The 243,793-nt window shown below is 40.6% G+C and overlaps 1 protein-coding gene and 1 long non-coding RNA gene across 3 annotated transcripts; one reads left to right on the forward strand and one right to left on the reverse strand.

The window, feature by feature from the left end:
• The first annotated feature begins 47,280 nt into the window (after positions 1 to 47,280).
• Positions 47,281 to 217,774, forward strand: LOC126334854 (klaroid protein-like). 2 transcript variants are annotated; one of them, XM_049997523.1, is made up of 15 exons: positions 47,281 to 47,823; positions 47,921 to 48,068; positions 48,259 to 48,482; positions 128,670 to 128,899; positions 147,691 to 147,945; positions 149,141 to 149,356; positions 188,789 to 188,904; positions 190,335 to 190,535; positions 190,745 to 190,936; positions 193,682 to 193,928; positions 207,260 to 207,499; positions 207,602 to 207,720; positions 207,810 to 207,977; positions 209,391 to 209,483; positions 213,947 to 217,774. In XM_049997523.1, the coding sequence occupies exons 1-15, from the start codon at positions 47,708 to 47,710 to the stop codon at positions 214,076 to 214,078; spliced, it is 2,697 nt and encodes an 898-aa protein (XP_049853480.1). In that variant the 5' UTR covers positions 47,281 to 47,707; the 3' UTR covers positions 214,079 to 217,774. The 2 variants fall into 2 exon arrangements, with proteins under 2 accessions (XP_049853480.1, XP_049853481.1); XM_049997524.1 differs by lacking the exons at positions 209,391 to 209,483; positions 213,947 to 217,774 and having other exon boundaries at positions 47,320 to 47,823; positions 207,847 to 207,957.
• On the reverse strand, positions 177,357 to 226,262 carry LOC126334855 (uncharacterized). The gene is made up of 3 exons (XR_007564780.1): positions 226,011 to 226,262; positions 178,942 to 179,060; positions 177,357 to 178,811 (listed from the first exon to the last, which is right to left on the reverse strand). It is a non-coding gene; the product is annotated as an uncharacterized LOC126334855 (long non-coding RNA).
• Positions 226,263 to 243,793: the final 17,531 nt, after the last annotated feature.

Genomic DNA, 243,793 nt, shown 5'->3' on the forward strand with positions numbered 1-243,793 from the left:
GTCCGTTGTCAGGAATATAGAAGGTGTATTATACTGTTAGCAGAGCCAGTTCTGTTGATGGTGTGAATGAAGCGGCTTACTGCTTGTTGAATCTCTGGAACAGTTATAAAGGGAATACCATGAAGTGGTTCCTTCATCTTTAGAATCAAATCAAAATCACAGGGACTTAAGTCTGGGGAGTATGGTGGATGGTACATGCCAGTCCCATCGACCGAACAGAGCAGCAACAGCTTGTGCTGTATGCGCATTCTCGTGCAGGTTGATGGGTGGGTTGTGCAGAAAGTGTTGTTGCTTCTTTCATAAAGCTGGTTGTAGGTGATGCTCCAAAAATGAAAAGTAATACTGTGTGTGGACGGTCTGCCATGGAGGAACATAATGCATTAGGGTAACACCATCACAGTTGTACATGAGAATCACCATAACTTTAGACCACTCCATTAGCACCATCAGCAGAACAGGGTCTGCTAACAGTATACTACAGCTTCCACATCACTGGCAATGGGTTCTACACAACACTGATGACTACTCTGAAGGACAGTGACAGGTGCAAACATGTAACTCTTTTGTATTGGTTGTGAATAAATAGTTGCCACTATTTAAGTTCCAGCCCTCAAATTTAAATATCTATGTGCATGAGACCTTTTATTCAGTGTACGTCATGTTCATAAACAATTTTGACTATGTGAGTAATTTATACTAAAATAACTCACAATTCCAATGGACTCCTATCCTTAATCAAACAATGTCTGAATAGTGGAAAGTTTTTGCCTTCGGATAAAAAGATTATGTAAAACAAATGTTACCACCAACATTTTGAAATTAAAAGGTTCTGCACTCTTTGGGTGGCCACACACTATACCATGTTTTGTTGAGAGTTTTTTGTTCACCAGAGGAGATATAATCTGCATGGTAGCAGTCTTTTGAGCACAGTGCATATTGATCTCTCTGCTGCCTGCCTTTTGTTCAGAATCAATTATCTGTTTTACTGTGTGCTATGATCAATCAAGAAGCAAGACACATATGGAATTAAGGAATTCAAACCGTTCCAAATTTTATAGCAACATTTGTGGTTTGAGATAGATGCTTACAAGTGTTTCTGTCATTAAAGGTTGAGATTCAAACCTCTACCTCAAGTACATATTCTCCTACGAGATGATTAATGTTTTTTCTTTGTAAGATTAAATTTTGTTGCGTAGTTCATATTGGCAATTAATTGTGCAGTGATATAGAGAGCCTGCAGTCCGTGATGAGTTTAATCTTACTATTCCTATTAAATATTTTGAAATTTTTATCCATGCCTACCATTACCTACACAATCAAGTGAGTATTGCACAACACTCTGCTATATACCAGCCACCCAAAGGAAAGTTCTTTTAAATGCACCTAAAAATAATATTCTTCACAGAACTGCAACCTGAAGATTCAAGAAACTGAATGACAGTAGATGGCACTAAACAGGGTGCATACTGGGTATGGCAAGTGCACAGATGCACTACATAACCAGCAAAGGATAACATCTCCAGACTGTGATTGTTGTGCATTGAGATAGGTCATCCAGTATCTTCACAATGACAGTCCTTTGCACTCTTACAAAGACTGGACTGACTTCCTGGAGGCATCTGCATCAGACTAGAATGGATTGAACATCTTGGTATTGATAAATAATTTCCTTTATGTCTATATTGCTTATGAAAAGTGCTAATTCCTTTGTGCTTTGTGGAGTTTCTGTCCATTATGTCTGTACCTCTATTTGCATGTAACATTATATATTAAATAAATATAATAAATCTGACACCATTATTCCTTGACTAGAACATGATATGAAATGTAATAGACTTATCATTGGTGCTTAGAACACTAGGTATGCTATTATATATGCTTCATCAAAATGCCAACAACTCAAAATTTTATAAATATTAGCTTATGGCAGCAGTTGACTCAGCATGAGTCGACCACCACCTCTGTGAGGACGAGCTTCTTTGATTTGTTTCGACAGTGTGTTCTGTTCAGCCACATTCTGTATGTCATCATTATTTTTCACTGCAAACATCGTGTAAAGATGCCATCAATGAAGTGTATTTAAGTGAAAAGTGTTTCTTAAGGACTTTCTACTATGACATAGTACTGGAGTACCCACAGTGGTGACCCCATTATTGTGCATTTTTGCATCACATTGACTGTCTTCAGTGATTATCGCTGTGTGTTGTGAACAATGTTTCCCACGAATGGCGTCATGTACCAGTCTCCATCCCATATTCAAGTGTACTACAGAATGTCACTGCAAGTATGTCAAACACCACTTTCCATGACGCTTTCACATCTACTAGTTGGGTTCCACAGCTAAGTTGGCTATTAACAAACTGTTGCAAGCAGGGATTTACGTCCTTCTGACACCCTTTGTGCTTCCTGTACTAAATTAGCGCCCAAAAAAGGTGTTATGGCCAGACTTTATAGTAGCTAACAGATAGTGAACTATAGGGCAGTACACAATAGTTATCCCATACCTAAAATCCGGGACTTCATGCATGCACATGCTAGGGTTTAGTGTTATTGACTGCAAATGAGCATACTTATGAATCCCAGCTCATCCAGATGATATACAAAAACAGCAATCACCACACAGTTTTGACTGCTTGAATATCTCTACATGCCTTATGGTCTCAAGAATTCCCTCAGACATGGCAGTGGTTTATTGATCTCTGGATGACATTCTCATTTTCACCAAAAATCTGATAGGGATCCCATCAAGAGCTGGAACTTTGTTCACTTTTAATGATTTCCATTGTTTCTCAACACCACTGTCACTAGCACTTATTGCACTCACTTATCTACTAGGTAAGAGGATTAAATAGGAACAATTCTCCTGGATTTTCCTTTGTATAGAAAAATTTGAAAACAGAGTTTAGCATTTAAGCTATTGCTTTTCTTCCCTCAGTTTCAGTTCCTGACTCATTGACAAGTGACTGGACACTAACTTTGGTGCCACTAACAGCCCTTACATATGACAAGAATTTCTTTGAGTTTTGTGAAAGATCATTTGAAATTATACTAATATGGTTGACACAGAAGGCTTCATGCATTGGTCTCTTGACAGCCAAATGCATTTCATTCAGCATCTCTGTCCATTGTCTTAAGCTTTGTTTTGACTTATTAACCAGACTTTGTTTCTTCATAGTGACTGTAAACCATGGAGGGTCCCTCCCATTATGGACTGTTCTATTACATATATAACTATCCAGTGCATGTCAAATATCCTTTTAAACTTGAATCATGGTTCCACTGCATGCTCCTGCCCTGCACTGAAAGTTTCATGTTTCTCCTTCAGACATGACACTACAGCTTTTTTATCTACTTTACTGAAGATATACACCTTTCTACATGTTCTAGTTGTGCTTTGTACTTTGGTAACCATTGTTGCCACAACCAGGTCATGGTCACTGATACCAGTTTTGATATAGACTTCCTCAAGGATGTCAGGTCTGTTTGTTGCCTTTAGATCCAAAATATTTCCACCATGAGTGAGGTACTGAACTATCTATTCTAGGTATTTTCCAGAGAATACAGGCTGTTTCACAGGATGTCTTGTCATGCCCACCTTTAACAACACTGTAATTTCCTCACTTCACTGTTAGACTTGCCCAAACATTTTTGCATGCAGCTTCAATTTATCTCAGTAGATCTGAGTTTCTCATCAACTGCAACAAACACACTGCCTCCATTTCCTATTAGCCTATCCTTTGGATATGCACTTAAATTTTCATCAAAAATCTTACAGTTATCAATTTCAGGTTTCAATCAGCTTTCTGCATCTGGTGTTATGTGAGCTTCACTGCTTTCAGGAGCACTTCAAGCTCTGGCATTTTGTTGCAAATGCTTTGGCAGTTATCTACTAGGATTTTAATACTCTCACATGCAGTGGGGCATCTTTTAGACCTTACATTTTTACTTCTGGGTCTTCTACAGCTATCTGTATCTCACCGGATGGAGAGTTGCCTAATGTAAAAAGACCTTATGTGCACACCACGCATGGTCAGCTATCTCACTGCATGAGAAACAGGACTCATGTTGTAACAATATTATGAGAAGGAAAGTTGCTACTCACAATGTTGCGGAGATGCTGAGTTGCAGATAGGCACAACAAAAAGACTCTTTCCCTCTCATAATATGGTTACATTTCATCCAGGATTCACGTTCTGATGGATCACAAGGATGTGGATTGAGTCAGGGTTATATCATTAAAGAGCTGCAATAAACAAAATGTACAGTTACAAAAATGTTGCAAATTGGTGAGTAAATTTAAAAGTTACAGAAAAATTAAGAAAGTGTATTTCAAGTAGAAATGACATAATATACTGAGAACATCTTAGGGCACAGAAAAAAAAGAATATTCATACACTGACCATCTTAAACAACTAAAATGAATTATAACATTATAAATGGCAAGCCTTAAAAAATAAATACAAATGGCTATACAAATTTACAAAAATGTTCATTGATTAATCTGCGTGTACTAATTTTGGTGGTCAAATCACCTACTCAAACTGTCCAGAATGTTCTTCAAATCAACTGCGGATAGCGGCGGCCCACTGACACAACAAATTCTCATCCATAAAAATTCCATCCATGAATGGCTGCAAATTATTTCCGAGTAGCCAAACATAACCATTTCCAGTCAGGGATAGTTTTACTTTGACCAGAGTACTCAGTCCATTCCATATACACACAGCCCACACCATTATGGAGCCACCACCAGTTTGCACAGTGTCTTGTTGATAACTTGGGCTCATGGCTATGTGCAGTCTGCACCACACTTGAACCCTACCATCAGCTCTTAGCAACTTGAATCAGGACTCACCTTACCAGGCCATGGTTTTCCAGTCATCTAGGGTCCAACAGATATGGTCATGAGTCCAGGAGAGGCACTGCAGGTGATATCATGTTGTTAGTAAAGACACTAACACCGGTCTGCTGCCATAGACCATTAATGCCAGATTTTGCTACACTGTCCTCATGTGTAAAACATTCTCGGTATTCTTGCCACGTCAGTTCTAGATAAAATCTCGAGTTTTCAACGATTAGCTCCATCATCATTGTCAGGAGCTGACTGTCTCCACTGCTGCTATGGTAGCCTCTATATAGCTCGAAGATGGCTTCTGATTGGTCAGCGATTACGTACTGCTGTCTCAGATGGTGTCACTGTGTGCGCCAGTGGCGCCACCAGTTCCGTTTGAACGTAAACCTTGGATGGAACGTCTCTGCTGCTTCTCTGCATCAAGTGCTTGTTTCCACGCGCAGCTCAGATGGTATCCGCTATCTCGGTTAAAGTTCTTTTAGCTCATTCTTATATCAACAGCCTCCTTAATAACAGAATCCCAGTACGTGGAGGCATGGGACAGAATTTTAGTTTCATCAAACAATATTTTATGTTTGTTCGTGAGGCTGTGCTCCGCAATTGCCAATTTCTCCAGTTCTCTATTTTTAATATGGCGTTGGTGTTCTGCACAGCAGTCAGAAACGATACGAATCGTCTGACCTATATAATTGCTTCCACACTCACAGGATATATTATAAACTCCAGGAACCCTTAGACTGAGATTGTCCTTAACAGGACGCATCATATCCTTAATTTTCTTATGAGGACGAAAAATCGGTCTTATACCACATCTATGCAGGACTTTTCCTATTTTGCTGGAAATCATGTCACAAAAATGAAGAACTGCAATCAGTGTTTCATCCTGTGAGGTTGCAGCATTTTCATGTTTCCTTCTTTTGGAGAATGCTGCCTTTATATTGTGTGCACCATAGCCATTCTTTCGGAACACGTTCTTCGGGTGGTTAATCTTGGACCTTAAGCAGTCCTCTATATAGCAACGTGTTCAAAATGGCTCTCTTCTGAGCAGGATGATGGAAACTCTGTGCATTCATGTATAAATCGGTATGCGTCAGCTTACGGTATACAGAGTGGCCAAGATGCCTGTCCACCTGTTGTTGTGCTAAAACGTCTAAGAAAGGCAGTCTCCCTTCCTTCTCCATCTTGACAGTGAACTGGATGTTCAAATGGATGCTGTTCATGTGTTCCATGAATTGTTCGGGAGCTTCTGTGCCAAATCATAGATGTATCGTCAATGTAATTTAATGCATGTTCTTCAAAATTCTCCATAAAAAAGTTAGCCAGTGATGGAGACAACGGAGAGCCATCGCCATACCGTCTGTCATTTCATAAAATTTATTACCATACAAAAAGTAGGTGGTCGTCATCACGTGCCAGAACAACTTTATAGTTTCAGGAGGAAAAAGATCCACCAGCATTTTCAAAGTGTCCACCACATCCAGGCTGACTGAAATGTCATTTGCACCAACTCTAATCTCTTTGATTTTCTCAATGAACATATGGGAGTTTTTCATGTGATGTTCACGCCAGCTGACTATAGGAGTCATCAACTTTGTTAGGTATTTGGCCAGCTTATAAGTAGGAGAACCAATTGCACTGACAATAGGTCTCATGGGAACATCATCCTAATGGAGCTTCGGTAGTCCGTTCAACCTGGGCGGTCTAGGAGCTCGGACTTTGAGATTTTTTGTAATATCGTCTGGCAGCCCGGAATTCAGCATGCAATCACCGACCAATCAAAAGCCGACCAATCAGAAGCTGTCTTCGAGCTATATAGAGGCTACCATAGCAGCAGTGGAGACAGTCAGCTCCTGACGATGACGATGGAGGTAATCATCGAAAGCTCGAGATTTTATCTAGAACTGACGCAGCAAGAATACCGAGAATGTTTTATACATATGTGCTGCCATGAAAAACTTTGTTCCTATATTACTGTCATAATGGATAAAATTTTTCATACATTCCACATTGATTTCTGTGGTTAGTTCACAATGCTACTTGTCTGTTATCACTGTCAAGTCTATGCAAATTCCACTGCTCTCGGTCATTAAGTGAAGGCTGTGGCCGACTGCGCTATGTGTGGAGAGAGGTAATGCCTGAAATTTGATATTCTTGGCACACTCCCAACACTGTGGATCTCAGAATATTGAATTTCCTAAAAAATTCCAAAATTGAATGACCCATGCATGTAGCTCCAACTACCATTCCATGTTCACAGTTTGCTAATTCCTGTCATGTAGATCTAATCGCATCCAAAACATTTTCACATGAATCCTCTAGGAATAAACGACACTTTGCCAATGAAGTGCCATTTTTGTATCTTGTGTACACACTAGTACCACCATCCATATATGAGCATATCACAATCCCATGAATTTTGTCAACTCAGTGTATAGTATAAACTACTAGATGTAAATAGAGAATGGTTACTAGAGACAAAAAGCATCAAAGAAAAGGTGTATTGAAATTTGGTGGTTAATATTTGGAGCTTATGGAACAGGTTTCCTGCAAGAATATCTTGGATCAATACAATGATTTTAACTACTCTCTTTTATGCAATAAGATTGTTTGTATAAGGGTTGATTACCCCAAAAATTATACTGTATGAGATGACAGAGTGAAAATAGCCTAATTAAGCAGCTTTTTTAGCATTCATATCACCAATAGTGGTAATTACATACAGCGCAAAAGTTGCCACAATGAATCTTTCTTAAACGTCTAGAATATAGCAAGACCAATTTAGCTTGTCATCAGGAACTTTGAAGCTTCACAGTGTAACATATTTTGGTACCACAGTTTAATGGATTACTTCATTTTCTTGTTGACATGCATGAAACTATGCTATACTGAGTTTTTGCAATACTGAATGTTAATCCATTAGACTTAAACTAGTGTCAGATATCTACAAGTACAGCATTACATTTATTTTCTAGTTCAGTGATTGTTCATCTTTCAAACAGAATGGTAGTGTCATTAGCAAAAGCAGTACATTTGCTCTCAATGTCTGTACGAAGCGGGAGATTGTTGATGAAGATAACACACAGAAAGGTACAGAACTGGGTCCTTGTGGCACTCCACACTTTAATGTGCCCCATTCAGATGAAACAGGACAGACATCAGTACCATTAAACTTACCCCACTGGTGCTACCATTCAAACAATGAAAATTGGCCTTTCTTACAAGAATGTTGTTGTTTACACAGTCAAACGCATTTCACAAGTAGTAGAAAATTCCAGTGGGTGTAACTTTGTTACAGTAGTTATTGACTCAATAATTTCATTCTTTTTTCTTCAATATTTTCGAGAAGCAAACTAGCAGAGATGTTAATCAGTGGCTGGACAAATTAGTTTTGACCTAATTCTTAAAAAGTGATTTCATAACAGCAAACTTCAGCCTCTCTGGGACTGCACCTTGCTGCAAATATTCATCGAAAATTGGACACAGGACTTTACATATATAATCATTACTGTGCTTTACAATTTTTGATGAAATGTTGTCAATACCTGTCATATTTTTGTTTTTAAGGGCTTGATTATATTTTTAAATTCACTTATTGGAAGTATACAAATTGGGTCATACATGTTGTGGTTAGCTCGCTGAAATAAATTTATGGCTGTATTTAACAAGCCCAACTGTCCTGCTGCAATTGAGACATGATTATTAAAAATGTTAGAAATTGTTACAGGATTGTATACCTTCTTGTCATGGTAACTTATCTCTATGGTAAGACATTTTCACTGCTCTTGCCACACTCTTTTTATGATATTCCAAACTGATTTTATTTTGCTCCTAAAGTTATAAATTTCACACTTAACGTGTAAGCTCCTGGATTTGTTTATCATCCTTTTCAAAACTTTATAATACAATTTACACTGAAGCGCCAAAGAAACTGATATAGGCATGCTTATTCAAATACAGAGATATGTAAACAATCAGAATATGGCACTGCGGTCGGCAATGCCCATATAAGACAACAGGTTTCTGCCACAGTTGTTAAATCAGTTACTGCTGCTACAGTGGCATACTATCAAGATTTAAGTGAGTTTGAATGTGGTGTTGTAGTTGAAGAACGAATAAAGGGCCACAGCATCTCCAAGGTACTGTAAAATGTGGTGAATAGCAACAATTTGAACTTTGGTTGAAAAATTTACTTATTGTCTGTCAAGTTTAAACAAAAAAAAAATACCACCCAAAGCTCAGGTCTGTTTTGCTTTTATCGGCTTATAAAATTATTATCAAATTATTTTCTTTCAACAAATTAAAAAAAATTAAAACATGGTGTTTCTAATCACCCCACAGATTAGTGTGAACAGAAACAGTGTTATAAAACTACATTGTTTCTTTTAAAGGCAAAGAGAGGTTGATAAAAGCTATGAAATATATTTTTTTTCTATTATAAAATAAACAAATAAACATTTATTTCAAAAGATAATGGTTTATTAACTTTAAAACTAATTAAAATATACAAAATGTTTGTGTCACATGTCTAATCTATTCAAATTTGTGGTGAACAAACAGAACACAGCTGTTTACCATGAGACTGGTACTATATTATTAATAAATTGTTAAATCAGACAGATCATCCTCAAAACAAAAATGAGCACTTGAACTGAGAACTGCCAATGACTATTTTAGGACAGCATCACTTCTTGAGACAAAAGATTCTTCTCCAGTCATTGAACTTTCTGGTTTGAGGAACTTTGACCACCATATAGTCCACCTTGGCGTATGGAGATAACAGTATTTTCATCTTGATCTGAAGAATCTGCAGAGGACAAAATCAAGTCTTCATCACTGTCCTGCACTGAGTGTGCATCTTCTTCCTCTGATGATGAATCAAGACCTTCCCCCCACACCCCTCCCGTTGCCTTGGCTTGTTTGGATGTACAAGGGCTTGGATCGCTGTAAAGTGAAGAATTGGTAGTTACATCCTCCCCATCCATGTCCTTGTGGCACTGATAAGGTCGACACCTGCATCAATATGCGTTCATCTGTGGACTCTGAGCATTGTCTTTGAACTCTGAGCATTGTCTTTGGGCTGTTCCGCCATGTCAGTTCTTTGTGAGCCTCGCATGTGTTTAGGTGAATAAATGAACTATTGCAAACTGGGTGTTGTTTGGTGTAACCATCCTGCACTTCTCCCTCACTGGTGACTCCGAGTTGTAACGTCTTCCATTTTCGCCGTTTTACTGTGTTATTTTTGCGTGCATTACATCAACACAGAATTCGAACAATGACTTCGACCCAATGCCTAACGCCAGATTTTATGATGGACATGCATCATGTTGCGGGCAATGTACACTGGCCAGGTCTGCAGCACGATGCCTCTCATTCGATGATTCGGCTGATTTCGCCAAACATTCTCGAGCCTGCAACAATAAGTGAGGTTAGGAGTGTGCATAACTCTGGCTATCAAACGCCTTTGTTCCCTGCCACATGTGTCCTCCCTCATCGACTGTGCAGTTAGCTCTTACAGATCTCCGTGCAGTGCAAGACCACTGTCGATTTCTGCAAATACTTTGTTGGTCAACCTACTACCACCAGGACAATGGTTTGCCACGCCGAAATCCTTGCAGTACCACACAGATACCTGCCACGTGGCCAGAACTACTTTGCTCACAGGTCAACCTCCGCAACATCCGACCACGCCCATGTCTGCCTCGGTTCAGCAGCAGCACACGCCTTCCTACTTCGATACTTCGGCCTGCAACAGGAACAATAACTTCTTATCTTTGCCCGACCTCAACCTCTGTTCCACTGCTATGCCTCAGTGTTTTGTGCCATGACATTCGCCTTATCTGCACACCGTTTTGAGTGGAGTGACTATGAACAGTGAACATTCACACATTCCATCCCACGTTCAACATCATTTCCCACACTGTGCTTCTGGACAGCCTGCACCTCCGCAGCCTCCCTGAAACACAGGTTCCCGGCTCTGATCATATGTTGAGCTTTCCGTGGACTAACACGCGTTCTCAAACTTCGAACGTTTTCTCATCTGTCACCCCAACACCGGCTCCAATCGAGCTTCCGCTACGATTCTCAGCACATCTCGGTGCCTCGGTGCGTCATCTGATGCGTCAATCTGAACACATCCGCAACATGTAAAGCTTCGCAACCCCAATCGACACATTACAGCGTCTCATCTGCATCGGCCTTCCGCGTCACGATGGATCGCGCTCACCTTCACACTGCCACCTGAACAGCCGTTGTTGCCACATCCCCTGGAGGCACAGTCTTCTGGAATACTACAGCAACAACAGCTCGAGTCAGGCAGTGTCCCGACGAACTCAACTCAACCTGTTCTTCCAAACATTCTACAACGCTTACCGACACTGCCGCTGTTTCATCCCGACAGAGCAACCACCTGGTTCGAAATTGTGGACGAAGTGTGCGAACATCACAAACTCGATGAGTCAACCAGGTTTCTGTGCCTCATCACCCACCTGCACGACCAGGAGGACTTGATTGCTGACCTGGTCGACGCCCCGGACTCAGCTACCCAGTACACTCTAGCCAAAAAGACAGTTCTACGTCTGCCTGCACACTCAACTGAGGCAGCAATACACCAGGTGCTCCATGATGAGCAACTAGGCAATGACAAACCTTTCCATCTATAGAGATGGCTATGTGCCTTGGTCAGCGCCGATCTACTCTATGACACAGCTCTCCTCGCCATCTGGTCAAATAAACTATCTCCTCACATCCGCTTTGCTCTGGCTCAAAGGTCTCCTGAACCTGTCGACCAAAGAATGACAATTGCTGACAAGCTACACGATGCACCACTGCTCTATTTCGCCAGCCACTGCCTACCTGACAAGTCTCAGGTTCAGGTTTATCGCCCTGCATCCGGACGCGGCCGGGGCCGTATTGAGCTGGCTGTTCCGTTCGCTCCAGGAAGAGTAAACAAGCATCTGGCACGTCACTGGCTCCACCCATGGTCACGCCCGCTCCTGCAACCGAACCTGCTGCGGCCTCCGAACCACGGCCACTGCCACTGGCAACGACCCTTCCGCAGGAAATGCAACCGCTCTACCTGTACTGTTACTTCTACACACGGTTTGGTGAGGCGGTACGGAACTGCAGACCACCCTGCTACTTCCCAAACGCCAATCACAGGTAGGTCTAGGTGCCGCCTCCTGCGCACAACATGACAGGCACTCCCAGTGCTCCATTCTGTCCAGAAACGACCGGATAATTGCGGACGACTTTACATTAAAGACGTTTTGTCGGGATACCATTTCCTAGTGGACACAGGCGCCGATGTTTCGCTGCTGCTTACGTCCTTAGCGTCGTCGAACATCCGCCCTCATTATACTTCACTGCAAGCTGTGAATTCAACTAAACTACAATGCTCGGGTTCAACTTCCCACGTCATCTCACTCTCTGCAAACTGCAAACTCGAATGGACTTTTTTTAGTGTACAAAATTGTCGGACCTATACTAGGCATTGACTTCTTGCGACACCATAAACTTTCACTGGACCTAGTGCAAAACACCGTGTTTCATCATCCGTCCAAGACTCACTTGCCCTGTGCTCCATTGAGCAAACCCTCTCGTGACACATCGGTCCGAGCTCATCTCATCCGTACATGCACATCTCTGTCAACGACATTACAAGAAACCATACACAAGTGCCCTGTCGAGCTTGAACACATCACTCGCATGCGCAAGGAAAACTTCGAGCTCTCCATCCAGATCCGCCAATCACAGCTCCAGCTCTCTGATGCAGCAAAGGAATTACAGACACTACAGCAAGGACAAAGCAAGAGCAGTAAGTGCGCCGAATCTGCTTGCAATCCCAGCAATCGAGCCTCCGTGTGTTTACCTCCTGCTACCCCTCACAACTGTGCTATCAAGACTGCCATAACGTGTACTGACAGTTCCGCTGGGCCACACCCCTCCTAACATGGCAGTGTTTGATACTCGGCCGGACACAAGTGCGCATGCACGACGAGCATCACGTGTTCCCGAACTGACAGCTCCTACCCCACACCTCGCAGACAGCACCTCAAACTATGCAACTTCGGCTCCTGCGCGCAGCCGTGCGACCGCCACTGACAACACAAACAGTGTATTTGCACCAAGCGTTTCACCCGCGACCATGCTGCCACAGGCCGCGCCCTAGGGCAATGGAGTCACTAACGACTCACGAGCTCTACCGAGCTCACCCAACCACGGTGCCACTGCTTCGGGCCAGCGGCCATCTTGTCGCGTTGATTCCTGGTACACTTCGCTGCCTCGGCTCCCGTCAGATCCGCCGTCAGATCTGAACACCACGAGCACGCCACGCTTGCCCTGCCCACCACAAATTGTAAAGAAACTGCCTCCTGTGCTGCCAGCAACATTTATGTCGTCACCAACAGCACAGTTCACAAGCTTCGCCTCACTCCAGTAAACCATGTCGACTTTGTCCCAAGCGCCTTTCCGACCTTAAAAAAAGCATTTTTCTGAACTTCTAAGCTCCGGTGTCATTGAACCCACTGCCAGTAGCCGGTCTACGCCCATACATATGACACCCAAGAAAGACGGGTCCTGCCACATGTAAAAAGACTACTGTCGACTAAACACAATAACAATTATGGACACCTACCCCATACCTAACATTGCCGACTTTATCAGTTCCCTCGCACGTGCGACCATATTCTTTGTCATTGATTGCAAACGGTAGCTATCACCAGATCCCCATGGCACCTGAAGACATCGAGAAGACAGCAATCACCACCCTGATCGGGTTATTTCAGCTTCAATTCATGCCCTTCAGTCTGAAAAACGCAACCCAGACCTGGCAACGCTTCATCATTCGACCTAAAATTCTGCTTTGCATATCTTGATGACATTCTTGTGTTAAGCTCCTCCATCGAGGACAACATTCGACATGTTCAAACTGTTATGAACACTCTCGTGGCAGCAGGCATCGAGACCAACCAGGACAAACTGCAGCTACATCAACCCGCTGTCACTTTTCTTTGTTTTCGGCTCTCTGCCGACGGCATTTCACTGCCCCCTGAGAAAGTACTAACAATACTAACCCTACATATACCTTCGTCATTCAAAGAGCTCCAACGCTTTATGGGGACGGTTAATTATTATCACCAACATCTACCTCAGGCTGCGGAGATTCAGGCTCCACTGACGGACACCTTGGCAGGCACCTACACTTCTGGATCTCGGCCCATCTATGGAACCCTGTTATGACTGACTCTTTCACTGTCCTCAAAAATCTTCTTGCCGAGGCCTGCACCATCGCGCATCCTCATCCCAATGTGCAGCTTTTCATCACCACAGACATGAGCAATACTGCCATCAGCGCTGTCCTTAGCCAGATAATTGATGGCCAAACTTCGCCTCTGCAGTTCTTCTCGTGCAAGCTCACCAATGCACAACGAAAATATTCCGCATTTGACAGGGAGCTGCTTGCAGTCTACGAAGCGATCAACCATTTTAAGACTGACGTTGAGGGATGCCCTTTCTATGTGTTAACGGACCACAAACTCCTGGCTATGGCCATTACAAACCCATCAGCTGACCCGCCTCCTCGTCGCTTCAGATACATGGACTTCATATCTCAGTTCAACACCAATGTCAGACACATAAAGGGTGCTGACAATATAGTTGCTGATTTCCTTTCATGAGTTTGCTGTTAGACCTCTCTGAACTGCCTAACCTCCAACCCGCCGACGAGGAAAGACAAAATCTGATTTCAGACTCTACTTCTTCACTACAATTTGTCCGCACCACCTTCCCTGGCATTTCTGGTGAGATCTGGTGCGACGACAGTACGGGCACGTTAAGCCCCCTCATCCCAACCACACTCCGTCAAGCTGTCTTCAACGCACTGCATAATTTAACCTACCCCGGTCTTCGTGCGTCCGCCCACTTTGTAGCGGAGCGCTTTGTGTGGAGAAATGTCAACAAGGACTGCCAGCAATTGGCATGCTCCTGCGTCACGTGCCAACGCTGCAAAGTACACAAGCACACTTCAGCCACCCACCCTCGGCGCCTTTTCGATCCCTCCTGGGCGTTTCCAGCATATGCATATTGACATTGTCAGCCCTCTCCCCCCCATCTAACGGCTTTCATTATTTTCTCTCGTCTATTGACCAAACAACTCACTGGGTCGAGGCTGTCCCCCTCACTAATATTACGGCAGAAACTGTTGCTCGAACTTCCGTCGAGTCATGGGTATCGCGTTTCGGATGTCCAGCTATCATCACAACTGACCAGGGCAGACAATTTGAGTCGAACCTGTTCAACGAAATTTGTAACATTTGCGGCAACCGGCGCATCCATACAACAGCATATCACCGGCAAAGTAACGGGCTAGTCGAGAGCTGGCACCACACTTTCAAGGCGGCTCTTTGATGCCACGACTCTCTATGGAGTGAGGCCCTTCCCTTTGTGCTACTTGGCATTTGTGCAATCTATAAGGAAGACCTTAAAGGCACAATAGCTGAGTTCGTATATAGCCAGAACATTGTTCTCCCTGGCTAACTTGTGAGCCCTTCCGCTTCTCTCCCTAAGTCTGACTTACCTTCCTTTGTGCAGCGTGTCAGATGCCACTTCATCAACCTCCATATCCTTCCACCCGCCAGCCACTCCCGCTCTAAGGTTCACATCCCAAAATCTCTGGACAATTGTGAGCACGTCATGCTTCGAGATGACACTGTCCGTGCTCCCCTCCAACCTCCATATACCAGCCCGTACCGAGTTCTCTGGCGCTCATCCAACACCTATGTCATCCAAATGAATGATTCAGCTGTTACAGTCTCTCTCAACAGACTTAAGGATGCTCATGTCGTGCCTTCTTCTACCCCCCTTTAGGCCACAGCCACGCCACACACTGTCATGGCTCACAACGCTATGACCACTCCCTCCACATTGGACTTACATACTCGATCAAGTGACTTCCAGCTCCAATCTTCGAGCTCTCCTCTGACCTTGCCCTCCACTCCAGTCTCACGCACTCTGTCGAGTGACCACATGCTCCCCACGTCGAGCTTACCTACGATCACGCCCTCACCACCGGACCCTTCCCCGGTCCCTTCGATCTCTCCACCGATGCCTGCCTTGCCCTGTGGAGGTTTCTCACGCCCCTCCCCCCATCTTGAACATGCCTTCACTCGAGGTATTTTTGCCTGTACCCCCAGATATAATCCACGACATCTCAATAATACTGTGCGATGATACACTGTTTGTTGTGTATTTCTCTTCATCCGGTGCTCATGACACAAGCTTCACCATTCCCTGCCACCTGGTGAAATGTGTTCCCCTCCAGCCCGACGTTAACCTGGACATGCTTCGTGTGTTTACCATGCCACCGGAGACATCGTTGCCGTCGCTCTGTTCCACCTGCAAGCTGCCAACCTATCTGTTGCCGCATGACCAACACTCCCAGTACAATGCCCAGCTTGCTTCAACGGCTTCCAGGTTCGGTGGCCGAACCTTCCTTAACGACATCTACCCACACAGCTCCCCGATGATGCTGTCGAGCTGACTGTGGTCTGACTCCCGCGGACCACTCCTGTCAACACCTTAGTCACCTCCCCCCTGGCCTCTCAAGAGTACTCCGTACTGCAGTGGGGGGGGGGGGGGGGGAGGGTCTATGTGGCGCCAATGACATCGACACCAGTATCGATATGCGTTCGTCTGTGGACTCTGAGCATCGTCTTTGGACTTGGTCTTTGGGCTGTTCTGCCATGTCAGTTCTTTGTGAGCCTTACATGTATTTAGATGATTAAATGAACTATTGCAAAATGGGTGTTCTTTGCTGTAACCAACCCAACTCCTCCCTCATCCTCAAAATCATCAGCACTAACGCTTCTGACAGGTTTGACATTAACTTTTGTCCTTTTTCTCCTTTTTTATGAATCAGGTTTTGTCTAAGACTATGGAGGAGTTCTTTAAAATTGTTATCAACAGCGTTAGTGGGTTCTTCAAGATTGTTCTTATGCTGGGTTTCATTTACTGGTATGCTAGTACTAGTACCTGGGAGCATTAACAATAGTTTATTGCTCTATGGAGGGACAATCCCAGAATTCCTAAAATATGCAATAACATTTTTTTTCTTCAAAGAGACACAACTTTTTCAAAAGCAGAGGAAATTTATCCTTAGGAACTGTTGCCTCATTCCTTCCTGTGTCTTTCTTCCACTCTCTAATATTTGGTGACAAGTAGTTTTAAGAGGCCGAAAGAATGCAACATCCACTGGTTGTGTCAGGTGTATTGAGTTTGCTGGTAGGAATATAAATCTTATGTCATTATCCTGACACAGCTTAACCGATTCTATAGACAAATGCAAAGATAATTTTTTTCCAATGAGAAATTTCTTACCTTCCAGCTTTTTCAGGTGTGGGATAGCAACTGTAAGGACCCAATCATCGAAGTAGAATGAATCGAACCAGCCTGATTTTGTCCAATTGTATCTTGCATATTTTGGCCCACATTCAGACTAGCTTCAAAATAAATGCAAATCCTTATACACGACATAAGGGGGTAGTATAGTGCCATCTGCAGCAGCTACAAACATTATGGAGATTGATGCCTTTGAAGAGTTCATGACGCTTTTGGGATATTTAGTTCCCCTCTGTGTGAATACCTTTCGTTTTCCTGGATCATCTGTAAGGTTTGTCTCACCATAATTGATTATATTAGCCAGCAGCACATTCTCCAATTTCTTCATAGAGGTAACTGTTGGTAGTTTCTGGTGTAACACGAGCTCTTGAGCGTTGTATGTTTTGGCACATTCGCACTGTTAATTGATCTTTGTGTTGCCTCATAAATGATTCCACAAAATCATGACCAGGGAGATTATACATAAACCTCACTTCCTTCCCCCTCCTGGCCAGAGAATTCTTTACTAGAAGTCTGAAGGTTGTAAAGTCAACAGGATAGCCCCATTTGCTGCATATTTTCGATCTGTCTACAAACAGCTTCTCTTCTTCAAAAAGCAAGACAGTTTGTCCATCCTGAGGTTTAATGTTGGCGCCTCGCTTTAGGTGTCTGTCTCATACACTAAAATGAATCCTATGTTTTTCAGCTGCGACATCTCATAAAGGCAGCTGTCGAAGCTTTAACTCAAGGCATGCTCGCTGTAGTGTGAGACCAATTTGAATACCGCATTGACATATGCCATGTACGTCAAGGTGGGCATACTGAACACCTATGAAAAGGTATAAAAAGCAATTGATTTCCTGTTTGTCAAAAAAAAAAAATTGTTGTAGATGTAGATGTTCCATATGGGAGGATAATTCCTATTGATTACATCCTGTACTACCTCCTACATATTTCTTCTATAAGAATCTTGAAGAAGATTAGATTAATTACAGCATCCATACGTGAATGGAACTGGGAGTAAGTCCAATAACTGGTACAACGCCATGCACTTCACATAGGTTTGCAGAGTATAGATGTAGCGGGGCAGTCTTTCTCGTGGGCCTCGTCATTATCGTTACACAGTGCCATGTTGCACGCTACAATTCAGAACCCACTCGCGGCAAACATGTAGACATGAAGAATGAAGTTGTACAATGTCAATAACGTTTGTTTCATTGAAAAAGTTTCGAGTGTGTTCACATAAGAAATCGTAGGCAATACTTTTCAGCAGGCCCTCGTATGTAGACGTAACTTTCACTTACGGTAATGAAAATATGTGGAATGTCTGGTCACATGTAAAAGAGGACCTAATGACCCTAATCTTGGCAGGTTAAATAAGTCAATATCCTGTACACTGACTCGTTCCATTTCATGTCGATTAAAAAAAAAGCAAAGGTTCAAATGATATACCGAACATGCTAACTATGAGCAGTATATACACATAATAACATGACGCATTCGCTACTCATTATTTGTGAGAGTATTCACAAGCGTATTGCACATGAACAACTTGGTAGAAATAAATCAAGATCAGGTCGATCTATAATCTTGTACCGGTAACGACTGATTTCGCGTATTCTGCGTCTGTAAAGTATCTAAATGTCAGCACTACTACGTATTTTGTTTATTTTATGCATTGTTGAATATGAACGTCCCAAACTTAGAAAAAAAACTGCCTAAAGATGTTTCATCGAAAAAGCAGTTTCTCAGAAATAGTTTTCAGTACATAATGGCTGCAACAAACTTAACTTCTTTACAATTATATATTGTATTTGGGATCATGGAATCACAGTGATGTCACTGCTATGCTTGACCTGGATTTACAAATAACCAGGACGCACCATTTATGAAGCCGACGAGAAAGATTAACAATTGCCCTTTATCTTTCATTTGTCGGAGCAAATGGTATTAACAAATAGAGTACATATTCAAGAGCGATCACACAAGCGTTTTTCATTTTCTGCAGAGAGTGCTGGACAGTACCATAAACGACATCCAGCGATCACTGATGCAATGGCAGTAATCCAGAGACTTTCTCGTAGTGTGTTATTGAGTTTTCATAGTTTTTACTCGCCTGTTGCTAATCTTACCTGACCTTGTATACTTTGTAGTGAACTCGAAACGTGGGTACGTAGGGGAGCAATGGGAGAGCTTGGTTTGAACTGATTCTGCTACAGTGCTACTGAGGTAGGTAAGGCTTATAACATCATGATATTTGAATTTCTGATGAGCTTTTGGAGCTTCAAATCCTTATAGGAAACAGTGCACGCAAAATGTTGCTTGAACACACAATGCCTTCATTGTGGAGAGTTCCCAACAACAAAATAACGACCATTGGAGCCAGTCATCAGTCTTTATCGCTAGGAAAAACGAAAATAGAAGTAAATATGTAGGTGCTGACGGTCAACTATGACGTCCTACAAGCGCACACATACATCTGGGCTCAATGAGGGCGCAGCTCTACCATCAGTGGCAGTTATACTTCTCTCCAATGCTGAATAGGGAAAAGTAGTCAGACATTCAAAATAAACGCGGCATTGCAAGCAATTCGGCAAAAACAAAATTATCAGTCCAAAATTAGACACACGTCAATAGCACGTTTTTGACAGTTCAGTACGAAAAGAGTGGAGGGAAGTACAGTTGCCAGCGCGTGCTGGGCACATCAACAGATGACCACAGTATGCCAGGCCTTCACTGAGTGAAGAGCAACGACTTTAAAGAAGCTATTCGGTAATAAACTCTCATTCTCGCTGATCATATAGTTTAATTCGTCAGCTTCATAATGCACCTCCTATCATTTCGTTAATAGTTATAGTTATTGTGATATTTCGATAGTAGACAAACTAGTGCAAAAAATTCTTAGTTTGCAGTGAAAAATAGGTATCGCTATGAATTTGTGTTTTGTGCGTGTTAGGTTACGTGTTGCTGCGTATTAAATGTGGATAATACATTGAAATTTTCTTTTACCTTGAAAAGACATCGCTGCCTGTTTAAAATCTCGAGAAAATGAAATGTATGTAAAGCGCTCCGTCATGAACTCGTGTGTGAAAACTATAATGAAATATTCATAAATTCGTCATATCTCATAAATAGTTTGAGATATCGAAAGACGATTTAGGCAAATGGCAGCGCACGAAGACGAGAGAGTTTGGCGAAATGATTAATATGCAAAACTTCCATATCTACGGCAATATGCAAGTGACTACAGTCCTTCATGAATCAATGTCTCCTTAACTATCTTCTTGGTATGGCTGACAACTCAAGACCAGTCCTGTCGTGTAACATTTACAATGACTTCTTCTGTTGGAGGAAGCCTAATTAAACTATTTCCTTTACCGTTAGCCAGTTTGTCGACCTGGTAGCGTGAAATTTTGGCTCGTACAGCACAACAGGTTGTAGTAACTTCGCCTTATACAGGCTCAACTTTATCTCATGGTACATTTATTTGTACCCAGAGCAATATATCCGCTTTTATCTACTGTATTATTGGGGCTTTATGCATCACAACAGAGTGGTATGGCGTTTTGTCCTTTACTATTGTCGAATTCCGAGGAATGTTTTGCAGCAGAACGTTATATTCCCAGCCGTTAACGTGTTCTTGGATGACATTTATTGCAAATCTCGTATTCAGGTGTACTGCACTGTTGTTATTAATGCGGCTCCGGCACAAAACACTTGTTCACAATACCTGACTACAGAACGCAAAAAAAAAAAAAAAAAAAAAACACTAGTTTACGAGAGATGACGAACGTTGATGCATCTAATGCGTGACACCATGTGTTTTACCTAGGCAATGGCGCCGCGTCTCACTCTGGACAGCCAAATGTCAAAAGTCGCAACTCATTGTAAACACAGTACAGTAGGCTTAATTATTTGGAGGCAAAATTTCACTGTTGGTTCCTATAGAGGCAATGTTAACAAAGACTTTGCAGCTTCTGCTGACAAACTAGCCACTTTCTTAATACAAGTCTAGCTCTACATCTGTGTTCTACAAGTAAAAGTGTGATGAGTGGTGAAGGAATCCCTTCGAGCTTGGGTATTTCAGTGTGGCTGTTGTGAGAGGAAATGGACCATTCACTAACTGCACAGCGTGTGTTAACATGGAACTGATACTGACAAATGTGATGACCAAACATTTTGTTAGATGCAATTGTCTAGACATGTAACTTGTCTGACATAACTTTAATTTCATACAGTGAAAGTGTGGGTATTTTTTATATATTACAAAAAGTTGCTTCTGAAAAAAATAAATCACTAAATGGGATATAAACAGCAAAAAGAACAGGAACTGTCGGCACATTCCCATTTCAAATCAGTATTTGCACTGGAGGATATAAGTGAAAATATCACAGACTTGTGATACATACAATACCTCTTACTGAATGTTGTATGCATTTCAAATTTTTTAGTAAGATCTATAAAACGTAATTTTGTCGTTAGAGCACATTGCTATGTTGGTAGAATGTCCTTTTTATTAGCAAGATCTGACAATTTTGGTATTTTAGTAACATTCTTCGTTGTCACTGTTTTAGTAAATTCTTCATTACTATTTTCAAGGTCTGATTGTGTTGTAACCATTCTGTTGGGAATAACTACGTTTTTTCGTTGCCGAACCCTTGAAGTGGTTAGTTGTTTTCATCTTTGATCTCCCTTGTATTTATCATGGAGTAAATAGTTTTGATAATCTGTGATTTTGACAATGTGGTGTAGGCTATGTGAATTTCTTTTATCACTGTCAACTCTATAATTTCTTAAAGTACTCATTGCAGACTATATCCAATAGGTTACAGAGTCTAGACGAGATTAGTGAAGTATCGCTATCTACAAAGTACCACCAGCTGAGAAACAGGTAATTCGAGATCGCTGGTATCCACATGAAATAAATTGTCGTCACTTTTATTTGTTAATTATTAATCGGCCTCAGTATTATTGCATCTGGGAGTGAGGGCGCTTCTGTTAACTTATTGTGAGCCAGTGCGTAATCCAGGTTGATAGTATATGCAAAACTGACCTGAAACAATTGACAATGCGATGCATTTTCCTTAGTCACTACTGTGCTTGTTTATGGAAATCTCACTGCCTTTTTCTGATAACAGCAAAGTGCAATAACATCGTGGCTGAGTAATTTCGTATTTCACATATGTTCAATGTGGTGTATCGGATTTTGCTAAGGAAAATTCAAGATTTATCTAAGATGGCTTTGAGTGGACAGTCACTGATTAATTTTGAAAAGTTGACTCATATGGCTAAAGGGTACCCATACAATGGTTTTTAGGGGGCAGAGGGTGGTTGTTGGTGTATGGAGTATTTTTAATTTTGGGGGGATGAATAGCGACCAGAGAGTACCCATGAAAGAGTTCCAGTTCTGACCCTGTTAGAAACATGCATAATGTCGACTTGTAAATCATTTTCTTGAAATAAAAACACCTGTCTGCACTATATATTTTTCTTTTTTCAGTGAAGAGGTCTTGTGTGGAAACAGCTTTATTACTTGTCATTTTACAGTAAGGATTATCGTCTCTGATGTGGCAGAAGGTATGCTCAATCGCACACTCAAATGCTACAAGTAATGTGAATGCAATGCTTCATTGGCTGCAGTTGTTTTGCAACTCAGGACCCAGCTGCAATGTTGTGCAGGTAGCTGGGCAAGAAGAGCATATTTGCAAGCCTTATGTGGCTTACCTGTACCTAGAGTGGCCCACTCCAACGCTCTTGAAGATGGACATGCACTTATATCGTTGTTAGCAATGTATCACCAACAGCGAGTTCTATGTAGGTGGAGGACCAGCGCCCAAATCAGCAACACAGCATACAGCCGGGGAGGTGGTACTCTGTGCAGCTAGGGAGATGCTGCTCAGGCATCTCCCCCAACAGAGCTTCTCTGCCAGGCTATAAAGTTTTCATGTTCATGTGTTAGCTATAAAAATACCGAATGCGTGCATGCTGTTGGAGAAAGAAGAGTGGAATTAATGTGTAATTCGTGTGGCTATGAATTTTCATTTTCCTCCTCCAAAAATCTGACACTGGTACCTATGAAAGCAAATTTAGGTCAGCATACGCTTTGGGATGCCTTGGACAGGGCAGAGAAGGAGGTAATTTATTGCGTGGTTTTCTGAACATGCCTCCACCTTGTGTAAGGTTTCAAAAAATAAATAAAGAAATGTCTGATGCTGTATGTGATACTGTCAAGAGTTTCTAAGAAGAAAGCAGTGGAGGAATTGGTGGAAATAAACCAAAAAGAAATAGATCCTGGGGTAGATATTCATGACAGTGAATCTCCTACAAATGCTACTGACTTTGTGTGAGTCTGTAGATGGGACCTGGGTGAATAGGGGTCACACATCTCTGCATGGAGTTGCATCTGTTATTGGTATTGACTCAGGTAAAATTTTAGTTGTGGAAATTTTGTCTAAATACTGCCACCAGTGTGCAACAAGGAAAATGTTCAGCTATGAAGAAAATGAAAAACTGTGGCAAGAAAAGCATGCAGTAGCATGCACTAAGAAATTATAGTGACTCAAGTGGGGGCATGGAGACTGCTGCAGTTGTGAGGATGTTCTCCAGATATGAGGACTAGTATGGTGTTATATATACTAAATATTATGGTGATGGGGAGTCATATTCGTTCAAAGCTGTAACAGATAAAAATCCGTACAATACAACAATAGAACAGTTGGACTGTGCTGGCCACATCCAAATGAGGCTTGATGATAGGCTTCATCGCTTGCTGAAAGAGAAGAAAGGTGAAGTACTTGAGGATAGAAAACCACTAGGAGAAAGAGGCAGGCTTCCTCCGAAAGAAATTGATTCTCTTTAGTTATTTTATAGGAGAGCTATCAGGGAAAACACACATGATTTAAAGGCAATGAGGCGTCCTGAATGGGCAATTTTTTTCAACAAACTATCCACTGACCAAACACAATGCACACTCTGTATCCGAAAGACGATTGGCGGAAGTTCAACAACAGAAATGAGATGTATTCACATAAATGCTCATTATCAGAAACTGTTATGAATGCAATTAAGAACACATTCAGGTTTCTTGGAAACCCTGATTAATTGAGGAAGTGTCTTCATGGAAAGATACAAAATGCAAATGACTCAGTAATGTAATTTTGTTTAGATGCTCAAAAAGAGCATTCTGTGGACTTGAAGTACTCAAAATAGACACCTATTTTGTGTACAGTCCACAGAATGCCGTTTTTGAGCAGTTTTATGTTACAATAACGAAAATAATGGCAGAATTGAAGTACTGAAGAGAGTTGGTATAGATCCCAATGTGTTTGCAACAAATGAATTTTACACCATTGACGAGAGCAGGGTCAAGAAAAGCTAACAAATCAGTGTCTTACCTGCAAATACAGGCCAGACAGATTCGAAGAGGAGAGAAGAGAAACCTGGAGGATGAGGAGTATTGGTATGGAGGATTTTAAAATTGAGGTAAGCTTATTATATGTAGAAGTTTGAGAAGAATATCTTAAACCTCATTTTATCTGTGTTAACTGTTCGCAACGTGTTCCTGTCTCCCTGGAACTAAACAATACGGCATCCTGCAATTACATTCTGATTTGTAGATGATGGTATGCAGAAAAAAAGTTAATGTTGGATGAGCAAAATTAAAGTCTCTGCTAATGATACAATTTGTCCCATAAATTAATAACTGTAGCTCAGTGGTCTTATGGCCTTCACAGGACATTACAATAAAATTTTCAGATTAATTGCATGATTAGAATTTGAGTTATGGATTTTTATAAAAAAAAAGACAAAAAAATAAAATTCAGATTTCTGGCAAAATATTAATCCCACATTTTTTAAATTTTTTCCCTTAAAACACAGCTCTTTTGCTTTACACATGCAAAATTTTATATTTGTACATTAATAAATATGACTGCAATGGTTTTTTAAATAAATGTTTACATTTTCCATTACATCCCCCCTTAAGTGTTTAGTTATTTGAAGTGTTGAAAATACAGAGACCACTAACACTAAATGGGGACTGGTTCATAACACTCTTCACTAATAACATTCGACGTGCAAGTCGCCGAAGTGGCGTCAAATCGAAAGACTTGCACCTGGCGAACAGTCTACCCGACAGGAGGCCCTAGTCACACAGCATTTACATTTTACTAATAACATGACTTGAGCTGATGTAAAATTACATTTTTCAATACTTAATGTAAGATTTGCTGCCTATAATCTATTGAATACTTTCCCCATCATGATCATTAGTACAGTCCAAAAAAAACTATAATATCCTTGAGATATACCACACATTTTCTAGGTTTTAAGCCGCACAAAACCTAGTCTAACAATCTGAAACATGGCTGGTGCATTTGTAAGCATCTTGTGCTATTGAAAATGCCCCCATGGTACTGTAAAATCTGTTTTCGTCTGTCCTCTGGCACTACCTCTGTCTGCTGGCAACCACTTCACAGATCCATTGTGGAGAATTATTTGCATTTTTGTAAGTTCTGAAGTGCCTTCATGATATTGAGTGTTGGATAGGCATCAGTGTTGGTTCGAGCTTTCCAGTGTGTATAGTCACAAAAAAAGCTATATTTTTTAGTGCCATCTGTCGATGTTTGCAGGATCAAGGCCCTGATTGCACCCTAGGAGCTACAGTTGGATTCTGTGATGACTTCTACCATCTGTTGGTTGATGAACTCTTCCGTGAGTGGTTGCAGTTGCTTTGGTATACGATGTTGTTTCTTGTGAACCAAAGCATTGTGTCCTGTTGCTATGTGGTGTCAGGTTACCAGAATCATATCCAATGGACTCTGTACATTAAACAATTTTGCTTCCAGTAGTGATTCTACAGCCAGTCACTGACCTGCGGATGACCCATTTTGTTATATGATGCAGAATCATTTATGATATACTGTACTTGTGGCTGTGGTAAGTACATAACCTATCTCTATCCTCTTCATCCAAATCATCCAATGTTGAATCGTCAAGTGCTTTTGTGGGCTCACTTAAGCCATACAGAAATTATCTAGGCTAACCAGAACCATACATTCACCATTCACGTTACTTAAGTATGGTAAACTTCTGCATATAAAACAATGCATTACACCGAAATAACCGTTATTTTCAAATGCCTCAACCACATATAACATCTTCTGTGGTAAGTCTGTACCCACAGAGACCCAAACTAATTTCCCTCTCTGCCTTACAGTACATTAACATAAGAACCATCTTTAGTGTACATGTATGCAGTACAGTTGGTAACATCTTCATAGTTTGTGTGCAATGCAACATTGCCTTGCTTGTTGCACTATCCATTCAAGCCAAACAGTGTGCTACAAAAGATCGATTTTAGCATCATTCATTCGAACATTATGAATTACCTCGAAGAAAACTTTCGCAGTCAATATGGGTTTAGAAAACATCGTTCCTGTGAAACACAACTAGCTCTTTATTCACATGAAGTTTTGGGTGCTATTGACAAGGGATTTCAGATCGATGCCGTATTTTTTTTATTTCCGGAAGGCTTTTGTCACTGTACCACACAAGCGGCTCGTATTGAAATTGCGTGCTTATGGAATATTGTCTCAGTTATGTGACTGGATTTGTGATTTCCTGTCAGAGAGGTCACAGTTCGTAGTAGCTGATGGAAAGTCATTGAGTAAAACAGAAGTGATTTCTGGCGTTCCCCAAGGTAGTGTTATAGGCCCTTTGCTGGTCCTTATCTATATAAACGATTTGGGAGACAATCTGAGCAGCCGTCTTCTGTTGTTTGCAGATGATGCTGTCATTTATCGACTAATAAAGGCATCAGAAGATCAAAACAAACTGCAAAACAGTTTTAAAAATAATATCTGAATGGTACGAAAAGTGGCAGTTGACCCTAAATAACGATGAGGTCATGCACATAAGTGCTAAAAGGAAGTCGTTAAACTTCGGTTAGAAGATAAATCCGTCTAATCTAAAAGCTGTAAATTCAACTAAATACCTAGGTATTACAAACATGACCAACTTAAATTGGAAGGAACACATAGAAAATGTTGTGGGGAAGGCTAACCAAGACTGCGTTTTATTGGCAGGACACTTAGAAAATCTAACAGACCTACTAAGAATACTTTTAGAATACTGCTGCGCAGTGTGGGATCCTTACAAGATAGGACTGACGGAGTACATTCGAAAAAGTTCAAAGGAAGGCAGAACGTTTTGTATTATCGCGAAATATGGGAGAGAGTGTCACAGAAACGATACAGGGTTTGGGCTGGAAATCGTTAAAAGTAATGCGTTTTTCGTTGCGACGGAATCTTCTCACAAAGTTCCAATCACCAACTTTCTCCTCCGAATGCGAAAATATATTGTTGACACCGACCTACATAGGGAGGAACGAACACCACGATAAAATAATGGAAATCAGAGCTCATTCTTTCTGCGCGCTATACGAGATTGGAATAATAGAGAATTGTGAAGGTGGTTCGACGAACCCTCTGCCAGGCACTTAAATGTGATTTGCAGAGTATCCATGTAGATGTAGATGTAGATCATGTTTAGTAAGGAAATCAATCCTGAGACTTCCAGAACACACTTCACCAACCTGTGGCAACACCTTCATATGCACAGGAAAAGTCTTAACCTCAGTGCTTAACTGGAGCAGTGCTGCCTCCAATGAATTTATATCATTTATACCAATTCAACTTCACTTGTTATGCAGGGACTTAAGTCTCTTTTTATCCAAGAGTTCTAATACGACAACCATTAAATGTGCCCCGAATCTGCTAAAAACCTATGTTACTTTCCACCAACGGAACTCCACAAGCAGCACTCCATCTGTGCATCAACTCAAAAAGTATTGCACTTTACTGGGAACCCTTTATGAATGCTGATACATTCACATTCACATTTAACAAGCGCTTTTGAAGATACCGATTTTCCCTTTTCTTACTCCTGCATCCCATGTTTTTTGACCCACTCGTCCCCCACTCATAACATTCCAGCTGATGACAATGTTACTGGAAATGCCTCTCACATTCACACATGTGACATTTTATTATGGAGACAAATACACCATGCTCACCACACCACCTAGACTCTAAATCTATCTCTTCCAGTTGCTTGGCGATCCTAATAGCTGCAGCCAAATCAGACACATTCTCCATCCTAACGCTATACAGTATTTCAGCGGGAATGCCGTGCAAAAATACGTCGGATGCACTATTCTCAGCTTCTTCGCAAAGCAATTATTAACTTCCTCATTCTGTGTTAGTTCACACATTTGGTCAATGATCTTTTGGGTCTATCTGAGAATGATTCGATGGACTTTGCTTACAATACCCCTGTGGTAAACCATCAGCTGATTGTTCGACAGTTTGTCCATGCCACAAGGTCTCATGATAAGTAACATATTCTGTAGCTCTCCTTTCTTTCCTTGTTTCTTTCTTCTTTTTTTTTTTTGAGTCATTAGTCTTCTGATTGGTTTGATGCAGCCCACCACGAATTCCTCTTCTGTGCCAACCTCTTCATCTCAGAGTAGCACTTGCAACCTACGTCCTCAATTATTTGCTGGATGTATTCCATTCTCTGTCTTCTTCGACAGATTTTGCCCTCTACAGCTCCCTCAAATACCAAATCATATGGTACAAATGGCTCTGAGCACTATGGGACATAACACCTGATGTCATTAATCCCCCAGAACTTAGAACTACTTAAACCTAACTAACCTAAGGACATCAAACACATCCACGCCCAAGGCAGGATCCGAACCTGCGACAGTAGCAGTCGCGCCGTTGTGGACTGAAGTGCCTAGAACGGCTCGGCCACAGCGGCCGGCCCTCAGATAACATGGAAGTTATTCTCTGATGCATTAGCAGATGTCCTATCACCCTGTCCCTTCTCCTTGCAAGCGTTTTCCACATATTTCTTTTCTAACTTATTCTGCGCAGAACCTCATTATCCCTTACTTTATCAGTCCACCTAATTTTCGACATTTGTCTGTAGCACCACATCTCAAATGCTTCGGTTCTCTTCTGTTTCGGTTTTCTCACAGTCCATGTTTCACTACCATGCAATGCTGTGCTCCAAACGTACAGTCTCAGAAATTTCTTCCTCAAATTGAGGCCTATGTTTGATACTAGTAGACTTCCCTTGGCCAGGAATGCCCATTTTGCCAGTGCTAGTCTGCTTTTGATGTCCTCCTTGCTCTGCCCTTCATTGGTTATTTTGCTGCCTAGGTAGTAGAATTCCTTAACTTCATCTACGTTGTGACCATCACTCCTGATGTTGAATTTCTCGCTGTTCTCATTTCTTTTATTTCTCATTACTTTCGTCTTTCTTTTATTTACTCTCAGTCCACATTCTGTACTCATTAGACTGTTCATTTCATTCGGCAGGTCATGGAAATCTTCTTCACTTCCACTCAGGATAGCAAGGTCACCAGCGAATTGTGTCATTGATATCCTTTCACCTTGAATTTTAATTCCACTCCGGAAGTTTTTTTTTATCTCCATCATTGCTTCTTTGATGTACAGATTAAAGAGACGAGGCGAAATACTACATCCTTATCTTACACCCTTTTTAATCTGTTCAGTTCGTTCTTGGTCGTCCACTCATCTTATACCCCTTTGGCTCTTGTACACATTGTATACTACGTGTCTCTCACTATAGGTTACCCCTATTTTCCTCAGAATTTCGAACATCTTGTATCATTTTACTTTGTTGAACGCTTTCTCCAGGTGACGAATCTATGAGTGTGTCTTTATTTTTCTTTAGTTTTACTTCCATTAACAGCCGCAACATCAGAATTACGGCTCTAGTGCCTTTGCCTTTCCTAAAGTCAAACTGATCGTCATTTATCACATCCTCAATTTTCTTTTCCATTCTTCTGTATATTATTCTTGCCAGCAACATGGATGTATGAGCTGTTGAGCTGACTGTCCGATAATTCTCGCACTTGTCAGCTCTTGCAGTCTTCAGAACTGTGTGGATGATGTTTTTCCATGTCAGATGGTATGTCGCCAGACTCGCACACTCTACACATCAACGTGAGTAGTCGTTTTGTTGCCACTTTTCCCGATGGTTTTAGAAATTCTGATGGAATGTTATCTATCCATTCTGCCTTATTTCATCTTAAGTCCTTCAAAGCTGTCTAAAGTTGTCGTAGGGTGTACCAACTTTCCAATATGTCTTAGCAGAAACAAGCCGGCTGTGCTTCCTGCCAATTCTCTACGCTGGTCTACAGCTCATTTTCTGTCCCAAAACTTTGTTTTCATAACTAACGTTTCATGTGAGCAGAGATGAAACTCAGGGAGAATCATTTGCGGGCTCTATTGTGAGGGATTAAACACTTCCGATCGAAAACGATGCAGGAACATCTTCCCTGTCCCTTCAGAGTGCAGCCAAGAAGTGTCAGGCAGAAGGAGATATATGACAGTTAAGTTATGTGGGCTGCATGACATCAGGCGAAATCTCACACCACGCCCTCGTACTTGGCGGGAGACACTATTTTTCTGAGCATCTCTGTGCTCTCAGAATTGGGTAGAGCGACGTGACCCGATCAAAGGGCGTCCTAGAAACACTACCCAACATACCTGTGCAAAGCTTCACCAGATTTTCAGTGTGGCTTCCATTTCGCACTCCATCGGACCTTACTTTCCTAATAGCCCTCGTATTTCTTCTGTTACATATGGTTTCTTTGCTGTTACCTTCTTTGTACCTACGTTTTTCATTCCAACGTTTGTGATTGCTCTTTTTAGAGATGTCCATTCCTCTTCAACCGCATTGCCTACTGAGCTATTCCTTATTGGTGTGTATATACCCTTAGAGAATTTCAACCATATCTCATCATTCTTTACTATTTCTGTATCCCACTTCTTCATGTATCGATTATTCTTCCTAACTAGTCGTTTAACGTTCAGACTACTCTTTATCACTACTACATTGTGATCTGAGTCTATATCTGTTCCTGGGTATACCTTACAAATCATTACCTTATTTTGGATTCTCTGTTTGACCATGATGTAATCTAACTGAAATCTTCCTGTATCACCCAGCCTTTCCCAAGTACACTTCTTTTTGTGATTCTTGAACAGAGTATTCACTATTACTAGCTGAAATTTATCACAGAACTCAATTAATCTTTCTCCTCTGTCATCCCTGTCGCAAGCCCACATTCTCCTGTAACCTTTTCTTCTACTCCTTCCTCTACAGCTACATTCCAGTCCCACATGACTGTTAGAGTTTCATCTCCCTTTACCTACTGTATTACCCTTTCAATATCCTCATATAGTTTTTCTATTGTTTCATTTTCAGCTTGCAAAGTCAGCATATATACCTGAACTATCGTTGTTGGTGTTGGTTTGCTGTCGCGTTTGATGAGAACAACCCTATCACTGAACTCTTCACAGTAACGCACTCTCTTCTCTACCTTCCTATTTATAACGAATCCTACTCTATTTATAACGAATCCTACTCCTGTTATACCATTTTCTGCTGCTGTTGGTATTGCCCTATACTCATCTGACCAGAAATCCATATCTTCTTTCCGTTTCAGTTCACTGACCTTTGCTATATCTAGATTGAGCTTTTTCATTTCCCTTTTCAGATTTTCTATCTTCCCTACCGTGTTCAAGGTTCTGACATCCCAAGTTTTCAAATAATAAGAGAGATTATACTAGTAATAATGGTTATACAAACATGTTAAACGTTTGCATTATCGTTTTTATATAAAGTATTCTGCCAACAACTGATATACTAGTGCTAAATGGTCAGTTCTTCTAGTAATGCTTAAAATGAAAGCTATTTCATGAAGTATTACACATTGTTAAAAAAATACTGTTAAGAATAGAAAGAGATATCCAAAAGATACAGTTTTAGCTTATTTTGAATTTAGTTATATCCTCAGTGACTGATCTGTCATGAGTTGGAAATTTATTGTATACTTTTATATTTGAATAATGTACTCCTCTCTGTAACAGACTGCTATGTGTTCATATGTTTATGAAGATCATGTTTACTTCTTATATAATTATCATGACATGCATTGCTGGTTTTATAAATTATATGATTGTTGTTCATTAAGCACATTAGTGACAAATGTAGCGACGTGGCATGGTATATCCACTGTTTGAATAAACGTTTGCAAGAGCACCTAGGTTACACTCATAGTTTCAGTGAGGGTCTTTGTGCAATAAAGACTTTATTTATTTGTGAGTGATTTCGCCAGACCATGTCATACTTCATAAATAAATGGATATATCCGAGATATGCAGAAGTGCTTGTTTTCAAGTCAATAGATGCTACTGACCAAATGCAAATGAAGCTGAATTCATGCTTTTACATAGATCGATGATGTGAACTGACCAGTTTATCTTGTCATTAATATGTATTCCTAGGATTTTGAAATGCTCTACCCTCAGTTTTTCTTTGCCACTATATTTAAGTTTAAAATTTTCCTGTTTTTGTTTTTATTTGAAACTGAATGGACTGAGTCTTTGTTAACTTTGAGGGACGCACCATTTAAGCTGGACGATCTAGAGCATGTTTCAACATAGTGGTCTCAATATTACTAGACTACAGTTTCTTACTATGTCAGCCATAACGATTGTGTCGTCTGCAAATAAGATAAAGTTCTATTTTGGGTCATTAATCAAGGCAGGTCACTGATAAAGACTGATAAAAGTAGGAGACAAAGACTCCATATTTCATTGTTCCCCACTCAAATCAGGCAGATACCACTGCAGAGTTATTCAGTACTACCTTCTGCTTTCTATCATCTACACATTAATCGAGCCACATCCCTACTATACCATTTAAGCCTCAGTGTTTAGTCTTCTTAATAAAATTTTGTAATCTGCACAATCGAATGCTTTAGACAGATCACAAAAGATTCTAACAGGTGACATATTATCATTTGTGGATTCAAGGGGTTGGATGACAAATGGGAATATGACCCGTTTGGTTTTAATAAAATCTGGAATTCAAAGTGATTTTCATTAATGATGTTATGTTTATGATTATGATCCATAATTTACTTGAACATAAATTTCTCTAGGATTTTAGGAAGACCAGTTAGTAATGAAATTGGCTGACTGCTGAAAATCTCAGCTGTGTCACCTCTTGTGAACAATGGTCTAACAATTGCACATTTGAGTCTATTAAGAACAGTATCTTGATTTGGAACCTCTTAAATATGCATTACAAAGAACTTTCAGAATAAATGTCCAGCAGTGCTTCATTACTTTGATATACGTGTAGCCCATACAACTGGAAATTTTATTTTCCACTGGCTTATTTATTACCTTTTCAATCTTATATGTTGTGATAATAGATCTTTGAGGGCTCATAGCCTCAACCAGTGTGCGATTTGCAGGGGGGATTGGGGGGATTCCCCCCCCCCCCCCCCCCCCGTCTTCATCAGACCATCCCCTCCACTGGTTTTAGTTTATGCATCGCAACCTGGGATGTTTATTTCGCACACACTGGAGTAAAACTTTACATATAATTTAAATTTGTGGAACCAAATACTGAAAGTTTTTAATAATCTTACTATTAATATGTTTACTTATTAATTTTGAAAAAGTATGTAGTAGTTAAGTATTTAGAACTAAATCATCATTATCATGTTGTCATTGTTGCTTTCATCTAAGGTGCGTCATCCGTTTACTTGGGGCCTTGTGAGGGAAGTAGTGTGGCAGTCACACCACAGCAGTCGTACCACAGAGTTGGGTGAGCTGGGGACTGAAATTCCCACCCCGGACCCTGACACAGGGTGGTGACCGGGCCGGTACCTATGTGAACATTTACTGTTAGGCCACCTTTTGGGAATGGTATGACGCGGACTAACGCGCATGGGACGAAAGCACAAAGTAGTGCAAACTAAGCAACGGTACTTGTCAGACAGGATCGGACAGTCCGACTTCACTAGCCGCGAACCACGTGTGTGGAGCTTAACACAGGCTCTCCAGCATCGCATACTCCAAATTAATTGGTGTCATTGGTTCGTTGCCTCGCGTCCGCCAAACACACTGCATTCTTCACACGTTCCCGCTTCAGTAACTTCACTAGTAAGTTGAGAGCGTCCGGGCCTGTAAGAACTACAGAATTTCAGGATGTCATTCAAACAAAGCAAAATTTCTGATTTCCTTAAGAGCGGTGCATTACCTGATACGTATACAAACTCTGACAGTCAGGATACTAACAGTGGTGCTAAAAGAGTTAAAATAGACAGTGGATGTAAAAAAGAAAACGGTTATGATGGTGCTAATACAGGGGAAGAGATTGAATCTCCGGTAACTGAAAACTGACACGTCTCAAGGAAGGCATGGGAGTAACAGTACTTTTGAGATTATAGTAGGAAATTGTGTTGCCTTATCATGTTTTCAAAACTGGCAAAAGACTAAGCCGTGGCTGTCTGTAAATAACAAAAACTTAGTAATATGCAAAGTGTGTTCACAAGTTCATGAACTTAAGGTGGAAAGCAGGGAACGTGTGCGTATCGAAAACGCGTTTTTAGTTGTTGTTTCTGCTAATAACGCCAAAAAACTAAATGATAAAATCAGGGATGATGCAAAGTGCAAATCACACATGAAGTGCGTAGAAATCATGAGTATAAAAGAAAAGAAAGGTTTAGAAAAATGCGTGAGTGAAAGTGAAAAGTTGTGGGGAAAGCAGCATCAAGAAAAAGTAATCGTGACTGCTTCATTGTTCAGATCTGCATATGTAATAGCTAAACAGAAATTATCATTCAAATCGTATTCTGCAGTAATCGAACTACAAAAGCTTAATGGTTTATCAGTCAGTAATATGATTCATTCTGACCATGCAGGCCAAAATATCATTATGTTTGTAGGAGAAGAAATGAAAAAGAATCTTGCTCACTGCCTTGTAGAATTCGGTACAAACTTTAGTATCAAGATGGGCGAAAGTACAACGGTTTCCAATAAAACTTGTTTAATAATATATTTACGTTTGTCCTCTGAGGGAGTTGCTTGCAATTATTTTTTTGACATTGTTGAATTAGAAAGTCAGGCAGGAGAATGCATTTTCAGCACACTGTTAGCAGCTCTGGAAAAGTATGGCATTACAAATGACGTACTAAAAAACCACCTTGTAGGTATCGCAACAGATGGTGCCTCAACAATGCTTGCACGTTACAAAGATGTAGTCACTCTACTGCATAGTCATTTACATAAGGATTTAACTGTCGTTCATTGTATGAACCACAAAATGGAATTAGCTGTCCATGATGTTATGAATGATGTAGCAGATGTATATCATATACAGGTTTTTTTAGATTCCTTATATTCTGTGTTTTCTCGAAGACCCAAACATCAGAGACTACTACAAAGTGTTTCACCAGAATTAGCCTCACAGCTATTAAAACTAGGCCGTATTTTTTGAGTACGTTGGGTTGCTTCCTCATTTAATGCTATTCGAGCTTTTCTTGAGAGTCACAGTTCTAGTGTCCATCTTTTTGAAAAACTGAGACATGATAGTTCCTGATCAACTGAGGAGATGTCTAAATTTGAACATCTCACAAAGTGGTTGCTTGTAATGGAATTCGTTATGCTTTATGAGGCCCTAGAAGCTCTGCAAATATTATCATTCTGTATTCAGAACAGAAATTCTTCAGTCCTTAAAGCAAAACAGGAAAATGACGTGGCTATAAGAACTCTTAAAACACTGAAAACAAATGACTCGCCACGAATTAGGATGATAGTACAAGGTTTGGAGGAAAAGCGCACATTCAAAGGGGTATTAATTAAAGAACCATCTTGTGATGAATATAACAGATTTCAGGCATTTCGGAAGAAATTTTTTCAGTCTTTGGTAGACAATATAAAAAATCGCTTTGAGGACCTGGATTTCGTTTTGGGTGTAGCCGTATTAAATTCAGATACAAGGCCTTCAGATCATTATGAACGTGTCTTGAGTTATGGTGGCATGTCAGTTTCTCGCTTGTGTAATAAGGTACATTTTAAATTATGTGAAAGCACGTGTGCGTCACTAGTTAAATATTTTTGAATCTATAGAGAAAATCCTCAACACATGCCCAATTCTGTGAAGGAACTTGTGAAAGCAGTCGAAGTTATACCTATATCTATAGCTGAATGTGAACGCACATTTAGTGCCATGAATTTAACACTAACTGATCAGAGAAATCACTTAGAAATTCCGACACTTTCAAATCTACTTTTCATTTCAATAAATGGACCTCCAATGAATTGCTTCGATGCAGAAAAATTTGCAGAAAGGTGGATCAAATCTCAGCACCATAGCGCCCTTGACAAACCAACAGGCGAACCCTCGAATCTTCAGGAGCAGTCTAATTCATCTCGTCTCTTCAACTAAACACTGTAAGTTAAAATGAAATTTATATACTGTAGTACTAGCTGAACCGGCCACACTTTGCTGTGGCTTTGTTATAATATGATGATTTAACAAATTAACATTCACTTATAATTTCAGTGTTAATATTAAGCACAAAACAAAACAAAAATTTTAATCTTACATTTTATTCATCTCATATTTTAGTATAGTTTAATTATCGGATATTACATGAACCATTTACAAAATTGTTAATTAACAACATATGAAGATTTATTAACTTTATAAATGAGGTAAATAAACTCGGCATTGCCCGGGTGACTCAACCTTCCCCTTATGTCCATCTCCTTCTTTTCCCACTCCCCATCTTCTGCCCTACTCTCTGTCCATATCCTTTTTCCTCTATCACCTCCTACTCCCTCCGTCACTCTCCCCTTCGCTAAGGTCAATTTCTTTCCCCCCTATGTCAATCGCCTCCTCCCCTGTCTTTCTGTCCCTGTGATATACAACACTTACATATTTAAAGCAGTAATTTGCGTCTACAATTGCCACAAGGACAATGCTGAATGTTTTTTTTTTGTAGTTGATGTATTCACTTTCAGTATCAGAGGACACATAATTTGCACATGTTTGCCATATGTGGCTCCTATGAAGTGAGGAAAATTCCACTTCACTTCGAAATTTCTTGCTCCTTTGGAATCTGAAAAGTAAAACATACTCATTACTTTCCCTATTTTTTCAGATGATGGCACAGAGGACACCGTATCAAAAGATGACAATGATGTAGCTCTTGAAGATCATGTACCTCCCACACATGTGAAGCACATATTCTCAAAAGTTCTTTTTAAAGCGGCCTTGGGGGAGTATGAACAGCAAACTCCGAGCATCAAAACATTGGTTGCAAAACCTAGCAGTGAAATTGTATATGTGGACAATAATAATTGTAATGAATCTGTTCAAACAAAAACAGAAGATTTCGAATTAATTCGATTTTAGAAATAAGTATTTTTAACAGTTCTTTAATATCCATTTTAATTTGTTTAAAAATGCCAATAAAACACTACTTAAATGGAATCAGTATTGAATGTTGGGTTCTTATGTAATTCTTCAACACCACTGAAAAAGCTTCACATACTTGTGGCACTATGAGGGAAATAGCAGAATATGATACTTTAAATAAGTACATTAGTGACTTGTATGAATCGCCAGTGGCTAAAAATCGTAAAGTGATGGCTCATAGAATTCTTGGTGAAATACTGTCTTGGCAGTTGTTATCTTTCTTTTCAATAAGAGGTCTAGTTAACTGCAGTAAGTAATTAAAGTCTTCAGTCGACATTCTCGTAAAATTACTAAATAACGCACCATCCTCTGCTTCTGGTTCCTAGGATACTATTTCGTGGACCTTCTTTAAATACTCCTCTCTTCCACCATCGTTTTCTTTTCCTTTGGTTTTCATTACCGTTGTTAGCTGCATGTGCGAGAAATCGTCCATTATACTGCAAGACCAACACACGTATGGCACAAATTTTGTTGCTTTGGTATAAATTAACCTACCACATGCAACATACGGCATAACATGTTGCCTGCTGTAGCATGCTACAAGACGATGCACGCCACATTTCTGTAGCATGCCACAATGTTGCAAGACCTCGACCTAGCGGAAATGAGGCTTTAAAGCCAGGTCTGTATTGTATGGTGGATGTGATGTGTTGCGTACGAAATTAAAACTTGCAATCAGATCCAAAGGTCGTGGAAAACTGTGAAGAGGTGTCATCCTGCAGCAAGATAACGCTCGCCCACATTCTGCCAAACGGACAGCCGACGCAATATAGGAGTTGAGATTCGAGGTGCTGAAACATCCACTATATAGTCCAGACCTGGCTCAAAGCAATTTTCACATGTTTGGACCCTTAATGGAAGCACTACAGGGAAGAAGATTTGAAAGTGATGAAGACGTCATTTGCTGCAGTGCAAAATTTGTTACAGATGCAACCGAAAAACGTATTTTCTGATGAAATAAAAATAAACTTGTAAAACGTCGGGAAAATTGCATTGAAGTCCAGGGCGGTTACATAGAAAAATAACGTGTGTTTCAGTTTTCTATCATCAGAATACGTACAGCATTTCACAAATGTGCCTTTACTTTTTGAATTCACCTCGTATACCTGTATGTAGATGATTTTGTAAATAAGCTTTGCCTATATTGTACTTTTAAAGATATAACAAGGGATGGCTTTTCTGATAGTGCATACGTGTGAATAGTGACTTTCAGCATCAACCTCTATTTATAAATAACTGTTTAACCATGGGTAACGCCATGGTCCAAGCTAGTAACATATATAATTATATTAACCCCCTAAGACATCCCTCCCACTGGTAAAAGCACAAATCGCACACTAGCCTCAACCACAGACTTTTAGCAACCAATTTGATCCACTACTGTCAAAATATGTTTCATGGGTATATTGGCAAATACTTCACTTCGATCTACCATGTTTCCATTACAACACACTTTGATACAGTCGATAACCTCTGAAATTTTTCCTGTCTCCACTTTTGCCATCTTCCACAATCAGAATCAGAATTTTATTACCTTGTTATATTCATACATAAATCATTGAGTAAAGGAGAGGAGACTTGTTAATATGAATAACGTCACTGAGATATGGACAGTGAGCCCAAAAATCAAAACTTAATCTTAATTTGCGAAAATCATTGGAAACTTATTTCATTACTGTACAGATAAATCTTTATCACCATTTTAATTTTCACAGTCATCTATTGAGATGCCTGGGGGTAAAGTATTAGTTTATAAGATGGTAACATACATATGCTGGAAATGGTATTTTATGAATAATATTCCAGGTTGGTACAGGTAAAGATAAACAATTTGTAAGTGTGAAATGTTTAGATTTAGGTTGGCATGAATCCTTAGACTTAATATAACAAACATTTGTAAATATTACACGTATTTGTAATAGTAGTTTTTTGAAGTAATAATATGCTACTTGCACTACTTGTATTCCACAAAATATTATTCCAAATCTTACAGTAGATAGAAAATAGCTGTTTAGCCTGTTTGTCAAGTGGCTTATTTGAGAGTAGGATAATTGTTTTTTTACAAATATCCCCAGGAATTTGTCAGCATGTGGTTCCCTAACTTTCTGATTCTTATTAGTTATTTAAAAGTTGCATGAGTTTCATTGTTTATTTTTAAACTGTGTTGCTTGGGTTATTTCGATGCTTAGTTTTAATCCATTTACATGAAACCAATGTTCCAAGGTATTTAGGATATCAATAACTCTTTGAGAAATTTGTTTTGACATCTCATTTTCAATTAGTACAGATGCGTCATCTGCAAATAAAACAGAGTGGGATGTTATATTTAGAAGGCAAATCAAAATAACATTTGGGCTAAGATTGAATCTTGTGTGATTGCTTGTGAAATAATTTTCGATGCCGAGAAACAGTTAACTGCCCCTGATGTTGCAACTACCCTTCGCTCGCTATGTGTTAAATATGATTGAAACTACTCATTATTCCATATTTTTCTAGTTTTGGGAGAAGAAGAGAGTGGTTTACGCAGTCAAAAGCTTTCATAAAGCTACGTTAACACACACAATTAATGTGATGCCACAGCCCGTGGCTTTCTGTTTTGATACCATGAGCTAATGTTCACACAAAACGTAACAAACTCCAAGTAGTGGTAAAGCTTTCAGCACAATGTCATGAAATCATATGGGCGGATATTAATGTTATAGTCCAGGATATGGTATTAAATCTGTGACAGGAGTTAAATAGAAGGAAGATGAGTCCCAAATGTTACATCCAAAAACAGATTTCGTGCGGGGATAAATCACAGGCCATAACCGCATTTTCGAAAGGAATTGTAGTCAAAGACAAAAATGCTGTCTGCTGACGCACATTATCCAGTAGGTTGTATGCATAAATATTCATTTGCAACCATGCCACTCCTCCAATATTTTAGAATCTTTTACATTTTTTAATCTATGCATTTCGAATAATGAATCTGTAGTTTAACAGCTACCACATCGCACTAAGGGGCTATTTCCCACATATAATTCACAGTTTATACTGTGCTTGTTCTCACAACTTACAAAGGCTATGTGACTCGCTGTTTCGGTTACATATTAAGTTTATTTCTTCAATCATCAAAAAATCTTTTGACATAGTTGGACAGGCCTACATCATTGGGTTGAAAATATGTTACACACACACACACACATACGCAAAAAAACACACACTGTTACAAAATATTAAACGTAGGTTGCTGTTTCTTGTAGTTCCAGAAGCTGCAAAAGAGTACCTGACGACCACTTTTTTTTCAGTACTAACATGAAAACACATTGAAAGAGAATGGAATATAGCAGATATTACTTCACAACTATGACAGAATGCTCGTGTTTTGAAATAAAGCCGCCAGGGATTAGTGGTGGGAGTAAAAGTAAGTACAACCAAGCTGAACTTTTTGTGGCATGAGAAAAGTTGCATAGCTTAAGTTGAACTTCTGAAAACTGGCAGTTCACACATGCAACTTCATTGCAGCTGTAATATGCCCCTCACTGTGGCGATACTGTTGTTTCGTGTGATACCCAGCTTACGCCACAGAAAATTCCTGTGACCTTTTGTGATTTGTTCAGAGATACAAGCCCTTCATCAACATTTTTTTGAATCAATGAACTATTATCTGATTTCGATGGATTTACAAAGATTCGTCACCTATCTTAATTTTGGAGATATGTGGACTGCCATCTATGACACCTAGTACAGATTTTATGACTGAACATACTAAATTTGACATATTTGTATGGTTTAGAATGATTTTTTTGTGTGCCAGTTCTTTTCTTGCTTTTACCAGCCTTATAAATACATTCTCTATAAAACCTTAATTTGTATTGTCTTTCATTAAATTATGTAACTTGGTTTTTCCTGTCACTTGACACTTTTATACCAGCAGTTACCCATTTCAGTTTGCTTGTCTTTATTTCATGACAGACTGAAGGGGGAAGATTTCATTCAAAATATGCAAAAAAACTTTCAAGAATTCTGTCATAATCTTAGAATTTGCAGTTCACTGATCTACTAATGCTCAACATAATTCAACATAACTGCATATAGTTAATACAAAGTTTAGAGGAAAAAAAGATATTGTACATATAGCAGCAGATTTCTTTGAGTGTTAATACAAAATTTCATGTTTTAATTTAGAGAAAAATTGCAAGCTCATTTCTTTGTTAACAAGATGGATAATTCTATCTAAATGCTATTTCCGTTTTTGCATCCTAAAACTCTTCTAATGTATAAACAGACATATTTAACAAATATTCCTTTACTTTTGATTTAAAAAGAGATTAATTTTCTCTTAAACATTTTATCTGGTGAGGGAGATGGTTAAAAATCTTTTGTTCCTGATCATTTGACACCTCTCTGAACAACTGTCAGGTTCTTAATTTCACAATGAGGATTTTCTTTCCCTCTTGTGTTATATTTGTGATAGTTCTTATTTGATGGAAACTGTGCAGGGTTCTTAATTACAAAACACATTAGCGAATATAGGTACTGGGATACAGTAGCCATTATTTGCAGCTTTCTGAAAAGGTTATGGCATGATGTCCTAGGGGATACTCTGCACATAATTCTAATAGCCCTTTTCTGGGCCACAAAAATTGTTTTTGCGAAAGCTAAATTTCACCAGAAGATAATTCCGTAACACATATCGGAGTGAAAATACCCATAGTATGCGGACTTCTTAGAATGAAGCATAAAGCCTTCTATTTTTTGCATGATGTTTTGATGCCGTGAGAGAGTCATTGTCTAGTGCAATTACTCAAGTTATTACATTTTGAAATTCTCTTAGGAAACACAGCTACAAAAAGGTTAACAGACTGAGTCAATTTGTCATTGACATTTTTAAGCTGATATACTGTGTCACATTTTAACTGGTGCAAGCACCTACTGAAGGATTCTGGATTCTTGCTGTTGATTCATTAAAATACCTGTTGATGAATCCAAAAATTGTTAGGAGAGCTAACATCATGCAGCTGCCCCTCAGGGTCAGAAACAGCATTTAAGATTTGTGTTGCACATATGTTATCAATTCTACTATTGTCTACAAAAGTAGATCGCTCAGACCTGTGCACTTCTTTGTCACTTTTTTGGGGGAGAGTCAACGACTGTCCTAAAGAACACATTACATTTTCAAAATCTGTTTATCATTATTACAGGTTAGAAAATTTACGTTAAAATCACCAAGCATGATTATTATGATATTCAGTGACAGAATAGGAAATCGGCAGTATTCTTTTCCAAGGAATCATCAAACATTTGGCTAGAATGATTCGCAAAATCATATTAAAAGTAGACTGCTGGATTAGGATTTGATGCTCACTATTTGCAAACAGAAGTCTTGTGCTTTATCTACTATGGCATTTCACTTGTTACATAACAGAACACTACATTCTAGAAAATCTACAAGATATACAGATTGTTTGAAAAGTTGGGTTGTGCATGCTGATAACTTAAACATGCTTGTATAAGGGAAGTGTTCGAGGTTGTACTGGACATAAATGGTGTTTTTTGTCATGTAACAAGAATAGATAAATTAGAGTCTAGTGTATTATTTAATTCCACACCTATCTGTTGGTCTTATTAACTATATGATATTGTCAAAGGTCTGTGTATTATCCACATAAATCAGGAGTACTTATGTAGCCAAGAAAGAGAAAAATTTTACAGCTGAACTTGAATGCACTTTCATATATCACAGATCTTCTTTAATTTTGACAGTTATTAATTATCTGATTATAATACCCTATTCCTGCCTACAAGGCAATAGTTTTTTCCTGTGTCCATTGGACATAAAAGAGGAGCCATATGTTGCTCGTTTGTTTATAGATGACAAAACTGGCCAGATTTGAAAGACATCACTGTAATCTGAGCATCTCTGTTGAAATTTTTGAGAGAACAGTATATTTTGTAAGTACTGGACTCTATATTTAAATACAGTTTTCATAATATGAAAACAAGAAACACTTTACTCCAACACACTTTTCGAAAGCCATAGCATAATTAGAAAAATAAGGAACAAATATTCATGGTGACTGTGGCACCCACAATAAAACACAAATATTTTATATACACTTGCACAAATGCTGCATAAATTTACAATAACAGATAATGATGAATATATTAATTAAATTGGTTAAACTTTGCTTTAAACAAGTCCAGTAATGATATACATATAATGAAAAAGTAATTAGTGTCATAATGGAAGAAAACAGTATATTTAATAACAATGAATGTATCTGTGAGGACAAAACTCTTATCAGTGTTACGTTTCGTGACCTCTGTCGTACCAATACCATACATAAACCGCCACAAATGATTTAATAAACAATAACCTGACCTAAGCAGAGAAAAAAACAGTTAATCATGTGTGGATTCATTATTGGATCAAGTTACTAAATGGAGTAACATAAACATTAATTTTACCTTTTTTTAATGACTTGCTTAGCTGGATGCTTTTACAAGAACATTTTACTTACGTAGCAGTGTCCTGACCTGGCAGAAAATTAAATAGGTCCACAATTGCAGCACAATGAGAGCCACACAGAGTAGTCGATAACTACATGAAATTCATTCAGATGCCTACACCAGAACAGTGGAGAAAGAGGACAAAATATCTATAAACCAAATTAAAACATTAGATGATCAAAACTGACATTGGAGATACTTTATGAGTGAAAATTATATTAATATTTCGTAAAAAAATATTGTTAGTAAGAGTTACTTACATTACGTGGTATGCTAAGGAATAACAGCTTCAAAACAAAAAACGTAATTACTATATACAGGCATTTACAAACACAAAGGCTATGACAGGTTGCTGATCATGGCCTTTTAATGGGAATCATCCTAACGAATCTGGCATTTCATTGACATGAACCTACATAAACTAGGTTATTTATGGGAAACTGCAAAGTACTAAATTAGGCTTTATGGTAATTTGAGCTGGACCCTCTTTGTTGTCAAACTCTCCCACATTATTACCAAAAATGAACTTAAAGTAATATCGAATGGTATTTGCATCAGTAATAAACTACCTCAGTTTCTGAACAACATCTTATTTTGTCCTTACACAACAAGCATATCGACATTTTGTACAAACATCTTTGTAAAGCACAACGTAAACAAACTTTGAAACAAAACGTCCAATGGACCACTGACATTTGCAAGAATCATATCTCTCTTTTTCTTAAATATGACGTCTACCCAAACGAATTCGAGACTGACAGTGACTTTCAGCTACTTGGGTATAATTTCCTTCACATGAAGTTTATTTGGATAACTGAAATAAATTGCCTCAATTAAATGTATTTAATTTAAAGAGAAAACTCGGTCTAACACTTCTCATGGCTAATATAAATAAGCATCCAAGGCAGTTTGGTACCTCCACTATACTCAAAATCGCGTAAGAAGTTCCCTGAGAGCTCCCAGCTTTTAACTGCAAAACGCTAACGTCTGTAGGCAAAAACAGTTGCTGAATATAGATCTGTGACAACATTGAGGCGTTGACATGGAGACAATTATAAGATCATATTATGTTTGAGGTTGAGGTAGGCCCACAAAGCTGCCAGGTCTATCCCACTGCACCTGTCTGGTATCAGCTTACTCTGACTTAGCTAAAGTACAATATCTGAAACAATTTCACAAATGAATATACATTCTGAAAATGTAGATTAATTAAGTGGATTTTTATCCTGTGAAATTAAAACAGAAAATAAATTTCTCTAAATTTTTGGTTGGTATTAAATATCTGCCAATGTTAATTTCAGGAAATTTCCATTTATTACCTCTTCCATATAAAAAATCTTCTATATATCGCTTCAAGCAAAGTTCCATCTGCAGTTATAACAGTATATTCTGACAAAAATTGTACAAATGTATTAAAGTTTCTTTTGACATCGGTAATGTGGCTTGTTGCCCCATTCACCATTTAATTTATTGGAGTCAGAAATCGTGAAAGTCGACGTAACAGCAAGCCACCTCCATATTTCATTTCTTACCTGACACATTATCAACTCCAAAACTATAGTTTATCATTATTTACGTTGGTGTTCGATTTGTTATTTACTTTCAAAATTGTTTGATCACATGTTCTGTTTTTTTTCAGAATTCTGTACATAATGTAAGTGCCTTTTGAAAAGTTAACATTTTTCGCTATTTTATAGAAGCTTTTTGTGAATACAGTTATGTCAGATTACCAATTGTTTGGCCACTTGTAGACAAGAGCATCCAGTTATATTAGAACGAAACATATTGTCCTTATACAGTTCACAGAATCTTACAAATTAAAAATAAATTAAATAATTCACAATAATTCATAGGATCTTTCTTCATTACTGGTTTCATACAATTCTACAAAGTCTTCAGTTTAGATATATGGGTAACAATATCATCATGTTTTTTTAAACAAATTTGATATAAGTGGTAATGAAAATTACCAAAAGACTTAAGTGTAAGCTCTCTCAAATTTTTTGAGTGGAAGCAAACCGGTTTGCCTTTTTTAAAGGTTCTTTCAGTCATATTTATCGTACAAATATGCAGTGCATTGCTGTAAAGTTTGACAAATAGTTCTAAAGCATTGTTATATGTCGAATTTCGCGCTACACTTGCATCTTCTGTAACTTGGTTTGGTTTCTCTAAGCAACCTTCAATACTCAATTCCATGTTAATAGTGGTTGAGCTTCGTGGGTGCGTAATGAATAGCTTGTAGAAGTATATCATCCAGCCACTTTTTGTAAAGCCTTGTTTTATGCTATGACGCATTGCAAGCATTTCGATATCTTCAACTGGACTAAATCATTATTATGTACGTCAGTGTAACTTTTTCTCACTAAATTTTGAATAATGTAGCTCCTTTTTTGTGTAATTAGGCCTCCTTTTTTTGCCATTACACGCATAGTTTGAACAAATTTTATGTTAAATGATGTTGCGCATCTTTCGCCAAACAGGTGTTTTGACTACCTAACAGGTTTGTTCATGTACAGTATTTTCACTTTACAAGTCAAGAATACTGATCAGAATCCATTATGGTTATGGACCCATATCCTGTTGAGATGTAAACACAGAGAACACAAGTTTTTGTGAATACATAACATTTTATTCAAACATACTTTTAGCAAGGGGCAGCAGAGCATGACATTAAAAATTAAGACAAGGAAAAATAGTCGTTGTTTTTTTATTGGATTTCATTAGGAGATTTGTTCAAAGCGACCACACAACAATTATTGCGAACAAAGGAAATTCAAGCGTTGGTGATTCAAATTTGAAACCGTTTTTTATTATTGCACTTCGATTTCATCACAGAGTGAACTTTAGTGCAAGACTCATGCACCATATACTACTTCACACATAGTTATATTAGTCCACTGGACTTCAGTCTTTCGTTGAAGGTGACTATTCTGTGACTGAAATCAGTTTACTATTACAAAAAACGGTTTCAACTTTATCCGACCTTTCTTTGCAATAATTGTTGCTTAACACTTAATATAAATTTTTAATAGCGTTATTAAGTAGCTTTGTTGAGTGGCCGTTATGGTTCCACAGTTATCGTATTCTGCTTCGATTATTCAATCGAGGCTGCTAAGTCGTTCAATCGATTCAGAGTTGTGACTACTTCTTTTAGTTATTTAATTCACCGCCTGTGGCGCTGCATCTCACGTTTTGTCTTTGCCTTGCAGTGTTGAGTGTATAACTCTGGTCAAGTGGCGTTGGGGTAATTACGACATCAGTTTGTAAATAGCTCTGTTAAAGGGTGGTTCGTTCGTTACCGTGGATGCGTCATACAGCGCTAAATCTAACATCAGATACAAGAATTGTAACGTTGTGCAACAACAGAGGAATCGTTATCATTGTTTGATGAGTGTTGCCAATTAACGTTATTGGAGAAAAAGTTTTGTTTATCAGTGATTGTGTGAAGGGGGCGTGCATTGGGACGCTTGCTGAGTGAGCCTTTTACTTAACAGTGCCGCACATTCGGCGTGCGTTAAGACGTTTACTCATGCCACTGTGGAAGTAAATTGGTGTTTAGTAGTAAATAAATGTTTATTAGACATTGACCAATTTTGTAGGACTCACAAAATGGATGTTGACAATGACATAAATGAACTGATAGAAAGCGGCCAGCTGCGGTCAGGCACGCCGCTGAGGAGATCTGTTGTTGATACTCCAACTCGCAGGAGGAGCTTGCGAACCAGGTGAGTAGTTTGTTTTTATGTTTCATACTTACATAAATTTTTATTTATGTTGTCCGATGAAACGTTCGCTACAGATTGTTATTTCCCTACGTTGTAGAACTCGAGCTTCAGCTGAAAAAAGTGAACAATCCAGCACTGTTACACGCGTCACTCAAACGCAAACTACAGAGATTCGTTATTCACAAGCTGGCAAAACTTCAAATGACAGCGACGCGTCTGCCGATTACTCTGATACTGATAGGAAGGTAAGTGCAATATTTGCCGTATTTGCGGCTTACATTAATTTTGAAGAACATCACACAGTAAACATTATTTGGATTTGCTGTTTTTGTTTACTTAAAACTGGAATCAGTAGCATAATAACATGTTGATAAAGCAGCAAATTAAGCTTACTGTTTTAATCTTAGTTCAGTAACATAATTGTTTTACATTTAGAAAGAAACATCTTCACGGAAGTCTTATAACCGAAGGACGGTTATGAATGGAGCCTCAGTCAGTGAAGAAGATACTGATGTAGTTACTGTGAAAGAGGTGGAGCCGCGAAATGTAGTGACTAGCACAGAAACTCCTGTTCAAGATGCTGGATATTCAAGTGATGAAGGCGGTAAATCACGTCTGACTGCTTACGACATATATAAATCAGTCGAAGATTACTGGGAGTGAGTATTATGTGAAATATCAGTTCTTCAGATATTTGTTATTGATAGTTTATGGTTCATCTTGGATGTGAATGTAGACACTAATTGTTAGCTGCCATTTGTCAATTGGTGGTATCGCCTTAGTGTGTAACTCTTAACAAACAGTGTAAATAGTAATTCTCATTTAGTGAAATGGTTTTTCACCTATTGTTGCTGTTATATAACAACGTCTATTGCTGTAAGTTGATTGGTGTCTGTGTCAGATTTTGGTGCTGACAGCTAAAGTCGATGTATCTTATCCCACTCATTTAAATTTCTAGCCGAATGAAATTTGAAGTTTTGCTTTGCTTGGGCATCTGTTTTGCGTCATATCATTGGTAGTCGTTGGCACTGTCGCAATTTTGCTCTAGTGAGAGTTGATATGAGCAGAGTATCGTTATTTTAATTAGGAGAGTGTGGTAGTTTCGTGTCAAATGTAATTCCAAATACGATTTGATTTTTCCATGCCCAATTGGGGCATTTGCTTCGTCTCACAATAATAGGGCATAATTTGCAGACGAAAACAAACATCACGATTATTTTTTAATATGCTGTTTTGTCTGAGTTAAGTGAATGATGAGGAACTTGTTAGTGTTGTTTTGTAAGATAACCCCCTTAACTTTTAAATGGCAAATTCTGTTTGTATTATACCTAATCTCTAGAAGAGAATTTATGTATAGCCCTATATTGAAATATGCATCCATGTAATTCTCTAGTTTGCTCCCAGTTCTTGGATAGAGTGCACTGTCAAGTTGATATCTTGGAGGTTTCGTGATAAAGCCATTCTTCTTTGGTCAGAGGTGGCATCATCGGCATTGTTTTTGGCGTTTTTTGTGTAGGTTGTTCTGGCAGACTTACCTACATCAGATCAAGTGGTGATTTTTGGTTGTCAAGGAACACACCCAGTAAATGCCTCATAAAAGCTATCTATTTGCATAAATGAATGTTTAGGCAACAGAATGATATGTAATATACCTTAAGTCCAAGTCGAGAGTTGTGAAAGCCAACCAAATTTTTGTGTTATGTATATAAAAATCATTGGTACAACTTGAACAGCAAGGGTTCTTGTTAAGTTCCTTTTGCTCCTTGTCATGACAATCCTTCTGAGGTAATACATTGTGGGCCACAAATCTAGATCAGGACCAGTGGTTGTCATGAAGGTGTTTCTCTGCTGCTCTTAAGTTGACAATGTGCCAGTTTGGGTAGATGATAGAATGGTACTCACATGTAACCAGTGAAAGGTGAGAAAAGAGGCAGTGAATGTCTAGCACAAAATTGAAACCACTCGCTTATTCGCTTGCTGGGTTGAGAACTAGTAGCGCAGCTTTAATTGCTGTGAATCGTAAATGTTTAACAGTTTTTCCTAAGTATATCATGAGTTAAGAGGTTTTGGTTAGGTTGTCAAAACACTTGCTCATATCTTCCAGGTGTGCTGAGATTTCAGATGTAGTGGAATATTGAGGCAAGAATGTGACTGTATTCCTTTGTCTCTTGTTTTACAAAACATCGTGGGTCCATTTGTCTCTCATTGGTTGTGTAGGACCATCAGCTGCCAAACCCCATTGCATTCCCATCATAACTTTGGGTGAGTACTGACAACATTGCTGCCCGAATCATGTTAAGTATGCTACTGGTCCTGATATAGACTTTTACCCGTGCTGTGTTGTCTTGGTCAAGTAATCATTAATTCTGTCACGTTTATTTGAACCCCTATGTGATCATATTATTTTTTAATAAATGTTGTTATGATAGTGAACCAAATGCTTTTTGGAAGTCAAAAACTGGCATTCAGGATGTTGTGTGAGAAAAGTGCAAGCTAGGCTTGACCAATGAATTGATGCTGGTTGTCTTGGAGGAGGTTCCTGGTAGCTCATTATGTTTGAGCTCCAACAACATTGTGCTTGAGATGCTGAATGTACATTACATTTCCTGTCATTTCATAACTGAACTAAACTTTAACGTATTCCTAATATTATTCGTTTCTACTCTGTTCCCTGTAGATTATGATTTAATGAAAATATCCCTGTGACTCCCCAGTTGCTGGCCTATATAACCAGTAGAAAGAGGACATAAATAAGTATCCATTCTTTATTGAACTTTTGAGCCTAACTCGGACAGGAAGTGTGTCCACAATGATTTTATCAATGGTGCATGGAACTAAAATGGTCTGTAATAGAGCTTCATGTGTGAAAATTATTTGTATGTTTTAAACAGTGAAAATTACAATACGTAAGGTATTCAGTATGGAAAGCCATAGTAAGTACTTGATTCTGCTTGCCTTGTTACATTGATTTTGTCAATTTCTCTGCTGCAGAAAGGAAAAGGTTAGTTGTTGAAGACAGAATTAATACCAAATCTCAATCTGTCATCTACCATACCTTCTGTTCCAAACATATGGTTCTGGCTTAGACCTTTTAAGGCATTCACTCATTCTGTTATCACTGTATACGGCTTCTGTTGTGAGAACATTTCTGTGTGTAACTCATCAGAAGTAAAACATAATTTTAATCTTACAATTTTAAATATGGTTGACAGCAGCTACTGTATATGTATTTTCAATAAATAAAATATTCCTTTAACCAGTTGCATAAGTTCATTGTAAAAACCTCGACCGGGCTTCTATACCATTAAGTGTATTTTCTTCAGAAGGGAAGTCCCATAAATTACATTAGGCCTACGTCAAAACTGTAAACGTACGGGATGAGCTAAGAAGCTGAAACAAGACAGCAGAAAATATGGAACATTAAGTGTTCCATTGGGAACAGTAAAAACTGTTACATGGGTGCAGCTTGTTAAATGTCTGTTCCTTGTAACAGTTTTATACTGTTTCCATGCAAGATTTTATTCCCAGTTGTGTGTGTGTGTTTGCCATGAACTTCTTAGCTCAACATGCATGTCTGCGATGTTAATGTCATGTAATTAATGTGGCTTTCCTTCTAAAGAAGATACTCTTAGCTGTATTGAAACCTGGCCAAGGGTTTAACAATAAACTTGTGCAAACTGTTTTTTGTATACTTTATTTATTGAAAACACAATTTTTGTATTTGATATTTTAGTCACATTTTTAGCTGCTTTGTGCATTCATAGAGTTACGGCAAGAATCTGTACTTAGACGGTGGTAATACTTTCTTCAAACACTCCACAGTGTCTTTGTTTCAAAGCCAAATAACTTAGTGATTATGTTGATAAGGTCAGTAAATGACATGCTGACTCTGCTCCCGTTGTTTGGATACTTCGTGGTATCATTTTTTCAACTTCATTTCTCTAGGATGCAATCGCAGTGATGCCAATTTTGAGTACCAGTTAAAAGGAGTTTTCGGATGCAGCACTTTGTGCTGAGCAGGGAGCGTTGCTGCAATCTGATTGGGTCGCTGGGCGGTCCCCAGCCAACCGCAACGTGTCGAATGCTGCCCGAGCCTGTGAAACCGTTAGATCACATCTTGCGTGACCTTGAGATGGTCGTGGGAATCTGCAACAAGATACCGCACAACAATCATGAGTGGAAATGTGACCCGTATTTTCAGCCGAGGCTATTGACTCACGATGATATGCGGGTTATCTGTACATAGTTCGGCGATATTCGAAGGAAAAAAATATTCTCAAGTATTGTTTTATTGCTGGAACGAATATTTTCGTTTATAATACACTAATACGTACTCATGTTTTGCCGCCGGAAGATGATGTTTACCGCAGTCCCCAGTCGGATGTCCATGAGATATTTTAGGTTTTTCCAGGTTCATCTTCAGGTAAGTGCCCTTGTAACATGTCCAAGACTGACTTCCTGTCTCTGTTCATCTAGCTCTTTGTTAAGGAGTTGTTGCTCGTTAATTTCAAACCCGCCGTTCCAGGGAAGTTATGCATAATTGATGCAGTGGGCTGCAGTATAGCAATGGTGGTTGTATGTCAAGACTCCAGAATTATGCCCAAGTTTTCGTGGAACAATTGTTGCCGTAGTACGTTCGATTTCAGTGAAAATCTCATTCTGGAAACATCCCCCTGGCTTTGGCTAAGCCATGTCTCCGCAATATCATCCTTCCAGGAGTGCTCGTTCTGCAAGGTTCGTGGGAGAGCTTCTGCGAAGTTTGGAAGGCAGGATATGAGTACTGGCAGAAGTAAAGCTGTGAGGATGGGGCGTAGGCCGTGCTTTGGGAGCTCAGATGGTAGAGCACTTGTCCGCGAAAGGTAAAGGTCCCGAGTTCGAGTCTCGGTCCGGCATCCAGTTTTAATCTGCCAGGAAGTTTGAGTTAGAGAGTTGTCTGTATGCACAGTAACTGTTCATTTGCACGTAGTTACAAGTATATGTTTCTTATATTGACATAATTGTTATATTTTGGGGAAATAATCATTTTGACCCCGCGATGATTTGAAAATGGGCCCCGACCCGAAACTAGTCATCAAATAAATAAAATGAAATTTGCAGCTTTGGCTGTTTTTCCGTTGTATTGATTACAAGTTGCTGCCCTGCAATTACTCAGGCATGTTGGAAGTTCGCAAAAAGCACATAATCAGCTTACGGAGAGAACTGGTAAAGATGAGCTGTATGCTAAATTGAAGTGTTTCATGCCGCACCGCTTGAACACATGCAAAGTTTGGCCATAAAAATGCTAAATTGGTGTCACTGCCTGTGTCCGTGTATTGTTAAACACACCACTGATGACGCCTCACTACTGCAGCGTAAGGGAAGTCCCAACTATGATGAGTCTCGTGCTGAGCGATTGATAGCCTGTGGTACTACAGATATCGCCGCCTTGCCGTTTTGACTATTTGCCTTGCTGCAAACAAGTTAATTTCGCGACTCGAGGCCTGTGATGAATTTACGGTTGTGTGCGGCCAAGTGAACATGTCTCATTTCGTTTCCATATGTAATGGATTAGGAATGTGGTGTGGGCACAAAAAGTCAAACAATTGGGTATCGCATAATGTTGATTTTTATTATTAACTGCCCCTTACACAAGTTGTTCAGTATGAACACCAGAGACGTCGACGAGATGCTGCACAGCTCCACATATGCGCCTGGTGGCCAAAATTGGAACAAATTTTTTCCAGTGTAAATCTGTTTCGCATTAGCGTATCCGCGAAGTTTCGCTGCCGTATGATAAATACAGACATTCAAGAGTAGCTGCACATTTAATTGTCTTTACATTATTTTCAGCTCTGGCGTCAATGTTGCTTTCAAGAGTTCTATTTTACAACTCCTACATACTCTCATAATTAAGTCAAATTTCCTTAACCCTCAACCACTTCATAGTGCTGCACTTTTAATGTTCAGTAGTGCAGGTGAGCAGCATCCGAGTCACAGTGCTGTAATACGCGGTTAGGTGGGGGGAGATCTATTTCACATTTGGGAGCAGTGTCGATGCGTCTTTTGTGAAACGAATACAACTAAAAAAACTTAAGTTTCGGAAATGGCCTCATTTGTATTTTATGTTAATCCTTGTTCAGTCGAAAGTGATGAGTGGTCTGGGGACTACAAAATATGTGTCGCTATCGGCAAGGGTATCAGAAGTGATAAGTGTGTGTGTGTGTGTGTGTGTGTGTGTGTGTGTGTGTGAGAGAGAGAGAGAGAGAGAGAGAGAGAGAGAGAGAGAGAGAGTATATACATACTTTTCTGCGAGTCGCAGAAGGGTATAGATAACAGAGACTTGATAAATTTGACGATTTTTGAGACTGGGGAGGTTTTTGATACAATTCTGCTCCATCATTCCGTAAATAAGATACGAGCGAGCGAAGTATCTGATCAGATATGAGGCTATATCGCGGGTTACTTGTTCGGTACTATGCTGTTATGAAATAGCCTAAGAGACTAGTATACTGTATGATTGCCTTACACAGATAATGGGCTTTCCTACTCACATAAATGTACATGTATAACCGACAAGCCAACTTACAATGCAGCAATGAAGTTACATAACATCGGATACTCCCCTGCGTAATGAAAGGTAGTGTTGCATGATTTCCTTATATGCGACTACATATTCTGTAATCTAGATTGCACGTATAACACGACATCGTCAACTGACACTAGACGGGTCGTTCGGGAGTAGCGGATCAGTTGGAAAGCGTTGGCGAGATGCGGAGTGAGGTTGCGGCCACACCCTCTGGCGACTGCATTCCAGTGTTCGGCCGCGTCCCGCCGCCTCTAGCTGCCGGGGACACGCTCAGTTCACGCCAACCAGTTATCCATGCAAATAGTGTCCATCCTTCAGGTTACGAGATTACGACGCGAACTGGAAGTAAAGAACTTGGCTCTCCGGCTGCGTTTGGGCGCGAGCCATGTGAGCGAGTGGGATTTTCCGCCGCCGCCCAAAGCGATGTTCCTGCGCACGCACGCGAGCGGGGCCCGCGCCGCGTGTATGTTTGAGTACAGTGTACACCCGTGACTGCTGCGACTGCGTGGGCGGCTACCGCGTCAGTCAGCGCGCCTTTTCAACGGCAGCGCTTACGTCACCCCTGCAGGGCGGCGTCATAGGGACGCAGTCGGTTGTGTGCGCTGCGCTGGCCCACTGTAGGCGGCGGTGATCCATCGCGATTGCTTTTGCAGTCAGGGACACGGATTCCTGCTAGGCGCGTACTGCCTTACCGATTCCTCTATAGATGATGAGCTGCAACGAAGGGGATGGCAACACAACGAAACACGCTGCAATCTTCGATAGTTTCAAATAGTTCGCAAGCGCTTGTTAGCGACAGGACAACGTTCAGCGGGACTGCGCATGCGCAGTTGCGAATCACAGCGCGGCGACAAGTTCAGAACGAACTGATTTACACAAGCAAGAAGACAAGAAAAATACCGACAGAAGGGTCTTCTGAGGAATATTCAGAAGGTTTTTCTCCTGAAAAAGCATATCTACTGTTTGAATCTTGATGGAGACATCATTAGCTCTTTGTTTATTTTGTTGGGGGCTTTGTTCTTTCAAGCAAATTTCATGGTCATGCAACCAAACTCTTTAAGTACAGCAATACCTATCACCGCAATGAATAAGCGGTCGTCAATAATGAAGGTTAGTTCAAAGTACCTAAAGTGCAGCTGTAAACCCGGCGATTTTCGGCGGACGGTTTTGTTTTTTTCTTAAAAGGATAATAATAATCATCGTGTTACTCGCGTACATGCGACTTCTTTGGTGACGTGTAGGTGTCTTCCTTGTGATATGATTTGGTTTAACACTGGCGACGAAGGTAATTCGTTAGCATGTGTACTTGCGTTGCTCTAAGGCATTGGTAGTCAACCTTTTGGTCCCTACAATCTTCTAATGGGCGTTGTAGCTTTTACGGTGGGCGCTGTAGAAACATTTGCATTAGGCTTACTCAAAATTATGACAAAATGTTTCGTAAGTAATTACTATTATATGCTTGAACTTGCTGTAACCATAATGTACCGCTGATAACCTCAGCGTTGAGCGCCCGTAAGTACGAACCAACGATAATTTACAAATTTAGTAAAGTAAAATTATCTCCCTACGTTATAAATTACCATTACTTTGGAACAGTGGGAGGTTGGAAAATTTTATTAGTAAAATAAATAAGAAATGGGCTATATGTTAAAAGGTTAGAGTACCCTACTCTAAAGTTACCAATGTAGAGGGAACTGCCGACTACTCCGCAGAAAGTCTTTCTCCTCCTGCGAGCCTCCCTCCCTGCCTCTCTCCCTCCCTCCCAGCATTGCATGCAGTAAGCATGCTTTAACGCTGTATTCGGCGCATCGTTTTCGTCATTCACGATGTGCCCTGTACCATGTACTGCAAGCGGCCGATGTCCTTGAGAGCCCGGGAACCGATTGATCTACAGCACAAGGCAGACACGCTAGGTCGAAAGCGTTCACCAGTCCCCATTGTTCTGCGGCCATCGGCGAGTTGTAGAGTAACGTCTTCTGCGTCTCACGTGACATGTGCAGGTGTGCACTCGGTATGGCCTCTCTCACACGCGCAGTCGCAAAATCGCTGTCAAAATACACGTGTTCGAGACAAATTTTTCGCCTTTAGCTGGTAGAAGAAAAGCGCGTTCGTGTTCTACCCGTATTTCGCATTTGTTTTCCTAGCGTCACTCGTTGTGACGTTTGCTTTTCAAGTCGTGCTCATTCTTAACTCCTAGCATAGTAGTCAACAGAAAGCATATTGGATGGTACAAGGAACGCCAACCGATGTACTTTATCGGAACTACTACCGGTTTCGAAGTCGCAAGGCGTTTATATCAGTATCTTAACCTAGTTTAGCGTCCGGTGCATCGCCCGTGCAGACTGTATGGTTTGCACAGTTTTTTTTGTTTTGTTTTTATTTAATGGAAATATTGTTCACAAATTTCAAAATCTTGTAAATTTGCACGTTAATTAAGGTCTTGGAAGCATGGTGTTTTTGAATCTAGTTCAGATCAGTAAGCGATTCTGGTTACCAAAGTCCGAAGTCTTCGTTAATCCTGCTTTCGAGTTCTTGTGATGATATTTCCATAGAAACTTTCATCCCCTAACATATTTCTTTAGAATTCAAATACCAGTTTTCATAGATTTAACTTTAGATATGTTTTAATGTAACGAAATAATTTCATAAAAATGTCCGACCCCTATTTCACCCCTTTAGGATTTTAATTTCCAAAAAACACAGAAACGTGTATTGTTTTCTTTATAACGGAGAAGCCCAATACGAATTTTCAGAGTTTTCGTTGCGATGACAGCTGTCTCTGAACCGTGGCACACTTATTAGCATATCGAATGATTTCTTCAGCTCTACCTTTTACTTATTTATCCTAGACTGTAGTGTTAAATATAAATTATTTTATTTACATGTTACTAGAATTTTTCCACTCCTATTGTGAAATTTTCTACATTCGAACCAATCGCTGGCCCAATAATTTAAACGATTGAATAATGAAAAAGACTCATGAGAAAAAAGCAACGTACGGCTCAGTCTCATATCTCTTATTTAACTGTCTTTGTAGTGTATTGTTCGATCGAAGGAAGGGGTAGTCACGCCGCCTCCTGTTGGACTATACATAGTGAAGCCCTTAGCTGTTGAGTACAGTATGGTATTTTTCGAATCTTCGTGTTAGTCCAGTTGCGGCTACAGCATTGGGGGCCGTGAAGCGCCCATGTGGTGCGACCTGCAGTATTGAATTTCGTGCGCACCTGCTAGCTAGTTCCGCTTACGTATTGCCAGCTGCTGTTTTCAGACAGTACCGTAAAACTCACCAGCCTTCCGGCCCCGTTTTGGAAGTATCTGCTTTGGCAATTTCCAGTGCGTTACTATACATTGTTGAAACTTTTATGATTCCGACTCGGATTAATAGTTCTCACGTCATTTATTAATACTGATTCCGTCTGGGAGGTTTAATAAAGTGGTAGCTCGCATTCTAAATTTGATTAGAATGTGTGTCTCATAAAATAGACGATAGAAGAATTTTCCATGTGCGGCTGGTTTTAAAATAGCAAGTGAAAAATAAATGGTGTAGCTCGTTTCAGAATTTGTTTCTTATGTAAAATGGAGCTTTGGAAGTGGAGATCCTTTAACTGTAGATGTCGACAGTTTTGGTTTCATGGTGTAAATGGATGGAATGGCAGCCATCCTGTTCACTGTGTCGTGCGTTAACGGTTGCCCACCGTAACGCGGGTGCGTGGACTGTGATGCCGTTGGTACCAGACCACGCCCTGTCACGTCCTGTCTCCCCCAGCACAGAAAAAATCGATAAAGGTGCGTGTAATCTACCTGATGCGCTTCCTGGGGTGCAAAGCCGTAGACAGAGCTCCTCACCAAAGATACTCTTGTGTTGTACGGGTTTCGCTCTTCATAACAAGACTACGGACGATCCGATACCGTTGATCAGTGGTTGTGAAATAATTGTTCTAAATTTATCACAATAGATGCGTGGCGCGAAAGACAAATGAGCGTTGGTAAAAATTGTGTCGTAATTGAAGTAACAATTCATTTGACCCCACTTTAAATTTTCGAGGAAAAATGTTAATTTCGCGTTGTTTTAGTAAATAGTGCGTCGTATTCTTTTTTATTATAAGAACGAACTGTCAACGCTTGCGTGAGTCTTCTCTCATATGCAGCCACAGTAACTGAATGCAAGTCACTGCTGCCAGGCACATGTACTCGCTTGATATGTATCATCTGGTAACAAAATACTGAGTTATAATAATGGGCTCTGACAGATCTACGAAGCCAGTGGATGACAAAGAGCAATGCTGCCAGTTAATTTGCGTTGGGACTTACATTGTGTATTGGGGAACTACTGCTGCTGGAGAGCAACACTGGCAGTTACTGAGTTAAAAACCATTTTCTGGACGTAAGCTCTTTTCACGAGACTAATTTATAATTTAGTGAAGGTATTTTCATTAAAAATATTGTTTTGTAGCAGTTTCTGTGCGTCCTGCAAAAGGACCACGGAAAAAAGTATTACGTCAATTGTAAGATATGGCGAATCTAGTCAGAACTTCCGGATAATAGAATGTTCAAGGTTTGCTAGTACCTGGCATACTGTACAATGGATATACGTCGGATTTTTACGAAGAGCCGATGCAGATATCAGCTTTGTTAGGAACACCCCGTACAGAATGTTACCTGACTTTTCGAAGCTAATTGGAAGGTCAGATGTCAGTCATTGGTAATGCAGAAAGTAAAGGTGGAAACACATGCTTTGAGACTTTGACATGGCAGACACACCAGGCGACAATTTACAGATTTCAGATTACCTTAGCAGTCAACACCAGACTTTAATCACCGGGAGATAACATCCAAAATTATTACATTGCGTTTTTGACGTGTCTGTACTACGTAAGGTTGTGAGGGATTAGAGAGCTCATTCCTCATCCAATAGCTGTGTCAGAAAATTTACACAAAAACTGAGAGAGCTTCATGACAGAAAAGATGGAATAACGAATTTCGTCTGTAGAGATTTGTTTATTTAGAAAGATACTTCTTTTCCACCTTCTTTACGAATTCCGTTGACTGATATTGCGATAAGCGATCACAAAAAGAATAACTAAAATCGTTCAGCGGAAGGAAGGCGACTGAACCAGATGAGATAAATAATGATTTCTTTAAAGACTATGCAAAGGTACTTGATTTCCTTCTGTCTATAGTCTATCGTAAACAGCTGGAGCAGTGAAGTGTTCAAAGCTGTTGTAAAAAGTGCATGCAATCCTCGTTTCCAAGGCGAGTCGTAGAGCTCACTCACCTAACTGTAGACCCATATCGCAAACGTCAATCTGTTGTAGAATTGTCATTTCATATCATTTTTGATGGTAGAAATCTCTGTAGGAATCAACGTGGATTCAGCAAAAGGTGACTTTCTATAATCCAGTTCATGGTCCTCGTCTGAGAAGGCAACAGGATTTAAGGCTCCCTTGCATATAGAATTCACATGATAGTTCTTAACGGGAGTTCGTTCCATGTCATACAGAGCTGTCCGAAATGAAGCATTTTTCAAAAATTTCTTTCTTCTCAAAGTGCACAAGTCCATAGTATTTGGACGTAGCAGGAACAGCTTTCAAGGTTCAAATGGTTGTACACTCAACGTGGACTAAGTGTTACACGACAAGCTCATATTTTTGTCACATACTAGCCAGCTAGTATCTAGTTATCGAATACGTAGCTTCGACAATGTGATGTGATAGATCATGAATAGTAGCAAGCGTAGGTGAGACAAAAATACGATCTTTTATTCACATCCACCGATAAAAATAGGGGAGGGCACCGACGATGAAATTGATTCTTCTGCTCATCATCTTTCAATCCAACATCCTGGAATGATGTCTGTCTAGTAACGTCAGGCGTGGTTGGAAAAGTGAGGCTGTGCGACTTCGTGCATGAAGATGAAATTACGTGAGTTACTTCGAAGTTAGGGAAACAGCCAGTTTTCTAGTAAACTTGATTCCTGTGACAGTGTTAGCAATAAGAATAACGCTCCATAAACTTTTACAGCAATGTCGCAGGAGGTTTTAACTCATGGCGAGTCTCTTCCGCGTTGAATAACGAGCATAGGATTTTCAGTTGCCCAAAATTTACATTATGGTGATAAAATTTACAAGAAATAAGAAAAAGCCTTAACCTGAAAAATTAGTTGTTAAGAGAAAATTTTCTCTTCCATGTCGTCTAAAATTGCTTATGATGCTGACGTTGTTTCAGAACTCGTCATAGCGTTGTTTGAGGGAATTTTTAAGTTCATTGCTTGCTCATTTTGGGCTCCATTTTCCTACAAACAACCAACGTCGCCATTACGGCTTTGAATTGAACTTTGAAATGCGACCATGCAAAACTTCCATCTTTTCTATGTGTAGAAGCGTTGGAGTTGTGTTTCTGTCTTTTGTGGTTTGAAATTTGCTCCATCATTTGGAATAACCGTGTGAATCATGATTGGAACTTTGATTCTGCGGGCGTTCTGTCATAGGTGGGTCTTGTTTAACCACCAGTTACGACGGGGATGCCACCACGTCATTCACGTGTGCGGAATTGTCACCTATTTGACATCAGTCGATTTTCAGACGAATGTATTGTGTGTATTGTCGAAAGCTCGGAATTTTTTACTGGTTCAACACCACCAATTTATCGAAGTATTATACAACCAATCCGCCCAAAGCTGGTGGTTGCATTTGGCAACCACGTCGTAATTAATGATCATTGTGTGAAGTGACCATTTTCTGCGGAGTATCTGTTAGGATGATCAAGAAAAATGTAGTAGTCTGCTAATGAGAAGCTGGATGCTATGCTCCTGTACACAAGAGGGCCTCAGACGGGACTGTAAAAGCGGCAGCACTCGTCATCGGTTGCGACAGTGCCGTTTGAAATGGCTTCGCAGTTTCCTACGCGGAGGTATCAGCCATTGTACCTGCGGAGCCACGATATCCTACTGGCAGGGGGCAACCATTGTACCTGCGGACCCACGATGTCCTACTGGCAGGGGGCAACCAGCCACAGTTGTCCTCTGGACAGAAAAATCATCCACTTTACGCCTTGTTTAAATCCGTGTCATTAAATCACAATGATTCCATAAAAAAGTTTTCCCACGAAAGCTAGTACATAATCTCTAACGACCTCAAAATCGATACGGTGTTACTTCTGATCATGAAAACGAGCACATCCACGTCTTTCTAGAATGTTATGGCCCAGCATCACGGATAATGGAACTGTGCTGCTATTTAAACTGCCAAATTCGTAATTTGCTTTCATTTGGTAACATGTTTCGATTATACATCCACGCTTTGACCAATTTAACGTCGTACGTCGAGTTTGTATTTTTCCTTACTGCAATACTACACTCTGGGAGGCAGGGGTGCCGGCCGGTTTTGATGTCAGTACGGGCGAAACATTTTCCTCATACACGTGAGTTAGAAATTTTGAGGATGCTGTTATCTGCCGATTATATAAACTTCCGAGATCTTTGCGACTGATGTCCAGGTCACGACGTGGGGAACCAATTTTGCTAGAGACAGTATGTTCGCTGACGCTTTCCAGTGATGCTCGACGTCCTTTATATTCGCCGGGTCCTGGGACGATGTGATTTCACATATATTTTTTATTTTACTTTTTATCAATATTTTCTATTTTCGGATCATTTTAATAATAATTTTCCAGTATTTTAGATCATAAAAATCCGGAGCTTGTGATTGTAGGTCCTTTTTTATATTCATAAATTGAATGAATTCTCACCAGGGCTAACTGCCCTCATAGCCTTTCGCACAACCCCCTTTGCGGGTGCCCCTGCTGGGAGGTGATACTTTGTCAGTGTTGTCGCTTCAGTGTGAATATTAAATAGTTGTGACAACGGCTGTGCAGCTGGAACAGGTTACCAAATGCAAATAAATCAGTTTTCATTGTAGCTGCTCCTTGGACATCGTGGCTGAATTTGTAGTAGAGCTACAGTTTGTTGCGGCAAGTTGTGCTGCCTCGTGCGTAACACACCCTTCCCCAATTTTAAAGAATTTGAGATCTCGCCGTGGTCAAGATTTTGGATTCGAATTACGGAGAGACTGGGTTCAAATTACAGGCCGGCCATCCTGGTAGTCGCTTGGGACGAAAAGGTTCCTTAAATACATGCGCGGCGGAATCTTCCACGTCCTCGCCGAGCCCGTGTTCCGTCTCTAATGACCTGGATGTTGGAAGTTACATTATAGCCTTCCTGCCTTAATTTATCATCAAACAATTATCACTGTACACGCTTCGTCAATTTCAAAAATTAAAATGGAAAACTTATTGTGATCATCGCGTAAGTTTTTGAATAAGTTGCTTCTTAGCTTTCTAGTCCAGCCGTTGGCAGATTGATCTCTGTTTGGTTTAGCAGATATCAGTTACTTTAAAGTCTAGCAAAATGATACTAGGACGTGGAACTTCGCAGATATCACACTAAATTGTAGATTTTTAAAAGGTTTTAATTACCTTAGGGACTGGTCACATGGAGGAGGAATAGGGCGACAAACGAACTTCAAAAGGGCTTTGTTCGTAGTTGAGCAGTGCTGTGTTGAAAGTTGTCTGTCGCCCGTAACTTCTTTAATTTCTTATTAGTTGTTTTTTGCAAGTCATAGACTCTTGATTGGCACGCGCGCGTGTGTGTGTGTGTGTTCTATGCAATAATTAATTTTGGTCTCTGCATACTTCATAAGGAACTTAAGCTAAATAGTAGAATAGTACAACTAATTATTCGCTGTCCGTTGGGTTACTTAGTTATATAAACTATACAGCGTATGTTATCCGACACCAACTTGTTCACTCGTCTGGTAAGTGTTCCTATTAAACCATACTGCGAAAGGAGGCTGCAACGTCCCACCGACCTCTTGATCCCGGAAAATGCAAGCTAGGGTAGTCAGAGTTCAATTCTGGTCTTTCCAAATAGACAACTGGTCATAGACATCAGTTGCCCCCGACAGGGGAGTGGTCAGCTCGACGGACTGTCAGTCCTAAGTGCCCGGGTTCGATTCCCGGCTGGGTCGGAGATTTTCTCCGCTCAGGGACTGGGTGTTGTGTTGTCGTAATCATCACCATTTCATCCCCACCGAGGCGCAAGTCGCCGAAGTGGCGTCAAATTGAAAGACTTGCACCAGGCAAGCAATCTACCCGACGGGAGGCCCTCATCACACGATATTATTATAATAAATTATTCGTAATTACTTTTGACAAATACCTTCTTACAGTCTGTAGAATTCCGGCCAGGAGCCTCACAGCTCTTTTCTGAGATTGGCGAACACAAGACCGGAGTCTTTCCAGTAATGATTCACTTTCTAGGCTTTACTTATTCCTCTTATGGAGCGTCAGCCATTGAAACCTCTTTGCAGGCCTGGAGATCTCGTGGTTCTCGCGCCATGTGGTGGTTATCACTGGCAGTCCTCTACTACGGTAAATGCCAGACACACATTAGCGACCAACGTAACGTACGGAGTGACGGTAGAACGTTAGGTGCCTCGGAGATTTGGGTTCTTGGCTTAATTGCCCAAATGTCAAGGATTGTACAAATATCTGTATAAAAATATAGTGAAAACACTACCTCAATGATTGCCACATGAAGTGGCAAAACGTCGCTAGCGGGCTATCTCAGGGGTCGCTCCTGCACCTCAGTTGTATGAGGCCTACACAGGCATGCGGAATTCTGCCTGGAAGGACGTACATTTCTCGAAAAAAAATGATTCTTACTGACAAAGTTCAAACTTCCGATGAAAAGTGTGAACTGTCAGGAGGTACTCATACTCGAGCAACAAAGAAATTTCGAGAGGAAATTCCTTCTGAGTGTGGTTAGCTGGTTGGTTAAACGTTCTAATAGACCATTTGAACGATCCATTTTATCGCAATAACGTGTAACGAGTGAGTTTACAGGATATGCATACATGTTTAGTGTAAATTTTTTAACAACACATTTGTGTAGTCCTATTCATGCAATTACACTTGAAAACGGGTGTTTTTTTCCTACACGTTACCAGCTTTTAAATAGAAATTCGTCCGTGTAATACGAGGAGTCGTCCAGAAGAAATGATTTAACGTTAGACTTAAATCTTGACGCGCGGGGTAGGCGAGCGGTCTCAGGCGCCTTGTCACGATCCGCGCGGTTTCCCCCCGTCAGAGGTTCGAGTCCTCCCTCGAGCATGGGTGTGTGTGTTGTCCTTAGTAAGTTCGTTTGTTAGTTTAAGTAGTGTGTAAGCTTAGGGACCGATAACCTCAGCAGTTTGGTCGCATAAGACCTTACCAGTAATTTTTAGTTAAATCTTGCTTTCCTACTCGTAAGACGTTTTATGTTCCAGGGCAAATGATCAAAAAATTTTGTTGCTGCATATTGAACGCTTTTCTGAGGCACTGAAAGCTTTAATAATGGATAATAAAGGTCATTCTTTGCTTTAGTGTTACAGGTGTGTACACCACTGATTTTCTCAAATTGTGATATATTGTTTATGACGAATTTAATTTTCGAATATACGGGAAGAGGCCAAAAACATTGCCATGCTTAATTGTTGTTGTTGTGGTCTTCAGTCCGGAGACTGGTTTGATGCAGCTCTCCATGCTACTCTATCCTGTGCAAGCTTCATCTCCCAGTACCTACTGCAACCTACATCCTTCCGAATCTGCTTCGCGTATTCATCTCTTGGTCTCCCTCTACGATTTTAACCCTCCACGCTGCCCTCCAATACTAAATTGATGATCCCTTGATGCCTCAGAACATGTCCTACCAACCGACCCCTTCTTCTGGTCAAGTTGTGCCACAAACTTCTCTTCTCCCCAATCCTATTCAATACTTCCTCATTAGTTATGTGATCTACCCATCTAATCTTCAGCATTCTTCTGTAGCACCACATTTCGAAAGCTTCTATTCTCTTCTTGTCTAAACTATTAATCGTCCATGTTTCACTTCGATACATGGCTACACCCCATACAAATACTTTCAGAAAAGACTTCCTGACATTTAAATTTATACTCGATGTTACCAAATTTCTCTTCTTCAGAAACGCTTTCCTTGCCACTGCCAGTCTACATTTTATATTCTCTCTACTTCGACCATCATCAGTTATTTTGCTCCCCAAATAGCAAAACTCCTTTACTACTTTAAGTGTCTCATTTCCTAATCTAATTCCCTCAGCATCACCAAACTTAATTCGACTACATTCCATTATCCTCGTTTTGCTTTTGTTGAAGTTCATCTTGTATCCTCGTTTCAAGACACTGTCCACTCCATTCAACTGCTCTTCCAAGTCCCTTGCTGTCTCTGACAGAATTACAATGTCATCGGCGAACCTCAAATTTGTTATTTCTTGACCATCGATTTTAATACCTACTCCGAATTTTTCTTTCGTTTCCTTTAATGCTTGCTCAATATACAGATTGAATAACATCGGGGAGAGGCTACAACCCTGTCTCACTCCCTTCCCAACCACTGATTCCCTTCCATGCCCCTCGACTCTTATAACTGCCATCTGGTTTCTGTACAAATTGTAAATAGCCTTTCGCTACCTGTATTTTACCCCTGCCACCTTTAGAATTTGAAAGAGAGTATTCCAGTCAACATTGTCAAAAGCTTTCTCTAAGTCTACAAATGCTAGAAACGTAGGTTTGGCTTTCCTTAATCTTTCTTCTAAGATAAATCGTAAAGTCGGTATTGTCTCACGTGTTCCAGTATTTCTACGGAATCCAAACTGATCTTTCCCGAGGTCGGCTTCTACTAGTTTTCCCATTCGTCTACGGTGTAAGAAATCCTTTGACATCAAAAACAACTTCCAGTCGTCTCAGAAATGAAAGCAAGCAGTCTGCGTCGTAGGCTTGGGACAGCGTACACCACATGTTAACTCAGCCGAAAGTTGGAAACAGTGTATACCAAGACTCATCCGACCGAGTGACTTTCTTCCATTGCTCCGTAATTCAGGTTTTACGGCTTCGGCTCCACATTTTCCTGTTATGGGCATTTGTATCACCTGTGAGTGATTTAGGAATTCCATGGCGCACTGCAGATCTGTTTATGGAATTCCCTTCGTATTGCTTTGCTGCTGACGAGTTTAGCGAATGCGACAGTCAGTTCTCCTTATTAATCGTCACGATCCTCGTCAACAACATCCGTTAGGATCAATCTACACACGCTTTCGTCGTCGTCGTGACTTGACGGATGATGTTTTTCCGCTTTCTCTGTATGCGGTTTGGATATTCGATATGGCGCTTCGTGGAACACCAAACACTTTGGCTAAATTCGTTAAGGAAGGACCAACCATACTAGCACCAATCATTTTCCCACATTCGAATTCACTGAGCTCCGACGTTATGCACACAACTACACGCAAGACACTTTTGACCACGACTGACAGTTGCAACGTATTGAGGGCATTCCACAGGTGTCGTTGGTGTCAAATAAGCAATGCAGCCTACAGGCTTGGCTAGCATCGGCATTTATGTTGAAGCATGCACTTCTCGTGGTGTTTCCATATTTTCGTCCAACCCATGTATGCATTGTAAAGTGCAGTTAAAATGCCTTAACTCCTTGAAGGGGTACGTACATGACGATTGCCGGGGAACACCGCGTATTATTCTTACTGCTCGCTTTTGTGCAAGCAGTACTTTCTTTACTCCAGATTATAGAGTGGAAACATGCAAAATATGTAAGGAGATAGCAACTATACGAGGAGGAAAAGTAGCTGATCTTAACTGTTTGACAAGCTCGGTCAGATGCTTCTTCCAGTTCAGGTTTCCATTGGTATGTGCACTCAAACATTTGGAGCAATGTACGTTATTTGTTAACTCCTCTTCATGTGCTACATCAGTTGCTGATGTGAGAACAAATCGAAAGGCTTAAGATAAACAGAGTAACAGGGCAGAAGTTTGCCATAATTCATTTGTGGATCGCAGTTAAGAGAGACGAGGAATCATTTGAAAAGTTCTCCTCTATCTGTATTTCCAGTTTCTTCGTCTTTCAGGGTCAAGTCAAACGAATTCCAAGTACACTTCGCTGGTCAAGAAAGCTACATCATAACAAATGGCTAAGCTTTCACGATTCAAGACACTTGGTGACTACTTTATAGTGCTTGAAATTCTTGTCTTCCTTAAGCGTAGTCACCTACCACAATGTAATGAAATTGAATACATAGAAAGATAGGTCCCTTATCATTTAGCTACAAAATAGCAGGTCAGCAACTGGAAACAGTTAATTCCATAAATTATCTGGGAGTATTCATTAGGAGTGATTTAAAATGGAATGATCATATAAAGTTGATCGTCGGTAAAGCAGATGCCAGACTGAGATTCATTGGAAGAATCCTAAGGAAATGCAATCCGACAACAAAGGAAGTAGGTTACAGTACGCTTGTTCGCCCAATGCTTGAATACTGCTCAGCAGTGTGGGATCCGCACCAGGTAGGGTTGATAGAAGAGATAGAGAAGATCCAACGGAGAGCAGCGCGCTTCGTTACAGGATCATTTAGTAATCGCGAAAGCGTTACGGAGATGATAGATAAACTCCAGTGGAAGACTCTGCAGGAGAGACGCTCAGTAGCTCGGTAGGGGCTTTTGTTAAAGTTTCGAGAACATACCTTCACCGAAGAGTCAAGCAGTATATTGCTCCCTCCTACGTATATCTCGCGAAGAGACCATGAGGATAAAATCAGAGAGATTAGAGCCCACACAGAAGCATACCGACAATCCTTCTTTCCACGTACAATACGAGACTGGAATAGAAGGGAGAACCGATAGAGGTACTCAGGGTACCCTCCGCCACACACCGTCAGGTGGCTTGCGGAGTACGGATGTAGATGTAGATGTAGATCCCAAAGAATTGGAGGAATACCGGTGAAATATGGGAGTCAGAGGTGAAATACAGGCCGTAGAAAGTAAGTCACTAGAAAAGGCTGTGTAATTCATTTTAAACATCTCCCTTATACTACAAGAATACGACAGCTGCGATTATCTGCCTTAAAGTTCGAACTTGTTTACCCAGTCCTATGCGATTTTTTAAATTGATAGTACTATAGGCATGTAGTTATTGCTAGTGCAGATGAAAATGTGGGGCAAACGCGGACCAAATCCATATGCAACAGTGACTTAACTAGTACACAGGCGTCCAAGGCGAACGTCGACGTTGTTACTTCGTGATAAGATTCAAGCTGGATCGTCAGGTGTAGTTCCATATGTGCTCTGGAGTTCCTAATATAATTCGCCGTACCACTTATAATACTATTTGCGATCCCAGCGTTTAAAAGATGCCGTTGCTCGCAATAAAATGGAAATGACGTACCACTCTGGTGTACAGAGCTGGCCCTGACGTTACTGTTGGGATTTGTATTTATAACTGATGACGATGCACAAGACAGTGTAAGTTTCGCGCACTGACTCTTTGAGACGTCAGCGTTTACTCAACAGGTTTCCTGTCGCGGTTTGAGGTGTGGCCGTTTAAAGTCTCGTGTGGTGTTATTACGCAACAGTCGTGCCACACAGCACTGACCGCCTCAGGCGCGTAGACCAGTCCTCCACAGCTCGTAGCCTTTACGTAAGCGCCATTTTACTGGCCACAGAAGTCATTGACTTTGAAATACGACGTTGCTGGTTCCATCAGAACACCTACAATTAAATTTTCTGCAAGAGGACCACTGAGCGGGGAGTGTACGGGAGTGAATTTACAAATTGGGCAAAAACTTGTGTCTGAGTTTTCAGCTAAGGCATCGATGAATAAAATTTAATCGTCATTCCGTCTTCGTCATGCTTGAGCTAAAACTCGAACTTTGTTGGCAACCACTATATTCACCGTGAGGATCTGCCTGCTGGGACCGATGTCTCTCTCTTTGCCACTTACACACGAGCAACTGGTGCCTGGCGTATTATACCTGTGGTGGGACTCGTCTGCCAAGCGGGGTCGTTATTGTTTACACGTCGGCGCCCAGATTGCGTGCGCACTGGGGGTGCTGAGTGGCACATGAACGATGAAAGTGATTATAAAGAATCACCTTTCTTACAAGAGATCGAAATGTAACAACACAATTAGGGAACTAGCAATTATAACAGTCTTTTAGCGCCCAAAAATAAATTCCAAAATGTTTAACTGAAATAATGTGAAAACTGACATCCCAACATTTCAGAACATCACTTTATATAGCTACAAACACAACAAACAATATTAATACAGCTGGGCATAGTAGCTTTTTTATTTTGTCCTTTGTTAGAGACATTTTCATTCAGTACAGTGTATGCTTTTCCTTTGTCCAGGTGTTATAAAACCTAAATAATTTGTTGCATTCAGATATCTGGTATCTCTTACGGGAAATCACTCTGAAGAAGTCTAGTCCTCGTGCAACTTTTGCAGTGTATTATGAAAACACACAATAAAATAAAGATTAAGAAGTCGCAAAAGCACAAAATTCCTGACAGTAGTCTAAGGTAGTGAGGCGAGACTAGATTAACTTCCGATGTTAGCAGACGACACCATCCAAACTTCTGGTGTGGTGACATTTGTGATAAAATCAGAGTGGCGATTGTTCTAAAGAACCTGGAATTCTCAGGGAATTACATTTTATCCAGAAAAGTTAGCTTAAATCAGGGAATGTCAGGAATTTAATAAAATCTCGGGGAAATTTTTGTTTAACTCAGCATTAGAATTTAATTTTATTGAGCTTTATAAATCTCAAAGTTTAATGTACTATATGTTATCGATGCTTGAAAACTGAGAGAAAGTTCTAGGTAAGAGTTCCCCCTCCTCCCACCCGTACTCCCTTCCACCGCTCACTCTTGATTTATTAGGGTATTTTTTCATGTTTTAGTAGTCACCCTGTAAGAATCTGTTCTGCTCTTGTTATACTTAGTTATCTCAGAGGATTAGATGTAATCTGCAATGATTGCAACTGAAATAGTTCTCTATAACATAAAGCTAGTAGATCATATCTGTTGTAGTCTTCAGTCCGAAGTCTGGTCTGCTAAAGCTGTCCATCACTGTGAGAATTCCGAAAACCCGCTGCCACTTTCCTTTCCCATTCCTATTCATCCTCCCTGTCTATCAGGTTTGACGAGAAGTTAAAACTATAATCGCTTTTACTCGTCTCCTTCACTGTTGCTCTACGAAAAAAAAAAAAAAAAAACCACTTAAAGCTCTTTGTGGTTCGTGCAAAGTTCTACTCTGAAGGAAGCAGATCTCTAGTCACATTAGTAACAAACATAGTGTCTGTAAATTACAGAATACGTGCAGAATAGTTATGTATCTCTTGAATAGGAGTTAATTTCCGGGAAGTTACAGTTCGCTTGTTTGAGAAACAGAAGGTTTAAAAATTGTATTTTTTCCGAGTTCTGCAGAATGAAATAGACACAATAGTTCATTGTGATTTTCCTAATTACTGAATTTGTAACCAACCGACTGATTTACTAACGACAACCGCCGAACGCCGGAATAGAATACGGATCATCAGTGGGGAGAGAACCTGAGTTTGTAGTGACACATATTGCCCCTATTTCGCTCAAGGCGTGGCAGCTAACGCCTACTGGACATCCCGTCCCGTCCCCACGAGACAGCACGGTCGCCACATGGGACGGACTAGTTAACGTGAGTTGCTCTCTTCAGTAGCAGCTGTCGTCTGTATTTGGCTCTCAGATCACACAGTTGGTTTAAGGAAATGGACGCGTAAAATTCCTCCTGCGTTAACCCCATTAACCCTGCGTCAGTGGGCGCGTGCGGCACTCAGTGCCGCCTAAATTTAAATATATAAAAAAGCAGTTTTTAATTTTTTGGTGGAATTAATTTTTATTGTTTATGACATAATTCTTAACAGCAGCTTTTAATATGATATGTATACGTATATCCAAGGTGCATGGGAAAATAAAAATTGTTACAGAATATCCGACTTACGTTTCCAGGAAATTTCCTAAGTGCTACTTTAATAACAAATTTTATATAAATTATAACCACAGATATGATTCGATCGTTTACCATTGTTAAAGCAGGTTTTACAAAAAAATTGTAATATTTATAAAAACTTTGTAGTAATAATAAAGAATAAGGCAGTCAGTAAATACATATCAAGAATCACACACTTTCTTCCTGCAGAGAAGCTCCGAAATAATTACAACATTGTGGCAATGTTGCTTGCAAACGAATCTTTTGCGGCTATTGCAAGTGAAAGTAGCTTTATTATTTTTTTGACCACCACAAAAATGGCACCTCTCACACCTTCTTACAGTCTCATCGTGATTGGCGGGAATTGATTGATGAGGTGACAGAAATCCTTGAATAACTCGTGGTAGAGTGGAGAGCTGAGCCCTTTCTTTCAAATGGCAGTCCATCAGGGCCACGGCCAGGTTTGTTAGGTAGGTTCTTCTTCTGAATCTTTTCTCTGGAATTTATACGAGCAATATCCAGATAACGAAAAAACAATGCTAAGGGCCATCTTCTTGTGGTTCTTTCTGTAGAGTAGGATGTACACACATAATCCACAGTATCGATTCCACCTTTTGTTGCATTGTAGTCCAAATATACAACAGACTTCCCTTAGCGGTGTCAGTTTCAGCAGTTTCGTGCAGTAACGACAGGAAAAGCACAGCCTTGTTCCTTTTTGTTTGGCACGAAACGAGACAGAAATCACCTTGAAATCCGAAAGACAATTTCCAATTTCTCGCGATGTGTTTGGCAAAACTTCCAGAGTAATTTCCTTCTTGTTCTTTTTCAATGTTCCAATGAACGTTAGTCCGTTTTCTAAAAGATGCTGGGCTACAGGGTAACTACTGTAGTAGTTGTCCATCGTTACATTCCTGTGAGTTCCCTTGATTGGCTCAATCAATCTCTTCACAATACCCATTGGCAGTTGAAATTCAACATATGGTCCAGGATTCTGTCTGGCGCAGTATACTTCAAAATTAAAAGTATAAAATGTTTTGCTATCGCACAATGCATATAACTTCAGTCTATACTTAGCGGGCTTATTGGGCATGTGCTGAACAAAACCACAACGTCCGCAAAATGGGACAAGCATTTCGTCTGTTTGTGAACTCCCCTGGACTGTAGTTATTTCTGCAGTTGTTCAGAAATGCTGAGTGGAGACTGCGGATGGCAGCAAGTTTATCAGTTGCTAGTCGTTTATTTCTTGTAGAAGCATTGTCAAACCTGAGTGACCGGAGCAAGAACAGAGAGCACTTGTAGGTAAATGCTGCCCTTCGAATAATCATTCCTGTTCCATTTGATGCCCACAGTTCTAATACACTTGTGCGTCATCCTTTTTGTACAGCAATGAGAAACAGTGCTCCTAAAAGAGCCGTTATTTCAGAAGCCGAAGTAGTTTTGCAATTTCTAGCCCTCGAGTAATTCACAGATGATCTCTTGTTATTTATCGACTTGTTTGTGTTTGCAACGACATAGTCAATTATATCAGGATCAAACAATTTGAGAAAGCTTTCAATTTCAGTTTTAGCTTCTCTACCATTGAGTTTCGGGCCAGGTAGGATTTTGATTATATTCTTACGTTTTGGTTTCCCTGATAGTGCAAACGGAATATTTATCGACAAAGTTTCTTGGTCCTTACCAATATAAAAATGATAGCCATCATGTGGCATTCCTTTCACTTCATTCCCGTCAACGCATGACTGTTCAGATTCGGGTGTTAGTCCTTTCCTTTGTGCGGACCTGGGAGAGAATAAATTAATGCTAATACCAAAGCAATGTTAATAACTAAATCATCATTCACCCACAGAGTTGTAAAACAAAGCGTATAATCACCAAAACATTCGACAGTGATACTGCTACATGTACTTACATTACCGGGCGCGTGCGGTACGCAGTGCCGTCTTGGTGCAGTCGTCCACTTCACAGGTTAGTCACAGCTGTTATGGTGGGTATAATGACGGCGCAGTACTGCAGTTTGGCACGTGACTAAACAATCGAAGCATATCTAGCGCCACTGTTGTGTGCTCGGCGCGCTGACGTAATTATTGAACGAAAACAAAATTGGCGGCACTGTTTGCCGCCACGCGCCCGCCGAAGGGTTGAAACGTGCATTTCCTCCTATGTCCATATGCTAGTCGTGTTGTTCCGTCTGTAGTATATAGGCCTATAAATAAAAACTTGAATTGTTATGAACATTTTATAAGACAAAGAGAAAAATTCCATGTCCAGCCTGATACGAAATGAGCTAATAAAACTTTACAAAATGGAACAAACTTACTCCTGAGAGACAGCGCACTTACATTTACGTAGCATCGAGTATTACAGAAATTATTTCTATTAATTTAATAGTAAAGTCCGACAACCTTTTTAGGAAAGGCGAAAGTGAAAAAAAGTCTGAATGTAACGGGACGCGAACCCACTTCGAATTGTTTTGTATCTCGGCGCTTCTACCAACTAAGCTATGCTGAAGTTCTGCAATGAACGACGTATTTTACGTTATGTCTTCCGAAGGTTTTAATAGCTGATATTTTATTAGTTGGCATTTAATTAAAACAAATGTTACCAAGAATCTCGCGTTTTCGACGATTCCTCAGTATGCCGTTACCTTAAAAAGGAGTACTTTCATAATACGCAAGTTGTAACACGAAATTAACTAAATACGAAAATTCCTTAACCACTAATATGACGTTTCCCGTCATTGTATCACAACAAATCGTACCATTAACCATGCATCTTCGAGAGATCGTGAGCTGGTGCTAGAAACAGCATATTGTTTATTGGGTGAAAAGTGTATCTAAACGCCCCCCTCCCAAAATTATGTGCTTTATCAGGAAAAGACAAATACAATATGGCGTCTCGCAAGTTCTGCTTGTTACGTGACTGTGGGCCATCTCGTACAGCTTCCCGCGTGATAGCAACGTCACCCGTTAACGCCGGTCATTGCTAGCACGCTACTTCGTTGACTGCAAATGTATATATTACCAGAGAGACAATGAGTCACCAACGCACTTTCACCCATCAGACACGCCAGAATAGAACACGTTTTACGTACGTGATCATTCATGAAACACAAAAATTGTGCGTTCACGGACGACCACGTGTTCGTATTGAAACCGTTGCCCACTAAACGTCCTTGGCGCTTGTAAGGTGAATACAGAGATACCCTATATACTATATTGAAGTGTTTGCGTCATTTTAACACGGCGAAGGATGCCGGAAGGAATGGATCGGCGCGTCGCTGTGTGGCTGCAGTGTTTATAAATACTGGAGGGGCAGTGTGGAATCGAAACTCCGTGGAACGGAAGTGCGCGCGTCGCGCCTGTAAGTGTGTCAGGGCGACGAGGGAAGGGGGTCAGGCGCTGCGCTCCGTGGCGAGACCTCGACCCAGTCCTCGGGTGTGCCGCGAGCTCCTGGAACATACACCTGACCGCAGTGTCGAAATCTGGACGCGGCCGCCCAGGAAGCAGGCCACAGCCACAGGTCGCCGAAAGACGGCTTCCCGATAGTGGATGGCGAATGTTGTTCCACAGAGACGAGATTAATAACGGTTGTGCCAAACTTTACAGAAGCTCTCCAGCGAACCTTGCAGAACTAGCACTCCTGAAAGAAAGGATATTGCGGAGAATGGCTGAGCCACAGCCTGGTGGATGTTTCCAGAATGATATTTTCACTCTGCAGCGGAGTGTGCGCTGATATGAAACTTTCCTGGCAGATTAAAAATGTGTGCCGGACCGAGACTTGAACTCGGGACCTTTGTCTTTCGCGGGCAAGTGCTCTATCCCCCAGTCTGTGGCTAATCCATGTCTCCGCAATTTCAGGAGTGCTAATTCTGCAGGGTTCGCACGAGAGCTTCTGTTAAGTTTGGAACGTAGGAGACGAGATACTGGCAGAAGTAAAGCTGTGAGGACGGGGCGTGAGTCGTGCTTGGGTAGCTCAGTTGGTAGAGCACTTGCCCGAGAAAGGCAAAGGTCTCGAGTTCGAGTCTCGGTCCAGCACACAGTTTTAATCTGCCAGGAAAGTTTCATATCATCGCACACTTCGCTGCAGAGTGAAAATCTCATTCTGGAATTTGACAGTATCTGTAGTATTATAAGATTGTTCGCCGACAATGCTAATGGCTGCAGGATCGTAAGAAAATGCAGACTGATTTGGCCAAAATTTACGCTCGGTCTAAGGAACTCAACTCCCTTTAAACTGATAACTATCAGATAATACTTAGGACAAAGAGAGATAATCGGAGAGTATCTGATTACAAGGTTATCCGTCAGCATCTTCAGTCGGTCATGTCGTGTAGGTGAAGGGCGTCCACGTGAAACCTCCGTGATGACCAAATGCATTAAAAAAGAACAAAAAACTGTTACCGTTAGCGGCACCATGTAAAAGCACTCAAACAGTTCCGTACAAAAAAATTATGTAATTCAACATGGTCCCCATTCGTAACACGTCAGATGTCTAGACGATACTCTATCTCAACCCGTGTGCTCACAAGCATGCATGGTGCTAGTTAGGCTGTTGCATTCGGTGTTCTTCTGCGTAGATTGTCAAAATAACCTATCTTTGTATATGTAACCATCTAATCCAAATAACGTAAGTGAGAAATAATCATATAAAATAGTGACTTACACGGTTATTGAGCCTTAGGCGACCACTTGGTGGCGTGTTGCATGTTGACGCTCGTCTCTGGGATCATCGGTCGACGATCGTTTTCGTAGTGGTCTTTCTCTGACGCCTTGACATTGCTAGCAACTCGTGCTGCCGAAACTTCAGAAAAAACAAACCAATGAACTTCTGTCGGCAGAAGATTTCGAGGAGAGCGTCAACAGGCTACACGCCTAACTAATAACAGTTGTTGCTTGCCTGTCACCACGATACGATAAATCCTGCGTGATTACGTCCTCGGTATTCCTACCGCGCAAAAGAAAACGAAAAGAAAAGGCAAAAGTTGTAGACCATCTCGACAATCGGCGATGTGAATCACTGGCTAAGACACTGCACTCGTATTTTTTGAAGAATGAGCATGAATTCCGGTCGGTCCATTCAGACCTGGATTTCTCGTAAAGTCAGGTAAACATTATTCGCCGAACGAGGCTACGCAGTAGGAAGATACTGAACTCTCATTCGAGAGGGCGTAATTTGCAGTCTTAGTCCGTCCATTAAGATTTACGTTTTCCTTAGCTCATTTAAGCTGGTCAAGGCAAATGCCGGAATGGTTCGTAAGGAAAGGTACGACCGAATTCTTTCCCAGCCTTCCACAATCCGAGCTTGCGCGGGGATGCTGCTCTCACCGTCTTCGCCGTCTGCTTGAGGTTACTGTTGCTGTGGTAATGTTTTATCGTGACGTAACAGAATCCGAAAAAAAATTATGTTTTACCGGAGATTAAATCCGGGAATTCTGTCCGTAGCCTCTCAGTATCGAGCAAGATCCACTGCAGGTGTAACCACTGTCCCAATTGAAGTTCTTGATACGCAGAATTTCAGAGAAGATATTGTACACCGGTGGTTGACAGTGGAAAAACATGGGTAACGCATATTGTCATTTGAAGTATCCTGTATCAAAACATGGCATTATGATTTAAAAGGATAATCTTTGTGTGTTGTAGCTTGCGTGACGTTCATCTGTTAGAGCAGTTTAACGTGCCATGCAAACAGAATACCTAAAAGAACTGTCGGGTGAGGAAAAAAGAGTAAAGATATTATCAGTTAAAGGCACTGATTGCGTCTCTAAAACTAATAACATAGGTTCTTCAGACTATTCGTATAAAAGGTTAGAGCATGTCACAGTTTTTCATGAGAATTCCACAAAAATGGAGGAGCACCGCAAGTCACGAACTTTAAACTCCGCAGCCAGCAACTCGGAAAATTTTCCTTTCTTCTATTACGTTTCAAACTTACCATTTGTATCCGTTGCAGTAGTGAAAGCCAGGAGATTATGACTGACGAGGTAGATGCTGTATAAAATTCTGTAGCAATTCCAGGGCTGTATTCAAACTTCACACATACCTTACATACGTGTGGCGTGATTTCTGCATTCCGATAGTTGTAGGATTAGAACACGAGCGTTCTGGAACGAGTGAGATATTGGCGACAAAGCAAAAATCAATTTATCGGTGGAGGTCACTCGCTGCAATGAGACAGCAAACGAGACTGAATCGCCCGATGCAACTTGAGCAGGATTTGCCAAAGTTATACCAGGCATTCGTTTACACTGAGATGACTAGGTGCAGTCATTGGTATCTATATTAGTTGCACTTTCTGTAATTTTTTTCCACGAATGAATGCTAGTTGGCCGGGCGGGGTGGCCGAGCGGTTGTAGGCGCTACAGTCTGGAACCGCGCGACCGCTGTGGTCGCAGGTTCGTATCTTGCCTCGGCATGGATGTGTGTGATGACTTCAGGTTAGTTCGGTTTAATTAGTTCTAAGTGCTAGGGGACTGATGATCTCAGAAGTTAAGCCCCCTAGTGCTCAGAGCCATTTGAACCATTTGTTGTTTCATGTTGTCTTAATTCTGAAGACTGGTTTGCTGTAACTCTTCACGCTATTCTATCCTATGCAAGGCTTATCATCTCCGTGTAACTACTGGACCCATATACATCTGAATCCGCTTACCGTAACCGGGCCTCTGTCTCTGTCTACTATTTTTACGCCCGCAGTTCTCACCAATACCAAATTAAGTATTTCTTTGCGTCGCTCATCGTGAGCTCTTTATGTCAAGCAGAGCCGTAAGTTTCTTTTTTCCCCGGTTCTGTTCGTTCAATACTTCCTCGTTAGCTACACGAGGTACGATCTTAACTTTGTCATTTATTAGGAGCACTACATTCTAAAAACTTATTATTGCCCAGTTTCAGTGGTTTCTTGTCATCTCCCTTGCATACACTACTACCCTCCAGACATATAGACCCAGAAAAGACTTCCTAACATTTTACCTTATATTCGATGGTGACAAATTTCTCTTCTCCAGAAATGTTTATATTGGAAACTGCCAGTCAGCATTTTGTTCCATCTCTGTTACAGCTGTCATCAGTTACTTAGCTATCCAGCTAGGAATCCCAACTATTTCTACTGTGTCATTTCATAAACAATTTCCGACAGCATCTGCTGATTTAAAAGGGGCGTTCAATATGTACGGCAACACATTTTTTTCTCGGCCTATTTTGGTTGAAAAAACGTGGTATTTGTTGTGGGACATCGTGGAATATTCCCGCTTGAGCCCCTATAGGTCCATGAAGTTCCGATAGGTGGCGACGCTATAAGAAGCCTTCAAATTGGCACCTATATCGGAGGAGCGTTCCAAGCAGAGAGCTGTCATTGAGGTTATTTTGCCGGAAAACCAAAGCATCGCATATATTCATAGGCGCTTGCGAATATCTCGACGGTGATCTGGCAGTGACAAAAGCACGGGGAGTCGTTGGGTCACACTTCCGTTGTCATTGCATCAAGGTCGCGCAAACCTGTTGGATATCCCGCGTGCCGACCGGCGCAAACTGCTGTGACTCCTGCAGTGTTGAAGCGTGCGGACACTCTCATTCGAGGTGACCGAAAGCTAGGTGCAGAACTGGACGTCCCTGTTGGTAGTGCTGACACACCCGTCCTTCAGTTAGGGTACTCAGAGGAGTGTGTGCTCGCTCGGTTCATCGCCGCCTAACAGAAGACCATAAAGAGCAACGACGGACCATCTGTGCGGAATTGCTTGCGCGTTACGAGGCCGGTGGTGAAAAATTTTTGTCCAACTTGTCACAGGCGACGAAACATGGGTTAATCACAAACAAAACGGCGATCCATGTAGCGGCGCCCAAACCATCTCTCCTCCGAAGAAAAAGCTCAGAGCCTCAGCCTGAGCCGGTAAAGTCATCGCGATGGTCTTCTGGGATTCTGATGGGGTTATTCTATTCATGTCCTCCCTCATGATGCAACTATCAACTCTGAAATGTATTGCGCTACCCGACTTCACTGTGTTCCTCGCCACAAAAATGCAAACTAACTTCTCTCTGACAACGTAAGGCCCCACACAAGCGTGCGTACACGAGAGGACTCACAAACCTTCATTGGAATGTTCTTCCTCATTCTCCCAAAAGCCCGGATCTCGTACCTTCCGTCTTAGCCCAATCAAGAGAAGCAGTACGGGTATAATGGGGAGGTTATTGATGTAGCAAGACGTTGGCTCCGACGCCGCTCAGTAGTCTAGTACCATGTGGGCTTATAGGCCCTCCCAGAAGCGAAAGGCCGTCGCAGTGAACGGAGATTATGTTGAAAAGTAGGAATCCTGAATAAAACCAATCTACTTTCACAAAGTTTTGCATTACTTATAGAACGCTCTCGTAATTAGATACAGTACCATCATCCTTATTTTGATTTTATTGATTTTCACTTTATAATGCCTTTTGAAGATGCTATCCGTTCTGTTAAACTGCTCTTCCAGTTTCTGTGTTATCTCAGAAAGAATTAAAATGCCATCGACAGACCTCAAAGTTTCTTTTTTTTTGTATCTTCTCCTTAACTTCAATTCCATTTCCAGTTTTCACATTGGTTCCCTTCATATCTTGCTCGATGTACAGATTGAATAACTTTGGTGTTAGGCTACAACACTGCCTCATTCTCTTCTAAATTCCTACTGTCCTTTGGCTCTCAGACTGTAGTCTGGTGTTTATACAAATCGCAGAAAACTTCACATTCTCTTTTATTTTATTCCTGCCAACTTCAGAGTTTGAAAGAATGTGTTTCACTAACGACTGTCAAACAATTTCTCTTAATGTGTAAGTGCTGTGAAATTAGGTTTGCCTTTTTAAAAAAATATATTTTCTAAGATAGTCAAAGTGTTAATATTGCCTCCCATGTTCCTAAATATCTCCGGAACCCAGACTAATCCTACTTATTTTTCCATTGTTCTGTTCATAAATCGTGTCAGAATTTTGCAGCCATGACTGATCGTTAGGTAACGTTCACACCTGTAACACCTGCGTTCTGGGCAATTAGAATTTTATTATTGAAATCTGAGCATTTCAGGTGTTTCATAAGTCAGGCATACCCAGTGGAATAGTATCTCCTGGGGAAACGCAAAACTGTATAGGCTTAATTTTGGACCGCTTATCGGCCTTCCAGGTTTAGATTCCCCATATTTTTCCCAAGTCACTTAAGGCAGGTGCTGGGATAGATTCATTGGTAAGGAAGCGACCGATTTTCATCCACATCTCTGTTTCAGTGTTTGTGACCTATTTCTAACGATCCTTTTATCGACGTGTTGATAAATTTTACTTCATTCGTGGACCGCTTGAACGTGTGTCGTGTGAAGAAGACTTACTAAATATATGTTATGGTAACTGATAACTTCTAGTGTACGTTTCTTTTTGTACATTAATATGAAGTATGTATGAAGTATTTCTGAACAGTAGCGGGTCAGTATGACTGCTTGTATCCTGTTCATAGAAATAATGTGGATTCTTGCAGGATTTTAATTCAAACAAAAATATTTATGAACTTGAAAAAGAAGTCTCCAGCAGATACCAAATGGTGTAGCAATGGGCAGTGTTTAGATGCCATGTTAGTGCAAAACTAGGGTGAATATCCGTACTACCACTGTCGGTGTGCGATCATTTGCCATTTCTTTCCGCCGTTGGAGTACATAGCAGTTACTGTTGGAGGGAAGAGAGTATCCAGCATATAAGGAAGGAGGGGACAGCTCATATTAGTTTAAGGGCAGGCGAAGAGGTGGTGAAATCAAGCACAATCTCTTAAAAGATAAATCTCGAAAAACTGTATTTCTTAATTTCCAAACATACTAGTGGACCATTCTCTAATTAGTACCTTCTACCAACAGTGTGCTCGGATGACTAATGTGTGTGAAATTTCTACGTATTTAGTTTGCAGTCAAGAAAGAAAAACATCGCGACTTCAAAGTTCAACGGTACTGGCGATGTATTTACAAAAGAATAGTGGCGAAGAGCGAAGTAGTTTTTGAGATTTCCCGACACGTGACTGTATATACTTTTGATACTGAGTTGGGGGCGGCAGCTGTACTTGCTGAGTCTGCCGTTGGTTGGAGATAGTGCAGTTGAATAGACCAAGTAACTAGGTTGCAATCTAAATGGGCGAGACAAGGAACAGGTTTAAAAGAACTGTTACACAGGAATGGAAGATACTACCTACTGAATACTCGGCCATACACTTTATATGCGTCCTCTAGAATTTGATGAGATGTCAAACTGATGAAGATTCGAACAACGCTGCGCATTTTGTTCTGTCAAGCTGATCGAGAAGATTCGAACAACACTTCGTTTTAGACTTAATATTAAAACTATTGTTGTCTTGGACAACTTAAAACTACAATAAATGCTCGCTGATAGGCACGAACATTTTCTACAATAAATGCTCTCTCATAGACACCGCTGTTATGTGCAGAGAGCGGTATCTTTGTAAGCTATTACGAAATGCAGAGGAGAGGCAGATAATCAATGCTGTACGTAAATAGTAGCCGCCGACTTAGCGTTATCGGTGAGAGGCAATGCACATACACAGGCAAAGAAATCAGCCTGTGTTTGGGTACAATCTTGGTAATAAATCACGTCTGTTGACGGCTGTACTTGTGATATTCAAACCAAGCAACGTACGGTGTACTGACCATCATTTGTAGAACACACACCGGGTTTATTGCAATGATTATGAAAAAATAAATGGATCACGTATAAGCTATGCCCTTGGCAGTTTTTATTATTATTGCTCCAAACGACACATGAATCTAGAGTGAGAAAATAGAGATTGGACGGGGAGTTAATCGGTAACTTTAGTATGCTCGAGCAGAATTTGCTTCGAGATGAACATTTTACATCAGGAAACGGCTTAATCTACAAATATCAGAACTTGCTTTCCAGTACGAATCAATGCAAATGTTACCTGCCCCCCCCCCCCCCCCCCCCCCCCAACTATGTGTCGATCTTTGTAGAAAGACCCCGAGTTATAACTGCGACGTTTGTCTCTGGCAAGAGGTATGGGTGCAAGCTACTGCGGCGTTTAGAATTTCCGGCGGTGCTAGCAAGCTTCAGCGAGCCGTCAGTTGAGAGTCTTAAACTGCAATTTGTAACAGAGTGAGGCTGGTTCAGCCAGGATATTGAGAAATAAACGGGTCTTGCAATAGCTTTGATTGGCTTGTGGCAGAATGCTTGCAACTAATTTAATTAAACGTGTAAAAAAAAAATTATACACTCATAACAGCCAAACCTGACCGTAAGGTGACCGAAAGCCTTACTGCGCCTCGAGTTTCTTGCTCCGATGTGAGATTGCTGCCTCCGACAGAAGTCATTTTTTGTCACTGTCATATAATTTGCCGTTATTAATGTTGTATTTTTGTACATGTCGTTAATAATTTTTAATGCACAGTTCTGATAATCATTTAGCCGCAAATTTTCCCAGTATCCACCATGGAGAAATGTTTCCTCCATGGGATGTTACCATCCGATGTGTTCCATAGTTTATCATGTGCGGCCATGCGTCAGTTTCGGTTCCGTTCCTGTTGGAAGTTTGCTTGATCGTCTGTAGGGCAGGATGTCTGTTAAAGTTACCCGAGGTTTGCTAGATTTTCATTTATGCAAGCTTGTGCAAATTTATATAAACAAAGTTCATTTGTGAAGAAATCTCCGTAGCGACACTGTCGAGCGATGTGAAGCAAATTTATGGCAATTTGCTTTAAAAGTGTTTTAGAGTACACGAAATTCAAACTTCAGAAGCATGAAATCGAGAGCGTACCACGATAAAGGTAAAGAAAGATGTTTCGTCCTGTATACTTTCACCAAAGTGTAAATCATAGTTTCATTATTAAAAAGGTAATTTCACCCAGAACCAATTAATTGGGGGGTGGGGGGACTGGGGGATGGAAGACCTGTAGTAATCTGGAACTGGAAGAGATGCGATGCAGAAGTAAGGCATTCGCGTATTACAAATATCTGTAGATGCTAAGACAAAAGACAATATTGCTGTATGTGTCTGGTGTGGCATTATAGCTTTATCTTGCTTTTTCAGTCAGTGATGTTAAGGAAGATAGAGAGGATCACATTTATTCCTTCATTGATTATGAAATCATCATATCCGGTGGATATTTCTTCAACTGAGAATAACTTAATGCTCGAGTAAGTTTCTCATTTCATTAATCCGTCCTTACACCTCACGCCACGTAGCCTTTTTAAGTTTCTTCCTCGTCATAGCGGCTGATGGGACCAAAAGGAGCAAATCGGCCTTGTCCTAGTTCAACATATTTGAAGCACAAACTAAAACGTGTTGCAGAAGCACACTTGTACTGTGTGTGTTAGAAAGGGATATTTGCATGTTTATCAAACTTTCAGTTACGTATTCACTCGCCATTGCACACAGCAGCAGGTGAGATAGCGCATGCTTACTCCTGTCTGCTGCTATAGCCGCACCTGTTACGACAGGTGCGCGCTTACCATCACTTTGTTCACGGTTGCATAGTTGAATCGGTTGTAGCTGTTGATCGCAATCTCAAACTTATTCGTGTGGCCGGAGAACACATACATGAATAAAATGAAAACACTGTTAACAGGTCCTGTCACAAACACATGTTCCATCCTTTCATATCACGTTTCCGAAGCGGTGATGGTGTTAAGCGTCCGATATCCACAAATGGCGGTTTATTTAACACTTTCGTTAATTTCAACAAGATCACAAACTTGTCGAAGTTAACTTTGCGAAAAGGTTGATATTTCAGTCCATGGGTAGTAGAGGTAACATTTTTGTATTTCTTAACATGAGCTGCAAATCAGGGTTTGCAGCTTACATCTCACTGTCGGCCAGACTTTGGCGCTTACTAGGAGAGTAGGTGTCCAACTGGTCAACGAATTGCACGATTCTAGTACATGTTTGTGTGTGACAAATTCTGCTTTTTGTTATGAGAAATGAAGACTGTAACACACAAGATCTAACCGAAGAGAACATAAGGCTGCACTTGAGGGTGGGACTTCTACCCGTCACTTGAAAGCCGATTGTGGAATGCGTCCTGTTGCTTCATCGCGAATAGTGATCTCTGTTACAGAAAGTACCACAAATCCTCCCCACCGGACATATGTGAAGAGATTTACGAACTGCAGCATTCCTTTGTGATGTTGCGAGGTTGTCTGGGAGACCGACGCCCGTGGACCGTCTGGGATATACGGCTAGCAGCGTTGCTATTTGATGTTTTGATTTCTTGAAGTTTATAACCCAACTTGAAGACCTTACCTGCCGTAAAACATCCATCTGCAAACTGAGTCGGATTTGCAATTTGAAATGAAAGTTCCGTCCTTTCCGAGTCTGAGCACGTTCCTCCTTGTATTTACCACTTTTAGAAGAAGTAATTTACGATTTTTGAATCATGCCGCTTACAGTAATGGAAATTACCGCCTCGCTTCCGCAAGCTTTGTCCCCACTTTAAGGGACGTTACTCTCGAGGCTAGCCGCGGCAGGCGGTGGACGCCTGGCGCGGGGTAATCAGGAGAAGGGCCGCAGAGCGTCGTCTCCCCCCTCCCACTCAACGACTCGGCGTCGCACACAAAGCAGCCTGTGTTTAGCGTGAAGGCACGAGCTGTGCGGGCCGGCCTACCAGCCGGGCGTGGGTGCAGCGACGAGCCCCCAACATAACTTCGCCGACAGTGCTGCCACGCTGGGTGCATGTTACGCCGCAACGTTCATTACTTTCCCTTTCTTTTTCCGTTCACTGGTGACTTACCGGAACATTGTCACTCTCTACTCTGAAGTGAAGTAGGTACTCACTACGTCACCAAGGCGTTGCTATACGGCACTCCACAAACCTTGCTGTGACAGCGTTCCTTTCCGTACTTTTTGTTCTCAGTGTTTAGCTGATCTGACAGTAGTATCAATAAAATGTTGGTCCAGATCGTCAGCCAGTGGAATATTTTTTATCGAAAAGTTATTTCTTGGCGTGTTAGGTTTTTTTATGCTACAAGAAACCGCACATTAACCGACGTAGACTGAGGTGACCACCTAATTTCGTGTCTGATCTCCTTTCGCCCATCGTAGTGCAGCATGGAAGTTCCCTGAAGAAGTGTTAAGCCATGCTGCCTCTATAGCCGTCCATAATTGCGAAAATGTTGCCGGTGCAGTATTTTCTCCACGAACTGACCTCTTGATTATATCCCATACATGTCCGATTGCATTCATGTCGGACGATCTGTCTGGCCAAATCATTCGCTCGAATTTTCCGGAATGGTTTCAGACCACTCCCAATGAAATGACGCATTGCCATCCATAAAAATACATCCTTGTTTGGAAACATGACGTCCGTGAATGGCTGCAAATGGTCTCAGAGTCACCGAATATAACAATTTCCACGCAGTGGTCGTTTCATTTGGATCAGAGGTCCCAGTTCAGTCCATGTAAATACAACCACACTATTCCGGAGCCGCCAACAGCTTGCACGATGCTTTGTTGACAACTTGGGTGCATGACTTCGTAGGGTCAGCGTCACAATCGAACCCTACCATCATCTCTTATCAACTGAAATAGGGACTCGTCGGACCAGGCCGCTGTTCAGTCGTCCAGGGTCCAACCGGTGTGGTCACGAGCTCAGGAGAGGCGCTGCAGGCGATGTCGCGCTGTTAGCAAAGGCACTCGCGTCGGTCGCCTACTGCCGTAGCCCATGGATACCAAATTGCCCCAACTGATATGTTCGTCGCAAGGCCCACATTGATTTCTGCGGTTATTTCACGCAGTGTTACTAGTCTGCTTGCACTATCAGCTATTAGCAAACGCCGCTGCTCTGGGTGGTTAAGTGAAGGTCCTCGGTCACTGCATTGTCCGTGGTGAGATATAATTCCTGAAATTTTGTATTCTAGGCACACCTTGCTCGGCGTTTTGTTTCTGAGAGCACCAGTAAAAAATGAGTTAGTCATGTCATCCTATATAGACTAATTATATGGCCAGCAGATAATAATAATGAACTGGAATGTTGCGTTTAGCCCTGGGCCCTTAACGATATGCTTCACGATGTGTCAATTGAACAGGCTGACTCATCCACTTAAGGAACAGCAGAAGAAACTTAACTTGGGATTGGAATCGCGATGCAGGTTGGATATTTTTCATTTGTACATTGCATTGGCAGAAGAGAAAGTCACTGTTAGTGCCAGAAAAGAAGCAAAAAAGCTAACATTGATTTCCGACCTTAGTTATCGAAACCAAGGAATAAATACACAATATCTCACAGATATTACCTAAGTAACGGAATTGATCAAAGACGCAACCAATGTAACTTTCCATAATTTGCATTTAGAATTTTGTTGTAAGCTCCGCGTTTTGACTGCCGTGTCATCCACTGCAAACGGCGTCATTGGATGCGATATGGAGGGGCCTGTAGTCAGGACGCTCAGCGGTTGTCTGCTTTCGTGACCTTGGGGTAGCTACTTATAATTCAAATAGCTTAGCAACTAACCTTTTTTTAAAGTAATTGCTTAAAAAGTCAACCGTCGCAGCATGCCACAATGTAAGACGACTTTTCCAGCATTTAATGTATAGCTAAACTAAGTAAAGTTATAAAATGTCAAGTCTCGTGAGCTAATGAAGTTTGCGCTGCAGCGGGTATTCCGTTTTCATGTGCAGCTCTAGCGAGAGAAGCCCGCACTACAAACTGTCGTCACCATGTGAAGATCAGTGAAGTCTAATTCGATATTTGTGGGCCAAAGAATGTCAGCCGATTGAAATTTACAGGGACATACGTGGTGTGTATGGGGACGACTGTGTGGACCGTAGCAGTGTCTCCATTCGGTGTGAACTCTTCCAAGAGGGCCATTCACCACGCCCCGGACGACCGGTAACAGCTGCATCCCCGCATAATATGGGAGCTATTGAGGCAGTAATTTTGAACTACCGGCGTCGGCAACTGCTAACCTCATCGCAGCAGTTCAACATTCCGTTTGGTGCACTGTACGATATTGCTCATGGCACTTTGAAATTTCGTAATGTTAGAGCTCGCTGGGTGCCTAAGAGCCTGACAACCACCAGCAAATGATTACAAGCTTGGACCACTTAACGCGTTAGCCGCAGAAGGCCATGGGTTTCTGACGTCAGTGGTGACGAGTCGTGGCCCTACCTCTACACGCCCAAAACCAAGCAGACCCGTATGTAAGGGAAACATGCTGGTTCCTCAGTAGGAAAGAAATTCAGTGTGGTTCAGTTCGCTAGGAAGTGCTCATGACAGTGTAATGTGACATGTATGGTGTGTTACTGGTGTACTTTGCTGAACATGGAACCACTGTGAATGCTGCAGCTTACATTAAAGCTTGGTTATGTTGCGCCGTGCTCTTTGTGACAAACGCCTTAACATTAATGCTGACGGCGTAAAACTTCATGACAGTGCTCGCCCCCATGTTGTTGCTTCTGTTCGTGAGAAAATCGCCGAATTTGGATGGGAGGTGCTCCGGCATCCACCATACAGTCCGGACATTGCACCGTCGGATTTTGACCTGTTTGGCCTCATGAAGAAATTCCTGGTCGGCCAACGCTTTGTGACAGGCATGGAAGTGAAACCAGCAGTCTGCACATGGCTGTACTCCAACGAGACGAACTTCTACGAGCAGAGCGTATTGAAACTGATACGGTGATAGGAGAAAAATGTTGAACATTGGTGACCATGTCGAAAAGTAGGTAAACTAAGTAAGTTTGTTACATAATAAACTTCTTGGTAGTAAAATTATTATGCCTTACTTTCCCATCTTCCCTCTAATATTAGAGGCCCGTAAACCCTATAAGTTTTCAGTAAAATTTATACAAACGTTTTATAAAATAGTTGACGATTTACTGGCGTACATGTGATACCTGTGGGAAAGTTGGAGTGTGATCCTGGCTTTTATAAACGATTTGTCAAGGATCTTGAACGGCGTAATACAGGCTCAAAGAGCATTTTGTATACAGCTGCAAGTAATCTGTCGACTTAAAAATCAGCGTGTAATATTATTTGCATTTTTGAACATCAGAAACGCTCTATAGGTTGGCTAGCTTTCATCGGCATCGAACCAGTGTTTGCGCTAAATAGAAGGGCTGCAGCAATAAGAAGATGCGTTTTACACAGCTTCTACACTGATCAGCCAGAACAGTATGACCACGTACCTAATAGCTAGTATGTCCACCTTGGCACAGATAACAGCGACGTTTCGTTGCATGGAAGCAATGAGACCTTGATACGTTGCTGGAGGGAATTGCCACCACATCTGTACATACAAGTTACCTGATTCCTGCAAAGTTCAGGAGGTAGCAATGAGCGCGGACGTCTCGTTCAGTTACACCCCAGATGTGTTCGATCGGTTTGAGCTCTGGTCAGTTGGGGGACCAGCACATCAATTGGAACTCTCCACTGTTTTCCTCAAACCACTCAATCACGCTCCTGGCCGTGTGACGTGGAGCATTACCTTTTTGAAAAATGTTACTGCTGTTAGGAAACGTGATCGTCATAAACGGGTGTTTGTGTTCTGCAACCAGGGTACAATACTCCTTGGTCGTTATGGTGCCTTGCATGAACTCCAGTGGACCCATGGATACCCACGTGAATGTTCCCCAGAGCATAATGGAGCCGCCGCCATCTAATCACCGTCTCACAGTACTGGTATAATGGTGATGTTCGCCTGGAAGACGACGGATTCGCGCCCTCCCATCGGCATGAGGAAGATGGTATCGGAATTGATCAGACCATGCAACAATCTGCCACTGTACACACGTCCAGTAGCGATGATCACATACTCATGTCGTGATGTTAACATTGGCACATGCATGGGTTGTCGACTGCGGAAGCCCATCGTTAGGAGTGTTTGGTGCAGTACGTGTTCAGACACACTTGTAGTCTGCCCAGCATTAAAGTCCTGCTGTTAGTTCCGCCAAAGTTCGCCGCCTGTCTTGTTTTACCGGTATTCCAGCCTACGACGTCGGACATCTGTAATGAAGTGTGGCCTCCGAACCCCATGCTGTCTAGACGCGGTTTCACATTCTTTTCGTCACATGGTGAAGACACTCGCCACAACTCTCCTCGAACACCCGACAAGTCGTTTAGTTTGCGAAACGCTCGTGCCGAGCCTCCGGACCATCACAACCTGCCCTCGGTCAAACTCAGATAGATCGCGCACCCTCCTCATTCAACACACACTGATATTACGTGCACCGTGCGCGCGTCTTGGAGTCGTATTTCGCCAGGTGACGCCGCTATCATCTGGACGGATATATGTCGATAGTAGGTCGGTTGTCATAATGATATATCATTATTTGTGTGACGTTTAGTTTGTTCCACAGTATTCGTTTCTTTTTTTTTTTTTTTGAGACCTATAATGGGAAAAAAAGAACTCTGTCCCAATGTAAGGGAGTGCTGAAGGTGCTAATGTGACCAGGTTAAATAAATAATCAACTGACGACACAAAGCCGACCGTTCTTTCACTTTGCAGCGGTAAATTCTCGGGGCGTTAAATTTTTTTGTTAGATTCCAGTGACTGGGACTGCAACACAGACGTTCACGTTATGTACACAGTGGTTGTATTCTGAAGTTGAAACAGGCAATGGCAGTATAAATCTTTTGGATCGAGTCATGAGGTACATTCAAACACTGGTATTGTGTGTGTGTGTGTGTGTGTGTGTGTGTGTGTGTGTGTGTGTAAAATTAATCTCGAATGCCTCAGAAGAGTGTGCAACTTCTCAGAGTCAAATTGTATTCCGCAGTCATAGACAACGAAATAATCTACCCACTAGCAAAGATTAATACGTCTACGTTGTTCAGGCTTTGTAGTTTTTGTAACGATTGATGCTTTTGACGAATGGTATCGTCATCTGAGTAGTTAGTCAGACGACGAAACTTTCCAGGGATTCAACCATTCATACCTAAAGGAAGAGGGTATTCAGAATTCAGACGTGCACGACGTCATCCATTTGTGAAACGGACATGCATGTTACCCAGACATCTCCACAAATTAAATTTTAAGCTGCTAACTGGAAGATCTAAATCACCTACTGCTCGGCTGTTCCCGTGACGGTGAGCCCTATAAGGCAATTATGAAACTGGGAATTCCGCTACCTACAAATGTCAAGAGCCTAACCCAACAACCAGAAATATGTGTGTACATCGTACTGTATTTTCAGCAAAGAGAAAATGGTCTCCAAATTGTAAGATGTGATACTGAGCCAGAGCAACAGCATTTCGTGATCGACTCTGCAGGTGCAAACAAGTCAGCTGCTGCTAGGAGGAGGAGCAAAAAAGTGTTCAAATGTTTGTGAAATCTTATAGGACTGCTAAGGTCGTCAGTCCCTAAGCTTACACACTACTTAACCTAAATTATCCTAAGGACAAACACACACACCCATGCCCGAGGAAGGACTCGAACCTCCGCCGGGACTAACCGCGCAGCCCATGACTGCAGCACCCTAGACCACTCGGCTAATCCCACGCTGCGAGGGGGAGCAATCTGCACTCAATCGATCACTGGTTATTTTTTGACAGTGTTAATACCTAGCATTATTAGTTACGTATATCCAAATATACTTCGAGTGAAATACGCTTGTAAGCTATTAGCATCCTCGACGCAAGACTTCCAGTAGTAGTGGAAAAGGAAAATACAAGCACTGGTTAGTAAGGAAGTTTATACATTGCTTTACTTGGAATGAGAATAGTAGTGCGATTATGGCAAACGCTGAGTTCTTTCCTTTGAAAGTATACGACCGATTTCCTTCGATATCCTTGAAAGACAGAGAGAGAGAGAGAGAGAGAGAGAGAGAGAGAGAGAGAGAGAGAGAGAGAGAGAGTGTGAGTGTTCAGGAGCGCCAAACAAAATTAGGGAAGCCTCACAAAGTTGCGACCGTTTAATGCAATCGCTGGCCCTTGTGACTTGGGTGGCGTCTCCGCGAAAACCTTCATTCACTACAAAGGCTTGTCCTGCTGCAGGCTGCTCCGTCCTTACTGGGGAAAGCTTCCGCGCCTGCCATGATCCGGCACAGCTTTCCGCTTCAGTGGCACTTTCCAATCGTTTGGTCACCTCAGCCTCTGATGCGATGGCTCCACCCACGCTACCGGGTTATATTAAGCATTTTGGGAGCTCCTGTACTGCTGTCTGTAATTCGTCTAACCGTGACATCCAACTTTTGCAGCATTCTTCGGAAATTTAATAATATTTATTTTCCATTCGCATCAGCGCTCTCACGAAACTACCATCGCTGGTGTTTTAGGATACACAATTTAATGTCTTAGCTTGCTCACTTTGTCTGCCTGTTGGATATAATTCGTAGATGTGCGAAGATAAAGTTAAATGTGGAAACTATCTACGAGGGCTTGCTGAAATGTAATGCCTCCGAAGTTTGTGTGGAAACTCGTTGAAGATGTTTAAATAAAACGAATGTTACACCATTCAACATCTTTATTCTTCATTTCTACATATTTATTTCTCAACGTAATCCCCCTGGTGAGGAACACATCTCTCCCAGTGAGAGATCAGTTGGTTCATATTTACAGAGCTCTGCCGCTAGAGGCCATCGAATTGTAGTGTGTGCCATGGCGGAGTATGACGTAACTATCTCGGCGCGTGAGAAACAGTGCTGTAATCGAGTTCCGAATTTGAAGCACATGGATAACTCACTGCTTCAGCATGACAATGCGAGACCACACACGAGCGCTGCGGTATCTTCAGCTATGCGACGCATAAGTTCCCTGTCATCGATCATCCGCCATACAGACACGGCTTGGCCCCATCAGATTTTAATCTGTTTCCAAAACTTAAAAGAAAACCTTCGAGGACTTCACTTCGAAGTGATTCCGTGGTGCAAGCAGAGCTGCGGTTGTTGCTCCGCCAACAAAGTCAAACATACTACTGTGATGGTAGCAACAAACTGGTGTCACATAGAGAGCAACGTGTTCGTCTCCAGGGTGACTTATGTTGAGAAAAATATATATGGACATGAAGAATAAAGATGATGATGTTGTCGTCGTCGTCCTTAATCCATAGACTGGTTTGCTGCAGCTCTCCATGCTACTCTATCCTGTACAAGCTTCATCATCTCCCAACTGCAACCTACATCTTTCTGAATCTGCTTATTGTATTTATCTCTTGGTCTCCCTCCACGATTTTTACCCTCCACGCTGCACTCCAGTACTGAATGGTGATCCCTTGATGCCTCAGAACATGTCCTACCAACCGGTCGCTTCTTCTTTTCAATTTGTGCCACAAATTCACCTTTTCTCTAATTCTATTCAGTACCTCCTCATTAGTTATGTGATCTACCCATCAAATCTTCAGCATTTTCTGTAGCACCACGTTTCGAAAGCTTCTATTCTCTTCTTGTCTAAACTATTATCGTCCATGTTTCATTTCCATATATGGCTACACTAAATACAAATACTTTCAGAAAAGACTTCCTGACACTTAAATCTATATTCGATGTTAAAAGATTTCTCTTCTTCAGAAACGCTTTCCTTGCCATTGCCAGTCTTCATTATATATCCTCTCTACTTCGACCATCAACAGTTATTTGCTCCCCAAATAGCAAAACTCATTTACTACTTTGTGTCTCATTTCCTAATCTGATCCCTCAGCATCACCTGATTTAATTCGACTACACTCCATTAACCTTGTTTTGCTTTTGTTGATGTTCATATTATACCCTCCTTTCATGACACTATCCATTCCGTTCAACTGCTCTTCCAGATCCTTTGCTGTCCCTGACAAAATTACAATGTCATCGGCGAACCTCAAAGTTTTTATTTTTTTCTCCTTGGATTTTAATACCTACTCAGAACTTTTCTTTTGTTTCCTTCACTGCTTGCTCAATATACAGATTGAATAACATCGGGGAGAGGCTACAACCCTGTCTCACTCCTTTCCCAACCACTGCTTCCCTTTCAAGTACATCGCCCTTGTATAGACCCTCTATATACTCCTTCCATCTTTCTGCTTTCCCTTCTTTGCTTAGAACTGGGTTTCCATCTGAGTTCTTGATATTCATACAAGTGGTTCTCTTTTCTCCAAAGGTCTTTTTTTTTCCTGTAGGCAGTATCTGTCTTACCCCTAGTGAGAAGTCTCTACATCCTTACATTTGTCCTCTAGCCATCCCTGCTTAGCCGTTTTGCACTTCCTGTCGATGTCATTTTTGAGACTTTTGTATTCCTTTTTGCCTACTTCATTTACTGCATTTTTATATTTCTCCTTTTATCAATTAAGTTCAATATTACTTCTGTTACCCAAGGATTTCTACTAGCCCTCGTCTTATTAGCTACTTGATCCTCTGCTGCCTTCACTACTTCATCCCTCAAAGCTATCCATTCTTCTTATGGCTGCTTAAACTTTTTGACAGGCATTTTAGTTTAATGCATGCTTAAATAATGTGCAAAGGAAGGTTTCATTGGAGCTCTTGCCAGAGTGATTTAAAGCAATGCATGAAAAAATTACTCAAAATTAGTCGAAAAATTTTTTACGCTCTGTGTACTTACAACTGTTTTACAATAATTGTTCGATCTTGGGTTTCTACTTCTTGCAAGACAAGATAGTTTGCTGATACTCGTAGTGTCTATTCGATTGTGTTAGAGACATCAGTTATTCTTCCGTTTATACATCTTTCATCATTTCATCAGCAGTTTGCGAGAATGACAGCCATGTTCCTAGCGAAGGGAACGCTATCACTTGGAACTGTCAGTGTGTTGACAACATTTAAAGTTCCATAAAGCGTTGTTTAAACATAGACAGTCTTTAGACTTGGCACATACTTCTGAAGTGCTGGCCTTGATTTACTCGACTTTGAACTTCTGCCCCACGCATGGTTTTGTACACAAGAGACGAAACTGTTATGAGTCGCCAGCGAATACAAATAGCGGTTCCATTTGGAAAGTTAATATTTGTCGTCGCCCGTCCATCAGCCCCTGTGTATTTAGCTCAGATGTTGCTGTTGCTCTGCTTTCTTCAGTATTTCTCTCTGCTGTTCCTTTCTAACCTGGAACGAATAAAAGAAAGGTTTTTGTTTTTATCGTTGAACAAGTTACAAGTAGGCTTTGGAAACGCCATTTCTATTGGAAATACATAAGCGCGCACTCAGTGCAGGTTATAGCTTCTCACCCGTTAAGGCAGTAGTTTTATTTCCGATTTTTTTTCTTTGACTGCGAAAACTATTTGCGTACAGTAGGAAATCTAATGTCGGGAGACACACGGAACTTTGAATTGCAGAGGACTATATACAAGAGGAAGTAGCCGACATTACGGCGTCTTATGGGATACTCGCTGTGTACCGATAGTACCATACCGTTCGAGAGTAGTAACACTGTCCCCTCTTACCACCACCGCCGCGCTCGAGGAACATTTATGATTGTTGATTCGAAGTCAGCGGTGGTTGTACCATTTGGTTGGCATTCCTTTTACAGTTGTAGTTAGGTAAAGCTAACAATTACTCCAGCGGTCCATGTTACACCACTGCTATGTTTGCCCAGGCGTGGAGTGATGGAGATGGTGTGCTGCTGTCTCAGCCTTGTCCGATTAATTATTGATGAACAACTATATACGTCTGTTGTAAAAAGTCACATAACTGAAAGCTATAAGGCAGAGATGTACGTGGGATGTGAAAAACAGACGCAAAAACAGGAGTGGAGGTTTTTTAACTTACAAACATCTGACTTTCTCCTTATGATGTTCCCCATGACGTCTTGATTGATATCACATAAATGTTGCCAACTTCAGGTGTTTCAGCTTACGGTTTTCTTATTTCACTATTTACTACTTTGGTTAGTACTGCTGCCATTGCATGTCACATCCCATTCTGCAGTGTTTTTGCTTCGTTCTTGACGGGATTAGCGATGTATTAATAGTCAGGATAGTTGCCGACAAGTCAGTAGATCTGAGTTCGAACCCATCGTAGCATCTCGGAATTTTTTAACAGAGCGAGATGTCGCGGTATTAAAAGATAGTAATAGCATTCCTAAAACAAACACTTGTATGGTTGCTTTGGAAACGACACGACCGATTTCCTTCTCGTGTCGAAGCTTCTCTAATGATATCGTTGTCAGCAGGGCTTCAGAACCTAATTTTTCATTCGTTCTTGAAAGCGTACTAAATAAGATAAGTAGAGTTAATAATATAAGAAGGGTGATAGAGAAGGTTGTATTTTGAAAACCTTTTGAGTCCAATTTTAGTGACTCTGATAACTTATTTCTCGTTCGCGGGTGATTTATCCGCTTCGAGACCTATTGTGTAAGAGGAAATCTTTAGAACAGCACACGTGTGGAACAGCCCTACGTAGCACGTGTGGAACAGCCAAACGTAGCAGGTGTGGATGCCGTTACTAATGGGCGTTACTTTTGGCCGGATGGAGCTCTGGTTACAGTCCTCGTGGACGGCCACATTTTCACCCCAAGGAACCAGTTCGAGTTAACGGAGGCTTACGTCGTTGTGTAGTCCACTGTTCAATTCGTCTTCCTCGGTAGCTGCGATCAGAGCGGCGGATTGGTAACCGAAGGGGCCCGGGTTCGATTCCCGGCCGTGTTAGAGATTATCTCCGCACGGGGACTAGGTGTTGGGTTGTCCTCACGTTCGTGTTGTCATAATTAACATTCCACTAGTGAAATGGCTACATGGGCCGTCCGAAAGCCAATAAATTGAAAAAAAAAAGTTCAATTATCAGCGTAACCACGGGCGGTTCGTTACGACTGGGCAGAATCTTGGCGTAATATCGCAACAGAATCTCTGTCGCTTCTTTGCACGTAATCTTTTAAACGTCACTGCATTATACTTTAGAGTTTAAAACTATACTTGCATGATTTCGTTGCGTAATGCGAAAACATTTCTTATTACTTCGCAACACCGACGACAGCAACTACTGAATTGTGTACACGTACTGCGCAGCAGTGTCCAGACATCTTTAGTCGCTATGGAGGTGAACGACACCTGGATAGGCTGCTGGTCCATGAATTCTTAAGTGCTTAACACGATTTGAAATTCGTTGAGATTGAATGACATGTAGGGTGATTAACGACCACACTGTGATTTCAGTACATTTCCTCATGCCTGAATTTTGTTGTTGTTGTTGTTGTTGTTGTTGTTGTTGTTGTTGCCCTTGTTGTTTACGCGTGTTCCGAGTGTCATTATTTCCCTGAGAATGATGAAAGAATTTTCTCGTCTGATTTGATTTCGTAAATGGCAGAGTATCTGGAAAATGTACCCAGAAATCAAGCTGACGAAAGGTCTTCCGTACGCGCATCACATGCTCGAACTGCAGGGGAAGGAAGTATCATTCCGCTGCTTACCGGGACACGTGGGATTCCATGGAAATGATGCTTGCTGTGAACAAACTGTTATGTGCTGGCCCTTTTGTGTGCTACTGAGAAGCAGGGCAGGGTTTCGGGCTGAGAATAATGGCTTGGGATACAAACTGTGGTAAATTCCGTGATCGACAACCACTCACTCGGGTGTCTAACACAATTAAGAACAGGTCCTTGCCCTGTCATACATTACAGCTTCATGTTGCGGGAGGTTTTCCACTATTGTGTTTTTGATAGCGTGTCATTTTCGTACGCCATCGTTTATTCATTGTGTTACCTTCTGCTAAGAGAGCAAGCTTAGCTTTAGACGATACCTGAGAGAGAGAGAGAGAGAGAGAGAGAGAGAGAGAGAGAGAGAGAGAGAGAGAGAGAGAGGGGGGGGGGTGAGGAGGGAAGACTTCTAGGCCACTTTCACACGTGAATGATGTAGGTTATAAGGATACAGAACGTTTAAAGCGAACTGTAGATTACAGAGGCGATGTAGCATAGCTGCCATGTGGGGCATGTTTATTATAGGACTGGTTTGCTACAGTCTTATTTTTCATAGAGGGAGGAGCCAGTGTTACCACATGCGTTGTAACTGTGCAGAAACTCTTGCGGAAAAGAGAATAAGTGCTACTCAGTACCTGTTTTCAGTTAAGTTCAGGAGCTTCACACTACCGTCATTTCGGGCAAATCCTGAGGTCTTTCTAAATTTCTGTTGCAACGGATTGGCGTCCTCTGGCGAACTTATTATAATATGAAACCGTTCTTTCAAGTGGCTGTCACTAGCGAAAAGAAACATGTAACTGCGAAAGTTCTGTCTCTTCAGGGTTTCCAGAAAAGAAATTTGTTGGTAAAAAATGAAAATTTTCCTTTCATTGTGGTTATTATTTATTATTTTTACAAGAATTTGCTCAACAGGTTATGTCAACCTTTCGAATTTTGTAAGAAACTAGTTGTATCTTGTTAAGCACGTAGAAAAATCATAATTTTTGCAAGGGCTTATGAGTTGAAGAATAATGTGGTCCATTGTTGATTTTTGGAATGGGACGAGATGATGTGGTGTTGCGTCCTGTGCCACTCGTGTTAATTCTTGACTTCAGATTTTTTTTATGTAATGCGTCTCTTAATACTACAGTACTGATACAACTACTACATAGTGAAACGACAAACGTTCTGTAGGCAATATCAGGCTAGCTTTACTACTTCCGATCATCCCTGTGCAAAGGATAGAGAAAATAGCTACTGACTACACAGTGTGTACAGAAAGTTCCCACGAAGGGCGATAACAGTGATGCGCACTTGGGGCGGCAAGCAGCTGCCTGAGTTCCTCTGAAGGCTCCCCCTTTGACTCGCTGTAAGAGGGTAGCTCTTACGGCGGCTGCAGTGATCCGATGAGGAACATTTTGGCCTCTCATATGGAAGTTCGTTTGAGTTTCAGTGTAAAGCGACATTACTTCAGCCCTGTATACAGGGTGTACATAAAGTCCGGGTACACTTTCAATTATTTATTTCACAAGAACTAAACATTGTACAGATATTATACATATTGCAATTTGAAGAGAAACTCTGAAAGATTTTTTTTTTTTTTTTTTTTCAACATTCGACATGCGTACCGTGAGTGACCCTGCAGACGTCAATAAGGTGTTCAGGTACCCACAAACTTCACGATGAAATTGCGGTGGATCCCCATCCTGCTGAAAGATGAACGGAGTGTCCGATTGCATTTGAGGCCTCAGTCGTTGCTGCAACATGCCCAAGCAGGAATGTCCAGTGAGTGCTGTCGGCGAAGAAGAATGGCCCGTACAGTTTTCGACGTGATCCAATTTGAATGATTTCATAGACAGCGTCTGTCGCAGGACTTTTCCTCACTGTCATAGAAGTCATTTCGAGTTCACGTGATGCACGACGCACCGATTTCTTTGGACTCCTTACGAATGTCTCTTACGCGCTCCACATTCACTTCACTCACACTAGGACGTCCGCTTCTCTTTGCCGGGCACAAGCAACCCGTCGTAACGAATTTGTTGTTAACAGTGGTAAATGGCCTTCCTTGTTGGTGGCTTCCTACCGTACTTGGTTCTAAACTTCCGCTGAACAGCTGTAGCACACTAGTTTTTGTCGAACTCCAACACACAGAAAGCTCTCTCCTCACCTGTACTCGCCTCCGTATCAAAAGCGGTGCTGCTGCTGTATGTCTTAATTCGAAGTCGAGTTTGGGTATTATAGCATTCTTTTGTAATATATTGTAGACCATTTATTTTATTATTTAACCACAAAACACGATTGACAATCTGCTTTATGCTTCGTTCCGATTTTGCAACAGATTTCCGGTCTCGATTGACTTGATGAAGTCAGTTTCAACATAATGCACAATGTGCGATGTTACGTACTCCAGGAAATAGAGACGAGGAAATGCGGTAGAAAACTACATTCGTGACTATCTGCCTCGTTTTTTGAATTTTCCTAAGCATGAAATCGACGCACAAAAGCTTTCCTAGCTCGTACATTTCTCTGTACTGTGGTTTGTAACTGATTATTGTATGACAGATCCCCCTTGGTTTGCTCGGTATGACCTCTCCTTGACCTGCCTGTCTTACTTGTAGATATTAAAGAACTGGCTTCAACGTCCCATAGACAGTCATTTGAGACAGAGTAGCAAGAAGGATAGTGAATGAAGTAGCCGTAGCAATTTCATCGAAACCTTTCCAGCATTTGCCTTAAGTTATTTCGGAAACATGATTATCAACAACAGTTGGAAATGAAGTTATAATTCAAGGCGAAGAAATAAACTTGTTTGCGGATTTAGATGATTGATCGCATTGGTTAATTAGTGAGAGGTATTTAATCAAATGTGGGAGAAAAGACTTATCCCACAACGTGACTAAAAGAAGCGATAAATTGAAAGGGCACGTTCTGAGACTTCTGGTAATGCTGGTAATGGAGGGAAGTGTGCGGGTAGAGGGAGATCAAGGCTTGACTATATATAGTAAGTATTTTAGTGGATACATTGTGCACATGAAGGGACTTCCGTACGTTAGACAAGCGCTAAGAGTTGCCTCAAACTAGTTTTTGTACTGAGGTTAACAACAAGAACAAAACAAAAGATAATGGCTCGTTATTCATAAATGCGAGTCCATTACGTTAACCACAGCGCCACATCGCTCGGTACATGTCGAAGTATTCACATTCGTATTTCAGTGATATTCGACAAGAAAGCCATTCCTCGTTAGTAAATGAGAAGCTCCACGAAATTTTCAGCATCCGATCGCAGCAGCCTAATATCAAAGCCGTCGACTCTTGTCCTCTGCTGAGTTATCAGTATTTGCGTTCGTGGGCAAACACTCCAAACAAATATTTGAGTTTAGTCCTACGGCACTGTTATCAGAAGTGACTAGTCTGTTAGTCATCGTCACAGAACACTCACCATATTGCAGAGTATTTCCGTGTGTTAACAGCTGATAGCGAAGCTGCCTTTTTCCTTGCGCTGCCCATTTAGAACAATATTGGCTCTGGCGCCTGCCCCCCTATCCCCCCGCCGCATGGCTCTAGGTTTTGCCATAGTCTACCATCTTGACTGTTTCTTTCTCTGACCATTCCCGCTGACTCTTCTCTACTTCGAGAAGAGCCATCCGTAAAATGACGTTCTCTGCTCTCCCACGAAATTTTTCTCACTTTATACAATAATTCATCGAGCATACTAAAAAAAAGGAAGGTGAAAGTGGTAATTTTACTCGACTTCTTTAATTTTTGTTTTTCTTTTACGCTAAATCGTACAACTGTTGCCATTTTTATCTAGACTCCATCCTCTTTCTACTCCATTTAAGCCCTTCAATATCGTTACGCTACCCAGCGATTGCACTGTTATGGCTATTCATTAATCTGCAGCTGGTCAGCATGCAGCCGCATTGAAATACGAATTGAATTAAATAACCTGTCCGCTGACTCGATTCACGTCATTACAGATGTACGATTCAGTAAATTACACAATCGGTAATCATGCGATTGTTTGCGTTTCCGCGCAATGCTCTTAATGACAATACATAGTGTGGAGAAGGTTAGATAAATGGAAGCTCTGGGAAGGAAAAAAGTTACAGCTCCTTCAAAGAGCGACCGAAAGGTGTACTCAGTGAACAAACGGACCTGAGTTATGAGTTTTTTTGGATTTTCAGGCATTTTCTCTAATGTGCTACAGTAAGTATACGCTGTTAGCTTTGTACACCCTCGTTGTGATGTACATGGTCCACTCAAGATTACACCACAGGGAGTGGAGTATCATGATCGATAATTTACTGCTGACTAGTTACTCTTACGTTGTTATCTACGTATCATATTACTCGTGCCACTGATAAAAGCCGTTGTCGATGTTAGCCTAAAGGATGACGCAAGGACGTTATATGTGAATACTACGGATTCTTGTAAGTGATGGGGTCAGTGTTAATGTTGTGCCTGAGCACGACTCGCACTGTTCGACCAGTTGACGTAACAGCTCGAGAAACCTCGATCTTTGCTTTAACTTTTGATCCCCTGACGATCTAGCTACTTGTGCTGGTATTACAACTATGAGGCTTCAAAGCGTTATAATATTTATGTGATGTGTAATCATAAAATAACTATAAAACACGGCCTGCAGTACCTTATAGAATGTAGGTGATACGTAAAGACAGCCACTAATAAATTAATAAATAAACCAGGTCACGATTCAGTGTAATTTTCTAGCTTTATCTCGTCCTGCGATCTTCTGAAGTTTTGGCGCTGCAATCCTGGACTGTGCGGCTGGTTCCGGCGGAGGTTCGAGTCGTCCTTCGGGCATGGATGTGTGTTTGTCCTTAGGATAATTTAGGTTAAGTAGTGTGTAAGCTTAGGGACTGATGACTTTAGCAGTTAAGTCCCATAATATTTCACACACACATCTGCTGAAGTTTGTTGGTACTGTCTCCACTACAGGTCTCTCCGCTTGTTTATTCTCGTGATCGCAATTTGTCAGTCAGTTTAATGTGGCTTATTTCATCTATTAGGCATTTATTCCCAATTTATTTTCTTTCTTGTTGCATCTGAACGTTACCGTCTTGTTTTAAAACTGGTTATAAACTAGTAACTTTTTACGTATTTTTCTGATACGTGTACAGGGTTCGAAACGCACTTCTGCAACTCACTTGGCAAATTACAATAGTTTCTAATAATCAAATAAAATATATTGTTTCAAACGAAGAATTGTTAGCCACTGTTGACAACTATTTTGCAGGCTTGGAGGAAGCTCATTTTCGAGATGTGTTCAGACTCGAGTATTACTTTGGTTGACCATACTTTCGACTTTGATTGTTACTTTTATATACAAAAAAATCACCATAAAGATTATATATAGTATTGATAAATACTGTGCTATAACTCTTACTGTAAATTAGTTAAAATACTACAGAAATTTCTAATGCGGTAGGATTTATTACCATTTCCACCTTTTTTCGGACCCTCCAGCCGCAATCGGGCACCGGAATAATTAGATGGTGAAAGTTGAAAATTTTTGCCGGACCGGGACTCTAACCCGACCTCTCGCTGAATGCGAGCGTTTGCCTTAACCACGTCAGCCATCCGACACGCTTCCAGTCTGACCCAAATTAGCAGCTTGTCAGACGCTGTAGTAGCGTCCACTGTCCAGTTACTTGCTCGCAGCGTGTCCTGTCTTCGCGTAAGAGGCACGAACCTTATTGTGCATTCGCATTGACGTTACCAAGACAGTAATGCCTCAGATATACTACAGAGTGACTCAAAAGAGTGGGAAATGTTGATACGTGTTGCGGCAACGTTGCTAAGTGGCGCCAAATGACACATACGAGGGTGGTTTGAAAAGTTCTCCGAACGGAAAAAGTACTTATTTTTGAATGTAGTCTCCTTGTAGATTGATGCACTTTGCCCAACGATGTTCCAGTGCCTTGATCCCATCTCGAAAATGAGTTTCCTCTAGGCCTGCAAAATAGTTGTCAACACTGGCTATCAATTCTTCGTTTGAAATGAATCTTCTTCCAGCAAGAAAAATTTTCAGATTTGGGAAGAGATGGACGTCTGATGGAGCCATATCAGGTGAATAAGGCGAGTGTTGCAACAATTCTTACCTTAGTTCGTGTAATTTTTCCATTGTCTTGATCCTAGCTAAACTGGCCTTTTTTCGCTTATCTTCTGTTGCAATTTGTCCAGGAGGTTAGCGTAGTATTTTCCACTAATTGTTTGCCCAGTGGGGAGATAATCTACAAATAGAATCCCATTCGCATCCAAGAACACTGACGCCATGACCTTTCCCGCCGAAGGAAGTGTCTTTGCTTTCTTTGTTGGCGGAGAATCAGCATGTTTCCACTGCTTTTACTGTTGTTTTGTCTTTGGGGTGTAGTAGTGCACCCAAGTTTCATCTTTGGTCACAAACTGGCGCAAAAATCTTGTACGTTTCTCCGATATGTCCATTCTCAAGTGTTTCTGATCCAGCGTCGACAGTCGCGGCACCTATCTTGCAGATAATAATTTCTTCATTTACAATTCTTCAGTTAAAATGTGGTATACCCTTCCAGATGACATCTGGCAAGCGTTAGCAATTTCACGCACTTTCAATCGGCGATCCTCCATGACCATTTTGTGCACTTTTGCAATGATTTCTGGAGCAGTGACACATCGTGGCCGACAACTGCGCGGATCTTCTGAGCTCACCCTAAAAAAATTAAATTCATTTGTCCACTTGGCAACAATTGAATATGAAGGAGCAGAGTCTCCAGTGTATTTTGGAAACAGGCATGAATGTCATTTGCTCTCATACCTTCCTTTATGAAGTACTTTATTACTGCCCGAATCTCGATTTTTTTTTTTCCATCTTCGCAAAGCCGGCCGGAGTGACCAAGCGGTTCTAGGCGCTGCAGTCTGGAGCCGCGCGGCCGCTACGGTCGCAGGTTTGAATCCTGCCTCGGGCATGTATGTGTGTGATGTCCTTAGTTCAGTTAGGTTTAAGTAGTTCTAAGTTCTAGGGGACTGATGACCTCAGAACTTAAGTCCCATAGTGCTCAGAGCCATTTGAACCATCTTCGCAAATCACCAAGCGGGAACAACAACAACAACAACAACAGAGACACGTCACCGCTGCAGCTCTCTTCCAAGAGCACTGACGTGGCACGTGTTTACAGGCAACAGTCCAATGAACATCACATGAACAACTCTTTGCGCTAGCGCTGATCTCTCGTGGTGATTCCGAGAACTTGTCAAACCACCCTCTTAGAATACTGCTCGCACTGTCTTGCCATTTAGTAAACAGTAAAAACGGAGTAATGAAACGGTGTGCAGCTGGCCTTTGCGGTAAAAGCCTGCTACTAGAATGGAAATGAGGGGTTGGGGGGGGGGGGGGGCGAGCTTCGAGAATTTCGGCATCGGACGGGCATGATCGTATTCTCTCAGCGCATGCGTTCAGCACCTGGATTTACTATTTTGAAGCAACAGGTTCTGTATTGAAGAAGCAGTCTGCAGGGAGACACCGAACGGCTCGGACGGGAGACGATATAGAGTGAGCGAACCGCTTTCGCAAGAAGCCCACAGCGCTCTGTTAGACGTCACGCAGAGTCCTTACAGTTGCAGCGGCCCAGACGCTGAACACATTTTAGCAAAAGCCAACGACGTCCACTGTTCCATTAACAATCTGTGGATGTCGTACGAAGTCCACTTCCATCTCAGTGGCTTTGTCAAGAGAGAATTTTCGCTACTGGTATGAGTGAAATACATGTCGGCTACACGAGCGACCATTGCACAGCAGTAAGGTTGCAGTATGGTGTGCCAACTTTTTTGAAGATGCTTATGGGTCCACAGTCACTGTAACGTCTGTTCGTTATGTTGCCATGATGAAAAAGTTATGTAGCAAATTAAGTGCCCCATTTTCTTGCCATCAGTTGGTCTCAACATGACTGAGCATCGGCACATACAGCACAGATACCGATGAGAACTGTGCGACGATTTTTTGGCAGACGTATCATTTCAAAGTACGGTGACATCGCATGCCTCCGTAACATCGCCTGACCGGACAGCGTGTGATATTTTTTCTTGTGGGGGGGGGGGGGGGGGGGACGTTAAGACCGTATTCGACCTGCCACTACTGACGAACTTAAAAGCAAGAATACGAGATGAAATCTTCACGATACCTACTGAAATGTTAGGTCGAGCCGTCCATCACGTCCGTATCAGGTGCAGGAATGTGTGCACGGAGGAAGAAATCATCTATCGGATTCGGGTGTGATGCTGAAGAAATAAAAAGGCTTGTGACATTCAGTAAAAACATTCTCTGTATTACACATCGACATATATGTGTAAAGTAATTGTGCTCATTCATTAATCTCCATTCTAAAATTTTCTTTTTTTCCGTGAAACAGTCAAATTTATTTCAAGTAGAACAATGGCTTGTTCCTGTGGCTGCTTTTTAGCTTTTCGTCATCGGTTGCTTTCGTGCCGCGTTAGTCAAATGTCACTTCGATCGAGTAGCACTCGAGCTCTGCGCTGTATCTGGAAACCCCAATCTCGTTCGAACGCAAATATCTTTTTCCCAGCCCTAGTAAGTAGTCTGAAAAATATATATGTAAATGGTCTGAGAAGGTCGCTTAGTAAACATCGTGACCAGTGTTGCGTGTTGTTTGTTGTTGTGCTCTTCAGTCCTGAGAGTGGTTTGATGCACCCATGCTATTCTATCCTGTGCAAGCTTCATCATCTCCCAGTACTTACTGCAACCTCTATCCTTATGAATCTGCTTAGTGTATTTATCTCTTGATCTCCCTCTGCGATTTTTACCCTCCACGCTGCCCTCCAATGCTAAATTTGTGATCCCTTGATGCCTCAGAACATGTTCTACCAACCGGTCCGTTCTTCTTGTCAAGTTGTGCCACAGATTCCTCTTCATTCCAATTCTGTTCAGTACCTCCTAATTAGTTACGTGATCTACCGATCTAAATTGTCAAAAACTTTCTCTAAGCCTACAAATGCTAGAAACGTAGGTTTGCCTTTCCTTAATCTATTTTCTAAGGTAGGGAAGATCAGTTTGGATTCCGCAGAAATATTGGAACACGTGAGGTAATACTGACCTAACGACTTATCTTAGAAGAAAGATTAAGGAAATGCAAACCTACGTTTCTAGCATTTGTAGACTTAGAGAAAGCTTTTGACAATGTTGACTGTAATGCTCTCTTTCAAATTCTAAAGGTGGCAGGGGTAAAATACAGGGAGCGAAAGGCTATTTACAATTTGTACAGAAACCAGATGGCAGTTAATAAGAGTCGAGGGACATGAAAGGGAAGCAGTGGTTGGGAAGAGAGTAAGACAGGGTTGTAGCCTCTCCCCTATGTTATTCAATCTGTATATTGAGCAAGGAGCAAAGGAAACAAAAGAAAAATTCGGAGTAGGCATTAAAATCCATGGAGAAGAAATAAAATATTTAAGGTTCGCTGATGACATTGTAATTCTGTCAGAGACAGCAAAGGACTGGGAAGAGCAGTTGAACAGAATGGCCAGTGTCTTGAAAGGAGGGTATAAGATGAACATCAACAAAAGCAAAATGGGGATAATGGAAGGTAGTTGAATTAAGTCAGGTGATGCTGAGGGAATTAGATTAGGGAATGAGACACTTAAAGTAGTAAAGGAGTTTTGCTATTTGGGGAGCAAAATAACTGATGATGGTCGAAGAAGAGACGATATAAAATGTAGAATGGCAGTGGCAAGGAAAGTGTTTCTGAAGAAGAAAAATTTGTTAACATCGAGTATATATTTAAGTGTCAGGAAGTCGTTTCTGAAAGTATTTTTATGGAGTGTAGCCATGTTATGAAGTGAAAGTTCATCAAGGTATCGCAAATTTAGCATTGGAGGGCAGTGTGGAGGGTAAAAATCATAGAGGGAGACCAAGAGATGAATACACTAAGCAGATTCAGAACGACGTAGGTTGCAGTAAGTACTGGGAGATGAAGCTTGTACAGGATAGAGTAGCATGGAGAGGTGCATCAAACCAGTCTCAGGACTGAAGACCACAACAACAAAAGGATAAGTCGTAGGGTCAGTATCGCCTCACGTGTTCCCACTTTCTACGGAATCCAAAATGATGTTCCCCAAGGTCAGCTTCTACCAGTTTTTTCATTCGTCTGTAAAGAATTCGCGTTAGTATTTTGCAGCTGTGACTTATTAAACTGATAGTTGGGCGTTGCGTGTGTGACGTTATTGGGCCTTTGTGGGAGGTGGGCAAGTTTGATTGTTGGCGCACGCAGACGGGCCGTTATCGGCGTGGGCCCGCACTTCCGGCGTTTAGTCACGAGGGCCAGGGATTGGCCTAAGTCTCACGCGTCGCGCAGCGTCGCCCCACAGCCGTTATATAAGGCGGCCTATTTATACTGGGCAGGGGACGCTGCCGCAGCGACGACTACGCGTGCCGCAGCCACAGCCGGCTGGGCGGCGCGGCGCGGTGCGTGTCTATTCGCGGTGGACGGCCGCCGGAGAGGGAAGGTCTCGTTCCAGGGGAGCCTCCCCTCTGCGACTCGCCTTTGGGAGTAGGAACAGTTTTACGCGACCCAGGAGGGACTGAAAGAGCGACACAGCTACAGCGTCGCCTTGTAACAACCGCGCGTCTCAGCTGCCAAATACTGGCCAGTATAGTTGGGATTCTCATTTTATGAGGGATAAGATGCAGACAGCTAATTAGGCTGTCTACGACTTGTACGCTAACCAGTCTGTATTTCTAAAGTTCTAAGAACATGGAAAAGAAAGCAGCAATTGAGAGGGCAATGAAGTGGGATTGTAGCCTATCACCAGTTTTTCAGACATTACATTTAGCAACCAAAGAAAACTTTGGAATTAGGTATAAAGTACAGGGAGAAAAATATTCGTCGATGGCATTGTAATTCTGTCAGAGATGGCAATGGACCTGGAAGGTCTACACCTACAGACACTGAGATGACAAAAGTCACGGGATCTACATCCACATCCATGCCCCGCTAACCACCTGACGGTGTGTGGCGGAGGGTACCTTGAGTACCTCTATCGGTTCTCCCTTCTATTCCAGTCTCGTATTGTTCGTGGAAAGAAGGATTGTCGGTATGCCTCTGTGTGGGCTCTAATCTCTCTAATTTTATCCTGATGGTCTCTTCGCGAGATATACGTAGGAGGGAGCAATATACTGCTTGACTCCTCGGTGAAGGTATGTTCTCGAAACTTCAACAAAAGCCCCTACCGAGCGCCTGAGCGTCTCTCCTGCAGAGTCTTCCACTGGAGTTTATCTATCATCTCCGTAACGCTTTCGCGATTACTAAATGATACTGTAACGAAGCGCGCTGCTCACCGTTGGAACTTCTCTCTCTCTTCTATCAACCCTATCTGGTACGGATCCCACACTGCTGAGCAGTATTCAAGCAGTGGGCGAAGAAGCGTACTGTAACCTACTTCCTTTGTTTTCGGATTGCATTTCCTTAGGATTCTTCCAATGAATCTGTCTGGCATCTGCTTTACCGACGATCAACTTTATATGATCATTCCATTTTAAATCTCTCCTAATGCGTACTCCCAGATAATTTATGGAATTAACTGTTTCCAGTTGCTGGCCTGCTATATTGTAGCTAAATGATAAAGGATCTTTCTTTCTTTCTTTGTATTCGCAGCACATTACACTTGTCTACATTGAGATTCAATTGCCATTCCCTGCACCATGCGTCATTTCGCTGCAGATCCTCCTGCATTTCAGTACAATTTTCGATTGTTACAACCAACCTCTCGATATACCCCAGCATCATCCGCAAAAAGCCTCACTGAACTTCCAATGTCATCCACACCTGAAATCACTCTTACGTCGGAAGACTTCTCTCCATTGAGAATGACATGCTGCATTCTGTTATGTAGGAACTCCTCAATCCAATCACACAATTGATCTGATAGTCCGTATGCTCTTACTTTGTTCATTAAACGATTGCTGGGAACTGTATCGAACGCCTTGCGGAAGTCAAGAAACACGGCATCTACCTGGGAACCCGTGTCGATGGCCCTCTTGAGTCTCGTGGACGAATAGCGCGAGCTGGGTTTCACACGATCGTCTTTTTCGAAACCCATGCTGATTCCTACAAAGTAGATTTCTAGTCTCCAGAAAAGTCATTATACTCGAACATAATACGTGTTCCCAAATTCTACAACTGATTGACGTTAGAGATATGGGTATATAGTTCTGCACATCTGTTCGACGTCCTTTCTTGAAAACGGGGATGCGTCTAAAATCATGCTGGACCTCATTTTACCCGACGTACTGCAGCAACGCGACGTAACATGGACTCAGCAAGACGTTGGAAGTCGCCTGGAGAAATATTTAGCCATGCTGCCTCCTTAGTCGTCTTATATGCGTAAGCGATGTTGGTTTAGGATGTGCACAAGCTGACCTCTCGGCTATATCCCACGAATATTCGATGCAATTTACGTAGGGGGATGTGGGGGGTAAAAGCATTCGCTCGAATTGTCCACAATGTTCTTCAAACCAGCGATGAACAGTTGTGGCCTGGCGACATGTTTGCGAACATGAAGTTCATAAATGGCTGCACATGGTCTCCAAGTAGCAGAACATAACAGTTTCCAGTCAGTGATCGGTTCAGTTGGATCAGAGGGCTTAGTCTATTCCATGGAAACACAGTTCACACCGTTATGGAGCCACCACCAGCTTGCACAGTACCTTGTTGACAATTTGGGTCATCTTCAGAGCGTAATAAGGCTACACTAATTAGAAAATATGCCTTTGTGCCTCCTAGGCACGTATGGTTTAGATTCCAAACAAATGAGATCCACATTTATTTTCATCAGTTGTCCGTAGTTGTGTGCCTATCTCGATAAATCCAGTGTGTGATTGAAATGCTGGTTAATTCCCGTAGCATTCAGAAAACACACGGAAGTACAGGCAGCATACTGGTTCAGGAAGAGAAGCGTTTCAGGAAGATAATGTACGCCAACCACTTGGTTAAAGTTTAACCATGGCTGCTTTGGAAAACACTTTTACGGACTTGGTGGTGTAAACACTGAGTTGACAGAAGTTATGGGATACCTCCAAATATTCTGTCGGACCTCCTGTCACTCGGCGTAATACAGCAACTCGTGGCATATATTCAACAAGTCGTTGTAAGTTCCTTGCAGAAATATTGAGCCTTGCTGCCTCCATAGTAGTGGAGGTATTCTCGCTGCAGGATTTTGTACACGAACTGATATCTCGATTATGTCCCATAGATGCTCGATGTGACTCATGTCAGGCGATCTGGGTGGCCAAATCATTCGCTCGAATTGTCTATAATGTTCTACAAACCAGTCACGAACAACTGTGCTCCTGTGACGTGATGCATTTTCAGCCACAAAATCTCCATCTTTGTTTGGGAACATAAAGTCCATGAATGGCTGCAGATGGTCTCCCAAGTTGCTGAACATAACCGTTTCCAGTCAATGACTGTTCATTTGGACCAGAGTACCCAGTCCCTTCCATGTAAGCACAGCCCACACCATTATGAAGCCACCACCAGCTCGTACAGTGCCTTGTTGACAGTCTATGACTTTGTAGGCTCTGGGCCACACGCTAACCCTTATCATCAGCTCTTACCAGGCCTCAGTTTTCCAGTCCTCCTAGACCCAACCTATACGGCCACTAGCCCAGGAGAGGCGCTACACGCGAAATTGTACTGTTAACAAAGGCACTCGCGTCAGTCGTCTACTGCTATTGCCCATTAATCCTAAATTTCGCCATACTGCCCTTACGGATACGTTCGTCGTATGTGCCACATTGATTTCTGCGGTTATTTCACTCAGTATTGCTAGCCTGTTAGCATTGACAACTCTACCCATATGCTGCTGCTCTCGGTCGTTAAGTGTAGGCCGTCGGTCACTGTTTTGTCCTTGGTCAGAGGTAATGTCTGAATTTGGTATTCTCGACACAACCTTTACACTGTGGATAGCGGAATATTGCATTCCGTAACGATTTTCGAAATTGATGTTCCATGCCTCTAGCTCCAACTACAAATCGGCGTCCAAAGTTTAATAATTCCCGTCGTACGGCTATAATCACGCCGGAAACCATCTTACCCGAATCATCTGAGTAAAATTGAGAGCTACGCTTATGTAATATCCTTTTATACCTTCTGTTCGCGGTACTACCTTCATCTGCGTGTATGCATATCGCTATCCCATGACTTTTCTCATCTCAGTGCAAACTGCCGATTGTGAAAGCGGAGTCATGGAGAACATTAATGACATTGTTGTTAGGCACTCGCGAAAGAAAACAAAGACAAAAAACTGAAACATCTGTACAACTTACGCGTCCATTTAACTGTGCTGTAACTCAACGATGTATCTCAGTGGGTGTCTAACAGGCCAGTTTCATGAGAGACCAGACTGGAGTTTTACTCAGAAGCCGTCAGCAGTTAGGCAAACGGACCTCTAAGTAGTCAGTGAACGAATTCCATGTTGACTTTTGGTAGGCTAGAACCCACAACTCCTGAATATGGAACGTGTACAACAAACTACTTGCGGATACTCTTGTCTGAATGAGTAGACAGTGGTACCGTGTAGAATATTTATATATCTTAAAATAAGTTTGTTCGTGATTTTGAGAGCTGGAGAGGGTGAAGGAATTCGTATTTGTTGATGGATATATGGTTAATAAACGAAGGGCTAAATAACTATTTTAAATAAATAGAGGAGGTTAATAGACAAATGTTAATAAGACTAGCGAACCGGGAATTGTATACCCAGATAAAGAGAATCTCTGACACCGTGTGGGGAGAGTAGTATGTTCTGTGGACACATTCTGCATTAGAATGGACGGGAGGAGTTTGACACGTCATGTAATGCAGTTTCTTTTGAACAAGAGAACGAAACTGTTCTGGAACCAAGAGGCACAAGGGCATCTGGAAGAAATGAGAATACGGGAAACAAGAGATTTATAGCAGTCTTCCTTTCAAAAAATTCAGGGTGCCGTAGGTTTTCAGGACAGAATAATACCCTGGACGAAACCATCAGGCATAGAAGAGTCTTAACAGGGAAGGAAGTAGCAAAAGCATGAGAAAGAAACGGTATTAGGCAAGAATAGAGATTAGAAGAAACTTAGTCGATCCGAAGGAACGTGATCCTCAGATGACCTAAACGAAAAGAAGCAGAAAATTTTAATATCATTTATTCCGTCATGTACGTAATTGAAAAATCAACTAACAAAACCGAGTGTGTTAGTGACATTGCTAGTATTAGTACGGAGATTATTACAACCAGCTGTCGAAAACGTGTGATTTTCTTAACACAACATGTTTCGGGACTACATTACTCCATTATCAAGTTTTATAAAACAAGGGAGCACAAATAATTGCTTCTCCTTACTACATAAACTAAAACAGTGAAAAAAGAATCTTAATTGACTCGCTGCAACCTGTTCTCTTTACATTTGAAAGCAACGGTCCAAAGGGTGTGCTGTCACAGTGGTTGCCAGTTAGGTGCATCATTCGTTATGGACGGCGAGTGAAGCACCGTGTCTCATAAGAATGCCACTGCAGAGTAACCAACATTCGTTTTGTCTCATATCTAGCAAGCGGTGCCATCACAGGGAAAGGTACTTACGGCGACTAATGAAGCGGTTACGCAGTTGCGCACCATTCCAGCAGGACAGGTTAGACTGATATAATTGTGTTACACAAACCAATAGTGAGGATAACCTAAAGGAGCTAATGTAAGTGCTTTTAAGTTACGCAGGATGATGATTGCGTCCCGTTCCTCGTGTTTTTCGCAAACGGCTTCGTAAAATGGATCAAGATGCCAAAGAATGTGTGTGTGTGTGTGTGTGTGTGTGTGTGTGTAGCTGTGCTGTACACTGCCACTACCTCAGAGCACATGCTCCATAACCTATGCCACTGGTTCTTGCTACCGGTTCGCAGCCGCATATGGTGACGTAGTGTGCGATATGCTTAGACGGTTGGTTAATATGGGTTGCTGTGTCGCGGCATTCCTGTTGCCCTCGAAACGGGTCAGTTATTTATAACGCTTTCTGCCTCCCCATGTGATGCAACGTGCGCTCCTCTGATCCGTAAAGAATGTTTTCACTGTTCTTCGGGCCTTCAGAACGCTACCGTCCGTACTTAAATGCGAAGTGTTATGAAACCAGCGAAGCGGCGCACATTTTTTTAACCAGCCCGGAATAGGCCTTGACCATCTGTACTTCTGATGAAGAACGTTACAACTAGAAGTTTTTTTACCTTTCTTTATGTGCACAGCGTTGTGATCAACTAAATAAATTCACAGTAATTTCTACGGTAGACTGCCAGTTGTGATAATAGTCATACCCCCAAAATGAATAACAATAATAGCATAAGTACGTAGCACAGAACGAGAAACACGAGAGAAGATCTGAGCTCATCCCTTACAGCACGATGGGATTTTTCCTTAAACACAGATGCGACAGAGGAGCACGCACGCAAACTAACTTAACAATACTTCGTAAAAACAATCTTCATTGCATACATGTAATTAATCTTTGATATTCTTTTCTGGCGTAAACAATTATTGATCGTCGATGGTATCAATCTGCGCATCATGATTTTAGATTGTCAGTTATATCAACCTGCGTATCATGATTTTCAAGGAAAAGTGGTAATATATATGCTTCCATGTCTTGGGAGCTATTTTTTTTCCTTCTCATTACTACATTACTGACTGAAAGATACAGTTCAACAATTGCACCATAACATTTTCTGGTAACTATGTTTTTATAGATGTCAGGTAACCAAAAGCAGTGAGATCTGTACTTCTTGCCATGGCGACTCAGGAAACACAGATCAGCCATGGCCAGGAAATACTACATTAAGAAGTTCGCGTTGTTCGTAGCGTAATAGAAAGGCGTCCTATCGTACTGAAATAACGATCGGTTTAAACGGATGCGTGTATTGCCAACTTCTGTCACAATATATTGAAATAAAAAATGACCCAAAATAACGCCTGCTCTGTTCACAACGACCTGTCATTACATGATTTGGGTTATTTTACAAATCTTCATAAAACATTAGTAGTTTCCTCTCACCCAGAAGAATGCGTTCCACGTTCCGTTGTTCTTAAAAAAACTTCCTTAAGCCACTATTGTGTCTGTAAATGAAGAGTGGAAATGACAAGACATTTCCAAGTACAATTTTTTTTACAAAATACGTTTTGACCGCTTTTGTGTTCTGTTGCATGTTCCTTGACTTGTTCCAAATGCCAAATCATGGAAAAATTGTTTCAAAAATTGCTGGTTGACGTATGACCTTTTGTGTCAACCAGTGCTTCCCTCCGAAGTAGGAAGTGCCTTGCGCTAAGTTCTCTTCCATTTAGTTGCTGAACAGTTTGTGTGTTAACTAGAGTGCAAATAAACTTCGGTTAGTATCAATGAGACACATTTGTAATGGAGTTACACAAGTGTATAGAGTCAGCTAAAGCTACAGGTATGAACTCATTCCATGTAATTCCAGTGCATGTTACTGGAGCATTGTTGACGGTGCAGGCGTCTTAAGATCTCCAAATGCAGTACCATCAAAGTGTCTCATACTCCTCCATCTCAAATACCTATTAAAAGGTCTTACTCAGAAACAAAAGAATGGAAAAGTGTAAGTGTATTCAAAAGAGGACATGTCATGGCCGATGTAAAACATTCTGTGCTTCGTATTAAAACTTGTCGACGATACCGTTCCTACAGGGTGACACAGAACAGCGCGAATGTTTGATATGAGCTATGTGCAGGTGACAGCGCTGCGGGTTCGTAACAGTGTGAGTAAACAGTCTGCCATTTCAGTAATCATGGATCAGTGGAACGAACAACAGCGTGCATTAGCCATAAAAATGTTTTATAAAACCAATGATAGTTTGCTAGCGGCGCTGAGAGAGTTTCGACACATTTTTATAATTTAGGGCGCCATGATGCCGTCGAAACAGGCGGTAAAATGTTGCATTAATAGTTTTGAAGAGACTGGATTTGCCCTCAGGAAGAAACCAACAGGACGACCAAGAAGTGTGCGTTCTCCAGTGAACATTGATGTACGCGAATCCGTCTTACGAAGCCCACGACGTTCAATTCGTAAGCAAGGAGAAGTGGTTGGAATGTCGAGAGAGAGTGTTCGCAGAATTCATCTTGATTTCATCCGATCAAAGTACAGATGGTGCAACAATTGAACGATTACCGGTTACGATTAGGATTCTGTCAGCAAGTGATAACAAAAATAAACAACGACGAAGAATGTTGTGGATGTTGACCATGAAAGTTGTGGATGTCAGATGAGGCACATTTTCATCTCACAGGGTATGTGAATAAACAGAACTACCGTTACTGGACAAACACAAATCTTAATGACGTTCGTGAGAGCCTTTTACGCGCTAGTAAAGTGACAGTATGATGTACTGTTTCATCACATGGGATTATAGGACCGTATTTTCTCGCAAATGAACAGGACAACACAATAACTGTCAGTGCAGATCGTTATGTGTATATGTTACGAGCTTTCTTTACACCTGCATTAAACAACTTAACAAACGTTCAAGAAGGCTGGTTTTAATAGGCCGGAGCGACATCACACACTGCACGGCAATCAGTTGTATGTGTGCGAGAATTGTTTGACAACCGTGTGATATGATTCGGTAACATTCCCTGTCCCCCTGATTGCCAGGTTTATCCGTTTGTGATTTTTTTCCTTAGGGTGATACCTCAAGAGCAAAGTCTACACGACTCGACCAAGAACCGTGAGTGAGCTAAAACAGAGAATTCGGGATGCAGTTCACAGTATCGCACCTGAGACGCTGCAGCCGTCAATGAGGGATCTCGACAGCAGATTTCACGAATTTATTCGTGCAGGAGGACGCCATCTAAAGGACGTATTGTTTAAAAAATGATGAATGCTTATCAGTATTTAGTAAATGGCAAAGTTGTAAGGTTTCAGTTACCATGAGTGCAATTTCTTTCCTTCTTTAGTTATAGTTTTATTGTATTGTGGAGATGTTCCCGTTTTCTGTGTCACCATGTACGTGAACACTACAGGGAGTTCAACAGTAAACTTAACGATATCTTATTCCAAGATTGGAGTTGCTTAAGAAATAGTCAGTGCTGCGAAATTTTTTCGTGAATTTAATTTTGTTGTTCTCTTGTTAAAGAGAGACGAGAAATGGTTTAGTGTTGACTACATTTAGAACGTTACTGCAGTATTTCTGAACTTGTATTATGATAAACAAACGCAGTTCATCAATATTAACGGCACTTGAAACAAAAACTTTCTTGTTGGCACTTTGAACCAATGAGTTTCCTGGTGTGGTACCTAGAACGTTCTTAATAAAATATTTATTTTCTATCCAAAATAAATTTTCACATTGCAGTAGTGTGTGTGACGATTTGAAACTTACCAGATTGGAGCCCCGGTCCGACATTCAGTTCCAGATCAGCGCACACTCCGCCACATGTTAAAAATTCATTCTGAAAACAGTTGACGAGGCTGTGGCTAAACCATATCTCCTCAGTGCTGTGGCTAAACTATATCTCCTCAGTCCCTTGGCTTGTAGAGTGTGCTAGTCGCGTAAGGTAGGCGGGAGAACTTCTGAGAGATTTGGAAGGTAGGAGATGATGTATTGATGGGAGGACAGCTGAGAGTCGTACTTGCATATTTCAGTCGGTAAAGTATTTATTTTATGATTTATCACTTTTGCAGTGATAAGTGTGCAGCGTAATTATGTACAAAAAGAGATTAATCCTTTTTGTATCATCCTGACATATGAAATTTTTCATGCAGAACGTTTGACAATCCACTCTTCAAATACTGTTTCATATTGTTCTGTATGGTGATCGGGGTTTGTAGCTCCGCTGTGGTGGGCACTGCCATGCCATGTATCGATCTTAACTGTATTCTGGGAGAGGAATCCTTTAAACAGCGTCTGAGAATCAGCACAATTCAGTAAACTTCCTAGTTTGGGTTAGGCCTACTCACCCAGCAATTGGAAATGATGTATCCAACAATATACTAAGACGTATCAGCCAGTTTATTTATATGAACATGTTTTATGAGAACCTGTAGTGCTGCTGTGTGAGATACGAATAGAGAGGTGAAACTGAAGTGACTATTGATATGGAATTCGAGACACACAATCAGGCTAGTTTGGACAAACATCACACCAACTAATACCTTATATTCGCTACTGATGAATTCATTTCCGGGAGTACGCTACAGGGCAGTTTAATTTTCCACTGCAGGTTGTTGTTGTTAAGGGTGGCCTTTCAGTTTAATAGGCTGCTGCTTGTAATTAGCCAAGTAGATAAATGTTCACATCTCTCGATCTGGGGAAAACAACGCAAGTGACATGATTTAGAATTTTTGCTCATAAGTGCACCGGTTTCCTCTGGTGCCATATCTTTTTGTTCTTTGCCTACTGCAGGGTGTAGGAATGATCGCCGTGGATTAATCATTCAGCTGGTATTACACGCAGTATGAATTTCGTTCGAGCCTCCCGATACCCAAGGATTGATTTTACAGCCTTTTGGCGAGTAAAAATGCACTGTAATTTGAATGTAACCAAAATTTTAAGTAACACACCGTTGCCCTGTCCTAACTAAAATTTTAGTGTTTTCTTCACATACCGTGCAGCCAACACTGTTTCGTAATTGATACGTCTGATGCATAAATAAATATGTCGTACCCCGTATCGCCTCAGCGAGAACCACGCCTTCTAGTTACACGACGACTTCTGTAAGACAATGATTAGTCAGTACGTAAATGCATCACTATCGTCCAATAGTCCGTGCCATGGTACAGAACAGTGATTGTCAAACTGCGTGCCAAATAAAGAGCTCATGCGACCCGCGGCTATCACTTCTCAGCCGTGTTTCTGATAGGAGGGCGTGCTGAAAATACTGTCTCCAAATTAATGTGAAAATTCTTAAAGCATTTTAAATAAAACACACATTATTAACATTCTGTTTTTTCATTCTTCATGTCTACATATTGATGCCTCCACGTAGTCACTCTGCCGACGAACACATTTCTCTCAAAAGAGGGACCGGTCGATTTTTTTATTTTGTTGACGGAGCTACATCACCACCTCTTGCTTGCACCAGTTCATCATTATCAAAGTGAAGTCCGAGAAGGTGTTCTGTAAGTTTTGGAAACAGATGAAAATCGGATGGGGCTAAGTCTGGGCTGTATGCAGGAAAAGTGTGGAGCCAAGGGCTGCAAGAAATCCGATGTTTACGGTCGTGCACGGCCACATATGCCGTTTTTCAGCGACGAGATAGAGAACGCGTAACTAAGGCCCCTTCCAAGCTAACAACCTAATCGAGGGCTAAGTGTAAAGAAGGATAAAGAATTTCATTCGGAGTTATTGAAATTGGCAAAATATTACAATTCCAGGGTGGTTCTTTTCACAAACGCCCGAAGGACAAAAGAAGGCAATAAATTAAAAACAGACACAACCATAAAGATGATGATGATTTTGTAATTTTAAATTACCCTACCTAGAATTCCACAAAATTATTTCCAAGGAACATAGCGTTCTTGATAGTGATTTCAAATGAGAAATATTAATACTTAGCTATAGAATATTGTTATTTCTTCATAAATCTAATTGAAATGGCCAAAGCTATTGATCTTTTATTTTTCCATGCAAGAGGAATACATAATTCCTCATTATGTTTAATGAATATATTTTAGTTTATTTTGACACAAGGTTATCCTAGGAAGAAGACATCCGTTAAGAAGACTGAGCACTGAATTCATAATAGTCAAATTATAAGGCTGTTTACTGCTTTTTTCCACAGGCTAAGCGTTTTTAAGGCTGTTGTCGCAGAAAACTGATCGTAATTGATTATTAATAACGATAGAAAGTACCCAGTAGACTCCATTTCTAAGACTATTTAGTTAGGAAGTCAGTCCTTTAGGGCAAAATATCCGGCTAAATATAACGCAGAACCTGGCTTTTCAGTTTTTGGACCTTGCAACCCTAGTGGAGGTGCACGTCTTAGGAATGCACTCCCACGGTTTCAGTGCGGAGGATGTTGAGTCATATTTTGGGCCTGTATGAATTATGGATATCTGATGAATTTCATCACTATCGGCGGTACTTTGAGGGCTGTGCGGTATCTGAAAAGAGTCCGCCAACCTGTTGTCCAGCCCCACATTTATTCTCGCTTTGGGTTCGTCTTTAAGTCCGTTATGCAAGAGAGTGTTGCACCACCACTTGGAAACCTATTTGCAGAATGCAGGAATAAATCGAATTTAAAAGCCTGCGGTATCTGCTATGTGCAGTTTAAACTTGTAGACCGCCGTCGCAGGACTCACCGGAATGATCTGAGAATGGCCGCCATCGAAGAATCTGACTTGCTTGAACAGCAGCTTATCAATCATCCTGTGGAAACAGTGCCAAGGCATATAAAGTATTTTCCAGTGCGTGGGATGGAGTAACGTTGTTGTTGTTGTGGTCTTCAGTCCACTGCAACCTAAATCCTTCTGAATCTGTTTAGTGTACTCGTCCCTTAGTCTCGCTCTACGATTTTTACCTTCCACGCTGCCCTCCAATACTAAATTGGTGATCCCTTGATGCCTCAGAATATGCCCTACCAATCGATCCCTTCTTCTAGTCACTTGTGCCTCAAATTTCTCTCCAATTCTCTTCAGTTCTCTTCAATACTTCATTAGTTATGTGATCTACCCATCTAATCTTCAGCATTCTTCTGTAGCACCACATTTCGAAAGCTTCTATTCTCTTCTTGTCTAAACTGTTTATCGTCCCCGTTTCACTTTCATACATGGCTACACTCCATACAAATACTTTCAGAAACGACTTCCTGACATTTAAATCTAAACTCGATGTTAACAAATTTCTCTTCTTCAGAAACGCTTTCCTTGCCATTGCCAGTCTACATTTTATATCCTCTCTACTTCGACCATCATCAGTTATTTTGCTCCCCAAATAGCAAAACTCGTTTACTACTTTGTCTCATTTCCTTATCTAATTCCGGCAGTATCACCCGATTTGATTCGACTACATTCCATTATCCTCGGTTTGCTTTTGTTGATGTTCATCTTATATCCTCCTTTTAAGACACTGTCCACTCCGTTCAACTGCTATTCCAAGTCCTTTGCTGTCTCTGACAGAATTACAATGTCATCGGCGAACCTCAAAGTTAATATTTCTTCTCCATGGACTTTAATACCAACTGCTAATTTTTCTTTTGTTTCCTTCACTGCTTGCTCAATATACAGATTGAATAACATCGGGAAGAGGCTACAACCCTGTCTCACTCCCTTCCCAATCGCTGCTTCCCTTTCATATCCCTCAACTTTTGTAACTGCCATCTGGTATCTGTACAAATTATAAATAGCCTTTCTCTCCCTGTATTTTACCCCTGCCACCTTTAGAATTTGAAAGAGAGTATTCCAGTCAACATTGTTAAAAGCTTTCTCTAAGCCTACAAATGCTGTAACTGTAGGTTTGCCTTTCCTTTATCTAGCTTCTAAGATAAGACGTAGGGTCAGTATTGCCTCACGTGTTCCACCATTTCTGCGGAATCCAAACTGATCTTCCCCGAGGTCAGCTTCTACCAGTTTTTCCATTCGTCTGTAAAGAATTCGTGTTAGTATTTTGAAGCCGTGGCTTATTAAACTGGTAGTTCGGTGATTTTCACATCTGTCGAACACCTGCTTTCTTTGGGATTGGAATTATTATGTATGAATTTTGAGTTCACAGTTGTATAACGATGTGAGCTTTCTAACAGATTGGTTTTGCTGGAAAGCTTCACGGGCGTTGCGTTGGCTGGTATTTTTTTACGCCCATGAACCTTTCAGGCATTTATTACGTCGAGTGAACCCCAAATTGCCAACTGCTTTTAATTTGGTTTCTGCTTCATTTCGCTAAAGTTACTTTTTAGTTTAATAAGTTGCCTTCTACATCTACATCTACATGACTACTCTGCAATTCACATTTAAGTGCTTGGCAGAGGGTTCATCGAACCACAATCATACTATCTCTCTACTATTCCACTCCCGAACAGCGAGCGGGAAAAACGAACACCTAAACCTTTCTGTTCGAGCTCTGATTTCTCTTATTTTATTTTGATGATCATTCCTACCTATGTAGGTTGGGCTCAACAAAATATTTTCGCATTCGGAAGAGAAAGTTGGTGACTGAAATTTCGTAAAAAGGTCTCGCCGCGCCGAAAAACGTCTATGCTGTAATGACTTCCATCCCAACTCGTGTATCATATCTGCCACACTCTCTCCCCTATAACGCGATAATACAAAACGAGCTGCCCTTTTTTGCACCCTTTCGATGTCCTCCGTCAATCCCACCTGGTAAGGATCCCACACCGCGCAGCAATATTCTAACAGAGGACGAACGAGTGTAGTGTAAGCTGTCTCTTTAGTGGACTTGTTGCATCTTCTAAGTGTCCTGCCAATGAAACGCAACCTTTGGCTCGCCTTCCCGACAATATTATCTATGTGGTCCTTCCAACTGAAGTTGTACGTAATTTTAACACCCAGGTACTTAGTTGAATTGACAGCCTTGAGATTTGTACTATTTATCGAGTAATCGAATTCCAACGGATTTCTTTTGGAACTCATGTGGATCATCTCACACTTTTCGTTATTTAGCGTCAACTGCCACCTGACACACCATACAGCAATCTTTTCTAAATCGCTTTGCAGCTGATACTGGTCTTCGGATGACCTTACTAGACGGTAAATTACAGCATCATCTGCGAACAGTCTAAGAGAACTGCTCAGATTGTCACCCAGGTCATTTATATAGATCAGGAACAGTAGAGGTCCCAGGACGCTTCCCTGGGGAACACCTGGTATCACTTCAGTTTTACTCGATGATTTGCCGTCTATTACTACGAACTGCGACCTTCCTGACAGGAAGGGCGATTGTTTTTCGTTTTGAGGGCGATTGTGATATTAGTGAGTCACCTCTTATCGGACGGAAGAGTGCGCTACTACGTGAATAAGAGAGTATTGTTGATACCTCCGACCGCCCAAGATTGAAATACAAATTTCGCGTGAACCGAAAAAGATTAAGATCAAGACGTTCCACTCGTATCTTAGCCAGGATTCTTATTGAAAATGAATTTCATGCTATCAGCGAATGGAAACAATATTGGCAACAAAAATGCTCTCTACAATGCCTGAAACTGCCATGCATTCCAGAGAAACCCGTGGATTTGACCAGCGTCGGTCTGTTGGACCGCATCAGAGCTGGACACGGAAGACGTGCGGACAGTATACAAGTGGGTTATTAACGTCACACACACACACACACACACACACACACACACACACACACACACACACACACACACACACACACACACACACACACACATTTGGGGGGGGGGGGGTACAGATCAAGCATCGTGCGGCGGGAGTTTTATCGTTTACCGAACGGGTGATAGGTGCTCACTTCCGGGGCCGCATTGGTACTTGCTTTGGGCATGTGTGGGGCGCCTGCCGACATCGCTACTCAGTAATGTGAAACGACATTACAGTCGCGCATGTTGTGCAACATGTCCCGCATGTGCCTGCGAGGGTCCTTCCGAAGATTCCCTGACAGTGACGAGTAGTGTCATAAACTATATAAAAGACCTTGATATTTATCTATAATATTGGTAATTTGTGTTATGTTGGAGAGCTGTGTTGAAATGTTTTTATGTAGTAGTTTGGTAATCTTTGTGTGTGTATAGCTAATCTTTTGATTCAGAAACACCTAATTTATGCCATACAATAAATGTATATAAATAAAAATCAGTTCCCGCATGTATGAAAGGTCACCACCTGAGAACGGCGTGACAGGTTTGGTTGATCGTTTATTGTTGCTTTCGTTATTGTCAGGACAAAGTTCGTATGAAAGAAAATGTTTTGGAAAATTCAACGCAAAAGTCGGAAATTAACATCAATTGCCGCATGTATGAAATACAAGTTTAAGAAGCCTCGACATATTTGGTTCAGTTTTGACTTTGATGTGTTTGTAATTTTCATGACAAGGTTTTTACGAAAGAAAATTTTTGGAAAATCAACCGGAAGAATCGGAAATTAAAATCAGTTGTGAAAAATCATTTAAGAACGGTAAGAGCGATTTGGTTGATTTTCTTTTTTTGTGTTTTAATAAGGGGAAGCGTTGTTACCAAAATCTCGAAGAGATCTTGGATTTACTTCAGTCTTTTACACGATACTCTACTGAACCTGTAGACAGAAATGAGGGAGAGGTGGTGGTCGGAGGGAGGGGGAAAGAGGGTATGCACAGAGAGATGGTGGGAGAATAGATGTATGGAGAGAATGGGGGGACAAGGTATTTAGGATGTATATCCAATTCCCATGTATATTTAGCAATTGCTAAGCTTTGTCGTGTCCGCTATTAAGTAAATAAATTTCAGTGTGCATACTTTCCTTATCAAAGTCAGTCACTAATGCCGATATCTCTCAAAATAGGGTTATTTAAATCCCTTTCTGAACAAACACACCAGCGACTGACCCCTATCTTGTGGTAATAAGTGAGAAAATAAGCTCGTTTGAACTTCATCCTCATCATGAACGTTTGTTAGGTTGTGTCTGCTGCGCGTCTCAAGTCGCGTTTGTTCTCCACTTTCCTTCCATGCACTATACAAGGGGTATCATAAAGTTGTAATTAATACTTAAAAAATGAAATAGCATAATAAATTTTTATTTGTATGCAGGTACACGTCCATGGTACATATTGGAATCTCCGCGACAGAATACCTCAGCACGCCACTAGAGATGCTGCAACCCAGTTATAATTTGTGGTATCGTGCAGTAATTCGTTTTCAATAGCAGCGGAAACGTTGCATCTGTGTCAGGCAATTGAGACGGCTGAAGAAGTTACCTGGATTGGCTTATCACAACTGCATTTCCGTTGATACAGAAAAGAATCATCGCACGACACTGCGCTGTGTGTCTAGGCTGCGCCATTTAATCTGGCGACATGCTTCGGTACTGCAGCGCGGAGATTTCAATGCAGGCATATAGCAGCAAACAAACAAACAAACAAAAATTACCAGTCTGTTTTTTGGCGCGATTCTGAACACTTGCGACTACCCTTCGGATGCACGGTCTTACTATAGACGCACGGGACTTAAGGGGTGTGTGTGTGTGTGTGTGTGTGTGTGTGTGTGTGTGTGTGTGTGTGTGTGTGTGGGGGGGGGGGGGGGGGGTGATAGTAGAGTTCACATGTGCACATCGCGCGTCATGCGAAGCCTGTTAACGCTGTTGTATGTATGTATTTGCGAATTGAGTAACTGAATACAATATGGCGTTGGTAGGCCCACAGTTACGTACATATGTTTGGGTAAACCGCCTAAAAACTACGCTTGGGTTGTCTGATTTCCAAATTGTCATACGTTATTCAGGCGCGTCTATTTGACCCATAAATAAGACAGCCGATGGACCGTTGGCCTACTTAAGCGTTGAGCGCTTTGCCAGTTTGCACACTGACATGACAGTGTTGTCAGTCCACACTGAAATGCTCCTCGAAACTGGTAAATTTAGAATCACAATTCGAGGCGGTCTCACAGGCTGCTTTGAGACACGAAGGTAACTTAATTCTCAGAATTAGTGTTCTCGTATTCGATATTTAGATTTTCTATTTCTGCGAAGTAGATAAATATTTATAGATACACGTAGGTCATTAAGGCCATGAAAAAAATAAATAAAAGATCCAATGAAGTTGACGCCAGAGAAACAGCGTTGCTGGTGTAATTAATTTTGATGTGTCACTACCTTTTCCGTAATCCTTTGCTGCAAATCCTCGGCAGGCGTCGCTGAATACTGTAAATACTGAAGAGAAAATAATTTCTACTGTTTCTAAGATCATTTTTGTCGGCCACCTCACGGCTGGTTTTTTTACACCAATGGTACCATGGTCATCTTGAGTTAGCGGGCCCAAGTCGTAGTATTGTCTTAGCTTAAAATTCTTGCGTAATGTTCGCAGGGCTGCTCGGAGAAAATTTTTCCACACAAACGACTTACCGTTTGGCGCCCCCTCCCCCCCAAACGCATGACGCATGCAACAAAAGTGTGATCATGATCGGAACCTGTGGTTGAATAAAATAATTAAGCATTTGTGGTGTACAATATCATGTTTATGGATTACTCAACAATGCAGCACAATATGCACAAAACCTAGCACTTATTCGCTATTCATTCCCATCGCTAGGTGCTGCTTGTTTCCGTTCAGTCTGCGATAAGGTTCTCCTGGTACCAGTCTTGTGGAAAAACGCGGTATTCATGACTTATTTTTCGTGGTTGTTCCAGGTGTTCAAAGGTTAATTCGGTGGCTTTCCAAAACACATCGTGTGTGCATTCGAAAGTTATTCCGAGAAGCGCATTGGGACTGCAGCTGAAATAGTTCACCGTATTAACGACCGAGAGGCCTCGCTCGTGCTGTGTGTCGTAACTATGTGGCTCTTTTTGGATGGAGAGATCAGTCCTTGACAAAACAAGGCGCCAGAAATGTAAACAGGTTCGCCTGAAATCGTACACCACGGCAGCTTGTCTTGAAACGATAAGACTGTCCTTTGGCCGTGCGAACTTTCCTAGTGGGCAGAGGCTTACGTAGAGCAACAGGTTACTGACATACATGTGCTCAGAGCAGTCAACGCTTCAAACCTGGCGCTCATGTCACCACACAGTCGAACTGGCTAAATCGTAGCGAAACGAGGTGGTGGTTTTGCAAAATGTTCAAATTTGCTTCGTCGATCCATAACTGAGGTAGAATTAAGACGGCCCTTTTCTTTTTATCCAGGATATTCATGAAGATCTCTTATTACCCAAAACAAAGTGCCATAGAAATGACAGTGGCAGCGAATTCAATCGATGTTGTACCGTTCACGACACCTGACCAGTGGTACGAGATGGTTTCCTGGTCGTGGTGGACAAGCGAGGCGGCTGAAGCCTGTAGTGCCTTCCTTGCCCCATTCGAATCCTTTCAACGACGGCAAGTCTGCGCCTGTTGGTGCGTTGTAGCTGTCCACTGTTCGGCAGATGGGATCCTTCCCACAGGGTGAGTCTGAAGGAAGGTACGCTGGGGTAGGAGTGCGCCGCCTAGCACTGCGAGACGCATGCGGTGAGCGAGCGACTGCTGTGCTGCCGTACTACTGTGCGAAACTGCGGACGCTGTTGCCCCCGTGGTTTAATTAGTAGTGCTGAGTACTGTTTCATGCGTCAACGCCGGGAATGTGGAAAACTGTTAAACACTAATTATACAGCCGTTTTGTGTAAACATTGTGGTATGTACTTTCCTCATGCCGCACCAATTTAATTATATTTTTCATGTACGCCAATCGACTTGTAGGTATAAGAGAGAAAGAACTTCTTGTTTCTGTGCAATTTATGCAAAAAGCTGTTTATTGGTACAGTGCTCAGTGTGACTGAAGCCACTACTTTACTCCATGAATTATGACTAACTAATGAAAGTTTTTTTTATTATTATTGATCGTCAGCTTGCTTCTTGATTTTAAGAATAAGCTACGATAAATTCGAAAGTTGCAACGTTCCCTGATTTATACTTTGTATTGTTGGTGAGAAAAAAGGAGCAAGATTTTTAGTTCGTATGCTATATAATAAAATAAGTTACTTATACAACAGTTTGTCCGATACATGAAAATATCCAATGCCTTCCATGCAATTGGTATCAGATGAAAGTGCACACATTGATTTTGGCCCTTATTTTAAAGAGAGTTCTCATCGCACAAGAGGCCTTGCTCTATATTTTTGCATCGCTCATTTATTATGTAAAATGTTCATTAGTGGCCCTTATTATCGTCAGTCTAGATTAGATCATAGTTTGGATGCGAGTTGCTGAAGCCAACATAGGTATCTTGATAGTCTTTCGTTGTATCATACTAGCGATCCTGACGATGTTTAACAATTGTTAAATGTCTGTGGGGACTGAATATGCGTCCTAATCTGGGGTATCTCGGGTATTTTTTTGTTTTAAGGTTTTTAATTTTTTGTACACAATTACTTCAGAGTATACAGTGGTTTTTTGGGTGCTGTGGGGTAAGCCTAACTGGTTTTCCAAACTTCTAGTTCGTGAAAGAGCTACATAAAACTGACAATGTGAATAACTCTGACCATAAATCAATTCCAACATTCTTGAATTCTGACCTTGAGACCTTATTGCAAATGAAACCTTGGTAGAGAAGTGAAGTCGCATAAAATGAATAGGTCAATGAGTTGGTCTTTGCTATGAGAGTGTTGTCCAGATGCTGAATCTGATAGTATAGTAGCTTCAGTGACATTACTTTTCTTAGTTTCTCCTGCAAACGGGTACCATTACAAAGTTTCATAGAATGGAGATGGTGTAGTAGGTGCCCATTACAGGAACACGAATTTAAGGCCCAAAGTGTGTGCCAAAAAGCAAGCTGGATTCATTGAATTTATATACTTACTGATACCAAACCTAGTCTTCAGTGGTGGCTATAGTACCAATTGATCAGTATTCCTTAAGTTTGTTACTAGCTCCAAAACAATATTGTTTGTCAGATGCAGTTCAAAGTTTTGTGTGACTTACGGTGCTTAGTAGTATCCTAATCATAATTTGGAACTAGAACTCTCCTTACATACTGATTTTCTGTTAACTGACTGTGTGTACAATATACTATCTTTGTTTAAAGTTGTGTGTGTTGAGAAACAGTGTGTATGGGAAAAACAATATCCTCAATGGTGTGAATACATTGCTGTTTTAGTTAAAAGCATCGTCAAGAAAGAAAGGGAAATTGTAATTTTCTTTCTCATGGTCCGTTTCAACAGAAAACCTCTGCAGTCCATTGTTTGAATACATATCTCAGGCCCATCTGAATGTGTTGATTGGAGAAGTGTGTAAAAATTTGAAGTTAAATTGGTCGAGAACTTTCCATGATTTTTAGTGGCCATGTGTCCCTTTTTTATATTAGTAAAGATAAAACAAAATGCATTGCATTTTGTAGTTCTATTTAAATGTGTTTTCTTGTGTTGACCTGATCTTTCCATGCAATTACAGTTTACAAAGGTGGCAATGAGTATGTAAATGCATTTTACAGATCTTGTCTGCCTATTCAAGTACTGTTTAACTGAGGCTAAATCGCATCATTATTTTAAGTTCCTGCTTGGTTTTGTGGTTTGGTTCTAACTGTACCTTTACTTTTATTACCCATACTAATTTTAAAATGAAAAATTATTCTATTAGAGCTCTCTTGAGGACTGGTGACAGTATGAAAGTGTTCCACTCAGTTCATGGGAACAACAGCACATCCTTCATGTAACGATTACTTTTTATGTCTGAGCACTTCCTCACAAGCAAAATCACGTAACATTTAGGATTGAATTATATGTGTGTCGATAGTTGCACTTCTGCACTATGAAGTGATTTGAGAGCTACGTGTGAGGAGGGAGGGGGAGTAGTTCTGTTTGTCACTTTCTGTGTAGCAGAATAGATACATACAGGAAGAGGCTTCATAGAAATATGAGAATCATTACACGTTCTTCCCTTGGTGACTTAACGAACAGCTTACAATCTGTGGGATGAATTGTAACTAACGACACTGGGTATCGACTTCATACAGTAACACAATGTTGTGTGTCATATCATACATGCAGGAACAGAACACTTGAAAATTCATTTTGGTGCTATATTAGTTTTTGGTGAGTCTAATCTGTAGCATAGCTCAAGGTCTAGGTTAGGTTGGAAGGTGACAGTTAGGCTGTGAGTTGGTGAAGCCAATGAATTTGAATAAGAAATCTTAGCAGCGGTGACATAATGACCTGTAGGTCTATTTTATGTTGAATTTGGTTGAGAGTTGGGAAAGTGGTGCCAAACGCTTAAGCTACCCCAATCTGTGTTTTTGGCACCATGCATTAGCAACCGAAACACTTCATCAATTGTATAGTTTCTTCAATATGTAATTGAATCTACCCACATACAATAGTTGTTTTATATAGTTCAAAAATATTGGGAAGAGTCACCATGTTAATACCACATAAAACTAGCTGCCAAGAATCCTTTGATTTCTTGATATTTTTAATTATTGAGAGATTTTACGTTTTAAAAAAGTTATTTCCAGAAAATGTTGCACACCATCAGTTGAAAATTTCATTTCCCATGTTCTTCAACAGGGTTTTCCCAAAGACAGACTATACATATTCACGTTCGTCAACTGACAGGAAGGAAATTTCACCAGGTGTAATCAATCCACCAAACATGTCACGACGAAGCTTACACCCACGTACAATACCATCAGTTAGTGATCTTCGCAGGAAGTCTCCCACAAAGCTACATATTATGAAACGTGAAGTTGTGAAAAATGATGCAGCATCGAGATACTTCACTGAAACAAAATCTGATGGTGAGTATGTGATTCAGACTTACTATTTCCTTGGATATATTGTATGGATTAATTACTTGTACTGTTGATAACCATCACCAACTTTTCAATGAACATGGCATGGAAAAAATTGTCTTGCCGAGAGATTAATATCATTAAATTTTGCTTTTCTTTTGATGGAAAATGTTACACACTGATATAAATGGTGTAGTGTCTCAATACACGCAATTGAAACAACTGTATTGTTATTTATTTTTAAAGTAACTGTTTTTAAGTGAATAAATTGGAAAACTTTTTGTTGGACAGTTTCTCATCATCATTTATACCAAGCAGCCCTAACTGAAATCTGCTCCATTTTTTGCATTGATAAACAGGCAGCTAAATTCAACTGTTGGTTGCTTTTGAGTCTTTTCAAATAAAGTATTCACAAAAATTCATTTGATAAAAAGGGTAGCTGAAGTGAAGTATATTGTATTAAATGAAGTGTGAATGGAGATGTAACAAAAAGTAATGCTATTTTAAAACTTGATGAAAATGTTGGTCTAAAACATATATCCAAAACACAATTAAGGTATCATAGCTCTCAGAAAAGGATGGAAACTGTTTTCTGGAATTCAAGGAAGACTCTTAACTCTATGGACTATGAAATGTAAATTTGTTGTTGTTGTTGTTGTTGTTGTTGTTGTTGTTGAGGTCTTCAGTCCTGAGACTGGTTTGATGCACCTCTCCATGCTACTCTATCCTGTACAAGCCTCTTCATCTCCCAGTACCTACCGCAACCTACATCCTTCTGAATCTGCTTCGTGTATTCCTCTCTTGGTCTCCCTCTACGATTTTTACCTTCCACACTGCCCTCCAATACTAAATTGGTGATTCCTTGATGCCTCAGAACATGTCCTACCAACCGGTCCTTTCTTCTAGTCAAGTTGTGCCACAAATCTCTCTTCTCCCCAATCCTCCTGCCCCTTAAATCTATACTTGATGTTAACAAATTTCTCTTCTTCAGAAATGCTTTCCTTGCCATTGCCAGTCTACATTTTATGTCCTCTCTACTTCGACCATCATCAGTTATTTTACTCCCTAAATAGCAAAACTCCTTTACTACTTGAAGTGTCTCATTTCCTAATCTAATTCCCTCTGCATCACCCGACTTCATTTGACTACATTCCATTATCCTCATTTTGCTTTTGTTGATATTCTTCTTATATCTTCCTTTCAAGACACTATCCATTCCATTCAACTGCTCTACCAATTCCTTCGCTGTATCTGACACAATTACAATGTCAACGACGAACCTCAGAGTTTTTATTTCTTCTCCATGGATTTTAATACCTACTCTGAATTTTTCTTTTGTTTCCTTCACTGCTTGCTCAATATACAGATTGAATAACATCGGGAAGAGGCTACAACCCTGTCTCACTCCCTTCCCAATCGCTGCTTCCCTTTCATATCCCTCAACTTTTGTAACTGCCATCTGGTATCTGTACAAATTATAAATAGCCTTTCTCTCCCTGTATTTTACCCCTGCCACATTCAGAATGTGAAAGAGAGTATTCCAGTCAACATTGTCAAAACTTCTCTCCAAGTCTACAAATGCTAGAAACGTAGGTTTGCAGTTCCTTAATCTAGCTTCTAAGACGAATCGTAGGGTCAGTATTGCCTCACGTGTTCCAACATTTCTACGGAATCCAAACTGACCTTCCCCGAGGTCGGCCTCTACTAGTTTTTCCATTCGTCTGTAAAGAATTCGTGTATATTATTTTGCAGCTGTGACTTATTAAACTGATAATTTGGTAATTTTCACATCTGTCAACACCTGCTTTCTTTGTGTTTGGAGTTATTATATTCTTCTTGAAGTCTGAGGGTATTTCGCCTGTCTCACACATCTTGCTCACCAGATGGTAGAGATTTGTCAGGACTGGCTCTCCCAAGGCCGTCAGTAGCTACAATGGAATGTTGTCTACTCCGGGGTCTTGTTTCGACTCAGGTATTTCAGTGCTCTGTCAAACTCTTCACGCAGTATCGTATCTCTGATTTCATCTTCATCTACATCCTCTTCCATTTCCATAATATTGTCCTCTAGTACATCGCCCTTGTATAGACCCTCTATATACTCCTTCCACCTTTCTGCTTTCCCTTCTTTGCTTAGAACTGGGTTTCCATCTGAGCTCTTGATGTTCATACAAGTGGTTCTCTTATCTCCAAAGGTCTCTCTAATTTTCCTGTAGGCAGTGTCTGTCATACCCCCTAGTGAGATAAGCCTCTACATCCTTAAATTTGTCCTCTAGCCATCCCTGTTTAGCCATTTTGCACCTCCTGTCGATCTCATTTTTGAAACGTTTTTTTTCCTTTTTGCCTCCTTCATTTACTGCATTTTTATATTTTCTCCTTTCATCAATTAAATTCAATATTTCTTCTGTTACCCAAGGATTTCTACTAGCCCTCGTCTTTTTACCTACTTGATCCTCTGCTGCATTCACTACTTTATCCCTCAATGCTACCCATTCTTCTTCTACTGTATTTATTTCCCCCATTCCTGTCAATTGTTCCTTTATGCTCTCCCTGAGACTCTGTACAATGTCTGGTTTAGTCAGTTTATACAGATCCCATCTCCTTAAATTCCCACCTTTTTGCAGTTTCTTCAGTTTTAATCTACAGGTCATGACCAATAGATTGTGGTCAGTCCACACCTGCCCCTGGAAATGTCTTTCAATTTAAAACATGGTTCCTAAATCTCTCGTACCATTATATAATCTATGTGAAACCTGCCAGTATCTCCAGGCTTCTTCCATGTATACAGCCTTCTTTTATGATTCTTGAACCAAGAGTTAGCTATGATTAAGTTGTGCTCTGTGCAAAATTCTACCAGGCGGCATCCTCTTTCATTTCTTAGCCCCAATCCATGTTCACCTACAATGTTTCCTTCTCTCCCTTTTCCTACTACCGAATTCCAGTCACCCATGACTATTAAATTTTTGTCACCCTTCACTGTCTGAGTAATTTCTTTTATCTCATACATTTCTTCAATTTCTTCATCTACTGAGCTAGTTGACATATAAACTTGTACTACTGTAGTAGGCATGGGCTTCTTACCTCTCTTGGCCACAGTAATGCGTTCACTATGCTGTTTGTGGTAGCTTACCTGCATTCCTGTTTTCCTATTCATTATTAAACCTACTCCTGCATTACCCCTATTTGATTTTGTGTTTATAACCCTGTAGTCACCTGACCAGAAGTCTTGTTCCTCCTGCCACTGAACTTCACTAATTCCCACTATATCTAACTCTAACTTATCCATTTCCATTTTTAAATTTATAATTGGCAAATACCAATCAAATATTATCTTAGGTGTGTGAGGACAGAAGTGGATAACAAATGAGCTGTATCATGATGGTCATGTATCTGCCCACACAGATGCTTTGGCAGTGGAGCACATGGGGTGTTCAAAGTAAAACCTTTATCCACCTATTCCTACATGTAAAGATATTAGACCTTAGGTTAATCCAGAGATGGCATGTTACTTCTCCACAAATATTTTACAAACCTCTGAAGAACACGTTACATTCAGCTCTCTTTTGTTCAACTTACATGAACAGTAGTATAAAGTTCATTGCTGAGATGGAGAGAGAAGGAAAATTATCATTTTTAGATGATTTGCTTGATTGAAAATCTTGTGGACGGGCTCCCTGAGGGCCCGGGGATTAGAATAGGCCCGAGGTATTCTTGGCTGTTGTAAGAGGCAACAAAAAGGAGTCTCACACCTTTCGCCCTTTATATGATGGTCCCCTGTAGGTTTGGCCTCCATTTTTCAAAATTTTCCCAAAGAGTGAGCCAATTGGGTAAGGGTGCCTTACATGGTACATCATGTCCATCGTGCATTGAGATCAACTTTAACGCACTTTCTCGTTGAGGCATTGCAGTCCTGCTCATCTCTTGGGTGAGGACACTTTGCCGGGTCTCTTTTCCTCTACTCACTATGCACCATCGTTTTCTGCACTGACGATGCTCCAGCTCGGTAACCAATCCGTTGCATTGGGGCTGTCATGTACCCTGTTGGTTGTAGTCCCGATTACACAGTGTTTGCTCTGCTGATGCAAGCGCCGTTAACTCCCAACATATGTCAAATGTGCCAAGGAGTAGATGCTCGTCACCCTGGGGCATTAGGACTCCTGGCATTGGGACTCCTTGCACATGGCCTTTGCTGTGGCTGGTGGTGCCCATGGGAAGGGTCCCTGGTCGTAGTGGGTGGCATCAGGGTGGATGACACACCATGAAGCGTAGTACATCATCTCTCGCTAGTGGTCTGCCGCCAGCAGTCTCTAAGTGGGCAAAGTCTAACTTCAGTGCTAAGAAATATGACCTCAAATCATTCCCCTCCCTGGCCACACCATGGCGGAATGCCAGGCTAAGGATGGAAATGAAGCTTACCTGCCTCGCTACGGCGTATGTACAATAGTTGGTGGGGAATCTTTCATGTCCATTAATCTTCTGTTTTTTGTGGAGCAATTGGAGGACACATTTCGGGAGGTGGAGGCCTTGTCCAAAATGGTCTCTGGGTCAGTCTTGATAAAAACAGCAACCTCTGACCAGTCACGGGCATTACTCACTTGTGACAAGTTGGGGGGATATTTCTGTTACCATCACGCCCTATAAGAGCTTAAATATGGTCCAGGGTATTAAATTCCACAGGGACTTTCTTTTGCAGTCTGACAGTGAGCTGCACACCAATTTAGAGCAGCGAGATGTTCATTTAGTCTGGTGTGTCCATTGGGGTCTGAGGAATAACCAGGTCGCCACTGGTGCCTTCATCTTGGCCCTTTGAGGGTGACACAGTGGCCAAGAAGTTCAAGGTGATGGTCTACTGCTGTGATGTCAAGCCATACATCCCTCCCCTGATGCAGTGCTTTAAGAGGTGGAAGTTTGGCCATGTCTTCCCACTGTACATCCAGTGTCACGTGTCGAGATTGTTGATGTCCATCACATCCCAATACTCCAAGTGCCCTGCCTCCCATCTGTGTCAACTGTAGAGAGCATCATTCATCTTGCTCGCCAGACTGCAGGATTTTTCAGAAAGAGAGGAAAATCGTGGAATATAAGACCCTGGACTGACTGACCTACACTGAGGCCAAGAGGAAATTTGAGGGCCTACATTCTATGGCTATGATCTCCTTTCTGCTGCAACGAGAACAGTTGTTGCCCCATCAGCTCCTCGGATTCCTGTTGCCTCTTAGAACAAGAAGACTACACCTGCCCCCTTGATGGTGGGGCGCACTTCCCTCCCTGTTGCTCCCGCACCACCTACTTCAGGAGCAACACCTACCCCCCCCCCCCCTCCCTCTCCCCCAACCATGGGGGATATCAGTCACCACTTCTGAGCCAGAGAATCATAAGTCTAATTTGGCTCCTCTCACTGGGAAGGGGTCCCTTGGGTCACTCCCCTTCCCAGGTTTCTGCTAGTAGGAAAGATGACACCCGCCAGTGGTGGTAGAGCCCAAAAGCAGCTGGTTGTAGGGCTTCATGCTCATCTTCAGTTTCAGAGACTGAATCAGTGAAGTCCTCCCAGCCAGGGAAACCCAAGGAGGAATGAGAGAAATTCAAAAAGATGATCCCCAAGGCAAAGGGAATTATGGTGGCACCCATACCACTGCTACTTACAAGCTCTGTGGATGAGGTGGAGATTTCGGTGTACACTGAGGACCTAGATCTCTCTGGACCCTCAGAGACAATGGATATAGACTGCTCAGGCAAAAAATCGGTGGCAGCAGGTGACCCTGAAGGGTAAACTGCCTCATTGAATGTTCCATGTCTTCCCAGTCGCACAATGTCATCCTCCAGCGGAATGGTGGTGTTTTTTCCACCTCCTGGCTGAGCTACAGCAACTGTGAAACTTTACACGTGCTTCCTGCATTACCCTCCAGGAAACCTGGTTCCCTGAAATGCGGGACCCTGCCCTCCACGACTATAAGGGATACTACAGGAGCTGTAGTGACTGTAATTGAGTGTCAGGTGGAGTTTGTGTCTATCTTCTAAACTCCGTCTGTAGTGAACCTGTGCCCCTTCAAACCCCTCTTGAAGCTGTGGCTGTCAGAATAAGGAGAACACAGGAAATAACTGTCTGTGATGTATATTTTCCTCCAGATGCTGCAGTATCCCTGAATATATTAATTGCACTGATTGATCAACTCCCTAAGCCTTTTGTACTTTTGGAAGATTTTGACACTCATAAACAACGTTGTTTGTAAGTTGCTGGAACGTGTGGTGTCTCTGTGGTTCAGTTGGGTCCTGGAGTCACGTGGATTACTGGCTCCATGTCAGGGTGGATTCCACCAGGGTCGCTCTACCACTTTTATCCCTCGAGTCTGCCATCCGAACAGCCTTTTATAGATGGCAACATCTGGTTGCCATCTTTTTTGATTTATGAAAAGCATACGACGACATATCCATGCCACATTACACAAGTGGGATCTTGGAGACCCACTCTCGATTTTTATCCAGAATTCTCTGTCGCTTTGTGCTTTCCATGTCCAAGTTGGTGCCTCCCAAAGTTTCCCCATATCCAGGAGATGGGGTCCTGCAGGGCTCTCTATTGAGTGTCCTTTACCTTTAGTAGCCGTTAATGGTCTAGCAGGAGCTTTAGGTCTATTTGTGTCACCTTCTCTGTATGCAGACAATTCCTGCATTCTGTACTGCTCCACCAGTACTCATCTTGCTGAGCAGCACCTACAGGGAGCCATTCACAAGGCGCAGTCATGGACTGTAGCCCAAGATTCCAGGACTGTAGCCCACAGATTCCAGTTTTCGCCTGCAAAGTCTTGTATGCACTTCTGTCAGCATTGTGGCGTTCATCCAGAACTAGAACTTTACCTTAATGACGATCCACTCACTGTAGTGGAGACATATCGATTCTTAGGATTGGTTTTCAGTGCCTGATTGACTTGGCTTCCCCACCTTTGTCAGCTTAAGCAGAAGTGTTGAGCCTGAGCAACACCAACTGTGGTGCAGATTGCTCTACGCTGCTGCAGCTCTACAGAGCCCTAGTTCAATTCTGCTTTGGCTATGGGAGCCTGGTTTATGTTTCGGCGGCACCCTCAGTGTTGCATTTCCTTGATCCAGTGCACCACTGTGGTGTTTGCATAGCGACAGGAGCTTTTAGGACAAGTCTGGTGACCAGTGTTCTAGTGGAGGCTGGAGTCCCTCCATTGCAGGTGAGGCATGCACAAATGCTGGCCAGTTACGTTGTGCACGTTTATAGTTCTCCCTTGCTTCTGAATTACCATCTCCTTTTCCCACCCACGGCAGCCCGTCTCTCGCATCGGTGGCCCAGGTCAGGGCTAACAATTGCAGTTCGCTTGCGATCCCTACTGTCTGAACTGGAGTCCTTTACCACCTATACATCAGGTCCATTTATGTATATATCCATGGTGTACACCTTGGCCGCAGCTTTGCCTGGACCTTTCACATGGCCTTAAGGACTCAGTTAACCCTGTGACTCTCCATTGTCACTTCCTCTCAGTTCTCGACATGTACTGGTGTCATGAAGTGGTTTACACTGATGGCTCGATGGAAGGTGGTCACGTTGGCTTTACCTATGTTCATGGAGGACATGTAGAACAGCACTCCTTGCCCGATGGGTGCAGTGTTTTCACTGCAGAATTGGTGACCATATTTTGTCCTCGTGAACACATCTGCCCATGCCCAGGAGTCATTTCTCCTGTGTTCTGACTCCTTGAGCAGCCTACAAGCTATCAACCAGTCCTACCCTCGTCGTCCTTTGGTAGCAACCATCCAGGAGTCCATCTACTCTGGAACGGTCCAGTCATTCAGTGGTGTTTGTCTGGACCCCAGGTCATGTCTGAATCCCAGGCAATGAACTTACCAGCAGGCTGGCCAAACAGGCTTTGCGGAAACCGCTTCTGGAGATGGGCACCTCTGAACCTGACCTGCGTTCTGATTTATGCCACAGGGTTTTTTGGCTTTGGGAGACAGAATGGCATAACAGTACGCATAACAAACTGCGTGTCATTAAGGAGACTGTGAATGTGTGTAAGTCTTCCATGCGGGTCTCTCACAGGGAATCAGTTGTCCTCTGCCGGCTCTGGATCGCCCATGCTTGGGGCGACCCAAGGTTACCTCCTGTGCCATGAAGACCTGCCTCATTGTCAGTGCAGTGCCTGGTTGACAATGGCCCATATATTGGTGAGCTGTCCTCCTTTGGCTGCCCTGTGGCAGATTCTTCAGTTACCGGACTACTTTAATTTTAGCTGACGCCGCCTCATCAGCTAATTTAGTCTTACGTTTTATACGTGATGTGTTAGGGTTTTATCATTCTATATAAGTTTTAGTGTATGTCTTTTGTCCCTTTGTGTGTTCTTAATACTTTTAGGTTGGATGTTTTAATGTGTCCCAGATTGGCTGGCTTTTCCTTTGTATTCTCGTGGTCGACCAGCCACGGTCATTTGCTCTCTTGTTTTTACCCCCTTCTACCTGTTTCTTGCTTCTTTCAGTGGCTTTCTTTTTCTGTTTTGTCCATACGAGTGTTGGTTGTCCTAATGTTGTTCTTATGGTCCTTCCTTTCTCCTGTTATTGTGCTGTACGTCTCCTTTTTTCCCCCTGTCTTCTTTCCCTTATGTAATTATTTTACTGGGAACAAGGGACCGATGACCTCACAGTTTGGTCCCTCCCCCCTTTCTTTTAAACCAACCAGCCAACCAATCTTATGGGTGGCTCACCAGGTCAATTTACTACAAGTGTCTCAGTGCTCAAAACTTTCATTAATTCAGTCTGAAAGGAATCAGGTTTTAACAGGCTGATGAAAGCTCTTTCTAACAAGGACCAGCTGGACTTTGGGAAGAACAGCTGTAGTAAACAGGATATTAAGTTAGCCATCATTAATAAATAAAAACATGGAAATACTCCATCTGATCAGCCTGTCACATTTCTTTCTTTCTTCGTAACTGCATAAAAGAAAAAAAGTTCTTGTCAAAGATGGATCCAGTCTGTTTTCAGACAACCCAAGAAAATTATAGGTGCTGTGTTCACTGAAAGACAGCCTTGGTAACCATTTTTCTGGGATTGTAATGTTTCTTGTGAGTGCAGTAGAAGCTATATTGTTTAGTCAGTATGTAAGATTTCGAGTGCTACACCGACCACTAATGTCACATTAATTTCATAGTTCTGACAAATCTTTTGTTGCTGAACACATCCTTACAAGCATGTACAAGCATGTGCTGTTACTATAGGTGTGAATGTTTAGTTAAACACAATTGTTTAATGAGATGAGAATCTTCATCGCGTGCTGCTGCATACTGGGTCTCAGTCATCAAAGAATTTTTTGATCAGATTGTGTAATAACAGCTTTTAGTTAGTTCAGAAGTGCATGGAATCAGGCACACTGTGCTGAGAGCTACAGAGAAATAAGCTGAGTTATCTAATAGTCCAGCATTCTGGCAGAATCAACATTGCTACAGCTATACTTCCTTCATAGACATTGAGATAATCTCTGGTAGCACACAGAAGTTCTGTGGTGTCTGCATGACATGTATTTGTTTGACAGTTTGATGATGATGATGATGATGATGATGATGATGATGATGATGATGATGATGATGATGATGATGACAGAGGAAGTCATTGAAAGCTTTAGTAGACACACAAATCTGAAAAACATGAAAACTGGGAAATATTTATTTAGAAATCTACTCATTGGAAAAATGTTTCAGAAGTGCATTGAACTGAGTAAAATAAATGCATGTTTTTTACTGAAAATCACCCATTTCTCTGTGATGTGGAGAAGTTTTTCCAAATCTCGTTCTGGTACAATCCAATATACCTTGGGCAATTAACATCATCTTGCAATATTTCTGAAGATAAAATCTCTTTGTTAATAGTTCCACATTCTTCTCACTTAAGCATGTTTTTTCATTGCTCTGATATCCTCAAAGGCAACACTATTTCTTCTGTTACCTTATTTTATGGTGTAGCAGGCACAGTACAGTTGTAATCCACTGGAATATTGTAATTGCATTCCATATTTAATTTTTTCTCTCTGTCATTGGAGAAATGCAAGATGGAAAAATGTCATGTAGTCCCCTCCCTCCCTCCCATGCAAAAATTAGTACAATTTTTAAGTCTTCAGTATCATGGTGTTCTTATGAATTTCAATTGAAAACCTGTGATTTGTTGTACTATAAAATAAAGCACTATAATATACTCTACCCACAATGATACTACAGCAGTGGCAAAATGTATTTAGATGAGAAGAAACTGGAACTGTAATCATTTATACTTCTGCAGCTACTTCTCGATGCTGAAGTTGGTATCGTGGATTGCCTACATTCCCACTTGTTACCTGTGCTTGTCGTCGTCTGTAAAATAGGACCTCAGAAATGTCTTTGGACACATCTTTTAAGATTACATATTATCTTGACCCGTGTGCTTAATTTCTGCTAACCATGTGCAGTTGGTAGTAATCGTTTGAGAATGACTGCCACTTGTGTTGTAAAACCGCTACTAGCAACAGAACCAGAAACAGATAGCTCCATGCAGTGTGTTGTTTTGTAAAAGTGAAGTGTTATGTGCCATTTAGGCAAATAACATTTCACATGCCTTGCATAGTACAAGGAAAGATGATGGTAACAGAATAACATTAAGTAGGGAGTAATTCACAGAACATATACTTTGCATGGGTGTTTAATTTCATATGTGCAAGCATTAAACAGAAGGTGTAGAATATGAGAAAAAGTAAGGTGTGATGATAGTAAGATTTCGTCTGCTGTGGGCGGGTTCTTTGTTGGCGTCACGGGTTGGCTGTGGCTTGACCGTCAAGGACAAACCACTCTCTCCTAGAATGAAAACAAGAGACAAGAGGTGTTTAGTGACAAAATGTTTAGTAATCTTTGAGGTTATTTTGAGGCTTTGAGGCATATGTCATTTGAAAAGTTGTTCTGCTCTTAATTCACAAATCACTCAAATGATCTGTATACACTGATTCAAGGAAATTTTTGTTTGTAAAAGGAAAGTAGTGGGCATGGTTTCTTTTGTGACATGAGAAGTAGCTATCTTATTTTCTTCAGTAACAGCTGGAGAATGTGAAGAAGTAAAACCTTTTCTTGGCTATACACGGGATTTTAGACCTGCTGATAAGCAGGAACTCTACTTTAAGACAATCAAATAAGGTGACTGGAAGAAAAGAAAAAAAGTAAGTACATCAGATATTACATCAGGTGATAGATCTCATGAAGTGCTCTGACTCGACTTCAGCTACAAGGGGCGAGCCAGCAGCTACATTAACCATAAACTAACAAGAAAACAGGCAGACCATATAGTCAAAAATGTGAGTGACTTATAGTTACAGCTATAAAAAATGAATTACATATATTCCACAGGGAAGGGAAACCTACAGAGGTGTGGAATGAGTAAAGTTACATATTAACAAGCAGGTGTTGGAAACTGTATTAATATTGGACTGTTGTGAACTATGTGTACTTAACAAAGTACAGTTAATGGGAAGCAACTAATTTGTTCAGATTGCTGCTTCCTCAACTATATTAAACAGCTATTGATTATTTTCTTCCATCAGCGTAATATGAACCTAAAAACACTAATATCTACTGTAGAATAGCAATTATGTGCCACGAGAACAAGTACCTGTTAACTATCAGCGTTGAGACTTTGTATGCAGCTGGTAGGAATTTTAAATCCTTTAATATAGATTAGCAGATAATTGTATTGGTGAATAGGTATTTTATATCTATATTTTTTCCCCACATGGAATGTTTCCCTCTATTATATTCATATGACTAGGTATTTTAATTTTCATAATTTATAGGTTTCAAATTTTATTTTTTAAAATTTTTTTCTCTGATTGGAACATGCTGTCAATCTTTGTCACAAAATACTAATATTCTTTGTGCTATAGACACTGGCAACACCCAAATGGAAATTATTTTGTGATGTATTTTGATCATGGAAATCATTTTGTTGAAAACATTTTTTAGAACCATCATGCAGCATGGTGTCGGAATGTTGGGTGTCACAGGCAACTGGGATCTTGGCTTGATTGGCCATATCGTAATGATGGTAGTAACATCATCTAAAAAAAAAAAAAAAAAAAAAAAAATCCAGCCACAAGATGTGCTGCACACTGATAAGGTGCTTGGCCATTGAGGTGGAACAGTCAGCAGTGGACAACCTGTGAGGAACCTGCTGCACCTCAGTTGTATAAGGCTTACTCAGGCATATGGGCTCTGTCTAAATGGACCCTTATTTCTATAACTGCTTGTGGGACCAAGCTGGAACCCTAGAAGTCTTCTCCTCCTAGTGTGATAGGTGTACTGCCAGGGAGAACTCGCACCCTCTCATTCAAAAGAATGAGAGAGGATAGCCCTCTGATAATAAGAAAAAGTCAGCTGTGAATAACAGGGCTCATGGAGTCATAAAGCAACATGTTTCTGGTGATCAAGAGGAGGGAGGGGACGTTTGAGAAAGTGTCCACCTTTTATGCCCATAAAGGTTTGAAATGACTTGCTGCCACCATAGAGTATTTTAAACGCTTACGTAAATACTATCTTGCTAGTCAAAACTAATTGGTGGAAGCAGGTTGAACTTCTCAAGAAATTGCACAAATTGAGTGAATGTATCGTTATTGAGATTTCAAATCTCTCAACTGAAGCAAGGGTGTGATCATATGCCATATCATGGATATGGACGGTTGGTTGCTCTGTTTTCCCGAATTGTGTCCTAAATGTCTGATTGCCTTGAGTTCACTGTGTTCAATGCAAAACTATATGTGATCTTATGGGCACTGCAGCAGATAACATGTTCTCCCAGTGCTAAATTTATCGTCTGTTCCAATTCTCTGAGTGCTCTTCACACTCTGCAACATTTGTACCCAGCAGGCAAAAGTGGTCCAGAGTATCCTCAATTCCCTCCTCCAACTAAAACGACTGAAGGAGGTGTATTTATGCTGGGTATCAGGGCATGAAAGGAAATGAAAGGGCAGATCCAGCAGCCAAGGAGGCATGTTGTGATCCTCAATTATTTCACTGTGGTATTCCCCTGCATGCTATATATAGTCTTGCTGTTAAGGTACACAGTCGTGCATCGATCGGAAAATGAGTGGCTGGAAGGGACGGGCAATAAGCTCTGTCCAGTAAAGCCCACAATGTGGCCGTGGGAGATCTTGCACACACATCGACTTGTTTTCACATAGGCCACAGCCCTACACTGCATGGCTTCCTACTCTGGTGAGAGAGTCCTCCAATGTGTGGTGCTTATGGTGTACAGATCACACATCACATTTTATTGGACTGTTTTGTTTTATGACCAGTGTGCCAAGGAAGATTTTTCTGTTGGATCTGCCCTCTTTTAAGCAACATTTAAATGAATTTTGTTTGAATTTTAAAGTTTTGTGAATTGTTCAATATTTTTCTCAAGATTTTAGGGAGATGGTTCTCATGTGTTAACAGGGTGAGTGGCTTACCCATGTTTTTTGTAAGTGGTGAACCAGTTACATTTCTCTTTGCCTTTCTTGTTGCTCCATTATCGTTTTACTAGTGATCTAATTCCATGTTTACCTTCTTTCACTGTTGTCTTAGTGTGTATGATCACATTATTGTAATTTTATCCACACTCATTTGTTTTAATGTATGTTAGGGCGCTGATAACATTGCAGTTAATCACTGTTGAGTCGTTGAGTGCCCGTAAACAGATAACCAACCTGTTGTGTTTGTTTTGAAATTGCATTTTAGGAGTCTTCACAGAGTAAAGCACCCTATACTACATGATCAAACTATTTGTCAAACTTCTCCAAGTTAGTCAAATATTTGATCATGCACAGCACAGTTTAATTTGTTTGTCAAACTTGGAAGGTGTTTGAGAGAAATTTTGATTGACAGTATAGTTAACAAGATGGTGGATGTTATTTGTCTGTTTTGCCCCACATGGTTAACGAAAGTCTTACTACAATTTATCTCACTGTGTCATGAGTTCCCACAACTATGGAAACATGGTAAAGGATAAAAACAAAATAGCTCTGGTGAGTACCAAAATGGTAGAAGTGTTGTCTTCCTCAGCCACATATTGCGCAAGAGTAGGTGAAGAAGAAAACTCCAGAATGAGAATTTCACTTTGCAGTAGTGTGTGCTCTGATATGCAACTTCCTGGCAGATTAAAACTGTGTGCGCATCGAAACTCGAACTTGGGACCTTTGCCTTTCGCGGGCAAGTGCTCTATCAACTGAGCTACCCAAGCACAACTCGCGCCCTGTCCTTACAGCTTTACTTCCGCCAGTACCTCGTCTCCTACCCTCCAAACTTCACAGAAGCTCTCCTACTAACCAACAACGCAAAGGACTCGAGTTCAGGTCTCGGTCAGGCACGCAGTTCTAATCTGTCAGGAAGTTTCAAGAAGAAAATTGTCTGCCCACGACGTACAAGTGATAGGGCAATAAAATAAAAAAGAATCTAAGCTCTCCGGTACTTCCATGGGTGATATAGATGTCCCACGTGTGGTATTTTAGTGAACTGACATTAGAGGACCAAGTAGAAGAGGATAAATTTTAACTATTTTTACTTGTATTTTTCAATATGGGGGCAAAGGTCTTCCTTATTAACTTATTCACCTTCATTCAGAAAAAGGCTCTGAGAGTAATGTTTCCTTTAACAGACCTTCATCAGTATATTTGTCTCAATTTCAAACCATTTCCTGGACCAATTTTTGGTTTTGTTTTGTTATTTAGTTGTTGTCGGTCTGAAGATTGGTTTGATGCAGTTGTCTATGCTACTCTGTCCTTTGCAAGCCTCATCATCTCCAAATAACTACAGTGACCTACATCCTTTTGAATCTACTTACTGTATTCATCTCTTGGTCACCCTCTACTACTTTTACCACCTCCTCCCCCACTTCGCTCCAATACTAAATCAATGGTTTTTTGCTGTCTCGCAAAGTGTCCTACTAACCAATGTCTTCTTGTAGTCAAGATGTGCGATAAATTATTTTCCCAGTGCTATTCAGTACCACCTCAACAGTTACATGGTATATCCATCTAATCTTCTGCGTTCTTCTGTACTTCCACATTACAAAAACTTATATTCTCTTCATGTCGTAACTGTTTATCACCCATGTTCCCCTTTCATACAAGAATACTCTCCAGACCAAAACCTTCAGAAAAGAGTTCCCAACACATAGATCTATATTCAGTGTTAACAAATTTTGCTTCAGAAACATTTTCCTAATCATTGCCAGTCTATATTTTATACACCACTATACGTCAGCCATCATTTATTTTACATCAGAAAAAGCAAAACACGTGTACTGCCAGATGGCTATACATTGAGATAAGTCATGGGATGGCGTTACGTACATATTCAGATGGGGGTAGCATCGTGTACACAAGGTGTAAAAGTGCAGTGCATTATTGGAGTTGTCATTTGTAATCAGATGACTTATGTGAAAAGCTGTCAGATTTAATTATGGCCGCAGGATGGGAATTAACACTTTGCATGCAGAATGGTAGTTGGCGCTAGACGCATGGAACATTCCACCTCGAAACTCATTAGGGAAATAAAATTCTGAGAGCCAAGAATACCAAATTTCACGCATTACTTCTCACCACATCAACGCCTTTACTTAATGACTGAGAACAGCAGCATTTTCTTACGATTTGTCAGTACTGATGGACAAACACTGGTTGAAGTAACCGCAGAAATCTATGTGAAACATTTGACTGTTAGGACAGTGTAGTGAAATTTGGCTTTATTGGGCTATGGAATCAGACGAGTGACATAAGTGCCTTTGCTAACGGCACCACGTCATCTGCGGTGCCTCTCCTGGGTTTGTTACCATATCGGTTGGACCATAGATGAGTCCTTCTTTCATTAGCTGATCACAGGGTTAGTGTGTGGCGCAGACCTTACGAAGTCGTGGACTCCTGTCATCAATGAGGCACTGTGCAACCTGGTGGTGGCTCCATAATTGTATGGGCTGTGTTTACATGGAATGGACTGGGTCATCTGCTCCAGTTGAACCAATCATTGTGTGGATGTGGTTATGTTCGGCTACTTTGAGACAATTGGCAACCATTCAAAAATGGAATTTTTATGAATGACAATGCCCCATGTCACAAAGCCACAATTGTTCATGGTTGGTTTTTAAGAACATTCTGGACACTTAAAGCAAATGATTTTGGCCAACCAGATCTACAAATGTGAATCCCATTGAACACTTATGGGACATGATTGAGAGGTCGATTCATGCATAAAATCCTGGACTGGCAACATTTTTGCAATTATGAGTGGCTATAGAAGTAACACGGCTCACTATTTCTGCAGGGGATTTCTGACGACTTATTGAGTCCATGTCATGTTAAGTTCATGCACTATGCCAGGCTGAATGAGGTCCTACACGACATTAGAACATAACCAATGACTTTTGTCACCTCAGTGTAATTATAGTGCAGCTATTCATGGAAATCCAGTTTGGGCTCGAAGTTCTGTGGCAGCAAAACTTGGTACACACACTAATACATTAATACATAACTAATTTATGCTGGAAAAAATTACCTTATTTTGGCCACCAGGTGTTACGCACCGTATGACAGTATGACAACAAAACTCTCATTTGACAAGCTGTAATGGCGAATAATAAATCAACATTATTCCTTTCCCACTTGTTTGACCTTTCATGCCCACATCCCATTCCTAATTCATCATATAAGGAAACATTTCTATATGTCTTTGTTGCATTCACTGTGCCAGATTTACACCTGGTGGGTACATTTGAAACTACTTTTTTCCAGTGTAAATAGGTTCTGCATTAAAGTGTTACCATATGTACCAAATTTTGGTGCTACACTGGTCCTCGGTGAGTAGCTTTACTTTATTTCCAACCACCTGATACTTGGTGTTTGTGCTGATCTAATTCTCTCAGCATCACCAGATTTAATTAAGATATATTCCATTATCCTAGTTTTTCTTTTTTTTGGTATGTATCTTATATCCTGCTTTAAAGACACTTTTCGTTCAGTCCGACACATCTTCCTTGTAGTGTGTTATTTCTGACAGAACTATTTCATTGACTAACCTTGAAGTTCTTATTTCTTTTCCCAGAACTTTAATTCATCTTTCAAATTTTTGCTGTGGTTTGTATCCCCCCCACGCAACCTGGGAAACATCATTGAAAGTGAGTGAATGTTTTCTTGCTCTTGTAGCACTGATTTGTGTACCCTGAATTTTTCCCCTTTCAATCACACTTATTTGTAGGATCTTTTTGTGATTTTCATAGTAAGTTTTCTGGAGTAAATATGCCTTTAAGCCTGGAACAAGCTGCGAAAGCTGTTGTTTTGGTGGAAGATAGCTGTAGCATGCATTACGTTAGAGAGTTGAAGACTACACTTCCATGATTTCCAGAACTGTATGAAGGTGCAGGGGAAACTGGGGGCTTTGCAAGGAGACCAGGAACAGGCCCGAGAAGAGCATCGGAGAGAGAGAGAGAGAGAGGAACGCTTCTCACAATTTAAAGTTCTCCACAACAGTCACACTGTCACTATTGAAGCACGAAATCAACTCCACCAGGTTTGAGGGGTCAATTTTAGTGAGAGACCAATTTGAAGAAGACTGGGAGAAGCCATCTTCACTCCAGAAAACCTGCTGCAGGTCTGGAACTCACCAGAGACTGTTGCACAGGTTGACTATGTTTCACAAGGGAGCATCTTGACTGAACGGTGCAACAGTGGGATCAAGTGTATTCACAGATGAGTCTTGATTTGGCCTCCGATAATCTGACACAAGAAAGAGGATCTGGAAAAGACCAGAGAAACGTATTTTCCTTGCACATTGTTGTCCAATGCGCCCTCATGGTGGTTCTGTGATAGTGTGGGCAGGAATCGGTACAGCTGCAAGAATGGATTTGGTCTTCGTGGAGCATGGGAGCCTTACTGCTCATCCTTCTAGAGCATGTTGTGCCTTTTGCTTCATTTATTGGTGATTTTTACACTAATGCACAACAATGCATGCCCACATGTTGTGGGAGTTTTGCAAAAGTCATTGGATGAAACAGGGATTCATACTATGGGTTGGCCTGCTCAAAGCCAAGATTTGAATCTGATGGAACACGTTTGGGACCGGCAGATGAGAAGAGCACATCAGCATTATCAGGAGACTCTACAATCCCAGTTTAACACCCTCCTGGAAGAATGGGATATGATTGATCAACAGGAATTTACCATTACTGCGTTAATCAGGAGCATGCCTAAAAGGTTGAATACCGTCATTGGTGCAACAGATGGCAATACACGCTTTTGAAGAAGCTAACAGAGGTCTCGGAGGTCTGTGAAGTGTGTAACATCAAAACAGATGTGCATTACCTTTATGAGCTTACTCAAAATTTCCATGAAGTGTGCGTCTCTCATTGAATTTGCTAAATTTGTTTATAATCATGTTTCTTTTTCCATTTTTGGGTGCTTAAGATGGGACCATACCCAATATTCCATCATAATATAATGGATTAGTTTAATAAATTTAAAATAAATTTCAATTTTTTAAAGAAATTGGAATGTTCCTTTTTGCATGCCAGTCAGTGTAATTCAGCCAAAACCAATAATTACATCAAAATTAGAGATGTAATGTATATTGTTTTATTTAATAACATTTTATTTGTAACTTATCAAAATGGAATTAGGCTTAAGTATCACTTCTAGCTATGAGTGTTTCGTACTTACTGTCTTCTCATTTAAAGTAAGTGCTTTTTATTTTTATTTGTGATTGTTTACTTCTTGCCAGTTATGTTGTGAAAATTATAATAAAATTTGATTACAGGGTATGTGTCAGAAAAGCTGAAGCGCTGGTCTGCAATTGATTCCGATGAAGATGAAGTTGATGAAAAATTCTCAGCCCATAAAGCCAGCACATCTGCTTCAGCTGAGAAGAAGTCTGTAATTGTTACGAAGCTGATTACAATATGGACATATATAACAACAATTTTGACATCTGCAAGAAAAAGTTTGACAACTGCAAGTCAAAGAGTTACCAGTGTTTTCAGAAGGGAGAGATATGTGGAAGAAGCTCATATCTGTAAGCTACTTGTATAACCAACAATGACAATAACAGAATAACTTTAACAAAAATTTGATTGGAAGAATACTATTGCAAAATATAGGTTTCCAGTTGATGGATATAAATGCTGTAGGCAATAAATATAGCACATCAAATGCAGTTGATGGTCTCCTTAAATTTTGGATCAGTATGCTTCTTGAAGTTTTAATGGTGGTGATCATAATGTGTGCACTATTTCAAAACTTGGCTGTTAATCTCCGCTTTGACATGACGATTTTATGTATGTGGTGATGAAACTATTCTCTCTCTCTCTCTCTCTCTCTCTCTCTCTCTCTCTCTCTCTGTGTGTGTGTGTGTGTGTGTGTGTGTGTGTGTGTGTGTGTTAGTAAATAATTTTAATTATTTTTTTACATTTCTTCTCAAGATTTCAGACTGCACAGCCTACTGTTCTAAGACAGTTACACATGCTGCACAACTGAAGGACCAAATTCCACGGGCAGCATAGAGTCTATAGAGATAATGCATACCTCAAGTATTTCTGCAATGATATGTAAGGAAGCATAAGAGATGTCTTGTAACCAACTCTCACACCTGCCTACAGAGACACTTGAGATTCTTGCTCTCATATATTATACCTCTACTAAAGGGCACGTGCCTTAGGCCATCCACCACAGCTCTCTCCATTATTCCACATTCACACTGGAAAGACCATTGTTTCCTTCAAATACCTACCCACACTTGTGGTCCACCAGACTGGCAATAGTATAACCTTTCTTTACTCAAGTGTATCAATGTAAATCATACCACTGTGCTAAGTACAAACTTACTCCATTGTATTGATGTGATAATTATCCTCATAATGCTCACCCACTCTATCTTACTCAGAATTCACTTGGCATCCAGTAAAAGAGAGAGAGCGCGCTCTCTCTCTTCTTTTTGTAGGTATATGATATACATGATAATCTTTATGTTGGAGGTTGTGACGATTTGAATGTATTTTTTATTCCTAGTCAATTGTTTCTATTAAAAATATGGAAAAATTATATCTTAAAACAATAGTAAAAATTAACAACAGAGTGACCTCCACTTTTTAGATATAAGAAACTTTAACAACATGATCATGATTTGGGAAGGGTAATTTAACTTTTTATTTGTTCCATATGTCACCTGTAAATTCTGAAATTGCAACTAATAGAAAAGTTTTCCATTACAGCATCAATACAGTTGGAATCTGAGCAGCAGCCATCTGCATGGCTGAGGTTCCAAGGACTTATGTTGTACTGGGCTACCTGCTTCCAGACATGGGTTGTTGCCTGGTTGCTGTACTGGTTACACGGTGGACAAGATCACGTAACTTCAGAACGTAGGCAACGCAAGAAATATCTGCAGTTGTTCCTCCTGGGCTTGCTGCCTCTGCTTATCCTGCTCGGTGAGTGGTTGTATGCTTCTCTTTGTAATTAGGATGGGACTTAAATGTGTAATTGCCGGTGTCTGCTTTCACTGGCATGTTGTGTGTCTGTAAATGTTATTACTTTAGCATTTGGTTATGCATTGCAAATTGGGCTTCTGTGTTAGTGTCTACATTCTAATTTGTTGTAGTTCTAGTTAACAGATTAATTTCATGACAATTATAAACTTATTACATTATGACATTGTATCAGCAGAGGGGAGATGTGTAAGCCCTCAGACTTGTATACCAAAAGTTTATAGTTACATTAAATTGGAAAGGAACATTCAGTAATGGGAAAGCAACTTGAAATCTATGTTGTTGTACACTACAGTTTGAAGTGGATGAACAAGAAGTGTGAGTTTTAATAATGTTCTTGTTCGTAAAACTTGAACATTTTCTATTGAGCGACCAAAATAATAAGACGAATTACACACACACACACACACACACACACACACACACACACACACACACGCAAAACCCTTCGAAAAGTGCTTCATTGATGATTAGAGCAGTACTTTCCTAATTACATCAGTAGTCTGCCAACCTTAAAATCATCTGGTATATAATTAGGTCAAAAAAAAAGTAAGGTTACAGGATCCTTAGTGTTTCAGATAAATCCTGTTGTGTGTATTGTTCTAGTTTTGAACACTTTCCATGTATCTGTGAAATAAGTCTGTAAATGTGTTAATATCTTTTCTAACAGCTTATTTCATATTTTACAATATTTACTTATAATTTCTCTATATACTGTTCACGATATTAACAAAAATAGGTCTGTCTTGGTAAAGATATCATAAGCTTCCTATGTTTTTGTTTTAGTACCAATATGTTAGATTTAGTTTCAGCTTCTGAAAAAGACTTGAGTTCATTGTTTCCATCTGTGCATTGTAGTTGCATGATGAGTCTGTAGTAGCCATGTGCATAGACATTGGTCTTGGTGAATGCACTTCTGGTAATTGCACAACAGTGCACTGCAACACTGTCCATGCGATGTTAGCAATGTTCCTGCTCCAGCATGTGGGTACTACACAGCTCCTGTAAGCAGTACTGGAGTACGCTGCTCCTTATTAGGCAGTGCCCAATTGTGCAAACATCATTGCTGAGCAATTTCTGCCAGAGGAGTGGGTTATGTAAGCTGAAAGTCAGCTGCCTGGTAGGCATGCGGCCATTACCTTTTTCAGATAATTGTTCATCAGTTCACTACAAAAACATCTGCTGACCCTCAAATAAGTTACGGCACTGATACGCTCCAGATACATCACTTGAACATATACTGCTACATTGCAGAAAATTGGAATGAAAAATGAAGTAGAACTTTCCAATTTAATTGAATCAAACAGTAACTAAACATTTTTGAAATTTATTATAAAAATGATCAAAGTAAAATGTTTAGTCTTCTTCATGTGCCCCAGTTTAAGAAGTTAGGAGCTGTTGGTTTCTTCCCTTCAGTATTATGTAACGATATCATAAACTGCCAAAAAGTGGTCTATAGATTTCTATGGTATGGTTCACTAATTTCACAACTAATATGTAAGCACCAGCTGCATTTTCCTCTATACAGTTCCTTTTATCTGAGTAAATTCCGAGCTGTTAGATTATAACATTTTTTGAGCTGTTGGATTTTTAAACATTTTCCGAGCTGTTGGATTTTAAACATTGGTAGTGACAATATTAAAAATGGGGTTTATGTGACGCAACACTTACAAATAGTTCCACATGCAGGATGAGTTGTGTAGGGCATAACACCCATTTTATTTTGTGAATGGTTCCAGATATTGAAATGAGGTTTTCAGGAAGTAATATCACCTTAAGGACCATGTACTTTGGTAAGTAATAATGTGCTTCAACTCTAGTATCGATCAAGTTGTTGAAGCAAGTATAATTGCATCTGAAAGAGCTTGAAAAAATGAGTGCAATGATACAATGATTAATTTTGAGGTTGAGACTCTTCGCAAAAGCATCCAAGACATTTACCAAAATTGGAAAGCAGTGTGGCCAGTCAGCTATTGTTATGTAAACACTGCCAAGCAGAGCTCTCATGTGAGGCTTCGTCATTACATGCAGCAAGATAGCCCTATGTTACTGCAATGAAAACTCATTTCCTGCCTGACATAAATACAGGGTCAGTTGTTGTTTCTGTATATGAAACTACGACTTATCATAACTTCTGGCGCATTGGATGGGGCTTAGGAAAACTATTTTTAATGTGTGTTGTACATTTCTAGTTTTTTTTTGTGAAAACAGCTAGTTTTGTCAGGCATTTAAACTCTCCCTATTGCCGCTTACATGTAAATGCCAAACCAGAGCTGTTGGTCATTCACACTTCATAATGAGAAACAGTCCTATACAATGGGAAAATGAAACTATGCTATTAATTCCATAGACGACCTGTCTTTGCCTGTAGACACTGAAATCCTTCTTAAAGGAAACCACCTGCTATTGTACAAATGTGTCTATAAATACTATTCAAAATTGTAGGTCAACAGAATACACTTCATATAAACTGAACAGTTCATTGAGAGTGACTGGAGGCATCACCCACAAAATAAATACTTTCGTTAATGAAATGTTGCTTTATACTTTACTTAAATATGTGCCCAAATTGTTTACAAGTGACTGAAGGGCACATTTGTAATCATCATTCAAGAGTCACATGAACAGATGAAAGTACATTGTATGCTTTGCCATTGCATACTGTGGTGGCTACAAAGCATTTACTGTCAGACGTAGTTGGGGCTTCATGATTGACTATATCTTTCAGTGTTTCCCACAGAAAGGAATGGGGAGTAGTCCAATACACACACCTTTCCAGTCAGTGTCGTGCAGTATTCCGCTCTAGCTGATGACCAGGAATCTTTTCTTCACTATTTGCATAGCAACATGGGAAGTACGAGCTGGGCAGCTGTTGTGTTTAAAACCACATCCTTTGTCATTTATCGAGTGCCACCTATTCTAGCAGAAAACATAGACCGTTCATAAGAAAGGGAGAATATGTATTCCTGTTTAATATCCCAGGAATGAAGTAAGGTCTCCCAGTGGGTGCCACACCATGAGTTTATGCTCCACAGTTGTTGTACCCGATGAAACCAGCAGAATTTTTAGCTGGCCAGTAGTGCACGTTACGTAAAATTACATTTCTGTGGTTCGTAAACACTTTTGTGTAAATAAATTACGTCTCACAAGCAATGCACATCAGAGAAACAAAATTCTACATGGCTTTTTGATATCATGTCCTCAGTGTGTCCGATATAAAGTTGCTTAATCTGAAATCGTGTCCTCAGTGTGCATAGTACAGCGATAGATAAGAAGGGTGAAATTTATGTCGATGCAAGGTGTGAATGACACTCCTCTGGCTGATACCACATTCCTTGGGAATGTCTTGTGCCACCATTTGCCATATCGAAGTAGCTTGTCTTAACTCATCATTGGTGTCTGTGTGCAAGGAATGTTAATGCAGATATTACCTGTCTATGGATGATGCAATTCCTTCTAGTTCTGCAGTGGAGAGTAGTAAATAGTTGAAAGGCTTGATGTGGTAATGTAGCCTAGCATGAGCGTGTTTACAACACAGTAGCCAGTTCTGGCCAACTCTTATTTTAATTTTAGAATATTTCTCAGATTATTTTGCACAGAGTTTAAACTTCAACAGTAACAAGCATTACAAAACTGTTCTTGTCTTTTCAAGCGCTTTTGGATGCCGTTAAAAAAAGTATATCATTCTGTTTAAAAATTATACTTGCTTCAGTAACTCAATATCTTGATCTACATAACAATTACGATATTTTTTCATCTACCTACTACATTGCCCTTAGTGTAGTATCATTCGCCAAAATCCTTGTTTCTGTATGTGGAAACATTTGTGAAATAAAAGGGGTGTGACATCTTATGTGAGTTTCTATGTAAAAAGATTGTATAAAGGCAGTAGTATATAAGAAGATGAAAAACACTGCTCTGGCTGTAGAAAGTATTTTACTAAAACCATAACTGGATTCATGCTAATTTTAAGTGCATCTTCAAGTGATATAAATTGTCTACAATATTATTTTACACCGTCCTGAAGCCTTTTGCTATTGAATAATACTGTATATACTTATGTGCATATTATTTGTGCGTGAAACATTAGTGGTTTTCTGCATCTGCCAGCTAATTGAGTTCATGTGGGGTGATCAGTCAGCCAGTTTGATAGCATTTGACAGCTTGAGGAGTTTTGAAACAATTTTCAAATGACCATTACCCTTCTTTATAGAGTAATAACTCTGTTGTACTGATCGGGCCTTTGTGCTAGCAATTTCATTGTCAAATTTCTTTTCAGTGATGTATATGGATTTTGTATGCCTTTAATGATTGTTTTATTTCATTCCTTTCCAAATTTTTGGTCCATTCAGGCAGTGCGCTATAGCAATTGGGTTGGTTTTTTCAACACTGAACTCTCACGATCTTCAAATGACTGCATTTAAGACACATGCACAACCTTGCTGACATCTATAAATTACCTGCCTGAGGGGAGAGGGATCAGTTCTTCAGATAATGTCACTAGTGTCACCCAAGATGTGCTTAATGCCAAAATCTTCTCTACCTATTCCTAAAGGAAAAATGTTATTGTACTGTATTGGGTCTCACTTATTCTTGTAGTTCACATCTACTTGCGTTAAGTGGGGAAGGAATTGTTAACCATTTCTGAAGGTAATTTTTCCTTTTTAAAGTGATGGTCTTTGTTGTTCCTCACAGCACTTACTGGCTCACAAGACATGAAAGAATTATAGATGCCCTTCATAAATAAATTTCATGAGAAGTAGAACAGGAATAACAAGGAAACATAGGATGAAGAATGAAAGGGTATAGGAAATAGTGAAAGAGGAACCCTTGCTGAATAAGGAACCCTTGCTGAGTAGGATAGAAATGCCAAAGGTAAGATAATATGGGCACATAAAGAGTGGAAAACAAGAGGATTTCTAAGAAGGTACCTGGAATACAGATGTGAAGGAAACAATGAAGAGGAAGCTTGAATGAATTGATGACTGAAAGATGTGGATGAATGCTGAAAAAATAGCTGAGGACTGGACCAGGGTGAACACAGAAAGGCGGTGGGAAAACAGGAGCAGATGATGAGGCTTATATTCCAAACAGACCAACCTGGGGCTAGAAACTATTCAAGACGATTATAGCTGCCATAGTGTGGGAAAGGAAAGGAAGACACTGTAATACTGCACTAATGTTACCTTGGCATATCACTGCATCTTCTCAGCAGACATATGAATGATCACTGAATAATTGCTGTTAAATCTTTAGACAACACTGGGAACATAATATGTAGCCCATATGACTAGTACACCATGTCAAATGAACCTAGCAATTCATGGTGTCAGCTCAAAATGATTTCTTCTGGCCTCCTTTATGTTTTTAAGTAAAATTGTAAGTGCATAAACTGATGTAACACTTTCATGACAATTTTGATAGAAAATAATTGCCTGTGCTCTTAACCTTTTGAACTAAAAGGCTGGTGACAAGTAATATCAACCATTTGTGGAAAACCAGAGAAAGATACATAACCAATTTATGTCATCACTTGTATCTATATATGTAGTATTGAAGTTCAAAATTTTCTTAACATACAAGCTACTGGATAAATTTCGAAATTTGTCAGACTACAGACCCAAGCACTATAAAATTTGCAGTTTTTAAACCTTACAGTGGCATGGTTTCTTTTATAATATTGTTATTGGTGTTCCCAAAGGAAGTGTTAAAATTGGGTATGCAGCTATAAAGCTCGGAAGTATGCATCAGGTTTAGAAAGGTTGTAAGCTGCCAAATGGAGAAGTACCGATGTGTCATAAATGGATTCCTCAGCTTTCTGTGGGAACTTTTTAGTATACAGCAGTCATATACCTTTTTGAAACAAAGTGAACTGTGGCCTCATCTACCCACTGTAACTTTCAATGTGTACTTTGTGTCCTTGTAACATACTGGACACCATAACTTAGTAGCTTTGGCTCATTTGGTCCCATTTATTCTGATAAATAACGTGTGCAGAAGGTTTTTTTTATTCATGAATTAACTGAACTTCAAAGATAACATTGACAAAGATTGGATACTGTATTATTTCTACCAATACATCAGATACCTTAAGCTGTGATAACTGTCATGTTCTTTGAATGTTGTTCAACTCTTAGAATTTAATATTAATGCACAATTTTTTGCACGCTGCTCTAGTTCATTGCAAATTTTATAAGGACTTTCTCAATTTTAGTTACCTCCTGTATTGGCTTTTGTGGGTGTAAATGTTAAATTATGCTTGCACACTGAACTACTTTTATGTACATAAACTTTTAAAAATTATTGTTGTATTGAACAGTCTGTGTGAAATCAAATATTCAAATTCATAGTTGCATTGTTACTCCCCCCAATCTGCCCCCCCTCCCCCCACCACGCCACCTCCACCACCCTCAGTCTAGCATAATTTTGCACAAACTTTGCTCAAAATGTCTCATTCCTTCCAGACCTCTAAAAAATGTTTCTGCTTTTAGTGCCATATTATTTATAGTGGCTTAGGCTTATTGCCACTGGTTAATTCACACAAGTTGTGCAGACCTTGAGCATGCACAACTTTCTGGGATGAGAAATGATTCAATAAGTTTGCCACCAGAGTTGGAAGCTAATACAATACTTAAAAGTACCAGCAATTTTTGTCTATCTATGCCACTTGTTGGAACTCCCATTTGCCAAACTGTTTATTTGAATGTAATGTCAAACTTTTCATTATAAGTAATCACATCATCTTAACCAAGTTAAGTGAAACATATTGGTTTATGTTACTCAGTAGTGGTACTTACTCCCTTTTTAATTGTCCTTTTTAAGTAGTTATTGTCTTGAAACATGCCTCAAGGAGGCTGTATGCCCTTATTTTGTTTGAGAGATATATTGCCACCATAGGTTCTCGCACCTCCCCATCTCAGGTGTGGTTGCGGGTTCGGCGCATTTTTGGCTTTCGCCCTCATGCGTCTGTTCCTTGCCTTTCTCTTTGTGGTACACTTTGTACTAACCCCTGCTACGGTCGCAGGTTCGAATCCTGCCTCGGGCATGGATGTGTGTCATGTCCTTAGGTTAGTTAGGTTTAAGTAGTTCTAAGTTCTAGGGGACTGATGACCACAGCTGTTAAGTCCCATAGTGCTCAGAGCCATTTGAACCATTTTTTTGTACTAACCCAATCGCCATTGCCGAACCTCTGGCAGAGTACTTTGCTCGTAGTTCCGCGACAGCAGGCTACAGCACAGAATTTCGCACCATTAAAGAGCAGGCTGAGCGTACGCAGTTGTCGTTTCAAACGCACCGTTGGGAACGATACAATGCCCTGTTTAGTGAATGGGAGTTCCAAAGTGCCCTTAGAGCTTGCCCCGATACCTCTCCAGGTCCAAAGCAAATTCACAACCATTTTCTTCGCCATCTCTCAGCGCACTGTCAGGGTGAATTACTTGCCCTGTATAACCGCATCAGGACGGAGGGTGTTTTCCCAACTCATTGGCAGGATAGCATTACCATCCCACTGCTGAAACCTGGTGCAGATCCGCTGGTGGTTGATAGCTATAGCCCTATCAGCCTTACTGACGTTATGTAAAACTCCTGGAACGAATAGCGAGTCGGCGGCTCATGTGGATCCTCGAAGCTCAGGGCCTTCTGGCCCAGCAACAGGGGGGCCTCTGTCAGGACCGCTCAGCGATCGACAATTTAGTCTCGCTAGAGTCTGCTATTCACACAGCTTTTACTCGGCGAGAACATCTAGTTGCTGTTTCCTTTGATCTTCAGAAGGCGTACAATACCACCTGGCGCCATCATATCCTTGCTACGCTGCACGAATGGGGCTTACGGGGACCACTTCCGATTTTTCTACGGAATTTTCTCTCAAATCGCTCCTTTTGGGTTACAGTTGGCACTTATTTTAGCTCTGCTCATATTCAGTAGAATGGTGTCCTGCAGGGCCCGGTTCTCAGTTTTCCCCTCTTTTTGGTGGTAATTAATGAATGGTCTTGCGGCTGCAGTGTGCTCATCGGTCTGTTCCTCTATATGCCGATGACTTTTGTCTTTATTACAGTTCCCCAAGCATCAGTGTCACTGAACAACGGCTGCAGTGAGGTATTCAGTAAGGCACATTTTTGGGCATCCAACCATGGTTTTCAGTTCTCAGCCACTAAGACCCGAGTGATGCATTTCTGTTGTCATCGAAGGGTCCACCTCCATTTCAGAGCTCTACCTTGCCAATGAACTCCTTTGAATTGAGTAGACGCATCGCTTTCTTGGCATGTTGTTTGATGCTCAGCTCACTTGGACACCTCATCTTCGCGAGCTTACACAATGGTGCTGGCGGCATCTCGACATCCTTCGCTGCCTCAGCCATACCGTTTGGGGGTGGGGGGTGGGCTGCACGAACATCCCTTCTACAGCTCTATAAGGCCTTAGTCCAGTCCCATCTCGACTACAGGAGTGTGGTCTTCGACTCGGCAGCACCTTCAACATTGCAGATGCTCGACCCAATTCTTCATTGTAGCATCAGACTGGTGACAGGTGCCTTCTGCACTAGTCCTGTGACTAGCCTTCTTGTAGAAGCTGGAATCCCTCCCCTACAATTCCACCGACAACAGTTGCATCCATGCCTCTCCCAACCACTCAAACCGCATGCTCCTTTTTCCATCTTTTACCCTACCCTCCCCTCCCCACGACGGCAGCCTAGGTCGGATCTCCCGATCGCGGTCCGCATTCGGTCCCTTCTCTTGTCAGTCCTTTCCCCTTCCTCCATCCTTCCAGCCCTCTTCTTCTACCCCTCCTTGGTCCCTCCCTCTTTGCAGCTTTGCTTGGATTTGTCCTGCGTATTGAAGTCCTCCGTTCCACCTGCCAGTCTTTGTCAACAATTCCTGGCTCTTCTTGCCTTGTTTCGCGATGCAGATGTAGTCTACACCGATGATTCTGTGGTCGATGGACCCACTGGGTTTGCTTTCATCCATGGCGACTATGTTGAGCAGCATTCCCTGCCTTGTGGGAGCAGTGTTTTCACTGCGGAGCTGGTTGCTCTTTATCGTGCACTCGCTCACCTTTCCTCCTGCCCTGGGGAGTCATTTGTCATATGCAGTGACTCTTTGAGTGGATTGCAAGCACTTGACCAGTGTTTTTCTCGGGACCCTTTAGTGCGTGGTATTCAAGATGCTGTTTTTGCTCTCATCGAGTGTGGTCGTTCAGCGACATTTGTGTGGACCCCGGGCCACATCAGCATTCCAGGAAATGAACGTGTCGATCAGTTGGCCAAGCAGGCCACCACTTTGCCACCTCTGGTACTTGGTCTCGTGGAAAGAGACCTCCGGTCAGCTCTACATCGCAAGGTCCGAGATGTCTGGAGCTCTGAATGGTCTGTCGGGAACACTCCAAATAAGCTCCGCATGGTCAGGTCATCCATGGGCGTGTGGAACTCATCCTTTAGGAGCATGCGTAGGGACTCAGTTGTTCTCTGCTGTTTCTGAATTGGACATACTCAGTTGACCCACAGCTAACTCCTTCACTGCGGGAACCCGCCCATGTGTCACTGTGATGCAGGCCTGACAGTGGTCTATCTTCTGATGGACTGCCCCCTTTTAGCCCCCTTGTGGCAGTCCTTTAATTTACCAGCTGCACTTCCTTTAATTCTAGGTGATGATGTGTGTATAGCTGACTCAGTTTTACATTTTATCTGTGCAGCTGGATTTTATCACTCACTCTAGTGTGGGCGCTCTTGCATGATTTCTCGGGCTATACCCACTCCAGCGACTTTTGTGATGTAGATACCAAAATAGCGTCTTTTATGGTAACAAGTTGTGTTGGTACCTCTATCAACGCTTTCCAGCTGGAGTTCTTTGTTTATAGTTGAGTGGTTGACCTTTTGCCTGATCAACGACTGTAGTCTGTTTTACTCTAGTCAACTATTTGCTATGCTCCTTTAAAGTGTCCTATTGTGTTATTGCGGTGTTCATTTTAGCTCTGTACACCTTAGTGTTCCCTCCCTCTGGGAGCAGAGGTTATGCTTTTACTGTATAGGCCTTTTACTGTATGGGCCTTTTACTGTATGGGCCTTTTACTGTATGGGCCTTTTACTGTATGGGCCTTTTACTGTATGGGCCTTTTACTGTATGGGCCTTTTACTGTATGGGCCTTTTACTGTATGGGCCTTTTACTGTATGGGCCTTTTACTGTATGGGCCTTTTACTGTATGGGCCTTTTACTGTATGGGCCTTTTACTGTATGGGCCTTTTACTGTATGGGCCTTTTACTGTATGGGCCTTTTACTGTATGGGCCTTTTACTGTATGGGCCTTTTACTGTATGGGCCTTTTACTGTATGGGCCTTTTACTGTATGGGCCTTTTACTGTATGGGCCTTTTACTGTATGGGCCTTTTACTGTATGGGCCTTTTACTGTATGGGCCTTTTACTGTATGGGCCTTTTACTGTATGGGCCTTTTACTGTATGGGCCTTTTACTGTATGGGCCTTTTACTGTATGGGCCTTTTACTGTATGGGCCTTTTACTGTATGGGCCTTTTACTGTATGGGCCTTTTACTGTATGGGCCTTTTACTGTATGGGCCTTTTACTGTATGGGCCTTTTACTGTATGGGCCTTTTACTGTATGGGCCTTTTACTGTATGGGCCTTTTACTGTATGGGCCTTTTACTGTATGGGCCTTTTACTGTATGGGCCTTTTACTGTATGGGCCTTTTACTGTATGGGCCTTTTACTGTATGGGCCTTTTACTGTATGGGCCTTTTACTGTATGGGCCTTTTACTGTATGGGCCTTTTACTGTATGGGCCTTTTACTGTATGGGCCTTTTACTGTATGGGCCTTTTACTGTATGGGCCTTTTACTGTATGGGCCTTTTACTGTATGGGCCTTTTACTGTATGGGCCTTTTACTGTATGGGCCTTTTACTGTATGGGCCTTTTACTGTATGGGCCTTTTACTGTATGGGCCTTTTACTGTATGGGCCTTTTACTGTATGGGCCTTTTACAAGTATGTCTGTTTTGAACAGGAAACTGATGATCTCTTTGTTTAGCGCCCATGAAACCCCAAAACCAATCAACCAACCTTATTTTGTTTCCTTTACCATACAGTACAGGCTGTGAAGTAATGTACAAATATGTTTGTTTGCATGGCCACCTTCCATTGCATCTATTGCGATCAGTTGTAATGGGTTTTTCATCTCAAGCTTACTGAATTTCAAAATTATTCTTTGCTAGATACATTTGCTTTTACACTGATCATTTTTAAAACCGCTGCAAATGATACATTGCAAACCAGGTGAGTATATTGCACTGCACCCCATGAAGTATGCCGATGTTGTATACATAATCTGCTGAGCACCAAGGAAGCATGAGTGGAGTCATGACATTACATCCATTGCATTGATTGATACAAAGAGGTCACCAAACAGCCATGCTGGCCAGTATGACAGTGCATAGTGTCACTGGAGCACCACCTGTATGTGTAATATTCCCAAGCAACATGTAAGGCAGCGTGTTCTATAGCTCGATGAGTCGGAGGAGGGGTACTTTCTGGGGATGCAACCGTTGGCTGGTCCTATTGTGTTCTGCTACAGAGTATAGCATCGTATCATGTCCTACTCACCCTGATGTGGGCAGTGACAGACAGCAGACTGGCAGTGGGTCATCTTCGGTGCCCCACCAGGAGGATAAAAAATCTTTTGAGAGTATGTGCTTGGCTATCTCTGGTCCCCAGCTTTTGCAGCATTACTTCCTTTCCGTGCTTCAAGCTTATACGTCTCTTTTTTCCCCCTCTGCCACTCCATCGGATTGTTTTGTTGGAGCAGACGCTGATTGGCTCTGGTTCACGATTTGGGGCTAGAGTTTCCACTTCCAGAGATTTCCACAATTTTTCATTAAATACACACATGATCCCATCATTGGGTTTGACCTGGCACCAGTTTTCAAAATTCTCTAGAACAGTGGATCGCGCAGGGAAGGCAGCCCAATGCGGTGTATGCTCCTTGTTTGTGCTTTTACATTTTAGCAGTCTTCTCTTTAATAAAGCAGTAAACCCCAAACCAAGCATGGTAACCATCCTGTGTGTGTGTGTGTGTGTGTGTGTGTGTGTGTGTGTGTGTGTGTGTGTGTGTGTGAGAGAGAGGGGGGGGGGGGGGGGGTTGCTGAAGTGCCTGTGCAGAGGTAGCCCTCCTGATCAAGCAGGGATCACACTATTGGTGCCTGAGCTTGAAACTCCCCATGTTTACCAAGCAATGTGTGACCATCGTGACTGGGGTACGAGGACTATGAGCAATGGATTACTGGTTAGGTAGCTATTGCTGAGGCTGGGAGGTGTTCATGGGGAGAACCCCAGTTCATTGTGGGTGGTACCGTGTCAGGTGAGCTGAAAATGAAGTGAATGAAGTTATGTCCTGCTGGTGGCCGCACAGCCCCAGCAGTCTGTATGGAAGGAAAGGCACCTTTTAACGCAGAGAGATATGAACGTAAAATGTTCCCGTCCCTGGCTACACCATTATGCCATGATAGGTACATAGGACTAATTGGCAAGCAGAGAAATACTCCCTCCAGTTCTTGGTTTCCACAAGGACTTGGGGAGATTTCTTCTCGGCTGTAAAGCCCTTATTATTTGTGGAGAACAAAGAAGCCTAGTTTTGGGAAATTACAGCCATCTCTAAAATGAAAAGTGGGTCAGTTTTGATCAAAACAGCATCCCCTGCCCAGTCATGGGCATTGCTAGCTTTTTAACAAGCTGGGTGACATACCTGTGACTGTCACCCTCCATAATAATCTAAATATGGTTCAGGGCATCATTTTCCATTGAGACCTGCTCTTGCAATCTGGTGATGAGCTATGTGCCAACTTGGAGTGATGAGGTGTAAACTTCGTTGTGTCCATAGGTGGCCAAAGGAGAATGAAGGTGCTATCAGTGCCTTCATCTTTGTCTTTGAGGGCTTTTCATTGCCTTGTCATGTTAGTATACTGACATCCACTCCCCTGGATGTATGCACAGATGGGCTCTCGGCAGTATTTACAGGGGTGCCTCTGCTGTCACCCTTGGCTCCCCGCTGCATGTAGATACCAGTGAGGCAGTCCAGAATACAACTATAGGCATTCTTTTGGCAGCTGATGTAGTGATCCATGTTTTCCTCAGGACTGTCCCGATGGGAGACAGTACCTTGGTGGTCACCAGAAATAGAAGAGGCCATTGGAGATTGTTGGCACTCTCTCCAACACCCATAAACGGCACTCCTCTTTGGAGCATCCCATTGCCTTTAAGCAGTTTAATGTCCAGTTCCAACAAGAAAGAATGCTGGAAACAGTATGTTTCAATCATCAGACCATTAACTCTGCTTCATAGGTTTGGGGAAGTTCAGTCATCTCTATGGATGCCGGACACCTGCAGATTTACCTTGTATTACCTCGAATGGCACTATCTACTTTGACCCAGACATGTTACCAAACGTTTTGCTCTGCATTACACTTCAGCCTCGGCATGTGAGAATTATCACACTGCCTTTTGTGTCCTGGAACAGTGGGTGGAGCAAAAGCAATTATCTCCTCCTACATGCGATCTGGAGTCATGTAATACTTCATTCAAGTGGGAATTTGTAAGTGTCCTAGCCCACAACCCCGATACAGCCCCATGGTCAGACCACATCCACAACCAAATGCTCGAGCACCTATCAGTGGATTGTCAGTGTCATACCCTTGAACGGCTTACTTGTGTAGGCAGGAGTCCCTTCATTGTAGATAGGGTTACAACAGCAGCTTGTCAATTACACTACATATGTCGGCAGCTCCCCAAATCATCCAAATGTATCGTCTCCTCTTTACAAACACTGAAATCCATTCCCCGCAATGGTAGTTAATATCAGGAATTAAGATACGATACAATCCATGCCTGGTCTCTCCTTTCTGAACTCCAGTTGTTTCCTCTATGACCTCCTCTGGGCCCATTCACGTACACCTCTGTGGTGCATTCCACGGCCACTTATCACAAGGTCTGAAAGACTCAGTTCATCCCAAGGCCCCCCACCACCAAGTGTCCTCCATCCTTGGCACATTCCAGGGTTCAGACATAATCTATACTGATGGCTCGATGGTTGCTGGTCACATAGGCTTCGCTTATACACTAGACACTCCCTAATCCAGCCGTCAGTAGTCCAGTCATTCAGTAATGTGGCGCACATCCAAAAACACATGCACAATGAATTATTGCGCGCAACAATGCTTAGTCAAACAATGCTTTATATACAGTTCGGAATCATGTCTTCTAAAAGGAAACAGTTACACTAGACCTCAAGCAGAAACTCGAAATTTTAGATAGGTAAATTGAGGTTCTTTGCAGAAAGCCATTGCTGCTGAGTTCAGTGTTGGACGAGCAGCTATTTATGACATCAAAAAGAAAGATATTTGACAATACTCAACACAAATGGATAGTGAAACACAAATGGAGAGTGAGTTGGGAAACAGAAGATTAAGCGAAAGAGTGAGAATGAAGAACTGGACGTAGCTGTTTATAGATGTTTCATACAACAACATAGTTAAGGAATTCCAGTCAGTGACCCGGTTATAAAGGTAAAAACAGTTACATTTAACAAACATCTTGGTGGTAGTTACTTGTTTTGGAGCGAGCGAAGGTTGGCTATCAAACTGGAAAAAGCATGGCAATCGGCAACTGACAGTCACTGGGGAAAGTCGCTCAGCTAACAATTACAATGCTGATTAGTTTGTAAGTAAGATGTAGAAGATAATAGAGGAAGAATAATTAACTGCTGATGCATTTTATAATGCTGATGAAATAGGACATCTTTTACAAGATGCTTCCTTTAAAACATTAGCTACCAAAAATGAGAAGGAAGCTTGTTATTACAAGCAACAGAAAGTGCGTAACATTAATGGCATGTTGTAATGCAAATGGGAGACATAAACTACTGCTTATGGTCATTGGAAAATCCCAACATCCATGTTGTTTTCAACACACGACACAAATACTCTACTAGTACAGTATTGTGCTCAGAAGAAAGTGTGGATGGACAGACAAATAGTCTCCTGGTGGTTCCATGAAACGTATGTACCAGCATTGAGAAAAGAGCTAAAGAAGAAAAAGCTTCCATGAAAGCTATTCTTATAATGGACATTGCTCCTAGTCATCCTGCAGATGTTTCTCTAAAGTCCAATGGTGTACAAGCACTCTTTCTCCCACGCAGTGTTACAGCCCTAATTCAGCCCATGGACCAGGGAATTTTGGAATCAGTTAAATGTCATTATCGACATTCAGTTATCGTCTCCTTGCTGAACGAAAGTGAAAATGACTGTCAAGACTATGCTAAATGAGTGGAAAGCAATTAACATATTGATGTTTTCCAAGCAGCCAAAGCATGGGATAAAGTGGAGAGCACTACCATAATGAAGAGCTGGAGAAAATTGTGACTATCTATTGATGCCGAGTTGGATGAGCCAGTCAATTCGGAATTATCAATTACTTTGTACATTGATATGTTCCACAAGCTTCCAGGAGGAGAAGAAATTGATGATGATGATGATGATGATGTTACTAAGTGGCTGAATGAGGAAAACTGACACGGACCAAACATTAACAGATGATTAAATAATCAAAAGCATGCAGGAAAGTAATGATGAAAGTGAAGAAGAGGAAACAGGAGGAGAGAGCATGAAGATTTCTTACACTGCTGGTGCTGAAGCTGCTGAGGTCTTCCTGGAGTACATTCTGCAACAACCAGATACATGCAGTACTGATGTAATGCTTATAAAGCACTTGCTTGATAAAGCATGCCACCATCACGTATCATCATTTCGACAGTTCAAAATTAGGGACAGGTTTCAAAGTGAGTGATAAGACTGTATAATTATATACACTATACACTCAAGGACTAAGCTTTCTTTGAAAATTAATGTATTTTCGGGTTTAATAAAGCATATTCTCTCTGTTTTAAAATTTTATCCTTCGGTTTAATAAAGTACAGTACACTATATCCCCTATGCTTTCAAAACAAACAAAAACAAAATAAATGAATAAATAAATTTCAGACACTCAATAATTTGGTACTTCTGTTAATCCGGCACCCATATGTGCCAGGAGTGGCCGGATTAGCGAGAGTCGAGTGTACTTACATGGGACATACTGAACTGCCCTTCTCGTTAAATGGCTGTAATGCTTTCACTGCAGAGGTAGTAGCCATCTCTCCTGCTCTTGAGCTGGAGAGATGGCTGTTCCTGCACTGCTGAGTCCTTTCTCATCTGCAACGACTCCTTGAGCATTTTGCAACCCCACCACCCACTGAACATCACTATTCAGGATCCTTTGAATGCTCTTGAACAATGTGGGACTCGGTAACCTTTGTCTGGAACCCGGGGCACATTGGGATCCCAGATAATCGACTTGATGATAGCCTGGCCAAACTGGCTGCCAGTAAGCTGACTTCTGAGATCGGTATTCTGGAAGCAGAGCTCTGATCAGTATTATGCTGTCAAGTTTCTGAGATACGCAGTACAGAATGGCTCACACTGAAATTCACCAAATTAACTACGGATGATAAAGGAAACCTTCAAATCTGTGGGGGTGCTCCACGGAAGCTATTATCCTTTCCTGGTTCCTCATTGGCCATACTTAGCTGACTCATGGTCATCTTCTCCTTTGCAAGGACCCACCCACCTGTTTTTGTGGTTCCCATTTGACGACGGTCCACATTTTGCTGAACTGTCACAGTTTCACCACCCTGTGGCAGACTCCTAATCTCCCTGACTTGCTAACCCTGGTGTTAAGAGACGATACCTCAGCAGCTTACTTGCTTCTCCCTTTTATTCATGAAGGGGGCTTTTACCATTAACAACTCACCCTTATTGACCCTTTGAGGGGTTGGCTGAGCACTGTTGCCGCCTCTGCCCAGACCGGGCTGTAGCTATCTGGGCTTGGTGGTCTCATTTTGACCCTCACCCTACGTACTCTTTTACTCCTTCTTCTTCTTCGTCTTCTTCTTCTTCCTCCTCTCTCGCATGGTCTGTTACACTTGTTCATCTTTTGTCTATTTGTACTTCTCTTGCCCTGTAGTTTTGCTAGTCTTTCCTAGGAATTTCTGATTGGTGTACCTCTGGTAAGTTGCGGGGAATGGGGAATGTCCCGATTGTAGTCTGCCTTCGGGGGGCTTCCAGCTGCATACTAGATGGGGCAGCTCGCCTGCCTTCTTTCCTATGTCTCCCTTTCTTGCTGTTGTCCATTAAACCAGCCTTCGTTGACCTTTGGTAGGCCTCAGGGTTTTCTTCCTTGGGTTTTGTGCAGTAGGCCATCTTTGATATACAACCTTGTTGAACTGTCTGTCTGAGGAAAAGGGCCTGAAGACTTAGTAGTTTGGTCCCCGTAATCATTCAACCAACAAAAACCGTCGCCACCTAGGTCCCACCATAGCCACTTAGGCCCCACCATCGCCACCTGTGCCCCTCCTCTTCCACCCCCCCCCCCCCCCCCCACCAAATCCACCAAACCTTCTCATCTGTCCCCAAATGTTCCCTCGACCCTTTATTTCCTAGCTCTCTCTTTCTTAGGCCTAGCTCTCTCACGGGCTGGGCCGGACCGGATCGGGTCGGTCTCCAGTCTTCTTAATTTATTTTTGTATTCAGGGTGCCTCATGTTGTAAAGCGTCTCATGAGCTTCATACATCTCTATTAACTTTTTAGTTGTCAGTACATACCAATTGTATTTACTGGCAATGTTTATAAAAACACTACAGATGACAGAACGCTGCAGCGATGCTAGCGCTTTATGTGGTAACATGTCACATTGCAGTGAACAGAAGACTAGCGACTTCTTTGATCAAATCTACAGCGAGGCCCTAGATTTGATCAAATATTTGAAGACATTTGACAAAGTTCTGGTGGTGGTGGTGGTGGTGGTGGTGGTGGTGGTGGTCTTCAGTCCTGAGACTGGTTTGATGCAGCTTTCCATGCTACTCTATCCTGTGCAAGCTTCATCATCTCCCAGTACCTACTGCAGCCTACATCCTTCTGAATCTGCTTAGTGTATTCATCTCTTGGTCTCCCTGTACGATTATTACCTTCCACGCTGCCCTCCAATACTAAATTGGTGATCCCTTGATGCCTCAGAACATGTCCTACCAACTGATCCCTTCTTCTAGTCAAGTTGTGCCACAAACCTCTCTTCTCCCCAATCCTATTCAATACTTCCTCATTAGTTATATGATCTAACCATATAATGTTCAATGTTCTTCTGTAGCACCTAATTTCAAAAGCTTCTATTCTCTTCTGGTCTAAACTGTTTGTCGTTCACGTTTCACTTTGATACATGGCTACACTCCATACAAATGCTTTCAGAAACGACTTCCTGATACTTATATCTATACTCGATGAAAACAGATTTCTCTTCTTCAGAAATGCTGTCCTTACCATTGCCAGTCTACATTTTATTCCCTCTCTACTTTGACCATCATTAGTTATTTTGCTCCCCAAATAGCAAAACACATCTAATATTTTAAATGTCTCATTTCCTAATCTAATTCCCTCAGCATCACCCTACTTAATGCGAGTGCATTCCATTATTCTTGTTTTGCCATTTGTTGATGTTCATCTTTATCCTCCCTTCAAGACACTATCCATTTTGTTCAACTGCTCTTCGAAGTCCTTTGCTGTCTCTGACAGAATTACCATCCTCAAAGCTTTTATTTTTTCTCCATGGATTTTAATACCTACTCCGAATTTTTCTTTTGTTTCCATCACTGCTTGCTCAATATACAGATTGTATAACATCGGGAAGAGGCTACAACCCTGTCTCACTCCCTTCCCAACCACTGCTTCCCTTTCATGTCCCTCAACTGTTATAACTGCCATCTGCTTTTTGTACAAATTGTAAGTAGCCTTTCTCTCCCTGTATTTTACCCCTGCCACCTTCAGAATGTGAAAGAGTATTCCAGTCAACATTGTCAAAAGCTTTCTCTAGGTCTACAAATGCTGTAACTGTAGGTTTGCCTTTCCTTTATCTAGCTTCTAAGATAAGTCGTAGGGTCAGTATTGCCTCATGTGTTCCAATATTTATACAGAATCCAAACTGATCTTCCCCGAGGTCGGCTTCTACCACTTTTTCCATTCGTATGTAAAGAATTCGCGATATTATTTTGCAGCTGTGACTTATTAAACTGATTGTTCGGTAATTTTCACATCTGTCTGTACCTGCGTTCTTTGGGATTGGGATTATTATATTCTTCTTAAAGCGTGAGGGTATTTCTCCTGTCTCGTACATCTTGCTCACCAGATGGTAGAGTTTTGTCAGGACTGGCTCTCCCAAGGCCGTCAGTAGTTCCAATGGAATGTTGTCTACTCCGGGGGCCTTGTTTCGACTCAGGTATTTCAGTGCTCTGTCAAACTCTTCACGCAGTATCGTATCTCCGATTTCATCTTCATCTACATCCTCTTCCATTTCCATAATATTGTCCTCTAGTACATCGCCCTTGTATAGACCCTCTATATACTCCTTCCACCTTTCTGCTTTCCCTTCTTTGGTTAGAACCGGGTTTCCATCTCTTGATGTTCATACAAGTGGTCCTCTTTTCTCCAAAGGTCTCTTTAATTTTCCTGTAGGCAGTATCTATCTTACCCATAGTGAGATAAGCCTCTACATCCTTACATTTGTCATCTAGCCATCCCTGCTCAGCCATTTTGCACTTCCTGTCGATGTCATTTTTGAGACGTTTGTATTCCTTTTTGCCTGCTTCATTTACTGCATTTTTATATTTTCTCCTTTCATCAATTAAATTCAATATTTCTTCTGTTATTCAAGGATTTCTACTAGCCCTCGTCTTTTTACCTACTTGATCCTCTGCTGCCTTCACTACTTCATCCCTCAAAGCTACCCATTCTTCTTCTATTGTATTTCTTTCCCCCATTCCTGTCAATTGCTCCCTTATTCTCTCCTTGAAACTCCGTACAACCTCTGGTTCTTTTAGTTTATCCAGGTCCCATCTCCTTAAATTCCCACCTTTTTGCAGTTTCTTCAGTTTTAATCTACAGGTCATAACCAACAGATTGTGGTCAGAGTCCACATCTGCCCCTGGAAATGTCTTAAAATTTAAAACCTGGTTCCTAAATCTCTGTCTTACCATTATATAATCTATCTGAAACCTGTCAGTATCTCCAGCCTTCTTCCATGTATACAGCCTTCTTTTTATGATTCTTGAACCAAGAGTTAGCTATGATTAAGTTGTGCTCTGTGCAAAATTTAACAGGCGGCTTCCTCTTTCATTTCTTTGCCCCAATCCATATTCACCTACTATGTTTCCTTCTCTCCCTTTTCCTACTACCGAATTCCAGTCACCCATGACTATTAAATTTTCGTCACCCTTCACTATCTGAATAATTTCTTTTATTTGATCATACATTTCTTCAATTTCTTCGTCATCTGCAGAGCTAGTTGGCATATAAACTTGTACTACTGTAGTAGGTGTGGGCTTCGTATCTATCTTGGCCACAATAATGCGTTCACTATGTTGTTTGTAGTAGCTTACCCGCATTCCTATTTTCCTATTCATTATTAAACCTACTCCTGCATTACCCCTATTTGATTTTGTGTTTATAACCCTGTAGTCACCTGACCAGAAGTCTTGTTCCTCCTGCCACCGAACTTCACTAATTCCCACTATATCTAACTTTAACCTATCCATTTCCCTTTTTAAATTTTCTAATCTGGCTGCCCGATTAACGGCTCTGACATTCCACGCTCCGACCCGTAGAACGCCAGTTTTCTTTCTCCTGATAACGACATCCTCTTGATTAGTCCCCGCCCGGAGATCCGAATGTGGGACTATTTTAGCTCTGGAATATTTTACCCAAGAGGATGCCATCATCATTTAATCATACAGTAAAGCTGCATGCCCTCGGGAAAAATTACGGCTGTAGTTTCCCCTTGCTTTCAGCCGTTCGTAGTACCAGCACAGCAAGGCTGTTTTGGTTATTGTTACAAGGCCAGATCAGTCAATCATCCAGACTGTTGCCCCTGCAACTACTGAAAAGGCTGTTGCCCCCTTTCAGTAACCACACATTTGTCTGGCCTCTCAACAGATAACCCTCCGTTGTGGTTGCACCTACGGTACGGCTATCTGTATCGCTGAGGCACACAAGCCTCCCCACCAACGGCAAGGTCCATGGTTCAAGGGGGGGGGGGGGGGGGGGGACTCAAGAAGGAATTCTTAACAGCTTTGGCTGAGAAATTTCCACTGAGTGGCCAGTCTGATACAGAGACGCTTAAGACATCTGCCATTTCGTCTACTCTTCGAATGCAACCCACACGAGTAACTCAGTCTCACAGCTGCTGCCTATCTGATCATCAGTTCCGGATGTTAAATCTGCAGTGAGCCCCAGCTCTCCCTGCAGCACCTCGTGTCAGACCTCCACCTCATCTCCTGACTGCCCTTGACTGCTTACTGCCTAGTTTCTTTACTCCTAGACTGCCTCTCTTGGATCTCCCTGTGAGTTCAGTTGTTAGAATAGGCCTGAGGTATCCCTGCCTGTCTTAGGAGGTGACTAAAAGGAGTATCTCACTTTTCGGCCCTATAAGTTCAGGTCCCATTTTTATGGCTTGACCTGCCACTTTCTAAATTCTACAGAAGTGCGGGACATATGGGGAAGGATGCCTTATGTGTTGCATGAGTTGTCCATAGTGCCCTTATATTCGAATTCCTGCACCTCTCGCCATGGCTTTGCATCTCCACCTGCAATTAAACGATTTGGGTGAGGACATTTCCCAGGGTGTCATCTTCTTCCATTGTCTCTGCCCCCATGACAATATTGAATTTCTCTGTGCCCAGTATCCAGCACGGTAGCCAGTCCATTGGGGTGGGGCCGTTATGTACCTAGCCTGTAGCCCCCTGACAACACAGGGATCTCACTGCTGGTGCCTGAGTTGTAAACTCCTCATGTATGCCAGTGATTAGATACCTGTCTTCTTGGGGCATCAAGACTCCTGGCAATGGCCATCATGCCAGGTGGCCTTTGCTGTGGGTGGTTAGTGCCGGTGGGGAGAGTCCCTGATGGGAGTGGGTGGCATCAGGGCGGATGACCGGCAATGAAGCAGTGTAAGTCGTCTCTTGTTGGTGACAGTACAGTGCTGGCAGTCTCTAAGAAGGGCAAGATTGAGTACAATGCTGACAGATATGACCCTAAATCGTTTCCCTCCCTCGGTACACAAGGGGGGAACGTAGTGCTACAGAAAGAAGTGTCATATTCGCCTCGTTACTTAGTCTGTAGCAGAATGGACGGGTAATAGAATGGACGGAGACTCCTTTCTACCTACGAAGCCTCAATTTTTTGTTTAACATCTTGAGAATAAGTTTCGGGAAGTGACAGCGCTGTCCTAAATGAGAACTGGTGCAGTCTTGATTTAGACAGCATCCTCGGCCCAATCACAGGTGTTACTCCCCAGTGATTGGCTGGGTGTTATTCATGTTTCTGTCACTCCGCATAAAAGCCTTAACATGGTCCAGAGGATTATTTTCCATTATGACAACCTCTTGCAGTCTGACGACGAGCTCCGCGCCGATCTAGAATGTCGGGGTGTTCATTTCATCCATCTCGTTTACAGGAGACCCAAAGACAACAGGGTTGCTAATGGAGCCTTCATCTTGATCTCATCTTGACCTTTGACAGTGATTCATTGTCTGAAAGATCACGTTGACGGTTTACCGCTGTGACATTAAACCATACATCCCTCCCCCTATGAGGTGCTTTAAGTGCTGGAAATTCAGGCATGTCTTCCTGCTGCACTTCCAGTGCCACATATCAAGACCAGATGTCCACTGCATCCAAATACTCCCTTGTCTCAACTGTGGAGAGCAGCAGTCTCCCTGCTCGCCAGACTGCACAGTACTCCAAAAGGAGTAGAAAATCGTGGAGTAAAAGACCCTGGACCAGGTGACTTACAAAGAGGCTAAATGTAAATTTGAACAGTTAATCCCAGTTTGGTGTACCTACTTCGGGAGCAAGGATCCCTCCCAAATGCGACGGGCATTGGTCGACCCCCCCCCTCCCCCTCCCCCTCCAGCCAGAGAAGCAACAGCCTCCTCCGACTCACTGTGGAAGGGATACCTTGGGACCCTCTGTTCCAAGGTTTCCACTAATGCCACAGCGGACACTTGCCAGTGGCTAAAGGAGCCAAAAGCTTCTGGACGAAGAGCTTCAGTCTTGCTACTGAAGCTACTTTGGAGAAATCCTCCCAGCAAGCCCCTAAAGAGAAGCAAGAGTGTGAGCAAACTAAACAAAGAAGTCTGTTAAGAAAAAGGACCCTCCGGTGGCCCCAACACTACCACTCCCTACTAGTTCTGCACCTGAGGATGAGAATGATATTTTAGTGTCACCTGAGGATCCGGATCTCACTGTTGCCTCATCCACAATAGGAATGGATACAAATACTCAGTCAGTGGCAGCAGGTGACCCTGAGGTGTAAGCTGCCTTCTTGTATGCTTCATGCTTTCCCAGCCTCAAGATAACGTCACCTTCCAGTGGAATTGCTGCGGTTTTTTCCACCACCTGGCTGAGCTATGGCAACTGTTAAGCTTTACATCTGCTTTCTGCATTGCCCTCCAGGAAACCTGATTCCCTGCAATGCGACCACTGCTCTCCGCAGCTGTAAGAGATATTACAAGAACAGTAGTTACTGTAATGAAGTGTAAGGTAGAGTTTGTGTCTATGTCCAGAACTCAGTATGCAGTGAACCTGTGCCCCTTCAAACCCCCTCTTGAAGCTGTGGCTATCAGGATAAGCAGGATAAGTACGAGGCAGGAAATAACTGTCTGCAACATGTACCTTCCTCCAGATGGTGCAGAACCCCTGAATGCATTGGCTGCACTGGCTCAATAACTCCTTAGATCTTTCCTACTTTTGGGAGATTTTAATGCCCATAACCGCTTGTGGGGTGGAACCTAGTTTACTGGCTGAGGTAGAGATGTCGAAAGTTCCCGTTTGAACTCAACCTCAACATCTTAAATACTGGGGCTCCCACACATTTCAGTGTGGCTCATGGCACTTACTTGGTCATTGATTTATCCCTCTGCAGACCAGGACTTCTCCCATCTGTCCACTGGAGAGCCCAGGATGACTTTTGTGGTACTGACCACTTTCCCATCTTCTTGTCACTCCCCCAGTACCATTCTCCCAGATGTCTACAAAAAATGGGCTTTAAATAAGGGAGACTGGGAAGCTTTCACCTCTGCTATCAATGATGTTAGAAAGTATGGCAAGTCGGTGGTTGTGTTGGGTCCTGGAGTCACGTGGCCTACTGGCTCCTCCATACCAGGGCGGTTTCTGCCAGTCACTCTGCCACTAATGATCTAGTTTCCCTTGAGTCTGCCATCCCAATAGCTTTTTCCAGACATCAACATCTGGTTGCCATGTCAAAGTTGGTGTGTCCCATAGTCCCCCCCCCCCCCCCTCCATATCCAGGAGAATGGGGTCCTGCAGGGCTCTCTATTGAGTGTGTCTCTGCTTTTAGTGGCCATTAACAGTCTAGCAGTAGCTGTAGGGCCATCCGTCTCTCCTTTGTATGCAGACGACTTCATGTCATACTGCTCCTCCAGTACTGGTGTTGCTGAGTGGTGCCTACAGGGAGCCATCCACAAGGTGCAGTTATGGGCTCTAGCCCACGGATTCGTTTTCTGCCGCGAAGTCGTGTGCGTTGCACTTCGGTCGGCGTTGTACTGTTCATGTAGAACCAGAGCTTTACCTTAATGATGATCCTCTCACTGTAGTGGAGATATATTGATCATTAGGACTGGTTTTCGATGCCCATTTGATGCAGCTTCCTCATCTTCGTCTGCTGAATCGGAAGTTCTGGTAGCACCTCAATACTCTCTGCTGCCTTAGCAACTCTAACTGGGGTGCAGATCGCTCTACACTGCTGCAGCTCTGCAGAGCCCTTGTTCAATTATGCCTTTACTGGGAGTCTGGTTTATGGTTCGGTGGCACCTCAGCGTTGCGTTTACTCGACTCAGTGTACCACGTGGTGTTCGACTGGCAACAGGAGCTTTTAGGATGAGTCCGGTGTCCAGCTCCCTGTTGGTGGCCAGAGTCCCTCCATAGAAGGTTAGATGTGCACAACTGCTTGCCAGTTACGTTCGACACATTCATAGTTCTGAGCATCTGAATTCCCGTCTCCTTTTCCCACCCATGGTGGTTCATCTCCCGCATCGGATGCCCCGGTCAGGGCTTATGATTGCATTTCACATCTGATCTCTTCTGTCTGAAGTGAAGTCCTTACACTTACCACCTATACTCGAGGTCCATTCACATACACCTCCATGGTGTACACATAGGTCGAAGCTTCGCCTGGACCTTTCTCATGGTCCTAAGGACTCGGTTAAACCCGCAGCTCTCTGCTGTAATTTCCTCTCGATTCTTGACATGTACTGGGACCATGAAGTGGTTTACACTGACGACTTGATGGCTGATCATCATGTTGGTTTTGCATTTGCTCATAGAGGGCATATTGAACAGCACTCTTTGCTAGATGGCTGCAGTTTTTTCACTACAGAGCTGGCGGCCATTTCTCATGCTATTGAGCACATCTGCTCATTCCCCGGGCAGAGTCATTTCTTCTCTGCACTGACTCCTTGAGCAGCCTGCAGCCTACAGCCTACAAGCTATGGTCCAATCTCAGCCCCCCTCCCTGCCCATCCTTCGGTAGCAACCATCGAGGAGTCCATATACGCCCTGGAACGGTTCAGTCGTTCAGGAAATCAACTTGCTGACAGGCTGGCCAAACAGGCTACAGGGAAACTGCTTCTGGAGATTGACATCCCCGTAAGTGACCTGCGATCATTATTATGACACAAGGTTTTTCAGCTTTGCGAGATGGAATGGCATAATCTCAGCATGCACAAGAAGCTGTTTGCCATTAAGGAGACTGAGTGTAAGTCCTTCATGCGGGCCTCGTGCAGGGACTCTTTGGCCCTCTGCCGGCTCCACATTGGCCATATGTGGCTAACACATGGCTACATCCTCCATCGCGAAGACCCACCTCGGTGTCACTGTGTCTCACATATGACTATCGTCCACATCTTGCTGGACTGCCCACTTTTAGCCCCTCTGTGGCGGACTTTTAACCTTCCCAGCACGCTACCTTCAGTGTTGGCAACAATGCCTTAACAGCAGACTTAGTTTTACATTCTATTAATGAGGAGGGTTTTTCTTGTACCATGTAAGGGTGGTCATTTAGCCTTCTCTCTGAGGCCGCTACCCGCCCTCTGTTTTAACTCTGTCACACTTTCTTTGCATGTGTTTGCCTTGGTGGTCATCTTTTCCCTACATGTGTTCATCTCACCTCGTCTTTTTGGGGTGGACATTTTAAAGTGTTGCAGAGTGGCTGGCTCATCTCTTTTATTATTGTGATCAGCCAGCTCAGGCCATCTGCTCTTTGGTTGTAATACCTTCTTCTACTTTTCCTTGTGGTGTGTGTTTTCCCCATTTTTGTCCATTCCATTCGTTTTCTTTCTAGGTGTGGTTCCTCATTCCTTTCCCCCCTCTTACTTTCTCAAACGTACTTGGGTGGTTTTGTACCTTGAGCCCTTGCTTGCATCTAGAAAAGGGGACTGATAACCCTGTAGTTTGATCCCTTTATACCACCAACCAACCTCTCTCGGGACATCTTGCTGCTGAGGTTTGTATCCTTTTGCTCTTTGGCCCTGCCGGCTATTGCCATGACATAATGTTGAGGGCTACTTGCCTCCTTATTGGCTGTCATTGTGCACTATTCTTCAGTGGTTCTTCAGAGGATGGGTGGAGGGGTAGACACACCCCTCTTAATATCGTCACACACTGTGTCCTAAGCCCTGCGTTGGCTTCTCATGACGTAGTGCTGTCCCCACTAGAAGGCTCTCTCTCTCTCTCTCTCTCTCTCTCTCTCTCTCTCTCTCTCTCTCTCTCTCTCTCTCTCTCTCTCTCTCTCTCTCTCATCCCACACTCCCTCTCTAACTAGAAGTGCTGATTACTTATTAACTTTAATTACAAGCCTTATCGTGGACCCCATTGTCAAAAGTACACAGAGCCCTCTTTGTTTCTTTAGGGCTTATTGCTTTTAGCTCATTATCAAGCACAGCTATCTGATAACAGCCACTCAGCCCACTTCCGGGTCTGTGGCTCCTCTTGCCATGCCTACTAAATACATTACTATTGTATCTTTTTAAAGATTCCCCCTTTTATTATTAAAATGCCTTAACAATTCCCTGTTCGTAATGAATAATGCAATTCAGATTTGGCTTTACTCGTGGATATAACAGTACTGGAAACAGAATTTCTCTTTGATACCGTTTGTTTAAATTGTGTTCTTAGTAACACACAACTAAATGTGCCATATATTGTTTCTTGACTAACTTATACTATAATGAATGACTAATTACTTTAAGCCCAAGGTAGTCCATTACTTCGCAAAGCTAGAAGTATCCTGTTTATTGCACTAATCATTTCTGCCTACTGTTCTCATTTTTCTCCATCAAGTTTATTATTATTCTTACAGTTGTTATACTGTATGAACTTGTCCTCTTTTAATTGAATTATATTGAGAGGGTGTGTAGGGCATGACCAGAACTTAATCTGTAAACAGAAATATGTAACTTGCAGCGATTTTTGAGAAAATAGAGTTCAATAATTTTTGTCATGCTCATATGCTTTATGTGGTCATTAGTATTCAAGGAGGCTGCAACTGAGCATGTAAACACTTAGTTTCATAAGCATGACATCTACATCAAATCTTGCTGCAGATACTTTCTTTCATTCATATATGATTCTAATGAGAGATTTGTAATGGTTCAGCAAATATCAATATTATAGCCAAAAATGTTATGCCGAAAAAAGGATAAAAAGAATTTTGGTTTGCAAGGAGATTTAAAATGAGATTTAAAATAAAAAGGATACAAGCAACTCATGCCTTTTTATTTATACTGTTGGATAATATGTGTAACCTATAGAGCTGTCAGTCACAATGCTATTGATCGTGGAAAACAAAGATATTGTGACAAGCAACACATATAAAGAGTAAAACTTGGTTTATATTCGTAAATACTTCTCGATCATAACACAGTTTTGTGGCATATCATTCATATTGAACTATATAATCGAACATTGTTGCACGCAACTGATGGTGTAAGATTGATTGAATTTTTATCCAATTTTCTCTAGAAGCTATCTAGCATGTTCATGATGTGATTTTCAGTCATTTTAGATGGTTGTTCACCTGCCCGTAAAAATTAACGTTGCAAGGCTGCACCATCGGAATACATTATGGAGGAATATCTTTAAAACTGCACATTGACAGGCCCTCTCCATTCTGAAGTTCTGCCGTGCAGACCTTGTTCATTTGTTCTCCCTGTGAATTGAAGAGCAAAAGAAATTGTTCTACTCTTAAATATAGTTTTTAAATTTTGGTTAGAAAATTCTTGTATATTGCTGTTCAGTGTTTCTGCACTTTAAAGGTGTTATCTTAATGTTTTCATATTTGCATGGATGTTCATAAATTGTTTTTTTTTTTCTTCACCTTTTGGCCTTATGAGCCAGTGGCCTCTTGAAAGCAAACAAAGAACATTGGTAGTAATTTTCCAAATAAGCTGACATAATATTGAGCGGTGTACGAATTTGTCACCTTATGTGTATCCTTTCACTGCCCAAGAAGCTCCATTGTTTTTCGTATGGTGAGAGTTCCCTCATAAGTTGATTGACATTGGCAGCCTAAAACAAACAAAAAGCTTGTCATATTGTAGTATGAGGTCTTGAGTCTGGATTCAAAAATTTGATGCTGCATCAAGGATTTTATGCAGTGAAGCAGTTCCACTCTGACACAGATCTGGTGATTTTCTCTGAAAGATCTGATTTCTTCTTGTGATGAGCACTACCCACAAGATGGAAGCTTGAAAAGTAAAACTAGGAAATTGGCAAGCAACAGCAAGAGCCCATTGTTGGTAGTTTATCACCACCAGCTTATTACATTCTTGAGCTTCTGTTATGTGGTCATAGACCACAAATCACTTGTTTCAAGTTGTTCATTCTTCATCCCATGTTGTCTTATATGTTTTATTCAATTTTTCCATGCTTTTGAGATGTCACTCCCCTTCTACGAAAAGTGACCAAACTCCATCCAGGATGCTTTCACTAGAAGCTGACACTAATCTTGTAATCCAGAAGAACCAAATTGGTGTCAATTTTCACCTGCTTCTCTTTGGGCTTTTAATTATCTGAAGATGTGACTTCTTTGGTTTCTTGTCCTGTGTTGATTTCTTGGTGGACAATAAGGTTATCTTGTATCCTGAGTTGTTTTTCCTCTGCCGTTCCAAAAAATTTCTTCTCCGGGTTGTGTGTGTTCTTGTAGTACTACTGCAGGATGATTGGTTGTTTTGGAGCAAGAGCTGGTCACTGTAAAAGAATACTGTTTTTATTCATACTGTTGAAACTTCTCTGAAAATTAATTGGGTTCATATTCTTTTGCTGTTGAAGTACCAGGCACATCACTACATATACTTACAAAACATCTTGGAGTACGTACCTACAGGGCTAACATACAAATGAAGTATTCTCCGGGTTCATGAATGCTGTTCCCTTTCTCCCTCCACTTATTGAAAGTTGTTTGTAGAGATGCAGCTTTCTATAGTGTGTCAAATACACCTGCAGGAATAATGGGAAAACAGGTTCATACAGTGAGTCGTACTGTAGGTGGATGTGTAGCGGGAAGCCAGGCTCATGCTTGGTCAAAACGTATCTCCTTCGATGAAGGGAAATAAACCTTGTGAGGGAGCTGTAACATACCTGCAGCAGTACAGTAGTAATGGGAAACCACTTCCAAAAGTTCACATATATATTAGAATTTTGGAATAGAGATTATGAAAATAAATGAGATAAATTGGATACACACAATTTAGTCATAATAAATATATTGTTAAATAAAATAGAAAGAAACTTCCACATGGGAAAAATATATTAAAAACAAAGGCTCCAAGACTTACCAAGCGGGAAAGCGCCGTTAGACAGGCACAATAAAATAACACACAAACACACACAAAAAATTACGAGCTTTTGCAACCGGCGGTTGCTTTGTCAGGAAAGACGGAAGGAGAAGGAAAGATGAAAGGATGTGGGTTTTAAGGGATTGGAATGGCTCCTTACCCTCTCCCGTAAAACCCACATCCTTTCATCTTTCCTTCTCCTTCCCTCTTTCCTGATTAAGCAACCGCCAGTTGATAAAGCTCGTAATTTTGTGTGTGTGTGTGTGTGTGTGTGTGTGTGTGTGTGATTTTATTGTGACTGTCTACCGGCGCTTTCCCGCTTGGTAAGTCTTGGAATCTTTGTTTTTATTATAAATATATTGTTAAAATTACATGGGAATGTAAAAAGACAGGTATTGGCAGTAAGATTCAATCCAGTGGTGGTGTGTGTATAAGACTAAGCAGTTATTTACTTGGCTGCAAACTCCTAGACCATACAAAGGAAATACGCATGCCTAAAATTTTCAAACTTGATTTTTCTCAAAAATGTTCAAGAGTTGATTGTTCCCTTTAAGATAACAGTCCTAGTCATTCCATACACACACTGTCAATATGAATCAAATCAGTGAGGGGAGGTCCATATTGTCCCCTTGTCAGTATCCATTGAAGTGAAAGTTAATGATACAGTAATTTTCATGGTCTTCTGTGTCCCCTCTCCTTTGCCCCATCAATCCAACAAAATTCTCTTCGTGTACACTTAGTTCCCTCTCACATCATAACAAATTGTCCCTCACCCCCTCCTCTGAAGTCCTCATCTGTAGCTTATCTATTAATCTAATCAGATTTTGTGTATCTGTTCTTCACTCCTTTGCGTCCTATTTTCAGCAGGTATGCCATTTTTGAAAATGGGATTTTAGTAAGATTCTTCTTTAGACGAGCCTTATCTTCTTGAAGGTTATTAAAATCATGCTTCAGCCTCTTTCCAAATGAAATCCACAATATACATACTACATCTCATTCCACTTAAAATCAGTGCTCATTGCATTTGGTACCCTTCAGAACTCTTTGAGTACAGACTTTTGTTATAAATTTCCCCAAGGATTTGGTATAAGGATGAATTCTCCAAACGGCCCCATTTGAGGTTAGGGTTGCTTTCTTCAGTCACTAATACTTCCTCTTTTTTGTTGAATAAAATGTTAAAGGTAACTTAGGATATTCTGTTTACTTGAAGTTAGTGACACGTTGAATAAGAAGCATACGCCTCCCTGAACATTGTTACTTTTTGTTGTGTGTGCGGTTTCCTAGAACAAATTGCTTTAAGTAGGTGAATTATGCGTATGTGAGTGATGGGCAGTATCAAGTCTCTGGGGATGTTGAGTCTCAGTTTGATGGCTTTGAAATTTAATTAGTTCTACCTATATCTCATGTTGCATCACACACTATCAGGCAACTATTATAACTTAAGGTGAAGTTTACTAAAATGTTTCTCATTCCCGTTGTTGTTTTTTTTTTAATATAATAGTCACGAATTGTCTACAGTATCTGGCAATTGAATGGATGAACGTAATGCTTTATATGTGCATTTTCTAAAGATTGCTGTTCCCTTTAGTTGTGATGTTAACTTTCCATAATGGTTATGTTTTTAATTTCAGTGGCATTGAATTAAAATGCTTTCTGCTTATAGAACCATTGCTTTTGAAATTTGGTGCTTTTGGTGTCATGTCTCATAGCACACTTAAATTTTCAAAGCATTCTGCTCTTGTTAAGATAAAACAATCTTTAATCATTGTTCCTTGTGTTATACGTTTTTCACAAACTTTGGAAAGTCTTTCTATCTCCTTTCTTGTAATGCTTATCTATAATTAATAACGTATCTTTCTGTCTAATGTAAGTTCACGTTTGAATATTCTTGTTTTTAGTAATATGCAGCAAAATTTATTGCTGGTTCTTTGTGTTTGTTTAATGTAACAAACTTGGTAATAATAATTTCAGTGATATGTTAGCTAACTAATATTTCATTTTAAATGTATTTTCAGGGTTACACATAGCACAGGATTCAACAGTCACATACCAAGAAATAAAATCTACAGTTCTTGAATATTTTTACCAGATTCCAGTATTTATCTCACTTATTCCAGCCACTCTTTCTAATCTTCTGAATTATGTTGGTAAAATCCCTCCATTCCTCTACCAGCTCTGGTTATCTCTCTTGGATATGACTTACCAGTTGCCAAACCTCTTTGATATTACTGCAGACATTCTTTCCAAAGTGTTAAACTTCTTCATAGGAATTCTAGAAATTCTTTCCAAAACTCCAAGTATGTTTGCCAGTATACCTGAAAAACTTGTTAATTTAAAGGAATTTATTTTTTCTTTATTTTAATACCTCCTTTCTTTATTCTTCTCATCACCTGTGAATACAAATATTTTTAACACCTGCTTGCTTTCTGCTTGAACCATTATGCACTGGTTTTCAATACACATTGCATGCTTTTTGTACTGAATATGTTATGTAAAGATGCTTACACACTGCCCCGTGCATATATACACACAATTTTTTCAGCTTCAAGCATAATTTTTTGTAATGAGATAAGCAGCACACAACTTCTGAACAAGCGTTTAGTGGGAATTATTAAAAATATTGAAATTTTGTGGAATTCACCTACATTTTATTGATGTATGTAGCATGGACATAAAGCAATACAGAAAGATTTGCTACCATTATCTTTCAAGTTATATATATTTTTCCATTGGTCTCTGTGGGTTTGGGTGTGAGTCTGCTTGTGCGTGTTAAAGTGTGTACACGTGTACACTTAAAACTGAAAGAATAATGGTAGTTTATGAAAGTTAATGTGATTCTATGTTGCATTAGTGTGTCTATGTATCATATGTCAATTAGTTGTAGGTGAATAATTACCTTTTCTCATTTTGCTTGGTTTCCTTCCCAGAAATTCCAGTGACATGTTAATTTTGCAGAAGTTATATTTTAATGATGTGTTTAGCTGTTGGCTGTCAATGCTGCTTTAAGGCCTTAGCTGTTCTTTAACAAATTCAGTACTGTGGACATGGGGAGATGAAGATTGAAAGTTCTGTCTCCTGGCATAGGAAAATTGTTTCCGAAACTTTTGGATTAGAAACATGATACCATTAAAGAGGGGGTGCACACAAATTATGTTGAACATTTCAAATGTCAAGACCTAGAACACTAATCAGTCTCTCATTTAGGATTGGGTAAAATAGACATGTATACTGATCTGTCTGTATAAATGCCATGTACCAAAATAGGGTTTGAGCTTAAATCCATATATTCTACTTCAACTCTTCAATTGAATCATAGACCAGATGTAAGTTTCACTCTACTGCTACTTGTGTGCTGCAATTCTAGCTATAGTTTGTACACAAGGTTCGTTTCAGTTGAAGCAGTGTTGCACCATGGATGATGAAGTTATGCTGTCACCAACATTCATGTTAGTATAAACTGATCTGATGAGGAAAACAGACCATCCAGAAATGTATGAATTATGCAGTGATCAAGGGAAAATAGTTGCTTATAATGACAACTGTTAGCGGAATTAAAACTGTAAGGGCAGACAGGCTGAGAGTCGTGTGGGCAGCTCACTTGGTAATAGCAGTAACTGTGAAAGACAAAATTGTGTGTTTCAATCCCTCTGTGGGCACAGTTTCAATCAGTCAACAAGTTTCAAATTTGTAATTTTGTCTTAGATTGCCCAGAAGCACAGGAATGTGTCTCTGGGCCAAATTTTACTCCTTCAACAGTTGCCATCTTCCATATATTGTGCGACTACACATTTAAAAGTTACCAAGAAAGTGACTTAAAAGCTTTGCCTGGCATGGTTGACAAGATAAGTTCCAAACTGGACACCTGGATTAAGAAGTCCATTTTTATTTAAATTTTTAATCTTTTGTGACCTGCTCTATCATAATTACAGAAAAAAGTGACAATGTTGAAGCCATTTAAGAAAATACTTGGAGAACTGCAATGGGATGAGATAAACCATTGAGATCATTGGCTGGTGGATAGAAAATTATCATTTTTCTAAATAATGTTAAAATTTGTGTATTCTGTTAACTTAGTGTCAGGTTGTTGTATTCAGTTATTTATTTCTTCATAAAGTGGGACAGTAATATTTGCATTTTAATATGAGCTTTATGCTTGTAAATTCATCTTTTTTTCCATCAGTGCATTGTTTCAAACTGATTTTGCACGATTGTGGTCAGTTAATAGGTTGGTCAGTCAGTCAGTCAGTTTCTTAGTACTTCATTGCATTCTTGAATAATGCGGTAGAAAGTACTGATGTTGACAATTTTTTTTCTGTTAATGGACTGTTGTGTGCATTGACTTCAGAAATGAGTTTCCAGATGTGGCTGCCGTATTAAAGTAGTGAGAGTGATTTAAGAAATAAAATGAAAGTAAGGTGGTCAGTTTTTTATTGTGTAGTGTTTGTATGTGCACACTATTTTTCTGCAGACGTACTTCCAAATGAGGCTCACCTGCTCTTACACACTTGCATCCTTCAGCAATGAGAGATAAGAAATGAGAACACATGTCTGAAGACACAAAAAACTACTAGCTGCCTTAGTAGTGAAGCACGCTTCATGAGACTCAATGAGAACACTTATGTTACAATACAAGAAGTCTATACTCACACTTGTGGAATGGGGCAATACGCTGAGTCACTAATGGAAGTGTGGCTTCTACATGTGTGCAGTCTTCTAGGACCAAAACACCAACCATGTATTTCAAAAAATCAATCTTTTCACTTGAGCCCTATAGTTTGGTGTGAGCAGAAGAGGTTCAATGCTTGCAGTGCATATTTACAACAGGAAATAGCAGGTCATGGGTTTGACAGTATTTCAGGTAAATCCCAGAGAATAAAGTGCAACATAGTATTTGTTCCCAGTAGATTAGTTCTGAAAGACAAAATACAGTAGATGCGATTTATTATTTGAAGAATGCTGAAATATTTCTAGGCAGTCAGGCATCAACCTAATAGCTCTCCTTTGCGGGCAGTACTAAGGAGATGACTAGTACAACATTTTTTATGGTAAAGGTCTTGTTTTTTTGTACATCATGGAAAAACTCTGATATTGTCACTTTTAAGTATTGTGCCTGTTGTTGTTGTCTTCAGTCCTGAGACTGGTTTGATGCAGCTCTCCATGCTACTCTATCCTGTGCAAGCTGCTTCATCTCCCAGTACCTACTGCCTATGCATTTGATTAGTTTTCTTCATATGAGTAGCCTTATGTAATTACTTCCATACTTACCTATCTATGTGCTATTGTCGCATAAAATTTCAAGTTTATTTTGGTACATATATACTTGAGCTTTGAAATTTAACTATGAAACAGGATCTAGAGTAACATTATGTAGGCATCTGAATACATTTTACACTGATAGTTGTGAAGATTGAAACAGAAAAGGAAGTAAGAATGTATGCTACAAATTATTGATCCTGTAACATTTGTTCTATCTGTTTAAGCAAAACTAGAAACAGCTCTATTTTGGAACCGCAATAAGTATTCATGCTGCTTATGTATCATTCGTTCTTTTTAATAGTTTCTGTAGTCAAATTTGTGTGCAAAGTGGACTGAATGTATTTGGAAGCCTAAAATAGTGTCCTTATATGAAAGCAAATTGTTCATTTTTTGTGTTGATGAATCACTGCAACAGTATCAGAATCCCAAAAATTGGAAATTGTGACTCATTTACAAAAATGAGCCAATAAAGCCTGATGACATAGTGTACATTGCTGTCAGAAGTGCTATTGTAAAAAGCTTTTTCTTTCTGTATAAGTGCATATGTAGATTAATGGTTGCATTTAGTGGAGGTATCTAAAGTATTACACAATTTTTCAACATGTGTACATTGGGATACTGAGAGTCCTAAGCAGTTTTAGTGTGTTGTAGAAACCATCTTTAGTAATTGTGGCAGTGTTCTCAGTCAAATATGCTGTGTTACCCACAATTCTTTAAATTAAATTAAAGTCTCCAATTCCAGACCAAATTATGTTCACCCAGACAAGCACCCCCCCCCCCCCCCCAGGCCTATTTAGTTGGTATTATAGTACATTTATGTGTGGGAGCACTGGATGTGCTTGCTTTCATTAAGAACTGAATAAACTTTTTATATTTTTTAAACTTAGCATTTATGATTTTAAATACAAAGTTCGGAATGGGCAGATCATAGAATAATTAAACTGAAGTAGCAATGTAAATTATTCAGTGGTGTCTGAAATGTGTTTAGAAAAAACCCACAAAACTGGGTTTAGTTCCGTCATTTCTTTTTGTAATGATGTTATTCCATATTAACTTAGAACAAATGTTCTGACATATCAACAACAAAAGCAACCATTAAAAGCAACCTATCAATATGCTCAACTGTTCCAAGTGACTATACTTTTGTACATCTAATGCTCGCATTGCGGGATGGACAGTGAGACTAGTCAATAAACAGCTTATGTAAAGAACTGTGTGCAGGGCTTCTATAGATTTGCATACCCAGTTAAGGGAGCGCAGCACAGGTCAGCATTTCTCGAGATGCTTCACATTATTCTTGAGAATTGGCTATATTTCTTTCGAGCAAGATGAATTCCTAACATGAGCAGCAGCTATGTTACTGAAAAAATGTGGAATAGTTTTTAAAAGCACGCGGAGTAAATTTTTCTGTTAAGTAGTATTATGTTAACCCTTAAACACACTTTTTAATATAAGTAATGAATAGCATGATACATCAGTCTTGGGTCAAAAAATAAAGCTAGACAGGAATTTAAATTCCTTGCATTCCACTATTTTGCATTTATTTGTGATAAGGTGCAGTTGACAGTTCCCACAATGAAATTTCATAAATCACAATAAAACATTAGTCTAATTACTCGTCTAGTTCTTAGTAGCATTGTAAAGAAAATTGTCAGTAGCAGAGATATACTTAATGTTAATTCTTATAACAATTTTACTGTGGAACAGGGGGAACTGAGGTAGCATAGATCATGGAACGTTATTATCAGCCTAAAACTTTAACAGTGATACCGGTATTTCAAATACGAAATCACTTTGACTACAGTTCTGGCAATGTGCCATCCATATGTGAAACTTTGTGTGATAATAGTGGTGGGTGCCCAAGGAAAGAGGTTGCATCATATTGCTTCTGAAGCATTAACTTTGTCCAGCCTAAGGGACTGTTCATCAAGCTAATCAAGAGGGGCATTTGTAGTTTAATCAGGAACTGGAACTGAGTTGCGCAGCCCCCCCGCTCTCTCTCTCTCTCTCTCTCTCTCTCTCTCTCTCTCTCTCTCTCTCTCTCTCTCTCTCTCTGTGTGTGTGTGTGTGTGTGTGTGTGTGTGTGTGTGTGTGTGTGTGTGTGTGTGTGTGTGTGTGGGGTTAGAAATGCACAAGCCCATTTCTTGTGCTTGGACTGTTTCTTTCAAAAGGGCATGTCCTTCTGTAATATAAAAAAGCGCTCTGAGACTGATCATCTCATAATTAATGAGACATCAAATCTTAGTTTACTTCATTCTTCATCTCAGTTCATTTCCTTTTGTCTACACTCCCCACCCCATTTTTTTTTCACTGTACTTAATTTCACACTTACCATATGCTGTTTTGCACTATTTCTATGTAGTCAGTCTGGTAGCCACAGTAGAAGACTCACATTATTAAGTCTTCCTGCTAAAAATCTTAAATAGTTGTAGTTTCATCTTGGTTTCTGTGCATCTCCTGACCCCGAAAGACAAAAGAGGTAAATAAATATCATCCCAGTTTTCAAAGTTTATACTTATTCAGACTTGCTGAATTGTTATGCTGCCTTTGCTTTTCTAGCTCTGATCTCTGATCTTTAATTTTAAAGTCCTTAAACTGAAGCAAAACTGCATATTCTATTCAAGGAAGACAATTACTTGTTGCAGACATTTAAAATAATTTTAAAGTTCTGTAAAGATGCATGAAGATATTTCGTATGCTTTGCTGTCAACAGTCGCAAATAGCAGAGATTTGAAGTTTTCATACAACAGTTATGCTTAGAATTATTACCATACACTTAACTGTAGAAAGGAGATTGCTTTGGACAAAGCTTTGTAAACTTTCCATCTGCTGATTACTATAGCAAAATTACTGGCAGTATACCAAGTATTTTCTGAATTTGGTTCTCCAACGAAATGGATAGATCCCTTGTCTCAAGTTTGTATTTCTCATAATATGTTTTTCCATTTAGTCTTGCAGCATGTTTCATATATTACACACAAAATTTGGGCGCTCTTTATCTCTTAGTTTCTAACTAATGGAGTGGGTTAAGTACCATGTTAAAGCCTTAAAACAGATGGCAGCTGATTTCACATGAAAAAATAAAATTTATAATTAGCCAGTATAGTTGTGTGTGTGTGCACTGCTTTTCAACTTAACTGATTTTATAGTAAAAACAGCCACTTTGTTAATTATACTTCTTGCATGTATACCTTTTCTTTCTTCTGTAAGGATTGTGCATTGATTTCCTGTTGTACATAGTTTCTTTGCATGATAGTGCCTTCATAGCTTTGTCCTTGTTTTGTTTGGTTACTGTAGAAATTTGTAGCTGGGATTTTGTATTTTTTTTCTTGTAATTGTGTGAAGAATTTGTATTCAGAGCACGGTAATAGTTTGCCCTGAACAGCACTTAATTTCATAATTTTGTTTTATAACTTTGCTTCACTCTTATACAATGCATGCTTGATGCACAAGCTTATCAGCCCCAAAAGAGTAAATATAGGCTTTGCTAACCTTCCTCTTGCGTTATAGTGGAGGAGGGAGAAGGATAGAGGAAGGAGTGTAAGACACATACTATATTTTTATTATGTACATAGTTCTGTCACTTATATCCTTGATCCTTCCCAATTCTCATCATTCTGGAAAGTGCCAAATGAATATCCTTGAATGTGGAGCCACGGAAGTGTGCTGGTGACTGAGCGGACATAGCAGAATACTTGGTAAGTGACACCTCTATCCTTCTCACCTCACTTTCAGTAAGCTTTCCTTTAATTCCTACAGATAGACTGGAATTCAGATTATGAACTATTACATACAGTTTTTCATAAATGTCTCTCTATTGAAAATCCATCACTTGCTAGGTTAACATTTTTTGGTAGTTCAGAAACTGGGAAATTTTGTTGAAATTTTTTTGTTTTAGAATTCCTTCACTGATGTGTGACTAACATGTTTATTGTAGCAGTATTATTGGTTAACATTCAGTTTGGTGCTGTTGGTTATAATTGTTGGGGCAAAGTAAGTAAATAGTTGCATATGTTTTGCGTTGTGTGGTGTAAGATGGCAATAGATATGAAGAATGCGCTAATTGATTATATATAAAGTTGTAACTGTAAGTTAATCTGTATGACATGTTGAGCATTTCATTATTGCTTGCAGGTGGAGGACTTGTTTCTTACATCAGGAGGCCACCAGTTGAAAATTTCAGTTCATTTCTGGAGAGGGTTGGAGCTGTTACTGAAAGCTGGCTACATTTTCCTCAAATTGATTTTAGGGTAAATAGTTCACTACATTAGATAGAGATTCTGAAGTCATGCTTAAATCATTGATCTCGTTCAGTAAAGTTGCATGGATGAAATTGAAGTTTGTTATTTTATTACTCAGATGTGTCAGTGCCGCAGAATGAATATTAAGAGCATAGTGGGCAGTTCACTTTCAGGTTTTACTTTACAAATATTTGCTTTGTTGTTGAAGTCTTACGTTGTCAATAGACTGAGAATCAGTCTGAATGCTCTGGGCCAAATGCATTGCATCCAACCAGATTTTACTTACGCTGACAAGCTACTGCTCAACTTGTAGATGCAGAGGACAAGCCAAGCATCAGAAAACACTGTTATTAGAGGCATTGACAGCTGAGTGCTGCACAGAAATTGCATAACAGTTTGATACTTCAAACGATTGACCTAATGCCATCCAAAAAAAGTAGCACATTCACAAGACTGCTGCACTGTGCAGTGTGTTCATCGACATATCAACTCGAAGGAGGTCAAAGTTTTTGGCATCTGTACTTTTTGAATATTATCTTTAGACAGAAAATGCTTTCTTGAACTGCAGTGACGCTAACTGTTAATAAATGACTCAAAATGGTAATAAATATAAATCCCCCTTTAGATCACATAAACAACAAAAACTGAAGCTATGCTGTCCATGGGTGACCACGAAATTCATTCAAAAACTGAAGTGTAATTTGGCAAAGTAAACTCCAACCAGTGCTTTTGGACAAAATGTGGGGTGCATAAACTTGTTGAAAGAAGTAACAGAAATTTGAAATTTTGATAATTTAAAGTGAAAGGAGATTAATAAAATTATCATGAATGACAGTTGAAAACTGGAGATCTAAGAAAGTGTGAAACAAGTCGAAAAAGTGAGAAAAATTTAGAAGTGGAGAAAGAAATTATGTTGTGCATAAATATGGGAATGGGTGATGATCATGAAATGGCTTGGGAATTTGGAAGTGGGTAGGAAATAGTCTTAAGAGAAGAATTGAGGCATTGTATAATAATGGAAGTTGGTATTGAGTAGGATGCTCTTTCTGAAAATTTATTACTGCCTGTTGGTGATTGTGTTAAGCAAAGTGCTAACAAAAAGTTGTATCTGCCATAGTGTTGCAGACCATTTTTTAGCAACAGGCTTTGTTTTTACAAATTGTGCAAGTTTGTCTGTGCTCATTTATCATCAATGATGATGTAGTGATGACTTGTACTTTTAACATTGGCCATTCTGGCAGGTTAATTTGTCGTACCACTGTGTATTTTTCTGTTGCCTCTGGGTAAATAGCTATAACATTTGTGTATATAACTTACCACTGTAATACAATTATAAACATTTCACTTTAACATTTAATCTGTTGGCCTTCTTTTCTCATAATATGAAATTCATCACACAGTCTTCACTAAACTCAGGCAGATGTTATTGTTTCATGCAGGATAATGATGAACATAAAATCCAGAAAGAAAATGTTAAAGGTTATTCCTTTGCACCTTTTGATGAAAAACTTATTGTGAAGAAGGTTCTATCCAGTTCTGAGTTCCAAAAACTAATTCAGTCTCAGAATCATCTGGAATCACAGCAGGCAGAACTGGAAACTCAGCTCAATGGACTGGAAGCAGATGACACCAGATACAAGGTAAGATTGTTGGTGTTACTTCAGTGTACCAGTAATGTGTTGCTCCGTTTGAATCTTCTATGAACATTGCATATTAGGGAAACAATGCTTCTTGATATATTTTCGATGATTTTAGCAAATAATAGGTAACATTAGAAACTTTTAGCAGACAAGACTAAATTCATATACTTGCTGTATTCAGAATTTAGATGCTCTATTTTTCTATGCAGGCTGCACTTAATGAAGAACAAATGGAACAACAAAAAAGACTTATGGTGGAAGTGGACAGGATTAAAATGCAGGTAGACAATTTGTTCAATGAACAGCAAAGAATAAAGAATACACAGCAATCTGTCCATGCAGAATTTAATATATGGCAGAAGAAAATTAGAGATCTAAGCTCTCGCCTAAGGCTTTTACAGGTTAGTACATAAAAACTTGCTGACAAGCTGCTATGGTGTTATTTATGAAGTAAATCAGAAATATTTGGTGTCTAGGTTATTCATGTGTATGCCAGTCTTCTGCTTATAATGCTACTGAAGTGACCTTTTGCCACGTATTCACTCTCAGATTACATTGTCTGTGTTTTTCCATGCAATTTTTTCTTGTGTATATTTGTAAATTTAAATTTAAATTTTAATTGTCTTACATTAAATAGCTCGCTAACTCAGTTCTTCATGGAGGTATTACATATGAATGGATGATTGCGCCCAGGCCATTTGTATCAAATGATAACAATATAATCAGCTATGGAAAAAAGACCCTAAAGTGCATGACTGCAAAAGGGTTTTTACCAGAATTCAAAGTGCAAGATTGTTACGGACAACCAAAGTGAGGACAGAACATGAAGGGAAACCAATGTAAATGGGTAATTCTTTATGTTCTCAATGTAATGTAAATCAAAATTTGAGGAGACATGTCCAAAAGCAGCTTCATTGCATGCAGTGTCCCTTAAAAACAAATTAATGTCAACAGGTACCATATTAAGAAAGTCCTACCAGACCATTAAGTATCTTAGTTCCTTGAATAGTCCTTAAATGTCTAGGTGGAAGAACAGTCTTCAAATGACAAGGTACAAAAAGATTTGAATTACTGCAGAAAAGTCGTTACACAACCGAATAATATACGATGCAGAGAGTAAGTAATTAAACAGCATGGGAATCATTAAAACATGAAGCACACACACAATTGAAAGCACAAATTAATTAGGGAGCTGATGCAACAAATGATCCACATCACCTAGCACCTGTGTGAATGAGCATTTTCGAATGTTGCAGAGTAATAACAAAAATCTGAGCTATCAGCATATGTGCTGAAACAATGCATACAAGAATACAAAATCCCTCAATGAACATAAAAATAAGTCATTTGTATTAAGGATTTTGACAGGTTATTTACAGCAGGCAAGAGTTGTGCTATTGCTAAAGGTAATGCAGGAGACATTGAAAACTTGAGGCAAATTTCCCTGCAGTCATCTTCCTCAAAAGTAACAGAATCTATTATGAATGATAGATCAGTGCTTTAATTCAATAAAACATAAGTGAATTACGGTTCGGTTTCTGCAGTGGTAGTTCGGAATCGTACCTTTGCAAAACTAACAAAATTGATACTTGATGTTCAGATTTTACTAAACGAGCTAGAATTATTAAGAATAAGGGGTGTAGCTAATGGCGTAGTGTCGATTATGCTTAGAAAGTAAAATACCAAAAGTAAAGATAACACAAATCTCATATGAGGCCCAACTGTTAGTGATGTGGTATGGAAAGTTCTGGCAAAATGTAAATAATTTAGTAATAAAAGTAACAACTGGCCAGATAATAATAATTTTGTGTGGTTACTAATCTAGTGCAAGTGTTTCAATCACATGCCAGTTTAGTGACGTTGGTGGCCCTAACCTACCCCAGTTATCCAACCAGGAAAAGGAATGTACACTTTAACGTGGAGTCTGAATATGTCATTCCTGGTGACTCCTCGTACTGCTGAGATGAGAACTGTGCATTGAAATGCAGACTGAAAATTCTGAAGGTCAGACAAGGATTTGATCTAACGATGTGACCTCCCCCTCACGTGTGTGTGCACGCGCTCTCACTCTCGCACATTGCACTAGTGGAATACACAATTCTTATTTGGTGGGTTGTTAACTTTACTCCTAAATTAGTGTGACAGGCTCAACAGAACCAAAGTACATTAATATTAGAGTTTTGTCAGGGTAGGATGTGATGACCAATGCTGTTCCTCACAAACATAAATTGCTTTCCCAGAAATGTTTCCTGTGCCTAATGTGGCTAGATGGTTGATTTCAAAGATAGATTATCATTTGTAGCATTGTAATGACCTTGTCTTGTGAAAGTATGCAAAGATTTTCCAAATGTTGAGCAGTGAGAGTGACTGAGGTGTGGGACGTGGGTACAGTATTCACCCAATCATTTATGAAGAAGCAGCCTAAGAACCATATCCAAGCTGGCCGTCCCATCTACCCTCATTGTTAATCCAATGGACACATTCAGTCAGAGACTAGAATACCTCCTCGAATGCCGGAAGCAACTTGCTAATGTGTTTGCTATGCTTGTATTATTATTATTATTATTATTATTATTATTATTATTATTATTATTGGTGGTGGTGGTCGTGAATTGTTCCTATAATGACTAGGTTTCCAGGTTAAATGCATGTACAAAGATTCTGTGGCAGCTGATAAGAGTAGCATTATCAAATGACTGATGTTAATCGCTTTCTAGTTGCTACCAATATTAATTACCAGGTGACATAGGGTGATGTAAATAGCAGAAATATTAAGTACGATTTGACGTGAAATGGTCTAGTTAGACATGTTTGATCCTAACATTATGTTGTTGACTAGCTGAAGTTGACAACGGAGAGAATGCATTCATTACTGGCAAACAGATTCATATTTCTAGTGATACGTCTACTCCTTATTAGTCACCTCACTAAGAGTCACGATAAAGTGCAGTTATAGTACTGATTATGCATAATACTCGGGGACTTCGTGCTGATTTGTATTTTCTATGTAAAGGAATTTTGTTACCCTGTTTTAATATAAGGATATTGATTGAATAAAAACTATTTGCGTAGGTAATGTGTTATCACTCTTTTGCTCACTATTCTACATGGAAATACTGACTTCTTACAACGTTTCACTTTTTCAGGAAGCACGCATCCATACTATTAAGAAAATGGAACAGTGTTGTAAGAAACAGCTTCCTGCTGTTACACCATTAGATATAGAGAATCATGTGATAAAATTTTTGTCAGGATTATTTAGCTCTGAAGAAGAAGTCATTAATAACGTTCCAGAGATTCATAACTGGGTTCACAAACTATTTGTTGCAAGAGATGAATTAGAAGCAAGGCTTGCCAATTTAACAGTCAAACTTTCCGATGGTGCCAAAGAAGGTATGCTTTGCAATAAATCTGCTTGTTTCTTGTGATATGTACTGTTTTGAATGGTTTGTTCACTTGGTGATTGCTAAAGATTTACAAAAGCCAATGGCCTACATTTTAATAAATGTACTATCCATAATTTTAGTGAACAAGTCTACAGAAATAAGGTGAGAGATGCCAAAGTGAAGAACTGTAATTGTTGCATAGCAGTGAGTATCTCTTTTGGGCTAATAGCTTATTCCAGACAATGTTTGTGCAAAGGTCTTGGTTCTTAGCAGTAGCAAGTTTGAGCTTTCACAGAGACAGCACTCATTACCAAGTGAGCAGACTTTAAACAGAATGGTTAATACCAAATGTTGATGAAGCAACAACATAACAAACTACTGGATGTTGTCAATAGGTTGCTGAAAAAATTCTTAGAGATGACTTATGAATAGTTAATTTGAAAGGAATAAATAACCCCACACAAATTTTTGTTGTTCAGTGAAGTTTGTGATTATCAAGAGACAAAACAGTTTTTGTAACCTTTCTGCTGTTTGCATTGTTGTTGAATTTTTTGGGCTACAGCTGCCAGCTATCATTTGGTTGTAGCTCTCTCTCTCTCTCTCTCTCTCTCTCTCTCTCTCTCTCTCTCTCTCTCTCACACAGACACACACACACACACACACACACACACACAGGGATCAGTTCACAAATGCTGTTAATGTGTAACTTGAAGCAGTGTTGGAAGGGGCTGCTAAGAGGTATGTCGGAAACAAGAGGTGCTCTGTCAACTGATTTTAAATAACCAGTGACTGAACTCTGTCAGATAATGTGTTTTGTAGGCCAGAGTATTAATTTGTGTCCTAAGTTACCACAGCCTCGTGATGCTATCTTTAGTTACATGGAGCTATCCTCACTCTAGGTACACAAGCTGCTGCATTTCCAATTGATGAGCAGACCTTGTTGGTATGTGGTTAGGGATTATATTGCGATGTAGATTCCAACTATAGGAAGAGAAATAGTCAATATGGTGATAAAGATGACAAGGCAAATAATTAGAAATTAAAAAGAAAATTAGATCTAAACCTACTAAATGAATAAAAATAATGATCAAACTCTTTTGATTAGATTTGGAAATAAGAAAAATTCATTACAGTTGACGAGATTCGAACCTACAACCTTGTGCATGTCAAGTTAATACACTAACCGTTGCACTAAGCCACAAGGCTGCATTGAGGAGCTCCAGTATTTATGTTTATGACTGTGGTGCTCCAGTTGCAATGCTGCTTGCAAAAATTTGGCTTTCTGCAGTGTCATGCGAAGCTTATCTAATGTAAGCCAGTCTCTCCAATTCTGATAACTGTATATGTGTAGTTGAGTTGCATCTTTTGCAGAAGTATACAGTAGTGTTTGGTTAGTGTATGAAATGTGTGTTTCAGTAGGATCGTTCTGTGTGTGCACTGGTTTTGGTGTGGTTATCATGTATGAAATACGAAATTAAAACGACAGATCTATGAGTCATGATCCAAACACATCAAGAAAGAATGGTAAACAATGCATTGGAAGTGAACAGACCAGTTCTGGCGGCAGTTTGGCAATGGTGAGCTGGTTGGGCATCACGTTGAGTGCTCTGATAGAAGGAAATCACCTCCCAACGTGTGGTCTCTTACTATCAAGTAATTTTAATTAGGAAACAGGCAAAATTATTTGGTTTTTATGAAGCATCTCTTAAATCAAGAGGTCATCCCTGTTTTGATTCTCTTTACTGCTAAAGTCTTCCTCATAAATAAGTGGGTGCAATACCCCCCCTCCACTGCCTGTCTAAAAAAGCGTTCTCTCTCTCTCTCTCTCTCTCTCTCTCTCTCTCTCTCTCTCTCTCTCTCTCTCTCTGTGTGTGTGTGTGTGTGTGTGTGTGTGTGTGTGTGTGTGTGTGTGTGTGTGTGTGTGTGTGTGTGTGTTTTTCTATTCCTGCACTTGGTTGTGTGTGGGCTATCTACTTTGCTCTGTGCTTCTCTATTTTTAGTGGTCCCCATTTCCTATGGTGATCCTGGATTTCAGTTAACCAAGAGAGCAGAATTATTCTGGGCAAAATAAAGGAAACACGAAAATGCATATCAAAAGATAGTAGAAGAATAAGAGACAACCATTTAAGAATGCAAACTTCAAGTGGGAATGTAATTGTAATATTTCATTACAAAATGAAAGCAATAAATTTAGAACAGATCTATGCACTATCTGATCTGAAATATCTGGATGTTAATTAGAATTAATTAGAATATGCCAGCATGAAAGTTTGGGAATATTGTGTTATCAGTAGATAAGCATGAACAGCAGAATGGGTTGGTCAAGAGAGCTCAGCGACTTCAGACATGGAGACTAGGCATTGGGTGTCACCTGAGTAAAAAATCCTTCAGGAACAAGACTCAAAACATTTAGAAAATGGCTGAGTTTGTAAACTATTTGTATCCCTTTATGGTTGAAGTATACTGTGCATCCTGAAGTGGCGCTATCCAAAATAAGTGCCAAGGCAACTGAGGTGCACCACAGGCCGTAGGTGATCGGGGAGAATGACGGCTGCAGAGATGTGTACAAGTGAAAAGATGTGCAACTGTTGAGGAGCTGAGCACCCACATGAACCAAGGTGCCACCAACCAGTCTCCTCAACAGCTGTTCAGTAAATGTAGCTGTATATGGGCCTCCACAGCAGGTGCATGGTTCACACACCCATGCTGACAGATGATCATTGGTGATGAAGGCTGGAATTTGCACACTAATATCGCAACTGGACATTCACCGAATGATGATAGGTGGCCTTTTTGTATGAATCGATCTTTTTATACTCCATCGGACAGCTGACTGTTGGCATGTATGGAGTAAAACATCTGAAAGCAAACACCTTGCAACAGTCCTCAGAAGGGTCCAAGCAGGAGAAGGGAGAGTTACAATCTGGGGAATGTTTTCATGGAATTCCCTTGGTAATCTTGTCTTTCTTGAAGGCACACTGCAACAGCAAAAGTATGCATCTATCCTTGGGATCATGTCATCCCCTACCAGCAAGACAACACAACGTGTCGCATAGCCCATAGGGTATGTACGTGGCTCGAGGAGCTCCAGGATGAGTTCACATATTCCACTGACCCTGGATTTAAACCCAATTGACAATCTGCAGGACCACCTTGACTGGGCTGTTCACATCGTGGATCATCAGCCAAGAAACCTAGCGCAACTGGCTGTGGCACTGGAGTTGACAGGGCTCCACATTCCTAAAGGTATCATCCAGAACCTCATCAGCTAACCTCCTGCACGTCTTGCAGCTTTTGTGTACTGCAAAGTGGGGTTATTAAGGTGGTTGTTAAATCCATTGACAAGCGGTCATGCTGTCTGAACAGTACATCTGTAATTTGTGGTAGTAAGTCTAATTATTGAATGTGTGGCCATAAGGAGGTTTGAGTTTTGACGTTTGGTGATACATTATTTACTGTTCAATCTCATAACTATTTGACATACATGGAAAAGAATGACTGGAGATCATTACACTGACATGAAAAGGATAGCTGCCAAGTGATGGAAATGAAAAGCTGTATTGAACCTACCAAAGGGTTAGAAACATTTTAGGTTGTGCTTCAATATACTAATTCATTGCATTGTGCTCAAGGATGTTGGGTGTCCAGGTTTCTTTAGACCTAAAGATGACAAAGTTATCAGAATCCAGTTTGTACCAAATGGCTTTTGTGAATTGCTATATTGGTACACTGTCTAGTTGAAAACATACGGAGTTCAACACCAATGTTTCCATCCAGGTATTCGTAGTGCTCAAATAATGTCCATATAAATTTCTTTTAGTGACGGCTCCTTTGTTTTTAAAAGAATTTGAGTGCCTGGCATGTCCCTCGCTGGGTGGAACAATTTACACTTGAAGACTGGTCGGAAATTTAGTTCTGACAATAACTGTGATGTTATTGGATCATTCGCAAACCAGCAGTCATTTCTAATGTTGATTTTGTGCATCTACAGTGAAAATCTTATCAACAGAAAAGAATCAGATTTGCACTGCATCAACTGACTTGATTTGCCCTAGCAGTATCAGAACACCATTTTTTGTGAAAAGCTCTTGGGCTTACAGCCAGGTTGCAGTGTTAACGCGATATTTCAACGAGTCATACTTGTTGGCTTCTGGTGAATTGCTGAGATAGGTAGATGCTATGGTATTTATATTAGTGGAGTGCCCACTGCTGCACCTTTCAATGGATGGCTGTCCTTGCAGCCTTTCTAAATAAGCACGGTGTTTGCCTAGTGTACTGTTGGCCACCTTTACAGGTGATTCTATGTATTCCCGATACATGAATTTTTAGTGGATGTTAGAGGAAAGCCAATCTGTCCCATTCAGTATTTGTTGGAAGAAGAATTTTATGTTGGATTTTTCGTTTAGCCTCGCAATTTTGGCTGAGAGCAGTCATGGGCACGGAAAGGAAGTGAGTCTCACTTGTTCTTCTTTCTCTTTTGGTTTTCAGCGTCTTGTCTCTCCTTGAATGCCCTACTGATCTGTGCTTCACTGTACCCCTTTTTGCAGAATACTTCCTTCAAGTGTTTCACCCCATCTGGGAGGCTTTGTTTATTGCAGATGACTTGCTGTATGTATCAGAGTGATCAGCACAGTGTGTCACTGTGCTGAATGGTGGCAACTTTTTTGCTTGCAGGTACAGTTCTTTGTGTGTCCTCTTCCTGTATACTGACTGGCCTAGTGTACCTTCTGCTTCCTTCTTCATCAATACGTCCAAGAAAAGGAGACAATCGTTCTCCTCTGTTCGTGCAGTGAAAAGAAATGTTACGATGGATGCTGTGAATGTGGTTGAGAAACTTGTCCTATACATGTCTGCTATGCTCTTACACCAAAAAAGTATCAACAACATAGTTTGCAATCCGTGAGGCCGCTGGCATACCCACAGCCACTCCATCCATCTGTTCATAAAACACACTGCCTTACTTCAAGTTAGTGTTCTTCAGTGCACAAACAAAGAGTTCTGTTATTTGCAGCTCTAAATGTTGAGATAGGTGCATCAAGGAGTCTTGCAGAGGTACTTTAGTGAATAACGATAGAACATCGAAACTCACAAACATATAATTTTCTTGTTATCACATATCTTTAAGTATTTTCATGATGGCCATGTTTTTAACATCATGACTACAGTATCCCACAAGGGGTGTTAGAAGTGTCTCTAGGTATTTGGCCAGTGTGTAATTATGTGAATTAATGGTGTCGAGTATTGACAGCAGAGGCAGCCCTCCTTCTGGATTATCTGTAGTCCTTACAGGCATGGTGTTGCTGGCAGCCTGGGATACAGCAACTACTTCACAGACTGTGGTAGATCTGAGTTTGTCAGCAGAGCCATGGTTTTGCTGGTCATCATTCAGGTTTAATCATTGTTGAATTTACTGTAGGCTCGGTCCTGCAGCAGTGAACCAATCGGTAATCGACACCGTTGCATTCTCTCTATCTGCTGGAAGAACCCTTGTGTCAGCATCACCTCTTGATCAGATAGCATCCTGTTCTGCCGCATCACATTTGTTTTCAGAAGTGGCTTGTCGATTACCCTGCATGTTTCTTGCCATATCTTGTCTCTTTCTTTCTTTCTATCTTTCTTTCTCAGACCTTGGATTTCTTCCTCCACACCACTGCAGTCTCGACTTCTAAGAGCAAACATAATGTTGGCAGAATGGGAGGCTACCTGATCACTGAGAAATGACGTTGACATTATACTTCTTTCAGCAGACAATGGGAATGCAACGGTGTTGACTTGCATCAATGACTGGCATCATAAAATTGGCTCTCTGCTACAGGACCCAGCCTACAAGAATCTCAAGAAGGATCCAACCTTCCTTTATGATGACCAGCAGAACTGTGGCTCTACTGAAGCACTTGCGGATTTATCAGAGACAGTGAAACAGCAGCTGTATCCCAGGGTGCCAGTGACACCCCACCTGTACGGACTTAATAAATTCCACAAGAAAGGGGTACCTTCATGGTTAATACTAGACACCATCAATTTACCCAATTATGGTCTGATCATATACCTGGCGACACTTCTAACACACCTTATGGGACACTGTGGTTGTCACGTTAGAAAGTGACCAATTTTGTGAAAATACTGAAGGATATGTGATTTCAAGGAGATGATCTTCATGCAAGTGTTGAAATTGTCACTGTTCATGAAAGTACCTCTGCAAGACTCGTTGGTGCTGCTGTGTGAATATTTAGAGCAGTTGACCTCTTTGAACATGCACTGTGACAGAAGGCTACCTAAGTGTCTGTGAACATTTTGTCTCCAAGTTGTTGCCTGTGACATTATCCATCTTATGAAGATGTCAAGTGCAAAGAATTCACTTAAAATAGCTAAAATTCAATAAAATGTTCTTTTAAATGTCCAAGCCATTTTTACTAAGTGAAGTATGTTGTATTTGATCTGCTATCATTGGGAATTTGATATGAGGGATTGGTGAGATGTGAATGCTGACTCAATTAGTGACAGCTATCTGCTGAAGTATTCGGTCAAATAAGCGTATACAAGATAGTTATATGTACCTCTTTTACAATTATAAGAGGACACACTTCCTTTCACTGAATTTTTATGTTACAGGCCCCTTTGCTGTGTGGGTGACCTGATCTGCAGCTTAGAGAGCTTGTGCTTAAATACAGCTCTGCTGATAATCATCACAGTAATTGCCTTAGCTACTCCTAATGGGTCTTTGTGCTCTTTGAGCGATTGCAGGGTTCTTCCATAGAACACTGGATTTGCTGCCAGGTCCGCCTGATATCACCTGTGATAGAGAGGATCAATGAACTTCGCATAGCTTGGCAGAAATTGCCGAAGATAACCATATCACCTAATGACAACCACTTGCATGTGTTATGTAGCTATGTGGAAAGAGATTGGATATGCACAGGCCGTGAAGATGTAGTGTTTGCAGGCTCGGAGCTCTTCCATAGGTTCGCTCTGTGTTGTGACGTAGCTAACAGCCATCTTTCACAGAGTCACATGGAAGGGGCCATACATTTGTTCCACACTTCTCATGCTCGCTCACTTGAGATAGAGAGAGAGATAGAGCGAGAGAGAGAGAGTGCCCAATCAAATTGTGTGGACAGCAAGTAATAGGGAACAACTGGTACTCAGTTGGTCTCGCCATATGTGCTTTGATGGTCATAGTCATGTTGGAGAGGGAACTTCCTATACAGTAAAATTCCTTTTTAACTCTCAAACAAGTGGATGCACCTGTATATAAAGTGCGCCACTCACAAATAACAATACTTTGTGCTGTTTCATGGTTGTTTTACAATTGTGAGCCCCTACCTATTCCTTCATTATTCTGCAGTGAACACAGTAATAAGTTGTGTTGTCACACGAACAATTGAGCAGCAGTATTATAAAATAAGCAGTGAGATGGGTGACAAAAAATTCTTGATTGGCAAGAAGAAAATGTTTATTCTGAAATAGCGCCACAGTCCTACAATGAGGCAGTTAACTACTAGATAATTAGTAAACAAATAAGCAGCTGACAGGAATCTGATGCAAATGCACTGTTCAATGCTTTGAGTGGGTCATTACTGTGGGATAACACTTTATTGCAGCAACAGTGTGATACAATGGAAGGTTTATTTTATTACTGTGTAATCAAACAGGTCATATAATGGTAGTTTATATTAATTAAACTAAGATTAAACTGTAATTTTCTTCATACACATTTCCATTGGTACTGTTAAACAAATATCCTTTACATATGTACAAAGTGCACCTCATGCCCACACGTTACGAAAACTGGTGCACCCACTTGAGAGTTAATGACTCTGTAGGGAGCCAAATAGCTTTTCCTTAAAATAGGGGTTTTCTGTAAATATTAGATTAGCATGCTGACTTTTCATCAGGGTGCTGATGACCATGATGCCATGCGTCCCACAACCCAAATCATCTTCATTATTTTCCGTAGATGGGGGTTTAGCCTAGGTGCATAGAAGTGACCCAGAATTGAAACTCAAGCTTGTTAAGGTGGTGTAAGTACTATTTAATTACAAACTCTCCAACAATGTACAACAAATTCAAATGCAGTGCACTTACTAGTAGATGAACACACTTTTTGCAGACTACATTCTTTATTGAAAAAGAAATCAAGAACAGTTGTTTGTTTTGACCGTACTGCTTATTGCAGTGATAGTAGCTGTTGCTCTAGTTAGTTGCAGTTTGTTAGAATTGACTCGTCTGTATTAAATAGGAATGATAGTTTGTGGCAGTATCTGTTCATTGCACTGCAGTTGCAAAACATTGTGCAATGGCTTCCTCCCTCTTTGTTGTCATTGACACCACCACCACCACCACCACCACCACCACCACCACCATCTACAGCACATTGTTCCTCCACTTGCTTTTCACACATCTTACATTCATCTTTGGTGTGGAATTCAAAACACCTTCATCACAAGAAAGTCCTAGAATGTCACATTTTTAGGAACATCTGTGATTATACACCATTCCTTTTTCTGGAACAGTGCAATCAAAAACAGCAACCAGTGATCTTAAACCAGCCTTTTCAAAACTGTTTAACACAAAAGTTGTGTTGCACAGTTCCAGGTAGCAACGAGTCGTCTGTAAAATGTTGAATCTTATCACTATCTTCCATTCAAAGAATGTAATTAACATCTGTACAAAGTCTACTATGTAATTGGCTTCGTTGTATCTGGGCCTAGAGGCTGCTGATGCTGTGCTGTTCGATGGAAGGAACACAACTTTTGCATTTTTTTTTTTTTTTTTTTTTCTCCCGAAATGATGTTCTGATGTGATGTCAGGGATTTTGGTCAATAATGAGCACTATTTTCCTACCTGCTACACTCATCTTGGCATCTAAATGCCTGAGAAATCTTTTAAATATTTCCGATGTCATCCAGGAATTGCTGTTGAGTTTGTTCATAAAAGGAAGGGCTTTTATGCTCCTATATCACCTAAGAGATTTAAATTTCCATATTACATGGGCAGTCTCGCTTCCATTGCTAGTTACACACAATAGTGCAGTCATTCTTTCTTTACTTTTTTACCTCCATGGCATTTTTCTCCCGAAACAAAATGTGTTTTCGCAGGAAGCAAATTGCAAAAGATGCCAGTTTCATCTGCGGTAAAAATGTGTTTACACCCACAACGCTGTATTTAATGATTTCAGGTTTACATTTGCTGCTTCGACAGAGGCTCCCCATCTCCTCCTCCCCAACTCCACTTATACTCTGAAATGAGAGATTATGGTGGTTTTTATATCAGACTAACTGACCATTAGAAGCACTTAAATTTTCAACATTGATCCTGATCATTCTGTTGCAGTATATTTCTGCGTATAGGAATGCTTTCCATTTATAAACATTGACATACAAATGTTCTTCTATTTACATCCAGAGAAACCACAAGCTTTAACATTTAACAATGCATTGCTTGTTGTTGAGAATGCAGCATGATCAAGACAGTACAAAATTGTACCATTTTGCTGTACCAGAACGTTGTATGTTGTGATTGTCTTTGACATTGTGGATGATCGTCTGCTTTTACTAATTGTAAGCTTTCTACATTTACAGGTCATAATTAGACAAAAGGAAAACTGATAAATTCAACAAAGAAATCATGTCTAGGGCTTCTTTACTTAGTGAGTGTGACTGATATTAGATCATGTGATCAGCGTTGTGTTGTAGGCTGTGTGGAAATAGATTTCCAGTTCACTTGATGCTTTATCTGATATCGCCACAATAGAATTCTGTACGGATGTGTGTCCAAAAGAAATCGAAAACTTATTGGAACATGTTAGGAATTGCAGAAAACTGAATTTTAATTTACAGAATACTTCATCTTTATTCCTTAAAAGCAGACTACTACTTAGAGTGGGTTTCATTGAAAGTGGGGAGGAATAACATTGTTTTTAAGGAAATTTTACCAGGATCGAGGGAAATATTTGTTAAAAGTGGGATTTCCTTAGCAGCAGATTCATTAATTTGGGATTTTACTGTACAACTCTTGTTCCTTCAACCATTTCTGTTCCATTCACAGATGGTGTGTGTGAAAAATAGCTTTAGTAAGCCTATGATGAATTTGAGCCTTTAATTTTTACCTTCAAGGTTTTTGTGAGATACATGGAGGAGGAGGCGGCAATATATTGGCTAACTCAATTTGGAACATACGCCTGAGGAATATTAGAAGTAAGCCACACCATGATGCACAAAACTTCTCTTGTTGCATGTGGCACTTAAGTTTATTGAGTATCTCTGTCATTTTCATGTTTAATAAATGAACTGAGGCTAAACACACTGTTCTTCATCTTTTCTATCAGATAAGGGACCTACATTCGGAAATGATAGTTTTGGAAGCTACCTTATTCATGGATTGACTAAAATGTCCTGAGCATTGTTCCAGTGATGTTATCTGGCACTGCCTTTCCTAATATTAATTTTATTAATTTAAAGGGTCGTTTCACTTAAAATTGCTCTATGTGCGTATTTCCAGATATTAATGGATATTGTTTTAAGTTTTTTCCTTTCATATCCCTTCTACCAAGGTACTATATATTATTTGTTTTTAAAGTTCTGTATTTTGCAAAGTATTACATGCCCAAATTGATGCATGAATAGAAGTGCAAACTCATAAAGTTTTCATGTTCTATGAGTACTCCTTTGGTTACATGACCCACATCCAAATGGCAGTGAAGTTCAATCTGTAGCTTATGTAGCAACATCCTGGTAATGGTCATCATAGCAGCATAAATGAATATTCAGCTGTTTGTGTTCTTGCAGTGGAGGTATGTAAACATGGTCTTAAATATGCCCCCAAAGGAGAAAATAACAGGGCGTTAGGTCAGGGTCTGGCGGGGGCTGAGGAAACAAGAGCATATGATCTTCACCCTGCGCTCCATCCAGTGACGTGGAAGTTTGTCGGCCAGGTATGAGGTATCAGTCAGTCTTTTCACAGAAGGAAGAGACCCGTGTAGCTTTGTATGTTGACATTACACAGAAAACAACCTGTGGCAAATATCAGTAATGCGCCACAATTTCATGAGGATGTTCAGTGCTCCACACATTCACATTGTGGTGATTAACTTTCCCAGGTAAACTTTGAACGTTCCTCCATTGTGGAATATCAACTTGGAGGTGAAATGTTCATCCATAAGTGCTTCATGCATTGTGATGTAAAACACAAGGCACTGGCCTACCATCACAAAATCTGCCACACAGTTTGCTGCGGCATTCCCAGTTCGTGGCTTGCATGGGCGATTGATTATTTTTGGGCTGTGTATGAAACTTTCCCTAACCTACTCTACGGCTACATGGGGCATACTTCGTCACCCATACCTTTTCTCTACACAGGCAGTGTCCATGAACTGTCGATACCATTGCACACTGCACTGTCATAACAGGTAAACACCTCACATATTCCAACACATGCACTCTCCTCCCTTGCCTTGTCACCATTTTGTCAATGCACTGCACTCGTAATGCCTTCTGGCGTGCTCTACCAAACTTGGTGAGTTTGCTGTTCTATTCGTGCATCAGTCACATTGTTACATGTAATACGTTGGAAAATATAGAACTTTGAAAATGAATGAATGAATGAATGATTTGTAGTAGCCCTCTGTATGTCTTCCATGTTTCAGCATTGTTTGCTTAATACTGGCTTCCCATCTGAGCATCTGATGGCTCATCTAGCTGCTACTCTTTCAAACCAAGTTTCAACAATGACAAAATTGAAGGGCCTTATTAAAGAAGTAGGCAAGTCAATTTTTATGAGACTCTAGAAAAAGCAATTTTAATGTTTAAGTGGTAATTACATCATTATACAGGGTGTCCCAGCTATCTTGTCCACCCAAAATATCTCTGAAACAATAGCAGTTATTGGAAAACGACTTTCACTGGTATCAATGTAGGGCTGAGGCCCATGAATGTACATATTTGGAAACATTTTAAAACGAAAGCATATGTGTTTTTTAACACAAACTTATGTTTTTTTAAATGGAACTTCTATATTTTTTCTTCAGCAATCCATAGCATGACAAAGCACATACACAATGGCATTGATTGCATCGCAATACTCCCATTACATCCGAGATATTGAGACGCGAAGTTGACACTTGAAACACCCGACATGCGCTGCTAGCGCACGTCCTGAGTCTCAGGTGTGAACCCCATGCTGCTGGATGGCAGCACACCCTATTATTTGTTTCGGACCTCTTGATAAGTATGGAAGTGTGATTACGCATGTCAATCACAGAGCAATTACGGGCAGCATGGGGTTCACGCCTGAGCCTCAGGACGTGCGCTAGCAGCGCATGTCGGGTGTTTCAAGCGTCAACTTCGCGTCTTAATATCTCGGGATGTAATGGGAATATTGCGATGCAATCAACGCCATTGTTTATATGCTTTGTCATGCTATGGATTGCTGAAGAAAAATATAGGAGCTAATTTAAAAAAATAAGTTTGTGTTAAAAAACACACATGCTTTCGTTTTAGAATGTTTCCAAATATGTACATTCATGGGCCCCAGCCCTACATTGATACCAGTGAAAGTCGTTTTCCAATAGATGTTATTGTTCCAGAGATATTTTGGGTGGACAAGATAGCTGGGACACCCTGTATATCGTACACACTCATATAATCTGCGGTACCCAGTAATCCTAATTTTAAGGGAAAGAAGTAGTAGTAGCATTGGCTTTAATTTTTTTCCAAAAAATTTATTCTATCATAATCGTTCTATTCATCATCGCTATCGTAAGTGGAAGAAGCACTGTTGTTGCCATATTCCCATAGTGTGTCATCCTAGGTTTTATCCAGTGATTTTTGGTACCACCACATTTTTCAAAGGATTTTTCCAGCAGTGGTGGAGGATTGGATTCCCATGCCCATTCTGCCCATTCACATATCAGCTACAAATCTAGCTGCTTGATTTGTCCACGTGGCATAAATTTTTGGGTTTCATTGGCTATCCAGTGCGTACATCATTGTTTAAGTTAGCTTTGAATATGGTCGCAGGACGGATGTTAGACCCCCAGGGATAATGACCAAATCAGTTTAAACGCGTTTGTGATCGTGTGTGTCCTCTCTCTCTCTCTCTCTCTCTCTCTCTCTCTCTCTCTCTCTCTCTCACACACACACACACACACACACACACACACACACACACACACACACGTATAATTTATTTCAGATGTATAATTTGTACCTTTTTGCTCATGATAATAGTTAATGTAAGAAATAGAATTAATTTTTTAAATTGTTCCAATATTTTTTCATTTTGTTTCTTTAGTCATTTTGTTGAAGTGTGTTTATAGAAATTAAACTTTGATTCTTGCAGCTGCAAATTACTCAGCTGATATTATTATGACCTCTGTGTCAGAAAAAATTAGAGAAGAATTTGTTCGACAACACCAGGATCCCATTATTGGTGGTTACTTTTCCAAGGTAACAGAGCATACAGAGTGCGACAGCAATGATGGTTTATCATATTCTGATGTCCAGAAAATTGTTGATCGAGCTCTTGCGAAATATGATGCTGATAAAACAGGAATGGTGGATTATGCGTTAGAATCATCAGGTATTTCTGCATTGTACACATTTAACACTGTCTTGTAAATTACTCTGTTTTAACAAAAAGTGACTGTCTTTCTCTCAATCTGTTTCTCACTTTTGTGCTTAGGCGGGAGTATTTTAAGCACAAGATGCACGGAAAACTATCAAGCAAAGACTGCTATGCTAACAATAATGGGTTGGTTTCATTGGTACCCATCTGGTGTTTCTCCAAGAACTGTTATTCAGGTAAGCAGAGATTGTTGTTATAGACAACTTACAAACTTAATTTGGTGCTGAAAGCAACAAAAAATTAGTTTCCTTCATATCATTAACAGCCTGGTGTTGTACCTGGTAACTGTTGGGCCTTCACAGGAGGGCAGGGATTTCTGGTAATACAACTTTCTGCATGGATTAAAATTACTGCATTCAGCATTGAGCACATCCCACGCTCATTGTCACCAACTGGAAAACTGGACTCGGCACCTAGAGATTTTCGTGTTTTGGTGAGTTCCATGTATATATTTTATCATGCCTGTACAATAACGAAGCTTAACTGAAATGAGTTAAGTAGACTAATATTGAAGGAAAGTAGTTGTGGATAGTGCAGTTTATGGTTACAGAGCCACATGTTAAATAAGTTTTTATTTTTTTAGTCCCAAATGGAGTTAATGATACATCATTGACATACATCATTCATTGACGTACATCATTCATTGACGTACATCATTCATTGACGTACATCATTCATTGACGTACATCATTCATTGACGTACATCATTCATTGACGTACATCATTCATTGACGTACATCATTCATTGACGTACATCATTCATTGACGTACATCATTCATTGACGTACATCATTCATTGACGTACATCATTCATTGACGTACATCATTCATTGACGTACATCATTCATTGACGTACATCATTCATTGACGTACATCATTCATTGACGTACATCATTCATTGACGTACATCATTCATTGACGTACATCATTCATTGACGTACATCATTCATTGACGTACATCATTCATTGACGTACATCATTCATTGACGTACATCATTCATTGACGTACATCATTCATTGACGTACATCATTCATTGACGTACATCATTCATTGACGTACATCATTCATTGACGTACATCATTCATTGACGTACATCATTCATTGACGTACATCATTCAAATGTAGACATGTAGGGTTCGCTCCTTAGACATCAGGTACATTTTTCTGGTGTTTCGGCATGTATTTGCAGTTTTATTTTTGCAGTGTGTAGCTTCAGTCAGCACAAAGAATACTGCTAATCACACCTTTTGTGCAGCATTCTGTGTTGATGGAAAGCATCAGTTCGTTTTCCATTACAAACTAAATGATTTCTGAAGCGGAATTTTATGTCCCAAATTATTAGTGCAATATTTTGTTTTATTGATCTATATTAACAGGGTTACTAAATAAAAAAAATAACCAGTACCCCAACAGTGGCTGAGCAGTGCTGCTGCAGGGAAGTAAGTCACCATGGACCAGGGCAATGCTGTCACTGCGGGAGAAGCAATTATTTTCAGTGTTTCACTGTTCCTTTTAATACATATCAATAAAACAAATATCACACTAGAGTAGTTTTGGATTGCTTTATCAAATGAGAATGTAAAATTCTGCTTAAAGTCAGTTTCGTGTATAACAGGAAACAGACTTCCCATCGATGCTGGGCATCACATGGAAGAGGTGATGGGCAGTATTTGTTTGTGCTGACTCTAGCCACAGTTTACAAATCAAGCACTGAACACGAGAGAAGGCACCTCCAATGCTCAGGGGTGTAGTTTTGGAGGATTGTTTGAAATGCAACTGTACTAACAGAAATGAAATGAACACGTATCCTTGTTGAGTAAAGGTTTATTTATTTTGTTCTTTCAGGGTCTGAAGCATGAAAATGATGAATTCCCAATGGAAATCGGGAAGTACCAGTTCCAGGAAAATGGGACTAGTCTTCAATATTTTAAAGTTCAGGTACTGTGAAATATATTTATTATTTATTTTAGATAGAGGTGGTGGTGATTTTTGTGTGTGCCAAAAATCTATTACTTGATAATTTTTGTGGAGAGTGAGGAGGGCTTCTAGACTGTGAGGAGGGCTTCTAGACTGTGAGGAGGGGGGAGGGATTTTCATTAGGGCACAACTGATTTCTATCCTCATCTTTTCTCTGTCCTAATTGGGGCTCTAAAACTTGTCTATATCACGTTGTTATTTTTTTCCATTGACTTAAATGTACTTTGTCTTTTTGTTAAATCATCTAACTAAAATTTTAATTACCTTTTGTATATCTCGGTGAAGTGGCCTACTATGGTCTCCCATCGTATTGATAATTCAGTACCAGTGCACAAATTTTTGAAATGTAGCATCAACAATTGTCTTTAAATTTCACTTTTGCCATTTGAGGAAACTTCTAAAATCCAATCAACATATGAATAAACCTGCTGTAAACAAACATAAACGTTTATGATTGGTCAGAAGGTGTAGCACATACATGTACCCTGGTGGTGTTATGCTCTTGGAAGTAGGTCCCACTTGTCTAATATGTATATTATTACTAAGTTACATTAAATGAAACTCTTAAGATATTCAAATGTATTAACATCCATCAATGTTTTTCTTAATCACGCTTTAGCTACGTAGTTTTTATTTAAAAAATTGTGTATAGTCACAGTCTCTGCAGCATTGTGCTCTGATTGTCATGCTGTTAATGTGCAGTATGAAAATGGCCGAGGCTGCTTTCTGTTCTGTAGTGAATCACACGTGTGGAGTACAGTTAAAAAGGGCCGAGAAATAGGCTGTTCTTAATGTTTTTCATAAATTTATGAAGATAATTGGCTTTGAAGTGTTGCACTGACTGCGTGTAAAATAGTTGATTTATAAACCCAAATTGTACATGTAGCACAGTCTGTAGTGTAATGGAATGATAACCAAACATAGTGAACGGTTTGTTGGTTCAAATCTCCCCAGTATATATTTTTTTCCTTCCTCGTTCAATTTGAAATACCTACATCTCGTAATTATAAAACTCATCATTTTTTTTAATGAATAATGCACGTTGCTTTGTTTCTAATTACATATTGAACACTAAATTCCTGCTTTCATTTCAAATACAAATTCTTAATTATCGGTATTTTATGAAAGACTGTTCATAAAAGTTGTTTAAATTAAGAAAACAATTAAATTTTGCGGGCATATTTGGACAACGTCCATCGTTTTATACCACAGAGGTAGATAAGTATTTTAGAAACATGAAAAACAATAAGTAAGAACACAACTAAGCTGGAGACAAGTTGCAGGATTTGGCCCAAGAATAACAAGACAGTCAAGGTGCCAGATGTACTGCAACTAACCCAGCAGCTTTTTCACATGTCACTGCCAAACACTGGTGGGATATAGAACAGCTCATCATAAAAGAACAAAAGAAAATGTGGCATCTGGCAGGCTTTGTGGATTCTATAGTTGATAGGCTAGTTACCAACACAACAGGTGGCATTTCCAGAACTGAAATGTATTTCTGGGCTTCATGTAAGGAAGGAGCTAAGAGATTATCAGATGGCTGACTGTAATTAATACCTTCAGTGGTTTTAATATTCAACAGTACGGTGGATACACATAGCTCACACAGAAAAATTAGCCTTTCTTTAAGTTAGAAATTTTCATCACTCCTGTTTGTGACTAGAATGCTATGTCAGGTGAGAACGAGTTCATTTCATGATTTCCGTCTAGTCACCAAGGAAGTGCGCGGTAGTGCTGGAGTTTCTCCAAATATCATTCCATTCTCTTTACAAATTAAATGATATTTGAAGCTATATTGTATTATTGCTCGTCTCTTTTTCAATTCTGAACTGCAGCTGCTCACATCATTGTAGGTTAGTTGGATCGCAGGCTGGCCAGTGCTGTCAAAGTTTAATGCGCCGGAAAAGCTGTTGTCCCACATCATCGCTGAGTCTGTGTGCATGTAACATAGCATGAACTGTATTCTTATGGTCACACTCAACTGTCCAATGAGATTCAAGCAAACATGGAAGAAGACATGGCATAATGTTAACATCAGGTTTATTCTTATGATGAACAATATAGAAGAGATACTAATAACATTCTCCATCTTTGGGTAACACTTTAATGAACTGCTTCATTAAGCTCAATCTGTAGAGTTGGTGACAGATATTTTTTTTCTTCCTGTATCCATTTTGTTATTGAGCAGGAGGAGTCAGTGGGTCACAGTAGTTAATATTCACTGCCAGACAGAAAAGACTCACCACAAAGCAGTTATTGAATGGGATGGAAATTGGTAGATGTGAGATGTGTGTACAAACAAATGAATAATTGTAGTTAAAAAAATTGGATGAATTATTCAAGAGAAAGAGCTTCACAAATTGAGCAAGTCAAATTACACGTTGGTGCTCTTTTGGCCCTTGCCCAAGCAGTTACGTGGCTTGGCATTACTCTATTGAGTCATTGAATATTGTGGCAAATTCTGTCCAGTTAGCACGTTGGATTATCAAAACCTTGAGATGGTTGGAGGGCCTTACCCATAATGTTCCAAATGTTATCCACTGGAGAGAGATCTAGTGACCTTGCTGGCCAAGGTGGGGTTTGGCAGACATGAAGAGCAGTATAAACTCTCACTGTGTGTGTGTGTGTGTGTGTGTGTGTGTGTGTGTGTGTGTGTGTGTGTGTGTGTGTGGGCATTATCTTACTGTAACATAAGCCCATGATGGATTGCCATGGTGAGCAACACAACAGGGTGTAGAATATTTTTGACATATTGCTGTGCCATAAAGGCCCCACAGTGACAACCAAAGAAAAAGAATGGCACCCCACCATCATTCCTGATTGTTGGGTCGTATGGCAGGCGACAACCACTTCAGTACTCGACCGCTTTCTAAGGTGTCTTCAGACACATCTTCAGCCTGGAATCTCATTGACTGGAGGAAAATTGTCTTGGCTTACATGTCGTGCTTAGAATAGAGTTCTGATGACCAGCTTAGATGAGTCTGGAGACACTCCTTACAGCGATGGGATACAAACTTGACTGTCGCCTGTCAGAAGATCCGACAAGCGAGTGATGGTATTGGTTGTCACTTTTCATAGCAGGACTCCTTTGGTTGTTATTCTTGACACCCATGCAGCACAGCAGTACTTAAAGGCTATTCTATGCCCTTTTATGTTACCCTTCATTGCAAGTCATCCTGGGCTTACACTTCAGAAAGGTAATGCCCACCCACACATGGCGAGAATTGCTAGTGCTTTTCTTCACGCCGTACCAAATGATACCTTAGCGTGCAAGGTCATGTATCTGGCCCCAGTCAAGAAGGTTTGGAGCATTATAAGCACAACCTACCAACCGTCTCAGTTAGTGCACTAGTTACACAGAATTGGCCACGATGACCTCTGGGGGATATCCACCAACTATGCTAGTCAATGCCAAGCTGAAAAACTTCTTGTGTAAAGGCCACAGGTAGACCATCGTGTTATTCACTTGCTTAGTTTGTGATGTAAGTGAAAAATGAAAACTGAAAGCAATAAAGAAAGATGGAGCAGAAATGATGTTCAGGTATCTCAATTTAGTCTATGCTCTGTACAAACTATTTGACACCTCGAGTATAGAGTGATCTCATTGCTCTCATCTGTTAACTGAATAGGTTTTCTGTTGTGCATCTTCTAGTAATTTCAGTATAAATTGTGCATTTACAATTTTTGTTTTGCTCACTATTTTTACTCACCTTATTTCTGTGTGTTAAAACTAGAAAATTTTACAGCATTACATATCAATAAGATTCTAAAGTTGGACAGTGTGTATTGATTATGGGTGGATTTGAGGAGTAAGGTACTTAGAGGTTGACACTGATTTTTAGAAGAAAAACATCATGTCTTCGTATTGGACATTGTACACCATATTACTTATTCCAGGTCAATGGTGCCATTTGTTGTGATGGTTGTGATCATTGACCATAGCTGTTTAATTTTTGTGTTGCCAACGAAATTTGATGGAAGGGTGGCACCCTTGTGCAGCATCCATTTTCAAACCACCTAATTGCAAATAAAAGATCTGTAATGTAAATTCATATCAAAACTTGTTAAATAAGTCATCCTAGTGCTATATTTTCAGAATATGCATTACACTGAAAAATAAATTGGGGAAGTTCCATCCCTCAGATCCTAATGTTCTGAGCACACCTTACCAACATACACTTTCCATCAGATTAATAGGGTATGATACACTCGTGCCTCCTCCCTCTTAAATTGATCTTTAGCAACTACTATTAATTTCTGTGTTTGTGGATAAATTTTACATTGTTATATCTAATAACTTCTCCCTCGTTTGGAGAGTTATGTGGATCAAAACTCCCATATACTAGTAAACCAGCAAATAAAACACATTTTGTAATTCCAGTGTCCAGAACTGTTAATCATTGAGAATCTTTCTTTTTCAGCGACCTGACTTGCCACCTTTCAATATAGTAGAGCTTCAAATACAAACAAATCATGGAAATATGGAGTATACATGCCTTTATAGGTTTAGAGTTCATGGAATTAGAGTGTCAGAAAAAGATGTGAGAAGATAACATTGATGCCTCAAACTTCATTGCAAAACATTGTTCTTCACACCAGATGGTGTAAATGTACCTGTACATTATATGTGATGATTGTTTCATACATGTGATGTTTTAGATGTTAATTTTTATTTATTTTTGTTAATGTGTTCAGCAGCAGAAGAAAATATTTGGCTATTTATATTTTATTATTGTTTCCAAGTTTTGCATTTGTTTCCTATGATTGTAATGATGGCTGTATTGCAAATATTTAAAATTGTAAACCTATTTTCAGTAGCTTGGCTTTAAGAACAACTGCAATAAAATGTGGAGAGGGTGCCTTCTGTTCCTGTTATTAACTGATGTCACTTTGTGTGCATGAGATAACAAATTATATGTCTTGTTAATTTTGTGTCTTACAGAAGCAGTATTTTGATTCTGATCTGTTTTTACTGGTAACTTTTTGTGCATTTTATGTGGAAGACTGGCATTGCCAGTATCCATTGGTGTGTGTGTGTGTGGTAACTTAAGTTCATCGTTGTATGTAAAGCTTTAATATGGCTGTGAATTTTATGAGAGTCATACTATTTGTGCATGAAGGATACTTAAATATCTAACTGGACCTTGTAGATGAATTAAAATGTGTTTCAGTGCCTTAATTGCAGCAATTTTTTTTATCTAATCTTCAGGAGGTTCAGTAATAATGAAAATAAGTGTTAAAATATTTCTTTCTGTGGGTGCAAGATTTTATGTTTTTCAATTAAGCTATAAAAATAATTGTCACAAACCCTTAACTTGTTCTTTATAGTTTAATTGTTGTAGAAGCTCTAGTAAACTTTTTAAGTTATTGGTCTAAGTTGCGTATGTTTGCACTTGATAGATCAGGAATGTTCCTTCAAGTTAAGGTTTTAGAACAGTGCAGGAACAAGGTGTTTGCAGAGGGCATTTCTTCACACTAAATGATCTCCATTGCAAGACATTTATGTATTATATTTTAATAGGGCCTATTAGATTGGGGGAAAAATCTGTCAGAGTAATAGAAATTGATCATGAATAAATAACAATGACGTCTGCTATTTTTCCGTCCCATGCCTATACTGACCAATGTACACCAATCTTGGCTATTGATGAATCACATTCTTCAGATATAAATACTAATTTCCAACTGTCATATGTTTGACATTTCTACCTTCATATCAATTTTTTTGCTTGGAAAGCTCCAGGTGCAGTGAAACAAGTGTTCAAATATTGACTATAGTTTGAAAGTATGATTATTATATACTAGAGAGCTATAATCAGATTTTTTAATACTGTATTGTATGAACTTTGTAATGAAGTCTGAGGTTAAATGTTAGTCAAATAATTATTATTTCATTGGGAAGTGTAAGCCGAAGTAGTCCAGAACCTTCTTGGATGGGAATTGCAGCTTATAAAAGTAGTAGTGCAGTGTAGAATTACCAGTCTGTAGTGAGTGAAGAATGAGCCAACTTTCCTGTGCCTTAGGTAACTTTTTGTATTAAATCTAAATGGTAATTTTGTAAATGATAGTCTTTATAAAGATGATCATATTTTAAGTTCTCACAAAAGATCCCATTGTATCAATATTTATTACATTATTCATCAAACATTTACATGAAAGTACAAAGTATAAGAAAATATTATGCACAATGACTATTTTAAAATGTGTGTACTTTAAAGTTTTGTGTGTGTGTGTGTGTGTGTGTGTGTGTGTGTGTGTGTGTGTGTGTGTGTGTGTGTGTGTGTGTGTGTGTGTGTTTAGGATGGGTCACATTTCAGTTTAGCATGCTTTCAGTATGAATTTATTTTTACATGCATTGTAGATGAACACACCAATCTAGAAAAGCACAAAGAAATGGTCATGATCACAAATTTAGATGTTAAAGAGTGTCATTCATTTTGTGTTTACAAGTTGCATATAATACCTTTTTCATGTGAAGTATTAAAGGGAAATGGAGGAGGTCCTTTTATTTTGAGCCTGTGCAGTTAGTAGTCCATACACATTTGGTGATATATGAATGAGTGTGGTTACATTGGGGGAAACATTGCCAGTCATCTGTTTAAACTGAAGTGCTTTCTTACACATGCATGCATAAGATGTGCTTGACTGTAAACAAGCAAAATGGAGATGAATCTTTGAAAGAGAGTTAGAAACTTACAAAGTGAAAGTGTAATGATCATTGTGCAGCAACTGCACTGAAATCAGAGTACAATTAAAATTACTGCCATGTTATGAGTTTCTCCATTGTTTGGTGACGGTTTTAGTCTGTGATTATTGGCTTTGTCTGTTCCAAAATAACAGGAAACTTGTGGTTGCCTTTTGCTGGACTGTAGCACATGGAGTAAGAATTGTTGTGCATGTGTCCCAAAATTTTTGTCTTCTAAGATGTTCTGTAGAAGTATTCTCCAATTACAAGTGCCAAAATTCACTGCTAAAGAGTTTGGTCATACTGTCGTGTACTTTCTTTAGTATCCTAAAAATTCTCAGGTGGATACTTTTTATGGGATTCAAGATGTTAAAAGTGTTGAACTATATAGTTTAACATTGTGAACAGATGACTGTCAGCATTTGTTAGAGGCAAAAATATAATGAGAGAGAGAGAGAGAGAGAGAGAGAGAATACAATGCGATAAATGTTCAGTACTAAATATATCACACTATTTTATGATTTGTAGAATCTACCAGATTACATTATGGATCAGAGTTCAATTTGTTATTCTTTCAGATGTGTTAAAGAATATAAGAAAGTTCTTAACCTCCTACAAGTTTGATACTTATTTTGTAACCAGAAGTTATTTTAATATTGCATAACTGCTAGTCTGTAGATCTTTTAGCTGATAGTCATCTTTTTGTCAACAAAGTTGGTATTGCTCTGAGAACTGGGGCATTAATTACCTGCTGTTACTGCTACACTTTTTGTGTGTGTTTATAAATATTGGCATATTTTCTTCTATCAAATAAATTTATGGATAATATATTATTTGTAAAGTGCGTGAACTCAACAACCATAATTTTAAAAGTTTTGTTACTTAAGTTTTAATAACATTTTTCATAATGACACTAAAGTATTTGGTAGACAAAGGACCATACACTTGAGAAATTTAAGTACATATCTGCCTCATTGGGGTTGCTGAGATTTTTAGTCAGGTTTTTAATTAAATTTGTTTTTGTTAGTGGTGGTAAATTTAGGCTCATCTTAAATATATTAAAATTTACTTGGCTTTGTCACCTGATGTTATTTGAAGTGTTAAAATGTTAAAATTTCTTAGTGACTAGTACTCCTCATCAGCATAATCTGTTATTAACTGTTTGTTTAAAGATCATAGTCTCACAATGATTATTTTTGGAAATGCTTCTATCTTATTGATTAAAATTTGTTTACTGTGTGTGGATAAGGCTAAAATTTGAGATTCCTTGACTATGTTCTTATTAGAATGCTGCTCGAGTAATTTCTGGGGTGATAAGTAATGAAAGTAAATTTCAATGTTCAGTGGTACGTAAATGTTAATTCATGGTAGCTCATGGAGAGTACAGATTGGTAACCATTATGGCAATAAGCAGCTAATTGGTGCTCCATTATTTTTGTGAAACTGGTATTTAATACCACGTTTATTTTTGTAGAATTAAATTATAATGCATGTATTGTTATTTTGAACAATTTACTGTACCACACTTGTAATTTCAAATAAATTATCTTTTGCACCAATCAAATTGCAAATTTTATTAAAATATTCTTTTGTAAAGCCACACACTAAACAGTGCAAATTTAATCAAACGTTTTGACAACTGAATTCAGTGTGCTTTGATAATATTTGATTGTACTAATTTATTTAAATTTTTAATCTGATAAGAGAATTCTGGGTATTAACAGTCTGTCCTGTGTGTGATTCGGGCCCCGAAAAATTTGCAATGTGAATTACACCTCAGTGTAAATCTACCTAGTAAATGTTATTTCATAGCTAATTGTTTCCAGATGAATTATCTTAGAAATTGCTTGACATGGGTTTTATTTTCAACATAGAAATATAAAAAAATTTGGTTGTGGGTATTGCACATCTGGCAAAGCCCAGTTTGGGTAGAGGATGTGTGCAAGAATGCATTTGCAAAATATAATGCACCTTCACATAACTGCAACAACAAATCAGTGTACTGCTAACTTATGCACAGACAGGAGAGGGTAGAGATCAGTCTCTGCAATGATGTCACTGTGGGGATGTTAGTTGTGGGACCAAAAATCTTAGAACAAAGAAATTTGTACATTTGTCTGTTAGCTAAAGAACATTTCCGTTTATGGTTCTACTGACCTCGGCAAGCAGTTGCACAGCAGCAGTTAAGAAATGTTCTGTCCACCCTGCTTTGCTTTGGGTTGGGTGTTGCTTCATTATTTCATTTCTTATTTTGAAATGAGTGAAGAGTGCAATCCAGATTCATTGTGGGGTATACAAGATGGGATCAATAATCCATATAGTTGTAGACTTACTGCCCTGCAGGAGTAAGGGGAATGGGGGATTGTTTCCTCTTCCCTCAAATTTCTAAGTTCTCATTTGTTTATGGCTGAGGCTAACTGCCACATTAGTAAGCATGTGAACAGAAAATAAACCAATCCACTTATTTTGACTGTGCTGAGTGTCTTCCTGCAAAGTGCAAATAGAGCTATTTTCCATTCTATTCTGTCTGTAGTGTTGACAAGTATGGGTTGGATAGTTGTGAATGCTTGTAAAAAGGTTCTGTAATATGCTAATCTGGGCTGCAGATTGGAGACCAATGTGCTGCAGATTTTGTATTTTTAGAATTGGGTTGGAAAAGAAAAGTGTCGCCCTAACCGCCGTCTGCTTCACGTCTGCTGTGCAGCGAGCTACCTTAATTTAAGTATTATCTGTATTTTTCTTACTTGTCACTTCTTCTTCTGCGTGTTTTTGCTTTTAGGAAGCTTTAATAGTAGAGTGCTATTAAGTGTTCCATAGATCTCGTGTTTGTTTTGAATACAGTCAGAGTCCCTTTAGCCAGCCATAGTGCTAGTAGTGCTAGTGTTTGTTTTCAATACCGTCCAGAGACAGGTAGTGCTATTTTCCTTGTTTCTACAAGAAGTGGTTAGCAATCACAGTTTAGTCAATAATCAACCGCCTTTAGTGAATTAGCAGTCTAGTTAAAAGCTGATTAACACTCTATAGTAAATTGATTTCTTAGGATGGCTAGGATGTGTGGCTGCTGTGTACGGACGCAGGAGGAGCTGGCCACTCTTCGCGAACAGCTGAGCGTGTTGATGGCCGCGGTCAGCCGTCTTCAGGCTGCTGCCTCGGAGTGTAGCGGCAGTGGGGAGTCTGGTACGTCGCATGGTGCACCCCAGGTGTTAGATGCTTCACCCACTGTCCCTGCTGTCGAGACATCTTCGCGGGTACCGGGCGCGGTTGGGCCACCCTCTCCCCAAGGGGAGTGGCGGGTTCAGCGGCGCACGAGGCGGAGGGTCAATGTGGAGGCTGGCCGTGTGGCATCACCCGCTCTGCCTGTGAGTGGACATGTGGCTGCTCCTTCAGCAAGGTCCGAGCAGGCACACGGGGGGAGGGGTTTATTAGTTATTGGGAGCTCCAACGTTAGGCGGGTGATGGAGCCCCTTAGGGAAATAGCGGAAAGGTCGGGGAAGAAGGCCAGTGTTCACTCTGTCTGCTTGCCGGGGGGTCTCATCCGAGATGTGGAGGAGGCCCTACCGGCGGCGATAGAGAGCACTGGGTGCACCCGACTGCAAATTGTTGCTCATGTCGGCACCAATGACTCTTGCCGTCTGGGTTCAGAGGTCATCCTCAGTTCGTACAGGCGGTTGGCGGAGTTGGTGAAGGTGGAAAGCCTCGCTCGCGGGGTGGAATCAGAGCTAACTATTTGTAGTATCGTTCCGAGAACCAATCGCAGTCCTCTGGTTTGGAGCCGAGTGGAAGGCTTAAACCAGAGGCTCAGACGATTCTGCGGAGAGCTGGGGTGCAAATTTCTCGACCTCCGCTATCGGGTGGAGAAATGTAGGGTCCCCCTGAATAGGTCAGGCGTGCACTACACGCCGGAAGCGGCTACGAGGGTAGCGGAGTACGTGTGGAGTGCACATGGTTTTTTTTTTTTTTTTTTTTTTTTTTTTTTTTTTTTTGAGGTTAGAGAATTCCCTCCCTAGGCCCGACAAGACGCCTCCTGAGACGCGGCAAGGCAGGAGTAGGCAAAATGCAACAAGGAATAACAATATTAATGTGCTAATAGTAAACTGCAGGAGCGTCTATAGAAAGGTCCCAGAACTGCTCTCATTAATAAACGGTCACAACGCCCATATAGTACTAGGAACAGAAAGTTGGCTGAAACCAGACGTAAACAGTAATGAAATCCTAAACTCTGATTGGAATGTATACCACAGAGATAGGCTGGACAGTGAAGGGGGAGGCGTGTTTATAGCGATAAGAAGTGCAATAGTATCGAAGGAAATTGACGGAGATTCGAATTGTGAAATGATTTGGGTGAAGGTCACGGTTAAAGCAGGCTCAGACATGGTAATTGGATGTCTCTATAGGCCCCCGGGCTCAGCAGCTGTTGTGGCTCAGCACCTGAAGAATAATTTGGAAAATATTTCGAGTAGATTTCCCCACCATGTTATAGTTCTGGGTGGAGATTTTAATTTGCCGGATATAGACTGGGAGACTCAAACGTTCATAACGGGTGGCAGGGACAAAGAATCCAGTGAAATATTTTTAAGTGCTTTATCTGAAAACTACCTTGAGCAGTTAAACAGAGAACCGACTCGTGGCGATAACATATTAGACCTTCTGGTGACAAACAGACCCGAACTATTTGAATCAGTTAATGCAGAACAGGGAATCAGCGATCATAAAGCGGTTACTGCGTCGATGATTTCAGCCGTAAATAGAAATATTAAAAAAGGTAGGAAGATTTTTCTGTTTAGCAAAAGTGACAAAAAGCAGATTACAGAGTACCTGACGGCTCAACACAAAAGTTTTGTCTCAAGTGCAGATAGTGTTGAGGATCAGTGGACAAAGTTCAAAACCATCGTACAATATGTGTTAGATGAGTATGTGCCAAGCAAGATCGTAAGGGATGGGAAAGAGCCACCGTGGTACAACAACCGAGTTAGAAAACAGCTGCAGAAGCAAAGGGAACTTCACAGCAAACATAAACATAGCCAAAGCCTTGCAGACAAACAAAAATTACGCGAAGCGAAATGTAGTGTGAGGAGGGCTATGCGAGAGGCTTTCAATGAATTCGAAAGTAAAGTTCTATGTACTGACTTGGCAGAAAATCCTAAGAAATTTTGGTCCTATGTCAAAGCGGTAGGTGGATCAAAACAAAATGTCCAGACACTCTGTGACCAAAATGGTACTGAAACAGACGATGACAGACTAAAGGCCGAATTACTAAATGTCTTCTTCCAAAGCTGTTTCACAGAGGAAGACTGCACTGTGCTTACTTCTCTAGATTGTCGCACAGTTGACAAAATGGTAGATATCGAAGTAGACGACAGAGGGATAGAGAAACAATTAAAATCGCTCAAAAGAGGAAAGGCCGCTGGTCCTGATGGGATACCAGTTCGATTTTACACAGAGTACGCGAAGGAACTTGCCCCCCTTCTTGCAGCGGTGTACCGTAGGTCTCTAGAAGAGCGAAGCGTTCCAAAGGATTGGAAAAGGGCACAGGTCATCCCCGTTCTCAAGAAGGGACGTCGAACAGATGTGCAGAACTATAGACCTATATCTAAAACGTCGATCAGTTGTAGAATTTTGGAATACGTATTATGTTCGAGTATAATGTCTTTTCTGGAGACTAGAAATCTACTCTGTAGGAATCAGCATGGGTTTCGAAAAAGACGATCGTGTGAAACCCAGCTCGCGCTATTCGTCCACGAGACTCAGAGGGCCTTAGACACGGGTTCACAGGTAGATGCCGTGTTTCTTGACTTCCGCAAGGCGTTTGACACAGTTCCCCACAGTCGTTTAATGAACAAAGTAAGAGCATACGGACTATCAGATCAATTGTGTGATTGGATTGAGGAGTTCCTAGATAACAGAACGCAGCACGTCATTCTCAATGGAGAGAAGTCTTCCGAAGTAAGAGTGATTTCAGGTGTGCCGCAGGGGAGTGTCATAGGACCGTTGCTGTTCACAATATACATAAATGACCTGGTGGATGACATCGGAAGTTCACTGAGGCTTTTTGCAGATGATGCTGTGGTGTATCGAGAGGTTGCAACAATGGAAAATTGTACTGAAATGCAGGAGGATCTGCAGCGAATTGACGCATGGTGCACGGAATGGCAATTGAATCTCAATGTAGCGAAGTGTAATGTGATGCGAATACATAGAAAGATAGGTCCCTTATCATTTAGCTACAAAATAGCAGGTCAGCAACTGGAAGCAGTTAATTCCATAAATTATCTGGGCTTACGCATTAGGAGTGATTTAAAATGGAATGATCATATAAAGTTGATCGTCGGTAAAGCAGATGCCAGACTGAGATTCATTGAAAGAATCCTAAGGAAATGCAATCCGAAAACAAAGGAAGTAGGTTACAGTACGCTTGTTCGCCCAATGCTTGAATACTGCTCAGCAGTGTGGGATCCGCACCAGGTAGGGTTGATAGAAGAGATAGAGAAGATCCAACGGAGAGCAGCGCGCTTTGTTACAGGATCATTTAGTAATCGCGAAAGCGTTACGGAGATGATAGATAAACTCCAGTGGAAGACTGCAGGAGAGACGCTCGGTACGGGCTTTTGTTCAAGTTTCAAGAACATACCTTCACCGAGGAGTCAAGCAGTATATTGCTCCCTCCTACGTATATCTCGCGAAGAGACCATGAGGATAAAATCAGAGAGATTAGAGCCCACACAGAAGCATACCGACAATCCTTCTTTCCACGTACAATACGAGACTGGAATAGAAGGGAGAACCGATAGAGGTACTCAGGGTACCCTCCGCCACACACCGTCAGGTGGCTTGCGGAGTACGGATGTAGATGTAGATGTAGATAATGTAAAGAAACATCTTGAATTGGAGAAGCACACCGTTTACTAGTGTAAAGTTGCCACTCCTTGTCAACAAACATGAGTATTTGAAAGCCTATAGAGGGCAGAAGATAAACAAGCTAAGACTGTTTTAGAAAATAAAGCTTGAAATATTTGCAGAAGGAAAGTCCTCATAGAAACAACACCTGTGCATTCCCTTTTATCATCATTCTTTCATCTGTGTGTGTGTGTGTGTGTGTGTGTGTGGCCCAGCAGGATAACATGCGTCACCATGCATGCAGCAGTCAGATTGTGAAAATTGGCAGTGGCTGTGTACGTAATTGGGATTTTGTAAGCATTATGAAAATTGGATTCCAGAAGACTGACTGCTGCACTCTTTTAAGTTGAGTGACATTTTCCCAGGTAGGCTTAATCTCAGTAGTTCCCTATGAAGCTTCTGATAACATGCTAGCTTCACATTGTCCTGCCCTCATTGGTAGTTCTTCAGATCTCAATCTGTCAAACACACATGACAAAGAATCATTTAAGTGTAATAATGTATATTACAAAAATTAGTGATATAATCTCTGCAGTAATGTCACTAGTACAGCATTAATTGTTTGTGGACAATTTTGCTATTTTTTTGCTCCTGCTCTATCCTTGTAGCAACAGTGTGACAGTTGCAACTGGTACTGTGTTTGGAAATGTGGAAGGATAAAGTAGGTTTTCAGTTCTTGTAAGAAGTCTGGATATTTTAATACTGTGCCCTCCGGTGTCACCACAGTGGTGTCATGTGCGAAATAGAGGTCAACAGCCGGCAACACAACAGTGGAGTCATGCTTGAAACAGTGGTCAACGGCTGGCGACACTACAGTGGTGTCGTGTGCATAGTATCGCTCAGTGGCCTGCGACACCACAGTGGTGTCGTGCGCAAAATAGCGATCAACACATGGTGTTGGCCATAATTTCGCTCAGTGGCAACACCAAAGTGGTGTCATGGGCATGGTATCACGCAATGGCAGGTGACAGCACTTTAGTATCTTTTGCTTTCTGTTGCTGTTTTGTTTGTACTTGTACCCTTTCATCATAGCAGACAAGAGGCGATACGATTATTTACAATGAATGTCTCCTAATGCTGGAGAAATTGAGAGGCTTTGAAGACTCTGACATAATGTTAGGCACATAATCTTGCCTTGGTCCATGGCCTAACACTCATATAACAAAAATCAACGAAGGTTGAAAGCCTATGTTTTATGAGCACAGAAGTTACATTGGTAGCAAGTAATATAAGAAAAGATTGAATGATATTTCTGAATGGCAATGTGGAAAGTGCTATTAGAAATAGAAATCAATAGATCAAAATTATACTCAGAGACAATATTGCAAGAACAAAAGGAGCAACAATGAATACATGAAATCCATATAACTTTTAAATGAACTGGCAACAAGAAAGATTGAAAAACATTACTGCAATTGAAATATTGCTTTGAACTGTAAATAAACTGAACATCTAGAGGATGATAATCCCCAAATTTCATTAAAATGAAGAGACATATCTGGAATTAATTCAGTGTAGATGTGATGGAAGGAAAACACCCAGTAGGAAGACCCCCGAACCCATTGGTTGCCCATGATCAAGAAAGACTTTGCTGTCGGAGGAAGGATAGTGAAAATTATACATGAACAGAAGTGGAACAGGATCTTTAAAAGGGTGTGAAAAACTAGAACTGTATGGCCAGTTATCTCCCTGCCACCATTGGATAAGCAGCAGCCAGCAGTAAGTCTTACTCTGAGCTCACTGGCTTGTTTCATAGTTTAATTCTTAAATTCTTTGCATTTTTTTGGGTACTTAAATAGTTTAATTCATAAATTTCAGGTGTATTATAGTGTTTGAGAGTTGTACCCACAGTGACAGTGGGACATCCGAGGCGAGCGCTATGGTGTCTGGAATCTCTGATGTCACTGCACCCTCGGATTAGGACATCCCTGCCGGTTGTCACTTGCCTGATGGTGGTTGGTGAAATGTGGAGGGGTTTGCGAATCCCAGGGTGAAAAGCAAAAGTTGGTGCTGGCCGCAAGGCTGTACCCTTATGCCTCTGTAACAGGTTTGAGGTGTTACCCACTGCTGGAAGTACTTCGGCAGCTAAGGATGGGAGGAAAGCAAATGTGCACTCTGTGTGCATACCGGGGAGAGTCATCCTAGATGACTCCCCCCCCCCCCCCCCCCCAAAAAAAAAAAAGACCTGATCCACCATGATACACAAAACTTGTCAGAACACTGTTGCAAATGCAACGAAAAAAAGCATGCCAAATTCAGAACAACGCAAAATTCCCAAGACTGCCTAAGTTTCACGGAAGCTCGAAATTTAGTGTGGACATTCTGGTATGATTTTTTTTTTTAGTAATTTAATTGAAAGCTTTGTTGCTTTGGTAAAAATAAAATTGGTTCTTTTTGTCGTGACAGAATAAATTACTATTAATCACACCAGATTTGTCGGAGAACAGCAGCAACATGTGTAATTGATCCAGCTTTAAGAAATTATATTACCTTTTAGCGGAAAATTCATGAGGTACTCTCCGATGTTAGAAAAGTCGTGGTGTTCCGTTCGGAGCAAGAGGCGGCTGTCTTCTCTCATTCGCAATATCGAAAATTACTAAAAAATGAACAGAAATTTTTTTTCGGAGGAAGATCGCGCAGAGAAAATAGACAGAAGTTACATGAAAGAAACCTAAGGGACCAACTAATTGGATTTGAACGGAACTGAAAGAACTTGGAATAAATACTATAACGATGTCGTCACGACAGCCTCCTGTTCCGACAGAACACACGCTGGATCATAAGCTGCATAAATCTTTTAAACAGAAATGATTATCACAAGTATAATTAATGAAAATAAGGTTGAGAGATTTTCTTTGAAATTAAATAAACTTCAAGGCTTCAAGTATTATGAAACGGAAACTTACATTAACATGGGCACCCATTGTGGCGGTGGAGCGAATTTTCATGATACACATTCTCGCTTGTTTGTGGCTACATATATTTTTAATCACTTAAACTCTTAAAGTTACAATAAAATGATTATATCAGTATGGAGCACAATACTTTTGCGTCCGACTTGCAACACATTCACAGAAGAACAGCTAGAGAGTGGTGCGGCTCCCTGCAGAAGTAAAAATTGGCAATTGTTATTTTGAAACATAGGTGTGTCGTTTTTTTTACTGATCGATAGCAGCGTATAACAGTTTATAGCTATCGTGATATTCTGCGCTTTTCAGGAGTGCGGCAAAGATATCTGGTTACAACATTCATTGGTATATGTTAAAAGTTCGCACATATTGACGCGAATACAAAAAAAAAAATCTTATACATGCTAAAAATTGCAGTGATAAGGGCTGTAATGTCACAACGTCAATGCGAGATGCTTTTTAATAGTTTCCACAATAAAATATTGTTTCAAAATATGGTAGAAAACCCAGAGAGATTCTGGTCATATGTAAAGTACATGAGTGGCAAAAAAAAAAAAAAAAACAGTCAATACTGTCATTGCGTGATAGTGCTGGAAATGTTACCAATGATGGTACCACTAAAGCAGAGTTACTAAATACAGTTTTCCATAATTCTTTCATGAATGAAGATGAAGTAAATGTTCCAGAATTTATATGAGAACAGCTGTTAGCAGGAGTGATGAAAGTAGATGTCTCAGGTGTTGTGAAACCAACTCAAATCACTTAAGAAATGAGTCTTCTGGTCGAGATTGTATACCAATCAGGTCCTTTCAGAGTATGCAGGCACAATAGCGCCTTTCTTAGCAATCATATACAACCACTCACTTGACGAAAGGTCTGTTCCTAGAGACTGGAAAGTAGCACAGGTCACACCAATATTCAAGAAGGAAACAGGAGTAACCTATTGAATTACAGACCCATGTCACTGACCTCAATTTGCAGTAGGATTTTGGAGAATAAACTGCACTCGAACATTATGAATCACCTTGAAGAAAATGACGTATTGATACATAACCAAGATAGATTCAGAAAATATCGTTCTTGTGCAACGCAGGTAGCCCTTTATTCCCATGAAGTAACGAGTGCTGTCGACAAGGGATCTCATATCGATTTCATATTCCTAGATTTCCAGAAGGCTTTTGATACCGTTCCTTACAAGTGACCATTAATCAAAATGCATGCATGTGGAGTATCTTCTCAGTTGTGTGACTGGATTCGTGATTTCCTCTCAGAGAGGTCACAGTACGTAGTATTGACGGTAAATCATCGAGTGGAACGGAAGTGATATCTGGTGTTCCACAAGGTAGTGTCATAGGCCCTCTTCTCTTCCTGATTTACATAAATAATCTATGTGATAATCTGAGAAACTCCCTTATATTGTTTGCAGATGACGCAGTAATTTACCGACTAGTAAAATCATCAGACGATCAATTCCAATTACAAAATGATTTAGAGAGAATTTCTATATGGTGCGAAAAGTGGCAATTGGCACTAAACAAAGAAAAGTGCGAGGTCATCAACATGGGTACTTAAGGAAATCCAATAAATTTGGGGTATACGATAAATCACACAAATCTAAGAGCTGTTAATTAGACTAAATACCTAGGAATTACAATTACGTGCAATTTAAATTGGAAAGACCACATAGATGATATTGTGGGGAAGGCGAAACTAAGACCGCTTTGTTGGCAGAACATTGAGAAGATGTGACAAACCCATTAAAGAGACAGCCTACATTACAGTTGTCCGTTCTCTGCTGGAATATAGCTGCATGGTATGGGATCCTTACCAGGAAGGATTGACGGAGGACATCGAAGAAGTGCAAGGAAGGGCAGCTTGTTTTGTATTATCGCGCAATAGGAGTTTGTGTGTCACTAATATGATACGCAATTTGGGGTGGCAGTCACTGAAACAAAGGTGTTTTCCTTTGTGGCAAGATCTGTTTACGAAGCTTTAATCATCAACTTTCTCTTCCAAATATTTTGTTGACACCAACCTAAGTAGGGAGAAATGCTCATCATAATAAAATAAGAGAAATCAGAGCTCGAACAGAAAGATTTAAGTGTTCCTTTTTCCCACGCGCCAGTCTAGAGTGGAATGGTAGAGTAGTAGTATGAAAATGGTTCGACAAACCCTCTACCAGGCAATTAAGTGTGATTGCAGAGTAACCATGTAGATTTAGATGATGATGATGATGATGATGGTACTTGGAAAATAATGGACATGCAGAGTAGAGAGTAAACATTGCCAATGTAATGAAATACTCAATGATTGGAAACTGGGATCAATCCATTGATTATGACCAATGACCTGAACGGCATAAAGTGTTCTGTTCTGTTCTGTGTGTTAAAAACCTGGGAATCCATCATGGAGACTTAGGAAACTTGTGGGTCTAAAACTGGAGGAGGAACAATGAAGGTTTGCAAGGAAACCCTTGAGTGCATGATCGCAAAAGGGCAATGATGTTGGTGGCATTTGACACTCCACATATTGTCGGCCATGTAACCACAATATTACCTGTTAATGGCAACAGGGGGCAGGACTGGAGACACCCAAAGGTGAGCACAGCATGATGCTACAGATCATAGCTGAAATGCTTAGTTGACAAGTAACAGTACTAATGATGTTGATACAGAGTAGAGCAGTGGCAGTGATAAACAAAGCAAACATTGTGTTATATCTACAACAATTGTTGCCAAAGTCGACATTTCATCAGGAAGGAACCCTACAAATTTCGCAGAGTGAGAAAGAAGTGTCAGATGAAATATTAGGATTTCTGCAAGTCGATTGTATGGCGTCGTATATGTTTGACTGTGCAGGCTATATAGATGAGGATACTTGCTTAACAAGTGAAAGCGACATTTAAACAAATCCCATCACCAGTGAAATGCAGGAAAGGATGATCTGTGGCCATAGAGCAGCCACTAAGCATAATTATGTACATAGAAGATTGCAGTTTACGAAGAAGTCTGCTGCAATATGACCATGTACTGGATAAGAAAAGCTAGACATTCAATGGACAAGAAGTCACACGTGTTACAAAAACTGGTGTTCCCAGTGTGTCAAGGATACTTGATACGATTTGCAGGATGTGCATGACAGTGACTTACTATGTTAGACTCATAAAATTACGGGTGACAAAGATTACAGTGATTTGAAAGGAACAGTAGATGGTTGCATAACTTCGCCACACTAAAGAATTGAAAGACATAAGATTTCAAAAAAAGCATCAACTTGACACTGAACAGCAAACTGTTTGTAGATGAGATAAACAAACTCATCCCATTGTTCAGTAAGGATTTTTTCAACTTTGACCAATTGGGATACGAAGAGGAAATTCATATAAGGGAAGCCCTGGAAATTAGAGATACCAAGGGGGCTGTATCAAGATCATCTAACATCAGTGTCTTAACGCATTTGTATCCAATTATGCCGACAGTTAATCAGGATGGTAAATTGGTAGAAAGTTATTTATTGTGCTGTGAGAGTTAATAAATTACGTTTCCATCAAAGGATGCAACGTTTTTGTTGCATCTTAATGGTTAGTGAGCTTGATTATTCCAAGAACTGTATTAGGAATTCCAACAATGTACTGTGTACAGTTCAGCTGTCTGAATTGGTCAGTGTGACCACTGCGACTGAAAATGGAGCAAACAATGCTTTGTGCTGTTATTAAACATTTTCATTTGAAGGGTTGCAGAGTCTGCCACACAAATCAAAACAGAATTGGATGAAGATCAGTGATGAATGGAAACCTGGTCAGACAAGCACTGAAGATTAAGTATTCTCCTGCCATTCAATTGAGATCACGACAAAGGAAACCATTGACAATGTAAGACCACTGAATAAAAATTCGGAAGATTGCTTGAGACTTACGCATCTTGAATGAGTGAGTGTATATATCGAGCATGGAGAATTTGCTATGAAAAAGCTACACTATGTGATCAAAAGTATGTGGACACCTGGTTGAAAATGACCGACAAGTTCATGGCATCCTCCATCGGTAATGGTGGAATTCAATATGGTGTTGGCCCACCCTTAGCCTTGATGACAGCTTCCACTCTCAGTGGCATTCATTCAGACGTGTGCTGGAAGGTTTCTTGGGGGATGGCAGCCCATTCTTCATGGAGTGCTGCACTGGCACGAAGTTGGCATTCCAAAACATCCCAAAGGTTTCTGTAGGATCCAGGTAAGGACTCTGTGCAGACCAGTCCATTACAGGGATGTTGTCATGTAACCACTCCACCACAGGCCGTGCATTATGAACAGGTGCTCGACCATGTTCAAAGATGCAATTGCCATTCCCAAATTGCTCTACAACAGTGGGAAGCAAGAAGATGCTTAAAAAGGTCAATATAGGCCTGTGCTGTGATAGTGCCACGCAAAATAACAAGGGGTGCAAGCCCCCTCCATGAAAAACACGACCAGACTGTGACAGCACCATCTCTGAATTTTACTGTTGGCACTACACATGCTGGCAGATAAGATGATCACCGGGCATTCGCCATAACCGCACCCTGCCATCGGATCACCACATAGTGTACCATGATTTGTCACTCCACACTAAATTTTTCCACTGTTCAATCGTCCAACGTTTATGCTCCCTACACCAAACGAGGCATCATTTGGCATTTACTGGTGTGATGCATGACTTATGAGTAGCCGCTTGACCATGAAATCCAAGTTTTCTCACCTCCCGCCTGACTGTCATAGTACTTGCAGTGAATCCTGATGCAGTTTGGAATTCCTGTGTGATGGTCTGCCTATTACACATTATGACCCTCTTCAACTGCCGACTGTCTCTCTGTCAGCAGAGGTCGGCCTGTACGCTTTTATGCTATATGTGTCCCTTCATGTTTCCACTTCCCTCTCACATCAGGATGCTTAGTAGTGTGGAAATCTCGCTTGCAGATGTAGGACCCAAGTGACACCCAATCATCTGACCATGTTCGAAGTCCGTGAGTTCCGCGGAGCACCCCATTCAGCTCTCTGATTATGTCTAATGACTACTGAGGTCGCTGACATGGAGTACCTGGCAGTAGCTGGCAGCACAATGCACGTAATATGAAAAATGTATGTTTTTGGGGGTGTCTGGATACTTTTAATCACAAAGTGTATGTGCATAGTGGATGCTGTAATTGCTCACAGTCAAACAAAAGTGCATGTGGCACATCATTTCAACACATTGTAGGGTGATGTTTGATCACAATCTGTAAGACTGTTTGCTCAAATTTGTGAGTGTTGATGAAACTTAGATCTATGGCAGTCAAAGCAATGTATAAAGGCTGGTGAAAGTGCACCGAAGAAAGCAGAGACCATTTTGTCACCTGGTAGGATGACAACCTTTTTTTTGGGATTCCCAAGGAATAATGCTCGTAGATTCCATGGAAAAGGGCAGAACTACACTCCTGGAAATTGAAATAAGAACACCGTGAATTCATTGTCCCAGGAAGGGGAAACTTTATTGGCACATTCCTGGGGTCAGATACATCACATGATCACACTGACAGAACCACAGGCACATAGACACAGGCAACAGAGCATGCACAATGTCGGCACTAGTACAGTGTCGGCACTAGTACAGTGTATATCCACCTTTCACAGCAATGCAGGCTGCTATTCTCCCATGGAGACGATCGTAGAGATGATGACGCTTCATCCAGTCCCAAACATGCTCAATGGAGGACAGATCCGGAGATCTTTTTGGCCAGGGTAGTTGACTTACACCTTCTAGAGCACGTTGGGTGGCACGGGATACATGCGGACGTGCATTGTCCTGTTGGAACAGCAAGTTCCCTTGCCAGTCTAGGAATGTTAGAACGATGGGTTCGATGACGGTTTGGATGTACCGTGCACTATTCAGTGTCCCCTCGACGATCACCAGAGGTGTACGGCCAGTGTAGGAGATCGCTCCCCACACCATGATGCCGGGTGTTGGCCCTGTGTGCCTCGGTGGTATGCAGTCCTGATAGTGGCGCTCACCTGCACGGCGCCAAACACGCATACGACCATCAATGGCACCAAGGCAGAAGCGACTCTCATCGCTGAAGACGACACGTCTCCATTCGTCCTTCCATTCACGCCTGTCGCGACACCACTGGAGGCGGGCTGCACGATGTCAGGGCGTGAGCGGAAGACGGCCTAACGGTGTGCGGGACTGTAGCCCAGCTTCATGGAGACGGTTGTGAATGGTTCCCGCCGATACCCCAGGAGCAACAGTGTCCCTAATTTGCTGGGAAGTGGCGGTGCAGTCCCCTATGGCACTGCGTAGGATCCCACGGTCTTGGCGTGCATCCGTGCTTCGCTGCGGTCCGGTCCCAGGTCGACGGGCACGTGCACCTTCCGCCGACCACTGGCGATAAAATCGATGTACTGTGGAGACCTCACGCACCACGTGTTGAGCAATTCGGCGGTACGTCCACCCGGCCTCCCGCATGCCCACTATACCCCCCTCGCTCCAAGTCCGTCAACTGCACATACGGGTCACGTCCACGCTGTCGCGGCATGCTACCAGTGTTAAAGACTGCGATGGAGCTCCATTTGCCACGGCAAACTGGTAGACACTGACGGCGGCGGTGCACAAATGCTGCGCAGCTAGCGCCATTCGACGGCCAACACCGCGGTTACTGGTGTGTCAGCTGTGCCGTGCGTGTGATCATTGCTTGTACAGCCCTCTTGCAGTGTCCGAAGCAAGTATGGTGGGTCTGACACACCGGTGTCAATGTGTTCTTTTTTCCATTTCCAGGAGTGTATAACTGGATCCTATTATGCTTTATTGTTGGACCAATTGAAACTTGTGTTGGCTGGAAAAAGACCAAGATTCGCATGCAAAAAAGTGCTCTTTCACCAGGATAACACACCATTCTACACATGAGTGATAACAATGGTGAAAGTACATGACTGGGCTTTGAACTGATTACTCATCCACCCTATTCCCGTAGGCTGAGCCCCAAGTGCTTTCTTCCTATTCCATAACTTGAAACTTGCTGGAGAAAATTGTTGTCAAATGAGGAAATGATAATTGCAGCCAGTGCATAATTTGCAGAGTCTGATGGAGCCTAGTTTCCAACAGTATGAAGAAGTAGGATGATTGTTGGACCAAGTGTAAACCCCTGAAAAGGAGACTATTTTGAGAAAGAAGATGAGCTGTTTACATACTAAACATTTTTTCTCGATTTTTTACCAAGGCAGTCAAACCACCCTTGTATTATTAAGTATGGTATTGTTGTATTGGAAAATCAGCTAACATTGTTTGAATACTGAAGATACAGAAAAAATAATTGACAGTCCCATTCCCATATGTTTGTGAAATTAGTATCTCTTTGCACATTTGACGAGAAATATGTGAGGTGTTGTGGTAATCAGTTACAGATGTTATGCTTTGTTTATCTTTTGTTCATACACAGTGCTATATTTTCATATTTGTATTTGCTGCACTTCTCATTTCCGTATACTCTGCTGCCACCTGGGACTTACGCAGTGAATGCACTGTAAGGTACTTTTCATATGCGTGTACTGCTGCAGTATTAATGTCATTATTGCACACTAGTTAATGAAATCATTTGGTCTTTGACACTATCCCAAGCCCTCTTGGCACTTGAAATTTCCAGAAGCCATAGGTGGCTACGCAAGTCCTAGATGGCAGCACAAGGTGTACACAACTGGAAAGAGCTGCTCAAAAAATTATCAGGTCAACTGAGGAGAAGCCAGTGTCCTTGATATTAATTTCGAAGCTTCAACTGCCATGTGGACCAAAGTGCTTACAATTTATTCCAGAAGCAATAGTAAAAAATGAAAAAGGCTGTTTTAAATGACATGACTACATAAATTTCACAATTAAAGGACCTGGTACATTCCTTGAGGAATTGAGGTGAAAACATTTCAAATTCTGTGATGATCACAAAAGTGTTAATGATGATACCATCAAATCGCAACCAATTTCTGAGTGCGCTGAAATTAACTCAGGCTGATCGACAAACACTAGCAGATTCTATCTCAATATAGTTGAGGGGAGAAAGAAAAATACCAAAACCTACAGGAAGATATGAAGAGAGATCTGGTAGGTAAACAACAGAGAAACACTTGAAAAATAGCCCTTCCCAGGAAAATAAAAATTCGAGAAAATGAGGTAAATGCTTCAAATGCAAAATAAACCTGATCATTGTGCAGAAGAGTGCAGAAATTCTATTTTGAGAGGTTCAAGGTCAGAATCAATATTTGAGAGTGGATTCCCAGATAAGCAAAATCTTTCATCAATAGCAGGCAAGCATATAGGTGTTTGACCACATCTGCAATCAAACTGAGTTGTATACAAATGAGCCTTTGATGGAGAAAGATGGAAAAGAAAATCTGTAAAATTTTTGTATTTGCCAGCAATTCAGTTCAGTGTTTTCTGACTTGGACCAGCTCTTTACAAAGGTACAAAATTTAAATGTGGTAAGACAACATGCAGACTTTCCAGGGGAGAAAAATTGTTGAAGGATAAGTGAGGAAAAGTTGTATAGGATGAACGTTGATTTCCCTGAGTAAAAATGAGATTCTTCAGGCAAACATAGCTACATAGGTAGATTTTAAAATATGGCACAATAGTCTTGTACATCAAAACTTTCCACATGTGAGAAAGATTTTGAAAGACAGATAAATTCAATTTAAGGAAGAAAACTAAAGCTTATATGATGATGGCATTGTGGGCAAAATTCATAAGTTGTGCTCCCGCAAAAGTGACTTAAAGTCAACACAGACATGTGATGTGATTCACAGTGATTTGTCTGGCCATATACAAGTTATTTAGTCGGTGGTTCATGGTACTTTCTTCTGTTAAAAGATGATTCTTCCCACCTGGCAAACCGTGTGTCTCTTATAAGAAGTCTGAAGAGGTCAAACACCTGGGAGATTCATAAAAACCAGTGACAGGCAAATTGAGCATGGAATTAAAGTGTTTCAAATGGATAATAGACTAAAATTTATTAATCAAAAGGTACATAAAATAATGCTCTACCATCTGAGCTACCGAAGCACGACTCATGCCCGGTACTCACAGCTTTACTTCTGCCAGTATCAGTATCCGGTAGCTCAGATGGTAGAGCACTTGCCCGCGAAAGGCAAAGGTCCCGAGTTCGAGTCTCGGTCGGGCACACAGTTTTAATCTGCCAGGAAATTTCATATCAGTGCACACTCCGCTGCAGAGTGAAAATCTCATTCTCATGAAGGAATATTTCACTCCCGCAAGAAAAATATGTGGTGACTTCAATACTGATTTTTCAAAATCCAATAAATTCAAAGATGGTATTATAAATTTACTACAGCCATTAAACATCAGTTCAACTGTAACTGAGGCAACTCAACGGGAGGGGGATGACTAACTAATGTGTAATTATAAGAATGAAACTAAAGCAATCTAGCAAATTATAACCAGAGAAATATGTACAAAAGCAGTTAATTGCAATAATATAGAGCTGATTATGAATAAAAATAAACTAATTCACCCCAGACAAGTGGCTGGTGCTTTCAACCATTATTTCTCACATTTGGCACATGATGACAAACAGCCAGAGAGTCCAGTCATATCATAAAATTCAAGCAAATTCATTATTTGTGTATCCAACAACACCTGAGGAACCATCTAAAATTATAATCGGATTACATAATAAATATTTAGTGGATCCTGATGAGTTACTAGATGCTTCCATCAAAGCTAGTGCAACATCCATTATAAAACCACTGGCAGACATAGTAAATTCATCATCTGAGATTGGTGTATTTCAAAACAGACTAAAAACTGTAGCAGTAACAACTTTGCATAAAAGGGTACAAAGTGTCAAATTATAGGCCAGTTTCAATTTTGTCAGGTTTTAGCAAAATTATGGAAAAGAGGCTCCTGGGAAGATTAACAGTCTTCTTTAATAAATAAAGGCTTATAAATGACTAGCAACATGGGTTTATAGCTAGAAAGTCAGTTAGTCAGCAATTATTGCTTTTTCAAATGAAATGCTGACAGCAGTGGATGATAAGCAACATGTATCTGGAGTATTTCTCAATCTTAGTAAGGCGTTTGATATTATCGATCATGATAATCTCTTGCACAAATTAAGTAATTGTAAGCTGGTCTGAAAGGTGGATCCAATCTTACCTCAGAAACCATCAGCAGACTACAGAAATAAAATACAAAGATACAAAATCTAGTTTTTGCAGTAATTAGAAAGAAAAAAAGATATCCCCACAAGGGTCAGTTTTGGGACATGTCTTATTTCTGCTGATAAAATACATGATCCAAGTATGGTACTCTTTGCAGATGATGCTAATGTTCTAATTAAATCACACAATGACAAAAATCTGCAGGAAGCTGCAAAATCAGTTATACATAGTGTAGAACAGTGGTTCAGGACCAAGAGGCTCATTAAGAATTCTGAAAAACTATGGCAGTCAACTTTCACACCACATGAAACCTCCATCCTGCAAATCCTGTTTTCACCATTGAAGGAAAAATTCCTGAGATGTGAGTCTTACAAGATTTTTAGGCATACATATTCAAAAGGATTTGAAGTAAAAGTTGTGTCTTAACAATCTAAACAAAAAAACTTGACTCATGTATGCTGTTAGGATTCTCACTTAAAATATGAGCTACTCATTGACTAGCTAGTCATTGGTAGTGACAGTGGGGGGGGGGGGGGGGGGGGGGGGGGGGGGGGGGGGGGAGTTTATCAGAGTGATAAAGAAAGCTAAATGCATGGATTTCTGTAGACCCTTATTTAAAATTCTGAAAATACCATCTCTCCTTTGTTTGTGCAATGTAGAAGCTTATCCTACACATAAACACAGTACGTCTGAACTTATGCAAAAGACTAGAATAGAATATTTTTATTTGCCTTTCAGTATTTTTCATACAGTTGTCTTCATCAAAGTTTACAAGGGAGTATGTAGTACAGTTAAGCACAATAAACACTTACATACACAGAATTATTTAGCTTATTTAAGAATTGAAAACATTTCTTTATCACTTATTAAAAGCTTATGTTATAATGAGTATTTCCTAGGAATTCTTCTATTGTATAGAATTCACTGCATTTTAAACAATTTTGCAATACACTCTTGAATTTATTAAAGGGGGTTGTACGAGCTGAGTAAGGTAACTCATTAAAATTTTTTATGCCCAAATGTTTATAGTTATATGGACAACAGCTATCCTTGAGAAAGGAAAATACAACAAGCGACTATTTCTGGTATTGTGTGTGTGTACATTACATCTCATGCTGAATTTGTCCAGATTTTCTTTAGCATACACTAAACAGTTATATATGTATATGTTAGTTACTTTCATTACACTGAGATATTTAAAGTGGTTTCTGCAGGAATCTCTTGGTACTAATCCTAGTATACATCTGATGGCCTTCTTTTGCTATATGAAAATACATTTAGACCCTGAGGAATTACCCCAGAGCAAAATACCATACTCCAGATGGGAATGGAAGAAAGCAAACTATGAGTGGAGTAACAGCTGTTTGCTCACACTGTTTCTCAATTTGTATGGTAAAAAAAAGTACACGTGCTAGTTTGCTGCACAGGTGATTGGTGTGTTTTTCCCAGGAGAGTTTTTGGTCTATGTGCAATCCAAGTAGTTTCACTGCTTTATTTTTACTTTTTGTAGCATTTAGATTAAAAATTATTTTTTCTGGTTTTGTATTGTTTATGCATAGTTGACTGGCCTGACACCAGTGACTAGTCATTTGCATTATTTCTCTGTTGTTATTCAGCACAGTTTGTAAATTGTCACCTGAGATTATTAGTGTTATATCATCAGCGTATAGTATATTCTTATATGGTATATAGTTTGAGAAATTGTTAATATAGACAATGAACAGGAAAGGCCCAAGAACCGAGCCTTGGGGTATTCCTCTTTTTATAGGGAGTACTGCTGATCTCTGTTTATTTGCATATACAAGCTGTAAACTATTGCTTAAAGAAGATTTGAATAAGGTGAATTGCATATCTTCAATGCCATAGTATTCTAACTTTTTAATGATTATGTCATGAGACACTGAATCAAATGCTTCACTTAAATCAATAAGTGTTCCAGATATATGCAGCCTCTTTTCGTATGCTTCATATACATTGTTCACCAAGGCTTCAATTGCTTTTACAGTTGATAGGTGAGACCTGAATCTGAATTGCTGTTCATTTAACAGTTTGTTGCTTTCGAAATAGCTGTATTGCTGCATATGCAAGCAATTTTCTATTATTTTGGAAATTATTGGTACTATTGATATGGGTCTGTAGTTGTTTGGGAGGTTTTTATCACCTTTTTTTATACACATGTAGTGTAACTGCGAGCTTAACACATTCTGGAAAAATTCCTTCATCTAATACTCTGTTTGACAGTGAGAGAAATGGCATTTTGATTTCCTTTGCTATATGCCTTAATGATGAAATTATTGAGTCCATAATAGTCTTCTGTTTTGGAATTGCTTAGTTTGTTTTTCGATTTGCAAATGTCATTTAGTGTGATAGGGGTCCAAGTAAATTTCTCACTAGTCCGTTTTGTATGGATGAGTAGTGCTTCTGCTTAAATGTAGAATGATTGAGTGGAATGGTAGTGGCACTATTTACAAAATAATCATTGAGGATCACAGTCTATAGGGATGTTGTTTTCTTTATTGATGTTATTAATTTTCTGTTTTATGACATTCCAGGCTCCTTTACATTTATTTTTGGAATTCAAAATGTATTCATCATTTGTATTGCACATAGCCCTATCATTTCATATTTGTAAAGTATTCTCATATTTATGTAATTTGCCTTGTCTTGATCACTTTTATTAAACTTATCCTTCAGAATTAGAAATAGTATCCTAAGTTTGTTAAGTTTTGGAGTGTACCACTTGTTAGTAGGACATTGCTTATGTGTATTATTGGGATGTTGTCTTTTGGTTACAGTGGGGCATGTCTTTTCTACAATGTGCTTAATTTCTGTGAGGAAAATAGTAAAGCATTTATCAGTTGCCTTATTATTATTAATTTTATGAGACCAATCAATTTCCTGTAACTCATTAAACATGTTGTTTACACTGGATTCTCCTAGAAGTATGTATGTCATTTGTCTTTCTTTAGTGTTGAGTTTTGAATTTTCTATTCGAAGCCATAGTCCTGCATGATCTGGTATTCCTAATTCTATTACGTCACATTCAAGAGCATCTTTATATACATTACTAATTATGTTATCAAGACATGCATTTTGTCTGGTGGGTTTTTCATTAAGACAATAATAGTTCAATGACTTCAAAGAATTAAGAATATAGGTAACATTTTTCTTATTTTCCCTTATATCTATGTGAATATCATCTACAATTATAATTTTATGTTGTTAATATTTGGAAAACTGCAAAATTAGTGTGTTAATTTTTCTATAAATATTATTTCATCAGATCGTGGAGTTATTCTGAGGTTATGTTATATAATGATATGCTTTCTCGCTTAAAATGCATGCCTTCATTTAATACATTTAAAATAAAGCTTTAACAGTTCTTGTACGACCACTGCTTCTACCCTCTCTCTGAATTTTGGGAGCTTCATAATAAGTGAAACTCATTTATCAAATATTGTTAATTATGTACTGTGTCACTTTATGCTATAATTTGGTTGTATTAGAGTGTAGAGAATTCCTCAACCTGTTGCTGAATGATATAGAACTGGAATTTGATGTAACAATGAGCAGAGCTAGTCATTATCTCAATTTGCAACTGGAGCTCTTTCAAGATGCTGTTATACAAAAATGAACCACAGATTTTGTTGTTAATCTTGATGAAGCCACAATGGCCTGGAGCCCTCAGCAGCAGAAAGTAATAGTCTTGTCAATAACAGAAGCAGAATATCTAGCTTTCTGTCAAGCTGTAAAAGAAATTGTGCAGATCCAGACAGGTTTGCAAAATATAATGATGCTAAAAGAAATAACTACCCCAGCAGGGGTCATCCTTCTTTACTTACTTCAGATGACAGTTTGACCTAAATGCCCATGTTAGGGGTTCTGGTGCAGAAATTTCAGTCCACCTACCTTGATAAGCTTTTCAGTAATCACCCCCTGCGCTCTGCATTAAAAGTTAGCAGTTCAGCCAACAAAAAGCAGTGTTAAGGAAAGGTCAACTAAATACCTACCAAACTAAGACTGCATAACTCAAGCTCAAAGACAGCGTATGTTAAATACGAAAGTATCAGGCATTCGGGATTTTAATAACTTTTAAAACAATGTTTATAGTTTGGTTAATTGGATACTGGCTCAGCTGACAAAAAGCAACGTTAAAGAAATATCGACAAAATACTACCAAACTGAGACTGCATATCTCAAGCGCGAAGGCAGCATTTGTCAAGTTAATGAGAAAATATCAGGCATTCAGGATTTTAATAACATGTATAAAAGTTTTAATGTTCAGTTAATTAGGCTTTATTGCCTCTGAACTGAGTTTGAAACGTCTATTAGTTGTGTGTGTACTGCCAAAACTTTTATCACTGCAAGATGGTTACTGTTTTCGTACAAGTTTTCACACAAAAGCAGCCAGGCATCTACCAGTCCAACCTGAATAAATTCTATGTTCTCAATTGTCACTGATCCACATTCTTATTTACAAGTTAATACATCAATTCATTGAGTTGTCTTCTTAAAAAGAAGTTCTTGTCGTGTTCCTGAAACACACCATGCGGAGTTGTTGTATGACCAGAAAGATCACACACAAGTTACTTCCAAACAGAATCACTTAACTTTTTGTATATAGACTGAAGCAGTGAACAAAAATTTGTGCCAAGGCTGGGAATCTAACCGGGGTCTCCTGCTTACTAGGTAGGTGCACTAGTCACTAAGCTACCTTGGCACAGTGGTTACTCACAACTGCATGAATTACCCTTGCACACCTTCCTCCTCATTCCAAATTCACACTGCTGAGGTCTGATTCCTGGCTTTGGTACAAACTTTAACTCCCTGCTTCAGTCAATATACATAAATTCATATGTGTGTGAGACCAACAAAGTCTCTGAAATTGAGTCATTTTTATAAAAATCGCTTAAAGTTCATAGATCTTCGCTAGAAGGTTTAATACTGCAGTTGCTTCATAATAATGGTGAAAGACCTGAAAGAATATATGATTTTCATTTTAGCTGAAATTTGTGTGGCATGGTTCCATATGTGTTGCAAAGTGACATGGCTCCCAAGTGAATCTTAGGGCACAAAACTGCAATATGAAATGCTACAATAACAAGGGAACATTAGCAAATGTAAGGTAGATACCGTGTTTCTTGACTTCCGCAAGGCATTCGATACAGTTCCCCACAGTCGTGTAATGAACAAAGTAAGAGCATATGGACTATCAGACCAATTATGTGATTGGATTGAAGAATTCATAGATAACAGAACGCAGCATGTCATTTTCAATGGAGAGAAGTCTTCCGAAGTATGAGCGATTTCAGGTGTGTCGCAGGGGAGTGTCGTAGGACTGTTGCTATTCAAAATATACATAAATGACCTTGTGGATGACATTGGAAGTTCACTGAGGCCTTTTGCGGATGATGCTGTTGTATATCGAGAGGTTGTAACAATGGAAAAGTGTACTGAAATGCAGGAGGATCTGCAGCAAATTGACGCATGGTGCAGGGAATGGCAATTGAATGTCAATGTAGACAAGTGTAATGTGCTGCGAATACATAGAAAGAAAGATCTCATATCATTTAGCTACAATGTAGCAGGTCAGCAACTGGAAGCAGTTAATTCCATAAATTATCTGGGTGCACACATTAGGAGTGATTTAAAATGGAATGATCATATAACATTAATTGTCAGTAGAGCAGATGCCAGACTAAAATTCATTGGAAGAATGCTAAGGAAATGCAATCCGAAAACAAAGGAAGTCGGTTACAGTATGCGTGTTCGCCCACTGCTTGAATACTGCTCACTGGTGTTGGATCCGTACCAGATAGGGTTGATAGAAGAGATAGAGAAGATCCAACAGAGAGCAGTGCGCTTCATTACAGGATCATTTAGTAATCACAAAAGCGTTACACAGATGATAGATAAACTCCAGTTGAAGACTCTGCAGGAGAGATGCTCAGTAGCTTGGTACGGGCTTTTGTTGAAGTTTCGAGAATATACCTTCACCGAGGAGTCAAGCAGTATATTGCTCCCTCCTAAGTATATCTCGTGAAGAGACCATGAGGATAAAATCAGAGAGATCAGAGCCCACAAAGAGGCATACCGACATTCCTTCTTTCCATGAACAATATGAGACTGCAATAGAAGGGAGAACCAATAGAAGTACTCAAGGTACCCTCTGCCACACACCGTCAGGTGGCTTGCGGAGTATGGATGTAGATGTAGATGTAGAAAGGATACCGATGAAACTTGATATGTATGTAGAGGGGGCAAAATAGTGCAATAAGTATTTTTTGTCTGTGGCTAATTTCACTTTTAAGGGGTAAAACGCACACTGAAATAAATTTGGTATTTTTGGGTAAGAGGGAATATCTTCTAAATGATATATATAAGATATGTTTTTCATATAAAAATTTATATGTGATAAATGTTTTTGAAAACTTTATAATTAATGTTTGTAATAATCTGAAACTTTGAAAAATACCCTACCATCAACTTTAAAAAACGAAAACTTTTGTTACAACATAAATTAAAGACGTTTTTAAGCCACATACCTCCCTGTGTAATAACGTTGGTTGCTGAAATGAGATTTTTGAAAAATAAGCAGCACACATTGTGTTGACAGAGTATTTTCAGCATAATTAATTAAAATATCTAAACACTCATTACTGTTATAATTTTGTTTATATTTCCTTTATGATTTAAATTATCATTTGGTGTTCTATATTTTTGGTTTTTTCTTTACTGTTTCATGCACATGCATTTTTGTATTGAAAATAATAATTACACCATGCGCTTAAAGTGAAGAAAATCTCTTCATGTAATGTACTTGACACAGAAGCCAACGTAAAACAAAATTCAGCAGGATTTCAAATTGTCGTGGGTGATTCTCTAAATAAAGGGTGTATCAAAAAGAATCATCTTATTTGGCCTGTCTATATTTCTGAAACTAATAAACATATAGAATGAATTTTGTTTTTTAATGAACTGGAAAATCAAGTAGGGTTTTTTTCTGCCTTTTCATAGGTGCTCAATATATGCTCCTTGAGATGGATGGCATATGTCAATGTGGTATTCAAATTGTTCTCACACTGCAACAAGCATGTCTTGAGTTACTGCTTACACAGTTGCCTTTATACAATGTCTCAGTTCATTCGTTGTTGTTCTTAAACAGAGTCTTTTATAAAACCCCACAAGAAACAATCACATACAGTCAGGTCCAGTAACCTTGGTGGCCAGTAATGTAAGGCTGAGTCATTTGGTCCAGTATGATCGATCCATAATTCAGTTATCCTTTGATTTAAAAATCATATCACTTCCAGATGCGAGTGTGGTGGTGCCCCATTCTGTTGGTAAATGAAGTTGTTCGAATTAGCCTCCAACTGTATGAAAAGAAAGTTCTGAAGGATATCAAGATACATGCTTCCTTTAACACCTATTCTCGTGAAACTGCACAAAACACATTAAATTTTGGAGAGTCCCTCTCATGTTGTATAACTTCATGTGGTTGTCTCGTACCACCTATTCTCACATTATGGTGCTCACCTATCTGTTTAAATGAAATGTTGCTTTGACACTAAACTTAAAGTGTGGAAAAAGTTGTCATCCTACATCTT

This window comes from Schistocerca gregaria, chromosome 2 (assembly GCF_023897955.1).
Source record: "Schistocerca gregaria isolate iqSchGreg1 chromosome 2, iqSchGreg1.2, whole genome shotgun sequence".
NCBI classification, from domain to species: domain Eukaryota; kingdom Metazoa; phylum Arthropoda; class Insecta; order Orthoptera; family Acrididae; genus Schistocerca; species Schistocerca gregaria.

Excerpts from the sequence above, each read along its gene's own strand:
- LOC126334854 (XM_049997523.1), top strand. The coding sequence starts at position 47,708 with ATGGATGTTGACAATGACATAAATGAACTGATAGAAAGCGGCCAGCTG. Across the intron at positions 188,905-190,334 it reads TTCCTCAAATTGATTTTAGG|GATAATGATGAACATAAAAT; the intron begins GTAAATAGTTCA and ends TGTTTCATGCAG. Across the intron at positions 207,721-207,809 it reads CTCCAAGAACTGTTATTCAG|CCTGGTGTTGTACCTGGTAA; the intron begins GTAAGCAGAGAT and ends TATCATTAACAG.